The sequence below is a fragment of the Delphinapterus leucas genome, chromosome 2, assembly GCF_059928025.1.
Source record: "Delphinapterus leucas isolate spDelLeu-1000000601 "Yukka" chromosome 2, BTC_Dleu_Yukka2, whole genome shotgun sequence".
NCBI lineage: Eukaryota > Metazoa > Chordata > Mammalia > Artiodactyla > Monodontidae > Delphinapterus > Delphinapterus leucas.
In genome coordinates, this window is record NC_143130.1 from 2,615,189 (window position 1) to 2,903,546 (window position 288,358).

At 43.5% G+C, this 288,358-nt stretch overlaps 1 protein-coding gene and 1 long non-coding RNA gene across 12 annotated transcripts; one reads left to right on the forward strand and one right to left on the reverse strand.

Annotated features, from left to right (window-relative positions):
* Window positions 1-11,462: 11,462 nt before the first annotated feature.
* On the reverse strand, window positions 11,463-208,975 carry ZNF438 (zinc finger protein 438). Of its 10 annotated transcripts, none has more exons than XR_016391843.1 (17): window positions 208,871-208,975; window positions 168,261-168,321; window positions 147,350-147,432; window positions 119,960-120,037; window positions 63,598-63,665; window positions 50,574-50,657; window positions 39,896-41,714; window positions 34,321-38,590; window positions 32,799-33,014; window positions 31,985-32,100; window positions 23,540-23,656; window positions 18,661-21,349; window positions 17,992-18,152; window positions 17,448-17,527; window positions 16,220-17,202; window positions 13,793-13,923; window positions 11,463-13,556 (listed from the first exon to the last, which is right to left on the reverse strand). XR_016391843.1 is itself a non-coding variant. In XM_022580655.3 (8 exons), exons 5-8 carry the CDS (start codon window positions 63,632-63,634, stop codon window positions 37,972-37,974), a joined length of 2,559 nt encoding a protein of 852 aa, XP_022436363.3. In that variant the 5' UTR covers window positions 63,635-63,665; window positions 119,960-120,037; window positions 147,350-147,432; window positions 168,261-168,321; window positions 208,871-208,975; the 3' UTR covers window positions 33,023-37,971. The 10 variants fall into 10 exon arrangements, 1 of the variants encoding a protein (XP_022436363.3); XR_016391849.1 differs by adding an exon at window positions 91,753-91,903 and having other exon boundaries at window positions 17,992-21,349; XR_016391844.1 differs by adding an exon at window positions 182,591-205,481 and having other exon boundaries at window positions 17,992-21,349; window positions 208,871-208,964.
* Window positions 38,100-52,594, forward strand: LOC149749934 (uncharacterized). 2 transcript variants are annotated; one of them, XR_016391852.1, is made up of 4 exons: window positions 38,100-38,745; window positions 43,577-43,638; window positions 51,340-51,683; window positions 52,359-52,594. It is a non-coding gene; the product is annotated as an uncharacterized LOC149749934 (long non-coding RNA). The 2 variants fall into 2 exon arrangements; XR_016391851.1 differs by having other exon boundaries at window positions 43,577-51,683.
* Window positions 208,976-288,358: the final 79,383 nt, after the last annotated feature.

Consider the following 288,358-nt stretch of genomic DNA (forward strand, 5'->3'; position numbering starts at 1 on the left):
CAGAAACAAAATTTCTGAATTTCCCTCCCTTGCTGCCATCTTGGTCTGAAGTCCCACAAAGCTTCCTTTAAAGCAAGTTAGCGGTCTCTCTCTTCTCCCTTCTCTCATCCACACGGCTGCCAGCACCATCCTCCCCAAACACAGGTCAGGGCACAGTGTTCTCCTCTTGGTCCTACTGTCTACATAAAGCCCTGTAGCCTTCAAGGTCCTCTTAGCACTGGGAGGCGTGAACGCCCCTCTCTCTCTCTCTCAAACACACCAGGCATTGTCGTGCCATGTGCTGTATTTATGCTGACCCTTCAGCCTAGAATGTCTCCTTCTCTGGTTAAAAATCATACTCGAGACCCAAATGAAATTGGACCTCCCAGGTTCTCCTAGTTGGAACGGATCACACTTTCCTCTTTGATCCCACAGTATTTGATGCCTCCATTATAGCATTTGTTTCACTTTGGTTTTTGTATCTGTTTAAATTCCTTGGGCTACAACATATGCTTCTTAATGGCAGATGTCATCCCTTTATATGCTGTGCATATTGACTGGGTGTTTCTGTGTACAAGTCATGGAACTTGACACTGTGAGAATCTCATGTGATAAGGCATATGGATCTTTACTTTGAGAAGTGTGAAGTCCATACTTTCAACACGTGTGCTGGGAATAAATCCAGTATCTTAAGTATAACAAGAGCTCGTACAAATCAATAAGAAAAGAGCAAATATCCCTATAGGAAACGAAGGTAACTTCAGACACTGCTGGTGAGAATGTTCATTGTCACCACCTTTCTGGAGGGCATTTTGACAATACACATTTAAAATACGTACAAACTTTTGTTCAGTAACTCCACGCTACGGAGCTTCACCTAAGGAAGCAGTTAGGACAGGCACAAAGATTAAATACCACTGTGCCTAGCATCATTATGTTCAAGACCGGGTGATTTGTAATACTAAAAAAATGGAAATAGCACATCCATAGAATTTTTGCAAAAATAAAAATTATATTTTCGAAAAGTATTTAATGCACAGAAGAATATCAAGGCTAAAATATGAAAAAAGAAGAATACACATAAAAACCTGCTTCAATACCATAATGTATCGCTAAGAAGTGGTATTTTAGGTTTTTAAAATTTGGGTCCTCTAAATTTTCAACAATGATTATATGTCTATTTTAAACCCAGAAAAAAAATTTTTTTTTGGAAAGAAGAATATTAAGTCGAAAAGGAGACATAAGGCAAACACAGAAAGGCCCAGGGCTGGGATCCAGCCAGTACACATCAGTACACACCAATATGTCCAGTGCAGCTGTAACGGCCAGTGGCCATTTGTTTGGTTGGGGCCCCCATACCGGTCATTAAATATACTGAGTGTCACCCATGCAAATAACCATGGTAAGTTTCTTAAAGCCCAGATAAAGCGCTTTTAAAAATGACGTCCAGTGAAAAGAATTACTTGCTCTAAAACCGTTAAGAAAGGGAATGAAATAGACCATCATGTGCTCCAGACTTTTGGAATCACTGAGCTTAGCAGCCGGAAAGAATCTTAAAAGACCAGCAATGCCACAGATGGAGAAAATGTGGTTCAGAAGTATTCACCCACTGTCCCAAGGTCCAAGAGGTAGGGTGGTGGGATGGGTTGAATTATATCCCTCCCACCCCCCTCAAAACCCATATGTTGAAGTCCTAACCCCCAGTTCCACAGAACATGACCTTCTTTGGAAACAGGGTCACTGTAGATGTAATTGGTTAAGTGTAGATGAGGTCATGAGGGTGGGCCCTAATCCAATATGGCTGGTGTCCTTAAAAGGGGGAAACTTGGACCCAGACGTGCACATAGGGAGAACCCCATGCAAACACGAAGGCAGAGATGGGGGTGATGCTTCTATAAGCCAAGGATTATAGCCAAGGATTGGCTAAAGATTGCCAGCAAATCACCAGAAAGATAGGACCAGCACCTTTATCGCAGGCATTCGGCTGTTCTTACATTCCTCTTCCAGGCCCAGATGCCTGAGGCCAGAATGCTGGGTCTGGAACTTCCAATGAAATCCAGATTATGTGTTTTTTTTAAATTTTATTGAAGTATAGTTGATTTACAATGTTGTGTTCATTTCTTCTGTACAGCAAAGTGACTCAGTTTTACATATATATATATTTTTTTCATGTTCTTTTCCATGATGGTTCATCCCAGGATATTGAATATAGTTCCCTGTGCTCTACAGTAGGACCTTGTTGTTGATGCATCCTGTACATAATAGCTTGCATCTGCTCATCCCAAACTCCCACTCCATCCCTCCCCCACCCTCCCTCCCCCTGACAACCACAAGTCTGTTCTCTATGTCTGCGAGTCTGTTTTTGTTTTGTAGATATGTTGATTTGTGTCTTATTTTAGATTCCACATATTCTGTATTGAATCCTCTTACCACCAGGGCAAAGAAAGGAGCTATGAGGGATGGGGTCTGTCTTGACAGAGCTCGCCCTCTGATTAGGAAACAAGACACACTCCCAGGACGATAGGCAACAGCGATCCAGTGTGTGTGGGATCTCACCACCCACGAAACACAGGGAGGGGCAGTCCCAGCCACGGAAGCCTCCTGCCCCGTCTGGTCTCGCAACACTGTGTTCCATGATCAAAACCACCCCGGACTCAGAAGCAGCTGGAAGCTCAGAAGGTCAGGGTGGTGATGAGGTTGGTATATAAGGCCCACCCTAGGGTGTGAACTCTTTAGGACAAAACAAGACAAAAGCAGCAGGGAAGGCCCTAGGACCCACTTTCTTTAACTAGAAATTAGGCAGGAAAACAAGAGACCAGTGAGGTCTGGACTTCTGGTGTTCAGCCCCTGGGCTCACCTGGCCGGCCCCACTCCCACCCAGGCTGGACTCCCGGAGCCCCTAGTCCAGGCCCAGCCCTGCCCGAATCACCCAGAGAACCAGCCTCCCGGGGGCCCACCAGGACTCCAGCCAACTGTTCCGTGACCCGCAGAACCTTGGAGAACAGAGTATTTCCACAAAGCAGTTTTAAATCCAAACAACAGACTCTTCTGGAAACCATCGCCCCAAGCTGCAGGAGGCAAGGAAAAAAAAAAAAAAAGAACAAAAACCCGCAAATTCAAGTCCGTAATACATTCTGTACATAGCTTGTGGTTTTAGAGTCACTTTAATCTTTCTCCCCCCTAAACTCTTCCAAAGATCTGTGCATCGGCCGAGCCAACACGCGGTTGCACTTCTAAGCAAAAACCTTGTAAAACTAGACTCTGGACTGTGTCCCTCACAGGCTTGTAACATCTCCAAGAGCAAAGAGTGACACGATACACTGAAACAGGTCCAAGGAACCATCCCTATGTTTTGTGTCGAAGAGTTGCTTTATTAAAGTCTTAGGACCATGTGTCAGGCCGGCTGAAGGCATGTTTGCTTTCTTGCTGTAGAGCCCGGGTTAGCAGTCGAGCACGTCAGCCCCATCGTCCTGGGGGCTGCAGTGTGTCTGCCCAGGGTCCCCAGGCGCTCCGCCACCACCGAGCTAAGCCCACGGGTGCTTTGGCACGGCTGGGCAGGCAGCACCAAGGAGGGTGGCTGTGAGGGGGAGACTCAGGGGAGCCCCCATGCTCAGCGCCCTGCATCTCCCTGATAGATAGACCCCAGGACCCCAGCATTTGCTGAATCCATCCAGCCCCGCAGGCCAGGCCTATGGCTCTACTGCCCCTGATGGCAGAGAGCACTGTTCTGTTTGTTTTTTCAAAGTCTCCATTTCAAACCAAGAATTGTGAACACAACATTGTAAATCAGCTATACTTCAATAAAGTTTAAAAACAGAAAAAGCAGGGAACTATATTCAATACCCTGTGACAAACCACAGTGGAAAAGAACACGAAAAAGAACATGTATGTATGACTGGGTCACTGTGCTGCACAGGAGAAATTAACACAACAGTGTAAATCAACTAGACTTCGATAAAATTTAAAACAAAGAATTGTGTCTCTAGGCTTGGCCTTGGTTCCCTCTCTTTGCTGAGGAAGCCTGGGACCCAGGGCCCAGGACAGTCTAGCAAAAGAAGCTATCGGACAAGGAAAAGCGCAGTGAATCTAACTACCTTAGCATTCTCGTCTAATCTAAGAGTGTTCACACTTCAACAGGTGTGAAAACACGAAGAGTGCCAGAGGGAATCTGTTCTCACCGTAGTGAAAGCGCCTGGCCTTGGAGTCAGACGGCCCGGGTTAAAGCCTGACCGGTCAGCTTGCCGCCCTCCACGGGGGCCGGGGAGATGGGCGGTCACTCAGCGTCGTGGAAGCACCTGTCTGTGCTTTCCTCATCACTATGGTCTCCCCCGACGCGACCCCTGTGAGTTCTGTTTCCCGGCGTCTCCCACCCTGAGTGACACAGGACGTGGGCTTGGGCTTCCCCCACCCCTCTGAGCAAACACACTGCACAGCCACACCCAGGAGTGGATCCCAGCGAAGCGGCATCACTGCTAGCATCCCCGACCTGAGGTTAAGCCTGGGAGAAATCGGAAACAGGTGTTTGCCGAGGGACCCTCGTCACCCCAGGGAGGGTCTCAGAGGCGGAGCACAGCCCCACAGCCTGCAGGAGGAAACGGGCGGCCCCAGAGCCGAGGGCGGCTGTGGCGGGGTGGGCATGCTGTTCCCCTACCCACCCCCTCCATCCGGACCGGGTCGACATCCTCACCTTGGAATCAACAATCTGTCTCCAGCGCGGTCCCAGGCTAAGCACACACCTGGGAGGCAGGAGGGATGGATGCCACAATACCCATGAGAACCTTAGAGCAGACGTGCTTGCCGGCTAGGAGGGGCCCTGGGAGAGGGTGAGAACGGGGAGGGGTCAGCATCGGGGGACACCTGCCCGGCTACCAGCAGGGCGCAGGCTCTCAGGGGCAGAGAGCGCCCGCCCCTGGGCTGACCACCAGGTCCAGCACAGGGAAGTGGGCATCACTCGGCTGCAGGGTTTGAATCTATGGAGGGCACATCTGTGACCCACAGGGACAGTCCTGCGAGCATTGACCATGCCAGGCTCGGCCTGTCCTTTGGGCACCCACTGCCCGGGGACCTGGAGGCCGGGAGGCCAAGCCCTGATTGTCGACAGGCCCTTCGGCCAGCTGGTACCACACCGACCCAGCTGTGGGCTGTGGGCACCCACAGACACCCACCACCCCAGCCTAGCTTGTGCACCTGGAGCCCCGTCCTGGAGTGACGTCCCAGGACGCTGGGGTCAGTGAGGTGGCCCCGCGGTCCTCCTGACTGGAGATGTCTACATAGCTCCCAGCCCTCTGCTGCACCAGCCCACAAAGGACGGGGAGGAAGGGCAGAATTCCAAACGGGGTGAACGGGAGGAAGAATCTGGAAGGCAGGGCAATGGTGCCGGGGCCAAGGAGAGGCTTTTCTAGAGGGGAGGACTTCAGGGACACACGGAGCTGGAGACCAGGAGGTCCTGATGGCTGGCAGGACGGGGGCCACACGGCAGGGTGCCGGCAAGGAGCCGCCCCAGCATCAGGAACCCAGAGACCAGCTGAGGGACCCTGCGTCCCTGGTGAGAGATGCTTCCCGTCCCGCCTGGTGACGTCAGAGGGAGCCCCAACACGCGGCGTGTCCCCCGGCGATGCCCTTCCCTCTGCAGAGCAGAGAGCCGGCCCCAGGCAGCAGCTACGTTCTGAGAACACCGTGGTTTTCATGGCGTTTTTTAAAATGGTAACTTCCACGGCTGACAAATGATACCACTTTCCCCTTTAGTGCGGCGGTAGTTCATTTCCTTATAAACTAATTTATCGAAGTAACAACGTGAGGTCATTTCCTTATAAACTAATTTATCGAAGTAACAACGTGAGGTCATTTCCTTATAAACTAATTTATCGAAGTAACAACGTGAGGTCATTTCCTTATAAACTAATTTATCGAAGTAACAACGTGAGGTCATTTCCTTATAAACTAATTTATCGAAGTAACAACGTGAGGTCATTTCCTTATAAACTAATTTACCGAAGTAACAACGTGAGGTCATTTCCTTATAAACTAATTTACCGAAGTAACAACGTGAGGTCATTTCCTTATAAACTAATTTACCGAAGTAACAACGTGAGGTCACTTAAGGAAAAAGGATGGAGTAGGCAGCAGACTACAGCACGTGGTACGTAGATACGGCAAAAATGATCCAGACAGTACCTGATGGTGCAAGGACGTCACGGCAGGAAGGGTGACCCTCTGAGGAGTACATTTAGCAAAGCCTTTGGAGGCGGGGGCCCGGGGGGCTGGTGCGGCGCCGTCCTCAGAGGCCACGGCTCATCGTGAGCCAATATCGCAGCCCCGCGTTCTGTGCCCTGGTCCCGGGGATGCCTGTAGGACGGCATCAGTCCCTGGTCCCATCCACCGGCAACTTGGTTTGAATTCCATCTCGGGCCTCCAGCTGTTTGGGAATGAACAGCAGGAAGGAAATGCGAACCGTTGTGAAGTCATGTATGTAGCACGAGCGGCCTGACGCGAGTCCCCCCCTGACGTGGAGAAGCAGTGGGGAGACACCCAGCTCGGGGGTGACGCTGTGCAGACGCCAGCAGAACTAGGGCCGGGCCCGCCTTCCCCCGCCCTTCCCAACCCCATAAAGAAAACACAACACGCACGTGGGAGACGCAGACAAGCTTGCGCTGTTACCAAGGGGTCTGCGTTCCCATTAGGGACGAAAATCTAACAGTTTGGGGTCTGGGGTTGAACATTTTCTCACTCATTTCCCCCAGGAGAATCTAGTCACTGGCTACTGCTCCATGTTCCCCCGGGGAGTCCCAGCAACCCCACCAGACAGGAAAAAGAGCTAAACCAACAGGTGGCCTGTGGGATTTGCCTCTAATTAAATCATCTCGGAGGCGGGCATTAACTTACAATCGGACCCAAGCTAAAGCTCGAGCTCACGGGAATCCACGTCACATCAGCCCGTCTCCTTTCTCCTGAGTCTTCCCCTGACGTCTGCTCTCTTCTCTTCTGCCCCTTCCTTTCAGCCCTCAATCTGAGAGTGGTTTCTTAGGAACATGAACATGGGGAGGATACAGTAGCTTCTGGCGCATCCCGCAAGCCTGGTCGCAAAGTCTTGACCACAGGCTGAGGGTGGGCAGGGCCAGCCGCACCAAGCCCGCCCCTCCCCGTGCAGGATGGGCCCTCGGGCACTCAGCACTGCAGGTGCCCAGAATTACCAAATTGAGCTCATCTGACACGTGTTAGTTACAGGATTGCACTTTAACAGGGGGAGGGGAGGGAGCAGAGGAGGTGGGAGCCCCCGCTCCCTGGGGGGCTGAGCCGACCCCTCCCCTCCCCTCCCCGTCTGACCTGGACAGGCAGATAGCCCAGGACGGAGGGGCTGGGTGGAGGTATGAACAAAGAGTCTGGGCTTTGGGGTCCAGCTGGACTGGATTCCAGCTCATTCCCTCTCTCTCTCTCCCTCCCTCCCTCCCTCCCTCTCTCTCCCTCTTTCCCTCTCTCCCTCCCTCCCTCTCTCTCTCTCCCTCTCCCTCTCCTTCCCTCCCTCCCTCCCTCCCTCTCCTCTCTCTCTCTCCCTCTCCCTCTCCTTCCCTCCCTCCCTCCCTCCCTCTCCTCTCTCTTTCTCTCCCTGTCTCTCTGTCTCTCTCTCTGTCTCTCTCTCCCTCCCTCCCTCTCTCTGTCTCTCCCTCCCTCCCTCCCTCTCCCTCTCCCTCTCTCTCTCCCTCTCCCTCTCCGTCACTGTCTCTCTCCCTCTCTCTCTCTCTCCCTCCCTCTCTCTCCCTCTCTCTCTCTTTCTCTCCCTCTCCGTCTGTCTCTGTCTGTCTGTCTCTGTCTCTCTCTCTCCCTCCCTCCCTCTCTGTCTGTCTCTCTCTCTCCCTCTCCCTCTCCCTCCCTCCCTCTCCGTCTCTCTCTCTCTCTCTCTCCCTCTCCCTCTCCATCTCCGTCTCTGTCTCTCTCCCTCTCCCTCTCCATCTCCGTCTCTGTCTCTCTCCCTCTCCGTCTCTGTCTCTCTCCCTCTCTCTCTCTCTCCCTCCCTCCCTCCCTCTCTCCCTCTCCGTCTCTGTCTCTCTGTCTCTCTCTCTCTCTCTGTCTCTCTCTCCCTCCCTCCCTCTCTCTCTCTCTCTGTCTCTCTCTCTGTCTCTCTCTCCCTCTCTCTCTCCCTCTCTCCCTCTCCATCTCTGTCTCTCTGTCTCTCTGCCTCTCTGTCTCTCTCTCTCCTTTCCCAGCCAGCATCACCCGCTCTGTGGAGCACGGGGTCCAGCTGGCGGCTTTGTTCTCTGATGTTCCCAGCGGCTCAGGAAGGGGAATGGCTGATACATTTCCAGGTTTTCAGAATTTCCAGACTTTCTTGGAATTGGGGGTCTATAAATGCAGATGAAGGATCAGCAATGTAACATGGACAATCACAGAAAAGCCCATCTTCATCCCCAGATCGTGAACCCGGCAACTACAGAATCTCCTAATTACTCAGCTCTCCTAGGGCCAGCTGCTGCCGAGACCTTTGCCTGCCTTACCCCCAGGGATCCCACCTTCCGCCCGAGCCATCGAGGCTGAGAACGGTTGGTCATCTCTCTAGGTCCTGAGCTGGGAAGGATGGAGACCGGAGGTGGGTGGACAGAGCAAGGAGAGCTCGGGCTGCAGAAAGCTGGTAGCTCTGAGAACTCAGTCCCACAAGCCCTGAAGACAAGGGGGCAGGGAGGTTTCACCTAGAGAACAGGAGACTGGATGGAGGTGGCTGGCCGACATCCTTGCAGGGAAAACAGGGACGGGTTTCTCTTCACACTGAGCACCTTTAGAATAAGTGGGCTCAGTGGGCGCTTGGGGAATGACTGGAGTTGCCGTGACAGTGGGCTGTCCCGCTCTAGAAGCCACGTGAGGGAGGTCTGCACTCTCCCCTCTGTAAGTGTAGACCCAGAGAGGCGCCAGCTGCCAGCCAGGGCCTGGCAGAGATGCTCGGCGTCCTGGTCCCACCTGCTGTCTAAGCAGCCGGACACAGGATTCTGGAGGAGAAGGACTTTTGCAAGTCTGGCTCCTTGTTGCCCTGGCTCAGGGTGGCCGGCACTGCAAGCGACCAGAGAGCTCACCGCTCCTGGGTGGTGGGCGCTGGAGAGGGGCCGGGGTACACACAGAGGTGCAGTCGTGCAGAAGAGGAGCTATTTCACGGACTCAGGCTGCTGTTTCCAGGCGTGTGGCTTTGTCCCATTACACAGTCACCAGGAAACACAGCACATCCTTCCCGAAGTAAAGACGCAGCCAGGCAGCCCTGCATCCAAAGCTCAGCTCCACCGCCTGCCAGCCACGTGGCCCTGGGCAAGTTAGGGAACCGTCTTGCTTTCCTTATCTGTAAAATGGGCACAGCCACCCTTGCCTTCCTTCAGGGTTGCTGCAAACACAGGGCTGGTCTCCTAGTCAGTGCCTGATCAACAGCAGAGGCCGTATGATGTGGTGCTTAATGGATTCGGAAACCCCCTTTTCATCTTCTTCACGGGAGTAGATAGATACCATTGCACCCATTTTACAGATGGGGAAACAGGCAGATAACTTGCCTCAGAGCTAATCGCAAGCCTGGTGCTCATTCCACCGCATCACAAGCCTTTCTCCCTTTGCTTCTTTTTTCGGTTAAATCCAACCACCACCTACAAGCCCCCTTTCCTTTCAGGCCCTCCCTTCTCACTCAGCATGGGTCGCAGCATCCCTTTCCCTGCAGCCCGGCTCCTGTGAGACAGGTGGTCCATTGCCTCATCCAGCCGCCTTTAACTGAGCAAGAGAGGGCCTTACCGCTTTGCTCGGGTCCCAGCTCTTACTAATGCCATTAAAATGCATTCCGCCGCTCCAAGGTGTAAATGTGTTCCAGAGGCTGGTGATTGTCTATGCAAAGATGCATTTATAGTAAGAACAGTCTGGTAAGTGGCTTAAAGGCTTACAGCAGAGTGGAAGACTAGCTTTCATCATTCGAGGTGTTTTGCAGGGCAAATGGTGACAATTGCTCCGTCTCCGCGAACACGACGCTGGCATCAAAACCAAGGAAGCGAAAGTCCAATGATGAGGCCCCCGAAGGAGGGGAGGGGAGCTTAGCGTTCTGCTGGTAGGGGAGCTCGATGCTGAATCCCACGAGGAGGGGCAGCCTGCTTCGGTTACCACATCAGGATCCCAAACTCCCAGGCCCCAGGTCCAAGACCCTCACCGGTGGGGCAGCCCCGCGGCTTGCCCATGGCAGCAGAAGGGTGGAGGTCAGGAGGTGGATCGTCTCGACCTTCACCCGCCTGCCTGTTCCATCTGGAATTCTCTGCCTACACAGCCAGGGCCTGGCGGCCATCAGAGGTCCCCAAATGAAATCCTCCTAATCAAGGGCTTTGCTGATGTCTTAGCATTTCTAGGGTGACCTAATTCCTTGTGTCAGTTTTCCACAACTTTTCTATTTTTTTCCTCTCTTTTCTATAAGAGCAAATCCCTGGACTGAGACCAAGTGGTTCACGGTGCCAAGAAACCAGAGAGGCTGCAGAGGCTCTGAGCACGATGCAGAAAGGCTCCCGGTTGCCAGCACCACCCTGCAGAGGGGCTGCCCGGGAGGCCCCAGCTGCACCCCCGGGCCCGGAAGGGCTCACAGCCCAGGTGCTTACCAAGCACCGCCCAGGGCACGCGTCTAGAGCCTACTGACTCGGGAGTGAAAGCCCTGACCAGCCGCCCAGGCGATTCCAGGTGCTTCCTGCCTATCAGTCATTTGATAGGCACCGTCACCATCGTCATCATCCCCCACCCCGCTGTGATGATGGGGGTGAACAGGACAGGACCTTAATCAACCTTCCTGATTCCCCCCGGGGGTGGGAGGCGAGGAGCTGGTGGGAGTGTTTGGTTCAAGCCCCGGCACTCCGGTTCACACTCTCTCCTTTTAACCATTTTGCTCTCTCTTCTCCTGCCTCTTTCCAGGCCACCCTCACTCTTCTCTTGCCATTTCTGTGAGAGGAGGGGTACACAGTAGACTTTGCAGGTGAGAAGCATGAAGCAGATGACAGGACTCGCTTGGATTACCCTACTCAGAGCGGTCACCGGGTTGGGAATCCAACATTTCCAGACTAACTTTCAAGAAGCCTCATTAGAATGATCCAATAGAGGAAGAAATCCCCATATCTGCCTCTTCAGCGTTAATGTGCACCCAGATTCCCCGGAGGTGGAGTGTAAAGGCAGCCTCCGATTGGTCAGGTCTGGGTGGAGCCCAGAGGCTGCATTTCTACCAGGCGCCCAGGTGATGAGAAGTTTCTGGTCTGAGGCCTGCCTCTGAGCACCAAGGCCCCAGAGCACAGATGTGCAGACCGGATTCCTGGGGTCTCCTGAGGCTGCCTCAGAAGCTGGCCTGGGGCTTGTGGGAAGGGGTTTTGAGTATGATTCTGCTCGAAAGGGGGGTTTTTCATGCTTTGAAAACAGGTTTGAAAACCGCAGCTCTAAATATAATATCCCATACATTTGGAGAGACTTAACTAGAATATGAAAATAGAAATTTCTCTCCCAAAGATCTTTTTTTTAATACACTTTGCTGACTCAGAGGAATCGGCAGCCATATTTGGACAACTGGCCTCACCATGACCTCCCTGTTACCTAATGGAAAATGGGAAATGTTGAAGGTATTCTACTTAGAAGTAATTATATTTACATAGCCTCCGTGGCATGCATCTCTCTCTCACATAGATGCTTACAGGGATACTTGCTTCTGGAATTCATCAGCTCCAGCTGTTTACTTCCATTCGAGGCCAGAACTTCATTTTTTTCCCCCTGTGGTTAAGTTTCTTGTGGGAGAGAGGGGGAGGGAAGGCTTCTAAGAAGCAATTATCAGAAATTGTTACCGTCCCTGAAAAATCAATCTGTCCCGAATTCTGAGAGCTCGCCACCGGATCAGAGGAAACGAGATATCGGGGTTTTGAGCTGGACCGTAGGAGAATCCAGCGTTCTCCATCCTCTCCAGATGTCGTCTGCCAGGAAAGGATTCTGTGATCAAATAAGATGGGGACGCGCTGGGCTGAACAAGTGTCTCCACTCTAGGATTCCTGGGAGTCCTTCGTAAGTTAGCACGGCATCGTGCTCCAAAGGGGGACGAGAGTCTGCAGTGTTGCCCAAGTTGCCTCGATCACAGGGCCTGCTTCTCATAGACCTTCTCGAGGGACACTGACATTCCATGGACTCCAATTTCTGGGACCAGCTAATAGAGCCCCAGCTGTGGAGCATCTAACAAAACCCCCGAAACCGAGCAGACATCTTCCCATGTGGTCTGGTTCCCTCCGCCAGACACCAAGGCCTCCCACGTCCGGAATCACAATTCCAGGAAGGTCCTGCCGGAGACCCTCGGCAGCCCTCAAAGTGTGATGGCTGAGGCTGAGGCCAGAGGGTCGCCCCAGAGGCCGAGTGCCGCTGGTGCGAGCCTGGGACTGGCTTTCATTCCCCTTTGTGTCTCTAGGGTGGCCTGCGGGGAGCCGCCTGTAAATGTGGGATACACTGGATGTGGCGGGTCAGGGGAAGACGGTCTGGAGAGCAGCCAGGAGGAGGTGCCCAAGCCAGAGGACGTACAGAGGCTCCCAGGAGGGCAGGGAGAGTGGGAGCGAGGCCTCTGGTGTACGGGGCTGGGATCCGGCAGAGGGCAAGGGAGCAAGGGGCGTCTTCCGGGAAGGAGGGGGGCACAGGGGGAATCAGCGCCTCACCTTGGCTTGCGTGGACTTCCCTTCAGCTGCTCTAGAGCCTCAGCGTACTCATGTCTCAGACAGGGTTCTCTGACCATTTAAGGACCCTCGCAGGTCTGGCAGTGAAAGCCTCTTGCATCTTTTTTGAAAACCAGTGGTTTTTTTTTTATGTGAAAATCTGTGTTTAGGCATAAAGATGCAACACACAATCAGAAACCACTATTCTATGAACAATGACATGATTACCTCCTCTAAGAACACAGAAATTAAGGTTTTATTGATTGATTGATTTTTGGCGGCGTCGGGTCTTTGTTGCTGCACACGGGCTTTCTCTAGTTGTGGCGAGCGGGGGCCACTCTTCGTTGTGGTGCACAGGCTTCTCATTGCAGTGGCTTCTCTTGTGGCAGAGCACAGGCTCTAGGCGCGTGGGCTTCAGTAGTTGCGGCACGTGGGCTCAGTAGTTGTGGCTTGCGGGCTCTAGAGCACAGCCTCAGTAGTTGTGGCGCACGGGCTTAGTTGCTCTGTGGCATGTGGGATCTTCCCGGACCAGGGCTCGAACCCGTGTCCCCTTCATTGGCAGGTGGATTCTTAACCACTGCCCCAGAAATTAAGTTTTAAAGGAATGCCGTGAGGAGGTAATTCTTTAAAGTCCTCGTCAATTTATTTTGTAACAAAGATGAAATTTATTTGGCTCTGATCACAGTTCTGTCATGTTTACTTTCTTCATCCCAAAGTGTGATGACGGTCCATCCAAGGCAAGCTGGGTGACCTTGGTGTTGCACAGACAAGCATTTTTAATTTCAGTAGTTATGTTTTTGTTTTAACATTTATTCGAAAAAATGTAAACTAGAACCTCAAGTCTATGCCTCCCTGCAGGTCCTTGCTTCGCTAGAGGCTAACGTAGGTGGTGGCCCCAGGGCTCTGGCAAATGCTTGGCTGCGAAAGTTTACAAGGTGGGAGCAGAAATGAGAATTGTGAGCGGGTGACTGCAGTTGTAGATGCCCAGGAAAATTCAGGGATGCCCCCAGGAAAGAATGTCCCCCGACTGCGAGGGAGCTGGTCCCTGGGGCTGGGCAGGCAAGGCTGCGGGATCACAGGCTGAGCATACACTCCAGCCGCCCCGAGTCCCCTCCAGCCGGCACCCAGGGGGGCTGAGCCGCACAGAAGCTCACCTGGTTTTCCAAACAACAGCAATGAACGCATGTTCCCTGAGTCTTCAGAACCCAGGGTCAAGGACTGCATCGCTCCAGCCAAGCCTGATGGTCCCTGGGAGTGACAGATGCCCGAGGACACGTACAAAAGTCTGTGGATGAAAAGAAAACACCAAAAGGGGACAATTTTCTGCCCATCCAGCTGCCTGACGCTGATCGGGCTTCTGTCTCTTTGGATTCCAAACCCTGGATTTCATTCACTGGCCGAGACTGTCTTAATTCGTCCTGCTCCCAGGACACCTGGCAAGACTGTGTTTAAAGTGTAACAGAGAGAAACTTCAGTCGCTCTAAAGAAGTCCCCGTTTGACCCTTTCACACCGCAGTTCGAAGTGATGCAGGCCTCGGCGTGCGCCGTGGCCAGGCTTAAATAATGCGAAACTTTCTGTTTTCCGACTACGGCTCCAACCTGGCTTAGGCAGAGGGCTCTGTCCATTTGTCACACTCCTGCGGGGGTAATAAGAGTCCCTGGGACTTCGTGAGGGCTCCTTATATCAGGCACTATTCTAAGAACTTGACACTAACCCATTTAACCCCGAGAACCAGGGATGGTTATTATTCCCGTTTCACGGATGAGGGGAGTAAGGCCTTACTGAGAGGCTACGGAAATCCAGAGCTGGGCTTTCGAACTCTTGGCCACTCACCGCCCCCACCCCGGGGAAGAGGTTCAGGACCTAAAGCCTTTCTAATCTCAGGCTCAAAAGCACAAAAACAAACACCAGACATGTGGATTTCCACAGTCAGTAATTCTCAGCGTGGATTGAGGTGACCAGAGTTTCCTCTAGAACAATGTGGGAATCGAAGAATCTAGAGGGATCTCCAGGCGCCTGGGTTTGAGAAACGTGGCTTCATGTCTGAGGAAATGCTACCTGGGTATGTAGCCCTAACTCCCAGCCACCTAGTGGGGAGAGGTTGGAGGGGGGAAGGGACTGAGGGACCTTCTGGAACCTTCTGGAACCTTCGTCTTGGGGTCTGGCCCAGGAAAGAGATGGGGTTTGGGGGTTTGCTGGGAAGCCCATTTGACCGGCTGCTTCCAAGCCCCAGGGCGTAACAGGGCTCGTTCTGTGCAGAATTGCTGATGTTGTGCAGTGACCGACCTGCCTTTGTTCCTGGGCCTGTGGCCACACTGTGCACTGCTGTCTGGTTGGCAGGCTCGGGGGTTGTGCGGGTCCGCGTGCAGCATCCTGCCCACCCTGATCCCGTGTGACACTTGGCGACCGGCCATCACTGCTGCTCCTGGCCTGGGAGAAGCCCAGTAGACAAGAGGAAGTGGGCTGGGGGCCTGTCTCCCAGGGCCCCAGGAGCTGGGGGCCGGCCAAGTGGACCCCCTTCCGCAGCCTTGGACAGAGACGTCTCTAGACCTTGGTGGGTAAAGTGGGTCTAACCTGTCTGCCCGCAGGGCTCGGGCTCAGGCCTCTTTTAGCCTCACCCACTTCCCCATGAGCGCCGCCATCTGGGGGCTTGAAAAACGCCTCTGTGCTGGGGATTCCAGCCTTCTGTCTGCACTAAACTCCTGCCCGCCTGACATCCTCACGTGGATTTTATGTGTGTCTCACACTTCACCCCAATCGCCCCACACCAGGCCTGCCCCCTCCTTGGGTGATGCCAACCCCATCCGCCCAGGCACCCAGGCGCCTAGTCCAACGCCCTGGACGCGGTCCCTGGTTTCTTTCTTTCTTTCTTCCACACGTCACATCCAGTCCACCACAAACTGGCACCTAGGTCAGGAGCCTCCTTTCCTGGATTGCTGCTGTGGCGCCTGCCCTTGCTTCCCACTCCGCGGGGCGAGGCCTCACCCTGTGCGTCCCCTGTGGCCCTCTGAGGCCCCGCACACTCAGACCTCAGACCCCTGACTGGCCTGCTGCACCCCTGGCCTCGTGTCCTACGCTCTGCCCCTCTTCCCTCCAGCCCAGGGCGGGGGGCTCCGACCTCAGGGCCTTTGTCCCTCCACTGGGGGTGCGCTTCCCAGATACCCAAGTAGCTGCTTCCTCGCCTCCAAATTCGTGCTCTAAGTGCCACCTTCACGGGTCACTCTACTCATAACGGCCGTGACGCGTCATCCTCTCCCTCTCGCCTGATTCCTCTTTCTCCGTAACGGTTTCCCTTCGAATAAACCACAGTTGACTTCTTTGCCTTCAGCATCTGTCCGCTTCCTTGGCAGGAGGAGCAGGGATTCTGGCCCGTTCCTGTCGCGCTCCGTCTGGGCACCTCCTGCCTGCTGCCGAGGAGGTGCTGATGCAGTCTGTCACCTGAAAGCCCTGCCTGTCCTGCGCTTTATGGAGAAACGCGCTCTTCAAACACAGGGGACCCTCGTGGTTAAGATGCACAATTTGCAAACTGAAGACCTGCAGGTCTCCGCCCCGGTATTTCCCAGGTCCCCAGGAGGCTCACCTCTCTATTTAGTCCCAGCTTTGCAGCTCTCAGCCATCAAGGGTCGGGGAGGACCGCAAACAGGGCATCTGAGCCGTGACACGGGGACCATCTCCTCTTCTGGCCGGGACCCTAGGGAAGCCTGGAGGCCAGGAGGCATCCCGAGAAGCAGTCAGGTGACACGGCAGCTGGAGGTTTGCCCACCGCGGGCTGGCAGGTGACGGGCTGGGACAGGAAGTTCAGGCAGGCAGGTGGGCAGCACCCTGACACCCTCAGAGCTCAGAGCAGGGGGGACCCCAGTGTCAGGTGTGTATCCCCACTGGACTGTGAGCCCCCGGGGCGGGGGTCCATTTCTCTGCCCAGCGGCTGGCTCGGAAGCTGGCACACGGTGGGCACCGGTCAGATGTGAGCTAGGCGAGCAAGGCGTTTGCCAGCTGGCCCCTGGTGCACTTCCTCGTTTGCAAGTTTCCGGCCCGAGGGTGCATGACTGGAGGGTGTGGATCCCCAGATTTTGCCTCATGGTTGATTTCTTGGGTCCACTGCTCCCTTCGAGGTCAGTCAGCTGTGACTGCTACATACGAGAACATTGCAGAGTGGCTTCATTCCCAGCCACCCCGGGTAATTTGTGGGGTACACCCTGGAATCCAGAAAAACAATGGAGCCCTGCCCGGTCCCCGAAAGAAAGAACTAAAGTGCTGCAAGCAATGTGGAAAAGAGAAAAGGGCTTGGATGCACAGAACAAGCAGAATCGTGTCACACCTGCCCCCGCCGGCCCTTCGGCTCGTGTAGGAGAACAGGATAGAAAGGGCGGCCTGCGCCCATCTCCCTGCACGCATCCCCGGATGGGGAGCCTGCGGGTGCAGCCTCCCCGCTCCCGTGGACACTCCTCTGTTCACAGCTCTCTTGCAGCTCTTCCTCTTCAGATGGTTGGAAGGGGTAGGAGTTAAACTCGCAGGCTTGAAGCTTGAAGCCTGGGACACTTTCCATCAGTGTGCTGGGCACCTCTGCAGGGGACCAAACCTGTGACCTCCTGGTGTCTGTAAACCGGGGCGCCCCAGTCCCTCCCAGCCTTTCAGGTTTCCTTATTCATGCTTCCCAAGCGGCATTCCCCCCCACCCAAAGGAACCCGCACACCAGGAGAGCCGTCCCCCCGAGCCCCCCCAGAGTGGTCACAAATGGCTCCGTTTCTCCTGACAGCTACTTAGCTTGGGCATCATTGGAAAACTCAGCTCCACGGCGAGTAACAAACCTGGAAAGAATGTCGGTCTTCACTGGGATTTCATATGACAGGTTTCTGGCTCTGAACCTGGATAAGATTAACTCTTCGTTCTAAGGAAAAAAAAAAAAAAAAAAACCAACTAATTCTCCGAAATAGCGGTTTAGTGGGAAAATGTGCAGCTTTGAAAGCATCACGGGCAGTCCGATTTGTACGTCCCTTTTCCAGGGCTGCATATTTTCTGTGTCTGATAATATGTTTGTTACACCTCCTCTTGGCCAGGGACACATACAGTAAATCGTCGTCTCGAACCATGTAATCTCTTAACCATAAGGCTCCAACATCTGCTGACCAGTTGTTGGATGGTGGGATCATTAACATGACTTCTAATTTTACTCTTTGAATTTAACGTAACAAGTTTTAATGAGTGTATGTAACTCATACTTTCCAACTTCAGAGACTCCTGAAAGAGAAACCTATGCTTTTATAACCCGTCCCTGAAGTACACGGTTGTATTTTTAAATCCTATTTCCTCCCCCTCGCCCTGCCCCGTACACAGCTGCATTATACAACAGACCCACTGGACATTATCTCCCTCTCCAGAATCTGCATTCGAATATTTCTCTAGGTTTTGGTGAAGAGCCCCTTTCAACTTCATGCTCGTCAGATGTCAGATACGTCAGATGTCAGATACGTCAGATGTCCTATTCTTCATGTGGAGATTAGACTTTCATCCACCTATTCAAAACCAAATTGCAAATTGGCGTCAGAAAGACAACCCTCGAGTCATGTTGGGAGAATTCAGTTTCAAAACTTGCTTTCACCTCATGCCTGTTTTTACTGAAATGAGCTGGGCTTAGGAATGGCTTATTCCTGCCAATCTGGTACAGTGTTGCCCTCTCCCCCTTCCCTGGCTATGCCCTCAATGCCCAGCCTAGAAAGAGACTGATTCTGATTAAATGCCGCTTTGGATTGACCTCTTTTTATTCAGAGTCTTGCCTCCATCAACATATTTGGGGATACTTTTTAGGAACAAACTCCAAGAAGCCAGAGCAGAAACGTTCAACCCAATAACATACGCGACAGAGAAATCATCCCTTGAACCGTTGTTCGCTGTAGCTGTGTTTATCATTAACCAACTCCTGGAGAATTTCAAGAGGAATTCCCAGATGGGTGTGTCTCCTGTTCGGGGTCTTCTACACTGAAAGCAGGATGATGCTTTTAAAGCAAAAGGCCCAGAACTAACCTGATTAGTGTGGCTTATTAACTCCTGCTGGAAGGTCTGCAGATGTTCTACAGACGCCCGTCCCTGTCTGCCAAGTGCATTTTATCTGCCTAGGAGAGCGGGACAGCGACACCGATAATGGATGGCCTGAGTTAACGAGCAAAGTCTCTTTGTTTGTTATGGGAAATTAAGGGGACGGCTTCCCTCTGATTCTCTCACGTTCACCCAAGTTCAGAGGCAGCATCGCACCGCTGCATTTTGTGTGGAGGGCCACATCTCAAGCGGGTGGCGTGGTCTCAAACGCATGAGGCTGTTGAACTTGACCCAAGTCAAGATGAGGTTCCTCTGTCCCTCGGCAGACAGTATTAGGCTCTGCTTCATGCCAGGCGCCTGCCAGGCCCCAGGGACACAGAAGTGAAGCAGAACAAACGCGCTGCTTTCTTGGCACTAACTTTCTAGCATGAGGAGAGAGATGAGAAACCAGTGAATGATTTGACCTCGGCAGTGAAAATTTTCCACCAAAGACCTAAAGAAAGTTTCCTCGATTCTTTGGGGGACTAGGGATTTACTATGTTTCTAGAATTCTTGGGAAAGTTTATCTGTAGAACTTCTTTTGAGAGCTAGGGGTGGTACTGGGTCTGGTGAAGAGGCGGGAGCTGCAGCTGCGGGTTGGGAGAAATCTGGAGGGAATCTAGTCCAAGGACGTCGTCACATAGAGGTAAGGACGCAGGCTGCAGTCAAGGGGGGAGTAGGAGGTGCTGCCACCGCCAGCTTTGGTCCAAACATCTGTAAAGAAGACAGAAGGAGGGAAGAAGATGGGCACAGTGACACGGGAAAGGGGGAAGGGGGAGGCAGAGAGGCGAGGAAGGGGGAGGGCAGGTGGGGACCAACTTGGGAGGGGCCTCGGGCTGTGGAATCAAGTCCTCCCGGAAGGATGGAGCCAGCTCCATCCTTCAGGCTCCGTCAATGGGACGGAGGCTGGCTCCCCTGCAGTGAGTTCCCAGCTGATGTGGGCCATTTCAGTTTGTTCCCTGTCTAAGCTCTTCCCTTTGTCCCCGCCCTGTTATGGGGCAAGTTGCCACCTGAAAAGAGTCCAAAGGAGCATAAACAGTGCAGGGGTTGCCACGGTGCATGTTTCAATGGACTATTATCCAAAGGAATAAAGTAAATGACCTACAGAGCCCAGGCAAAACGAGGCAGCACTTCGATTGCTCCAGTGCCCTACCTTCTGAAAAGTACGAGGAAGCATCCTTGGAACGATTTACCTCTTCGGTTGAGCACGTATTCGATGCAGCTGAGCCGGTGTCTGGCACCTGCTGTGCCACCCTCGTGGCTCGGAGGCTCGGAACCGAGCTGGGCTGGGGGCGTGCGTGCCGCCTGGGCTCTCCCTGCTCTGCCCTCGGGATGGCCCTCGCCAGCCACCCGCCCTGTTCACCTCTCAGGGGTTCAAGCGTGGCTTCCCTGGGCCAGGGCTGGTCCAGCCGCGTCAGCCCCAGCATCCTTGCACGCGCGGTCCCCAAGCTGGAGCGCAGACGCCCGCCAGGCTCCCCGAGCTCTTCCGGGGGGCCGCTGACAGCACGGAGGGGGGGGCACAGGGAGGAAAGAGAAGGCGCAGGGAGGAGGACGTCGCCACGCGGGCAGTCCTCGGGCACTTCAGCCTCGTCCTGTGGGAGTCCATCTCGCTGGCCTGTCCGCAGCCCTCAGCCCCTGGCGCCATCCCCGCGTGGCTGGCATCCCCACCCATTCAGCTCCCCGAAGCGGGACCCTGGGAAGCGGCCCCCAGGCTGCCCCCCGTCCCTCCCCACACCCCGCCTGCCTGCGGCCCCCTAGACCCACCGTCCGCCCTCCAGCCTGGGCCGGCCAGTCTGGAGCCACAAAGGGCTGTGCGCGGGCACTTCACACAGTTAGTTCACTCGTCTCCGCAGGAAGTTGGGGTGGGCGGCTCCGGGGCGGGGTGGGGTGCCTCTGAGGGTGGGAAGCCCACCTGTTTCATCCGGGCTCAGCCCCCAGCACAGGTGCGCGCCCGGGCACGTTGGCCTTGATGGAAGAAGGGAGTGGCCCTACTTCCCTCCCTCGGTCCAGGCCCCCGAGTTCGCGGACTCCCAGGGGCTCTCCCCCCCCTTGACTGTCCATCCTCAACACAGCCGAGGCTCCAGAAGATGAAAAGCCCAGAGACTCTGCGTCTGGAAACCCCCGGGGGTGCCCACTGCCACAGAGACGAGGGCGCGCAGTCCGGCCCGCCAGCCCCAGTGACCCCCGCCAGTGCCCCCCACACCTGCCGGCACCCACGGTCAGCATCACGTCCTCCCTGCACGCCTTCCCTTCTCCAGGCTCCCAGTCTACATCACCTCCCCCAGGAAGCCCTCCTCTGCTGTCCTGCAGCACGCACCCAGTTCCTGAGAGGCCCCTGTGCCCCGCTTCCCTTCCCTCCCGGTTTGGCCCTCCACGGGTTGATTCAGCTGCCAGATGCAGGGCAGAACACGAGGGAGGGTGAGGTTGGAGGGGCAGAGGGAGAGTGCACGTTGCCCTTGAACTTGAGACCTCATTCCTCTGGGCGGGTCAGTGGCCTGGCTGCCCTTCAGAGGCAGCACCCAGCCCCACTGCAGCCCCGCCCCAGCACGAGGCTCCACGATGACAGATTCCGGCTCCACGATGACAGATTCCGGCCCCACGGAAGGGTGCTGGGAAAGATTTCCGGAGCCGCGGTGGCCTTTGAAAAAGCCCGATAAATATTTCAATCAGAGAGATAAAGGACCAGACTGATGGGCCCCGTTCAGGCTGGAGCCGGGCCCGGGGAGCAGAGGCGTCTCAGGCTCACCCCCTGCTCCCTGGTCCCCGCAGCCTGGCCTTGTCTCCAGGCAGAGGCTGTCAGTCCCACCCCGGGGGCCCCCGGAGAATCAGAGACGCCACAGCTGTGGCCACGCTCATAAAAAGAGATTCATAGAATCAGGGCCTCTTCCCCCCGCCCTCCGAACCCCACCCAGGGCCTTCCCACTGGCATCTCCCGCTTTCTCTCTGGTTGGGCAATAAGATGAAGCAACCCTCTCGTCTGCAAGAGGCATGGACACAACAGGGAGCTTGGGCAATGTGGTTACTGGGATGGACATCTGACTCTGTGTCCAGCACGCCTTCCTTGGCGAGCCCTCTCTCCACAGAGCGGGCGGCTCTCTACTCACTGCGACCTGTCCCAGACCCAGAGCGGGCAGGTGACCGCGGCTTGAGTAGGGACAGCACACAGCCCAGACCCGTGGCCAGGCCCCAGGTCCTCCCCTGGACACTCTGCTGGCCGAGCGGAGAGGCTGCTCTGTGCGGCCGTGAGCTCTAAGGCCCGGCCCATGCCAGCCCCACGTGCAGGTCTGTTTGGAGAATAAACCCAGCAAGCCGGAGGGGACCAGCGATGGAGGCTTGGTGACATCATCACTTGGGCATCTGGCGGCAGTTGCGTGAACTTTCTGGCTGGGTTAGCCAACCCTGCCCCCCACCTTCCCCGCTTCCTCGCTGGCATCCTGTCTGGTGCAAACGCTGAGCATCGGGAAGCTCGCTGCAGAGGGACACCGTGGTTTCTGGCCACGGGCAAAGGATGCCAGTCCCTTAAATGATGCCCGAACAGGCAGTTTGGAAGAGGTGTGATAAGGAGTCACCCCTCCTTTGCTTCGAGGGACTCACCGCCGCTGGTGGCACTGATAAGTAACCCAAGGCAGCCTGAGGGGAAGAGAACCCAAGTCTCCAGAGTATCTGCCCCAGGGCTGGGCTTCCCCTTACTGTCCACAAGCCTCTGATTGAAGCGGAATCGGCCCATTCTTCAGAGGGGGACGTGAAGGCATGGGACGGAGAGTCACCCCCTGGTTCACGCTGACACGCTGATGCAGGTTAGGCCAGCATCCAAACCCACGTCTGTCTGGCGCCTGGGCCCGCGGTTTTCCGACGGGCCATTCAGCTTCACAAGGGCAAGGGGAGATGGGCCCTCTCTCTAGAGAGGCTGGGGAAGGCCTCCACAGAGGGCGGCCTCCGACCTCCGCATCATCACGCATCTCCCGGAACTGCAGTGTCACCCTCCGTGGAGACCGGGGCGCCAGGAGGGCCCTGCTCCCAGCCAGCGCTGGAACGTGCCGACAGACACTGCTACACAGGCAGGGTGCAAAAGCGGCTTCTGGAACCATCCTTCCTGCAGCCCAGGAAGAAGGGAAGGCACAGGCTGGGGGCCCCAAGACCTGGAGGAGGGGGTGGAGGCTGGGCTGCCAGGTGGGGGGATGGGATGGGTGTCCCGAGCTGCAACGCACCTCTGCGCCCCAGCACACGTGCATCCAGGTGATCCCTAAAACGATGCAGGAGTGGAGCGAGGGGAGAGGGCTTGTTTGCAGCTTTGACAAATGGCTCTTGAGGGATATGGATTTTCCCACAATAAATTACACACACACACACTCGGATTCCTATCTCCAACGGCCATTGTCCTGGCCGATTGCAGCTCCAGTCTGGGTGCTCACATCTGCCGGGTGCCTTTAACGGGCTCTCAGCCATGTTTTGCAGGCACAGGCCATGGAGCAGGGACACTCAGCTGATTGGCTGCCTGCCCCCATCCCCCCATCCCCCCCGCCCCCTCAAGCCCCTCAGCCCCCCGGTTAGAAATGGCATTTTCCACTGAGGAGCCACGAGCACCAGAGAGAAACTGGAACCCCAGGTAGAGCACAGGGATGCCAGCAGCATCTCCTAGCAGAGACAATGTGGGCTGCTCCTTTGGCAGAAAGGTGCCACCCAGGGTGGGGAGCTGCAGCCCCAGGAAGGTGGCACGGGGCTTCACTGCCTGATTTTTGGTCAGTCTCTCCTGAATGCCAAGCAAAAATAAAAAATAAACAAAGAAGCAAAAATCCACCAGCACCTATAGCCACTAAACATCACTCACCTTTAGAATGCAATTAAGAAAGTTCTGGAGCTTTTCTCTTGGGGTCCATTTAAATACTGCATTGATAGTTATCTGTGACGTCAGTAAAACATCTGGCCTGATGTTCCATATGGGGGCCTGAAAGAAGAGAAGAAGTCCACGTGCTGGAAACGATCTTCAGTCTGTGCTCATCGTTTTCTAAGGGATACCCTCCCCTCGAAGGTCCTTCTTTGGTGATATTTCTGAAATGACCCGGTGGGGTATTTCTACCAGCTCTCACATTTGGTATTAATACCAGTACCAGCCATTCCTATCTGAAATGTCTTTTATAATTATGTCATTACATACCTCATTGACCCAATCGTTAAGCCCACAGACTGATTAAATATTAACAACCGCTTGGTTCTCGTGGTGTCATTAGTTGGAACACAACCTTGTAATCTCAGGTAACATGCGATGGTAATTATCCTTCACATCCACACACAGCTGAAAACGCAGAGCAGTTAAGCTAGATAAGGTTGCCCGGTAAAACGCACTGCTTTAAATCCTGTTTTACCTCCACCGTCTCCAGCAAGGCGCATTTCAGCCCAGCTCAGGGTTTTTCAGCAGGGGCTGGCTGGCGGCTGGCTGGGGAGTGGGGAGGTGCAGGTGTACCAAACAGATCAATCCCCATGGATCCAGCCCTCTCCAGCCATAAATCCGACTGCGCTTCAGAAGTTCTAATGGGATTTTTCCCCGAAGCACTAAGATGGAGATCGGGTTTAGCTCAAGCATCCCTCATTTCAGAAAACAGTGTTCAGTCCGGCAGAGCTCGCCTTGGCTATTCCCTGCAGGCCGAGGAGCTGCAGGAGACTGGGTTCTGGGACCTGGCCTGGACCAGCCCCTCGGGCTTTGAAGGGTCCTTCTGTGCTGGCCTCCTTCCAAACCGGCCTTTTCCTTCAGGCCTTCCTAACCCTTTCCGCTGGAGACCCTCAGCTTCTCCACCCCCTTTCTTCCTCTTCCACACCCTCTGACCCCTTCCATCCAACTCTCCCCCGCCCATGGCGCCCCGAAGAGCCTCTGCCCCATGGCACCCGTGGCTGGCAGGTCAGGAGCTGACTGGGGCGGGCTTAACGAGAGCCTCAGGTGTTGGGTCCACCTAGCTCTCCAGGCTGTGGGGTAGCCTGAGCCGCTTCCCGTTTGGAGGTGCTGCAAACATCCAGTCCAGGAACAAAATCTGCAGAAGCAAAGCCTCCGCACGTGCCTTGGGCAGCCCGGCTGGCCCTCGGGCAGCCCGGCTGGCCCTCGGGGCCTCTCCCGACTTCCTTTCCCGCATGCCCCAGCCGTGCCCTCCTGGTGGATGGGTAATGGTCTGTGTCCTGCCCCGGGCTGTTGGGTGCTACTGCAGTCTCTGTTCAGACCCCAGTGCACGGCTGGTGGACACTCTGGAATGTTCCTACACCATAGCTCAGACATGGGGGAGGACAGCACGGCCTGTCCAGCTCCAGACCTGTCCAGGCTGGCTCTGCTCAGCACGGAACACCTGCGGCCACCTCCCTTCTGACCCCACGGTGGTGGTGCTGGAGGCTATCTGGAAGGCGAGCGCCTTGAGAAGGATTGTGACATCAAATGTAACATCCCTCTAAACACAAAGGATGGGCTGCCGTGCTCTGCTTGGCTAATAATGAACCAGCATGAATGAGAAAGCATTAGCTAATTATTGCTCAAATCACATTTAAGAAACTACCACTCTTTGCTGAACTTTGGGGAAATGTATAGAAGGATTTGGGCTCATCTTAAAGATGTACTAATGCATGGGCAGCAGGAGAAAAAAGAAGGGGCAGGTTAAGCAGAGCTGATACCGATGAAGCAACTCCATGGGGTGCAGGCGCTGGATGTCAGAACTGGTGAGGGGCTCAGGGTCCCGCAGGCCTCATCACGATGGCCTGGTGCCCTGGTCCTTGCCTCTGACCCTGTGAACCTAATGTCCCATGGCTTTATAAATTAAGAGTGATAAAAGAGGTTGGCATCTATATTACATGCCAGAGACCTCCTGCTTTAGGTCAGAGAGGAAAATGCAAAAAACATCTTTTTTTTTTTTTTTTTTTTTTTTTCCGGCCGCCTGCAGCTGGTGGGATCTTAATTCCCTGACCAGGGATTGAACCCGCACACTTGGCAGTGAAAGCGCGGAGTCCTAACCACTGGACTGCCAGCGAATTCCCCAATCTCCTTAAAAACAACATTCTTTGCAGCAAATCTGAGGTTTGTATTTAATGCCCAGCAGGGCAGAGCTGTCTAAATCCTCCAAAGCAAAACAGACTGGCAACCATCCTCCCAGGAAGAGAAGGTAGTTTTCTTTTGACAACTCATTTGCTTGATCTTAATTAGCCGCAAGGTTTTCGTTGTTGGTGGTGTTTGTTTATTTAATACCAAAGCCAGGGGAAAAGTCAGATGGAGCAACGTTACCCAACATTCAACTCTCTGGAGGAGAAACTCAAGTCATGAACGTGATTTCTGTCCCTTGTCTGGGGAATTGTTAAAACTAACTTTAAAATTAAGGAGACATGATCGATGGCTCCTGCTTTGCTAATTTCCTACGTGACATCTTATCTAAGGATTTGCCCCTGTAATTAGTCAGCCCCAAGGCAAATTGGGTTGTAAGCCTTTCTCCTCTTCTGACGTTTCAATACAGAAGTTTCATTTTCTGCTCTATGATGTCTCAGCTACCCACCTCTTTATGCCCAGCAAAGCAGCAAACTCTTGTGCCAGCAGCCGGGCTCCTAACCAGGTCCAGCTGCCCCGATGTTTAGTCAGCGCTGTGCCCAGCACCGTGCATTGTGGCTCCTGCCTTTGTGGATTTATCATTTTTCTTCCCTATTATGAGACTGTTCCCAGGGAATGCTTTTTCGAGGCTGGCAGTACGCATGCGGAGCCCTAGAAACCCGACAAGCCTGTCTGAGCCATGACTGAAAAAGTGGTTTGTCTTACGGCCGCAGTGGGGAAGATGCAAGAGTTTAATTGGGTCCGACTTCAGGATTCAGATCATAGTTTTCCCTGGAGGTGTGCGTGGCAGGAAGCAACATTACCAAATCCAGGACCTTTCTAAACGCTGAAATGAATCAAGTTCCAGGATCATTTGTTAATGGGAAAATGTACGAGAGCATTTGAACGTTTAATTACAATATTCTGTAATTGTTAAATCAGCAGTGACATTACAGAATGCTCTCGGTGACCAGATTACATGATGTATTTCTGTGTGAGAAGGCAACGATGCAAAATGATGTCATCGCAGGCACCTTTCCTGCTCCTTCATCTTCCCCCAAAGGGACCAATTCAAATAGATAATTTGACTTGATTGTTTTTAATTACATCGTAAACATTTCAGGAAAAATTCGAGGATGAAGGTGAACACGAATCAGTTGGTAATAAAAATGCAGGCTCCAATTCTTCTTGGATGACAGATGAAATGAGTTTAATACATTCTTGCTCTGTGGAAAATACGGAACATTTAAAACTGCAAACAACTGAATTCAATTAGCAGACCTCGTTCAAAACAGCTTGGAGAACCGGAGGACCGGGAACTCTTATTATCCACCCACTACAGACGTAGGAAAGCATCATAGTTCACGGCTGATGGGAATTGGTGGGGAAACAATGTAAAACTGGCCCCTGTGTTTTTCCATCCAGCCTGAACCGGCAAGTAGATCCACTAAGAGCTTCAGCTGCTAATGTTTTCCACCCCTCACCTTTCATAAGCCCTTAATTCATCAGAAGGATAGAAAAGTGGACAAAATACTTTCAGTGTTGAAAGATGGACTGCTAACTGCATTGCTTTCAAATGCAAGTAAATCCCAACGGTGAAGTTCAATTCCGAATTTCCCTCCACTAATAAATCACAATCGGCCATTGTCGGTGGGCCGTACTCTGCTCCCCACCTCAGAAGAAACCGGTCCTGGGCTTGCTTTTTGAGTTGGTGATGCTCCCTGCTTCGGAGAAGAGAGCACATGTTTTATAGAAGGGTGGGCCTTGGCCGTGGTGTTCAAGGGTTGTGTTTTTTGTTGCTTAGCCAGGCCATCACTTTCACAGCCCCGGAAACACACAAACAGCGTGCTTCACACATTTAATTGCTTCGACCTGGCTGCAGCGGGAACCCTGTTGGTCACCTGTGCTGTGGACGGTCCTTCCTCCGTTTAATTAGTTGCTCATCAAGTTTCATGAAAGAAACAGCACCTTGAACTTGAGAAGCACAGCTTACTTAGGAAGCCAGAATCTTCCGCGGGTTTCCTCGACCTCCACAGCAGTACGATTCCAATGAAGACATTCATCAGAGTCTCCACATGCCTGCTTTTCATTTACCAGAAGTGGCCCTCTGATGCCCCTAGAGTCAGAGCAGGTGATCCAGTGAGAGGACACCACTCAAATGCCCATCTGGGCATCTATTCTGGAAACCACCCGTCCCCACTTCACTCTGGGAAGGTGCGGGTTGAATGCTTCCTTTGAAGTCTCATTCCTCAGCCCCCTCTCTCTTAATTCAACGTCCTGAAAAAGTGCGTTTTGCGTATGTTCTGTGCCTGTGGTACCTTGTCACTTGCACTTTGTATATATCACTTGATAGCATTGGTTCACAAAACCCAGCGAACTGTGCTTCTTGGGCTTGAAAGGTAGGTTTGACAGTTGAGGATTTTAGCCTTCCTTGGGGAGGTGAGAACTTCTGGACAAAGAATGCTGTCTGCCCTTCCGGTAAACAATGCATGCTGCCCACCCCCACGCTATCAGCTACTGCAGCTGCCCCCTGGTGGGGGGCACTCAGGAGGGTGAAGGTCAGATGCTGGCCCTAGGAAGATGCTACGAAAGGCATCATTTCAATGAGCCCAGACTCTTGCCTCTTCCCATACACAGAAAAGCACTAAAATCACTAACCTCAGATGTCTGTCCTTGGGATTAACAGTCATCTTTTGATGTTGGACTACATTTTTTTTTTTTTTTCAGCAAAACCTCCTATATATCCTCCCTTACCTCTTTGGAACAGTCCCTCAGAGCGATCTCAGAGGCTGATCCCCAGGCTAGAGTCCTCGGTAAGACTCCTGAACTGGCAACTTTCAGGCTGTGCTTTTTTTTTTTCAGTCAACAAACTCACCCAGGAAGACGGGACTCCACTCCACGCCCATCTGCATGAATCCCAAGCCGAGGCGGTAGAAGCGGGCTTTGGGACGGGACGGGAGCAGCTGCTGCCAGGCCCTCGGGGTGTCCGGTTCCCCCCCCCCCCCGCACTGGGTGGGGGGGCTTGGGAGGCGGGGTGAGGGCGAGCCTGCCAGGGGGCGGACTCCGCTGTTGGCGACCCCCCAGGACGCAGCTGCGGGTGCAGAGGGCCCACCCAGAAGTGATGAAGGCGGGAGCAGAGCCCGCTGGGGGGCTTCTGGGTTGGCTCCCAGCGCCTTACCCCAGGCTTGACTCAAGGGTGGGCGGAAAGGGAGACTAAACAAAGAATAAGTGCTCACTGGGAGAAATGGAGGGCTGCCTCCCAGTTCGGGGCTCCGTAAAAAAGCGTGACCCCGTCTGAGGAGGAAGCAGAGGAAGCCTCCCGCGACCTCCGCGGGAACGGGCCCACCGCGAGTGGCCACGTGGACCACGGGCGCACGGATGGAGAGGCGGGGCCAGCAGAGCAGAGCCTGGGGGGGCGGGGGGAGGCAGCCCCGCCCTGCAGGGGAGAGAGCAGGGCTGGGGGCGGGAGGGGCTCAGCTCCAAGGCCGGGGTCTCAGAGCGGGGGGGGGGGGTCATTTCCACCCGTGTTCCCTGGACGGGACATGTTCAGGATGGCTTGGCTGTAAAACCACGGTTAAATGATAAATATTGGTTTAAAAGGGGGAAATAATACAGCCCATGGGGTACGGGGGGCGATTTTCTACATGCTTCAGATTCCACAGACTTTTCAATGGTTGTTGATCTTATTTTTCTGGTCTTCTAAAAGAACGTCCATTTAAGCCATTTTCTCGAAGATGTCGTTGAATGTGACAAGATATTGGGATAAGCTTGCTGCTGGCTGTACGGGCACCGGTGTCAGGCTGCACTTAGTAGGAAACGGGCAGCTCTCAGCTAGATTGGCTGCAATTTGGACTGTAGGGCTGCCCGCTGTGAAAGGTTTAGTTTTTATTTTTTTGGCCGTGCCATACTGCATGCGGGATCCAAGCCCCCCGACCGGGGATTGAACCCGTGCCCCCTGCACTGGAAGCGTGGCGTCTTAACCACTGGACCGCCGGGGAAGGCCCAGGTGTGAAAGATTTAATGCCAACCTCACAGCGCAGCGAGCCGATTCACTCTACCTGAGACTGATGTGGTCCATACAAATCACATCTTCAGCCACAAGGCGTAGAAAGAGAGCCATTAGGCTGTTTTCCTGAAATTTGGTCAAACACGCTCACTTCAGGAGAAGTAGCTCTTTCATCTTCCCCCTCCATCAGCTTCGCCACCAACTAAGTCGCAGTGGTTTTTTCCCACTAAGTTAAAAGACTATTAATGCCCAAGTATGCTTAAGTCTGGCTGAAACTATTTTAAATTCCTTGTTATAGTAGAAGGCCTTTCGCTATTTCTGAATGGATTACTTGTGACACTGATGGCCCTGCAGCCCCAAACCCTCCGTTATCCTCAGCAGAGAGCAAACCTTGGGTCAAGACAGCATGATTTCCTGCTACTGTCTCAACTCTTGAGCAAATCGCTTCGTTTTGGAGCCCAGAACTTTCCCTTCTGGGATTGTCAACCAGGAGGCCAACTGGTGTCCATTTTGGCAATGGATTTTGTGATGGGGAAATTTTCCCAGTTGTGAGTGGACTGAAATCCCCAGTGAATCCCACCGGACCCAGAAAAGCACGAGTCCTTTGTGAAACTGGCATAAGATTGCCCTCTTCGATAATAAGGGCCCTCAGAGTTAACAAACACCACTGAGGTTATTATTTTCCGTATGAGATGATGAAGATGTTTGAAATAGTGTTTTCAGGGCACTGATGAAAATCAAAGCAAAATGAAAACATCCGATCACGGCCAATTTCCTTCTCTCCTACTGCCTCTTACCGTCAATGAAAGAGTCCTATGCTCCCGTCTATGTGCAAACGGAAAAGTACAGCTGGGCAACAGCATCTCCTGGGTAACCCCATGTGACCGGAAGTGTGGAGGATCTTCTCAGACCAGTGGCGCTCTGTGCTGGGCTGGCTTTCCAGCCGGGGGGCCCCAAGTGGGCTAGGGTGTGGGTCTCCACATGAGCTGGGCACTCACGCGTGTGTGTTGATTGGGAAATCTCCCTGGAGGACCCGTGAGTAGTTCCATAAACACTTTTTTGGGCAACTTGGGACAGATTTAAGCTGCTATGAAAAGGGGAACCAGACAGATTTTATTTAAGCCAACACATGAAAATTGCGAGAGAGGGCCCTCCGAGGAATACACACAGGAGAATGTGATTAACTAGGTGTTAACTCTGAGGGCTTTGGGCCAAGCGACAGCTGCGCGACAGACAAGACTTTGTGTTCACGGCAGCACCGGGTATTGGACATGGGAGGGGGTGGGAGTTTGTTCGCATCCATGAGAGACTTGGTCTAATTTCAGCATCACTCCCTGGAGATGGTGGAAGGATACAGATCATTTTGAAGTCTAAGTGGCCCTTTCTTCGGCCACGTTCTACCCTTGTGACCCAGTTATACCGCAGGCCTGGCAAAACGGCAGAACATTTGACAGGACAGCGAGGCCAGGAGGACGAGAAGGAGGGGGTCATACCCACATCCTCAGAAAACCTGGCCCGACGTGGGCTTCTTAGCATAGGCGAGGAGAGGGGGAGAGGGCAGAGGGGAGAGGAAGGCTGTTGGTTCCAGTAGGTTCCAATGCCGTCAGAGTCTGCGTCTTCTTCAGAGGACCAGATTTCTGCTGCACCATTTTATTTGAATTAGGATGAGAAATGAGAGACGATTTCAAACCCAGCCCAAACCCAGAGTCAGTAACTCTGGTCAAGTGAAACTTTGGAAGAACTTTTCAGGGTTGAGCCCGGGCCAGGTGGCGATGCCTCTGGGTTCCTAAGGGACGGCTTCACTCTTTTCCAAAGGGCACTCAGGAGCCCCCCAGGGCATTACTGAGGCACCAAAAGGCCTTCTTAGCGGCCACAGGGCTTCAGAACTTGCCAGCATTAGTCATCCCTTTGGCTTAAGGCCACCCTTCAGAAGGCCTATAAAATGCAAATCTGGGGAGATGTGCGGTGCTCCTTCAGGCCCTGACAGCAGGGACTGGAGGGCCTGGGTTGACAGACAGCCCAGGGAGGCCACAGAGGGACAGGGAGGGTGGCAAGTCTGACGCCTGTAGCAGTCTAGTTCAGATTGGGGCCTCATTGGTGGGTCATGAGATAAATTTAGTGCGAGGGAGCCAGAATTAAAAGAAGAAATTAGAACATTCAAGATGCAAAGTGCATGATTATGTAGACTGTATTATTTTTACGAAATGAAACTTTTGTACCTGTGGGCCGTGGTGCGGTACTGTCAGGCAGCAGGGGCTCGAGCTCAAGGGGTCAGACGACTTCTCCTTCCTTCACAGCGCTGCCGAGGCCTTCCCGAACGACGGCAGCCCGGCTACTGCTTAATCCGATGAAGACATTTTGCAACCCAAAAACAATAAATAAAATGCAGCCAAACATTCCAATAACGCAAAAGTTAAGTGTCCCGCTTTGCCATCTCCTGGTACCCCTTTCCTGAAGCCCCCTTCTGGGAAAACTCCTATGCATATTACAAGCACGCATCGACCCCTTCTCGCCCACCCTTCCTTCCTCCTTTTTCACATGACAGCACACCGTACGTGCTCTGCATCTTGCTTCCTGCACACAGTACAGATTTCAGCACATGAGGTGCAACTTCCATCTCTTCTCCTGCAGCACGGTATTCTGTCCCCTGGAGCACTGAAGCTTCTTTAAACCGGCTCTGACGGGTATTTGAATTTGTGTTCAGTCTTATAAACAATGCTGCACTGAACATCCTCACATATGTGTGGACTGAAAAAACCCCACAACCCTGAAGTTGAGAATTACGTTTTATTTGGTGGACATACTAAGCACTTAGGCCCGGGAGAGAGGCTCTCAGATTGCTTGGAGGGACCGTAAGGGAGAAGCCAGGATATATAGGAGTTTTTGCAAAAAAAAACCCAGGTCGTCAGAACATCGAAAGATGACTGTTAATTAAAGAAAACCAGACATATCAAATTAATGAATTTAGCAATTTTCTGTGTATGGGAAGACGCAAGGGTCTGGGCTCACTGAAATGATTCCTTTGAAATGCACCTTAGCTATCTGGGGCCGGCATCCTGGGTTTCTCCATCCCGAATCCGTTCTGGGTGCACAGTCTGGGGCGGCTGCAGTGGCTGACAGCTTGATGGCTGCAACATCCTTTGTTTTCTGATATGGCAGGTGCCTTTCTTTGTCCACATCTGTCTGTGAACTCGTGCAGTAATATCTATAGGCCAGATTCCTGGAAGTGGAGTTCCTGGGTCAAAACGTCTGTGCATTTTAAAAAGATTTTGATAGAAATTGTCAAATTTGGCTTGTTCCATGGGGGTGGTACCAAACTATTAATCCCATTTTGCTGCCTGGACCCTAGATCCAGGCTCGCCACTACCCTACAGCACCCCACTGGGCCTTTCCTTTCATCATCAAAAAGTTCCTCATGCCGTGTCTTGACATGGCACTGCTGCCCTCGTGCTCGCCCTACCCACCCTTTACTTCAAGAAAGAATAAACACCATTCAAAGGACTTAAGTCTTCTTGGATATTTCAACTTTCCTTAGTTGTAACCATTGTCAAAAAGGCTTGGTTCAATGAATGTCTTAGGAAAAATTTAACTGTGCTTTAATTTGGATGAGACTGGGAAAAGGCAGTGTATTAGTTTCGTAAGAGCACACACTTAGCAATGACTTCCGGAAGTAGCCAGAGCTTAGGGAGGGTCCTGCAGCTCGTATGTTTGAGCCCCTGGATCTCCTCTGTGGCCAAACTTTTGTGGTAAGGTCTGCATGACAACTCAGGCAATAATCAGATCAAGTTCATTGCTGTTTCTGCAAATGCCCTTAGAACACCTGGTGGGCGGTCTCTTTGCAACACCTGACTGGAGATTAAATTCCTACTTAATGACAGAAGGTAAAATCTTTCATTTTTTTGAGTAGCACTTAGTGGCTGATTTATCAAAACATGATCTATTGTGATGCTACTCGCCTGCAATTTTGTTTGTGGAATGTACTGAAAGAGGCAAGTACTGCCATCCTATTACAGGTGAATTCTTTATGGCTAAGCTGACCAAGGCGTGGTGGGCAATTTTGAACATGTGAGCAAGTTGCACTGAAAAAAAAAAAAAAATCCCAAACCTGTTTAGCTTCACATCAAAATCAGAACAAGTGTCATATTTGGTCTCCTTCAGTAGACCCTGGATTTTCTCCTAGGGTTAAGTCAACACATTGAAACATTCTCACACTTCAGAGCACGGAAGATGTGATGTACTACTTAGCTAACATCCTAAACGCAAGTTTAAAATATGCTTTTGCAAAACCACGGTTATAGTTTTATTATGGGGATAACCATGACCATGACCAAATATGAGATACAATAAACATTTCACCTCCAAAAGGAGCATCCCTGGAGAGGTGAATATGGTTCAAATATGTATTGGACCCCAAGTCCAGATAAGCTGCCGACTGCCTGACGTTAGGCAAGTCCATATAAAGTTGAAGGTAAAAATCTGTTAAATCCCAGTTCATCCTTACCAGGGCCCTTTCCTCAGAGCTCGGCACAACGGGGAGATTCTACAAAATGTGTACCTAACAAAACACGTCAGCAGCTTGAATGGAGCAAACTGGTCCAGATCCGAGAATTCCAGTAAATAAATGAAGCTGAGCACTTATTGCCAACGATCATGTCACTGGGGCCACAGAAAACTGGAGCGGGGCAGCTGGGGGGTGGGAAGGAGCGTGGAACCAGGGAAGACAGCGGAATGCACGCAGGTTGGATTATTTATGGCGTGCGATGAAGAGACAACTTTCCATATGAGAGGAACGGTCCAGCTCCAGCAGGAAGAGGTCCAGAGAAAGAGAGAGAAACGAAAGGGGTCATGAATAAAAGCGACAGCTAATGAAACAATACAAATCTAAAATGCTGTAACTTTCATAAATAATTTAGGGCCAAAAGAAAAAGAAAAAAACAAAAAAACCCCTCATTTTTCTGGCTCTGGGACAACTTGCCAAGAAGCAAAAGACATGAAGTGAAATGGACGTGCTGCATTTAAGACCAAATTTGCCTCTGTGCCTTCCTAGCTCTAAGGTGGGGAGCTCCTGAAGCCGGATTTATTCATAGAAAGGGAAAGGGACAATTTTCTTTGTTTTTTGCTCACATATCTATTTTTTCAACAAATATTGTACACTGTTCCTTGTCAGGGGCTGGATCCTCTGGGGCTACGTGCTGAGCAAAGACACAGTCCCTGCCCTCAAAAGGCAGGTCCAGTGTGGGAAACAGACAAGCCCACTACTGTGAGGTTCAGGACACTAGGGCGGGCGCTGTGACCAGGGCCAGCAGAGGCCGTGGAGGGCAGCCACGGGGGGGGGGATTCGTGGCCCACAGTGGAACTTGGAACAGAGGTCATCTAGTGAATTTTACCTCCTGTATTGACTAAATAGACACCAAACCTCCATGTGATCCCAATCCCAGTTTATTTAAAAATTAAAATACACTTTTTATGCAAAGATGCAAATGTCTGTGGTTCTCCGTAGAGGTTTTATCCTTGAATTCTGGACGTGAGGCCCACCTGAGCTGTTTTAAGTTACCCTTCTACGGCATCACATACCTCTTCTTGCAAGTCTGCCCAAAGGTATAAAAAATAACAGCCCCCAGTTACTCCGTGGCCCAAGTGTGCCCCACGCTCTATGAATGTGCCCCACGCTCTATGTGAATGGCATCGACCATTCACAACAGATGCTTTGGGGGGTGTGTGTGTGTGTGTCACGGCTCCCATCTTACCGGTGGGAGAACGGGGCCTCGAAAGGTAACTCACGGGCAGTAAGCCTCACAGCACCTCCTTGTACACGTCACTGCCTGTGAGTCACCTACGTAGGCTGGGACGTCTGCGCCCACGGAAGGATTGGCAAGCAAGACCCCCCGGGGAATCAACTTGAGCTGTTCCCGAAGTTCTTTAGCTGAACGATTCCCTTTTATTCTACCTCCCCAGTCGGAGTCCCTTTTCGCAGCATTCCCACTGGAGAAGCGTCGTCGTTAAGGACCAGAAACTCCCTGACCTAGGTGGCACTGGGCTGCTCCTGGAGAAATGCAGGGAGCGTCCTGAGAAGGGGACCCAGGCAGAGCGCTTTGTGAAGAGCCAACTGCATCTCCCCAGCTTTGCTCTTGGCCCATCCTAACCCTCTATTTCTTTCCAGAGGCTACCTGAGCCCTCACTGTCTTGTTCTCACTGCAAGAATATGGGATTAAACATGGGCCACAGGGGAGAGTCCTCGCAACCTTGGGGACTTCGGACTCTCCTTTACGTGCGGGGTGGATGCACTCTGCCCCCCCCACACCTTTGTCTCCAAACGGACCCGCTCCTCTGCCTGAGGACTTCTTGGCCAGTATTTCAGAAATCCTGCTTAGCATCTGAAGACAGAGGGGTCTAAGAAGCACTTCAGAGTTTAAGTCAAGATTCATGGTTTGAACTCAAGTAGTATTCGTGGTAGCGCTCATTTGTTAGTGTCTTCGAGACCACTCTTCCAAAAACAAACTAGATGCTGTGCTGAATGGTAAAGCTGTCCCGTGACTAGCCGAGTTCTAAAAATATTCACACAGTGGAGGTCTGATAGTATCTCTCTGAGACTGGGTGCAGCGTGATCGATTGATGAACCACAGCAGAATCTTTCCGCGATCTCTATCCCTACCTTCTTATTCTCAAATTTATAAAACTATTTGCAAAAAAGCCAAGGATTGAGTTTTCCTTTTTTTGCGCTACTTGAACCAAATTGTACTTATGAACACTTGGTTTTAAAACGAGACATTCAGAAAGATGATTTAAGACCCGCTAGCTCATCAGTTAGAATTTAGGTCTTCCTCCGTTTAGGTAACTTCCTTTAACACAGAAAAATGTTATGACGATGCCCGGGCCCAGCTTCAGGAACAGGGCTGGCCACGTGCACGGCGCTTTCAACCAAAGCCCGGGATCCAAGTGGCTTGAAGTGTTCAGACTCCCGCATTCCGAGAAAACGATTTTGCAGCCAGGATGGCCAGAAACTTCAAATGGCAACATTTCTGATTCGAGGTAATTTCCCAAGAATTTAACAGGCAATCATTTACTCCTGACTTTCAAAGAGGACCCGGGCTTGAAAGGCACAGTTGCATCTAAAATTGATCAGCCAGTGACAGCCCTCTGAAGTTACTGGGGAAGAGGAAAGGCCGCTGAGACACCTGACATCTGGGCTGAACTACCCAGTTCACTCTCCAGGTTGTAAATTTTCTGACTCAAAAGATTTTCTGAAAATAACTTTTTAACAAAAAAGTGGTTTTTCTATTAGCTGAAGTACTAAGAAATGGCTGATGACTTTGACGGGAACACTACAGGTATCAGACTTACAGCATCTAAGCTTCAACGGATGTGCACTTAAGAAAATGAATTAAAAAAAATCAAAGTCCTGAAAACACGGACTTCCAGTTATGACAGATGAGAACCTTATTTAAGGTGCTGCTCTACGGCACATTCAAACAGACTAGAGAATCTGATAAAGGTCAACAATATGCCAGGGCTGAGACAGAAGTGATTTTGTCACCTGGACATTTACCACATTTGTCAACCTACTTAAACAGAAAACATGTGAACAAAAGGACACATACACGCACACAGACAGGAAATAACTCAAACACGTGTTTTTACTAAAAACCGTACTTGAAGAATAGCCTATGATACTCTGCATTTCAATCTGCAAATTTATCTTTTTATTGAATCTGAAATAAAGTCTCAGATACTAACAGGACATAGAATTTTAAAATAAAACTGCATTATGTTAGAAAAATAGGCATCGAGGGCATATGTACATATATGTGTGTGTGTGTGTGTGTGTATATATATATTTATTTATTTATTTATTTATTTATTTTGCGGTACGCGGGCCTCTCACTGCTGTGGCCTCTCCCGTTGCGGAGCGCAGGCTCTGGACGCGCAGGCTCAGCGGCCATGGCTCACTGGCCCAGCCGCTCCGCGGCATGTGGGATCCTCCCGGACCGGGGCACGAACCCGCGTCCCCTGCGTCGGCAGGCGGACTCCCAACCACTGCGCCACCAGGGAAGGCCCGTACATATATATTTCATAATAAAATAAAACTGTACAAAGCTCACTGTGCTCATTAGCGCTGATCCTAACCTGCTTGATTTTTGGTATTAAGCACCACCATGGAACAGAGGAAGCGGAGAGAAAACCTCCCCTTACCCCCCGGCTCCCTGTCTCATTTTCCGGTCTCGCTGGAAGGTTCGATGACCCCCTGGCTGGAGAGCGTGCTGAGAACCGTCCAGAGTTTCAGAGGGTCCTCGCACTTGTGGCGCTCTTCCCAATGCAGGAGCAGCTCTTCCTTCCTTCCCAGCGTCTGTGCACAAAGGACGCAGCGAAAGCCAGGCCGGGGCGGGGAGAGGGCAGCGTCGGGGCCGGGACCCTCGGGGCCCTGGGGGTGTCCTCCGGGCTCACTGGGTCCTGGCTGGGCTCCTTCACGTTTCGCAAGTATCTCCACATCATTCTGATGACGGAGGTAGAGTTGCTTTTTCAGTCTGGGGACTGCACAGAGTTCCCCATCCAAGGGACGGTGCTTAAGCTGCTTTCTTCTCTCAGGATGTTTCCAGAAAGGAGCAGCCTGTTGAACCAGTTCTCCCTGAGCTCCCCTGCTTCCTGGGGAGGGTGAGAGCTCCTCTTGCAACTGGCCCTGGATTTCCTCTCCATGAACGTCAAGCAGGTGGAACTTGATTTCAGCAAAAGACTGGGCAGTGATCTGACAGCGGCCACATCTGATCTGGAATTTGACCTCATCAGCCTGGTTTAGAAGGAGGTCTTCTTCCAGGCTGGACTTGGTCTCCCTGGAAAGGGGGGAAAGAGTCTGTATCAGATCTCATGGAAGAATACAAGCGGAACTTCTCCTTACAGCTCCTGGCCTTCGGGGATCTCAGACACACTCACCGAGGAGGGGCAAGCAGAGAGCGCGTGGGAGGCAGAGGCCACGGTGAAGGCCAAGGTCAGTGCTGCCTGGGGCCTCACACTTCCCACGCCCGCAGGTTCCACTTCGGAAGGAGGCTCCCCCGGGAGCCACCTGTTCTTTGGTTACCATGGCAACAGACGTGAGCACCAGGAGAGCGGCAGGAACTCGCTGGGTCCAGCTGAGGCGACTGTCCCCCCGCCCCCCAGGGCCCTCCTTCTCCCTGATCACCCAGTGCAGTCTGGACACCTTAGCTAAAACTCAGCATGGACTCCGTTCAACAATTAAGAAGTGAGGTTTCTTTGGGGAGGCTGCTATGTACCTTAGGAAAAGGGGCAGAAATGCCTACAGAGACACAGAGAAACCCCCAGAAAGGCCGGGAGGAAACAGGACAGGCGTAACTTATTTTTAATGAATATGACAGACCAAGCTGAAACTGAACAGAAAGGATTTAGAACCATTAGGACAACTGGGAACGGTCAGGGGCCGAGGATCTAAAGTGCTGGAAAATGTTTAAGTTTCACGGTGCTGACGAGCATTCCCTTCAGCGCAACCTCCGCCCCATCACCTAGAGCAAGGTGGACGGGCCAGGGCGTTTCCCTGGTTTACTCACAAATCTCAGACCCGCCTGGCAGGCTTTCAGATTACTCAGCTGGCTCGTTTACGGCGCTGGGAAGCAGCGCTGCACAGACAAGCACACGGGAGACAGTAAACCCGGCCTGACGGGGAAACAGGGCAAGTGCTGCGCCTCAGGCCCGCAGCCGGGGGCTGGTCCGTGCAGCAGAGCCGCGCTGAGGCCCCGCCACCTGCCACGCCGTATTCTGGGCTAAATGGTGCTCTTGGGGTACACATTCTGTGGCCAAGAATTTGGAGAACACTACTTCTCGGAAGCACCAGAACTACAGACACTAAGTTACTCTTTCATATTTCAGATGCAAAATTCATCTCTTGCCCAACTGTCCCCAGCGTCCCTCAAAGGGACCTCTGTGTCCTGGCTCATACAAGGCGGAGTCATCAAAAATCACTAATGATCAGAGACCAGAGAGGAATGCGGCCACTCTTCACAGAACAGGGGGAAGAGGTGGCAGCTCCCTTATGAAATCTTAACCTGGGGGAGGGTCTTCCAAACCCACCTTGCTGCATGTGGAATCTGGCCCTGACCTCAAATCCGAAGCATCCCCACACTCACCTGTCCACCGGTCCCTCCATCCCTCGGGCAGTCTGCTCCCTGGTCCTCAGCAAGTCCCCCGGCTGCAGCTGCGGCTCGCAGGGGGAGGGCTCGGTGCTCACGGCCACCCCGTGCACCTCTTTCAGGTGGCCGAAGTAGACTCTGACGTGGCCGAACACCTTCGCGCAGAATTCGCAGCACACGAGCCTCCTGGGCCGGGAGTCGCCGTGATGCAGCCGCACGTGTGCGCTCAGGCTGCCCGGCCGCACGTAGGCTTTGCGGCAGAGCCGGCAGCTGTAGGGCCGGCTGTCGCTGTGCGTGTTGGCGCGCTCGCGGAGGTGCTGCTTGGGCTGGAAGGCGTGCTCGCACACGTGGCATCCGTGCGAAGGCTTCTTGAGGCCGGAGAACCCATTTCTAAAGGCCAAGCCGGGCTTCGGGGAGGGGCCGTCGTCCTGCCTGCAGCCCAGATGCTTGGGGGCGGCGAGGGAGTGATTGAACGACGCGTGCTCCCGGCTGCCGGGCGCCGGGGGCTGTAACGTGGCCGTGGGCGAGGCCAGGGGAGCCAGGGCCGGCAGGACCAGGACAGGTTTGGGCATGATGCTACGGTATTTTTTCACAGCCCCAGGTTTTTGGTCCCTGGATTCCTGGGGATCGGCTTTGGCTCTTTCTTTGCCATCTTTACACTTATTACTGACACATTTCCTCCTTTTACCCTGAAATGTCAGAAGTTCATCCGGGACCTTCCGTTTTCTTCCTCTTCTCTTGGCTGCCCCGCCGTTCGGTTTTGTTTTGTGGTTGAGGTCGGCTTTGGTGGCCGGACAGTAGGCCCTGTCAAAGGGGCTCTGCCTCGACGCCTGTGGGGCAGGTGCCCTGTCGGCCACCTGCGGGGCCGAACAGAAGCCCTCCGGGATGGACGAGGTCTTATCACTGGCTGCCCTGAGCCCAGGGAGAGAAACATCTGCAACGTTCACAGCTGCTCCGCCTTTGTAAACTTGCGACGCCCTCGTTCTTGAGTAGGGCAGGATGGGCAGTTTACCTCTGGGGATGGAAGGGACCACCTGAACCGCGTTTCCAATAACGCCTGGCGACAAATGGGTCGCGGCCCTGGCAGGGTCGACCTGTTCTCTAAGTTCTCCCCTGGCGACAGCAGGCTTCCTGGAGGGCTTCTTGCCTGCAACGCCTGCTCTCCCTGAACTCTTCGGGAGGCCCCGCTCGGCAGAGGGCTCCTCCGGTGTGGACAGCGCTGGGGCAGTGGGAGGATCCCGACCTCCATGGTCGCTGGTCCCTGGGGGCCCAGGGTCTCCATGGCCACCCCCACTGGTCAGCGAGGCTGGGGCCTGGCCGGGCGCCAGCGCCGGCTTGGGTGGGCTGGGCTTGTGCGGGGCCTCGGGATGCTCAGGCAGGGGAAGGGCCGCTTGGGTTTGGGCGGGAGCTTGGCTACAGCCCCTGTCGGAGGAGCTGAACCCCGGTTTCTTTCTGGCTCCTTTGCTATGTCCTGGGCGTTGGTACCGGGGGATGGGCAGCTTCAGGTTCTTGGGCAGAGGCAGTCTGGGTTTCTGGAGTGGCTGAGCCGAGGCGACGTGTGGCAGAGCGACGAGAGAGAAGGTCCCTTCCTGGCCGGCCACCTGCATCAGCGCGTAATTCTGGGGGGGCAGCCCCAGGGCCTTCGAGCCGAGGGAGGGGCCTGGATGCGCGTGGTCAGAGAGGGAGGGCGCCGGGCCCGGGACCACTCTGGGCGCCAGGACTCGGGGCGCAAGTTTTGGAGCGATGGTTCTAAACTGACTCTTACCCTGCAGACCCTTCCCACCCTGAATCGTTCCAGGAGGGCTGTTTGATTCACCTGCAAGGACAATGCAGCATAAAAAGTCACGCTGGTGTCACATAAGCATCTTACCATTCCCTCTGCCTGGAAGCATCGCTAGACCCAGCCCTGCCCTTGGGGGCAAACCCCGTGTTCCTCAAGACCCAGCCTGAAGGTCAGCTCCTGCCCACCCTCCCAGGACTAATGATTCACCACTTTCCACGTAATTTATCTGTTTATGCGTCTCTACGACTAAACACAGAGCTTCCTGAGAGCTGGGGCTTCCCCCTCCTTGTATTCCACAAGTCCGTCCTCTCCACTGGCCTAATTCCGCCAGGGCGACCCCACCCCTCCCCCCAAGCTCCCGGGCTGCCCACCCTCTGGCATGTTCTGCCTTGTACTCTATTTCTTTCATATAAATGTCTTGCTTTCCCTATTAAGCTCTGTGAGCGTGAAGCCCGCATTGGATCTGCCTTGCTATTTCCCACTGTATCTTTGGTACGAAACAAATGTTTCTTGTATCAAACTTCTTTTTCACTCAATTTCAGGATACACAGTTTGACCCCCTGGCAGCCAATTCGTTCTGCACAGTAGATGAATTCCAGCCTGAATGCTGGCTTGGTGGCTGTTTTCCCGTGTGACTTGTGGATTTCTTCTCATACCTTCCAAACTGTTTATGTGTGCTTTTGCAATTAAATCACCAGTATTAAAAAAGCTGACGTGACACCTTACAAGCATGTTGGAAGAAAAACAAAAAGATACACAGTGATAAGATACAGAGACAACATAAAAAATACATGAATCACACAAAAAGCCCCTTCCAGGACACCAAGAGGAACAACTTTAACTGACAGGCTAACACTTCACATTCCTCAGATTTATTAGGCTGACGGAAGAGCAGTGATTACTGCTCTGAGGAACAATCAAGGAAACAGTTCATGCTTCTCAGGGCTGATTCACCCATTTGATCCCCTGAGGCCTCAAGCTCCTAAGGCCTGGCTGCAGGGGAGCTTCCCATTTCTAAGTACCTCATATTAGTCAAGCTTCACTTCAACGCGTGTTTACCAGGTACCTACACTATTAGACAGTGGATGTGGCAGGCCCGTGAGTCCTCTTCTGAAACCCCTGTGGCCAGATGTATTTTGGAATTTACACTTTCAGATTTTAGGAAAGTAGTAAGATGCTCACGCCAAATGTTACATAACACCCAGCAGAGTCTGCAGAATACCCCTAGTTAAACCTAGTACCACCTCTGTAGTCACACATGAGTATTCACAAGGGGGAAGAACATGAAGGTTTTTAAAGTGTCTTATTTCAGTTCAGGCTTTGCCTCTGAATGAGTTTTGGTACCCAACGTTTGATAACATTTTCTGTTTTCAGAGCCTGTTAGGATTGGGAGTCATAGGAAGAGGACTGAAGAACTATTTCTTTAGGGGCCACCAAGGGTCTAAAGATGAATGGATACAATTTCTGCCTTAGGTAGCTGGCAGTCTGGTAAAGCAGACAAATAAACATTAAAAAAAAAATCAACCTTGATTTTCATGTCTACAGTTAGTGAACCGGCAATTTTAGCAGAAAATTGATGTTTTCAGCAAAAATGACACTCTGCGAGTAAACAAATAAGTAGCACAGTAGGAATAAGGTGGAAATATATACTGACTGGCCAATTTATTTTGGTAGCTTACATTAGAGGAAGAAGGAAGAAGAGTCGTGTTACGGTCTGGGGGAATCAGACAAGAATAATTATGTAATCTGTTGTTTTTCCTTTTTGGCTTTGCTACCATGAAGTTCACGGGTAAACTGACTGGTCGATCACCTCACAACAGTCACCCAAATTGATATGCTACATTTGCTTCATCTTCCTCCATAATTTAATTCATTTTTTACTTCTATTTTCACAGCCTTTAAATTTAAACATCTTTCACGTTAAGCCCCATCTCATCTTTCTGGAAGAAGTACTGACGTAAGTTGTACGTATTGATAAATATACTAAATCAGAACTGGTAAAAGTTTGCAGAGAGCTTAAAATTATTGAAAGCTTTTGGTTGCCTAGGGACAAGGCTTATTAAATAATTCCACTAACAATCACAATGGTCTTTGCATCTACACAACCTATCGGGGATGAGGGAGGGAAAAAAGAAGAAACATTGGGTGATTTCTGTCTAGGCCATACTCCTAAGTGATCAAGCACACAATGTTTATAGCGAGAAGAGCTGGAAGAAAGGCTATGCTGGCCTTAATTAGCCGCAAGTCCTCTTGAAACAGTACGTGACAGTAACGCATCGCAGCACAAGACACGTCACTTGTCTTGCTCAAGTCTGTGCAGTCGGCTCTTCGTCCCCGAGCCAGAGGCCAAGTCCTCGCAGGGGCCTCCAGGGCCTGGCGCCCTCGGCTCCTGGGAGCCCTCTGACCCGCACCGCCTCCAGGCATGCCAACCGCCCCCCCGGGGCTGGTCCTTGCCTGCGCTCTCACCACCCTGACTGCTTCCCTAGGTGACCGCCGGTACCTGCTGCAGCATTCCCTTCAAGTTTTGTTCAAACAGCCTCCTCGTGATGAACTCTTCCCTGAGCGCCTCAGTAACCTGTACCCCATTCTGAGCTCCCTGCCCCGCCTTCCTGTTTTAATTTTCTCCCACACACGTGCTCACGGACTTCATCATGGTCTGCAGCCCCCCCCCCCCACCGCCCCTGGAGTGAATTTCTCGAGGGAGGGGAGTTTATCTGCCTCTTCAGGGCCTGGAACAGGGTTAGGCATGGGCTCAGAAATCTGATCATTATTTGTTTACTTTGTAAGTGGTATTTGTGATAAAGTGACCAGTGGCTGAAAGAAAAAAAAAAAAAACTTAAAAGCAAGCTTGAACAATGCCAAATTACTTTGAAAATTTGCCCACTGCCAGCATAAGGAAATGGGTTTGCACCATGATGTAAAAACAAACAAACAAACGAAAAACCAAACCAAACAACAGCAAAACCTTTTGAGATAAAGGGGAGAGGTGAGGCCAACTGACGAACCACCTGAGGAACTAACAAGAGAGACAGTAAGTGATGCTGTTGGGATGTGAACCCCACAAATAGTGGCAGAAACAAGCAAGCTCTGGAGTAGACGTCGCTTTAAAGAAAACAGACATGCGAGGAGGGAAAAAGACGGGGATTAGAGAGGAGGAACAGCTACAAACAGAAAACTGACTCTCAGAGGCAGAGAATGGTGACGTCAGCACAACGAGGAGCAGAAATGACAAAGAAGAGAAGATGCAGCTGAAGCAACAACCGGTGGTCAAGGTCACGTCAAGGTCCCTGAAGACTTCCACTGGGAAGGGGCTTCCTAGGTTTTATGACCAAGTGTAAGAAAGCAACCTTCTGACAGTTAAGGTTTCCAGCAATGAAACCAACTATCTTTATTGCGCCATTCCAAAGGCGAGGGAGGGAGCTAATTATGATACATGTAAAGTGGATGTGCTTCGGCCTTCCTTGGTGGCCGATGCAGGGGACACGGGTTCGTGCCCCGGTCCGGGAGGATCCCACATGCCGCGGAGCAGCTGGGCCCGTGAGCCATGGCCGCTGAGCCTGCGCGTCCGGAGCCTGTGCTCCGCAACGGGAGAGGCCACAGCAGTGAGAGGCCCGCGTACTGCAAAAAAAAAAAAAGTGGATGTGCTTCAACTGATCTTCAAGAGTTCGTCCATTACAGTGGAAATAAAACCACACACAAAGAGCAATGGCAGTCAAAAGCAAAGGAGGCCGACCATGGTCCGGGAGCACAGGAAGCTCTTTAGGGTGACCAGCTGTCCCGGTAACAGAGAACACTGATCGGCAGGCAGCCTGGTGGCCTGAGCCCACAGGGCCCTGGGAGAGAAGTACGGGGCCCGCCGCACAGAGTCATCCTCAAGTTCCCTGCAATTCAAAGAAGTGGGTGCTGGCGTAGAAGAGCGCATCAACTGGCTTCATGATCACTAACCACAAGCTAGTCACGAGAAATCTGTGGGGTGAAAAGACAAGGCCTTGCACAGTAAACTAACTTGCTCATGCCTGCCCGGATCTGTTGGGGATTACATACAAGGGTGGGGTCTTCACGAAGGTGGTGCTGAGTCCCACCTCCCAGAATCATTAATGATGCAGTGATAGGGAATGAAACGATGCATCAGAAGAAAAGCAAGGCAGGAGAAAGACGGCGAGGCCACAAAAATAGAAGGAAAAAAGAACCCCTAGGAATTACTAAAACGTCCAGCAACAGGGTACTAATACAATACTCATCCAACCATACAACGGAATACTATACCACAGTGGAAAAGAAGAATGAGTTAGACTGATATGGAATACTCTCCGAGATGTGAGGTTTATCGCATGCTATCACTGGGATTTAAAAAAAAAAAAGCAGTGAGAAACACACACAAATCTATTCCTGTATACACACAGAATATCTCTCAAAGGAAACTAAAGAAACTGGTCTTAGTGTGGCCTTCGGGGTGGAGCCACCAGGGGAAGTACAGGTCGGGGTGAGATGAATGTGCATTTCCCACTGAATGCTCTCTGGGCCTGGCACACAGGAGGTACTTACTAATATTTTTTGAATGAATAAAAGGAAAATGAAAGTTTCCCTTTTGGATCCATTTTGCAAAGGGGTATCCGTGGGGATATCTGTGACGGGTAAGTGTGCATCTGTACGTAAATGACTGTGTCCAGATGACACCTTGAGAGCATCTCGGGTTTTTACTTTCCTTGCCTACTTAATGATAAGAATTGCTAATGATAAGGGAAGTAATCGAATCGTCTGACAGGCAGTTTATCAGTACCCCCCAATGTTCAGCCCTGAGAAGCATCAGAGCTTATCCCCGAAGGACAACCGCAGTCCTGAGAACTGTTCCTCCCAACACTGGCTCTTTAAAATAAAACAGGGCAGTCTGCAATAAAGGTGAGTTATTCTATAATAACTACAGGGGTTTTCTTTTTTTTTCTTTTTAAAGAGGTTTGATCAATAGGAGTGTTTAGAGAAACTGCAAATGCCATTAAGTTTTTTAAAACACTGAGATGTCTTAAAACACTGAGATTGTGGGAAGTCTTTCTTGGCCGTGTAGCTGCAACAGTGGTTTATTCCATGACACATTTACAAGGCCTCTCCCAGATGGTGTGATCTAAACCCCGTCACCTGCCACCTACTAACTTACAGATTTCACAGAACTGTGCACTAAATGTTAAGTCGAAATCTCTACTGACATTCATCATTTCTGGAAATCCTGCGGAATTACCCATAACACAGTTAGAGAGACCCACAGGACTCTCAGGCACTAAACATGGACTTTTCTAAACTGAAAACATAAAAGCCTCACTCAGTAAAATTAATTTTTGCACAGTTCTACAATGCAAATACAATGCAAATATGTGGGCTGTTTTTAGTATGTTAAACACATTGAACAGTTATTGTGAAGAGTGACATTTACAGTTGGTGAGAATTTGATCTAACTGTGGATTAAAGGAAAACGAGGAGGTAATGAGTCCTTATTATGGTCTAGAATCTGTGCTGGTCTTTTAATTGAATCCTTATGCAAACTCTGCAAATAAACATTATTGTCCCCTTTTACAGATGAGGCAAAAAGAGGCTTGAGGAAGTTAATTACATGCCAAAATCCACACAACCCAGGTCCGTCCCATTCCAATGCAAAGCAGTGACCTTCCTTCCTCTCCTTCATCCTCCCCTCAAAAGGGGGAAAATTCTTTACAAAATTGCCCTAATTAGCTCCAAAATATAATTTTTATCTCTGGATTTTAAGGAGAAGAAAAAAAATTTGAAATAGCAATGGCTTGTCATATCTCCAAACTTCAATTACCATCAAATGATTCTTTCCAACAGCCCACTTATTAGAGAACTGACGAAAGGGTAATAGTCACCTGAAGGTAAAAGCAGACATTCAAAGCTGAGTTTCCCACTTCCTATCCACAGGGTTCTGACAAACCCAGAAAGGGGGCCAGGTATCTGTCCGGAGAAAGCACCGTGTGCGTCCCCCTCCATCTCATCCAGAGCCCGGGGCTGGTGCGTGTCGGCTGCCCTGCCAGGCAGCGGATGGAAGCCGAGGGCCCAGTGGCACCGCGCGCCCGCATCTGAGCCAGCCCCATCTGACTGTGCCACAACGTGGCCCCGCACACAGTGTTAAGAGACAGGAACACGGGGCAGGCGACTGTCCAAGAGCTGCAAGCAGCTCACTTCCTGATTTCCACCGGCATGAACCAAGGCCTGCAGTGTTGCTTCTGAACAAAGTTCTTCCCACCCGACCCTTGGCTGGTTTGGGCATGGTTGCCCCTCATTCCACCTGTGGGGACCGGAGGGCCCGCGGCTAAGCCAGAGCCGAGAGCAGGTGGAGAAAGGGGGTCCCCCGCTCTTGACGCAGCCCCTGGCTCCAGGCTCAGAGCGAAAGTGTTGCCAAGTCTTGGCCACAAAAGAGCCAAAACTTTTAGGACTTGTTTAGGTTTTAATTTTATTAAACTGAAAAACCCTATGTTCAATTTTATTGGCTGGCATCCCTGTTCTCCCTCCCACTTGGCTTTCCAATAATAAGTTCCAGTTGGGGTTCAAACTGTTTCCCAGGATGGTCTCTGGTTAGAACAAGCATGGTAAAACCCCGGAGAAATCTGAGATGAAAGAAACGTATCAGAACACAAGGGAGCTCAACTTAATTTTGTTGAAAAACCCACAAACGTGTGGAGCCATCGCCCACCCGTTCCCCCGCATGTCCCGGCTCTGCGGCGCCATCTACAGGGCTGTACTGAGTGCTGGCGGGAGAGATGGCACCGTAAAGCGTGCTGGCAACACAGGCACACGGGTGCTTTGTTTCCAAGGACTCGGGATGCCAAGCATCACTCTGGTCCACACATCTACAGCACTCAGCCCGCCTAGAGTCATTCTACTAGGAGCCCAAGTTCAGGAAATCTGACACTGTACAAAGGAAGCAAGCATGTTCCCAAGTTATGTGTCAGGTGCTGTGCAAAATACTTCGCGTGCCTTATGTCCTTTAATCCCCACAACGCGCTGAGTCAGGAATTACTGTTCTGTGCATTTTACAGATGACGATTTTGCAGCCAGCGGGTAACAGGCTGGAACTCAAGCCTTGGCCCGCGTGACTCCAAAGGCTCTTCCCAGGTCTACCTGCTGCCTGGAAGCTATTACGCATGGTGACAGTCACCATCACAGTCTCTAGTGGTAAGATCACGGGTTTGGGGGTTCAGACAGATGTGGGTTCAACTCCTGTCTCTGTCTCGTGGTCTGGGAGAGTCACTCTCTCAGCCTGAATGTTCCCATTTATGAAATGGGCATAATAGTATCTGGTCGCTGTCAGGATTAAATGAAGAAAGTACGCATTAAACGTGCCAGGGTAGTGCTTACCACATATTAGATTCTCGGCAGTTTCCTACCTTCTCTTGCCAAGAAGTACGAAGCTCCTGACATTTATTTTTGGTGGGAGGAAAAAACGCACAAATCTTGACCGTGAATCATACGGCAGCAGCACTGAACCCTTAAAGGGTATTTCTTTTTTGAGAGGTAAATCAAGGAAAGCGGGAAGACATAACTATTACTTGTGAATGATGCTCCCCATAAACCTGTAAAGCACTTCTCTCTGGCCTCTCTCTGACAGCTCACTTATTACATCTGATCCAGCCTATCAGGCTCTCTTTTCCCTGCCCCGCCCCCCAATTTTTGCATCCAGTTGACAAAGTGCTAATCAGATGAACAGTTCTAGTGAATAGGAGTGAACATACGTGCATTGTAAAGAGCTGTTTTCTGGGGACACCCTCCTCTGCTTTTGTTTATATCGAGCATTGATGCTAACTGCTGTTGTTCTCCAGCTTAGCAGGGGACAAAACTCCCCTGGTGGCCCTTCAGGGGATGGGGGTAAGCCCAGGTCTCAGGGGTCCTGGGAGGGACGGGGTCTAGAGTGGGACTAGCGACTCTGGCCACATCTCAAGAGGACGGTGAGAGCAATGGCCACAGGGTTTCTCAATTCGGAAGAGAAAATATGGGGACTCTCAGAGGGTGGGTCAGGGCAACCAGAACTTTGACAGCACTTGTAGATTTCAGTATGCTGCGGTGGTGGTGGGGGATCATTAAGAAGTAAGTTTAAGATAGCTTGTTTATAGAAAGAAAAGTCTAGCATCCAAAGAGCGTCTGTAGCCCATAAAATTGAACAAATTAGACATGTGAATATGTCATGAAGCACGGGGAAACAAGCACTCTTTATGAACAAATTTAAAAGCCAGTTACCTAAAACACTAACGGCAATAAAAGAAAAAAAAATGACACAATGTGGTTTTTGTTAAATTCAAGTAGCTAATTATTCTTTTTGGGTCATATAATTAATGTCCCAAATGAAAATTTAAAAAGCACTACATTTAAAATACATTTTAATAATGCTCAATTTCAGTGAATTTCTCCTTCATTTTAATTAAGCCCCCGTATCAGTCCTCATTTCTGGGAGGAACTATTTTTAATTTCAAGTATTTCTGATGAAAGACAGTTGAAAACTATGATATATTCTCATTTTTAATGCATTGAGAAAGATGAAGTTATTTATCATTTTGGCAAAAAACAAAAACAAAAAAACCCTGTAATGTGAGCAAGATTTTATTCACTATTACACAGCAGTCAACTTGGTATCTTTACCCAAATCTAAGAATGACTGAGTAGCGCCAGAATTTGACTAAGAGCTAATGATCTATTAGGAACGCAAAGCGAGCCAGAGGGATGCTTTGTTAAGCCCATCCTCCCGTTATTCTTTTTGCTGTTAATATTGCTAGGATGGTGAATGTTCAGGTGAGTCACACAGCTGAAACCGAGAAGGCCTTGCTAACTGGACCGCATCAAGGTGAAAGCAGCTAATCACTTCGTTCGACACTCTGACTCCCATAGAACAAATACCTGTGCGCGCTGTCTTTCCAGGAGATGCCGACTTCTTCTGAGTCAGCTGTTTCTCAACAGGACTGGTGAGCCGGGAAACACCTCCTGCAAAAGGGCTTTAGTGAGCTACATAAACGTCTCAGGGCAAGAAGTCTTCCACCACCGAGTTAAAAATGGACCCCTTCTGTTTACACCTTGTATTTCAATATCAGTTGGAACAGTTACATATCTGGGATGATAGCTGGTGAAGAAAACCTTTTCCTTAGTGGGATGAACGGAAAGACAAGGCTTCAACGTCAGAACACGCAGTCAGCTGGAACGACTAAACTAGGACAGTGCAGGAAGCTCTTGCTTTTGGTCAAAATACCATGATTATGAAACTAGAGTGGTAAAGATCACAATGTTTCAACAGCAGGATAGTTAAAAGCAAGGGACTGGAATCACAAAGATATTCTTATTTTTATACCATAATTTCAAAAGTAGATTTGCTGTATATATATAGAACAGACATCTTTAAAGAATGTGCAAACTGCATTTTAAAAAATGAAATAATGGTTCCACTGCTTTATGGTAGAGTTGTACAGATATTTTATCTTCACAACTCACACTGATTTAGGACATTTTTGTTTTTTTCTGGAGGTCTTTCTATACGTCAGCTTTTATGTCAAACAGTTCATGATGTGTAAGTACAAATGTACAGCACCACGTATTTCTTTGTTATGTGGATAATTATTCCCTAAAACTCCTGCTTGCTAAATCTTTACTGTTCCTCATTTCTTCAATCAAGGTACATCTTACCTTAACACAGAGAGACCACCTATGATACTGACACTTGGAAGAAAATAAAGAGAAAGAAAAGGAAGCACCAGGCACTGCAGGCACCAAGGTCCCGGGCTTGTGGTAGTTATTCCCATGGGGCGGACCAGTCTGGACCTCCGTGAGCTAACCCCCATATACTGTACAGATTCTGAGGTACAAAACCACGAAGGCCTCGGAGTGTGAAAGCTGCGGGACCAATCTGGACTCCTTTCCTTTTGAATTCTGCCCGGCTTCTCCTCCGTCAATATCTTTATTGTCCTTTGGATGACAACTACAGACCTGGCTGAAGGAAACATTCACTCTCGTCCACAGGTTAGGAACATGTAAGAGTTAACTCCCCATTTTCTCCAAGGGGATGGAGTGATGACACAGTCCACCTGCGTTCTCTTTTCCTCAAGGCTCTGCACGTACATAGGTATGTGTACTTAGGTAAATACTCCTGGTCCTGGAGTTGGCTTCCTGCCTGATCATCCCTGGATACTCCCGGCATGCCGTGCGTCTTTCCACAGTGCTTACCCCGCCTGGTTCCCCTACTTCCCCCGTGCTTTCCACTCCCACTGCCTGCTGCCTGGTGCTGGAGAAATCCAACTGCTGTGAACACTGGACAACATCATAAATGTCGGGTTTCCAGTCTGAGACTGCAGACTGATTCCATAGTCAGTTTCTTGTCCTAGCAGACTCCCTTCAGTCCCTCACTGGGACCAGCCCAGATTTCTCCCACTGCTCGTCTGAGGCCCCACCCCTCTGCCCCACCCTACCCTTCCCCCATGGCTCTCTCTCTTGTCAGTGATTTTTGGCATTGACCTTGCAATGAACTGAGTATTTGTGCCTTCCCTCCCCACCCCCAAATTCACATATTGAAATGCTAACCTCCAGTGTAATGGTATTAGGAGCTAATCAGGTCACGAGGGTGGAGCCCTCATGAGTGGGATTGGTGCCCTTATAAGAGGGACCCCAGAGACTTCTCTTCCTCTCTCTCTGCTACAGGAGCGTACACTGAGAAGATGGCAGCCTGCCACCCAGAAGAGGGCTCTCACCAGAACCTGACCACGCTGGCGCCTGATCTTGGACTTTCAGCCTCTAAACTTGAGAAATAAATTTCTGTTGTTTGGAAGCCACTGGGTCCATGGTACTTTGTTATAGCAGCTTCAAGTGACTGACACTTCGTGCGGAAGAGAGAGGTCACTGCCCCTGCTTCCTACTTCTAAACTCTCCTCTTTAGTTATACAACACAAATATGGTTACTTTTTCCTGGGGTGGGGGTCAGGAGGGCGAGGCCCTATTGCTCTAAATATACACCATATGCCCCGAGTCCTAAAACACGAAAAGGTAAGAAGATGTGTATCTCAGAATCAGGAAATGGGGTGTCCCCAACACCGTGCTGCACCCACACTTGTCTCCAGGCCCCTCCGCTGCCTCTGGGCTCCTACACCATCAGCGAGCCCTGGCGTTCAGGAGGCCTTCCCGACCATCCCACCTGAAGGCCGTGCTCCGCCCCAGGCGCTCAACTGTTTTCTTTAATTGTCCTTCACAGCACTTATGTTTATAATGAGATTATATCACCTGTCTCCTCCCACTAGAATGTAAGCTCCAAGAAAGCAGGGGCTGGCTTTGTTCACTGCCAGGACCTCGGTCCCTAGTCCCTGTCTGGTACGTGGCCATCATGCAATACGTTATTCACTAAATGAGTGACCTGATAGCTCTCAGCTGTATTGTCTTGCTTTCTCCTGTGCTTTTGCTGGACAAGAAACTATACAAAGAAACCCAACAACCATAAATAATCCTTGGGCTTTCTCTCCTCTTCAAGCTACTGACCTATCTCCTTTCTTTTCTTTGTGAGAAAATTTACCATAGGTAGAGTATATGCTCCCCGTTTCTACTTATTAACTCTATCTTTCCTCATCCTAAACCCTTAAACCCCCTCGTGAAGGACTAAAATGTCCCTCCGTCAAGAGTCAGATTCGGTGCTTAAGCTATGATCTCACTTCATCCTCCACCCGCTCTTGATAGTAACATCTCTGGGCCACGGATGCAGGGACTGAATCTTCCTGGCGAGGTCACAAGCTGGTAGGTGAGAGATGGGTGTGAACCCACTATGGCCCCAAAGCTGCTCTCCTTCCGTTCCAACACACTGAACTTAAGGAAGGGGTTTGGCGATGACTCTGTTTATATTGTCGGTCTCCTCCAGTGGCTGTGAGTGCCACACCATCCATCTCGACTCTGGGAAAATGAAGATCCTTTTGACTAACCTTTTCCAATCAGAGTGTAACCCTCAGGAGAGAGCGCACGCTTCCTTTTCCTAACAGGAGTCTACAGCATGGCTACTGGAGACTTACAGGAAATTTAAGATTTTAAGGAAATTAACACAGAGGGAGTCCCTTCACAGTGCCCTAGTGCTTAAAAGCCAGGCTTCTTCCGTGGTGGCCTTCCTCTTCTTCTTTTTTTAAATTTTTTTAATTGAAATACAGTTCATTTACAATGTTGTGTTAGTTTCAGGTGTACAGCAAAGTGATTCAGTTATATGTATACATGTATATCTATTCTCTTTTAGATTCTTTTCCGTTATAGGTTGTTATAGGTTATTGAGTAGAGTTCCCTGTGCTATACAGTAGGTCCTTGTTGGTTTTATATATAGTAGTGTGTATATTTTAATCCCAAACTCTGTGGCCTTTTACAGAGCTTCTGATGAACAAACCCTCTAGGCTTATGTCAAAATGTAACTTTTTAAAAGCATCAATTACACAATCAATTTAATAACACTTTTAGGTACCGACTTCAAGAGGTTTTTTATGATTAGCAAAAATGAAAGGAAAAAAATCATTACTAAGGTCTTTTATAATTTCAGTTATAAGATAAATTTCCCAGATTTTTTTCAAATCCTATTGCACTTGCTTCCAAAACTGAGGTCAATGAAGAACATTAGGACTGAATGAAAAAGTCTGAAAACGCTGAAAGAATTTCTAAATTCCTCATGTGGTAAGTCCTGCCCCTTTAGTCACCTTGACAGAGCATCTGAGAATTTTCCTTTTTTGGGTGGTGAGGGGGAAGCTCCTCGGGGTAAACAAGACGAGTTGCATTACATGCAAGAAAGAGAGCAGAGGCCTGGCTTTGGTTCTTTCACTTACTACTGGAGTGAGCCTGCACGAGATCATAATCTTTCCTGGCCTTAAGTTTCTCTTTTTACCAAGGGAGGATTAGACTAGAGCACGGTTTCTCAAAGTATGGTCTGCCAACCTGGGGAGGGTCCTCACACTCTCTTTTCATACTCGTAATGAGATGTCACTTGCCTTTTCTACCCTGTTGGCCTCTGCACGTGTTGCATTGATGGAGCAAAGGACGTAATTGGGTAAAAGTGAACTCAGGCAGTGACAGCAAGCTGTCCAAGCAGCCATATCCTTTGCCACCATACTCCCTCAGCAGAACAAAAAAGCAGGATAAAATTTCAGTTTTCTTAAACCTTGATCCTTACGGGCCTTTTAAAAATTCTGTACGATGACACAGTTCATCCCCCCCCAGAGCACTTCTGCTGCTCATTGAGGCATGACGGTGGCCACGAGGAACAGTGCTCATGTGATGGTCTGAAGCTGAACTAGCTGCTCTTCATGGAATAACCATCTTGACTTGAAAGAACATCTGATAGACATATGTTGAGAGAACATATTCAGACCTGGGTACCTAGCAGACATTTTCTCAGAAGTGAATGAACGAGCCTTGTCATTACAAGGCATACATGGCATACATGGCAGTATCCATGGCCAATGATAAAAATCATTCTTTCGAGCAGCATTAGAATTTTGGAAAACTTGAACCCATCACCAGGAGACTGAAGCTTCCCTATACTTAGTGATTTTCCAGGTAAGACTGCTGGTTATTCTAACAAATATGATTTTTAAAATATTGTATGAAATGACATATATAGAAGATCTGCGTAACTCAGTGAACTGTTTTCTAATACACATTGCACGATGGACCTAAATGTAACAGAATACAAGAAGTACACTGACATGGTTTCAAATTTCACATTACAACTAAACTTTAAGCTGTTACCTGACTCGTTTAAACTCAGGTATAGTTATCTGACACATTTTGGTGTAGTAGCAAAGAAAATTATCCACAATTATCTGAAAAGGCTATTAAAATACTCCCTCCCTTTCCAGTTACTGTAAAGCTGGATTTTCTTCAAATACTTCAACATAAACAATATATCACAACATACTGAATGCAGGACCAGATAGGAGACTCCTACCATTTTCAGTGAAGCCAGACTTTAAAGATTTGCAAAAAACATAAATCAATGCTAGTCTTCTCACTAAATTTTTTTGCTTTGGAAAATATAGCCAATTACACAAAATATGTTATTTATGTTAAGCTGTAGTGAGATTACTGTTATTTTAAAATGAATTCACAAATACATATTTTTTCAGTTTATAATCTCAAATATGGTAAATCCCATTTGACACTACTGACATAAAAAAATATTCTTTGAGTCCTCAATAGTTTTTAAGAGCGTAAAGGGGCCTGAAACTAAAATGTTTGAGAACTGCCGACTACATGAAATCTAGTTCAAGCTCTTTCAAGATTCTGATTTTTTGTGTGTGTATGTGAATGAGAATAGAAAATAAAATCTGGAAATGTCTTGCTTTTGGTTGATAAGTTTTTGTTTCCTTCACGCTTTTCCCTTGTGAGAATATAATACGGCAGATCCATGAGACAGAGTTGTGAAAATGAAGTGTTTAAAGGTAATTTATCCTAATAAAAATATAAATTATAATTAAATATCACTAGTTGGAAATGTTAGAATACAGCTTAAATAAAAAATTTTTTTGACAAAAATATTATAAATGTTAATGCTTTGAAATTTATTTTACTCAATTTATATTCACAGAACATCTTATAACATATTTAAACTAATGACATTTGCATTTTTTCTCCAATTTTAAGAAATATCATCACAAGATTCTCTTAGTAGTATTAGAATCTTTGAAAAAAACAGAGCACTGTTTTCCTTTCAGAACTTTCAGCAAAATGCATTCAAAATCATTTAAAGTTACTTTATCAAAACCAAAATAATAAGTTGCTGTTTCTAATATAAGTTGGACATTGGAATTTCTGTAAGTGTTTTTAGGGTTTTGGTGCCAATTAATTTAAAGACAAGATGTTCATTCAAAGCATGACTAGACTTACAAATTTCCATTCCTATTAGTAGTAGACTTTTACAAACATAAAATGCCTAGCCTGTACTTCTGGCTTGCATAACATCTGAATACCGCTGTCGAAATGCTTTCCTTCATCCCCACTCAGCTTATCACACCAAGTATCTGCATAAATAAAGACGTGAGCACCTGCTATACGGCAAATGGTCTTGGGGGCAGATGCTCCCATCCCTGTGCTCATGTTGCTGGGGCCGCGTACATTATCTGAACAGATGTATACAATCTGAAAATGTTGGGTCCCACGGTGAGATGTCTCCAACGGCTTCCTATCAAAGTACATAAATGCTGTTTGCACCTGCATTTATGTTAATGATAGGAAGGCAGCAGGGGTTCTGACAAAGTGAGATGTGATGCTATGAAATACATTTACATGGTTAATTGGAGTTTCTGAGAGACTCTGCTGCCGAGTGGCTACAGTGACACTGATACAGGCCAGAGGAGATGATCCGGTGAGTAGCCTGCTTTTTAAGCAGTGGAAATCGGGCTATTTCAAACAACAGAGATACTCATAAACCGAATTTACTAAAAAGAATATTCCAGACTCTAGTATTTTATCTCAAATAGGAGAATAACTCCCAATATGAGGTCTACCTGATAAGGTTTAGGCCACCCAAGTCATTTCCATTTTGTTCTACAAGGAAATTTCTGTAGGTATGTGTGTGTTTTCCATTTGTACTTCTGTCAACAGCATAACATACTAATACAGCAGGTTATTACATTGGAAAGTTCCAATTTCCAACGTTAAGGAGTTAACCAAAACCAGCTTGAAAATGTCAATTTGTACTTGGTCTGCAACATAAAATGGTACCAAAAGCCCAAGAACAGCACTTACACTGCTAGTTAAGATCAAAATGTTTCCATATGAATGCCACATATTTAGAAACATAATATTTTGGTAAAACATAGGGAATGCCCCTCCACGCCTTTAATGAGGTCACAACGCCACCTTAACCACTAAGTGCAAAGCATCAAGTCACAGTGCTTCTCCTTGCTACTGTGTATTAAATGTGAGCACTGAGGAGCCAGAGTTCACAGCAAGAGTCGTCTTTGTAGCTTTACTGAGCTAAGAACTTGTGGTCACTTTCAAATAATATACTTATTACCTGATTAACTTGACACCGATCATATCAACTTTACACAAAGTTATTATATCTGCGTTCCGAAAGAACTTTTATTCTGTAACTGACTCTGAGATTTATATTGCGCTCTACGAGTTTACAAAGTGCATTCATACATGGTTGAGCCTCACTTGCAGATTCTGTATTTGTGCATTCACCTGCTTGCTAAAGTTTACTTGCAACCCCCAGATCCACACTGGTGGCACTGTCGTGGTCATGTGTAGACATGCACAGGCAAAAAGTGTGTGTCATGTTCCTAGCAGTAGTTGATGCTCTGCCTTGTTTCAGCTCCCATACTGTAAACAAGTGTCCTTTCTGCAGTCTATTTAGTGCCACATTTAAAAAACTTCTTTCCTTTTTGTTAGTGATTTCACTGTTTAAAACAGCCCTCGAGCATAGTGCTGATATGCTGTGCAGTGTTCCTAAGCATTAGAAGAGTCTGATGTGCCTCATGGAAAAGAATACATGTGTTCGACAAGCTTTGTTCAGGCATGAGTTATAATGCTGCATCTGTGAGGCCAATTAATGTCAAGGAATCAACAAGATACATTCAGTGAGGTGTCTTTAAACAGAAACACACATAAAGCCAGGGTTTGTGTTGATAGCTGATGAAAATGACCAAAGGCTCACAGGAAACCTAACCCTGCATTTCCCGTAGGAGCCATGGTGCAGTATTAGCTAATTCAGTGTTTGTGGTGACTTTACAGAATGTGATGGCTGCAAGTGACGAGAATCAACAGTACCTTATCTCATTGGACTGTGTCAGGGCAAAATTAACATCCCCATTCAAAAGATGAAAGGACTGAGGCTCACAGATTTAGCCAAGATCACAGAGCCTAGAAAGAAGGGCAGAAGAATAACCAGAGCTCAGCTGTCCAGCTCTTAGCTTGGTGTTCTTTCCCCAGACTGAGAGGGCTGCGGAGGACAAAAGACAGGAAAGGAGCTCGGGAAGCATCTCCAACACCATGTTCGAAGGGTGAAACTTTAGTTAGATAACAAGACAATAAGCCATTCTTAGGCTGAATCCTCATAAAAGGTCAACTCCTGCTTGGATAGACAGCCCAGTTTTATTCATTGACACTGAGCTATAAGAGAGTAGAGCTTAGTTTGGTTTTCCTTTTTCCCCCTTTGCTCCTTGCTCATTGCCCCTCCAAAGGCAATAAATATTTGTTAAGTGAACACATAGACTTGACAACTTCAGCTTGGTGTTTCATAAAAAAACAAAGATTAAACTCTTTTCATAGCGCCTGAGTAATATGATTTTTTTAAAGTGTTTGAGAGTTTAAAGCACTTTTAACAAAATTTAATATGTATTTGAGAAACCACTACATGCCAGGATGCTTTAAAGCCCGCCAAAGACAGAAAATTCATTAAAAAGTTTACATAAAGAACCCAACTGATACTAAGAGTCTAAAATAAGTAGGATCATTTTCCTAAACTTAAAAAAAAAGAACATTATTAACTACCTACCCCAAGTGTTCCTTGAGTTCAAAAATTCTATATTCACTAATACCGAAAATGTTTATTTCTGTAAGAGGTAAGTACAGCTTTTTATGTCTCTAAGACATAAGAATATATTTTTAGGCTGCGCCATGATTATTTTTAAAGTATTTCACTGAATCAGAAAATCCAGGTTTTTTTTTTTTCTTTTTTATCACAGCTCCAAATCTGAATTCACATGAAAGACAGTAATGGCTATTGGCTTCACAGTTAAATAATGCACAGGTTTTGAAAACTAGTAGGCATGGTACAGAGCGCGTTTAGCTAACTGCAGTGTTTCTGAAGGGGGTCATTAAGACCCACTACTTCTTACTCAAAAGAAGTAAGATGCCTCAAAGCATCTGCCATTTTCTCAGCGCCATTTATTCTTGCTCTCACTGAATAAAAACAGCACTCACAATTTGATAACTGCGTTTAAACTATACAAATGTTATGACAGAGCCGAGAAAAGTGTTAGAAGACCTCTAAGACCTTTCTACTCACAGCAGACTTGCCTAGGAAATGGCAAAACTGAATTGCGAAGCTGGCGAGTATCTAAGAGGTTTGAACGGCTCCAGCAAAACAGACCCTCCCGGGACCTAAGACTCTTTTCTGACCAATGAACAGTGGGACTTGTGTTAATTAACTGTGTGGGGCCTTGACACTCATCCTGCCCTCTCCAAGGTGCTCACTTCAATCCTTAACTGGCACAACTACAGTCAACTTCTTCCTGGCACATAACAAACGTAAACTGTCCCTCTAACAGAACCATTTGGCAAGGCTGCTCACTTGTGTGTTTCCTCATCTGGCAAGTAAATCAATGCCTTTGCATTTTCAGTCACTGTGGTGGTTTTCTTTCCTTCAACAAATTTAAAGTGGAAGTTACGGCTGTAGTTGGCCTTATCATGTTGTTTTCGTGCCTTTTTTTTTTTTCCAAAACATGGTTTATCACTTGCTACAATTTGCTGTTTTCCAACACAGAATACATGTCCTTACATTTTTATTAGCTTATCGTTTGAAAGTACCAAACCAAAAAAGAAAGTTATGGGAAAACCATAAATCCTATCTCCAAATCCTGAATGCATGAGAAGATAGAAAATTGTAACAAAATAAGTCTGATGAACTTCTGGAGACTCTATAAGTAATACTTTTACACAGAAAGGGATAATAATGACACTATTATAATGGAAAGCTTTTAATATACTACAAATTATCTGAGTGATGTTACAATGTTAATTTCTTTATCCAAAATTAGGAAACATTTAAATAGAAGGCACTGGAATTTCTAATTAGTTTCCTCTAGTTCTTTCCTAGCTTTAATCCACATCCTGTGACCCCTAAACCCCACCTGACTGACTTCTACACTTGTGCTCACACCCTGAGCAAACGCTACCTCCTGTCGTGTTTCCTGACCCGCCTCAAACTTCTGGCTCAACCAACTGTTCTCCAAGTACGTCACACTCAGGTCTAATACAGCATTTGTCATGCTTTATTCTGGTTAATTACACACGTCTGCTGTTCGACTAGGATTTTGTGTTTCGTAAGAGCGCAGGCTTCTGTCTGATTTATCTTTGGATCCCTCATAGCATCGGGCATAGTTCCTGGTAAGTACTGTCTTGGTGATCATTAAATCTGCTTGCACTGTATGAAATTTTGTTAGAAGATAGTGTCATATATGATGCCATGGATTTTCTTAAGCTCCACAACTCTGCTGTGATGTCCTGCCTGAATTTCATACGTTAACGTATATAATGTGCATGTGTGCGCCTGTGTGCGCGCGCGTGTGCTTACAAGTCTGAAATTTGAAGGTACTGTAATTTATAGACAGCCATCAATAGTTCATTACATAAATCACTCAGCATTTAATTAATGAATGACATGTGATCAGCAAACTTCTCATGTCCCATAAGTGATTATATTTGATGAAAGAAATGAAAACAAAATCATAATTTAAAAATCTGGCATTTTTCTTTGTTAAAAAATATTAATAGTAATCCAGGACACACAGAAAGCATTAGATAAATGAGTAAATTAATGAATAACCGGGCAATTCTTAGGCCTCATAGCTTTCCTTACTGATATAACTCCCCACGATACAAATTCTAATTTCTGCTTACTTTGGATTGAAATAGCTTTAAGCATTCATATATTTAATTAAGCACAATGTTTCATGAGAGAAGAAAAAGGGGGATGATCTAAAAATAGATTAGAGATCTTCTTTATAAATGGATTTTGATGGATCTAGGTTCGAACCCTAGCTCAGTCACTGAACTGGTTGGTGACCTTGGTTACAAAAAAAAATCTAATCTCCCTGAACCACAGAAATAAAGATTATATTGAACATGGTGAGCATTAAATAAAACAACGGATGTCAAGTTGTAGGCAGAGTGACTATTACACTGAGGCCCTCGATTAATTGAGATCTTTTAGTCATTATCTCTCTTTGTCTGTCACATTCTGGGTTTGGGGCTTACATGCCTTTGGTCCCAGGGAAGACTGATGTAGAATTTGTGAGAGCTGCTGAATCCTCACTAGGCTTGAGGGCATCTTCTACTTTGGTCAAGTCAATGGAGGCAATAACTAAGCTTACACAGCAGCTCAGAGAGGTAGACACAAAACCAAAACAAAGTAAACCTTGAGGAGAGCAAAGTAGGCAAGAGGTGTGAGTGGAGACAAGCTTTACTTCCCTGTGTCAGCCAGAAACCCAGCAGCTCGTTGCTTAGTTACTCACCCTGACTCGTAACCTGCTAGAGCTGGGAAAGAATGGCAAGGAATCCTGGCTTCGCTAGTAAGAAACCCAGGCTTAGGGGCAAAATAACTGGTCTGGCGGCCCACAGCTGGTTGGGGCTATATCCGGGACAGGACCCAGCTTTCCTGACGCTCAGTCCAACACTCCCTCTTCTAAGCAGCCACACCTCTCCTCGCCTGCTCAGGGGAAGGAGGTCAGGCCAGCTCGGACACTGATCGGCTACAAGTGCAGAAATCTCCCAGGGGACACATACCGAAACGCTCACAGGCATGCACACTTCTAACTTCTAACGAGGGCCTGCTCTCCCTGCCCCTCGCCCCCGTCCGCTCTCTTGCCCTAGTGTCTGGGGCTAGGACGTGTGCGATTCTCAAGGGCTCTTACTCTCCCTCTGGCCACGGGCCTGGATGAGAAGCCAGCCGCGGGTCTGCTCTGCGTTCACTTCCCATGAGCGCCCCGGGATCACGCGTGGCCTTTGAAGGCGGCGAGGCATCCCCAGCAGGAGGCAGCCGTGCCCATCTTCCCGCATGGGCCTCCACAGGCGGGCAGGGCCCACGTGTTAATAACCACCCCTGACAGCAAGAGCCGCTGTCACCTCATAAGGGCCCGCTCCGCGGGGAGCTGTGTGCAGAGTGATTTACATGCATTACCTCCTTCAATCCCCACATCACCTAGAGCGTAGGGCTTACTTTCTTCATTTTACAGATTTATAGATGAGAAAGTTAAGGTCAAGTGATGTACCCACGGTTATGCACTGCAGGGGCAGAAATGACTTTCAAACACAGACGCCACACTCTTCACAGTTATGCCACCACCTTTCATTTTGGCAGAGCAAACAAAGAGTGTTTTCTCCAGTTCAGGGGTCTTTAAAGCAAATGCCCTCCTTTCACGAACAGCTACACCTTCCACTAAGGAAGCCCAGTTCTGAATCATTTAAAGGCATTATTTTTCTCACACACATATCAAACCTTCTGTAGGGAAGAGAATCAGTAGAGGCCGGGGAAAGACTTGAATTCCTCTTAAAGGTTAGACTTTGCCGTTTATACTGAGGAAAATTTAGTTATTCTTTATTCAGAAATGACTCTATCTCCACCTGTAAACGGCTTTCCTGAAAGGTCCAGGAGCTCTTGCTAAAAAAAAAACAAACAATGATTTTCTTTTTAAAAATCCATATGGAGGGGAAATGGTTTCTTTTATGTTTCTTTTTGTTAAATGGGTATATGGGAAGAAATAGGTCAAAAATGTATAAGCGAACATCCTCTCTCTACATGCGTGTTGTGTGTGCATACGTGTGCCAGAATATATATACTGTATACAGCCTTCTCACTAGAACACCTGTCACTCTGCTTCGTTAAAGCCAATGCTCCGTAACTTCATTTGGCATCTGTTAGCGCCAACTAAATTACCAGCTGAGGTGCTGGCGTCTGTGAGTTTTACGTGGGATGAGACGGGCTGCTCTCAGTAAAGGGGACGTCATCTGATAAACCAGGGATCCACAGACACTCAAGTCATTTACCAAAAGAAATCAACTTTCGTATGTAATTGGATTTTTGGTTCTTAGTTCCAGGAAATAAGTCACCTTATGGTTAGAGGACAGTGATGTTAAATGCGTTAGTTAAAGCTCTTTATGACACACGCATTACCGGTTTCCCTGGCGTGGCTTATCTCACCTTGATCTTTTGGTGGTACTGATGAAGCACTCTGCATTATGATGTCTTTGACTTGAACAACGATTCACCTAAAAATAACCAAGCACAAATAATAATTAGAAAATAATTGAGATGCCATGTTAACACAAACGAAAAATATAAATTACAAGCTTTTTAGTTATAACTATATGAGTAATAAGGAATGGACTGAACTATTGGGAAACTGAAGTTTTTATTTTCCTTCTAGCTTTTATACAGACAGGCTTTTACTGAATGCACTGGTGTGGGCTTGGAGAGGGAGCAATGACACACCGAGAGGGCCCTGTATCTGCCTCTCCGCCCTTGTAGGGTCAGGGAAATGTGCAAGCGGGCAGTTAAGGTTCCCTAAAAATGCCCTGCCTGATAATTATGTTTTATAGATTCTGCTTAAGAAATAACTAAAATGTTTAACAATATAAGTAAAGCAGTATAACTGCAATATAATCATTTGATGAAACATAATTCAGTCATTAAAATGCAATTTTGAAGATTCCGTCGCAACATGGAAAATGGTGATGATACAATGTACTGGATGCACACATCAAATGACATACACACGAGGATGACAACTATACAAAAAACGAAGGCACAGAAAAATGCAAGACAGGAAATATGTTAATATGGATATTAGCCTTGTTCTTGGTGATATAATTACAGGTGTTTCCCCTTCCATTTTAGCTACTTTCCAAATTGTCTAGAATACGGGGTTCCATATTAATAAACTATTTGAATGTATAAGACAATTAAAGTCCTTATTTATTAAAGTAAATATTTTTGTAAGCCTTCAAACATGGAAGTGTTTCTAAGCACGACACCAAAGACAGAAGCCATTAAGGTAAAGACTGATGAATTTTTCCATGGAAAATTTTAAATGTTTTTAAAATAGAAAACTAGGTAAAATAAAAGGGCATGACTTCTGCTTCCAGCCAAGATTGAACAACAGAGACCAGGTTTGCCCTCCTTCCTGAAACAACCAAGACACAGACAAAATACGTGAAACAATATTTCGGAACACTGGACCTCAGGTGACAAAGACTGATCTTTGAGAGACAGGAAACAAATGAGGTGAACGCTATCATCCACAGTGCAGGAAGGGAGAAAGCTGGTGGAAATTCCCAGAGTAATGAAGAAAAGAGCTGGAGAGAGAGAGAGAGAGAGCAATGAATAGGGTTCCCATCAAGTATTCACAGGAATACTGTCTGTTCTTACAAGTCAGACTGAAAAAACTCCTAATTCACAGAACGCTGGGCACAGTACAAAGAATAATCTTGCTTTAATAAAGGGGAAGAATTGGTCCTACATCAAACATTTCTTTGGTTTCACAAAACAAATCTTAAAGCAAGACCTAAAAGGATCAAACCGTTTCCAAGTGTCTTACCTGTGTATTTAGAACAAGGCTCAAGAAGATTTATAGAAAGACAAAAATATCCATCACCCAAGAAAGTAAAAGCCAGAGTGTCTGACATCCAATAAAGAAGTATAAGCAATACAGAGAGGCAGGAAATATGAGCCATAGCGTAGAAAATAATAAAAACTGACCCTGAACTGACACAGATGTTAGGATTAGCAGACAAGATCATTAGATGTATAACGGTATTTCGTATGTTCAAAAAGTTTAGACAGGAAAGACATTAAAAAAAGACCCAAATAAAATTTCCAGAGATGTAAACTACAATATATAAGGTAAAAAAATACACTGGATAGGATTATCAGCATATTAGGCATGTCGGCAGAAAATACTAGTGAACTTGCAGGCATAGTAATAGAGACTACCCAAAATGAAACTCAGGAAGAAGAGAGCAAAAGAAAAATGAACAGATCACCAGTGGGCTCTAGGACAACTTTAAGCAGTCTAGTGTATCAGTAACTGGAGAAGAGAGAGATGGAAAGTCAGAAAAATTATTTTAAGAAATAGTGGCAGAAACTTCCAAATTTGAGTAAAGCTATGAACAGATCCAAAAAGCTCAAACAACTTAAAGCATAAGAAACATGGAAACTACACCAAAGCATATCATGACCAAATGGCTCAAAACGAGTGAAAAAAGGAAAGATTTAAAGTGAGGCAATGCAAGTAAGAAGACATTAGAGCAGCATCTTTAAAGTACTTGAAGAAAAAAAGATCTGTAATCTAGAATTCTATGTTCACAGAAAGTATCTTTCAAAAATAAAGGGGAAATAAAGGCATTTTTGTATACACAAAAGCCAAAGGAATTCATCACAAGCCCACCCGCACTACAGGAATGTTAAATGATGCCCTTTAAGTAGAAGGAACATGATATTAGATTAAAATATAGATCTATATACAGAAAGGAAGATTTCAACACTAGAAATCAGAACTACATGATAAGCATGTAAGGCTTTTTTCTTAATAAAATCTCTTTAAAATATAATGGTTTAAATAAAAATAATTAACACTGCATTGTGGGGATTATAACATATGTAAAAATAAAATGTATGAGAATTTCAGGACAAATGTAGAGAGGGGAGAAATGTAAGTATACTATTGTAAGGTTCTTTAGACTACAGGTGAAGTGGTATAGTATCACTGGAAGCTAGATTATAAGTTAAACATGTATATTATACACCCCAAAGCAACAACTAAAATCACGAAACAAAGAATTTTATCTAATACGCCAACAACAAAAAAATGGAATCATAAATATACTCAGTTTTCAAGGGAAAACAGGAAAAGAGAACAAAGAATAGGTAGAACAAATGGAAAACAAAAAGCAAGATGATAGATTAAAACCTAAACATATCAATAATCATATTAAACATAAATGATCTAAATATCCCAATTAAAAGATGGATTGGACAAAAAAGCAAGACCCAACTACATGCTGCCTGTAAGAAAGGCACTTTAAATATAAGGACACAAACAGATTACAAGTAAAAGAATGGAAAAAGATATATCATGTTAGCACTAGTCAAAAGAAAGGTGGTGTGGCTATATTAGTATCAGAAAAAGGGGATTATAGAGCAAAGAATATTACCAGGCATAACGAAGGTCATTTCATAATTATAAAAGGACAACTCATCAAAGGGCTATAAAAATCCTAAATGTTTACGTCCCTACTAACTGAGCTTCAAAATACATAAAGCAAGAACTGATAGAACTGCAAGGAGAAATAGAGAATAATTAATAACCAATAATCGATAAAAGAAGCAGACAGAAAATCATTAAGGACTCTGGAGATTTGAATGACACTATAAACCAATTTTACCTAATTGACATTTATAGAACATTCCACCCAATACAACAGAATACACATTGTTTTCAAGTGCACACGAAATATTTATTAAGGCACCATATTCTGGGTCATAAAAACAAGGCTCAATACACTTAAGAGGATTCACGTCATAATGTATATTCTCTGAGCACAATGGAATAAAAGTAGAAGCCAAAATCACAGAAATGTATCTGGAAAATCTCCAAATATTTGTTAACTAAATCACACACCTATAAATAACCTATGGATCAAAGAAGAAATCAAAAAGAAAATTAGAGTGTGTTTTGAACTGAATGAAATGCAAACATAACATACCAAAATTTGTATGATTCCATTAAATCAGTACACAGGGGGTAATTTAGAGCACTAAAAGCATCTATATTAGAAGAGAAGGTAGGTCTCAAGCCTCAGTTTCCACCTTAAAAAATAAAAAAATAGTACAATTAACCCAAAGTAAATAGAAGAAAGGAAATAAGAGATCAGAGAAAAAATAAGTGAAATGGACAACAGAAAAATGGATAAAATCAATTAGATCAAAAGCAGATTCTTTGAGAATATATAAAATTGATAAACTTTTAGCTCAACTGATCAGGAGAAAGAAGACACAAATGACCAGTATCAGGAATGAGAGGTGTCATCACTACAGACTACCACTATTAAAAAGACGTAAGGGGGCTTCCCCGGTGGCGCAGTGGTTGAGAGTCCGCCTGCCGATGCAGGGGACGCGGGTTCGTGCCCCGGTCCGGGAAGATCCCACATGCCACGGAGCGGCTGGGCCCGTGAGCCATGGCCGCTGAGCCTGTGCGTCCGGAGCCTGCGCATCCGGAGCCTGTGCTCCGCAACAGGAGAGGCCACAACAGTGAGAGACCCGCGTACCGCCAAAAAAAAAAACTGGAGCCTGTGCTCCGCAACAGGAGAGGCCACAACAGTGAGAGACCCGCGTACCGCCAAAAAAAAAAAAAAAAAAGACATAAGGGTCCATTACAAACAACATTTTGACAATAAATTTGATAATTTAAATAAAATGAACAGTTACCCTGAAAGACACAAACTACCAAAGCTCACTCAAAAAGTGAGCCCTATGTTTTCAATGAAATTGAATGTTTAGTTAAAAATCTTCCCTTAAGGAACTCTAGGCCCAAATGGTTTCTTTGGTGAATTCTACTGAATATTTAAGAAAGAAATAAAACCAATTAATTAATACCAATTATACACAAAAATAATATTTAAGGAAGAAATAATACCAATTATACACAAATTCTTCCAGAAAACTGAAAAGGAGGGAATTCTAAGTATCTAATTCTATGAGGCCAGCATTATCCAGAATCCAAAATCACTCAAGAAGCCACTGGAAGGAAAGAAATCTCCGGACAATATCCCTCATTAACAGAAATGCAAAAATTATAAACAAGATGTTAGTAAATCAAATCCAACAATATTAACACATCCTGACCATGTAGGGTTATCCCAGGAATGTACACGTATTTAACATTCAAAATCAATGTAATTCACCATATTAACAAAATAAAAAAAGAAGAACTATGTGATCATCTCAATAGATGCAGAAAATGCATGTGACAAAATCCAACATTCATTCCTTTAAAAAAAATCTTTTAGAAAAGTAAGAATAGAAGGAAACTTCCCCAACTTGGTAAAGGACATCTATGAAAAAACCTATGGCTAACATCATGCCAATAGAGAAGAAGTGAATGCTTTCCCTCTAAGTTTACAATTAAGAGAAGGATATCTACTCTCACCAATATTGTATTGGAAGTTCTAGCCAATGCAGTAAAGCAGAAAATGGATAAAATGCATCTTCACTGGAAAACAAGACATAAACTGTATTTGCAGATGGCGTGATTATCTACATAGAAAATTCAATGGAATCTATAAATATAACTAAGTGAGTTTAACAAGGTTAAAGAATACAAGATCAATATATAAAAATCAATTACATTTCATACACTAGTAACAATCAGAAATGAAACAATAAATCAGAAATTAAAATGCTATTTGTAACAACATCAAAAATATGAAATAAGGGTCAATCTGAAAAAAAGATGTGAAACACTGAAAACTACAAAACAATGATGAGAGAAATTTTTAAAGACGTAAATAAATGGAGAGATATACCATGTTCACAGGTCAGAAGACTCAATATTGTTAAAATGGTAATTCTCTGCAAATAGAGTTATAGATTCAATGGAATCTTAATCAAAATCCCAATAGACATTTTGTAGAAATTAACCAACTTATTCTTAAATTCACATGGAAATGCAAAGAACCCAGAATAGCCAAAATCATTTTTAACAATAAGACAAACGGATAATACTCTTTTAATTTCAAGACTTATTAGAGAGTCCAGAAATAAACCCATACATATGTGGCCAACTGATTTTTCATGAAGGTACAGAGGGAAATCAGTAGAGAAAAGATAGTCACTTCAACAAATGGTGCTTGGACTATTGGATATCCATACACAAACAACAACAAAACTTTGAGATATACCTCATACCACATACAAATCCAAATGGCAACATACACCTGAATGTAAAACCTAAAACTACAAAACTTCTAAAACACTATGGCTTTTCATCATGTAAATACATCTTAGATAGGACATCTAAAGCATAACCCACAAAATAACTAATAAGTTGGACTCCAAAATTAAAAACTTCTGCTCTTTAAAAAACTATTAAGCGAAGGAAAAGACAAGCTGCAGAATGAAAGAAAATAATTGCAAATAATAAATATGTAAAGACACTATATCCAGAATAAAGTACTCTCAAAACTCAATAATAAAAAAACAAACATGCAATTTAAAAAAACAGGCAAAAGATCTGAAGAGATACTTCATCAAAAAAGATATGGCTTGCAAACAAGGACATAAAAAGATGCTCAACATCCTTAGTTATTACAGAAATGTAAGTTAAAACCACAAATGTAAGTGAAAGTCACACACCTATCAGAATGGCTAAAATAAAAAAAAAACACAACAACACTATACCAAGGCGTTGGCAAGGACGTAGAGGAAGTGGAAGTCTTTCACACTGCTGGTGGTAATGTGAAATGGTACAATTACTTTGAAAAATAGTTTGGCGTTTTCTTCATAAGTTAAAGATACACCTATCATATGATCCAGGCAATTCCTTCCCACTTATCCAAGAGAAAAGAAAGCATATGTACAAAGAATGTTCACAGCAGCTTTACTGATAGTAGCCCCAAACCAGAAACAACCCAAGTGCTCATCAACAGGTGAGCAGTTAGACAAACTGTGGTATATCCATTCAACATAACACCCCTCAGCAACGTAAAGGAATAAATTATTGATCCACACTGCAATATGGATGAATCTGCGAAAACGTCATGCTGTATGAAAGAAGCCAGATAAAGAAAGGGTACATATTTTATGCCCTCATTTTCATAGATGTTTAGAAAATGCAAATTGTAGGAACGAAAAGCTGATTAATAGTTGCCTGAGCACAGGAAGACACAGAGTTGGGAGGAAGGGCCTACAGCTGGGCACGATGAACATATATCCACCTATCAGTGAGAAGAATGCATTCACTACCTTGATTGTGGTGACGGCTTCATGGGTGTTACATACATATAGCAAAACATACCGCATCGCAGTTTAAATACATGTGATTTATTGTATGCCAATTACACCTTAATACAGCTGTCAAAAATTAAGGCAAATATTGGGAAAAAATGGAAAATTTACAATAGATATATAGTCACCCACTTACTCATTTAACAAACAGTCTTTGAGGTGCAACTATGCAAGGATATGGTAGAAATGGTCCTTGCACTCTCAGGTCTGTTACAAACAAATTAATAAGAATGAGAAAGCACTCCATAAAACTAGCAGACTTATATAAGTCAAACTAGTAAATCATTAGAATGTCCAGCCTTACGAATAACCAAAGAAACGTACATTTCAAAAAAAAAAAAAAAATTTAAATTTCTTTCCCTGAAAAATGGCAACAATAAAAAAAGACAAAGCAATGCATGCTTGGAAAAAGTCTACAGAGAGGTGCATGCAAAGCGTTTGGGGGGTATTTTTGCAGGATGCACCCTGAGCCTTAAAGTTCTGCATTCCTTTTAATCTAGAGCTTCCTTCCGCCTCAGAAAATCCTGATAACGTGCAAAGCTCTATACTACCATCTTCACTATGATCACCCTCACTATCCCGTTAAAATTCTTCAGGGCACCATTTAAGATATGCACCAAGTCAATTAGGGTATATTTTTATAACGAAACTATGACAAACACTGTTTCTTAAAATATTTAAAAATTTGAAAAACGTTCGCCACACATTTTTATATGAGGAGTTGGTTACTGTACCACTCTGTAACCAACTTAGGAGAAACTGCCACATGTTAAAAGTGGCTATATCACTGAGTGAGGAATTAAACTCTTCTTTAACTTTCCTTCTTATGCTATGGACCTATTGCTATGTTTCCCCAACGAACAAGTACTATCTCTGCAATCGAAAAAAAGCAAAACAAAAATCAAGTTTTTATTTTAACTGCTTTGGAATGTTATATTAGATAAGGATTGCCAGTAAAATAATCTCAACTGTACAGCCCCAATATCTTGGTACTTAAAGTAGAAAATTCACTCAAATGGAGTCTGTTATCTTCTTCTGCCACATAAAGCATGACTATATTTAATTCCACTGTAATTATGAAAAACAAAAGGGCAATAAATACACCTAATGCGTATTAAAGAAAACACCTGAGTAATCACAATATCTCACCTTCTGGTTGGGCTGGAAGTAAAAGGCCATTATATACATGTTCTACAGGAAAGATGCGTTAAAAAGTCATGTAAGATGTATTAGCATTTTTCAAATATCACACAAGCAAAGTCAACGGGAATCTTGACTCAAGGTACTATGAAACAGCATTTAGCAGCCACTGTGTCCTTCACAGTCTAGAGAATCTCTGATCATTATAACCTGGCTTTTGCTACTTACATGCTGAAAAGTACATTAAGTAGAAAAAGCTATTGGAAAGGAACAAAAATTAAAGAACACAATGAGTGAATACTATCGATTATAGCAAGACTTAATATAATATGCTTTATAAATCACTCATACGGTTACTTTTAATTTTAGTTTATATGTCACATTTAAACAGAGTTGATTAAAAATGAAAATTTAAAAATGAAAATTAGGTTAATTGGTTACTTGAGAAGTGACAACTTGATGGTGCTGGAAATGGAAATCTTCTAGTTGAGGAAACCTAAGGCACACCTTGCCTTGTCTTTGCTATGCTGCCTTGACAAGTTTCCTAAAAACACATCTAGATAAAGCATCTTACAGAATAAATGAAAATTGTTTGCTCTATGCTCAATAAGCTTCTTACCATTAACCCAGAGTGTGAGTATGCGTTTAAGAGCGTGCTCTGGTGTGTGGATGTAGGCACCATCCAGGGAGCTACAGTGTGGATGTTACTCGAGATTATTAAGGGAACTTAATATTAACTGATCAGTATTAGGGAATTATTTCTAGGGAACTATTTCCTAAAGAACAAACACTGTCATTCAGATAAGTGCCATAATATAATGAAATTGGTCAGAAAAACTTGAAGCATGAAAACATTTAAAAAGGTAATAAAGTCTCTGGGTGTCTAACTATGGGTCATTTGTAACAGGCTCTTCTTTATATATGAAGATAACGCTACTAACCTATTGATTGGGAAGCTGTTCTTCTCCCAGGCCTTCCTTCAGTTTTGATTCTATGGTGATCTCGTGGCTCTGGATTTTAAAGCATTGCACAGGGACTGTCCCACAGATTTTAGGTTTGAGGCTAGAGCCACAGTTGGTGAATCTACAGAAGACACCTGTCCCTCCACTGTATTCTACACTATAGCTCTTCTGCACTGAGTATTTGCTATGGGCTGGACCTACAAAGTAATTCACACACACACACACACACACACACAATCTTCTTATCCTCACCAGGAAATCAGCACTGTCCTCGTCTTTACGGTCAAGAAACTGAGGCCCAAGGAAATTAAGTAACGTGCTCAAGGTCACCTGGATGAGCCAGAACCAATTCTCCAAGTGTGTCTGGTCCCTAAATTCATATACATGCTCCTGCACCACTGCGTTCAGTCTCCCTTCCCCTCCATCTTTCCTCCATTTTTCTGTCTCATGAACACCTGTACAAGTGTGTACCAAGTCAATGGAAATATAGAGAGAAGGTTGGTTGCTGGAAATTAGAATTAAAGGAAAATCAGTGAAACAAAGAATGGGAATGAAGTAATAGGGAAAAAGTGATTTAGAGAAGCTGGGAAAGGAGTGAACCTGGGAAATGAGAGAATTCAGGGGAAAGCAATAGTCATCTTGAAATATTTGAAGGGAAGTTACATGGAGGAAGGATTCGAGGGACACTAGGTAACTCCAGTGGGCAGTAGTCAGACCAGGAAGGGAGACAAGTGACAAGGAAGCAAACCTCAGCCGGATGCGAGGAAGCAGCTCCTCATGACTACTGACGTTCAACTCTGACGCCCACTCCATTACCTGCTATTTGAAATGCTGAACTCTGTCAATGAAAACGTTGAAGGAGAAGCTGATTGAAGCCTTTTTTGTCCAGCCCTAAGAACCACTCATCGTATACTTCAGCACCATGGCAGGAAAGGCCTCAGAAAGGCTGCATAACCCCAGACATCATATAAGTGAAAAGGCCACCTTTCTTTTACTGTAATAAGGAAATAGTCATAACACAGAGAGGGAAAGAAAGGAACTGCCTGAATGAACTTGTACCTCTGAAGTATTCAATGATGCTCTGTTCTTTTATAAACCTGGGTATTGTCTGAAAACGTTTAATGCACTTGAGGATGAATTCTCCTACCTTGTTTAATTTCATGCGCCCATTATATTTCACTATTTTTCTAAAAAAACCTTTCAAATCAGCTTTATTGAGGTATAATCTACATACAGCAAACACACACACGCACAAACGTATATATATCTATGTAGTAATTACATTCTTTTTTTTTCTACATTTGATGATGTTTTGACATATGAGGGGCCTGGCTGGCTGGACAGAGTACCCCTTCCAGGGCTAGATAATCCTAGAGATAGCAAACCACCTCCGGAGAGCACATCTTTCAATGCAAAGTCCAAATCCCCAACCACTTCCTTTATGGAACTCTTACACAGCAAGCCAGTATTTCCCCTAGCTTCAATCACCCCAGGGCCAGGCACTGGACAGCTAGGACTACCTTAGACCCTGGAACCACTGACATCATTCAAACTAGCCAATCCTAAACTGTTTTGCCCTGCTTCGCCTTTCCCAGGGAGACCACAATAAAGGCTCTAGGCCATGCTTTCCCATCCCTCCTTCCCTGGAACTTCCAACCCTGGAACTTCCCCATGTGGCCCTGAATGCCTGGCACACCCGCTTTCTTGGGAACTGTAAGTAATAAATTCTTCTTTCAAAGGCAGTTGTCTCTGTGTCTGTAACCCTACCATGCCCGATTAAAACAAATCCCAGATACATTACAAGAAAATATAGAACATTAACATCAAAAAGTTCCCTCATTACCTCAGAGTCCCCTTGTGTTCTTTTATGATCCACCCCCACCCCCTTTCCCTGGCCCCAGGCAATCACTGATGCTTTCTGTCACCATAAATTCGTTTTGCCTGTTCTAGAATTTCATATCATTTCATATAAATCAAACAGTATACATTCTTTTATTGTACGTATCAGTAAATCATTTCTTTTTATTGCTGAATGGTATTCCATCCTATGACTCTAGTGCAATTTGCTCATCTGTTCACCCATGGTTGGGCATTTGAGTTGTTGCCAGTTTTTGGCTCTCATGAATAAAACTGCTATAAATATTTGTGTCCAAGTCTTTGTGTAGATAAACATGTTCATATCTCTTGGGTGAAACCGCCTAGCGTGAAACTGCTGAGTGGTTTAACTTTATAGGCAACTGCCTGTTTTTAAAGTCGTTGTACTATATTCCACTGGTTTAAAAAAATAACTTTTTTAAGCATGGATGGAATTCAAGTTTCTCAAGATCTTTATATAAATGAGAGGATCCCAATACCTTAAAGCTCAATTTTCCGAAAATAATGTAATCTTATGGTACCCAGATTCTGACTAATAGCAGCAGTCATTTGCTCAGTTATAATAAATGCTTATTCCCATCTCAATCTGTCCTATTTAAGAAACAAATAAAATTCTGAAATTGGCACAAAAGGATTAGAAAAGGTGAAAGATAATCTACAGAATGAGTTTTGATCCACTTAGAAAATTCTTAACTGCCTGTATTAATATTTGCATTAATGTAATGTATTTGACAATCTTCTTCCTCCCCTGAGTGGTTGAACACCGCTAATCAGTTCAATTAAAAAGTGCCTCTCTGGGCTTCCCTGGTGGCGCAGTGGTTGAGAATCTGCCTGCCAATGCAGGGGACACGGGTTTGAGCCCTGGTCCGGGAAGATCCCACATGCCACGAAGCAACTAAGCCCGTGCGCCACAACTACTGAGCCTGCGCTCTACAGCCCGCGAGCCACAACTACTGAGCCTGCAAGCCACAACTACTGAAGCCCGCATGCCTAGAGCCCGTGCTCCGCAACAAGCCACTGCAGTGAGTAGCCCCCGCTCGCCACAACTAGAGAAAGCCCACGCGCAGCAATGAAGACCCAACACACCCAAAAATAAATAAATAAGTTTTTTTTTTAAAAAAAGGGTCTCTTTAAATTCAGATATTTCTGAATGTCAGTCACTGACACAGTAAAATGCTTTACAGAGTTGTCCTGGGGGACTAGTTTGTTCGAGTCCCTCCAAGGCAACTTCTCTTCTACTGAGCGTTACAGAAAGTCTGGGTTGTCCCACTTCCCCTAATTTTAGACCTATTGCTAAGGTGGTCTCACCAGATATTCACCGCTATTCCCCAAACCAAAACCCGAAAAGACTAGAATGACCCTTCATTTTCAGGACCATGTTCCAGCCCCACCTCAACTGTGCAATGTGTTAAGAAATTGTGGAAGGATCCGAGAACCGAGTGGGGAGATGTATGTTTTTAATTGAAACTTCTGTGAGCTTGAACAAGTCATTGAATCCTTTTGTCTTTTAGTTTCCCTGAATTAGAAAGGGAGAGATAATACTATTTGACCCATTTGGCTGAAGAAAGGATTAAACTTAGAATACTATGGGTTGAAAATACTTTGTAAAAAAAAAACTATTCAAAAAACAGGGTATTATATATGGTAGTAAAGTTCTGCAGGATTCTTCCAAAAGGAAAAAAAAAAAAAGGTTACTGTTGAGTTGGCAAAAAAGTTCCTTTGGTTTTTTCCAAGAAAAAAAAGGAATATACTAGAATATACTTAGAAACACAAACAAGGGCATTTTCACCTGTAAGATCTAATCATTCACCCTCGTAAAGTGCAAGCACATATAGATATTTGTTCTTTCACGTGTGTTCCACATATGACTGAACTAGGCAGGGTATAGTGTTTAGGAGGGCATTCTTCTAACTTAATAAAAATCTACCCAGGAAAATATATTCTAGCCTTAGACCCTAGTTTTTCTTTTCCCCTTCACAGATTTTCTGTAAGATTACTTCAACTTCTAAGGCTCTAACCACAGCTCTAAATTTGTATTTCTAGTTCCCAGGTTCCAGGGTGAAACGTTCTCTGCTTATTACACAGCTCCACTTGGCTACCTGAAACCTAAATGCAGCTCCTGCCTCCTAAGATTAAAAAAAAACTTTTTTCAGATTTATTGAGGTATAATTAATTGACAAATAAAATTGTATACACCGAATGTGTACAATGTGATGACACGACGTATGCATATTTTTAAAAATGATTACCACAGTCACAGGTCAATCAACATACCCCTCACCTCACAGTTACTTTTTTTTTTCCCCCTGTGGTAAGAACACTTAAACTGTGGCGAGAACACTTAAGGTCTACTTTCTTGGCAGATTTTAAGAACACAACATAGTATTACTAACTATAATCACCATGCTGTACATTAGACCCCCAGAGCTTATTCATCTATCTTCCCCAGAAACAAGCACTTTGAATTTTTAGAGCTGACTCTTCTTATATTTATACCTCCATTCTGTCACTAACATGCTTATAATCTTACTTCTCGATTGTTCAGTGTTAGGCAGTACCTCCTGGTGTCCCACTGTGAAGGTTGAAGATTTATCTCTATTCTTATCTCTCAATCAACAAAAATCTTGCTTAATAATTTTTCTGAGCACAGAAGTCCAGGTTGAAATTTCCACTGTCTTCCGGTTTCTAGTGTTGCTGTTAAGAAATCCAAAGCTATTTGTGATCCTTTGTATGCAGTCTGTTTTTATTTTTTTCTCTATGGAAACAAGGTTTTGAAATTTCACAATGAAGTCTCTCAGCCTATTTTCAACCATTTGCCAAGTGTTTGGTGGGCCTTTTCAATCTGGAAACTCTAGATCCTGGGACATTTTCTTCAATTATTTTTCTAAGATTTCCTAATTTATTTTTCTCTGTTCTCTTCCCCCTGAACTCTTCTTATTCCGATGTTTATCCTCCCTGGACTGTTAACACTTTTTTTCCCCTTTTCACAGGTTTCACCTCTTTTTTTTTTAAGTTCTTTTTTTTTTGTTTTTTTTTTTTTGATGTGGACCTTTTTTTTTAAGTCTTTACTGAATTTGTTACAATATTGCTTCTGTTTTATGTTTTGGTTTTTTGGCTGCCAGGCCTGTGGGATCTTCGCTCCCCAACCAGGGACTGAACCCGCACCCCCTGCACTGGAAGGCGAAGGCTTAACCACTGGACCGCCAGGGAAGTCCCGTGTTTAACCTCTTTTGTTTTTGCCCTTTCTGGAAAAATTCCTTAACTCTATCTCTGAGTTCCACTATCATCTTTACCCAGTAGTCCTGAAAGGGTCTTTTGCATGCAAATCTAACCATTAAAATGTTTTCCTCGTGCTTCAGGTCCATCAGTGGCTCCCTGCTGTCCACGGATGAAGCCCGACCTCCTCAGCCCGGCACGCGAGGCCTTTAGCGCACTGGCCTGTGTGGCCATCACCACCACATTTAGCAGCTGCATCTCAGAAGGCCGTTCTCATTTGCCTCCACAGCTCTTCATGAACAGACTTCTCGCCCCTGCCCTGCTCGACAATTCCTACTCAACGCCTCTGCAATGTCTACAATTTCTTGGCCCATTCAAGCAATTTCTACTGATCTGCCCGTTACCTTTCAACACACGTTGACTGGCTCTCTTAGGACACAGCACCTGCTTAAATCTGTCCATTTTTCCCCTTAAATTTGTGAGTTTCCTGATGGCAGGGGCAATGCCATATTTATCTTTATACTTCCAGAACCTAGAAGTACCTGGTTTCTAATAAGGTTTAATAAACGCTTGTTGAATGAATAAATGTCAATAATCCTGTAAAAATAAGAGTGCTAGAAATTATTTAACGATACTGGCATGGTTCCATCTAGTACTTTTCATACCATCTAAATCTTTTATTTTCAATAGATGAGTTTCTAAAATTCTGAGTCATTTTTTAAATGAATAGTGATTTTTGAAATCTGAAGCAGTATCTTATTAATTCTGCCATTACTATACTTCTCTATAACTTAAAGTGACAGATAAGTGACTAAGTTAATTTTTTCAGTAATAAATTTCCTTTGATCTCTGCAAATTGCCTGGTTGTGTTTTTAGGACTGAAGCACTCCTAAAATGACTTAAAAATTATCTTACGTAAATGTAAAAAATGTCCTCGTTTCTTCAGTTTCTCTAGTAGCAGGTGTGGGACTTTTCAGATATATCAACATTGTTTTAAGTGTCATTAACTATCAATAACAAGTCGTAGGAAACAATGATTCCCAAAATTATCTATAAATGAAGTAATTTGACAAGGCTGCTTTCCTGTTAAAAGGCCTGAGTGCATTTTAGTTAAGTCTAAAAAGACCCAAGATTTAGGCAAGTTTTAACAAACGGGCATTCTTCCATCCCTTATTTATTCAAAGGTAAAAGATAAAGATGTAAGAAAAAAAACATTTGGTTCTTTCTACATCAAACAGAGCATCTTTGGAATTTCCAGCCTGGCTTCTCAATGCTAAAAGGATGGATCCTTCTGGGCTGTGAGGTTACCATCATGATGAAGATGAAAGCATTTCAAAAGAGAATTGCACCATTTGGTAAGAAATGACACTCGACAGTAAAATAAATACTATCAAATAAAGAGGCTGTCACTTACACGTCCACGATATGGAGACACGCTGTGAAATCGGTCAGCATTTTGTTTCCTTCCAGCAGTCTGGTGGCAGTGTTTCTAACCATTTGGGTTTAATTCATTATTTTGAAATGATCGTTTCCACCACTCTTGTCTATCTTTAGTGACAAAATCATCTCCAAACTAAGCAGGTTTACAGGAAACTGATATACTTTGAAGATCATTCTGGATCCCTCACATGCGTTTTCGGCTGCTGAGCACCAGGGAGTTTTGGTCGCATCACCTCAGACCACTTGGTGTCCTTTCAACAACTATTTCTACCGCCTGCCTGTCTTTGGGAATTCCACCCTCCCACAGCACTGCCAGGGTGCCCACTCCTCTCAGCTCTGCTCCCATCTCTAGCTCTTTTCTTCTCTACCATTTCTGCCCTGAATTAAAATCCCATCAATTAACTTTACAATGACTGTTCAATTAAAAACAAACAAACAAACAAAACCCCCCTGCTCTGCTCTGTTTCCTGCTAACTTCATCTATGCTCCATAGTTTTTCATGTTCCTGTGAGTGTGTGGACTGCTTCACGAATGACTCTGGTGATGTCTTCCTCTTCTAAAATAAACTTTCACCTTTTCCCTGGAACACCCCAGTCACACGCCTACCTCTGCAGCATCACCTAAATTGTTCTTTTATTTGCCGCCACTGATGGCGTTGGTCTATCGCTTAGGTTACCATACAATGCTTATCTCCGACATGGAAAAAGCGAAGGAAAAATGAACAAGCCTGACTCTCGACCTACACCCCCCCAGCTCCCGTCTTTAGAGGCAGCGAGTCTTAGCACCTTTGTGGAAATCCTTTCAGCAACAGTCTGTGTGTACGCAAGCTAACGTGTAGAAATATGCTCTATCACCCGTTCTCCCGTCCCCAAATTAGAGCAGATTATACCTGCTGCTCTGTTTTCGCTTAATACATTTTCAGGAGCTCTCCATATCAGCGCTTACGGACCCTCTTCATTCTTTGCAAAGGCTGTAGCGTATTTTCGTTGCATGGAGCCGCAGTTTATTAACCAGCCACCTACCGACCGACAGTGAGGCTGTTCTCAGCCTTCTGCTGCTACCCACGGAGCTGCAGTCTGCATCCTTATACTCACAGCCTAGCTGGCACGTGCAAGTCCATCCAAAGGGTGAAGTCAGGGTAAGAAATTTCTGGGTCAACTTAAAATTTTTATGGACACTGCCGTACCGTCATTCAAGGAAGCTGTACTGACTTACCCAACGACGTATGAGACTCCTTGCAAAACACTATTTGCCGAATTTGCCACAGGATTAGTTCAACCAACTAATCCAAAAAGTCCAGCTTGCCTAGATATTTTTCTCAACTCTAGTTGAATAGACAAACCTTGCTCTCTGTTGAAATACACAAACCCTGACAATAAAGTGAAAACAAGTTTCACCTCTCAAGGATCTAGAAGAGTGATTGTTTACGGGAAGTCCCTGACGGACTAGAAAAGGGAAAAATAGTCAGTGCTGCCCCAGGTCACCCAAAGGAAGTGGGTGTGCGGGTCAGGGAGTGCGGCCTGCGAGTTGGTGTCAGCGCATTTTTGTTATGAAAATGGAAAGACAAAGTGATTTCCTAATTGAAGCAGACAAGCCAGATAAAGTTACAGGAGGAAAAAAATCCTACGTATTTGAAAAACTGTCCTTTTAAAATTGTTTTTCTTCTCAAGACATCACAGAATGTAACAGGTGTAGTTTAAGAGATAATTTTATAGTGTATAAAGCGTGCTCCTCTGTCTAATATGAAATGGAGTCTTGACTGAGGTGCTACCAGCTGAGGATCTGGTGAACCCAATTAACCCAATTTTTACTTGTCTGTACTAAGTGGTTTATTTTAGATGCACACTGCTCCCCAAATCCTTTAGGGTATGACATGGAAAAACCATAAACAGGCTCTAAAGGTCGTGACATTAATTTTCCTGTCATTCTCATGCTTTAAATAGGCATCAAAAAACTAAAAATTCTTGTCCTCTGGGAAGGAAGGCAAATCTGAAACTAATTATGGTAGTTATTATTGTAATACTATTAAATTAAACGCTGTGACCCCGACTAAATTTATTTTGGTACCTTTTGTTAATGAATAAAACTTCTCGAATATGATTACTGCATCCTCTCATACTGCAAAATGATTCGCCAGAGGGCTACCGGAACTAAGTAACCACTCAATAACCTGAATTCTCATTCACCTAATGCTGAACTGAAAAGTTAAACAAGCACACATGGAATTTTATTGCAGAAAGTTCTGTATCTGCTACAAAGTTTTATTTAAGGAGTAAAATCCTCACATGGGTACAAGACTGAGCCAAGAGTCTTATCTGTCACGGGCAGTTTTCACTTGTTTTCTGTTGTCTCTTTTGTCAACTTAAGGCTTGCTCATGAAGATTCCTATTTATTTATACCTAAAAGAAAATAAAGGCGGGGGGTGGGGTAGATGTCTCAGTAGCTTCTTTTTTCTGCTTAAGTTTCCAAGACCCAAACTGCTTTCTTTAGGTGTTTGCAGGACAAGATGGTCCAGAGGCAACATTGAAGCTTAAGGATTTCCTGGTAGCTGCCTGACCAACACCTGGGCACCAGGTGGAAGAGGAAGCCACCTGACCTGGTACTTAGGAAGTATTTGCTGTGTGTGTCCACTAGTGACCTGAAATCCGAAATGGTCTCCACAGAGACTCCGTTGGGCTCATTTTAATCCTACAGAGGCTGGAAGAGAGAGGAGGGCTGAAGACAAGGAATGGTTAAGTTTGGATGGGTGGGAAGGAGAATCCAGCAAGAAGAAGGGCGGGCAACACCCGCGTGGGTTAACGAGCAGGGGAAGGATGAATGGACAGCAATCACAAAAGAAAGAGAAAGCAAGTGGAAGGGAAACAGGCACAATGGCAGCATTATTGTAGAAGGAGAAATGGCTTGTGATAAAAAAAAAAGCACTTAAATTCCAGTTTCTTTAAATATCTTAGAAGATACAGAAAACCAGTTAAGAACCGGCTCTTCCTCTCTCTACTGCAACCAGAGAGACACCTATAGACTCTGCGCATTGTCGGTGGCCTAAGTAGTCAATAACCATTGGCTGGTTGTTAAATGGTCTTGCTGCTGATCAACTGCAACAGTTTATTAACATTTAAGGTGAGCCAAGTGAAGTTAAATATTTTAAGAGCCATCTTCTACTGCTCTAAATTTGAAAGTCAGGCTTCAAATAAAACTTTCAAATTATCTCTGTTCGTTTAGAAGTGTTAACGGACCATGAGGCATCACCGCATAGGAAAGATGAGAAGCAGAAGAATGCGGAAGGAAACAGAGGAACATTTTGTCTTGCAAGCCTTCCTACAATGGTTCATTGTACATACACAGGGATTCCAATGAAAGGATATGATTACCAGTGTTTCCTGATCCTTTGTTTTCATGTGCTTTACCGTGGCCCCCAAATCCATTTCTTTACACTTTATAGATCCACATCTCAAACTGCCTTTTGGGCTTCATATACATTGTCACATTAGCTGAGGAAGCAACTTTTTAAGCTAGTGCATGATGGTGCAGCCCAGCAGCCAAGAGTTCACTCTGAAGCCGTGTCCAACTATGTCTGTGCAACGGTTTTATGATTATTTAAATATTTCCTTACATTTCGCTCTTATTCTTTTAGAAAAATCAGTGGAGCTCAAAAGATTAAAGGTAAATGTGATTAATAGGACACCAAAAAGCATAGGTAACAAGAGTAAAAATAGACAAACTATCATATCAAAATTAAAAGTTTCTGTGCATCGAAGAAAACATTCAACAGAGTGAAAGAGCAGCCTATGGCATGGGAGAAAATATGTGCAATCATTTGTCTAAATAAGGGGTTAATATTCAGAATATATAAAGAACTCTACAACTCAACAACAGCAGCTAAACCAAATAACCCAATTAAAAAATGGGTGGGGCTTCCCTGGTGGCACAGTGGTTGAGAGTCCACCTGCCGATGCAGGGGACACGGGTTCGTGCCCCGGTCTGGGAAGATCCCACATGCCGTGGAGCGGCTGGGCCCGTGAGCCATGGCCGCTGAGCCTGCGCGTCCGGAGCCTGTGCTCTGCAACGGGAGAGGCCGCAACAGTGAGAGGCCCGTGTACCGCAAAAAAAAAAAAAAAAAAAATGGGTGAAGGAGCTGAATAGACATATGTCCAAAGGAGATACATACAAATGGTCACAAAGCATATGAAAAGATGTTCAATATTACTTATCATTAGAGAAATGCAAATCAAAACCATCATTAGATATCACCCCACATCCATTAGGATGGCTACTACCAAAAAAAAAAAAAAAGAAAATTTCAAGTGTCAGCAAAGCTATGGAGAAATTGGAACCTTTCTGTACTGTTGGTGGGAAAGAAAAATGGTACAGTTGCTATAAAAAAACAGTATGGCAGTTCCTCAAAAAATTAAAACTAGAAATTACCATACGATTCAGCAATTTCACTTCTGGGTATATATCCAAAAGAAAAGAAAGCAGATATCGAAGAGATATATGCACACCTATGTTCATAGCAACACTATTTACAGTCGCCCAGAGGTAACCCAAGTTATCTATCAATGGATGAATGGATAAACAAAATGTAGTATATGCATACAATGGAACAGTGTTCAGCTTTAAAAAGGAAGGAAACTCTGACACCTGCTACAACATGATGAACCTGAGGACATGCTAAGTGAAATAAGTCAGACAAAAAAAGACAAACACTCTGTGATTCTACTTACATGAGGTACCTAGAGTAGTCAAATTCATAGAAACAGAAAGTAGAATGGTGATTGCCAAGGGCTGTGGGGAGGGAAAATGGGGATTTGTTGTTTGATGGGTATAGGGCTGCTGTTTTGCAAGATGAAGAAGTTCTAGAGATTGGTTGTACAAAAAGATGGGAAAGATGATAAATTTTGTTATGCTTTTCTTTACAGTTTTAAAAAGGTAAATGTGATTATACTAGTGATAAGAAGCATAGGTCTTATGACCTACATAAATTTAGGCAAAAAAGGCAATCATTCAGGATATTTTAAGTGGGCAAATCTTTAACCTATATTGGAAGCACAGTGGACTTTAGCCAGGCATATATGTCTTCAATTGTGAAGAAAAATAATAAAATTAAAGAATATTTACGAAGATACAATATTTATACTACACATATATCTATGTGAAAAGAAATGATGTATTAAGGAATTGTATAATGTTTTACTAGTTCTCTGGTGATAGAATCTTCTTATATAGCATTATGCACTTAACTTCTGTGTATATTTTTCTTTTCTTTTTTTTTTGAATTTTTATTGAAGTATAGTTGCTTTACAATGTTGTGTCAGTGTCTACTGTACAGCAAAATGAATCAGCTGTACACATACATATATCCCTTCCCTTTTGGATCTCCCTCCCATTTAGGACACCACAGTGCATTAGGAGTACCCTGTGATCTACAGTATGTTCCCATCAGTTGTCTATTTTATACATAGTATCAATAGTGTATATATGTCAGTCCCAAGCTCCCAATTCATCCCACCCGCCCTTTCCCCACTTGGTATCCGTACGCTTGCTCTCTACCTCTGTGTCTCTATTTCTGCTTGGAAAATAAGGTCACCTATACCATTTTTCTGAATTCCACATATATGCGTTAATATACGATATTTGTTTTTCTCTTGCTTACTTACTTCACTCTGTATGACACTCTCTAGGTCCATCCACATCTGTACAAATGACCCAATTTCGTTCCTTTTTATGGCTGAGTAGTATTCCACTGTATATATGTACCACTCTTTATCCATTCATCTGCTGACGGACATTTAGGGTGCTTCCATGTCCTGGCTATTGTAAATAGTGCTGCTATGAACACTGGGGTCCTATACATAGAAAATCCTAAAGATGCCACCAGAAAAGTACTAGAGCTAATCAATGAATTTAGTAAAGCTGCAGGATACAAAATTAATACATAGAAATCTCTTACATTCCTATACACTAACAACAAAAAAATCAGAAAGAAGTTAAGGTAACAATCCCATTTACCATTGCAACAAAAAGAATACAATACCTAGGAATAAACCTACCTAAGGAGGCAAAAGACCTGTATACAGAAAACTATGACACTGATGAAAGAAATCAAAGATGACACAAACAGATGGAGAGATATAGCATGTTCTTGGATTGGAAGAATCAATATTGTGAAAATGACTATACTACCCAAAGCAATCTACAGATTCAACGCAATCCCTATCAAACTACCAATGGCATTTTTCACAGATCTGTGTATATTTTGAGGAACATATTTTACACAGAAGTAAATACCGCCTATAAACAGGAAGTCCCAGCCTAGGGCTCCTCAGGCCATATGCATGTCAACATAGCCACTCTGAAGACTGGATCTGGTTTACTTCTTTTTATTTCTCCAAAACATGTATCACCCCATACTCTCTGGTGAGTTTACAAGACAGGCAGGGGTTTCTAGACCATCTCTGTTCATGAGGTACTTTAGTATCAGCAGTTGACAAAAGACCCAGTGTTACAGGGCAAGTGCTTCCCTAACTAACATCTTCTCAGGTCCAGGTTGGCTCAGGTAGAGATGAGTGCCCCCCACCTCAACCCACTGCCCGCTCCCCCAGCCACGCCCCTCCCCTCCCCAGGCTCTGGCACTACCCAAATTAAGCTGCGGGTATGAAGTTAACCCAAGTGGTTCCAGATTAGAATAACCATAGGCATCTCAGAGACTAGCCATAAATCCCTCAGTTAGCTTTGAGATGAAAGCAGCAAGGCCGCCCAAGACCTGGGTCTGTAATCACAACGTTGACAGTGAGACAGCATACGTGGGTGGGTGAGGGCAGGTGGGAGGAGGTGCTCTGGGGCATGTAGGCCTTGTGGGGCTTCTGCTGGGAACATTCAGTTACATTTTAAGGATCTAAAACATTGGCAAAGATTCTACACCTACAGATTATAGCCTCTAAACAATCACACGGCATGAAATCCAAAACTGAAATACAACTAGTGGGAAATCTTTTCTCATTTTGGTATGCAATCTTTTTTTTTTTTTTCTTTTTTGCGGTACGCGGGCCTCTCACTGCTGTGGCCCCTCCCGTTGCGGGGCACAGGCTCCGGACGCGCAGGCTCAGCGGCCACGGCTCACGGGTCCAGCCGCTCCACGGCATGTGGGATCTTCCCGGACCGGGGCACGAACCCGTGTCCCCTGCATCGGCAGGCGGACCCTCAACCACTGCGCCACCAGGGAAGCCCGTTGGTATGCAATCTTAAACGCTGACATTACAAGATCAATTGGTTGCTGCTGGAAATTCACTAAGCATTCAGACTCCCTATAAATGACTGGGCAGGGGGTTAATTTTAGTCTGACCAAGGGAAGGCATATGAAAGTAAAGGCACGATTTCAACGGATAAGAAACTGCCAGGGTGGCTGCCCCTGGAGAGACCTGGGGCGCACATTCGGGCAGGAGGCTGACTTCCACTGCACGCTCTTCTGTAAACAAACCTTCTGAATATTCTACCTTATGGATGGACTACTTGAAATAACATTCTCAGTGATAAGAACAGCAAGAATGAAGCAGATCTGGAGAGGCAGGTGGTCCTCAGTAAACACTGGCAGGGAAAGACATCCAGGAAATAATCTTAAGTGAAGCAAACTGTGGAACAGTGAGTATGCGCTGATGCTATTTGTCTTAAAAAAAAAAAGTTGTATTTCCAAGAGAAACATCAACATTGTCAGCAGTGGTTACCTTTGGGGCTTGGGTTGGTGAAAATTCCCTCTTTTCTTTGTACATTTTTTGGTGTGTGTGTCTGTGTTTATATATATACCCATACACATAAACACAGTGTATGTGTGTATAAAATATATAACCATCTATTTTTATATTATAAACAAAAACTGTTCCAAAAGAGAGAAAAAAAGAAAACTAGCTAGAATCCACTTTTTTTTTTTTTTGCGGTACGCGGGCCTCTCACTGTTGCAGTCTCTCCCGTTGCGGAGCACAGGCTCCGGACGCGCAGGCCCAGCGGCCACGGCTCACAGGCCCAGCCGCTCCATGGCATGTGGGATCCTCCCGGACCGGGGCACGAACCTGTGTCCCCTGCATCGGCAGGCGGACTCTCAACCACTGCGCCACCAGGGAAGCCCTAGAATCCACTTTTAAAACATTCCTGTTCAAGAAGGATAAATGGATATTTTGATTTTCAAGTGCTAATTAACAAACTAAATGGTAGTCTTTTTTCACTTTGTATTTTCCTCATCCCAAATTTACTGTGATCATTACACTTAGTAATTTTCTGTCAAAAACAAATGCACGAGGTTCATCACTCAACCATCTAATGTCTACCAATAAATAGTAATTAGGAAATTGTGCATAGATCAATAAGAGGGCCATTAGATGGAATTTCTTAAAATTCTTATTTCAATGCTTTTGCTAAACTCAAAAATAATTTCAGCTTAGTAACAGGCGTTTAGCCGAGAACAGATTTTCAAATACAGAAAAATAAAAAATAAAAAACTCCAAAGGAACAATATATACTCTGACTTCCCCTGATGAGTTTAGGTTTTCTTAGTTTATCAATCCAGTACACAATTTAATTCTTCTTTCCCAACACTGATGATACTCATGTTAATTTAACATCTATCAACCTGACAAACCCAAAACTCTGCAAGGGCAAGGCCCAGCTCTGTCTTGTTCCCATCGGCCCTGGGGCCTTGCAGGGAGAAGTCGTTCAAAAGCATTTGATGAATATACTTTGAAAGATGTAAACCTAAACCAAAGGAGTCGCAGGATCTACAGACGTTCAAGAGCAAAACATTTCCTAAATAAAGATTATGTAACCAACCAAAACAAAAAAGAGCCACATCATAGTTAAAAATAGCATAAGGAGAGAAGAAAAGGTAATTTGCCTAAATGATCTGTGGGACAAAATCAAGGCATATGCTCTCTAGGCTCAATTGCCAAAAGCCTTCACAGTCTGGGCTGTCTTAGAAATACCAGGCTCTGAGTCACAAAGCCAAAGCCTTGAGAAAACTAACTACAGGTAACTCCTGAAACGGGATTATAACACCGTACTCTTAAGGTATGTTATCACTGTAAAATTCATCTTCTTAGCGCACTGTTTCAGAATTCTATTTCAAGAATCTTTAAAAAAGAATTATGGGATGGCAAATACCCTTAAACACACACACACACACACACACACACACACAAAATTGAACTTTTGTTCTGACAATTCTTGAGAGGAATCCAAATCTTAATACTCTTTACTAAAGAAGTATGTTTTTTGGCATGTCTGCACTTACGCAATCTACTACAGTTGAATTAAGTCTACTCATGAACTTGTATGTCAGGTTCAACAGAATTTTACAATGCTTTACAATGGTGTGTTAGAATTTTAACCAAGGTGGAAAATTATACTTTTTCTAAATCAAAACAAAACAAAAGTGTTCTGGACACAAGGATAACTGAAGTCATATGCTTTCTTATGCAAGCTTACATCTTTTGTCAAAGCAGGACAGTTCATTCATTCAGTCAATATAACTAATAGAACACGTTTTGTGTAATGGGCCATTGAGCATATATTTTCAGTTTTATGGGCCCTATGGTCTCTGTACAGCTACTCCTTTCTGCTGGTGTAGCGTGAAAGCAGCCAGAGACAATATGCATGAATAAACATGGCTGTGTACCAATAAACTTTTTAATTTATGGACAAAGACACTTGAATTTTATGTAATTTTCATGTGTCACAAAATATTACCTTCTTTGGATGTTCCCTCAATGATTTAGAAATGTAAAAACATTCTTAGCTTGCAAGCTGTATAAAAACAGGCCCAATTTGGCCTGTAAGCCATAGTTTGCTAACTCCTGACCTAAACCAACTCTTTAGGAAACCTGGTTTCCACCACCTACTAGCCGTGTAACCTTGTCTTTGCTCCACCAAAAAAGCCCAAACAACAAACAAAATCAACAAAAACGACCACCATAACTGAGTTATAACACCTTAATTTTCAGGTGAGAGTTAATATTTTATCTTTATTTGTTTATTTAATTTATATTTAATTTACTATTTTATTTATTTTATATTTTAGCAATATAACAACAGCGGCAGCAACTAACATTTATTTTGAGCTTACTATCTTCCAAACAGTGTTCTAGCCATTTTAAATGTGTGCTAATTTATTTAATTCTCACCACAACCTTGGGATGGGTATTTTATGATCACCCTTTCACATATAAGGAATTAGGCACAGAGAGGTTAAGTAACTTATCTAAGCTCTCACAGCTAGTAAAATGGTGGAGCTGAGGTCTGAAGACAGGTACTAGGTTCTGCTTTTAACCACAACTGCCTCTAACTTCCAAATTTCCCTGTTCTTTTCTTTCTTTTTTTTTTGCTGTGTTGGGTCTCCGTTGCTGCACACAGGCTTTCTCTAGTTGCAGCAAGCGGGGGCTACTCTTCGTTGCTGTGTGCGGGCTTCTCACTACGGTGGCTTCTCACTACGGTGGCTTCTCACTACAGTGGCTTCTCTCGTTGCGGAGCACGGGCTCTAGGCGCGTGGGCTTCAGTAGTCGTGGTACACGGGCTCAGCAGTTGTGGCACAGAGACTCCAGAGCGCAGCCTCAGTAGTTGTGGCACACGGGCTTGGTCGCTCCGTGGCATGTGGGATCTTCCCGGACCAGGGCTCGAACCTGTGTCCCCTGTATTGGCAGGCTGATTCTCAACCACTGCGCCACCAAGGAAGCCCTCCCTGTTCTTAAAGTCCCCATTTCTTTTTTTTTTAACATCTTTATTGGAGTATAATTGCTTTACAATGGTGTGTTAGTTTCTGCTTTATAACAAATTGAGTCTGTTATACATATACATATGTCCCCATATCTCTTCCCTCTTGCGTCTCCCTCCCTCCCACCCTCCCTATCCCAGCCCTCTAGGTGGTCACAAAGCACCAAGCTGATCTCCCTGTGCTACGCGGCTGCTTCCCACTAGCTATCTATTTTACGTTTGGTAGTGTATATATGTCCATGCTACTCTCTCACTTTGTCCCAGCTTGCCCTTTCCCCTAACCGTATCCTCAAGTCCATTCTCTAGTAGGTCTGCATTTAAAGTCCCCATTTCAAAGGACAATTCTCAGAAATTAAAATGCACAATAGAATAAGCATGTACAGTTAATGCTTACCAGTAAAGAGCTAATCCTTAGATTGAGCCTATACTGCTAGTTACAAAAAAGGAAACTTGATTCAAATGGATGCAAGCTTCAGTGTTCTCGTGGAAAAATTATGAACAATAGTCTGACTCCCTCCTGTGTGTGTTGGCCCATGAGAACAAACATTAGTGAAAATGCCTCAGAAGAGGCCTGCAAAAAGCAGGTCACTAAGACTTTCTCTAAATGACTCTTTATTCCCCTAATTTAAATTTGCCTCCTGCTTTGCTGTACACAGTGGCATTTATAGATTTATAAGGTTTGTCTATTACTGGTAGATTAGCAATAAACACTGTAAGCAGAAGGGCCTTCCTTGTAACAGTTACGGCAAAACTTAACCTAAATCACAGCCTATTGGCATGATCTATTTTCTTCGTCAGGTCTTTACCCATCTGTTGGCTCTGTATGTTGACGTTCCAAATGCAAGTGGATACCCAAATAACTAACTCTTCAAAGGTCATTTGAAAAAAATTTCAGGGTATAAAGTTTATTTCCGTGTAGTCTTAAATTGCCAAAGTGGCTTTTAGAAATTATAATAAACTGTTATTGCTCCATATAACTGCAGAATAAAAACATCTCTGAAGAGCCTGACATTGTAAGACTTTGGCTGGCCAAGGAAATAAGAATTGCTAAAACTGGACTCATTTCAGTTATTCCTCATTAGAAGGTAGTTACTTGCCAGAAAATTATTTCAGAGTCTATTTTCAATACTTACATCAAAATGAGGAAATTTAAATGACAGATGATCTCTACAGCAAGGCCAAGTACATTATAAGACCCTGAAGATGCAGGCTAGGCCAAAAGAGGCTCCAAGACCAAAAGAGCCTCCAAGACCGAAATGCATCTGGCAAATACTAAAAAATGTATCTGGTTTTCTCAAAAAAATTTTTAACTCTCCCCAAATATTTGCTATCAGCAAATTGCATAGCTCTACATAATGTGTGACTGCCTTGGTAAGAAAGAACTAGTTCTCAAAAGAAAAAAAAAAAAACAAATATTCATGTTACTTGAAGTTGTCCATACAAAATGTGACTGAGGAAAATCTTTGGCTCAGAAATGACCCTCTGACCTGCTCACTTTCAAAAGCCCAGCATCCAGGAGCCATGCCTTACACACCCTCCCTCACTTCCCATCTCTAGGCCTTCACCAGATCGTGCCAATTTTATCTCTTAGAAAGCCCTCAGATACGTCCATTTCTTCTCAGTTCCACTGCCAATTACCTGGCTCCAGGTGTGCTCTACCATCCCCTGAGAGACCACTGAAGACCCTTCTACCTGCTTCCACGCCTGCTCCTGCAACCGACACGGCCACAGTGATGCTCTCGTAACACACAGCGTGCAGTGCGGTCCAGAATCAAAGCCACTACGAGCCGTAATGCGCCCACGAGGCTCTGCACAGTCCGGCCTCGGTCCGCTTCTGTGTCTCCTCCTGCACCCCTCACCCCCACTCTCTGTGCCCAGCCACACTGGCCTTCCTCCAACCCCCAGAACATACCGTGGCTCTGTCGTCCAGACTGCCTACATGCTGGTCCCCCTCCCTGTGACGCCTCTTTTCTTCGCGATAACCTGAATCCATCCTTCAGATCTCAAGGCTGTATCGCTTCCTTAGGAGGATCGTCTTTTGACCTCGTCTGGCTGAGATACCCCTGTTAATAGTGAACAGGTATCTTTTTCCCTCAGATCACTGACCACAATTGTAATTATACTTAGATCATGTCTAGTACCCCGGACTGGGGGTACTACCCCCAACAGACTAGCAGCTCTAGAAGGCAGGGTTCACACCCTTTGTGTTCATATGGTACCCAAAGCATCTGGGGCACAATAACAGAGTACCCAGGAGGGGCTCAGTTAAGATTTATTTATTTATATTTGTGATACAATTCACATACCATAAAATTCACCCTTTCAAAGTGTACATTTCAGTGGTTTTTGGTATATTCACAAAGTTGTACAACTCTCACCACCATCTAATACCAAAATGTCCCATCACTCTACCCCACTGCCTTTCCCCGGAAATCACTGATTTACTTTCCGTCTCCATGGATTTGCTTAGTCTGGAAATTTCATATAAATAAAACCATTTAACATGTGGCCTTTAAAAGAAAGAAGCAGGGGGGCTTCCCTGGTGGCGCAGTGGTTGAGAGTCCGCCTGCCGATGCAGGGGACACGGGTTCGTGCCCCGGTCCGGGAAGATCCCGCATGCCGCGGAGCGCCTGGGCCCGTGAGCCATGGCCGCTGAGCCTGCGCGTCCGGAGCCTGTGCTCCACAACGGGAGAGGCCACAGCAGTGAGAGGCCCGAGTACCGCAAAAAAAAAAAAAGAAGCAGGCATTTATAGCTATAAGTTTCCCTCTAATTTCTTTCGTTGCGTCCTGTAAATTTTGGCATGTTGTATTTTAAGTTAGTTTAGATCAAGGCATTTTCTAATTTCTCTTGTGATTTCCTCTTTAACCCACTGGCTATCTAGGAGTATGCTGTTTAACTTTCACATAATTGTGAATTTCCCAAATTTCCTTCTGCTACTTATTTCTAATTGCATTCTACTGTGGTCAGAGAACATACTTTGTATGTTTTCGATCCTTTTTACATGTATTGAGGCTTGTTTCATGGCCTAACGGGAAGTCTGTCAAGGAGATGGAGCCACGTGCATTGGAAAGAATGTGTACTCTACTTGTGTTGAGTGGAGTGCTCTATACATGGCACTTAGGTCTAGTTGGTTTACCTTTCTAAGTGTTCACCATTCCACTTCGTATCACCCTAATGGTAAGAGGTCCACACGGTGAAGTCTTTACTTCGGATTTGCCCTTAAATACATTTATTCTGAAGAACTCTAAGGAGAGCAGAGTAGGAAATAAATGTAGCTGTTCTACCTTTCCTGATTAATATCATATCTATCTCATGGCCATGGTGTAAAAGAAAAGATTTTTAAAAACCCTGCAAATAAAAAAATCAGTACAAGTGCAGTGAGATGTGAAATGCTATTTTAAACAACTAATACTGAAAGTTAGTTGCCCAAGCACTTTCTGAAAGAAAGACCATATTTTGCCTGATATAGCAAAACTAAATTTCTCAGTACAGGAACTTCATTTATGAACTATACTCTGGAAGTAGCATCCATTGCAGACTTTTCAAAAGTAGGCCTTATGAGGCAAATATGGAAATTATGATACACCAGCGTGCAAACATTTTCTAATAAAATCTTTGCATTATTCTTATATAAGGTTTGCAGTTATTTCTCTCAAAATGTGTAGAAGATAAAATTTGCTGATTTTCTTCAACATACTCAGGAAACATAACTGGATTTTCAAACTTGAGAGAAAAATGCAAAACAATATCACTGGTATGGCATGAAGGTTACATCTACATTTACTGAAAAAAAAAGACACAGTATTTAGGATCTTAAGCAAAATCCATAAAAATATTTACCTTATTCTACTGTATAATATAAAAGCTTACCACTTTAGTAAAGTACTAAGATTTCTCAGTGTATATGTATGTGAACATGACCTAAACAATGACTACTGAATTATATGAAGTTACAAATCCAAAGACATGGTTAAGTTTTGGTTCTGGTTATCACATAATCAGCACTCAGTAACTCACACAAAGTACCCATGAGCTGCTTCTAAATCACTGACATCTTTACGTGGGCAACAGGAAAATTCGACTCCAAAAATACAACACAAGTTTCTAACTGACTAAACTGCAGAGTTCCTGGCTCTGGGCTGAGATTTTATATTTCCAAAAAAACAGAACTCAAACACCTGAAATGATAAATCTCAGAAAATTACGTTTTACTCTAATTTGCTTTTCCTGGTCCTGCTCACTCTCCTTCATTTTCACCCTGAACACCTACCTTTAGAGCCTTGTCCTCTCACTGAAAGTAATAAAAGCATTTTACTTCTTAATACTGCATGGTGAATCATTTCCAGACTTATAAGTTTCAAGGTAGTGTTAGTAAGAGAAGGGTGCTTTCCATCCCCAAGTAATGACATTAACTGTACGATCTAACTACGTGTGAGAAAGTTAAGTATCGTAAAGGCATTTTAGAAGGAGCTGTGGCTTATGCAGTCATGGTAACCACCATGAAACACTGGCCTGAATCTAAAAATGCATTTGTCATGCTGGTACGTCATGCCTTCTTCCAATTTTGATAACCATGTCCGAATATATCCACACAACTACGGTACACATAGATGGCAGTGATAATGATAGGGATGCAAAGAGATTTCTGAAACTGTCTTCATGACCAGAATTAAGGGTAATAGCGGGTACACTTATTCTTATTCACAGTGTGCCTGGCTAGAGCTTCTTTCACATTGGTTCCTGAGGCTCCCAAGCTCAACTGAGCACCTCTGGAGAAGTGAGGTCCTGGAGGTCTCTGCATCCTCCCCAGGCCTGGATGCAGAAAGACTTAAGAGCACAGTTACCACATGTGAAAGTGGGGAAGAAGATTCAGCTGAGGCTATTCCTTCTTCATACCCTCTTTTCTCTTAGCTGTCATGAACCAGAAGCCCCTGGTTTTTTCCTGCTGCCTTTCCGGCCATCCTTGGCCATTAAGTCTTGGAGCTCCTCAAGGTAAACATTGGGTCTCACTTTATAGTCCCTCCCTAGGAGATCTCATCCACATCTACAGCTTTATTTATCACATTAACAAACACAGGCACAAGGGTAAGGAGAGTTACTTGTATAATAATAGGCTGTTTGAAAAGAGCTAGTTGGGTTACATGAAAAGTAGATCTTGAAATGCACATGAGCTATAGGCTACATGAAAGAAAAAAAAAAACTAAACAGTAAATCTGCTGGAATCAAAACAAGGACCTGTCTTGCATGGTATCAGCTACTGTCTTTTCTCCAAACTTGCCAATTTTTATTAGAATGAGTTATTGTTAGAAAATAGCATGATTTTTCCTACTGGAAATGTGTGTACAGATGGCAAAGCATCTACTCTTAGTACTTTAAGACGCAGACAAGTCCAATCAAAATGACTGAAAGGCTACTAAAAACTTACCTGGAATTTTAATTGATAGGTTAATAGTAACATATCTTAAACCACTTTTAAACTGATATTTTAATTATCTCATATTTTATGTGTGTGTACATGTGAAGACTAAAAATCAAAATAGATTTTGATGGAATGCCACTCAATGATGAAAAGGAACAAACTACTGATACACACAAGAAAATGGATGAATCTGAAGGGAATTACGCTAAATGAAAAAGTCAACACTAAAGATTATATACTCTAAGATTCCACTTATATAACATTATTGAAATGATAAAATTATAGAAACAGAGGACAGATCAGTGGTTGCCAGGGGTCAGGGCTGGCAAGTGGGGGAGGTAGGTGAGTATAGTTATAAAATGGCAACTTGAGAAATCCTTGTGATGGAACTGCTCTGTATCTTGACTACGGTAGACACAAGAAGCTATACATGTGATAACAAGTGCACCGGAACTAAATACATACATCCACAAATGAGTTCAAGTAAAACTAGGAAAATCTGAATAGGATCCGCATTGTAACAATGTTAGTATCCTGGAAGTTACATTTGGGGGAAACTATGTAAAGGGTACACGGGTTATTTCTTTTAACTGCATGTGAACTTACAATTATCCCCAATTTACAATTTAATAACAACAAAAAAAACAGCTTTAAGGTGCTTACAGCACACTCACAAAGATAGTTTAGATTATCCATCCCTGACTACGGAATTCTAATTTTTTAAAGCAGTTTTCCTCCAGTTCATCCACATTCCATGCTGTTGATGTCAGCCCATGAAGAAAGGCAGATTTAGGTCGACAAAAGGAGAAATGTCTTGAGGTTATAAAGAACACAATAAAAACGTATTAATATTTTAAAAAGTAGATCTTGAAATGCACTTGAAAGTTTGAGATCATAATGACATAAATAAGCATTTATGACCTAAGAAAAACTGCCTCCTTTGGTACTTTGAAGTATTATAAAAAATCACACAGAATTAAATTACAAAGCTAACACACTTGTTTACGCAGCTGGTCTTTTTTAAAATTGAGGAACTTTAAACCTACAATTCTAATAGGCTTATTGGTGACACCCCAATCCTTTGAAAAATAAATGAAATATCATAAATCATCTGACAGTTCTTAAGCTTAGATTTTTATCATCACTCAGACACTTTAACAATAAAAAGCAATATGAAAGGATAGGATCTTGTTTATGTGACCTATAAAGTTTAAGACAGAAAATAAATCATACTATTAAATGTCATTTAGAACTCTAACTTCAATACTTAGGATTGAATTGGCATAATATTCTTGGTAATTCCTATGAGAATTCATACAAGTAGGGTAGCTTTCCTTACAAAATATTTCAGAACTCTGGCATTTCCTGTGATAAATGAAGCAATAAAGCTTTGGAATTGCAATTGGGTATATTTAAGCACTTCATATAGGCAACAGGACTGCCATCTTGCTGGATATCTAGCACTATGAATTTATTATTTGACATTCAAAGGAATGTTTGAATACTTATAAAAAGTCAAGGATTGGGGTAAGCCCTTTTCATTTTAAGCTACGAATTTAGGACCACATTATAGCTACAGAGTTCAATCTTTATTTTCTGGCGAGTTCATTTAATGAAAATTACTCACAAATTTTGCGGGAGATGTTAAAATGAAAAATCCATAAATACCTTGAAACTGCTTAAGATTCAACAGAAGAGCAGTAAGATTTAAGTGTTAGCCACAGCATCCTGAGAATTTTTATCATAGTTAAGTTTCAAGAAGATAAATTACGGGAGACATTCTCCATGACCCGACTGTAAGATAACTTTAATGGCTGGTCAATGACCAGTCCAAGTGACATCCCAATTCTTAAAAGTGTGCCTTCAGACGTCCCCTGGACTAGCATTAGGGGACTGAGGTCAAAGCTGGGCCTATGTAAGACTGTAACCATCTTCGATTTCAGTCGTTTTTCAAATTCATTTTAGGATACAGCTACGGAAACCTTAGTCTCCAAATAAAGGCTTAACCAATGTCACATTCCTATCAGGCTGTGTACAGGCATTTAATAAACATTTGAATAAATGACTGAATTAATGATATCAGAAAGCCAACTTCTTATATCCTGCATATCATATTGTTGCTAATAAAGAACTCTTAAAGATTAAATTTAAAATGTACATTATCTTTCATGAAATTATTACTAAATATTGAATATGTACCAAACAATATTTTTGCATATGTGTAAGTTATAATGAAAAATAATAACATGAACACCTGTCTTCCTACTGTGGAGATTAGGGAATAGAACATTACCAGTCACTCCAAAGTCGTCTTTGTGGTCTTTCCCATTCCAATTCCACTCCTTCTTGCCATGCCTTCTCCCCAAACACCTTGAATTTTTTCCCTCACTTTCCTTTATAGTGTTAGCATATGTATCCCTAATCAAATCAAGAATCGAATCTTAAATTCTGTAAGATTTGGGATGGAATTATATTGGTTGGAATCATACTGGAAGCATTCTTATACATTCCTAAGGTTCACCTGTAGTGGTATGTTTCAACACGGCACAATTTATGGCTTCTCTTGTTGATGGCTATCTGAGTTCTTTCTGGTTTTCTGGAACACTGTCATACGCGTTTCTCCATGTATGTTTGCAGGAGCTCCTGTCTCTCGGAGTGGAACTGCTGGGCTGGTATATGCACAAGTTGCTAGATAATGACAAAGTTTTTCAAGGTCGATCCAACTGACATCACCACTAGTGAGGGTCAGGGGGGTCAGGGTGCCCCACTGCATTGCCAGTCTGCTGGATATAAAATAGTACCTCCTTGAGATAGTTTTTTAAGCTTTTTTTTCCTCTTTTGGAGTGAAACCTACATACAATGACACGCACAAATCGTAAGTGGACCATCCCATGAGTTTTAAACAAATGCATATACCTTGTAACCCACACCATAAGCACACCTCAAAAAAAGTGCCTTCGTGATCCTTCCCAGTCATCCGCTGCTCCATCCCCTAGAGGCGACCACGCTTCGGATTCTTTTCTCTCACAGACAAATCTTGCTTGTTCTAAAACTTCACAGAAATGGAGAATCGCACGATGTATTCTTTTGGATGAGGCTTCTCTCAGTTAGTATGATGGGATTCAGCCATGTTGTTGCTGGTATCAGTGCTGTTTCTTTCTCTCAGAGTAGTACTCTATTTTATGAACACACCAGTCTGTTTATCCGTTCTCTTACTGAGACACCTGGGCTGCTTCTAGTTTTTGGCTATTATGAATGAAGTCACATATCCATATGCTATGTACTTCTTGTCTACATCTTATTTTGTGGACTTATATTTTCATTTTTCTTGGGTAGATACCTAGGAGTAGAATTGCTGGGTCACCAGGTAAGTGTATGTTTAGCTTTATAAGGAAACTTCCAGATCTTTTTCCTGAGAGGTTGCACCGTTTAAGCCTCTCACACAATATGTAAGAGTTCCAGTTGCTCTACATCCTTAACATTTGGTGTTACCAAGCTGTTTAATTTTAGCCATTCTGGTGGGTGTCTCACTATCGTTTTAACTTGCATTTCCCTAGTGACTAATGATGCTGAACACAGGCTTACTGGCCATTCAAATACCTTCTGTGGTGGAGTGTTGTTGTTATAAAGTGTCTTTTCAAATCATTTGTGCCCTATCCCCACTTTGTGTTTTTGTTATGGAGTTGTATAAATTCATTATCTATGTAGCCCTTTGACAAACACAGGTTTTGTGAGTATTTTTTCCCAGTCTGTGGCTCATCTTTTTGTTTTCTTAGTGGTGTCTTTTGATGACCACAAGTTTGTTTTTTTAAATTCTGATAAAATCTAAGTTATATATTTTTTTCTTATGGTTACTGCTTTCTACATTTAAATCTTTGCCTACCTCCAAATCATGAAGATATTCTCTGATGTGTTTTTCTAAAAGCCTTAATGGTTCTAGCTTTTACATTTAAGTAATATGATCCATCTCAAATTAATCTTTGTGCACGGTGCAAGGTAGGAATTGAGATTTCTTTTTTTCCATATGGATATCCAGTTATTCCAGCACCACTTACTGAAAACCTTTCCTCTCCCCACTTGGTTGCTTTGGGTCTTGGTTGGAAATCCAACGACCATATAACTGTGGGTCTCTTCCGGCCTCTCTATTCGGTTGCATCCATCGGCTTGTTGATCTTTACAGCAGCACCACACTATCTTGGTTACTGTAGTTTATGGTTAGGTTATGAAGTCAACTCCTCCAGCTATGATTTTGAGATTGTTCTGGATAGTCTCAGTCTTTTACATTTCCATATAACATTTAGAATCAGCTTGCCAATTAAAAAAAAAAAAGCCTGTGGGATTATGATAGGGATTAAGTTGAATCTATAGGTCAATTTGGGGAGAACTGTCATCTAATTGAGTCTTCCAATCCACGAACATGCCATCCTTCTTCATTTATTCAAGTCTGCTTTAATTTTTCTCAATAATGTTTTATTGTTTCCAATGTAGAAATTTTTGCATGACTCTTGTTAATTTTATTCTTAGATGTTGTACTTTTATTAAAAATGGGAAATAGGCATATTATTGATAATCTCAATTCAAAATAGGGCTGCTCCATCATACACACTCTTTTTGGAAATACTAAATACATCAAAATTCTGAGTAATTTTGTTTAATATACAAACGAATGCATAAACATAGTATGTTCTGAATAGTAAGCAAGACAAGAATTTCTAAAAATGGGACAAGGACTCCACAACTTGACAGTAAAAAAAGGAATGGATATAATCCAAGAGCATACATGCTGGAAATGGGATCAGGAAGTTTCTTTAATCCACTCACTTTAAGCACATCCTGTGATGGGGCAAGAAGGGGGTTAAATATATGACCACTGCTATCTGAAGCTGCATTGATCTTTTAAGGATGGGACTCTTGGTACCTCACTGTTCCAAAGCCAACTCTTTTTTGACTTCTGGCCCACATAGTCATAACCAAGGGTTTCAAGAAGAGTAGAGCAAGAAGTATTCAGCTTCGACTTCTGAGCAGACACAACACAAGCCCTTTGTCCTCTGCTAAAGACAGGCCTGTATCCCAAAGCTCGCAGGTTTCCCATGTGGCCTCCTTTCTACTGCAACTTGTTTCACTCCTTTCACCTCACTGTTGTCCTCTTCCTCATTCTCTGCTTCTTCCTGGTATCACTAATTTCATTTTCCATCTTCACTGTCTGATTTTTCAGACGTCTGTATTTATCAGGATCTGGGAGTGAATGGATCAAATCCTTCATCACACACCACACCCAGCCCTAAAAGGCACCATCCCTCCCTTCATCTTTGGCCTCTGCTTGCCTCTTGCTGGCTTCTCTTTTGGTTTCACTTTTTAGAAGTCTTTTCTCCACATGCTTTGCCTTAACTTTCTTCCCCTGCTCTTCTTGATCAAATGTACCCTCTTCCTGAAGCCTATCTTCTGCTTTATCAGGGCTGATACTACCATGATCGTCTTCCTTAGTATCCTTCACAGTGGATTCCTACATTGGCGGCCACTGGTGAACCAACTTCCCTTCATCAGTCGTGTTATTTTCTTATGCACTTAAAGTGTTTCATTACTATTTTGTCTCTGCGATTTTCTTGATTTTTTGCACCTCATCAGTACTAGGAGCAGACTGAGTCTGAGGCCCTTTCGGTTTGACCATCTTTGCTTCCATGTTTCCCCTCATCTGCCTCCCTTCCCCTCCCTCCTCTTCTTTATTAATACCATTGGCCAGCTTGTACTCTTCCTCTCCTGCTTCTGGCCTTTTTCTACCTTACTTAATGATGGACATTTTCTCACTGAAATAAGCTCTAGATTCTTCCACTTAGTCATGGGTGAGGGATAGAGCCTTAAGCTCATTAACAACTCTTTGGTCAGCTGTTTCTACACTTTCTGAAGGAATCTTATCCAAGGAGTTGCTTATAGTAAGAACAAGAAATATAGCCTATTTGGGTAAACGTAACTTGTTCAAATCAAATACTCTTTCATCCTTCATCAGATATACTTACATATGTAAGAAACAAAATACCAGCTTCCCTGGTGGTGCAGTGGTTGAGAGTCCGCCTGCCGATGCAGGGGACAGGGGTTCGTGTCCCGGTCCGGGAAGATCCCACATGTCGCGGAGCGGCTGGGCCCGTGAGCCATGGCCGCTGAGCCTGCGCGTCCGGAGCCTGTGCTCCGCGACGGGAGAGGCCACAACAGTGAGAGGCCCGCGTACCGCAAAAAAAAAAAAAAAAAAAAAAAAAAAAAGAAACAAACAAAATACCTTTGACCTCTTTCTTTTCATTGTTGATCTTGGGCTAAAGATGACTCCAGTTTTTGTTTTTGTTTTCTAGATGTCCATACATTTTTCTGGATTGATTTTTATTTCTTTCATAAGCATTTTCTACTCAAGAAGTTGCTGTACTATCCTTTCTTTCTTCTGACTCTGTGAATATGAGTTGGTATCCTCTGGGCAATCAAACTGAAGAACTCAATTCGTGGCCTGAATATCCAACACCCTGGCTATAGTATCAGTAGCAAAGAGCACAGTTCACTCTCTTGCAGATAAACTTATTACAGACTTGCATTTTTCTCATCTGCTGTTGTCAACCACAGAAGTCAAGAATAGAAATACCAGAGTACAGGCAGTAGGAAACTTGGTTTAGGGACCGAACCTCTCGACAACTGGAAAAAAATATAATACTTCTCAAAAAGGAATATAGGATACTTATTTCTTACTTCAGCTCACAACCTATGTAGTTTAATTCCAAAGGGACAGGGATGTTATATTTTACTTTTCTCACCAACTCTAACATATTCAGAGATTTTCAAACTCAAGCACACAAGGTACAAGGTCTTTTACAGATCTGACTTGTTTTGCCTAGAAAAAAGCAAAGTCAATGTTATTTAGAAAGATTTTTTCTTTCTTTCTTTCTTTTTTTTTTATAACAGCATTCATAGTGTCAGCAAAGGTCCATGCCCAAGATTCTATTCTAACTCATCATGAACTAACCTTTGGAGACTGGTATCATGAACACTTATTGTTTCATCCTTGTGTTCAATAGTCAAACCTGTATGCAAACAAGTATAATATATTTATGTGGCTGACCTTCTCAAACACCCCGTCTCAGGTCTTTCCATCGATGATGAGATTGCTGAAAAGCCAGGATTCTTTCCTAATTCTCAGAAAAGGCCTGAGAAATAGATAAGTTCTCTCGTAGAAAGTATTATCAGGACCCAGAGTCTGTCTGTCAAAGTCTATTAAGAATGATAAAAAGCTTCCAGTACTGGGATAAGGAAAATCAAAGTCTTGCCAGATCCTGTTCTGGCAGCTCCAAGTACATCTTTACCCTGCAAAGCCAGGATTAAAAAAAATCTGTTCTCTATTATTGCCTCCATAAAGGCCCAAAGGAATCATTTTTGAAAATTCTTTAAGTTCAAAACTATTTGCTGGTTGACTTATACTTGAAGGATTGTTTAAACAGATATAAAAAGCTCTAAGTTACCTATTCTTTTCTTCAAAATCTTTAAAGTATATTCCATTTTCCTGCATTGACTGAAATCTGAGGCCAACATAATTTCCCCCCTTACAAAAAAAACTCAACCTATTTACCTGGTTCCCCAAAGGAATTGTTCTTTACCTCTGAGGTCCAGCACTTTTACTAGGCACAGACACACAGTACGCCCCTTTAATATGCAGATTCTAGTTGTCTTTTATTTCAGAAAAGCTTAATCTCTAAATATTGGATTTACTTCATTAGTTTGGGTGTCTTGTTGTATCTACAATTATATATACGATGGACCTGTTCTGCCTGTCTTCTGTATCAGCGGTCTACAAATTGAGGTACATTTAGAGCTATATGAAGACTAAGAGATACGTCGGCACAGATCGTTTAAAGGCAATCAAATTCCAGATCCTCAACCTCCGTCCTTCCTATTACTGACCTCTTCCGGAATGTACCTGAGGCCAAGGTACCATGCCAGCCTCTTCTCATTCCCTCTTCCCCTCCTTCACAATCACTCTTTTCCCACTTTACAAAAGAAATGCATACCACTCACAAATCCCGGCTAGTGCATTGCCTTGGAATACAAAAACCCTCCAGGAAGCCAAACCTGTAAATCCTCCTTTAATCAAAGCACTACAGTAAGGATTTGTTCACTCCCCATCATACATATAACATACCTATTTTATTAAGAAATGGAGTATGTGGGCCCATGTTAGTAAATTACAAAATCAGATACATAGTAGAATGAAGCAGTAATGAGAGTGTTTTTACTTAAGGACCTTACCTTCCAAAACCCTTACTATTGTAAAAGGTACAACTCAACTCTGGGAGACTTTAGGGAGTGCAAAGCAAAGAAATCTTGAAGGCAGCAGCATCACTGTATCCAGGCAACACGTGGCAAGGCTCTGTGCCTCATCTATTTGTCTGTGTTAGAATTAGAATTCAGCTGTGTGATGGTTGTCATGGAAACGTACATTAACATATTTATTTGAGCTGAAAAATCAAGTCGGATTTTTACTGACAGAAGGAAGTCTGACTTGGAAGATAAGTTTAAAGTTGATGACTAAGCTTTGTCAATTAGATTAAATGGCAACCGTTTTCCCTCAATTCAGTGATGTACATTATAGCTGCAAGGTTTTGATAAAAATACGTTTCAAACGTATGTTAAGACAAAATATTCCTCTAAAAACTCATTGTATGTTAGCAAGTATGTATTAAAATTAATAATGTTTCTAAATAACACTTTCTAAGCATATTGGGTTAAACAAGGTGCCTCTAAGTAAAAGAGTAATAAATATAACAGTTATTTGATAAATCTTAGTTAAGCCTTTTTAATAAACTTTCCCAAACTGAGAAAGTGATAATAAATCCCTTTCAAAGTCAGATGGTTTCCAATTCTTTGCTTTCCACAAATGATTGAGTAATTGAGTGGTTGGTAGATAGATCGTTAAACTAATTTATCGATCGCTTTTTGATTTCTGGCACATAGCTCGGAAGGATGAGGAAAGGTAGTAACTGATGCAGTTCTGGCATACTGGAAACACTGCTATTTTAAACCCAAAGGCGTTACATCATCTTTTAAATGTCTGTCTGACTTGGCTCCCTTCTCGCATCTCTAATCCCTATGACCTCACTCTTCTTCTGTATCATCTCTTTTCCCTTCCACGCCTTCCAATTTTGCTTTCATTCCTTTGGTAGTTTTGTTTTTTTCCTTCAACTGTTCTTTCCTGGGTTCTGCTTCTAATTTTATAATTAAGCCTAATTATAATTATTCATTTATAACTGATAATTTCACCATTTCCCATTTTGCCTGTGATATGACATAGGAATCCAACAGCATGCTCTCTCATATGAGCAATCTCTTGCCCCAACTTGATACACTGAAAAACCTACCCATCCTTTCCCCCAGTGGTTTACAATACCCGTTTTGTTATAAATCTAGGTTCCATATATAGATGGATCTGTTTCTGAATTCTCTATTCTTTCCATTGGCCAATTTGTATATCTTTATATCATACACTGGCTTAATTATTATAATTTTACATTAAGTCACAATATAGGTAGGAAAGACACTTTGTCTTCACTTTGTCTTTGTAATTCTTGGACCACTCCTCTACCATGTTAAGTTCAGAATTATAATTGTAAGCATCACCAAAATAACAACATTAAAGATGAATGCTACGACTACTAGTAGTAGTAATGTTAAAACCCCCGAAATTCGTTAGGAATTTGATTCTAGGTGCATTGAGAGAATTACTATCTTTGCAACATTAAGTTTTCCAATCCGTTAATACTGTGTTTCTCTCCATTTAATTGGACTGTAGCTAATGTCTTTCGATAAAAGTTTATAACTTTCTCAATAAAGGCTGTAGACATTATTTGTTAGGTTTATTCAAATGCTACTTACATTGTGCCTCTACTGTAAATTGTATATTTTTTAAATTGCATTTTCTACAGTAACTCCACTGTGGAGAAACCTGGCGACACCACGTGATGAAGGTTAACATCGCCAGTGATGTCATATTGATTGGATGAGACATAACCATGAGAAAACATCAGACAAACCCAAATTGAGGTCCATTCTACAAAGGATCTGACCATTACTCTTCAAAGCGTCAGGTCCCAGAAAGAAAAGATCAAGAAATTGCTACAAATTGGAGTAGACTAAAGAGATAACAGCTACCTGGGTTTGACCCTGAAACAGAAAAAGGACATCAGTAGAAACACTGGGAAAATCTGAATAAATCCACAGTTCAGTTAATACTATTGTATCAATGTTAATTTCTTAGTTTGTGAAGATATACCGCGGCTATGTAGGATGCTAATTATTTCAAAATAAAATGTTTTTTAAAAATTACATCCTCTGTTTCGTTTCTGTTTTTGCTGGTCCATAGAAATGCAATTGGCTTTTCCACAAAAACTTTGTGTCCAAAAACCTTGCTCAACTCTCTAGTTAATGCTAAGAATTTAGCTGCAGAGTGCTGGAAAATTTCTACATAGGCATTTATATCATTTGCCAACAGTGACAGTTGTTTTCTTCCCTTCCATTCCTACACTTTTTTATTTTTATTTTTTTTAGGGTTTTCTCCTCTATTTTACTCTGCCGGCTAGGATCTCTGATACAATGTTGATTAGAAATGGTGATATCATGGATCCTTATCTTTTAAAAGTTAAGTTATATCTGCTAATAGCCAGAGATAATTTTAATTTCATCAGAATAATCTAAGGAAACTAAATTGCTTTTGCCTTGAACATTTCTATCATAGAGATAGCAATACCGTTTTAAAACTTTTTCCAATGCTAAAACGTTTATTTGAAAAGCATAAAAGAATACACAACACAGAGAAAAAGAAGTAACATGAAGACAGAAAAGAAAAGCAATATGGTATTATGTTATTAAAAGAAAATAAAAGCTGTGACATTAACCTTGTAGACAACTAACATCTATGTTATTAAAAGAAAATAAAAGCTGTGACATTAACCTTGTAGACAACTAACATCTTCCAAACTTTGCTTTCCCGCCTCATGGTGTGGAGCTGTCACTGAGAAGTAGTGTCAAGCCAGAGTCCACATTTCCAAACCCTCCTCCCTTGCACCAGAGGTGGTCTTGTGCATAGCTGTCCCCACAAGAATGGGGCTGAATGTCAGATCTCAGGTCGAGGCTTTCCAGAAGCGGGTGAGGTAGCTCCCTGCTCCTTCCCCAGCTACTGGAGGACTCAGAGGCCCAGGTTAACGACAGTTACCGACTGACGGAGGACGCCTTCAGTGCACTGCTGGTTAGCAATAGATACACTTTAATTAGGTTGAAGCTGTTACGTTTTTTGTGGTCCACTTACTACAGCAGTTAGCTTTCCCCAGCTAACATAAAAGAAATGGTATCTTTAAGTGGGGTGCAGACCAAACAAAAAAAATCTAGAATATATGACAACTGCTTAGCAGCCCGGCAGCAGGCAAGGGAGAGGCCGAGTAAAGGATAGAAGGACAGTCACGTCACACAGTCACAAAACTTTTAATACAAGTACTGCTTGTGAAGAGGGATCCGTGGTTAAAGAAGTCGAAAAGTGGCTGTCTCCAGGGAGCTAACTGGAAAGCGGCCTCCGTCTGGGGCAATGGAGATGCTCTATATCTTAGTCTTGGTGGCGGCCTACACAGTGTATACGACTGTCAATCTCACTGAACCGAAAGCTGTGTCTTTGCTCTATGTAAATTATACCTCAATGCCTGAAAATGCCTGAGATAGCTTCAGAGCTATCTATCTAAGTGTTAACTAAGGGTCTAACTAAGCCAACAGGGAAAAAGAGATGGAAAACAATATCAGAATAACGTTATTACTTGCTGCATTTATTGAGAATTTACAAGAAAGAAATCTGCACAGGCAAGGAGTGACAGGTCTGAGAGCAGAACTGAAAGGGAGTAGAGAATCCCAAAGTCTGGAGGCTCCCAGGGTTAGAAAATCTGACCGCTTCCGGATTTTACACAGTAAGAGAGGAGACTGAAAAAGGCTTTGAGCAAAAATGGCCTGTTAGGTTTTCTCAGGTGAACAGGGGGAAGTCAGCCTTGCTGCCGATCAGGCTGAGTCGGTGAACTTCCCAGGAAGCCTATTTCAAATGGCCATCCAAGGGCCCCCATACACTGAGAGAGGGGGGAACGGGAGACAGGAAGCAAAGGAATAAATTAAGCGTGGGGCTTCCTGGCATGCTTTTTTGGCTAGAGAGACCATACACAATTTACTGTCCAACCCGGGACAGTTTTGAGAGTGAAAGAGGGCATTATCACTTAACCTGCACGAGGGATATAAACTGAGACTGTCCCTGACAGATGGGACACGTAATCCCTCCGTCTGGCATATGGAGTCAACTACAAGGAGGGAGGTCAGAAGCCAGCTAAGTTTCTGAGGGAATAACATTGCCAGCCCCCCACCCCCCAAGCCTTGCCTCTAAGCCTCCAGCTGACTCCTAAAACAATGCTCTAACCACCAAAACTGCATGATCATAAAGTAGGAAACAAAGGTTACACAGCCTCCAAGGCGGGAATATTCCCCCAGTGTCCGTATAAGCGTGACCTTGGCGGAAGATGGGCAAAGAAGAACCTTCCAGAAGACATTCAGGTCCTAGGGAATAATGAACAATGGAGCTCCTTCTAGAGAGCAGGGCCAGAGTCTAAGCAAGGGACATCTTCTACCCCAGGCAACAGTTCTTGCAAATGCTTCTTGCCATTCCATTTTTTTGGGTCACTGTCAGTATTCCTAATTCTAAATGTTCCCTCAGCTTCAGAAAATTAAACACAAACTTGTAAGTTGCATCTTGGGCCTAATGCAATAAATTATGGACACTACACGTAACGTGATGGTGGTGAGAATAAACCCGAAGAGTCTTTTACAAAGATCACTCCCTGAACTGCCTGCCAGGAGGCCATGTTTCTCCTCCAACCCTCGCTGTTAACTGTATGACCCTGGATAAATCATGATTTCTCCGGACTTCAGCTCCTTCATTTGTAAAATGAATAAGAGGATGCCTTCCAGTTTTATAATTCTAATTCAAAATTCTCGACCTCGCTAAGCCAAAAGAACTACAAAAATCCTCCACGAAATGTCATTAGCTGGAGAATCCATAAGAGACCGGGTCTGGTTTTTACAGCAAAAGCAACTCAGCACAATTCTAAAAAGTTATATTGGCAAGAAGAATCCTGGCACTTTTTCATTTCTTGACTTTTCTATATTATTTTGTTCTCATTATAGTACATTAAGAAATAAAATATAACCATTTTTAAGTGGAAAAAGACACTTGCCTTCCATTTCATTAGGCTTTCGAAACTAGTCCAAAAAGAGGAGGGAGCTGCACTGCACTTAAAATTTCAATTCTTTTTTAACGTTCACAACCTAAAATTCTGAATGTTTTAAAAACCAAAATGCTATTTGGAGAAGATTTTTAATCCAAAAATACCATAATAATACATTTTATTAGTTATATAGTCAAAAATAATATTCATCAAATCCTAAAAATATTATTTTTTCAAATAAATAAAATTTGAAAAAAGTGTTTGCTAAATTTCAACTTTTGATGCCTCTAATTTCTGGAAGAAATTAGCACTCAGGACTCTGTCTTCTACACTGATAAAAGACAAGACAAAAACTAATATTCTACACTGATACTTTGTTACTCACAATTAATATAGTTTTATACATGTATAAAAAGAAGAGCCAAACATATTTGAAAAGTAGGACCCAAACTTTGTCACTTCTAATCACAATATGTTTTGGGGAATTCCCTGGTGGTCCAGTGGTTAGGACTCAGCTCTTTCACTGCCAGCCCAGGTTCGGTCCCTGGTTGGGTAACTAAGATCCCACAAGCCATGTGGCACGGCCAAAAAAAAAAAAAAAAAAAAAGATATCACAGTATGTTGGGACAAAAAAAAAATGAGAAGTATTTTGCAGGTCCTGCTACCATGTACCCTAGTATCATCAGTGAGTTTCTAAATCAGTCATATTTATTATCACTGACTATAAAACTATGGACCAGATGTTGGACTATCACACAAAACCAAGAAGTATCAACCCCACGGTACCTTGAGAAAAGATCACTCAATTATCTGTTGAGTGAATTAGTGAATCAAAAAATACATAAAATATTTATGTATTTATGGTACAAAAAAGCACCATAAAATATCCTAAATCTCAGAAACACAAATTTTCAGGTTTACCTCAGATTATATAAAACATTTAAGTAAGTTTAAATAATGGAAAATTTGTAAGTGGAATATTTTAATGTGCTAAGGAAACTAGAGATATTTGACAGTAACTAACTCTCAGGTAAAAGAAGAAATGCTTTTTAATGACAAAAATTATCCCTTAAGAGAATATTTCACAATTTATGTTTCTATATCAGTACTGATGTTGAGAGGTCCCTTGATTGTTCTTATCCAGAACACTTTGTATATGACAATTTTTCTTCTCTGGAAACTTTACCGTTTATCTTTTCTTTCTGTTCTAGGGAAGTGTCTTGTATTATTTCTTTGATAATTCTCTCCAAATTTTCTCTTGTATAAGTGAGTGACAGAATCTTCTGGACTGTGTCTCTAATTATTTCTTCCTCAAATTTATTTTTCAATCCCTCTAAGGAATTGATTTCAGCCACCACATTTCTAATTTTTGTGAGTTACTTCTTATTCTTTAATTTTCCTCTCCTTTAATTCTCCTTCTTAAAAAGGATTCTGCTATGCAAAATCTTCTCACATTTTCAGAGATAGTAATTACAGTTTGTTTCTTTCCCTACTGTTTTGTCCCCTCAGAGTTATTTCTGTTTGCTTTATCTCTGCTTTCATATGGGAGGTATTCCCAAATACCTGTTGATCCTTGGCTGACTCTCCCTATTTATGTGTAAGTTATTAGTAAAGCAAGACGGCGGCTCTGCCTGGGGGCTGAGCTTGTTGAAGGTCAGTTTCACGGAAGAGCAAGTGGGGAGCAAGCTGGCTTTCCCTGTGGGGAACCCCTATAGGAAGCCTCTCTGGGACCCATCAGGCTCTCTGGACAATCCTCCAGCACCTGACTGGGAACTTGGCCCCTGATGCCCTAAGAGCAGGGCGGATGTTTACTTGACCCCACCCTCCACGGCTCCCGTGTCCCTGAGCCTCGATTCTCTGAAGGGTCAACATCTCCAGAGAATAAACCTTCCATTGCCTGGGCTGTGGGGAAGGTAGTTTATCTGGCTGGGGTGAGACAAGGATCCGAGTGTCCAACTGGTCCTTTCACAGACTTTCAGCGGGCGGGGTCTGTTTCTAACCGGATGCCTTAGCTCCCTCTCCAGCCTAACCTGAGACCTCCCAGGGTTCTACAGGGCAAAGCTGCTTCCTGGCGTGTTACTCTCCTCTGTGGGGCTTAGGTGTTTCACTGTCCTTGGCTAAGTCACAGGGTCATATGACTTCTTCTGTGTTCATATTTGTGGACTAGGGTTACTAATGTCACCTACTTTTTATCAAAGATAGAGCCGGAATTTTTTTTTCTTATTTCCTTTGTTCTGGATGGATTTTGTAATAGGAGAAGGCAGAAAGTTCTCTATTTGCCATCTTAAAATCAGAGCTTACAGTCCCCACCACACACTACAGTTTTGGTCTGCTGAGCACACACTCCCACCACCCTTCTTTGGAGGAAGCCTCTCTGCTGCACGAGAAGACCCCAGGGGGGCTTCCAGTCCCTGGACCACACCTCTTTACTGAAGCACTGGGAAATCATGCCCTCTGCTGGGCCTCAGTGATGATTCATCACACACGGGGTCAAGGAGGGTTGATCCGCATCTTCTCTAAGGCAGGCAGCAAGGTGTTTAGCCCCACAAGTTCTCTTCCTGTTGGGACTGCTCAGCTGAGAAGATGACAGTCTCAAGCCGCTGCCGGTCATCTCACTGATCACATGCTGTCTGGAGAATGACGAATAAAGAAACCAGCAGAGCTGAAAAAGAGTCCAGATGAGATCATCCGAGTTCCTGGCTGCAACCATGCCTGATGCCAGATGTACCTCTGGAAACCATAGTTATATAAACAATTAAGTTCCTTTGATTTTCATAAGCTGGCTTGAACTGGCTTTCTTGCATTTGCAACTGAAGGAGTCCTGATGAATTCATCATTTGATTGAAATGTTCCAAATTACTAATAATTGAATGACACAACACCACTTCTTTGCCAAAAATAGCCTAACTTCTTTTATTAAAACAAAATCACAAATAGTAAATATCATACCCATATGCCCCTTTCACCATTTAGGTAAGACGCTTTGATTTTATCTGAATATTCTCATGTTTTCAGGACAGTGCTACCTTGGAGAATGAGGCACATATACGTTCTGTAGTACTGCATACCCAATAGCCCTAAGCTGTAGAAGAATTTTCTTCCAGGGACTTCAGAAAGTCCTGTCATTTCTTTAAACCTTCTCTACTGGAGTTCTCAGTTTTTAATAAAATTCAAGTTGTACGGCTGTCTTACATAAACGCTATGTGGAAAAATGAAATAACATATCTCAAAATATTTGGTCCCTTTGGAAGAAAAGTAGGGTCTAAATGTAAAGAATTATTCGGCCTCAATCTCTGGCCCAGTGATGGGAAACCAGGATAATTTCAATGCAAGGGTTTATGGGAAGGAGGCAGACAGTAATAACATGATTCCAAGGAGGCAGGCGGGGATACTTAGAAGGAATGTGTTCCTTGGATGCTCTCCCTGGACTAACCTCCCCAGTGTTATCTCCGGGCCACTGTGCTCACCAGCCCAAGAGTCAACATCTAACCCTCTAGGCCTGAAGTTCCTGCCTGGGTCTTTATCACTTTCAAGCGCATCTAGAGGCTGGGCAGGTAATCCAATACAGTGAGGAGACTAAACATTTTTAATGTATTATGATTCTTTTATTTGCAGGAAAAAGTAAATCTTATTAACATTCCAGCCTCTCTCACTCTCTTTTTTATTGGTTTAAGTTGCTTTTTTTTTTTTCATGCAGCATTTCTATCTATTATTTCTACTTTGTCCATGGCTTGCTTCATAATGCTATCTTAAATAACAGCTTTGGGCACGGAAACTCCTTGCATGCACAGAACTTGTGTATGTGAGTAAGAGTGAATAACAGTGACGATAATAATGGTTCAGTTTATTGAAACTTAGCACGTGCCATACGCTGTTCCAAGTCCTTTCCATGTATTACCTCACTTTGTCTTCACTTCAGCCCTGTGAGGCGGGTACCATCATCCTCATTTGACAGATGAGGGCACGGAGAGTCACTGAGAGGGGTAAGCGGCTGGTCCAATATTACAGAGCACGCAAGTTGTAAGTACGAATGCAGGCACCCTGTTCCAGGGACCTCTGCCCTTAAACTATTACTCTGCACTCCACCAAGAAATATGCCATCAGTTATGGGTCGAATTGTGCCCCTGCAAAATGTTACATTGAAGTCCTAAGTCCGGGTACCTGTGAACGTAACCTTATTTGGAAATAGGGTCTTCGTAGACATAACTCAGTTAAAATGAGGTTGTCCTGCATTAGGGCAGGCCCTAATACAATATGACTACTGTCCTCATAAGAAGAAAATCTGGACACAGGGAAGACAGCCAAGAGAAGATGGGGGCAGAGGCTGGAGTGATGCTGCCACAAACCAAGGAGCACGTGGGGCTACCAGAAGCTAGAAGAGGAAACACGGATCCTCCCCTGAGGCCTCTGAGGGAGCAGGACCCTGCCAACACCTTGATTTCAGATTTCTAGCCTCCAAACAATGAGAGAACAAACTTTGGTTGTTTCACGCCACCCAGTTTATGGTACATTGTTACAACAGCCCTAGGACAATAACATAGTCTTTCACTTATACTGAAATATGCTATCCTATCAACCTGTTATTTCCAATTTTAACACAAATGGCAGTATAAGCAACATGTAACTTTCCTCTTCTTTCTATTTAAAGGAAACCAACAGCCAGGGGTGGGGCTGTGAGAACTGGAAAGCACAGGCTCCCATCTCATTGAGGCAACTTCTCGTCAGCTCTAACGGACGACAGCCACCTGCAAAGGTAGGACTAAAGCTGCCACATCTGACAGTTTTCAAAAGAACCCAGAAATCTGGATTCGTACATTAAATTAATTAACAGCAAATTCAATTAGGAACTAGTTAGAATAATGCTAGTTAATAATGAATTCGTGTTTAAAAAGAACATTGTGCAAGCCAAACATGGTCCACAATTATGGACAGTCTCTGCTTTGTATGTTTACTTTGCTTCCTGTGTCTCCTTTCCCTTCCTGGAGACATCCATCCGCCAGATGTAGGAAGCAAGCGCAGTACTGACACTAGAAGTCAGGTGGGAGTCAGCACCTCAGGACTAGGGACCCCTCCTGGGATGTATGGCAGATGCAGAAGAGCCCTACGCACTTCTGGGTCCGAGACTGAACAGGTGCAGTCTTCTGGATCCACATCTGAATACTATTCTAATACTATTCTTCCATGGTCTCAGCTGGTCTTCCTAAGGCATTTGCCTTTCAGGAGAGACTTAGGGCTTTAACGGGGTAAAGGTTTGGGGTAAACCTAGGACATGACCTTGGTACTTCTCAGGCTCATGGCACTTCATTCGTAGCCTTGTCCTTGTAACTTAACGAGTTCCCTACATTTCTTATCTCTTCTCTGTAGACGTGGAAGAAGTTTAAGTGGATGACAATAGCTCAGAGCTCTCTTTCGGTATTCACCATCCTGTAACCTATGAACGTTGCCCAGAAACCTGGAAACACTTTTGAAGAGCAGTTTTGTGGAAGTACTTTTACAAAATGTGACTTTATTACTCAGGCTTATAAAAAACTTCAAAAATATAAAGAATTATCCTGAGAATGTTAACATTAACTTTAGTCCGATAAGTCTATGACTAGTGAGCAGCCTTAGAACGTTCTGAGTCCTCACTGGCTACGAACATTTCAGTATCTACCAGAGTTCAGACCTGTTGGATATGGTATAGAAACTAATGATTGCTTCTGGTAAGTGAAATGAGGTACCTGGTATGTAGCCAGGACTCTCTCTGCTGCACTGAGATGTTTAATTCAGTGACGCAGTTTGGCAAACCATGGTGGTGGGGACTTACAAAACTGACAAATATTATTTGGAAAGTTTGTAGAGCAATGTTAAGAAGTGAAATACCACAAAATCTATCCAAATCATCTCATTTAATGCTTTGTGGGTTTTTGCTTGTTTTTTGCTTTCATTAAAAATCTCTCAATCTTTCAAGGGCTTTTATACCTGTAAAATCATACTGAAATTCACTAGCTTATTATTCTCACAACCATCCCAAATGGTCAGTAGAGCAGGTTTTATCCCCCTAGGATAAATGAGGAAACTGAAGCTGAGGGCATTAAATATTTTAAATTAAAATTTCATTACTCTCCAAAGAAGATATACAGATTGCCAACAAACACATGAAAGAATGCTCGATATCACGAATCATTAGAGAAATGCAAATCAAAACTACAATGAGATATCATCTCACACCAGTCAGAATGGCCATCATCAAGAAATCTAGAAACAATAAATGCTGGAGAGGGTGTGGGGAAAAGGGAACCCTCTTGCACTGCTGGTGGGAATGTGAATTGGTACAGCCACTGTGGAGAACAGTGTGGAGGCTCCTTAAAAAACTACAAAGAGAACTACCATATGACCCAGCAATCCCACTACTGGGCATATACCCTGAGAAAACCATAATTCAAAGAGTCATGTACCAAAATGTTCATTGCAGCTCTATTTACAATAGCCCAGAGACGGAAACAACCTAAGTGTCTATCATCAGATGAATGGATAAAGAAGATGTGGCACATGTATGCAATGAAATATTACTCAGCCACAAAAAGAAACGAAATTGAGTTATTTGTAGTGAGGTGGATGGACCTAGAGTCTGTCATACAGAGTGAAGTAAGTCAGAAAGAGAAAAACAAATACCATATGCTAACACATATATATGGAATCTAAAAAAAAAAAAAAAAGGTCATGAAGAACCTAGGGGCAGGACAGGAATGAAGACGCAGACCTACTAGAGAATGGACCTGAGGATATGGGGAGGGGGAAGGGTAAGCTGGGACGAAGTGAGAGAGTGGCATGGACATATATACACTACCAAACGTAAAACAGATAGCTAGTGGGAAGCAGCTACACAGCACAGGGAGATCAGCTCGGTGCTTCGTGACCACCTAGAGGGGTGGGATAGGGAGGGTGGGAGGGAGACGCAAGAGGGAGGGGATATGGGGATATATGTATATGTATAACTGATCGACTTTGTTACAAAGCAGAAACTAACACACTATTGTAAAGCAATTATACTCCAATAAAGATGTTAAAAAAATTTCATTAAAATGGTCACGGTTATTAGTGAGGGAGGTAAAGCTTACACCCAACCACCCCCCCCAGCAATTCCAAGTTCACTGATGTTTCCCAACAAATAAAAGTCACGCAGACCTGTAGGATCAGTCTGCTTAAACAGTTAGATAGCCAGACCTGGGATCAAAACCCAGTTCTATCGCTGACTAGACTTCAGACATCAGATGCATTTTTAAAACCTCTCTAAATCCCAAGTTCCTCCGCTGTAAAATGGAGTTAAGATCATAAAAGACATGTAAAGGACATGGCACGGAGTGGGTACTCAACAAATTTTAGTTCTCCCCGCTTCCCTTTCTCCTACAGGCTCCCTCAAATCTGAGCAGACCATCCATTGTCTGGTTAAACATGTGGATGGTTAGTGAAAGCCTAAGTTGTTATAAAAAAGTTAAGTCAAGAGATCTGGAGATATTGATAACACAAGAGTAAATTAATTGCCACAGGCAAAGAAGACCAGAGCAGGAACTGCTGTCACTGTATGTACTGTTACAGAATAGCCAAGAGAGTGGTTCTTTTTTAAAAATCCATGTTGAATCCTTTTTTAAAGGGGACAGGTCATATCAGAACATCACACCTTGAATTTATTCTCTGCCATCTAATAAACATGGCCCATTGTTGCCAAACATAAATTATTTAAAATACGTCAAAGAGATGGGAAACATGTCCGACTAAGGCGTGGTTTGAGACTTCTGAGTGTGGATACGCTGGCAGCCTTCACGTCTGGCGTCGGCCAGGAGTGTGAGACCCCAGGGTCAGCCGGCCGTGTCAGTGGCAAAGGAGAAGTGAAATTCTGACTGCTTTCATCTCCTCTCTGCTGCCCCCGGGTGAGGATGGGGTGTGGTGTGGTGCACAGACACCAGCAGGGGATGGGCCCGGAGGGGAGGGGAGGGGAGGAGGTGTGGGCAGGAGAGAAGCATGAACTCAGAGGAAGGGCAGCTGCTGTTGTCAGGAAGCAGGCGTGGGTCTGCTGCCAGAAAAATGAAGCGCTTATCAAATCTGTTGCTAAAAATATTAAAGCGCATAGCATAATTTAGACTATTTCTTCAAATTTCAACTAGATGCTAGAGAATTATGTGCCAGTAAGTATCGTACATGTGACTCTGGCTGTTGGCACAATCCTGCCCAGTGAGAACTGAGGTTGTCTTACTGCACACGTGGGTGGTTAGTACACGCTTTACGAGTACGCTACAGGTCGCATTCCTCATACACACAACGTCACTCATGATTATGAGTTAGACGTGGACATGAGGAGACAATGGTCTCCTTCCATTAAATGCAAACTGGCGGAAATTACTGTTTAAGTTGCCAGGTTGTAAGAGAAAACAGATCAGACTAATGAGGGTGAAGTCGTATAAGCGGTTTATAAAAGAAATCACGCCGAGGTCAAGGCTGACATCGCTGACTCCCATACATCCATGCACACGTACACATGTGACCTCTGCCTTCCCACCGCCACTGCTCAAACTCAAGCTGGTTCTTATTTCTCTGCCATTCATATGCAGTTGATGAATCCTTTATCTTGGCAAACACCCATTGCTCATATGTCACCCGTCTCAGAAGCCCCTGAGGGCTTCCCACTGCTTGAGGGACAGAGGCCTGACTCCTACGTTCAGCCCCTCCTTCTAATTCAGTGGTTCTCAACCACTGGGGGAGCTTTAAAAGATAAACAGGCTTAGGTCTCATGCCCCAGCAATTCTATTTATTAGTTCCGGGGTTAAGATCCAGGGACTTGTATTTTTAAAAAGATCTATGGATGAACTCTTATTCACTGCCAAGGTGGAACCACTGGTGCCATTTTCCCACCTATTATTTCACTGACATAAACTAAACCTTCTGTTCCAGCCAGTAATGCTGTTTTCGTTTGTCTGTTTGTAACTCTAGTCCTCTGTTCATGCTGTTAATCCAACCTGGAATATCATTTCCTCTCCTAGCTCTTTATTTAGACCTTCACCATTGCTCTAAGACTAAATGAAATCCCACCACTATCTTTATAACCATGGTGAATCATGCCATTCTGATCATCCTAAGAACGTTTGTTACCTCCCTGAAGTACTTTATGGCAATTAACAACATATTGTTTGCACTGTGAATGCTTCTTTCATACTCTACTCCCTGATTCAGGCTCCTGGAGGGGAAAGGACACTTTTCATATTATCTTTGGTTCCCATTCCCCAGTCCCCGGCATCTAGGACAGTACTAAACATAAAATAGACACTCACTTCTGTGCTCCAAGCTCATAAGATGCTGAACATGTTAAATTCTCTAAATTTTATGGAGTGCTATTCTTACAGCCTGACAGCAGAAACCGTCAGCCTCCAGGGCTGTTTACATACACGGGTGCTTTTCATGGCAAAGCATCACTACGCCCACGTAGGAATGAGAATCACTTGTCCACAAAACTGATGTCATGTCAAATACAGAGCTGATGCCTAGAAATGTGTTTTTCCTATAGAGAGAAGTATTTTCCATGCTTATATATTTAATTCCCATAAGCCCACAGGACAACTGAAAGGGAGCAGTAGCAAGGCACTCCTCATCTGTCAATACCTGACTTAACCCCCATGTGACAGGGCAGCTGAAGCCCTATTTACCATCCGAATCTACTGTGGGAGGATGAGAAGAGCAAGTGTCCCCTTGCCCTCAATTCCGAAGACATGAGAGTATCAGTGACCTATCGGTAAATGTTCCTTATGCAAATACTGAAAACCAAAAAGCTGCTGGTATGAGGGTATCCAATATGGGGGGACGGGCCATGCCAGAGCCCCAGCTCAGACCCTCCTACAGCTCAGGCTGCCCAGAAATGAGGGAATGAGGGAATGAGAGATGTGTTTCCATATCCAGAGTTAGAGGTTCTCTACAAAACAATGTGATACACGGAGGCTGCACTGGTACTTCTGGGTTAACTAGTCTTGGGAGGGCTGGCTGAGAAACCTAACCACTATTTATAACATTGTTTTTGTGGAAAAATGCTTTCTGCATTCCAAACAACAGAATTAGACATGAACTTTGGGACTACAGTTTATTTCTGAGGCTGGGAACTGACCGTATCTTGTTAATTACACCACGGTCAGTGTTTGCCTAGGATAAGATGGCAGTGTGGAGGTCTGCCAGGAGGGCACAACGAGGGAGAACAGTTGCCATGAATACGGACCATATGTGTCTGTAAGGATGAAAGACGGAAGGGGATGATGGGAGAAAAGTCCAGGCACATTCTCAATTTGTTATACAAATATTTACCAAGCACTATTAAAGGTTATTGCCGAATGCTGCGTAAGACAAAAATAAGTCAGACAAGAGGTTTGATTTTCTGGCCCTCACAGCCTCGGGTGGGAGATAAGACAGACATCAATACACACACTAAAGCTGCAGGGTAAAATGTGCTGAAACAGTGGTAAAAACAAAATCCTGGGCGAAGCCAGCAGAGAGGGGAAGAGCTCGTGCTTCTAGCTGGAGTGATCAGGGAAAGCTTCGTGGAGGGGTCCACACCTGAGCTGAGCCTTGAGGGGCCAGCCTGCGCCAAGATTTCAACCGGCAGAGAAACCAGAAAGGGAGGAGCAAAGGACGTCACAGAGAACACCAAGAAAACAGTCCAAGTTGAGACGCAGAGGCACAGACAAGAATGAGAAGTCAGAGAACGGGAGAGAGCTCAGTTGGCTAAGGCGGGGGGTATTTTTAGGAGCTTGGGAGAGGGCTGTGAATGCCAGGGGAAGGCATGGATTCTATCCAGTAGTGAGTGGGGAGCCATTAAAGGGTTTTAAAATTATTGGAGTGGTTCTACGTGCAGATCTGTCTGGCAACAAAAACAGGATAGAAGACAGAATGAAGACAGAAGACCATTAGGAGATAATTATAATAGTTGGGATTGGTTAAGATGACTTTTCAAAACTACATTTTTTGAATAAATAGTTAACCATTTAAGGTTCCAGTTACTATATATCGCCCTTTAATGATCAAGAACATATTTTAAAAAACCGTACAAAGACTTAAGAAACTGAAAAACAAAACATTTGTTACAATGGAAAACCGTTTTAGAACCATTAAGTTTGGCACACAGCTGGGACTTGTTGCCTAGACTTGATACAAAATAAAGGACGATTCTGAAGTGCTACTCTCAGTTTTAAAATAATACCTTGATTTTAAACATTATATTTTTAATAAGCACATGAAATTTAGTAAGTAATCATCTTTCCACTATTTTCAAAGACCAGTGATTCAACATACAAGGGGACTCTAAGATATTCTGAGCAATTCTAGCGTTGAGAAAGCCTCAAAGGTGGTGAACTTAATTCTTTACATTTTAAATCAATATTAAGCTGATGCTGAGAGATGTGAGCAGACTTACATGAGGTGACTTGACTTAGCAAATGTCTTCTAAACGTCACATTTTCAGTGTTGGTTGAGACATGACATTCATCTTGATCTGAAAACAAATGTAATGGAAGTAATAAAATTGAAAGAACTGATAGGTAGCTCACAGAAGCCAATTAGATGATTAAACATCATAAAAGAGTTCTATTTAGTTCTATAAAACTGACATTACTTATGTATAATTTAAGAACCTAAGATAAAAATCTCAAGCTACGCTCAAAGACTTCTAAAATAGGAAGTATAACATATTCCCTTCCTATATATTTTATGTCAATCTCCTAAAGCTTCTGGAAAATATATTATTAGATATTTAAGCCTGATTTACACTGAATCGTTTAAAATTTAGCTAACAATCAAGCCCCACTCAGCACTAGAGAGCAGGGAGAGATGAAGTTGAGTAAGAGATAGTTCCTGTCCTTAGGAAACCCACAAACCACCAGAGACAGACAGATCAACTAGAAAAACCCCACATCAAGGCAAATACAATAAACGTTGCAAGTGGTCCAAAGTGCTTCGGGTTTGGGGGAGGGTTCCTTACTGCAGGGAAGACGTACAGAGGCTCTGTGTTATGGACTAAACTGTGTCTTCTAACCCCCCAAAATCATGTGTCGAAGCCCTCATCCCCCAGTACATCAGGATGTGTCTGTATTTGGAGATAAGGCCCTTTAAGATATGATTAAATTAAAATAAGGCCTTTAGGGTGGGCCCTAATCCAATCTGACTGGTGCCCCTATAGGAAGAGGAAGTTAGGACACAAAGAGACACACCAGGGGAAAGACCATGTGAGGACAAGGAAAGAAGGCGGACATCTGCAAGCTAAGGAGAGAACCCTCAGAGGAAATCAAGCCTGCGACACCTTGATCTCAGATGACTAGCTTCCAAGACTGAGCAAACAAACTGCTGTTGTTGAAGTCACCCAGTCTGTAGTATTTTGCTACATAGTCCCAGCAAAGTAACATGCTCTGTACAGGTGACATTTAAATGCAGTTTGAAAAGAGACAGGACTTTTAACAATCGGATAAAGGTAAGGTTTAGAAACAAATAACGTTCCAAGAAGAAACAAAAATTATTTTGTTTTAGGCACAGAGGCCACAATACAGAGTATGAGCTCAGAAAAGTCAGTATACTTCTATAATAAAAGCATAGTCTGGGGGTGAGGAAGAGAAAAGGGGGGGCAGGGAGTGAGGGGGAAAAGCAGGACGGAGGGAGGGAGCAGGAAACCCACAGACCAACAGACAGACGAGGACTGGAAAAGGGGCTGAATGCCACACTCAGTATATGCCGCTGTATTTTAGACATAAAAAGAGCCGCCAAGGGTTTTCAGTAGGAAACTCATTCGAATTTGTATCCTAGAAAGATGGCTCTGGTTTTACAGTTACTATGAGAAGATTCGAAAGGCAGTGAGACCTATTTTGTTACTGTAATAGCCAAGGTAAGGGGAAACCAGGGCAACTGCAACGGATTTAAATCGTCAAAAATACACTGAAGACGTGCTTGAAAGTGAGAACGCGAATAACCACGCCATCAGTTATGCAAGACCGAGGGCTGGAACGGTTACCAGCATTCAGTCAGACAGTCACAGACGCAGTGTCCTCGGCAGCCACAGACCTTCCCTTTCAATCACCACCTTGCGTGTGGGCATTGATCATGACTTTAAGAAATCAACCAACCCAAAGACCCAGCTCACTTCTGACCTCTTACCCTAGAGCTTGATAATCAACCTATAAAACCTATAATCAACCTATAATCAACCTATAAAAATCCTAAATTCATTTCCTAAAGCAGGCAGTCCTTCAGAATCATCTGTGTGGTCTCCCTTGTTACAGCAAGTCAATAAGACAGCTTGCTTATCTTCTAAAAGGTTTACTTATTTGAGAGGGGAGCTTTCCACAAAGTCTGCGGTCCATCAGTGAAGTTGAGGAAGAAGAGGCAAAGGAGGCAGCACCCGGTCCTGTCTTTTCAGGGTGGAAGGAGGGCTAAGAATAACTTAACAGGCGCTGGTGACCTTAGAAAGAAATTTCAGGATGGCAATAAAAGAGAACAGAAACTTCCAGTAATTGGGGGAATTAAAGAAAATGGAGAAATGGAATTAACTACTCTAAGAGGCCTGGCATAGTTTGAAAGGAAAGCTGAATCTTTAACAAGACTTGTTGTTTTCATTTTTAATGCCAGTAAAAGGAAGAGAGGTTAATAATGGAGCAAAGTCTGGTGAGAAGGTGGGAAAAGACGTCTGGTTAGAGTTCGCCATGTTAAGAGGAGAAACTGTTTTTTCTTTATGGTTAGAAATGGAAGAAAGGATGGGTGACGGATATAGATAAAAATTATTGTGTAGAAGGGCGTACAGTTGAGGGAGTTAAGATCAATAGCACGGCCATCTGCTGTGATAGAGAGGGGGGAGGGAAAGAGAGGTGGAAAGACAGTATATAACTGAAGGAAACTCTGAATTTGAGGCTTTGAAGGGAAAACACTAGCCAGAAAAGAGGAGGAAGGAAAACAGAGGGACTTTCAGCATTTGAGATCTTGAGATGATTCTGGTTGACAGCACTGATCAAGTTAAAGAATATAACTTGTTATAGTACAGTTAAAAAATAGCACTGCCTACGAAAGCCAGGTTTACATTTCTGCAGAGGAGAGGCAAGAATTCTGGGGGTAAGATCAAAATTATAAAAACTTATTCAAAATAGAGCAGGGGGTCCAGATGACATGAGGACCCAGAAGTAGGTTGGCAGTGGAACTGGGGGTTCCATCTGAACAGGGTAGATCTGACTTCTTAGAGAAAGAGGATAATAAGAGTAGGGCTCCAACCAGGTTGATAGGTGAAAAAACACCATTCTCTCTCTCCCCCTCTCCCTCTCTCCCTCCCTCTCCCTCTCCCTCTCCCTCTCCCTCTCCCTCTCTCTCTCTCTCTCTGCCTTATCTGTTTGATGAGAGAGAGTGAAAGACTGATCACACATGTCACCAGTCTCTCACCCTCTCTTAGAACTTGCTTGCCCAAACCTGCATACATTCCCCTCTCATCCACATGGCAAACTCAAAAGGGCAAGTTAGGTCAGTCCAATTCGAAGGGGTACGATGACTAGAGTCAAACCTAAGGATGCTTTTACCCAGTTCCCCCACAAATAAGGTTGACATTTTTATGCCAACCTGAGTTATGCCTGCTTCTCAAAGGTTCGGAAGCTGGCAGAAGGAAAATGTGATATACTTAATTGGACGCCTCAAACTCCAAAAAAAGGGATGAAAAGTAAATAAACGGAGATCAATCTGAAGGAAACTGTATGGAAGGGGAGTTGAGTCTAAATCTTGTCAGCAGCCACAGTGAACTTTTACATCAGAGACCTAAAACTGAGACCTAGTTCAGGTGAAGAATATTACTAGAGATGGGAAGATTTTGAAGCATGGATTCAATGCCTTTTTTGTTTTTGGCTGTGTTGGGTCTTCGTTGCTGCACGTGGGCTTTCTGTAGTTGCGGCGAGCAGGGGCTACTCTTCGTTACAGTGCACAGGCTTCTCATTGCAGTGGCTTCTCTTGTTGTGGAGCACAGGCTGTAGGCGTGCAGGTTTCAGTAGTTGTGGCACGTGGGCTCAGTAGTTGTGGCTCACGGGCTCTAGAGCGCAGGCTTCGTATCTGTGGCACACAGGCTTAGTTGCTCCACAGCATGTGGGATCTTCCCGGACCAGGGATTGAACCTGTGTCCCCTGCATAGGCAGGTGGATTCTTAACCACTGTGCCACCAGGGAAGTCCCAGATTCAATGCCTTTAAAAGGTATAATACTATTCACAATTTTTACTTTTTTGAGTGTCAGTTTGGTAAGGAATTTGTCCATTTCATACAAGTTGTCAAATGTACTGACATAAAGTTGTTCATAGTATTTTCTTATCCTTTAATATTTCTGGAATCTCTAGTAATGTTTCCTTTTTATACCATATTGTTAATTTGAGCTCTTTATTTTAAGTAGGAGTTTATCAATTTTATTAATATTTTCAAAGAAACACCTTTGACTTTTCTTTGTCTTTTTTTCTGTTAGTTATTTCCAGTTTACACGGGCCTCTCACTGTCGTGGCCTCTCCCGTTGCGGAGCACAGGCTCCGGACGCGCAGGCTCAGAGGTCATGGCTCACGGGCCCAGCCGCTCCGCAGCATGTGGGATCTTCGCGGACCGGGGCACGAACCCGTGTCCTCTGCATCGGCAGGCGGACTCTCAACCACTGCGCCACCAGGGAAGCCCTAATGTTACCTTTTAAACAAATGCATTTAAAGCTGTACAATTCTCCCCAGGCACTACTTTGTGTCTCACACGTTCTGATACTGATTCTGTTCTGTTCTCTCTCTCTCTCTCTCTCTCTATATATATATATATATTTTTTTTTTTTTCCTTTCCTTTGCAGTACGCGGGCCTCTCACTGTTGTGGCCTCTCCCGTTGCGGAGCCCAGGCTCCGGACACGCAGGCTCAGCGGTCATGGCTCACGGGCGCAGCCGCTCCGCGGCATGTGGGATCTTCCCGGACCAGGGCACGAACCCGTGTCCCCTGCATCGGCAGGTGGACTCTCAACCACTACGCCACCAGGGAAGCCCTCAATATATTTTCTGATTGTGGTTGTGAGTACTTCTTTGACCTACGGATTATTTAAAAGTGTGCTGCTTCTTTTCCATGCAAATTGAGAAATTTTTAATCTTTCTGTTATATATTTCTAGTTTAATTCCACCATGGAACATATACTTTATGATATCAATCCTTTGAAATCTGTTGAGATTGGCTTTTTGGCTTAGCACACGTTCTATTCTGGTAAAGGTTCCATGCATGCTTGAAAAAAATGTGCATTCTGCAGTTGTTGGAAATAATGTTCTATAAATAGCAAATAATGTTCTATAAATAGGTCAAATTAATCACATTGTTTAAATATTCTATCACCTTACTGATTGTTAAAAATCTGCTTGCTGGACATACATTAAGTTAACCTTAAATAACAAAATAATACCTGCATTCCAATATACATTAGGTGCAGACAAATACTGTTTGATTCCGCTTATATGAGGCACCTAGAATAGCCAAATTCATAGAGTCAGAAAGTACATTGGTAGATGCCAGGAGCCTGGGGGTGGGGGGAAGGAAATAGGGAGTTAGTGTTTAAAGGGGACAGAGTTTCAGTTTAGGAAGGCGGAAAATTCGGGAGATGGATGATGGTGAGAGCTGCACAGCAAAGTGAGTGCACTTAGTGCCACTGAACTGGACAGTTAAATATGGTTTAAATAGTATGCTTTACATTATGTGACTTTTACCACAATAAAAAAAATTTTTTTTAAATCTGCTTGTTATATTAGTGGTTGAAAGAAGGTTGTTAAATTCTCCGACTATGATTTATCTACTTCTCCTTTTTGTCCTGTCAATTTTAGCTTTATATATTTTGAAGTTATGTTGTTAGGAACATATAAATTTAGAACTGTTCTGTCTTCCTACTGAATTGATCCTTTATCATTTATAAAATGCCCCCCTTTATCTCTCATAATTCTTCTTGGCATAAAGTCTGCTTTGTCTGATATTAATATACAAGAGTTTTTGGTCAGTATTTGTATAGTGTACCTTTTCTTTGTTTTCCATACCCTTTTATGTGATATATAACTTATGCAAACTATATATTGTTTCTTTTTAAAAAATTTGTTTTTTAATTGGAGGAATACGCCTATTTACATGTAATTTAATTATATTTAAGGATACCTTTCTGTTATAAATTTTCTATTCATTCCATCTGCTCTTTTTTCTTCACTTATTCCTCTTTTTCTGATTAATCAATTTTTTATTACACCATTTTACTTTTGGTGAAGTTTTTGTTTAAACATTTTTGTAATATTTTTAGCAATTATCTTACAGATTATAAATACTTTCTTGATTTACAGTTGACTTTTACCACTTCCTGAGCAAGACAAAAATACCAGTTTAACTCCATTTCTATGTATGTTTAAAGCCCCACAAAACATTACTATTGTTGCTTTCAATGGTCTGAAATCTTTTATACTTACTCATATATTTATGCTTCCCTATGCTCTTCATTTTTCCCTGAGCTTTTATGGTTCACTTGGGATTACTTGTTTTCAGAGTGAATAACTTTCTTTAGTATTATTGTACTGTGGGTCTACTTGTGAGAAAGTGTCACACCTTTTGCCTAAAAACATCTTTATTTTGCCTTCAATTAAAAAAAAATTTTTTTTTGCTGGGTATAGAGTTTCAGGTTGGCCATATTTTTCCTTTCTGCACTTAAAAGTTAAGGATGTCATTCCTTTATGATCTGATTTTAATAATGTCTGTAGGACAGTCAGCCACCAATCTTACTGTTGCTCCATTGAAGGGAGTGTGGTTTATTTCCTTCAGTTGTTTTAAGATTTTTCTCGTTATAGCTGTTTTTCACACGTCTCACTAAGTTGTACTTAGGTGTGTTTTTCTTCATATTAATCTTGCTTGGGGTTCACTAAGTTTCTGGTGCTTCTTGAACTTGTGGATTGCTATCTTTCATCAGTTTGGAAAACCTTTGGTCATTATCTTTTCAAATATTTCTTTTGCTCATTCTCTCCTCCTGGGACTCCAACCACATGTACGTTAGATGAAGTGACTCAATCCCCTATGTCTCTTAAGCTGTTTTTTTCTTTCCATTCCTTTTTCTTTCTGAGCTTGTACTTTTTTCCACTGAACTTTCCTTTAGTTCACTAGTTCTAGTTATTTTTGTTGTGCCAAGTTTGCTCTTAAACTCAAATCTTAATTTCAGATACCGTATTTCTCAGCTCTAGAATATCCACTTGATTATTTTTTGATAGATCCCAACTTTCTGTTGATACTGTTCATCTTTTCATCCACTTTGCTAGCCTCTTCCTTTATTTCCTTTAACACATTTACAACAGCTATAAAATCTTTGTTTGGTAACTCCTAAGTCTGTATCATCGGTGGATTTGCTTCTCTTGTACCTTCTTCTTTGAACTTTTTTTTTTTTTTTTACTTTTCACATGTCACATAACTTTTTAGTTTATTATCAATACTGTCAATGTAACAGCCATAAAACTGTGGTTGATGTTATCTTCTCCCAGTGAGGGCCCATCCTTTCCTCTATTAGACAGGTAGGGTGAGAAGCTGCTCACTTCAATCTAATCAGCTTACTTCTGGTGTAAAACATCTCAAAGGTGAAATCAGTGGTGTGTTTATTGCAGCTGCACCCTACTCCATCACGTGGAGACGGTCTCCTAAGCACCGCAGGACTGCAGAAGGCTTCACTGCATATTTCCAGCTCAACTTCCCAACCTCCCATCCCGCCCCAAGGCTCAGCAAACAACCTATGGGGAAAACGAGCTGTGTGTCTGAGGCCTCCCTAGGTTCCAGTTCACCATGCCAGACTATGTGACCATCAAAATTCCCATGGTTCCTCTTTCCCCTCATAGAGTTTCACTTCCATAGCAAGCTTGATCCTTAGCCAGTGTCCATTCTCAGCAAACACGCTCAGGAAGGATGACTGCTAGCAATCTCATCTCCTACATGCTCCTCCATTTCTGCTATTTCAGCTCATTCAGCACTCTTCGTTTCCATAGCTCTCTGAGGTCTTCAAAAATGACTGTGTTAAGAGTGACACAAATATTTTGAAACTTCTCCCACTGAGAAGTGGGTATATATGTCTCTCCCCAACCTTGAGTTTGGGTAACCTCTTTGACTTATTTGACCAATAAAATATGGTGGATATGACAAGACACCAGTTTCCGGGCCTAGAGCCTAAGACGCTGACAATTTTAACCTCTTATATCTAGGAATATATATATGGAAGGCACTGAACTGACACTAAAGAGGGCCAACTAACCTGATCTGGTAAAAAACAATAATAAAACAGCTTTTGCTTTCATCAATTTTCTCTATTATTTGTCTGTTTTATAATATTTTACTTTATTGATTTCTACTTCTTGTTTTCTACCTTCCGCATACTTCGGGTTCATTTTGCTTTGATTTTTCCAGCTCCTTAAGGTGAAAGCTTAGATAATTGGTTTTAGACTTTTCTTCTTTTCTAATGTATGTATTTTAAAGCTATACATTTTCCTCTGAGCACTGCTTTAGCTGCATAAATACTGATATAATGTGTTTTCATTTTTCATTCAGTTAAAAAATATTTTCTAATTTTTCTTGTTTTTTCTTGGAACCATGGTTTATTTTAAACTGTACTGTTTAATTTCCAAATATTTGGGGGAGGAATTCTATATATTCTATTGTTATTTATTTTTAGTCCAATTTAGAAATAGTAAAAGAACATATCCTGTATAGTTTTAATCTTTTAAAATCTATTGAGACTTGTTATATGATCTACCTTGATGAAAATTCCATGTGTACTTGAAAAGAATGTGTGTTCCTCTATTATTGAGTGCAATATTCTATAAATGTTAATTAAGTCCACTGGTTAACAGTGTTGCTCCAGATTCTAGTTTTCATTAATAGCCTGCCTACTTATAAATCAAATGCTGAGAGAGAAGTGTTTGAGACTAACTACAACTGTAGTTTTGCCTATTTATCCTTTCTGTTCTGTCAATTTTTGCTTCAAGTACTTTGAAGCTCTGTTATTGGGCTCATAGACATTTAGGATTGTCATGTCTTTTTGATAAACTGATTCTCTTGTCATTATGAAATATCTCTCAATATCACTAGTAATATTCCCTGCTCAGAAGCCTATTTTGTTGTATATTAATACAGCCAGTCCAGTTTTCTTAGTGATTAGTGTTTGCATGGCATATCTTTTTCAATCCTTTTACTTATAACCTGTGTGTTCATATATGAAGAGGATTTCTTGTGGACAGTATGTGGTTAGTAGGTCTTGCTTTTTTATCTAGCCTGATGATCTCCACCTTCAGAGCATTTAGACCATTTACACTCAATATAACTATTTATATGACTGAATTCAAAGTAACCATCTTGCTATTTTCCCATTGTTTCTTGCCTTATCTGGAACTGAATATTTTTTAGTATTTCATTTTATCTCCACTGTTGGCTTATTAGACATACCTGTTTCTTTCGTAGTTTTAGTGGTTGCTCTGGTGCTTAAACTATAGCGCTTTAACTTACCACAATCTAACTTCTAATAATAGTACACCACTTCACATATAAGTAAGAATTTTACAACAGAAGATACCTATTTCCTCCTTCCGGTCTTTTGTGCTACTGTCACCACAGTCTAATTACAGTGAGACTGTCATGCTGAAAAAGCTAGGTGTAGGCACTCTGGTTGACAGCCCCAGCCAAGAATAGCTTTTGAATGATCCTTGTCAAAGTATCAGAAATGTGAGTAAAACTGTCTTGGACTCTTCAAACCAGCCCATCCTTTAACTGAATGCCACCAACTAACCTCAGCTGATGCTACATGGAGAAGAATAACCACCATCTGAGCCTGCCCTTTTCACTGACCTACAATTTGTGAAGTACAACATAATGGTGGTTGTTCTAAGATTACAAGTTTTTAGGTAATTTGTTACAGAATTAGATAACCATAACAGATACTGGTACATGGAAGTGGGACTCTGTAATAAAAATCTTAAAATAGTGACATTGGCTTTGGGACCAGGTGGTGAGCAGAAACAGGACGGGCCTCAAGAATACTGTTAATGAAAGCTTAAAGGACATTAGTGAAAATGTTAACAGATGGAGAAATGACAAGCCCTCTTACACAGTGGTGGAAAAATTGCAACACTATTCCTTGCATAAAATAGAAAAGAGAAAATGTGCCCAATAAAGTGGCAGACTTGGCTAAGGAGATTGCCAGGCAGAAGGTTGAAAATGATGTCTCTTTTAGCCAAGTATGATATGGAATGCAAAGAGAAAGATGAGTTACAAAAGAACTCTTTCATTTTCAAGCAGAATTTAGAGCTAACAAAAGAATCGTTTCATTTTCAAGCAGAATTTAGAGGAGCCAGGACTTGCTCTTTTCAAACATAAAACATTTTCTCATCCCCATTCTCCCCAGACAGAAAAGTAAGAAATGGCTTCAAAGTAAAAATCAAGTCTAGGGCTCTGCCAGTAAAGCATGGTTTCAGGATAAAAATTTCTAGAGTGTGACTATAAAATACTGTATTGAGACTGAAAAATGATTTAAAGTTGTATCTAGTTCAGTTCTAAGAATCTTAAGAGTGTGCCTATTACTTAGACTCTCTTTACTAGATAAAAGGCCTCTAGGAATCTTGAGGGTGTGCCTTTTGGACTCTTTCAAACAGAAAAGTTTCTAAGAATCTTTTTTTTTTTTTTTTGCGGTACGCGGGCCTCTCACTGCTGTGGCCTCTCCCGTCGTGGAGCACAAGCTCCAGACGCGCAGGCTCAGCGGCCATGGCTCACGGGCCCTGCCGCTCTGCGGCACGTGGGATCTTCCCGGACCGGGGCACCAACCCAGGTCCCCTGCATCGGCAGGCGGACTCTCAACCACTGCGCCACCAGGGAAGCCAGCTTCTAAGAATCTTATGGGTATCATCTTCTAGTGCTTTGACACACAATCTGAAGTAGAAAAAAGCATATCTCAAAACAAATGTGGGTGTGACTTCTGTCTAACGGAGTGGATTATAATGTGATACACAGGAATCTCACAAAGTTTTCAAAAGAATTATGTCAGATTGGACTGAAAGGAGCAGAGAGAGAACAAACTGAAAAGATGCTTCTGGATTCTCAAATTTCTACAAGCAGGAAGCAAGGCTGAAAAGACGACCCAGTTATAAACATGAACCATTTCATATAGAAAAAGCTGGGTGACTCAGAATTGCTTGAGTGAAGCCAGGAGCCATGGACAATCATTTCCAGGGAGTAGAAATGACCTAATAAAGAAATGACAACATCAGAATTTCAAAATTACTATGAACCAGTGAAAGCTATGTACCTCTTGTTTCCTGGATTTTGAGTGGAAATGTTTACTTCAGTTATTCTATGCCTGCTTCTCCATTATGTGTTGAATAAATAACTTGTCTCTTGAGAGGAACTACACCAGAGGAGCTTCCTGGTGTAGTTACATCTGGACGTGACTTAAATGACAAGGTGCTGGATCTGAAGCTTGAGGGTAAAGCCACAGTGGGATGAGGATTCTGGAATTCTTGGAAGGGGTTGAGTATATTCTGAATATAGGAGGAATGCAAAATGATTTGTGGCCAGATTTAATCTAACTGTGGTAGATTAAAGATGATCACAAATTCCCTGATACCTCTTCCATTGAGAGGCCACGCCTATGTCCCATCTCATTGAAACTGGGAGGGCTCCGGCACTGCTTTGACCAACACAATATGGCAGAACTGATGTGGGGCCAGTTTCCAGTTTTAGGCCTTCCCCTAAAGCACCTTTCCCTTCCTATCTCTTGGAAAATTCTCTCTAGGAGTCCCAAGCCACAACAGTAGAAGTCTGACTACCCTGAGGCTATGCTAGAAAGATCATGTGAACACAGTCTTCTACATTTTTCCAGGTACCATATATGTGAGTAAGATATCCTGGATCCTCCAGAGCATCCAATCCATCTACAAATGAATACCATCCAGTGATATCAGTCAGTGCAACATGGAATAGAAAAATCAACCAGCTGAGACTGCCTGAACTCCCAACCCACAGAATCATGAGCTATACAGCACAACTGCTGTTTTAAACCACTCAGTGTTGGCGCAATTTATTATGTAATAACAGATTACTGAAATAGTGATTTTTGTAATTTACTTAGGTTGTTTCAGGGGCCACACTGTCCCACCTCTAACCTCTACAACTGAACTGGAAACAGAAGCCTAAGCCTAGGTCTTATGCAGAAGTAATCTGCAAAGTTCATTATAAGGTAAAATGATTTCTTAGAAATAAAAAGGCCAGCATTGGGGCTTCCCTGGTGGCGCAGTGGTTGAGAGTCCGCCTGCCAATGCAGGGGACACGGGCTCGTGCCCTGGTCCGGGAGGATCCCACATGCCGCAGAGCGGCTGGGCCCGTGAGCCATGGCCACTGAGCCTGCGCGTCCGGAGCCTGTGCTCTGCAACGGGAGAGGCCACAACAGTGAGAGGCCCGCGTACCGCCAAAAAAAAAAAAGGCCAGCATTCTCAGAGATACTATAAAACAATTCTCCAAACATAATAAACTTCAACTAAGTTACTGCAATTAGAACCAACAATTTTCTTCTTACTAAGTAAGCTACTTTTCACATATAATCAAGCCAAAAGATGCACTCACAGGTTGTCCTGTAGTTCATTTAACAAATGCTTATTTAGACAGTTTCTCGTGATTAAAACAAGACTAGAATTACAAATACAAAATTGAGACCATTTGTAGTAGTCTCAAGCAGTGATTTTAAAAAAGAACATAAAGAAATACTGGTGTACCGAGGTAAATTATTAAGTACAGACCAGGTAATAGCTGTTACTAAGGTGATAACATATACGAGTGTGTGTATATATATATATATACACACACACACACGTGTGTATGTGTGTGTGCGTGTATACACTCATATCTTTTTATAAATAGAGGAGTGCCCGGTGCCAGTATGTTTACTGCAGCATCGTAACAGCTAAAAACTGGAAACAATTTAAATATGTATTTAAATATAGGAAAATAGCTAAGAAGGGAGTAGAGAAATGAAAGGAGACCTTACTTTTTTATTCTACATATTCTATACTTGACATATGAATTAAATAGTTAAAAATGCTTTACAACAAGCATGCCTCACTTGTGAAAATTCACAATGAAAAGCACACCATTCCAAGCTAATGTCTGTGGCCATATTCTACTGTCTTTAGAGACAGAACGAGGCCCTGTTCTAAGCAGTCTAAGCACTGGAGAACAGCGAAAATTATTTCTCAGGGAGAGCCATAACCCATCAGCACGTATTTCTTCAGGCCACATCTACGCATAGGCGGTAGGCAGTCTATTTAAATACTTTCCCTCCTCAGGTTCCCCAGCTTCCCTAAGAGGATGCCAATCTCCCCACCTCGCTGGCTATTAAAGCAAATGGCCCCGTATCTAACCTGTAACTGAGAATGACTGCATTCTAGGTACTTGCCAGGGTGTGAGATGCTAAACTTCCCGTTACTCAGTTTTCACCGAAAGCTCCTGCAGGACTACCATCTGTCTATTCCGTCCATCCATTCTTTACTCTCTAACCGCGTGTCCGGATTAAGAGGGACCACCCGAGAGCAGCAGCATTCTTGGCTTCATCCTCTTACGCTCGCCTCCCCATTCACGCAGCAGAACTGGTGTGTCCTGTGAACTGCCCTTGATGTGCAGCCACCACACTGCACTGAAGGGAGGTTTAAGAGACAGGTGTGGAGAAGAGCACTGTCAGTTACTGACTCCAGGGATGCTTCTGAGGACAGAGCTGAGTACGCTGCACTACGACTGAAAGGACATGCTTCTCTTTGAAGTACAATTATTAGGTTTCTCCTAAGATGCTGATAAAATTTGACACTGTAAACACTGGAAAACATAGCTCACCTTAGGAGAGGTCTCTTTAAAGAGCTTGGAGCAAAATCTGTGAATCACCTCAAGCAAATAAAGGAGCTTTTATGAGATGCATTGTGTGTCCTACCCTTAGCCTATTTGTCCCATTTTTGTCACCCCTCTTTTTTTTTTTTTTAACAGTATTGAGATACAATTTACAAACCATGAAATTCATCTGCTGTAGGTGTACAGTTCATTGACGTTTTAGTCAATTTACAGAAGTGTGCAGTAATCACTAGAACCCAATTTTAGAACAGTTCCAACCCCCTCGCAAACTCCCTTGAGTCCACATACAGTCCGTTCCCAGGCCCACTCCCGAAGCTCCGCTGATTTGCTCTATGTAGACATTTCCTACAAATGGAGTCATACAATTTTTAGTCTTTTGAATTGGGCTTCTTTCACTTAGTATAGTATTTTTGAGGTTCATCCATGTGTCAGCACATATCAGTATTTTCCCTTTTTCAACTGCCAAGTGGTAGTCCAGTGTTTGGACATACCACATTTTGTTTATCCATGTAAAGGCTGAGGGACATTTGGATTGTTTCTCATTTGTGTCTGTTATGAATAAAGGTACTATGAACAATGGCATACAAGTCTGTGTGGATATATGTTTTCATTTCTCTTGGGTAGATTCTGAGAAGTGGAACTGCTGGGTTATTATGGTGTAATGGTTAATTCTCTGTGTCAACGTGGCTGGGCACAGTGCCCAGATGTTTGGTTAAACTTTATTCTGGGAGAGTGTTTTTGGATGAGATTTACATTTAAATTGATGGCCTCTGAGTAAAGCAGACTGGGCTCCAGAAGGTGGGTGGGCCTCATCCAATTAGTTGAAGACCTGAAAAGGACAAAAGGCCAACTTCTCTGCACAAGAGGGAACTCCCCAGAAGATGGCCTTCAGACTTCATCAGCAACGTCGACTCTCCCTGGTTTTCCAGCAGATTGGCTTTGGACTCAAACTGCATCCCTTTCCTGAGTTCCCGGCCTGCAAGCCTCCCCTATCAGCTTTTGGACTCACCAAGCCTCCACAATCCTGTGAGCCAATTCCTTAAAATAACTTTCGTCCCACATACAAACACATCCTATGCGTTCTGTTTCTCTGGAGAACCTGACCACTGCATATGGTAACTTGGCTTAATTTTTAAAGAAATGGCCAAACTGTTTACCAAGGTGGGTGCACCATTTTACATTCCCACCAGCAATGTATGAGAGTTCCTGCTTCTCCATATCCTAGACATTAGACAGTGTCTGTCTTTTTGACTTATGGGCATCCTGCTGGGTACAAAGTAGTTATCTCACTGTGTTTTATTTATTTATTTTTGCGGTACGCGGGCCTCTCACTGCTGTGGCCTCTCCTGTTGCGGAGCACAAGCTCCGGACGCGCAGGCTCAGCAGCCATGGCTCAGGGGCCCAAGCCGCTCCGCGGCACGTGGGATCCTCCCAGACCGGGGCACGAACCCGTGTCCCCTGCATCGGCAGGCGGACTCTCAACCACTGCGCCACCAGGGAGGCCCCTCACTGTGTTTTAAATGTACATTTTCCTACTAACTAATGATGCTGAGCACATTTCCATGTGCTTATTAGTCATTTATGTATTGTTTGATGAAATATCTATTCAGTTCTTTTTCTCATTTTAAAATTGAGTTGTTTGTCTTATTATTGAACTGTTAAAGTTCTTTATATGTTCTAGACACAGTCCTTTATCAGACATGATTTGAAAATATTTTCTCTGTGGCTTCTCTTTTCAGTTCCTTAACAGTGTCTTCCGAAGCACAAAAGCTTGTAATTTAATAAAGTTAAATTTTTCAATTTCTTCTGTTATGTCACATGCTTTTGGTGTTATTTCTAACAACTCTTTGCCTAATCCAGGGCCATGAAATTTCTTCTGTGCTTTCTTTTACACATTTTACAGTTTCAGCTCTTACATTTAGGTCCATAATTAACTTTGAGTTAATTTTTGTGTACGGTTGATTTTTATGAGGAAGTTTATTTTTTTTGCATAAGGATACCCAATTTCCACAGAACCATTTGTTTAAAAGAGAACCTTTTCCCTACTGAATAGTCTTAGCAGCTTTGTCAAAAGTCAATGGACCAAAAATGTAAGGTTTATTTCTGGACTCTTGATTCCACTCTACTGACTCGTATGCCCATCCCTATGGCAAGGTCGCAGTGTCTGGGTTACTGTCGCTTTATAGTGAGTTGTAACATTGGGAAGTAACAAAGTCCTCCAACTTTGTTATTTTATTCATTTATTCTAAATTTTATTTTACATTATATGCACTAATGAATACCATCTTAAATTCTGAAAAAAGACAGATGTATTTATTTACATTTCACAAAAATAAAGTAAATGATATTTTAAAGGTATTTTTAAAAGAACATATTCCTCTTAAGATTTGAAAGTGACAATCACTAATATATTCCCCTAGGAATAAATATTAAATTAAGCCTCTTCATTCCCTACACCCACAACAACAAACATTTATTGAATGCTTACAACGTGGTTCAAAGTTAGGTGCTGAAGATACAGAGATAAGTAAGACACAGTTCCCCATTTCGCACGTAAATAGAGAATGATGGTGCAGTATATTAATAGCAACAACAGAAATATGTACAAGATACAGTGGAGGCAAGGGATATTAACTTTAATCAGATTCGCCATCATATAATAAGTTTGTTTCTGAACACATGGTTTAAATTTTTTGACTTTTTTCGAAGTGAGTTTAAAAACACCACAGAGGCTAGTGTATACAAAAGCTTGGAGTAAGCAATCCTTGCATAAAATAGAGGTTCTCTCAACTAGTGAGAGCTTCTAATTTGTCCTTTGTTTTAAGGTTACAAAAGGAATTTACACTAATGGAAAAATTCAAACAAAACAGAAGTATTTATAGTAGAAAGTGAAAGTCTCGTTTTACCTCCAATCCACCCTACTCTTCCCACCACAGGTAACTTCTGTTACGCTTGGTCAACTGATCGTTCAAAGCTATAGAGGATGCAGAGAGTAGGAACTCTTGAAATAAATCATCAGAGAAATCTCATACCTTGCTTTAGACAGAAAGAAGCCTCAGCCTCTTTCCCACTAACCACGACATCAGAATAGCTAGCAAGTCTTAAAAATTATTCTTTTTCCTTCTATATCCCATCCTATGCCCTAGAAAAGGTGAAGATGAAGAAGAAAATGGACCTAAGCAGTAGACCTGAATAATATATACGTGTGTGTGTGTAAAGTTTATAGTTACAACTCCTGAAACTTGTTCTACAAGAGATTTTAATAGGTGTTCTTAAAAAAGAAAGGAAGAAAAGAAGGAAGCCGGAGGAAGGAAGGAAGGTAGGTAGGAAGGAAGGAAGGAAGGAAGGAAGGAAGGAAAGAAGGAAGGAAGGAAGGAAGGCAGGCAGGCAGTGGGCATTTCCGTCAAATATATTTGGGAAATACTAGGTTAAATAAAATATCAATATTCACTGAAATGCTCTCACCTTACATAGAATTAGCCAACCACCACACTCTTTAATCGTGGATCACTTAGTGATATCTTGAAAGCCAAGATCGTCACAAAAATATGGGAAACAAGCACTGGCTATGGCTTCCCCTTCATTATCACACTTCAGTTCATATAGCTGAACAAATGGGCATATTCAGAAATATGCAGAGGGCCACATAAATTTGCTACTGGCCAAAAGACTAAAAGAAAGTCAGCAGACCGTCTTAAGATTCCGTCCTTACTGTGTTAGAAAAACTGGTTTCACTTCTTTGCTGTATAATTCTTCCCTTGGCTGTTTTATACAATAAAAGAATGAAACTAGAGACAGAAGTCTGGCTCTAAAATTAAATGCACTGAAGTGTTTGTTTTTAATAATAATAATAAGGAAGTACAGTCCAAGGATCCCAATAAAAATTCTATCCATTTTTAAATTTGCTTTACAAAACCAAAGCAAATTGGATTAAAGGAGTTTGGGATATTAATGTAACAATTGCTTTACTGTAGAAGAACTTTTAAGGGATTAATAAAAAACTGCTGTGAAGTTATATTTATCTATAGTGACTACCACCACCAATATCTGTGCAAAAAAGAATTGTCAATTTGGATCTATCTCCTTATATGTTAGACTTCAAATCGAGATGTAACTCAACAGTGAGAGCTGTTAAACTTGCCACTGAGATTGGATGGGGCCTCTATTACCAACGTGGAGTCATGAATGATAATTTTTCAATGTATCTTATTCCTGCCTTCCTGCTGAAATTTTAAATGGGTGAGAAATTTGGGAGGACACTCCCTACTGAAGTGGATCCTTATGGTAACTTAAAGAGCTGCTGTATGTCCTTGGTGGAAGCTGTTTTGAAATTCCACTTCAGTAAAAAATAAGGAATAAATAAGTCACCAATGGAGAAAGGTCTCCATCATATACTTAAGTTTCTTGTCGCTGTTTCTTCACCACTGTTGGGAACTCAAAGTGTGATAATGATCACCCATATACATAAATGTCAAAGAGACTCACTCCTTCCTATCTGAACCCCAACCATTAGTTTAATGCCCGACTCAAGCTTCCTTGATGAAATCTCTCACTGCTCTCTAACTCAAGTGAAATGACTTCTCCACTAAGCCACCTGATTCTCGTTCAGGCCTCTCACATAGCCCATAATCATTTTTATGGACCTTAAGTTGCTGTTTAACTGACCAGTGTACAGATCCTGTTTGTTGAGAAGTCTGGACTCCGGGTGGTAGGACCAAAGTCGCACACATCTTTGGAGAACACACAGTACCAGGCACGATGCTGTGTATGTCGGCATTCTCTAAGTATCTGTAAGTATCTGTCCACTAACTAACATTACCGTTGAGTGCTTTATGATGGCCCTAGGAATAATGATATGGGAGAAAATATAAGCATCTTCCCATCATGAGAATAATAAATGGGCTTACTGGTCTTAGGAAATGTTAACAGACTATCTATAATTTAAGTAATTTATGACTAAATGTCCTTTTTCTCTATGACCAAGTAGTAAGAGGAGAGAGGGTTACATTGTTAGACACGTGCTTAATCACGCACAGACGGAACACTTCAGAATCTACAAACGTAATCTACTTCATTCACTCAAACAACCCTCTATCGAAAGCCACCTGCGTGACAGGCTGTCTCAGGCAGCCTAAAAGGGAATGAGAAATATCAACAGGCATGCTGACCCCTAAGGCAGATTCAAACAGAATCAATCTAAAAATTCCTCCACCCACCTTCATGGAAAACCATATTACACATGGGAAGGTGCATAAAAAATATTTTATCTCACTGCTTTAAGCCATGTAAATAGCTTTGGCCAGCAAACTTAAATTATTCTAGAAACTCCTTCAAAGAGACATTGTTTCGATTCTATCCATCCCCAAACCCCAAGTTGATGGGTGGGTACATGGCAATGCGCTCTAAACAACACGAGCACACTTACCCAGGGCTGCGTCTAAAGGGCAGCTCATTACCTGGATGAGGCCAGTGCTGGAATAGGTACGCCGGGTCCCTACCAATTCCTCAGCAGCCACCGACACACACGGATGCTTCACAGGAGCGAAACATTTTCTCCCAGAACTCAAGGCGAAAAGGCAAAAATAGAACACCTTTTGCCAACCACAAAAATGTATATTTAAAAAGTTGTGGAATAAAAATGAGCTGCTATATACTTTAAAAACCAGAGAAAAAGTAGAAAATAAGTATCTCCCTACGCTCAGCTACAACCTCCCGAACTGAATTGAAGCAAAAATGTTGCCGTTTCAGCTAAGCAGCTTTACATCTGAGGCAACTTAAAACACACTACCAATCACATAAGCTAAAAGTAAGGCAGTGGCATCAAAATGTACCCTTTTCTAATCAGAACCCATTTTTCAAGTGTGCTTTTAGAAGGAAGAACGTAAGTCTTCACTAGATCAACGGGCTTTCATTTACCTCGAAATTCACTAAACCAGCAATCGGCAGATTGTTAAATCTACACAATTAATTTCACAACAAATTTGATTGTTGGCTGCTAAATGTGAATTTTAAAACTAATATGTTAGTGCTCTATTCTGGTTTCAAATCAAAGGGATTTCTTCTGGGATTGAAAAGTAATGAGCATGTAGCCTATCTCACGGACGAAGGAGTGATTTCTAATCTTTAAAAACAGGAGGTCCGCCTACATGATCACCTGGGACAAACTTGGCTAGTGCAACCCAGCGAGAAGGTTATAGGAGCCTGGGAATGTTTAACATCAAGAAAGGAATTACAGCTCAGTAAGATCAGAGGGAATTACACAGGAAATGTGAACAGTAACCCTTTCATATCTCCATACCCACTGCTACCGCCTGTGATAAATGGGGTCCTGCTGCCACCCAGCAATGCGAATACACAAGCCAACAGCAGAAGGGGACTGGGAAAAAGCGATTTTATACATACACACACACACACACACACACACACACACAGCATAAACTCATAATGACATGATAAAATCATGCTGCTGCAGGAAAAAGCCTTTAGCCTTTCTGATTGCCACGTAGGCACTCTATCACTGCCTCATCCGACAAGAGGCCTAAGTAAAAATCCCAAGGAAACTTGAAGAATCACGCGGGGGTGGCGAGGATAGAAGAGTTGGCAGACTCTTCATGAGTAGGGAAACGTGGCTTCTCTGAAGCTGACCAAACAAACAGGTCTCCGCCCTGGCTTATGTTTAAACATCTTGTTCCTTGTCAGTCTGTAGGGAAAACATTCTTTCCACAATAAATAATACGCAAACGAATCAGAAATTCTTACTCCATCCGTTATCTACTCTATGTAAAAGTTTTTTCACTATTGTAAGCCAGAAACTTAGAGAATTCAACTGATTGTAAACTTTTTTTTTAAAGAGCTGCTTAGGGATAGTCAAGGCAAGTTAACATATTTCTAGTTGCTAGTTAAGGAGAATCAAGTGTGACTGTGCAGATCCTGGGCTGCTTTAGAGGCCCGCTGGTTCCCATCTCAAGCAAACAAGCTACTCTTGCCACAGCTGCCTCTGGGAAAGGGGGAAATGCTCAGTTTCTATAAATAGGTGAGTGTGAGATTCATTAAAAAAACAACAAACAAACAACCCCATGGTGCTCGGACAGTAAGGGCATGGTGGGGTAGTGAAATAAAATGAAGAAGAAAGTGATATCTCCAGTGGGCTAAGTCTAAAATATGGAATAGAATTTTACAGGTCACTCTGAAACAAAATTTCACTTTTTCCCTTGGTATAACCAGGATAGAGATGGTTTGCCATAGACAGTAGGTCAAGAAATAAATGAAAGTGAATACAGAGATGACAAAGCAAACCACCAATGAAAGTTAAAAGGGTTAGGTTTTTAGAAGTATCCAGAAGAGGGGTTAGCTTTTTAGAACTATCCAGAAGAAGGAACAACAAAACCAAAGATTTGTTTTGTTTTGTTTTGCTCTGTTTTCAGCATGTACCTCTCCTCCAAAGCACACATAGCTTCCCCAAGAAACAACCTGTACCAGTAGTGACTTTGTACCGTGCATGGCACGTCACCCAAATAGCAACTGAGATTTCAACTGTAGACTTCTGACTGGGCTTCCAAGCAACGATCAGTTCCCCATCGCCGCGTGGACCACACGGAAACTCAATGGCGCTATCTGCTCATCTGGAAATGAGAGCTTACTTGGAAGGCCTCTTAATCGCTTTAACCCATGTCTCCTTCTGATAAGCATAAAAACTTCATACCTTCTTTGAACGTTACTTGAGATTTCAGAATAATTTAAGTATTATAGCCAAAAAGAAGCCAGAACACAAGATAATTTCTGATGGTTTTTTTCAAACCAGGTCCCACTGCAACAGAATTTAGTAACAAACACTTTTCTAAATAGACAGATATTAATTAATACTTGTCTACTTTTCTCTTGAAGACAAAAAGGCCAAATACATCTACAAACACTATGTACTGGTGACAATGAAATGATATTTACTGGGACCTTTGGCATATCTCCGCTTCTTGAGTTACTGTAGATGATCTTTTCAGTTCTTACATTAGGCCTGAAAAAATGCTGGCTGTACTTCAATATTCGTTCAGTGATTCAGCAGTAGGGCCCCTTTTGCTCTTCTGAAGACCACAGAGCTCTGTTACAGTACTCCCCTCCGTGTAATAAAGGACAGAGGGAAGCAGGTTAATTTCTCAGGACAGAGGCAATAGTAAAAGAGGCAAACTGCAGACGACCTTGACAACAGTTGCGATAATGAAAACAGTAGGAGCATCACCCAATACCTGCACATTCACACAGTGCTTCACACTGTGCAAGGCACTTTACGTTAACTCCACCCCACAACTTTATTAAGTGGGTATTATTATCATTTGATTGAAACAGCCTAAGTGGCTTTTACAAGGTTCCCCAGCTAGTTGAGCAGAAGAGCTGAGATCTAAACTCTTCTGACAGCTGCCCAGACGTTAAAGCTTTCTACTTTGTCAGGAAATTTTGAAAATATCTTCATCCAAACTCTAAAGTCAGAGTACACATAATAAGCAGAATCTTTTTTTCTCTCAACCCACCCAACATTGCTCCTTTTCTACCAATTCCCATGAAAACAATCAGAGTTCCTACGACAGCAGCCTTTACTCCTCAGACCGGAATGGCCAAAAGCACAGTGAAAAGCATCTTTCAAAAACAAACCTGCTCACACTTAGGACTTGTATCATGTAACTGTCCCCCAAATAAGGACATCATCACAGGCATGGGCTTTGAAAACCATTAACTACTGAGGAAATGTCTGGGGTTGTCTGTTCTTCATTTAGAATGAGTCATACATGACACATACCACCTGTTCACGCCTAAAAGGTGAGCACATTCCCGGCCTTCTGGCTTAGCAGAGACACTCACTCCCAGGGCTGGGTGGAGAGGCCAACGGCACAGGAACAACAAATCTAACAGAACTAACAGTTACATTCTTAGCAATTCAAAAAATCATTCCAAATGTTTTATTTTTGAAGTCTTATTAAACAATGATGGAACTACTGGCATTAGTAATTTAACGTAAATGTGAGACATAATGACGGTGGAATTTTACTCACGTAAAATCAATGATTTTTATTCACCCCTGAAGCTTATTATGAAGATTATGAAACAAAATTATATGAAAGATGCTAAACATCTTGCCTAGCACATAATAACTACTCAGTAACTATATCAGCTGCAGTCAGTAACATTACTGAACTACCAAAAACAAAAGACATAATGCAACGTCATATTTGAGTCAACCAGCAAAACAATACATTCTATGGGGTCTTTTTGTTGTTGTTTTTGGCCACACTGTGGCGTGTGGGATCTTAGTTCCCCAACCAGGGATCGAACCCACGCCCCCTGCATTGGAAATGCGGAGTCTGAACCACTGGACCACCAGGGAAGTCCCTCTGTGGGTTATTTTTTAACATCTACACAGAACATAAATATCTGTTCTAGGCATACAAATATATGCATGTAAGTATTCAGAACAAGATTTGGAAGAATAAAGGGCAAAATGATGACCCAGGGACCGTGGTGGTCAAAGGGAACTTTAATCCCTTTAAATCCTTGATTTGTAAGGCTTTTTCTTTTTAAAAAAAAAGAAAGGCATTTATGTATTCCTTCTATAAATAAAATTTTTAGTAAAGCAAAGTAGAAAATAGATTTACACAAAGTATTATCTTAATAAGTTTCTTCAACTGCATAGTTGATTTCAGTATTGCGTGAAAGAGTTTATTTTATTTGTAGATAGAGTCAAAAAGAGGTCTAAAGCTCCTTTTCCTTATTTAGTAACACCATTCAAGCTTTATGTCACAGACTGCCTAATCTTCCTGATTGTTGCAAAAAGAAAAAAAAGAAAACCTTCCTTACAATTTTATTACATTTTAAAACCATTCAGTGTATTTAATCAAGGTGCAAGGAGGCTTTCAATGTCCAGGAAGCCATAAATCGAAACAGTTTTACATTGAAAAATTACCTTTTCCCCTTGAATTCTGTGTGTGTTTACATTTCATAAACCACATACAGAAAGTCAAGTTGCTGATTCTTTTTAAGGCCAAAGGGGTTGCCCATTTAAAATCGTCACAACAATTTCCAATGTCTTGAGGGTTGCTCTAATTAAAAACCTCTCCTCCTAGGCTCTTCCTAACTTCTAATTCTTGTCTGTACCATTTTGATGCTGGTTTTAAAATTCTAACTTTCCTTCCCGTTCACAACCATAACTTTGACTTTTTCACCCCATTCTTCTTCCTTCAGATCACCTAGATGTGAGCCTATGAACTGTGGGCAAACCAGGTCACAAAAGCTCTTATGAACTCCCTCAAAGAAGCAAATAGCAGGCCTCCTGTGGTTCACGCACCAGGGGAAGCCCCAGGCCCCTGCAATTTACAAAACCAGCTTATAAATTAAAGACCTCCAGTACTGTAAACAGGGACAGACATTTCAACAGATGAGAGGCAGAAAAAGCAGCCTCTTACTTGACCAGGAGGACATTAGGCTGAATAGAAATCTCCACCTCAAGGAGCTGTGGAGTCGGTGTTTGCGGGAAGCAGTACGATCTCTTTTAGATATATTTATAATTCAAGAAAGCCCTTCTCTGTAAATAAACGGGTAATACTATTTGATCAAAAGTTATTTTCCTATAATTTCAAATAAAAATTCTAGATATAATGTGTAGCTAGTATAGGGCAATTTCAACAACAATATACAGCTTTATTTCTAGCCAATGAAAAGCACATGTATCAACAATTTTTTTCTCCCAGATGCTCAGCTATGGGCTCATTAACGTTAAGCTGCTATATCTGCAAACCTCTGAACGATGGCTCCTCCTGTAGCCGGCTTCCTTGATTCTAGAGGCCTCAACCTAGCACCATGGTGACCCACCGCAGGCTAGCTGTTACCCACCTGCTCTGGGCCTCAGTTTCTGGTCTAATACTAACCCTACCTGATAGGACTGTTGCAAGGATTACATAAGTTGTCATGTGTAAAGTACCAGACTGTGCCTGACACAGAGTCAAGCACTGTACGGTTCTTGGCTATTTTTATTATCCTTAACATCAGAAAGGTGTAGCTCTGGGGCCAGAACGTTAATAAGCACAGCTTACGGCAACCGCTGCAGGAATCGGTGCCTCGAGACTGCTTAGTTCTTGGTGCAAGTTCAAAGTCGCCTGTGTATTCCGTCCTGTGCATTCTAATTACTGGTGTCTTCCTGTATGCCTCCGCGTACCTGGTGCTCAGCATGCCTGGTGACGCATCTCACTCTGGACTCTAAAAATCTTGAGAACAGGGACTCTATCTACCTCGCCTTGTAGACTCAACACCTAGTGCAGTGTCTTGCATAGAGTAGCTGCTCTATAAAAACCCAATTGAAACATAGTAAGTATTAGCCATCTATCTGTCTGCCTCACTCAAGCTCAGTTCCTGAGAACAGAGGTTACTGAACGTTGGTTTCTGCATCCCTAGAAGGGCCTACCTCACACTGGCGGTTAATAAAAGCCTACCACCTACTTTTTTTATCCATGTTTTGAATTTATTTTGCATGTTATTTTGACTTATTCACAGCAACTTTTTATTGACTGAAACAAAATGCATTTCTGAAATGAAACAATTCTCTTTTTTCTTTTCCCCTAGAAGCTCTTGATAGAGCAGGAAATAAAACTTTTCAATGACTTTTTAGTCCTCAAAGTGATGACTACAGAGAAAAGAAGCAATGATCTTTTTTCCACGCTGCTCTGGATGGAGCCTTTGTCGGGAATCATCCTCCAGAACCTAGCCAGAACAAAGCCCTTCTTCAAAAAGAGTCGTCCTTTGACTGCTGTACAGATTCCATTCAGTCAGCACTGTGTCCTCGCTCTTCCACAATTGTGACATGTTCATTATCTGAAAACTCTCTCTGCCCACCCTGCTTGTGACCGTGCCCAGCTCAGCTTAGGACAAAAGGCCTGTTTGGGCGGCCTCCTACTGCTGACCTCATGAAACACAAACTCAGGGCAAGCAGCCTTTGGACCACTCAGGACCTCATCAATGAAAGATCTTCGGCGTGACCTTCAGTCTGATGCCTGGCTGAAGGTCGCACAGTGGGCCTACCTCCCAGGACCCTCAATCTCAAAACATGCACACATCCCAGGGAAAAAGGCAAGAACCTTCCGGGAGTCTAGATAAATATCTTAGTTTTCTCAGGGAAAAAATTGGTGATTTCACATTCCTCTGAGTCATTCTATTACTAGATTACTTCCAGGTGTTATGGCGGGACAGTCCACCACAACGTGTGTCACTTGCTAATGTCAGGTCGGAGCATAAATACATGAGTCACATATGATCCTTCCAATTCTCCTTACTCAAGGTGGTAAGAGAAGTGATTTATTTCTCTTGACTTTCCAAGATGAAATGAAGCTAACTTCTTTGCTTAAATGAAATAAAAGCTCTGTCAGATGGAAACTCCTTTGCTATCCCTGGTGCCCTGGTCAGGCGTGGAGTTTTAAAGTGAGAAAGCATCTTGGACAGTCATCAACCTCACAGCACAGACCCCGCCTGAGGCCCAGAAAAGCTGAGACGTTTGCCATGGTCACAAAGGAAAACAGAGGATCAAAGCAAGACTAACGGTCCTCCTGCATTCTCCTCAGCCCGTTTGCTTTCCACACGCCACACAGAAAGGAGTCTCTGGCCAAGAACTTCACCCTGACCCGCAATCCTGAAGCTGTCCGCAGCTTCCCCTCACTCCCTGCATTTTGGTAGTCCAGCTACATAATTATCTGCTAAAAAAATATGAGAAGTAAAGACAAGCCTTCCCGTTCAAAGTAACAGCTACATTACTATTTTCTTAAAGATATTACCCCTTGCAACTGCTACAGGCTTCTTTCCTCCACACTATTTCCAAGACAAGGCTGCGTGTCCTCTAAGAGCCGCTTCCATAAATAGTCCTCAAGTATATTCTGAAAAAAATGGGAAAGCCCTGTACACAAGCACCCTTATGATAGTGAGGGAATGGAGATGACGCCCACTTGAGAAGGGCACACGACTAGGAGCATCCTAATACTCTATCAGGGACTCAAAGCAAAAGGACGGCCTCTGACACTGAGCAAACATTGAGGAGGATGTAAATGCCATGCCCTGTGCCACCTGGTACCATAACTGACAGGGACATCTCAGAAAACAAGCTTACTCGTAAATAGCTGGTAATATTTCCCTACCCATCACCATAAAATCCAGTAATTCAATAATCCCAAACATATTCTGAATCTTATACTTTGCCATTGCAAACACCAAATACAAAATTTGATACATTAACTTCAATTTGACTATTTCTTCTTTTTTCCCAGTCTAATGAGAAGGAAAAGGGCCTGAATGTGGGCAATAATAAAAAGTGTCTTTTTACGATATAGTACAGAAATAGGTCAAGAAAATGAGAAGTAACGTAATATGGTACAATAGCATATTTTTAATGACTTTCTTAAGGTTCACTTTGATATACACTTGGAAAACATGGCAATTTATTTAAAGTTGTGACAGTCTTAGGGTTTTCATAATTTCTATAGCTATAAAAATTAATGAAAATATTTTACAAATTATTTTAAATTACAATTTAATAATAGTCTGAGATAAAAATCTAAGATATCAATGAAAACTGAGAAGCAGAGAAGTAAAACTTTATTAAATTTCTCATTTCCTACTGAGGGAAAACAAAAGATACCATCTCATTCTTGACTTAATTATAGGTATTACATAGATTTAACGTTTCAAAAAAACTTAAAAATAATCAGCAGCAGATTTCAAAGCAGGCAAAATTCAAAACCAAATTAAACAAAGATAAACTTTAAATCAAATAGCAAAAAGCCCAAAACACAATGGAAAATAAAAGACTTGTACAAAAGAAACAAGATCAATGAAATAAAACGAATTAAAGATCAATTTTGACAATAAATATAAATGAGTTAAAATACCTGTTAAAAGACAAAGGTTCCTCCCATTAGGTTAAAAAATCCAACTATGAAATCCAACTATGCTCCACTTATAGAAAACATATCTAAAAGAAATGACAAAGAAGGGATAAATATAATAAGAAGTACACAGATACACAGGGAAATATAAACTAAAGTAGCAATATTAATGTCAGCTAAAGCACAAGGCATAAATTAGGAAAAAAGTGATATTATTCTGATAAAAGGTATAATCCTCAATTGAGATACTGACAGTTAATAATACATGAACACACACAGCAAAACAAAAAAAAGAGAGAAATATAAAGAAAAATTAATGGAAGAAATCACTGATTTACATCTTTAAGCCTTTGAGATCAGATAAAAAATACTTATAGAAAAGTTAAACAACATAATAAATAAATATTTTAGTATCTCACAAGGAAGACAAATTCTTTGAAAAAGTCTGTGAAACTTTACTAAAACTGATCATAAATTAGTCAATGAAGACATTTAAAAATTAGAAAAGCAGAATGCTGTGTATCAATTTATTACTAATTAGTACCTAAATTTTAAAAGTAACTTGTAAATTGGAGAAACACTCTCCTAAATAACTACTGGATCAAAGAGAACTCTTGGCATGAAATCATATGCTAGTTTAGAAATTATTTTAATTGAGAATACATATCGGGGACTTCCCTGGTGGTGCAGTGGTTAAGAATCCACCTGCCAATGCAGAGGACATGGGTTCAATCCCTGGACTGGGAAGGTTCCCCATGCCGCAGAGCAACTAAGCCTGTGTGCCACAACTACTGAGCCTGCGCTCTAGAGCCCGTGAGCCACAACTACTTAGTCTATGCGCCGCAACTACTGAAGCCTGCACAATCTAGGGCCCACATGCCACAACTACTGAGCCCACATGCTGCAACTACTGAAGCCTGCGCGCCTAGAGCCTGTGCTCTGCAACAAGAGAAGCCACCACAATGAGAAGCCCGTGCACCACAACAAAGAGTAGCCCCCACCCGCTGCAACCAGAGAAAGCCCGTGTGCGGCAACGAAGACCCAACACAGCCTAAATAAATAAATAGATGAGAATACACACCAAAATATACTGGCTATGGCAAAACAGTACACAGAGAAAAACTTAAAAGTCTTAAATGCTTTCCATTTTGTATTAGGGTATAAAATTTCTACCATAACAAAAGGACTCAAAAATATAGTAGGCACAGTTAGAGATTTTTCTTTTTCATGTCACAGTGCCGGGTGCAGGGGGAGGTGTGCGTCACAAGATCATTCAGGGACCCAAGCTGACTCTATCAGCTTCCACATGGCTTCCATCTCTGGACCTAAGGTGGCTGCCATACCTGATGTAACATCCCTGCCAGCAGAAAGGGAAAAGAGAAAGTCTAGGGCAAGTAGCTTGTCCTTAATGAGGTAACCTTATACACATCACCAGTCACCTCTCATTAGTCCAAAGCCACGCCCTGCTGCAAGAGAAGCAGAGAAATGTAGTTTCTAGATGGGCAGGCATGTATGTGCTCAGGTAAAATCTAGGAGTTCTATTCCTAACAGGAAAAATAGATCGTAAGTGACACTGGAGTATCTTCTACATGTTCTTTCTGGTTAAAAGAATGAAAAGAACAATAAAACAAAATCAAGAGGGGATTATATGTAATTACTTCATTTAAGCTGGATTCTTCTTAGTGCCAAAGACACTACCAAATATCAATTAAAGAAATTAGAAAGGTACATCAATGAATTTTAAGGATGCTAGGGTCCCATTCCAATACATCAAATCACAGGCTAACTACACTGAGAATTCATCTACTCTCTTTCCTTGTTTAAGGATATTTAATTCATGTATTTTTATTTATATTGTGTATACTGATTTATCTAAATGGAATTTTCAGGTCAACTCAGTTTCAGCCTTACACAGAGAGGTCTTCTAACATTAGACAGAAGTGAATGTTTTGTTAGTAAATTAACTTTCAAATTTTTGGGATTTTTTTCAAAACAACACTATTGAGGTAAAATGTGTACATTTCAATGAATTTTACAAACATATACATATATCCATATAATCACCACCATAGTCGAGATATAGAACACACTGATCAAACCAAAAGTTGCCCCTGAGCCCCATCCTGGTAAATCAAACTGTAGAGATATAGAACACACTGATCAAACCAAAAGTTGCCCCTGAGCCCCATCCTGGTAAATCAAACTGTAGAGATATAGAACACACTGATCAAACCAAAAGGTTCCCTTGAGCCCCACCCAGGCCAATCACACTCCATCCTCAGCTGCAGACAACAGGTCTGTTTATTGTGAATATAGATTACATCTGTTTGTTTGGGGGTTTTTTAGCATCATTTCTGGTATAATAATTGTGGGCAGTAAATGGAATCATAGAGTTTGTATTCTTTTGTGTCTGGCTTATTGAACTCAGCATAATGTTTCTGAGATTCATTCATGTTGTTGTATGTAGCAGTACGCTGTTCCCTTTAAATGCTGTGTAGTATATTATTACATGGATATATGCCACAATGTGTTCATCCATCCACTAGTTGATGGACATTTAAGTTGCTTCCAGCTTGAGGCTATTATGAATAAAGGTGCTATGGACATTCAAGTACAAGTATGTGTGTAAATATACGTTATCATTTCTCTTAGGTAAGTATTTAGTAGTAAAATTGTTGTATGTTACGGTAAATGTTTAACTTTATAACACACTGCCAAACAGTTTAAATGGTTTTATCGTTTTACTTTCCTACCAGCAATATATGAAAGTTCCATTCTAACAATTGTTCTTTTAATTTTTAATTTTAGCTATTCTGATGAATATACAATGGTATCTCATTGTTTTGGTTTGCATTTTTCTGATGTCTAATGATGTTGAACACCTTTTCCTGTGCTGCATTCATTATTTTCTTGTGCCTAGATTTTTAACTGGGCTGTCTTTTTAATGAGCTGTAAGAGTTCTTTATATATTCTGGCTACAAGTCATTTGTCAGGTATATGTATTGTGAATATGTTCTCTCTGTTTAAAGATCACCTTTTCATTTTCTTAACGATGTCTTTTGAAGAACAGAAGTTTTAAATTTTGATGGAGTCCCATTTGTCAATTTTTCTTTTATGGTTCATCCTTTTTGGGCCCCAAGACATCTTTGCCTATCCCAAGTTCACAAGTATTTTCTCCTGTAATTTTTTCTTGAAGTTTTATAGTTTTAGTCTTTTATATTTAGATCCATGATTCTTTTCAAGTTATTTTTATATCTAGAAGAAGAATTGAGCTTAATGTTTTTACATTTAATATCCACGTGTTCCAGTACCATTTGTTAAAAAGACTATCCTTTCCCCATTGAATTAACTTGGCACAACTGTCAGAAATCAACTGACCATATATGTGTGGGTCTATTTCTGGATTCTCTATTCTATTCCATTGATATATGTTTACCTTAGGCCAACACTACCTTGATCACCGCAGCTTTAAAGAAGGAGCTTTAAAAAGTAGAGGAAGTCTTGAAATTAGGTACTAAAAACCTTCCAATATTGTTCTTGTAAATACATTTTTTAGTTTTTATAGGTCCTTTGTATTTTGATATCAATTTTCAATTTCAATTTCTAATTTTTCATTGCTGGTATATATACATAAAACTGATTTTGTGTATCTACTTTGCGTCCTGCAAGCTTGCTAATAAATTCAATGACAAATTCTAGTGGCATTTTAGAGATTTCTTAGCATTTTCTCTATACATGATCATGCTGTCTGCAAATAGACCTTTTATTTCTACCTTGCCAATGTGTATGTCATTTGTTTCTTTTTATTGCCTGTTACACTGGCTGGGGCCTCCATTACAGTATTAGATACACATATGGAGGAGATGGGCATACTTGTCTTGTGCCCTGTCTTAGGAGGAAAGCACTTCATCTTTTGACTTTAAATAGGACTTCAGCTAGAAGTTACATGTAGATGTCTTTCGTCAGGTTAAGAAAATCCTCTTCTGTTTCTAGTTTCCTGACAGATTTTATCACAAATGGCTGTTGAATGTACTCCAATGCTTTCTCCTGTAACTACTGACAGGATCATATAGCTTTTTTCTGTTAAAGTGATGAACTTATGCTAGTGAATTTTCCAATGTTAAACCAACCTTGCATCCCTTGAATAAACTCATTTTTAATATCCTGCTGGATTTGACTTACTAATGCTTCGTTCACAAAATGTTTCACCCATGTTCAAGAAGGATATTTGTTTATAGTTTTCTTTTCTTGTAATGTCTTCACCTAGTTTTGATGTTAGCATAATGCTTGTGTCCTAAAATGAGTTGGGAAGAGTTTCCTTTTCATCTATTTTCTGAATTATTTCTCCTTCAAATGTTTGATAGAATTCATCAGTTAAAACATATATGGGCCTGGAGTTCTTGGTTTTGGTTTGGTTTGTTTGTGTGGGAAGGTTTTTAAGCAGGAATATAACTTCTTTAATAGATACGGTGCTACTCTAATGTTATCCTTCTTCCGAAGTCAATTTCATTACATAATTTGTGCCTTCCAAGGAATGTATCCATTTCATCAAAGTCGTCAAACTTATGTACAAAAGATGTTTGTAATATTCTTTCTATATGTTTTTAATTTCTGTACAATCTGTAGTGATGTCTCCTCTTTCAATTCTGACATTATACTTAGTAACATGTGTTTCCTCTGTATTTTTGTTGATTAGGATAGCTAGAGGTTTAATCGTTTTCTCAACAAGCCTGCTTTTGGTTTCCTTGTTTATCTCTGTTGTTTACCTGTTTTCTATTTCATCAATTTCTGTTCTTTTGTTTACTATTTCCTTCCTTCTACTTACTTTCGTTTTAATTTGATCTTCTTTTTCTACCTTCTTAAGGTGGACACTTAGATCATTTAAAGATTTGCCTAAGCACTGCTTCACATATATCCCAGAAATTTTGATGTGTTTTTATTGTGATTCACTTCAAAACATCTTTTAATCACCCCTCCTTTTTTTTGACCAATGTGCTAGTTAGAAGTATGTGGTGTAATTACAAATGTTGAGGATTTTCCAGATATCTTTCTGATATTGATTTCTAGCTTAATTATATTGTGGTCATAGGATACACTCTGCATAATTTCCATCATTTTAAACTTAATGAGACTTGTTTTATATATATTAGAAGATGGGGGGCTATCTTGGTGGATATTCCATGTGCACTTGAAAAGAATGCATATTCTGCTACTGGTGAGTGGAACGTTCTGTAAATGTCAGTGAAGTCAAGTTGGTTTACAGCGTTGTTATGTGCATCTATATCCTCCCTGATCATGTTTCAACTTTTTCCATCGATTACTGATATGGGTATTAAAATCTACAACTACAATTGAAGATTTGTCAGTTTCTTTTTTTTCAGTGCTATCAGTTTCTGCTTTGTGTCTTTTTACAATGTAGTATTGTGGAATTTAAGGTTATTATTTCTTCTTGACAAATTGACCCATTTATCATTATTATGAAGTGTCCCTCTTTAACCTTCTTAATATCACTTGTTATGAAGCCCACTCTGACATTACTATAGCCACTCCAGTTTTCTCATACTTCGTGCTTACATTGTATACATTTTACACCCTTTTGTTTCTAACGTATTTTGAAGGTTATCTTGGTTTTTTATCCAATTTGACAATCTTTTCCTTCTGATTAGAGTAGATCATTTACGTTTAATGTGATTACTGATATGGTTGAATGTTGTCCTACCATATTGTTACAAGTTTTCTATTTGTCCATCTAGTTTTGGTCCTTCTCCCCTTTTATCCTATCTTATTTTGGATTAGTTTTTAGGATTTCACTTCATATCCACCATTGGTTTCTTATTAGTTAAAACTCTTTTTTAGCTATTTTCGTGAATACTCGTTAGCTTAAGACAACCTACCTTCAAAAAATATTATACCACTTCATGTATAAGACCCTTATGATATGCTTCCTTTCCCCATCCCATTCTTTGATCCACTGATGTCATACTTTTTTTTTTTTTTTTTTTTTTTTTTTGCGGTACGCGGGCCTCTCACTGTTGTGGCCTCTCCCGTTGCGGAGCACAGGCTCCAGACGCGCAGGCTCAGTGGCCATGGCTCATGGGCCCAGCCACTCCGTGGCATGTGGGATCCTCCCAGACCAGGGCACGAACCCGTGTCCCCTGCATCGGCAGGCGGACTCTCAACCACTGCACCACCAGGGAAGCCCTGATGTCATACATTTTACTTTTACATATGTTATAAATCTCACTAGATAAACACTGTCATTATTTTTTATTTAAAGAGACATTTATGTTTTAAAGAAACTGAAACAGGGAGAAAAATTTTTTTTGTTTATCAACATATGAACCACTTTTAGCATTCTTTATCCCTTTGTATAGTCCAATTTCCACCTGGTATCTTTTGCCTAATAAACTTCCTTCAATATTTCTTGTAATGTATGTCTGCTGGTCATGAGTTGTCTCAGTTTTTGTCTAAAAAAGTTCTTATTTGGCCCTTATTTTTTTTCTCCTTTATTTTGTATTTGTACTCGCTGTAAAATCCTAGGTTGACAATTTTCTAGCACTTGAAAATTGCTATTAAATTGCATCCTGGTTTGCACAGTTTCTGATGACAAGTCTGCTGCTATTCTTGACTTTATTCCTCTTTGTATGTAATATCTTTTTATTCCCTCTGCCTGCTTTTAACATTTTTCTTTTTATCACTAATTTTCAGCAATTTTCTTGATGTACCGTGTGTGTGTGTGTGTGTGTGTGTGTGTGTGTTGTTTATCTTGCCTGGGCTCTGTTGAATTTCTTGGATCAACGGGTTTATATTTTCTTCAAATTTGGGGAAATTTCAGCCATTAATATTTTTCTCTTTCACCCTCCCTCTAAATTCTGAGACTACAATTACACTTATGCCCATGGTTATCATACTGTAGGCAACCAAGTTGCTTTTCATCTTTTTCAACCTTTTTTCTCTCTATGCTTTTGGTTAAATTCTCACTATGTTTTCAAGTTCACTGAGCTTTTCTCCTGAAAGATCTAATCTGCATTTAATCCCATCTAGTAAAAGTTTCGTTTCAGTTACTATATTTTTCTATCTCTGGCTGTTCCAATATTTTCTTTTTTCTATCTTCTATTTCATTCCTCATTATGTGTATGTACATGAGCCATATTTACAACAGCTGTTTTAAAGTACCCATCTGCTAGTTCTATCATCTCTGTCATTTCAGGGTCTATTTCTATTGGCTCCTGGTTATGGGGTTTTTCTCCTGCTCCTTTCTTTATCTAGTGATGTTTGACTGGATGCAATTCACTGTGAATCTTAAGTGGCTGAATGCTGGATTTCTTGTATTTGTTTAAAGAGTGTTGAATTTCTAGCAGGCAGTTGTTATTGTGGGTTAATATGATTCTTTTGAGGCTTAGTTTTAAGCTCGTTTACGGCTTGTATCGAGGAACCTTTACTCTAGGGCTCAACCTTACAGTGACCTGGTACTTTTTCATTTCTCATGAGATGTCCTTCCAGCTTCTGGGGGCTTCATCCTGTGCATTCATGGTTTGGTGCTCAGCAGATCCTCAGGAGCCCCCCTACGGAGATTTCAGAAATACTTTCTCTGTCCAACACCCACCTCTCCAGGAAGGTGAGATTTCAAATGCATCAGGCTTTTCTATCCTGTCTCCTTGCTACTTCCTTCCCTGCTCCATAGTAAGAGTCAGGTACTTCACTTTTAAATTTGGTTACTGAACTTTAAATGCTGAAAGGAGAACTGATCTCCCTCTAAGAAACCTACTGAGCATACCTTCCTAGGAGAGGGGGAGGCTAGATAAAGGGTATTTATTTAGATTATTTTTTCCTTAGGGATTGAATACAAAAAAATTTACAAAAATTGAATAGAAAAAAGTATTTATTTTGTTACCCTTATTCTTAAAAATACTTGTGCTTTATTATTTGTGTTGGTAGATACCTAAGCAAAGGCTTACAATGAAGCCCCTCTAAACCATTAAATAGCTTATACATTTATGGAGAATAAAAGAAAGAGCAGATGTTTTAGGGGAGGCTGAAGAGAGGTAAGTTGGTGGTAGGAAGCAAATGTTTCCTCCAAGGCTAGGCTGTCATGAACTAAGTTGGAGTATATAGTTATCTGACAGTTGTAATAACATTAATAATCACAAACTATATCTAGAAAATTATGCAGGCTCACTACTGAAAACTGGAAAAGGCCAAATATATAAAGATGAAAATATATGCCATCTATAAATCTATCACTTAGAAGATAACAACTGTTAATATCTGGCATGTGTCCTCACAGAGTTTTGCTAAGCATATACATACATACGTATATACACATTGGGTGGGCCAAAAGGTTCATTTTTTTCTGTAAGATGGCTCTGGTAGTACTCAGCTGTCTTTAACTTCATTAGAAACAATTTTGTTAGACTGTATGTGACAGCTGTCATACCAGAGTGCATTTAAAAAAAGACTCATCAAAATTGGTGAATTTTTGTGTAGCCATTTTGATATCAAAGATGGAAGGAAAAAAAGCAACATTTTCGGTATATTATGCTTTATTATTTCAAGAAAGGTAAAAACGCAACTGAAACGCACAAAAAGATTTCTGTAGTGCATGGAAAAGGCCCTGTGACTGATCAAACGCGTCAAAAGTGGTTTGCGAAGTTTCGTGCTGGAGATTTCTCATTAGACGATGCTCCATGGTCGGGTAGACCAGTTGAAGTTGACAGCAATCAAATCGAGACATTAACTGAGAACAATCAACGCTATACCACGCGGGAGATAGCTGACATACTCTAAATATCCAAATCAAGCTTTGAAAATCATTTTCACCAGCTTGGTTATGTGAATCGCTTTGATGTTTGGGTCTCACATAAGCAAAAAAAACCTTCTTGACCATATTTCTGCATGCAATTCTCTACGTTTTGAAACATAATGAAAACGTTCCATTTTTAAAACAAATTGTGATGGGCAATGACAACTGGATACTGTACAACAATGTGGAACAGAAGAGATCGTGGGGCAAGCGAAATGAACCACTACCAACCACACCAAAGGCCGGTCTTCATCCAAAGAAGGGGATGTTGTCTATATGGTAGAATTGGAAGGGAGTCCTCCATTATGAGCTCCTTCGAGAAAACCAAACGATTAATTCCAACAAGTACCACTTCCAGTTAGACCAAATGAAAGTGGCACTCGACGAAAAACGTCCAGAATTAGTCAACAGAAAACACATACTCTTCCAACAGGATAACACAAGACCACATGTTTTTTTGATGACCAGGCAAAAACTGTTACAGCTTGACTGGGAAGTTCTGATTCATCCACCATATCACCAGACATTGAACCTTCAGATTTCCATTTATTTCGGTCTTTACAAATTCTCTTAATGGAAAAGCTTTCAATTCTCTGGAAGACTGTAAAAGGCACGTTGAACAGTTATTTGCTCAAAAAGATAGAAAGTTTTGGGAAGACGGAATTATGAAGTTGCCTGAAAAATGGCAGAAGGTAGCGGAACAAAAGGGTGAATACGTTGTTCAATAAAGTTCTTGGTGAAAATGAAAAATGTGTCTTTTATTTTTACTTAAAAAACTGAAGGCACTTTTTGGCCCACCCAATATATACCTCACAGGACTGCTGTGAGGACTAAATTAGCTAAAACATATACAGCAATTAGAACACAGTAAGCTATGTATGTGTTTACTCTCGTTATTAAGAGGAAAAACAAGTAAATAAAGAGGCTCTGAGTGGACCTGAGACCATTTCAAGACCTGAACTTTCCAACATCATCTGTATATAGCTCAAATACCTCTTTAATTTGACAGAGAGAAGTGTACTACATTTGAGAACTGCTTTCCCCTTTATTGATTATTTCATTACTGGCTTTAAAGGAGTGTGGATATATTAGTCTTCTGCCAAGGTCAGGTGTAAAAATTAGTCTAACTGCCTCAGTGCCAGAGACTGAGAAGCATGACACGTGTGCCATGATCATGTCACCTTCACCATCGAGAAGGTACCACTGGCCATCTCTCCTCCTAGGAGGATCCCTGGCTCAATTCAAAACAGGAATAACAACACAGGACATAATCCGAATGGTATGTTTTAGGTCAGCACAGCAGTTTTGTGTGAGGTCAAAATGGTAATCAAGAAGAAGGAGTCAAATATTTGAAGAGATTATAGTTGAAAACATCCCTAATATGGGAAAGGAAATAGTCAATCAAGTCCAGGAAGCGCAGAGAGTCCCATATAAGATAAATCCAAGGAGAAACACGCTGAGACACATATTAATCAAACTTTCAAAAAATAATACAAAGAAAAAATATTAAAAGCAGCAAGGGAAAAGCAACAAATAATATACAAGGGAATCGCCATAAGGTTAACAGCTGATTTCTCAGCAGAAACTCTGCAAGCCAGAAGGGAGGGGCAGGACATATTTAAAGTGATGGAAGAGAAAAACCTACAACCAAGACTACTCTACCCAGCAAGGATCTCATTCAGATTTGATGGAGAAATTAAAACCTTTACAGACAAGCAAAAGCTAACAGAAGTCAGCACCACCAAACCAGCTTTACAACAAATCCTAAAGGAACTTCTCTAGGCAGGAAACACAGAGAAGGAAAAGACCCACAATAACACACCCCAAACAAATAAGAAAATGGTAATAGAAACACACATATCGATAACCACCTTAAATGTAAATGGATTAAATACTCCAACCAAAAGACACAGACTGGCTGAATGGATACAAAAACAAGACCCATATATATACCGTCTACAAGAGAACCACTTCAGACCTAAGGACACATACAGACTGAAAGTGAGGGGATGGAAAAAGATATTCCATGCAAATGGAAATCAAAAGAAAGCTGGAGTAGCAATTCTCATATCAGACAAAATAGACTTTAAAATAAAGACTATTACAAGAGACAAAGAAGGATACTACATAATGATCAAGGGATCAATCCAAGAAGAAGATATAACAATTGTAAATATTTATGCACCCCACATAGGAGCACCTCAATACATAAGGCAAATACTAACAACCATAAAAGGGGAAATCGACAGTAACACATTCATAGTAGGGGACTTTAACACCCCACTTTCACCAATGGACAGATCATCCAAAATGAAAATAAATAAGGAAACACAAGCTTTAAATGACACATTAAACAAGATGGACTTAATTGATATTTATAGGACAGTCCATCCAAAAACAACAGAATACACATTTTTCTCAAGTGCTCATGGAACATTCTCCAGGATAGATCATATCTTGGGTCACAAATCAAGCCTTGGTAAATTTATGAAAATTGAAATTGTATCAAGTATCTTTTCCAACCACAACGTTATGAGACTAGATATCAACTACAGGAAAAGATCTGTAAAAAATACAAATACATGGAGGCTAAACAATACACTACTTAATAACGAAGTGATCACTGAAGAAACCAAAGAGGAAATCAAAAAATACCTAGAAACAAATGACAATGGAGACAAGACGACCCAAAACCTATGGGATGCAGAATAACGAAGTGATCACTGACGAAACCGAAGAGGAAATCAAAAAATACCTAGAAACAAATGACAACGGAGACACGACAACCCAAAACCTATGGGATGCAGCAAAAGCAGTGCTAAGAGGGAAGTTTATAGCAATACAATCCTACCTTAAGAAACAGGAAACATCCTAACCTTGCACCTAAAGCAATTACAGAAAGAAGAACAAAAAAACCCTAAAGTTAGCAGAAGGAAAGAAATCATAAAAATCAGATCAGAAATAAATGAAAAAGAAATGAAGGAAACGATAGCAAAGATCAATAAAACTAAAAGCTGGTTCTTTGAGAAGATAACAAAATTGATAAACCATTAGCCAGACTCATCAAGAAAAAAAGGGAGAAGACTCAAATCAACAGACTTAGAAATGAAAAAGGAGAATTAACAACTGACACTGCAGAAATACAAAAGACCACGAGAGATTACTACGAGCAACTCTATGCCAATAAAATGGACAACCTGGAAGAAATGGACAAATTCTTAGAAATGCACAACCTGCCAAAACTGAATCAGGAAGAAACAGAAAATATGAACAGACCAATCACAAGCACTGAAATTGAAACTGTGATTAAAAATCTTCCAACAAACAAAAGCCCAGGACAAGATGGCTTCACAGGTGAATTCTATCAAACATTTAGAGAAGAGCTAACACCTATCCTTCTCAAACTCTTCCAAAATATAGCAGAGTCAGGAACACTCCCAAACTCATTCTACGAGGCCGCCATCACCCTGATACCAAAACCAGACAAGGATGTCACAAAGAAAGAAAACTACAGGCCAATATCACTGATGAACATAGATCCAAAAATCCTCAAGAAAATACTGGCAAACAGAATCCAACAGCACATTAAAAGGATCATACACCATGATCAAGTTGGGTATATTCCAGGAATGCAAGGATTCTTCAATATATGCCAATCAATCAATGTGATACACCATATTACAAACTGAAGGAGAAAAACCATATGGTCATCTCAATACATGCAGAGAAAGCTTTCGACAAAATTCAACACCCATTTATGATAAAAACCCTCCAGAAAGTAGGCATAGAGGGAACTTTCCTCAACATAATAATGGCCATATATGACAAACCCACAGCCAACATCATCCTCAATGGTGAAAAACTGAAAGCATTTCCACTAAGATCAGGAAAAAGACAAGGTTGCCCACTCTCACCACTCTTATTCAACATAGTTTTGGAAGTTTTAACCACAGCAATCAGAGAAGAAAAGGAAATAAAAGGAATCCAAATCGGAAAAGAAGAAGTAAAGCTGTCACTGTTTGCAGATGACATGATACTATACATAGAGAATCCTAAAGATGCTACCAGAAAACTACTAGAGCTCATCAATGAATTTGGTAAAGTAGCAGGATACAAAATTAATGCACAGAAATCTCTGGCATTCCTATACACTAATGACGAAAAATCTGAAAGTGAAATCAAGAAAACACTCCCATTTACCACTGCAACAAAAAGAATAAAATATCTAAAACCTACCTAAGGAGACAAAAGACCTGTATGCAGAAAATTATAAGCCACTGATGAAAGAAATTAAAGATGATACAAACAGAGGGAGAAATATACCGTGTTCTTGGATTGGAAGAATCAACATTGTGAAAATGACTCTACTACCCAAAGCAATCTACAGATTCAATGCAATCCCTATCAAACTACCACTGGCATTTTTCACAGAACTAGAACAAAAAAAATCACAATTTGTATGGAAACACAAAAGACCCCAAATAGCCAAAGCAATCTTGAGAACGAAAAACAGAGCTGGAGGAATCAGGCTCCCTGACTTCAGACTATACTACAAAGCTACAGTAATCAAGACAGTATGGTACTGGCACAAAAACAGAAATATAGATCAATGGAACAGGATAGAAAGCCCAGAGATAAACCCACGCACATATGGTCACCTTATCTTTGATAAAGGAGGCAGGAATGTACAGTGGAGAAAGGACAGCCTCTTCAATAAGTGGTGCTGGGAAAACTGGACAGGTACATGTAAAAGTATGAGATTAGAACACTCCCTAACACCATACACAAAAATAAGCTCAAAATGGATTAAAGACATAAATGTAAGGCCAGAAACTATCACACTCTTAGAGGAAAACATAGGCAGGACACTCTATGACATAAATCACAGCAAGATCCTTTTTGACCCACCTCCTAGAGAAATGGAAATAAAAACAAAAATAAACAAATGGAACCTAATGAAACGTCAAAGCTTTTGCACAGCAAAGGAAACCATAAACAAGACCAAAAGACATCCCTCAGAAGGGGAGAAAATATTTGTAAATGAAGCAACTGACAAAGGATTAATCTTCAAAATTTATAAGCAGCTCATGCAGCTTAATAACAAGAAAACAAACAAGCCAATCCAAAAATGGGCAGAAGACCTAAACAGACATTTCTCCAAAGAAGATATACAGACTGCCAACAAACACATGAAAGAATGCTCAACATCATTAATCATTAGAGAAATGCAAATCAAAACTACAATGAGATATCATCTCACACCAGTCAGAATGGCCATCATCAAAAAATCTAGAAACAATAAATGCTGGAGAGGGTGTGGAGAAAAGGGAACACTCTTGCACTGCTGGTGGGAATGTGAACTGGTACAGCCACTATGGAGAACAGTATGGAGGTTCCTTAAAAAAATAAAAATAGAACTACCATATGACCCAGCAATCCCACTACTGGGCATATACCCTGAGAAAATCATAATTCAAAAAGAGTCATGTACCAAAATGTTCATTACAGCTCTATTTAAAATAGCCAGGAGATGGAAACAACCTAGGTGTCCATCATCGGATGAATGGATAAAGAAGATGTGGCACATATATACAATGGAATATTACTCAGCCATAAAAAGAAATGAAATTGAGTTATTTGTAGTGAGGTGGATGGACCTAGAGTCTGTCATACAGAGTGAAGTAAGTCAGAAGGAGAAAGACAAATACTGTATGCTAACACATATATATGGAATCTAAGAAGAAAAAAAGGTCATGAAGAACCTAGGGGTAAGACAGGAATAAAGACACAGATCTACTAGAGAATGGACCTGAGGAGATGGGGAGGGGAAGGGTAAGCTGTGACAAAGCGAGAGAGTGGCATAGACATATATACACCACCAAACATAAAATTGATAGCTAGTGGGAAACAGCCGCATAGCACAGGGAGATCAACTCGGTGCTTTGTGACCACCTAGAGGGTTGGGCTAGGGAGGGTGGGAGGGAGGGAGACGCAAGAGGGAAGAGATATGGGAACATATGTATATGTATAACTGATTCACTTTGTTATAAAGCAGAAACTAACACACCATTGTAAAGCAATTATACTCCAATAAAGATGTAAAAATAAATAAATAAATAAGAAAATCTGAATAAAGCATGGACTTTAGTTAATAAAAAAAAAGAAATGAATGAAAAAGAAATGAAGGAAACAATAGCAAAGATCAATAAAACTAAAAGGTGGTTCTTTGAGAAGATAAACAAAATTGATAAACCATTAGTCAGATTCATCAAGAAAAAAAGGGAGAAGACTCAAATCAATAGAATTACAAATGAAAAAGGAGAAGTAACAACTGACACTGCAGAAATACAAAGGATCTACAAACAATAAATGCTGAAGAGGGTGTGGAGAAAAGGGAACCCCCTTACACTGTTGGTGGGAATGTAAACTGGTGCAGCCATGATGGAGAACAGTATGGAGGTTCCTTAAAAAAATAAAAATAGAACTACCATACGACCCAGCAATCCCACTACTGGGCATATACCCTGAGAAAACCATAATTCAAAAAGAGTCATGTACCACAATATTCATTGCAGCTCTATTTACAACAGCCAGGACGTGGAAGCAACCTAAGTGTCCATCGACAGATGAATGGATAAAGAAGATGTGGCACATATATACAATGGAATATTACTCAGCCATAAAAAGAAATGAAATTGAGTTATTTGCAGTGAGGTGGATGGACCTAGAGTCTGTCATACAGAGTGAAGTAAGTCAGAAAGAGAAAAACAAATATCGTATGTTAACCCATATATATGGAATAAAAAAAGAAATGGGTCTGAAGAACCTAGGGGCAGAACAGGAATAAAGATGCAGACGTAGAGAATGGACTTGAGGACACGGGGAGGGGGAAGGGTAAGCTGGGACGAAGTGAGAGAGTGGCATGGACATATATACACTACCAAATGTAAAACAGATAGCTAGTGGGAAGCAGACACATAGCACAGGGACATCAGCTCGGTGCTTTGTGACCACCCAGAGGGTGGGATAGGGAGGGTAGGAGGGAGACGCAAGAGGGAGGAGATATGGGGATATATGTATACGTATAGTTGATTCACTTTTTGATACAGCAGAAATTAACACACCATCGTAGAGCAATTATACTCCAATAAAGATTTTTTAAAAATAATAATATCCGTTAAAAAAAAAAAAAGATAAGAAGAAGGAGTCAAATCTAAAAGACAGAGGTCACTCTAATGGGAAAGAGGGGAGCAAAGTCAGAAGCCTGGAGAAGACAGAGAAACCAGAGAGATTCTAGGTGAAAACATGTTACAGAGTTCAGGCCTTCCTTAGAGGCAGAACGGTGTCTTCATTAGAACGCTGATTTCACATAGTGCGCCCGCATATGCACGGGGGCGGGCTGGACCGGACCCGGGCGGTACAGGCAGCCGTGTCAGGCTGCGGGCGATCTTTAAGTGTGTCATCCTATTATTTAGGTGCTAGTTACCAGAGCAATCAAGTATAAAATACTTTAGTATCACAGAGTGCCTGAAAATCATTCCTTCCTATACCACTAATTCCAAGTTCCACAGTTCAGTGGTTATAAGAAACTGGAATTTGCATTAATAGACTTTCTGGGGTCTAACTAAAAGCGCTTATAACTTAAAGTTCTCTATTATTTAAATCCTATTTTTGTCTTTCCAAGAGAAGAGAAGGGGATGGCTGGATCGCCGTGGATGACACAGGGAAGCACAGTCAGTCCTTCTCAAAGCGCTTCTGGCATCAGAGTAGGATGAACTTTCCATTTCTCGCAAACTCTGACCAAAGGCCACTTCCAAATGTCATGCTCTTTACTTCTGAGACTCAGTACACTTTTGTTTAATAACTAAAATCTATTACAGAATTTGTGTATTATTTATTTCAGACCTAATTCAATCTAAATAAATTTTAAATTGAAAAATGAAAGAAAGAAAAATGCCTCCAAGGAAACGCCTTCGATGAGGACTTTGTCCACCTGAGTACCTCGATAGGAGCTCTTCTTTCACCTCAAATGCTGGGAACTTCACCTAGAAGTTCACCTTTATAATTTATGGATGAAAGCTTCCCAATACAAAGACAGGAGGAGTCGTCTGAAAAAAGAAGATTCTGAAAACGGATATAATCTCAGAGTTGGGGAGACCAACTCTGGGGAGAAAAACCACTCTCCCCTCCCCCACTCTAGCCCATCTTCCTCTGCAACACCCCAGGAGGTTGATCAGCCTCAAGCTGACACGTCAGTGACAAAGAACCCGCTGTCCTCTGCAGTAGCCCGGTCTATTTATACGCAGATGCCACTGTTACCAACTTATTCCTTCTACTGCTTATCCAATGTTCTCTCTCCTCAGAAACCTCTCTCTCTGTAACTTCTCCCCATCAATTCTAGCAAAGTCTTTCTGCAGCTCTACATCTCCAGTCCCTCTTACGCTTGAGAGCAATTCAAATTACAGAAGCTTGGAACAACGAGACTGCAAAACTTCTAGGGTGACCTCTGACCTCTCCCACTACATGTGCTACAGAGCCTTAGAAATGTACTTTTCTCTCTAAATCTACCTCCACTGGCACCAGGTTAAAAGCTGAAATGGTCAGGATGAGGATATAGGGTAGGGGGTAGGAGGGATTTAGCCAATTCCGAATGGACTTGGAGAATTTAAGGGACAGCAAGAAAGCAACTGTGGCTATAGAGCCACATGAGCACACAGAGAACGGCAGGCGAAAAGGCAGCAGGGAGAACATGCAGGGCCTGGTAGAACGGGGTGAGAAGTTTATCCTGAGTGTAGTGGGGAGACACTACAGGGTTGTGAACAGGGGAAGGACAGGAACTGTTTAACATTAAAACTCAAACAAACGAAACAAAACAAAACAAAACCCACTTTCGCTGCTATATGGAGCACGGACTAGAGATAAGGAAGGCCAGCGAGGAGACTATTACTGTCATCTAGGTAACTTACAATGGTGATTATAAGTTACATTATACAATTATACTAGAGTAGCAGTGGGGGCAATGGCAGCAAAGGCATATATTTTGAAAGGAAGACATCTAAGCCCCCCGATAGACTGGATCTGGGTTAAGAAGCAAAGAGAAAAGTCAAAGACGATTTCTAGGTTTTGGCCCGAGCAACTGAGCGGACCGCTGAGTAAGCTGGAGGGCATGTCTGGGGAAGAGAGACCAGGCGTCCCGCTGCACATACGTAAGTCTGAAATGCTTACTGGGCTTCTGAATAGAGACGTTGGATAGGCAGACGGATAGGAGCCTGGAGCTCATCGGAGAGATCAAGGCAAAGAAATAAACTGGGGGGGACACACGGTATTTAAAGTGAGGGATGCATGAGATCACATAGAGAATAGGCAGCGAAGGCAACCAAGGACAGAGCCCTGAAGGACACCAACCGTCAGAGACCACGAAGAAGAGGAGACCGAGAAGGAGAGTTTGTAATCCTGTGTGCGTTTTATGCTTTCAAGAAGGACTGGAGATTTAGGGCCACAGAAAGACATGGCTAGAACTGACGGGGAAAAGCTTCAGAGAGAGCGGTTTCTGCCCATTGTAACAAGCACTATGATGTGTAAGTTGGCAACATTCTCATTCTTCCTCAAAAAGCAACTGGGAGTATTTTATATCTACAAAATCCACAGCCAGACGTCATAATCTTCTTCAAAGACCACCTTTCAAAGTCACGTGCAACTCTCCTTCTGCCTCCTGGCCAGCTGACGGAGTCTGGAGAGCTCCATTTCACATGCCCGCTGCTCAGTTACCCCATCCCTGGCCTCTGGCATGGGTCCTGGCTTCTGGATCCAAGTTCTCACCCCCACTAACAACTTCCAGTTGCCCAGCGCTGACCAGGAGGCACACTGAGATCATGCTCCCCAGCGCTGCCAAGAGTTCTTGGCATCTGATCAATGAAGCACACAATGCGTGACTGTTCGGCAATTCATCAGGTGACAGAGAACAACTGACGTGCTTGGGAACCAGAGGATGAGCCAGGGCACGGCTGCAACGGGCAGCAGGAGACTCCACTCCAGGCCCATTACCCCGGGGGGAGTCCGCTCTAGGTCACCCGGTATGATCAGACATCCTTTTACCCAGAAGAGTTGTTGTAATCTGAAGTTTACCGTGTGTCCACAGGCTCAGGATTCCCTGGAAGCTGGCAATACTAGGAACTAAACTGTAGGTACTGCACACTGTGGCAGTCAGCCCTTTCTGCCCCACACCTTCAGGGTTGCCCTGGAGACATGTTACCCTCCAGCCTCATCTATGATGGGAGTTCCAAACTAGCCCATAGGTGTTCGTGAAGATTAAATGAGATCGCTGTAAACAAAGTGCCTGGTACATAGAAAGCGCTCAGTGCCTATTAGCTATACCCCCATTTATACTTTAGGTGACCATAAAGTAACAGCCAGCCAGCTGAGTGGTAAAGCATGTCTCCAGAAACAACACTTGCAAGGCTCTTCCAGCACAGAAGAATGAAAAGCTTTTTTGCTTGATTTTATGTGTGGACTATAATTTGATCAATGGAATTTCAACTTGTCCTGAAAAAATGCTCCTCCCTTTTTCTAAACTTTCCTACCAAGGTTGGCACAATTATGCTACATCACTAAGAAGTAAAGATATCAATCTCATGCCAGTAGAATTTACACCACCAATTCTGAACAAATATCGTCAAGCAAAACAGAACTCTCCGAGCCTAACAACTACCCTGCAAAAGTCACCCCGGCCTGGGTCTGCGCTTGTAAACATCTAAATCCTTTAAGCAGAAGATACTTCTATTTCCCTTCATGAAATTTACGGTGAACTAAAATCACTAAAGTTGGCAGCAGCAGCAGGAGACCATTTATAAGGCCGGCAGGGCTATTTTACTTTTATTAATGACAAGTTATGTAATAGTTCAGCAAACTACGGAGCTCCGTTCTTATAGTCTTTTAATATTTATAGAAATTTAAAAGAGTTATACTGCCAGAGTTCATTTTGGAAACTGACAGTTTCAATTATCTGACAGCAATCAATTATTTCAGCTCAACTACAGAAATGGCTCTTTAACGACAGGTCAGCTGAGTCCAGCACCTGACCTAGAAGCTCAAGTAGATGTGACTGAACAAAACCACCCTAAAAGGGTCTCAACTCCAAACCACTGAGTCACATCACTGGCCTTTTTGCCCGTAACAGTACATCAAAGAAAAGAAAAGAAAAAGAAAAAAGCGGTACACTGGGAACCCTGGAAAGGGCCTGCTTATGTTAACAGAAAGAGCTGTACTAAACCACCAAAGAACACACAAGTACCTTAAAGGAATCAAAGAGCAAGTCTGTAACCGAGCTCAAGGAGATGTTCATGGACACCAGGCCAATGTCAAGAAAATGAAATCCCACGCCTCCCATGAACTGAAAAGTGAAACCTATCATCACATATTTCCCTGCGTCTCTAATGCACGGCATCTGGGTTTTTCTAAAGGTAATTAATTATTTTGATTTTTCAAACTATTACACAGAAAAGCTACTTCTAAACTATAATTTTCAAATAAATCTCGATTTTTTTTGGCTTTAAAGAAAAATTTTTACTTTGGAATAATTTTAGATTTACAGAAGAGTTGCAAAGATATTACCGAGTTCCTGTATTCCTTTCACCAAATTCCACCTAAAGTTAACATCTTACACTACCATGGTACATTTGTCAATACTGAGAAACTGACATTGGTACATTTACTATTAACTAAGCTATAAACTTTACTTGGATTTCACCTGTTTTTCACTGATGTCTTTTTTCAGTTCTAAGATACAATCCAGGACACCACTTCGCATTTAACGATTTTTTTAGGGCTTTAACTTTTGAAATATGCCTAACTTGTTTCTCTTATTGACAATGTTCTCTGTATAATTATTATACAAAATAAACTTAAAACTCCCTGGAAAATATGATTTATTGGATGCCAGAGAATGTTACATTACATTCATGTAAACACGGTATTTCTACCATTTTTACTGAGGAGAAAAAGAGGTAAATCACTGAAGTAAGATATACTCCATTGTCTACTTTGTCAGGAACCTATGAGATCAAATCATTTAATGTTTCAGAAATATCTCTTCAAAAAATGCTTGTCACTTACCTATCTCCCAAGGCTCCAGTAAAGAGTCATAAGATGTATGGTAAATCCTTTTAATTTAATCCTGTAACAGAATATAAAGTATTATCAGAATCATATTCAGATAATCCATTTTTATCAAATATATGTTAACAACTGTATTCCTTTCATTCCCAAATTTTAAAAATTATTGTATGACATTTTTATTAAAATAACAAAAGAACTAATTTAAGGAAGAACAATACCATAAATTTATTACATGTCTTTAAAAATGTTTAAAAATGAAGGCATGCAAAATTTAATACAAGTTTTAAGATAAACAGAAAATGTTCTAGAAAGAAGGAAGTGCCACAATGAATAAAACTGACTAATAAGAATGTTTCACATTCTTTTCCATGTGCATAATGCTGTGGAAATTACTAAGCAGTCACAAACAAGTGAATCACATTGAGGGCACAGCCTTTGTGAGGGGAAAACAGTAATCAGGAATTTGGGGTTAGGAGGTTTTTGAAAAGACACGTGTCTGGTAAAGCGACCATGTGTGTCTGAGACAGTCTCAACTTAGGTCCATTGTCACAGTGTCCCCCCCCCCCCGCAATTTATTATTTGTCCTGGATTCTCCACTTTCTAGCGATTTTTTTTAACAAGAGTGTTATAATAAGCCAGAACATTTACTTCCAAGCTGTGCCCAGATCTTGGTGAGTGCTGTGAGATACACGCGCAGTGAATCCAATTGTCAATTTAACCCGTGGTTAAATGTGAAAGACCTCTCTCTGGATGGGCTATAACTGACACCTCGTTCTCAAAGTCAGCACCCAAACCATGAGCAGAAAAAGGAAGTGCACTTGGACAGGAGAGGCCGAGGGACAGCTAAATCCTGCAGTCTTCGGTGGAGGTGGAAAAAATATTCAAAATGCTGCTGCCCCAACTATGAGTAGCTCGAAGATACCAATTTCAGAAAAGCAGGTGAAGAAGATGTTTTATATATTATTCTATAAAGCATGACTTTTCATTTAGATCAAATGACTAGTCTTTAATCTTGCTCAGTTCTGATTACAAAGTGTCTTGTTTACATAGTTAAAATTAAGTGACAGCTGTTATTTTGTTGGCTCTATTAGCAGAAGAAATTTACACTTAAGTCATGCCAGCTTTCTATCAGTGTCAGGAGATACATTAAATAGAAATCAGTTAATTCCAATTATGGGTTGATAGTTTTCATCCAATTCATGGAATCAAAGTAAAGCTTTTGGAAGTTCATTCTGTACTATGTGATATGCCTGACATCGCTGTAGCTGCTATTTAAACTCAGTTAGGAAGTTCAACAACAAAGATGCAATTAGAGTCAGTTTTCATTACTGCAGCAGTGAAGTTCTATAAGGTCACCGTGAACACTGAATTAGCAAATACCAAAGTACTGCTCTTAAAGGAGAAACAGAGTTAGGTTCCTGGGAGCCTCTGGCTACAACTTCTTCAACTGGTCCAACATAACCTTGCGTTACGTGTCTTTCTGTATAAAGACACTATATTTAATATATATTACGGATTCATTAACATTGAACTCACAGTCCATCGCACCAGCTCATGCCTGAATAAAGCTTACTTAAGACACGTATTTTCTCTGTAAAGTACAACACGTCACGACCTTCCTGCACTTAGGAACAATATACAACATACTATGCCTGGGAGTCACTGTAAACAGTGAAATCACCGACAAGAGGCACAAAAATACAAAGAAAAGTGGCACCACAAAAAGGATACTTGTTTAGAGTTTGAAAGCTGAAAGAAGAAAGCCTTGCTTTACCTCGGCTGGGAACAAGTGTGTTAAGCAATCCACATTTTCTGTTCCTCTGCAAATGGCCCTAAATGACTACAAAAGGACCAAGAATGCCGATTTGGGGGTGACAAATAAACTTTTGTGAGTAGGGAGAATTCGCAAAATGGAACCTATAAATAATGAGGATAGACTATATTTGATTTTACAGAGATACACAAATACAAACTTTGGTCAAGCACAGAATCATAGAGTAAAAAACAATGGTCTTACTAATTTTAAAAAGTACGGCACAGAAATAAACTTGGACCTGGTTGTGATTCACATATAATTCACAACTGTACCACGTGAACGGCAAAATATGACCAAAGTAGAAGCAAACACGTCCCACAATTACATCCACCAAAGATGTGACAGTCTAGCAATCACAACTGACAAATACTTAAACACACACACACACACAAAGAAACCGTCACTCGTGTGACAAAGATAACGTTGAATAAAAAAAAATACTACTCCGGGCTTCCCTGGTGGCGCAGTGGTTGAGAGTCCGCCTGCCGATGCGGGGGACACGGGTTCGTGCCCCGGTCCGGGAAGATCCCACGTGCCGCGGAGAGGATAGGCCTGTGAGCCATGGCCGCTAGGCCTGCGCGTCCGGAGCCTGTGCTCCGCAACGGGAGAGGCCACAGCAGTGAGAGGCCCGCGTACCGCAAAAAAAAAAAAAAAAAAAAAATACTACTCCAACATGGCAGTACCTGTTTTCTCTTGTTGCTACATAACTTAGAAATCTTGGAGGCTTTTAAGACTCACTTAGTAAAATCATCAATAGCATTGAAATTTTTTCAGCTGAGCACTCTAAATCTTGGCTTCATTTTGTTCAGTCAGTTGGAAATCTTTAATTCAGATTTAATTTATACAGAGAACCAGTTTTTTTACTTAGATAAGTTTATACTTTGTACCAGGATGAAATGGACTTTCAAATGCTTACAATCTAGCAGCATCTAAATTTGGTAAAATGCGGGACTTCCCTGGCAGTCCAGTGGTTAAGACTCCGTGCTTCCACTGCAGGGGGCACAGGTTCGATCCCTGGTCAGGGAACTAAGATCCCGCATGCTGTGCAGTGCGGCCAAAAATAAATGAATAAAAATTTTAAAAATTAAAACAAAAAAAAAATCTGGTAAAATGTTCAGAAGACTTCTAAATAAATACAACTTATCTGACAAGCCTTCTCTTGTAAAAATGTCATTGAATAAAGGTACTCTAAATAGAGTAAAAAGACAGTACCTGTGAAAATATATGGGCTGGAATATTTCCCTGTTAAACTACTAAAAAAAAAAATCAAAATTTAGAATGACCTCAATTTAGTAGAATTTGCTTTGAACTTACCAGGTACCTTAGTATCTATACAGATATTATATTCTCAAATTTAAAGATAATGATTTACAGCAATTAGTAACTACTGAAAAGAATCAAGTTTCAAGTTTAGTAATCATAAAATGAAACTCTGAAGACTATAATTTTACGAAACAATTAAAAACAATACAATTGTGTTTCAAAACTACATTCCTTTCAGAAACATACAGAGACCCAGTACTACAGACAAATTATGACTAAGAAACTAAATAATGTATATGGGCTTCTACTGAGAATTCTATTTATGGTCTTTTTAAAGTTGAAAAAAATCAGTATGAAATAATTTTGTTGTGATGTTTGTTGTGATGTTTTGGGTTTTTTTTTTAATATTAACATGGAAATATGTTAACATTTTTCAGAAATAAACTTGTTTTTAAAATACAATAAAAATAAATCTGTTAGTCAACAAATAAAATTATACAATTTTATTATTTTTCAGTAATTCTTATTCTCAAAAGAATCTCAGTTTGGGCAATAAATTAAATGGCTAACCTAACCTTGGTGGTTAATTTTATGTGTCAACTTGGCTAGACTACGGTGCCCAGCTGTTTGGTCTAACACTAGTCTATGTGTCTCTGTGACAGTCCCTGTGGATGTGATTAACATTTACAATCAGTTGACTTTAAAGCAGATTACTCTCCATAATGTGGTGGGCCTCAACCAATCAGTTGAAGGCCTTAAGAGCAAAGACTGAACTTTCCCAAGAAAGAAGCAATTCTGCCTCAAGACTGCAACACAGAAACCTGCCTGAGTTTCCAGTCTGCTGGGCTGCCCTGCAAATTTTGGACTCAAGACTACATCAACAACGTTTACCTAAAATTTCTGCCTGCTGGCCTACTCTACAAATTTCACACTTGCCAGCTCCCACAATCATGTAAGCCAGTTCCTTAACATAAAAACTAACTCTCTCTCCCTATCTATCTATCTAGCTAGTATATCCTATTCTTCTATTAACCTATCTTCCCATCCATCTATCTATAGTGCATCCACAAAAGCTGTGATAGCATACATAGATATATCTCCTGCTAGCTGTATTTCTCTGCACAACCTGACTAATACACTAGGTAACAAGAGATTAGGAAGTATCAAGCATCTCCACCCAATGGAAGCTGCTCCCTGACAAGAGTAGAAAATGAAAGAGTTTTATTTTAGGAAGTATGCAATTACATCATTAACAGTACCTTTAAAGAAGAATAAAAACCCAGATTTTGGGGCCATGCCTTCCTATACCAGAATGACACCACGTAACCCAACAACCCAGCTTTTAGAGAACAAGGTTGTGTCTCTTCCTCCTTTGTAGCAGGGAGTCTGAGAAAGAGAAGGTGCTCTAAAATGTTGCTAAGCAAACATTTCATTTTGCTAAACAAACAATGTCTCAGAAGACACTGCCAGTCCTAAATGCTGTAAAGATGGTGAGAGTATAAGCAAAAGTATGCTTTTTAATGTTTTCAGTAGTATTACTATTGTCATTCTGAGACTATTGCATGTGTAATGTGGGATAAAAACAAATGAATAATTATGGGATTTTCTAATTCTATAATCACTTGTGTCTGAAAGACCAGGATTCTTGGCACAGAGAAAAGGAGATATAGAAGGAAGATTCAAATACACTGTAGTCTAGAGTTTTAATTGGAAGCATCAATATGACCTTGTGAGGTATTTTATTTTATCTTAAATATGTGCATATATTTCTTAACTCTGATTACAGAAAAGGCCTACAAACAAAGGCCAATCCAGCATCATTGAGCATCCCTTAGAGACCAGAGCTTCTTAGAGAAATGGCTAATTCTAGGACTCAGGAGCCAATCTCAAAAGGCTCCCACTGGCCAAAGATGGAATAATTTGAGCTTCATTAATGATAATAACTGAAATGGATTAAAACCCATCAAACGTTTAATTCTAAGAGTTCAAAATTTTTTAATAATTGGTCATCTTCAAGAGATGATAGAGAACCAATTAATCATTCTTAAAAACTATTAAATCAAAGAAAAAGCTCAAGAATTTATCCTGCCTTTCCTTTATGAACTGTATGACTGGGTAATACCTAAACTCTTTCAACTACGATAGCACTCTTCAAGCCACATGCACGTCTAATGGTAAAGAGTAAAATTCTAACTGGCTAGGAGGGTATAAGCACAGCCTTTAACCAATGAGTGGCTTATCTGACCAAGGGGTAACCCTTGGGTAGTAAAGATAAAAGAAAAAACAAGAAAATAAATTTGAGTAGAGACATCCAGTGTTGTCCACTGGGGGTAACAGCTTTCACACAGTCAGTTCATCCAAGTCACTAAAAATATACATAAATAACCAAGCAAACAGTATTAACCCCCATTCCCAAGGTGATCACTACACAGAGTTGCTACATGTTATTTAAAATGCCCGGTTTTCAACAAATATTGCAAAATGTGCAAAGAAGCAGCAAACCCATTTTCAGGAAAAAAAGGCAGGCAACACAAACTGATTCTAAAGGGGCCCAGGTGTTAGACTTAACAGAGACAGACTTCAAATCAGCTATTCCAAATAAGTTCACAGAACTAAAGGAAACCATGGATAAAGAATTACAGAAACGTATAATGACAATGTTTCAGCAAATAGAGAATATCAATAAAGATAAGGAAATTACAGAAAAAAAGCAGCAAATAGAAATTTTGGAATTGTACAATAACTGAAAAAGTACAATAACTGAAATGGAAAATTCACTATAGGAGCCCAAGAGTAGACATGAACTGGAAGAAGAAAGAATCAGAGTGCTTGAAGATACACTGATAGAGATTATATACAATTTGAAGAATGGGGAGAAAAGAAGAATGAAGAAACATGAACAGAGCACCACAGAAAAAGAGAAAGGCACAGAACAAAGATTTAAATAATGGCTGAAATCTCCCCAAATTTGATGAGAAACATTAGTAATCTACACATCTAAGAAGTTCAACAAACTCCAAACCAGATAAATATAAAGAGATCCACACCCAGACAAAATATAATCAAAATGTTGAGAAACAAAGAAAAAAATCTTGAAATCAGCAAGAGAAAAATGATTCATCACATACGAGGAGCCCCAATAAGACTGACAGCTGACTTCTCATCAGAAGCAGAGGAAACTAGGAGGTAGTAGGACTGAATATTCAAAACGCTGAAGATAAAAAACTGTGAATTAAGAATCTTACACCCAGCAAAACTATCTTTCAACCACGAAGGTGGAACCAAGACATTCCCAGAAAAACAAAAACTGAGAGAATTTGTTGCTAGGAGATCTGCTTTATAAGAAATACTGAAAAGAGTTCTTCAGGTTGAAAGCAAATGACACCAAACAGTAGTCTGAATGCACACAAAAAACAGACTGCCGAGAATTATGTACATAATTACAAAAGAGACTACAATTGCATATTTCTCCTCCTTCTCTTAACTGATTTAAAGAGCAATTCAATGAAACAGTAAGCATACAAGTGTACTGTTGGGCTAATAACAACATGTTATATAATAACAACATGTCTAATAATAACATGTGTTATTTGACGATAGTAACACAGAGGAAGCCGATGAGAGCAAACCTGCCTTGTGCTGGAGTAGGGAAATAACACCAGATGGTAACTGAGACCCACAGAATATATGAGGTGGATGAAAAGTAGAAAAGTTAATATAACTAACTCCATAAATATGCACCTGCTCTCCTTTCTTCTCTCAGCTTCTTTAAAAGACTTACATAAAAGAAAAACTATAATAATATATTGTTGGGTTTCTACAATATATAGACATAATACGGGTAACAGTAGTAGCAAAAAAACAGGAGAGAGAAATAGAGCTATACAGGAGAGGAGTTTCTTAATTTTGCTGAAAGTAGGTAAAAATCAGAAGTAGATTCTCTTAAGCTAAGAGCTATATTGTAAGCCCTAGAGCAAACACTAAGAAACTAATTCAAAATGTATAATTTAAAAATTATTAAAGGAGTTAAGATACCACACTGGAAGAGATTCACTTATTTCAAAAGAGGACAGTAAAAAAAAAAAAAAAAGAACAAAAGAAGGCATAAGACCTATGGAAAACAGAAAGCAAAGTGGCAGGTGTAAATCCAACCATATCAATAATATTAAATGTGAATAGACTAAACAATCCAATCCAAAGGCGGAGATTATCAGAGGGTATTTTTAAAAACCCAGCTATATACTATATACTGTCTACAGGAGACGGTAGGTTCAATGATACAAATAGGTTGAAAGTAAAAGGATAGAAAGTGACACACTATGAAACAGCAACTGTAAGAAAATCAGCCAAAATGGGCGGTAAAGCTACAAGAACAACAGAGGAAGAAGAATTGAAAGAATAAATAAACAATTCAAAAATGATAACAGACTTCTTATCCCCTTTCAACACTAGATGGAAAAACCAGGAAAAAAAACAACAGGGAAATAGAAGATTGTAATAAAAGTGTAAGCCAACTACACCTGCCAGACATCTATACAACACTCCACCCAACAACACAAGGCCGTCTTCTCAAGTGCACATGAAACATTCTCTAAAAGAGACCATATTCTAGGCCACAAACAACCCTCAAGAATTTAAAGTGATTAAAATCATGTGACTAAAATCCATTCCACAATGGAATGCAATCAGAAATCAGTAACAGAAGGAAATTTTGGAAATTCACAAATACATGGAAATAAAACAATACACTGGTAAGTAGCCAATGAAACAAAGAAGAAATCGTAAAGGAAATTAGAAAATGCCTTGAGATGAATGAAAACTAAAATATAACATACCAAAACCTATGGGATGTAGCTAAAGAAAGCAGTGCTTAGAGAAAAATTTATAGCTGTAAATGCCTATATTATAAAATAAGAAAGATCTCAAATCAATGACCTGAACTTCCATCTTAAGAACCAAGAAAAAAGAGCAATCTAAACCTAAGCAAGCAGCAAGAAAGAAACAATAAAGATTAAAATGCAAACAAATAAAGAATAGAAAAACACGAAAGACAATCAATGAAAACAAAAATTGTTTCTTTGAAAAGATCCCCGAAACTGACAACCCTTTAGTTATAGTGACCAAGGAAAAAATGAGGGAACACAAAAATTACAAATGAATAAAAGGACATTACTATTGATTATACAGAAATAGAAAGTATTATAAAGGAATACTATGAACAACAACAAAGTGGATAACTTGGAGGAAAAGAACAAATTCCTAGAAAAACACAAACTACTAAAACTGAAGAAAAAACGGAATCTCTAAAAAGGCTTATAGCAAGAGATTGAATTGGTGATTAAAAACACTTCCAACAGATATAAGTGCAGACTCAAAGGACTTCACTGGTAAATTCGACCAAACATTTAAGTGAGAATTAATACCAATCTTTGACAAACTCTTCCCAAAAAAAGAAAGAAAAAAAAAAAAAGGAGATAATACTTCTATGGGGCCAGGGGCCAGTAATACTCTGATACCAAAGCTAGACAAAGACATCATGAGATATCTACAGACCAATATTCCTTATAGCTATTGATGCAAAAATCTTCCACAAAATATTAGCAAACCAAATTAATAAAAGAAAAAATAAAAGGCACACGATCATATCAATTGAGAAAAGGCATTTTCCAAAATCCAACAGTCTTGTCATAAAACTCATTCAACAAACCAGGAATAGAAAGGAACTTCCTGAACCAGACAAAGGGCATCCACAAAAAAAAAAATCACAGCTAATATTATACTTAATAGTGAAAGACTGAATGGCCCACTCCTAAAATTAGGAACAAGAATACAATGTTCGGGCTTCCCTGGTGGCGCAGTGGTTGAGTCCGCCTGCCAATGCAGGGAACATGGGTTCGTGCCCCGGTCCGGGAGGATCCCACATGCCGCGGAGCGGCTGGGCCCGTGAGCCATGGCCGCTGAGCCTGCGCGTCCGGAGCCTGTGCTCCGCAACGGGAGAGGCCACAACAGTGAGAGGCCCGCTTACCGCGGAAAAAAAAAAAAAAAGAATACAATGTTCTATTTCTTACCATTTCTACTCAACATTTCTCTGCAGGTGTAACTAACCATTGTAATCAGTTAAGAAAAAAAACCAAGCAAACAAAATCAGCATCCAGAAAGGAATAAGTATAACTATCTCTATTCATAGATGATATGAATTTGTAGCAAATCCTAAGAAACCAACTAAAAAAAAAAAACTATTAAACACAAATAACCAGGTTCAACAAGGTTGCAGGATATAAGATTAACATACAAATTCAATCTATTTCTATACCACAGCAATGACCAACCCAAACATAAAAGAAAGAAATTAAGAAAAGAGCTGCATTTACAATCACATCAGAAAGAATAAAATACTCAGGAATATATTCAATATTTAACAAAAATAGTACAGGACTCACTCACTGGAAACTACAAAACGTTGGAAAAAATTAAAGACAAAACATACTACATTCATGGGTTGTTAAGACTTAATTTTGTTAGGATATCAATACTCCCCTTATTGGTCTACATATTCAGCACAATTACTATTATGATCCAAGCTGCCTTTTCTGCAGAAATTAAAAAACATTCTAAAACTCATTCGGATATGCAAGGAACCCAGAATAGCCAAACAATCTTTAAAAAGGAGAACAGAGTTGGAAGATTCACATATCCCAATTTCAAAACTTACTATATGGTTGCAGTGATCAACACATTATGGTACTGATATAAAGACAAACATGTAAAACAATGGAAGTGAATTAAGAGTTCAGAAATAAACTCTTACATTTATAATCAATTTTGACAGAGTGCCATCCAAAACAATTTAATTGACAAAGTACAGTCTTTTCAACAAATGGTGCAGGGACAAATGAATGTCCCAATGCAAAAAAAATAAAGTTGGACCTTTTCTTACATAAAAATTAACTAAAAATGGATCAGAGACTTCAATGTAAGTGCTAAAACTATAAAACTCTTGGAAGAAAACAGAGCAGTAAATCTTTATGGTCTTGAATTAGGCAATGGTTTGTTAAATATGATACCAAAAGTACAAGTGACAAAAGATAAAACAGATAAATTGGGATCCATCTAAATTAAAATATTTTGTACTGCAAATGATACTATAAAGAAAGTGGGGGAAAAAACGCAGAATGGGAGTAAATAATTGTAAATCATATATCTGAAAAGGGACTGGTATCTGTTATAAAGAACTTTTGTAAGCCTTTAATAAAAAGGTAAACAATTATATAATCAAAATTATCATTATTTTAAAACTATAATTTAAAATGTTTAAATGAGCAAACGATTTGAATAGATGTTTCTCCAAAGAACATTTACAAATGGCTAATAAACACATTAAGAAGATGTTCAACGTCATTTGCCACTGGGGAAATGCAGATGAAAACCATAATACAGGGACTTCCCTGGTGGCACAGTGGTTAAGAATCCACCTGCCAATGCAGGGGACACAGGTTCAAGCCCTGGTCTGGGAAGATCCCACATGCCGTGCAGCAGCTAAGCCCATGCACCACAACAATTGAGCCTGCGCTCAAGAGCCCGCGTGCTACAACTACTGAGCCCTAGCGCCTAAAGCCCGTGCTCCGCAACAAGAGAAGCCACCGCAGTGAGAAGCCCGTGCACCACAACAAAGAGTAGCCCCCGCTCGCGGCAACTAGAGAAAGCCTGCGCACAGCAACAAAGACCCAACACAGCCAAAAATGAATAAATAAATAATTTTTTTAAAAAAATTAAAATTAAAAGAAAGAAAACCATAATACATTTACAGTCAATTTGATACTCAATGAGATACTACTTTATACCCAAGATGGATATAATGAAAAAGAGATAATAACAAATATTGATGAAGATGTGGAGAAACTGGAACCCTCTACATTGCTGTTGGTTATGCAAAATGGTGTAGCCTGTTTTTCTAACAGTTCGGCAGTTCCTCAAAAGGTTAAACCATAGAGTACCACCTGACCCGGCAATTCCCACTACTAAGTATATATTCAAGGGAAATGAAAGCATACATCCACACAAAAACTTGTATGTAAATGCTCATAGCAGCATTATTCATAACAGCCAATAAGTGCAAACAACCCAAACGTCCATCGGCTGATCAATGGATAAACAAAATGTGGCATATCCGTACAACGGGATAGTCTTCAGCAACAAAAAGGAATAAAATACTAATATATGCTATGCCATGGATGAACCTCAAAAGTGTTACACTAAGTGAAAGAAGTCAGACACAAAAGACCACATGTTGTGTGACTTGATTTACATGAAAAATCAGAATAAGCAAAAGCTATAGAGACAGAAAATAGATTAATGGTTGCCAGGGCTGGGGTGACTGGGAGGGTGGGGAAGAGGAATGACTGCTAAGGGGCACATGTTTTTTTCTGGTGTAACAAAAATGTTCTAAAACATAGACTGTGGTGATGGTTGTACAATTCTGAGAAGACACTAAAACCACGGAATCGTATACTTTAAATGGATTAATTTTACAGCATGGAAATTGTATCTGAATAAAAATGTTTTTACTTTGGTTAAAACCAATCTATAGTGTTGAAGGAAACAGACTGGATCCATAAATTATAAAAAGAAAAATGCAAGTGATTACTATGAAGATTTGGGATGATGCTTGCTTATGAGAGAAGAGAGGGCTGTGATTGACACAGGACACAAGGAAGAATTTCAAGGGTGACTCATGAAGTTCTAACTCTTGACCTGGGTGCTACTGTCATTGTAATAATTCATTGAATCATATATCTGATTTGGGTGATTTTCATACCTTCGTTTTATTTTATAATAAAAACACTTTTTAAGGAACATTTTTGGATTGTTTTAAAAACAGGAATTTGAGGTTATATGCTCATCACCTGACTAAATTATTGTCAATAATGAAATATCCTATATTTGCACTGTCCCATACAGTTACTGAGCACTTGAAATGTGGCCAGCACGACTGAGGAACTGAATTTTTAATTGATTTTAATTCTAACGAATTTAAATTCAAATGTAAATAACCACACATGGCTGGTGGTTATTTATCACATGGCCAATGCAGGCTTGGAACATACAACTACTATAAAATTTTTGGCAGATATGTGTTTTTCAAGAACAATGGATGAATAAGCTAACCTTTAAAATTTTTAAATAAAATTTACATATCACAAAGATGGCAGCTTTGCGACAACCGTAATTTGTTTTTAAGTTTGCATAAACTTCTCAAAGAACAACCAAATGAACAAATATGTCTATATCTACATATAGATATAAATATAGATATAGACATAGGTATATATGGTATACGTTATATATGGTAAAACGTTGGAATCGGACGTTCATATCTCCAAATTTCATCCAAATTATCAAGGAAATGAAAATGGCCACCTAGTCTGAATATCACTGAAGTGATTTCTACAATACATCACCAACTCCCATCCCTGCCCTGTCACAGTCTCCAAGAAATACCAATTCCTCCAGAATCTTGAACAAATCCAACTAGATGTAAAGCCTACAGTGTTTTTGTCACCCTCCCATTTGTTCCCCAGATTGGGCCCTCAGTTCTCCAGATTGGGTTTTTTGTTTTTTGGGGTTTTTTTGCGGTACGCGGGCCTCTCACTGTTGTGGCCTCTCCCGCTGCGGAGCACAGGCTCCGGACGCGCAGGCTCAGCGGCCATGGCTCACGGGCCCAGCCGCTCCGCGGCATATGGGATCCTCCCGGACCGGGGCACGAACCCGCGTTCCCTGCATCAGCAGGCGGACTCTCAACCACTGCGCCACCAGGGAAGCCCTCCAGATTGGGTTTTATGACTAGTTTCTATCACTAAAAATGGTCCTTAACATTCAGTCACTCAACAAACAATGACTAATTATGTTAGGAACTATATTAAGAAACAGATGGAAAGTACAGTCTTTGTCCTGAAAGAAATTATGGTCTAGAGGAGGATAAGCACCAAATAAACCTCCAGAATCGAGCAGTGTGTTTAAGAGCGAAATGAGTGCAACTCACATACGTCCATGGCCGTACAGAAAAGGAGCATCTAACTCCCAGGGACAGAAAAGGGACCAGGGAAGCAGGGTGATAGTAGAGGCATCCCTGAGCTAAGTCCTGGAAGATAAGCAGTGAAGGGAGAAAGAGAAGTGTTTCAGGCAAAGAGAAAACATGCAAAGGCTCAAAAGCTCAAGAGAATCAGAATCATGGCAGGTTCAGGTACTAACGCTCAGGAAAAGTAGAGAAGTGAGAGAAGCAAACGCTAGCCAGGCAGTCAGAGACCCAGGTCTGAAGCCCTCTGCTTGCGTGGGAGGGCGTCTGGATTTTATCTGGAAGGTGTAGGAGGCCAAAGAATTTTCAGCTCAGGAATAATGTGATCAGACCTGTATTAAAAAGAATCACTCTGCAACAGTATGAAGTATAAATAAGAGGAAGTCTGAGATTGGAGACAGGACAAGCACTTTTAAAGAGCATTACAGCAATATGCGTGAAAAGATAGGACTCACACTACAGCAGAGACAATAAGGATGGAGATGAAATGATGCACTGGAGGGATATTCAGAGTATGGAAAATTAATCGACTGTATATGGGGGTAAGGAAGAATAAAGAATCACGGTGAGTTCCAGGTTTCTTACGTGAGAAAAAGGACACTGCCATTCATCAATTAAAAAAAAAGAATACAAAAGGAACAAGTGCAGGTTTGAGAGTAATTTTGAGTTCCGAAACTCAGAAAGGTGGTAGTAAAATCAACAATATCAAATGTCCGCAGAGAGGTTAAGTAAGCTCAGCTCTACAAGCCCTAGCTCAGACTTACTTAGAAGCTCTGGGGATGGAACCCAGGGGCCTGTATTTTAATCACCCTCCAAACGATTCTGGTGCACACGCTAAACCTGGAGAAGCACCGGTCTTGCCAAACACTAGCGGTAATACTGGCAAAGGCCCAGGCAATTGGGTGGGCGCGGATGACAGAAGGGGAGGTATCCTATTAGGGGCAGCAGAATCCAGGTTACAGAAGATCTACGGAATAAACTGGAGGAAAAGAAATGGAGACAGCACGCACAGACCCTTCTTTCAATAAGCTTGAAGAGAAAGAGGAGACAGACTAAACATAAAGATGAGAAAAAATGATGAACAGAATAAAGTCCTCCAAGTGCAAAAACGGATTCAGAGCCCAGGCAGAGGAGCTGGCCTTGGAAGGGGTGGTGGACACGAGTGGCTAGCCTCACCAGTCCACTCTCCGTCCTGGATACCCGAATCCTAAGTTTGTTCTTCTCTGAGAGGAGGCTGGAGGGCCATGAATCTTGAGTAGCCAAAGCCAGTCACTGGACTTCTATATCCCTTGCCACTGACTGGTTTAGAAATGGGATATATCGTGTAAATTTGGCTAGTGAAGTCAAGTCTTCTGGGAGGCTGCTTCTTTTTCTCTCTGAAAAAAGACATAAGAAAGATGCTATGGCTTGAATATTTGTGCCCCCCAAAAACCCTATGTTAAAGCCCTAATCCCCAATGTGATGGTATCTGGAGGTGAGGTCTTTGGAGGCTATTAGGGTTAGATTAGGTTAGGAGCATGGAGCCCCAAAATGGGATTAGTGTCCTTATAATATAGGAGCCTAGAGCTCTCTCTCCCTGCCGTGCGAGGAAACAGGAAAAAGATAGTTGTCTGCAAGCTCCTGAAAAATCAAATCTTCAGGCACCTTGATGTTGGACTTCCCAGACTCCAGAACTGTGAGAAATAAAATGTCTGTTGCTGAAGCCACCCAGTATATAGCATTTTGTTATAGCAGCCCGAACCAAGACAAGAGACACCTCTTCTTACAGTCTTAGGTGCTTTGATATGAGGATGTCGATCTTGGAGCTAAAGCTGCCTGCCATCTTGAGACCAGGAAGGGACAAGCTTGAGGACAAAAGCAAACTCAGCATGATAGCAGAACAGAAAGACACAAAGATCCCAAGAGCCTAATGACAGCAGTCAGCTGCTACGTGAACCAACTATAAAACCATCTTTCTTCCAGATTTCTAGTTATATGAGATCATTAAATTTACTTACTATTTAAGTTGTTCACAGTTGAGTCTTCAGTTAATTTGTCAGCTGAAAGCATTCTAACTAATACAGAAAGAAAGATTTTCACCAGATGGGTGTGGATGAAATTAACTTGGCCTACTGGAGACCTGGGAATTTGAAGGAGTTTCAGCCTAAAGTTCCACTTATTAAACAAAATGAAGCTCATGTAATTCTATTTTATAAAGGGACTGGCCTTAACAGTTGTTTTGTGCTTAAAAAAAAAAAATCTAGTATTTCTAATGATAACAATAGCTAGTAATGAAGATAATGATGATAATTATGATGGTGCTAAGTAAGCTAAGCTCAGGGTTATTAAAGTATTTTTGAAAGACAGGTATTTTATCCATGTAGTTTACCTTCAGCATTCCATTTGACTTCAATAGTGAAACCTACCAACCTCGCTTACTTTCTGTTTGCAATTTCCATGTCAGTTTCATTTTCCATCCTTCCATAGTACACAAAACGACACCACAATATAGTTTATAGAGTAATCCTTAACTTTAAAGAACAAACACTCTGAAAACAAAACAACTTGTAAAAAGATTTCTATTTTTATTTCCACATATTTTCTAAACCTGTTCCTCCATCTGTGGAATGATTCCTTTGATTCCTATCAGAGGGTGGAAAATCAACACTGTAGCCACACAGATAAACACCAGAGAAAGCATGATTGGAGCACAAATAACAAAAAGCACTAGAGTTGTATGCCCATCCAAGCAGTCCCGAAATGGTGAAAAAAAATTTTTTTGGAAGTTAAATTGTAAGTTTTTGAAGCCCCAAACATTTTCCTACAGAAACAATGTTACTATGAGTCATTCCATTACTAGGCCAGTCCATGAAAGCCTTATGAAACCATATGCGTAGGACTATTGTTTGAACTACCCCCAGGCAGAATAATACTTCTTCCTTTGGAAAATACATCGTTTTCTCCCTCCACCCTGCACCAGGTCCCAGGGGGAAAGGGCCTCATCATGGACTCTGTTCCCTTCTCCAGCCTCATCCCTCACAACTCTCCCTCCCCACACTCTGTGGTCCAGCCATACCACCCTCCTTCAACCTGCAGAGCCTTCTCCCCTCCAAGTCGTCACTGTCATGCCCTTCCCGTCCTCTTCGAGGTCACCTCCTCTCGGACTTCCGGTCTCGGTTTAAATGCTGCTTCCACAAGAAAGCTGTCCCTTGTCCCCATACTGAGTCGTGTGGCCCTGCCACACTTCCCCACCACAGTATGCATCACACTGCATGGAACCCACTTTGCCAGTCTCCCCCATAATCTCTTCCGTGCTGGGGATACATTCTATGTGTTATCTTAAGCCCAGAGATCAGAGGAGTGGCTGGCATTTGAAGATGTTTAATACATATTTGTTTGTATGAATGAATTTTCCTAAGAGAAGGTACTCCGATGCTTTTTAAACTTGATCTATGGAATACTTAACCTGATCTGTGGTCATTACCAAGGACTCAAGGGGTTTTCCAAAGAAGACTTCTCCACTTCTGAATTTATACCTACAGCCTGTTCACATGCAGGAGGCTCACCTATCCAATTTCCTCCACACTGCTGGTTTATAAAGTAACTTAAATGGAACATTAAAATTCTCACAAGCAGGAATAAGCATATTTTCTAATAATACCTTTATCTCTTTCTTGCAGGTAATGTCATTCATTCTTGTGGCTTTTACTTACTATAACTGATGAAGTGCTGATTCCCAAATTTGTATCTCTAGGCCTGATTTTCTCTTGAGTTGAAGATCCAAGTGTGCAGCTGTCTATAATTTTCAACCTGAATGTCCCACAAGGACTTCACTCCATCTCCCAGGTCCTCCCCACCCTTTCTTTTCTCCCGTGTTTCCCATTTCTGATATAGACATCATCATCTAGGCACTGGAGCCTGAAACTCAAGTTATCTCACCCTTGCTACTTAAAGACTGGTCCACGGACCAACGGTGCGGCTCATCTCCTGGAAACCCAGAGTCTCTGGCCCTACCCCAGACCTGCTGAATCAGGAGCTACCTTTAAACAAAATCCCCAGGCGATTCATATGCACACTAAAAGTTAAGAAACATCGATCTACAACTCCTCGTTCTCCCTACCCCTACACATCAACTCTGTCATTAAGTCTACAGAGGAAACTGTCCCAAACATGCTCCTTGCCACCCATTTCTGCCATCACTGCCTTGATGTAAGCCACCCCCTCCTGTCTGGGACACGGCAGTGGTCTCTTAGTCCAACTCAGTCCTCTAACCGTTGGCTGTCAGCCAGAATTTCAGAAGAGACATTCAGCTGTACAGCTATGAATTTTGAGGGAGCCCACATGGTTAAACAGCTTCTGTGGGCCAGGCTCTGAGGCGCAATCGCCCACCCCTAACTTCAGGAACCCCCCAGACAGGTGGCAGGGGTTGACTCATACACCCAAGACCACAGTATGGTGCGGAGTCAACTCAGAGGGTGGCTCAGCAGCAGCGCGGGGTCGGGTGGGATGCCCCACTCCTATCGGGTTGCTGCTTCTCGATAGAAGACAGAGCCCAGGAGGAAGAGGTGAAAGACGCAATATGGACGAGGCAGAAGAGTCAGACGTCATGTTGAGACAAAGGCAGCGGCTGGGGGTAGCTACAGCACAAGAAACAGAAAACAGAAAATGGCCCCAATCCCTTAAAACCTCGCTGGAATCAGGAATTATCTTAATTGCCAGTACTTCTGAGAGAATAGAAGGGGTAACCCAAGGCTGATTTAAAATGCACTTCTTTGATTACCCATTTTTATTACTAATTGTATTCCTTACCTGCTAAAATTCACTGTCCACCTATGTCCTAAATCTTGACAGTTTTTTCCTCATTAAGTTTGAGAGAACTCCTCCAGTATTACAGACATTACCCCTCAGTCACACTTGATATGAGCATTTTCCCCAGTCTGTTATATTTCTTTTCCATTGTGAACAAGTCTTCAATTTTATATATCCAAACTGATGATCTTTTCTTTGCTGAGTTTTTCACTGCTCCAAATTGAGATCAAACTTTCACAAACCTGATGTGTAGTACATTCTATTTCCTACTACTTTGTCTAAAATGTGATTGTAAAAATACCTCACTCTGGATAGCGGCTAGACCTGATAAACACATGATGTGCATAAACATTCACACATAGCCATTAACCTTCCTCTTCCAATCCTACTCCCACCCCTCTCCTAAGATACAGCCAGGGAATTTGCTTTCATCCCAACTCCTCGCTTATTTTATTCAAATTCCCTCACACTTCAAGGCTGGGAAGGCAGCAGCTGGAACAGGTGTCCTGTGCACTATCTTTAGAGATGGCCCTGAGACACCCACACCCTCTATAGAAGAGTTAAGAATGAATATTTTAAGGTACATACTGGGGACGGAAAACATTTAAGGGATGTTAATTTTAAAGTACCGGCGGCAATATTCACTGCTATACTTTCTAAGCCCCTAAAACTAGAAATCAAATATCTAGGTTTTCTTTAAGGGTCTGCCATGCCATAGCCCTTTGACTTCATGTTATGGAAGACAATTTTCAAATTGAAAAAAGGGCTTAAGGAGCCTCCTACACTGCTGGTGGGAATGTAAACTGGTGCAGCCATGATGGAGAACAGTATGGAGGTTCCTTAAAAAACTAAAAATAGAGCTACCAAACGATCCTGCAGTCCCACTCCTGGGCAAATATCTGGAGAAAACTATAATTCAAAAAGATGCATGCACCCCAATATTCATTGTAGAACTACTGACAATAGCCAAGACATGGAAGCAACCTAAATGTCCATCGACAGATGAATGGATAAAGAAGATGCGGTACATATATACAATGGAATACTACTCCACCATAATAAAGAAGAAATAATGCCATTTGCAGCAACGTGGATGGACCTAGAGATTGTCATACTGAGTGAAGTCAGACAAAGACAAATATCATATATTGCTTATATGTGGAATCTAAAAAAAAAAAGATACAAATGAACTTATTTACAAAACAGAAATGGACCCTCAGACATAGAAAACAAATGTATGGTTACTGGGGCGGCAGAGAGAAGGGGTAAATCAGGAGTTTGGGATTAACATACATACACTCCTCTGTATAAAACAGATAACCAACCAGCAAAGTCCTACTGCATAGCACAGGGAACTCTACTCGATATTTTGTAATAACCTATACGGGAAAAGAATCTGAAAAAGAATAGATATATAGGGAGTTCCCTGGAGGTCCAGTGGTTAAGACCTCGCCTTCCAATGCAGGGGGTGCAGGTTCGATCCCTGGTCAGGGAGCTAAGATCCCACATGCCCCACAGCCAAAACACCAAAACAGAAGCAATACTGTAACAAACTCAATAAAGACTTTAAAAAGGGTCCATATAAAAAAAACTTTAAAAAAAGGATATATATATAAGTATACATATGTATATATATAGATATATATGTAACTGAATCACTGTGCTATACACGTGAAACTAACACAACACTGTAAATCAACTATACTCCAATTTTTTTAAAATGGGAAAAATTCATGAAAATAAATTACCAAATTTAAATAAATAAATACAAAGGGCTTAGTCTGTGGTGGTTTGCAGTTGAACGTGACCGACCCCCATGGGAATGTGGAACTTAGAGGGCAGGGGCACGGTTTAGATGTCACGATGAGGGAGCACACACACGCTGCTCTCAGTGAGGGACCAGAGATCCGCAGTGTTCCACAACGTGTAGGGCCACCCTGTATGACAACAACCTTCCCACCCCAAATGCCAACTGCCACCCCACTTCAGCTGAGAGCCTTACAGCCCAAACAACCTGCTCACAAGGTCTGGTGAAGACACGTCTCCTGACTTCCATTGGTTCTACCTGCCCTGGCATAGGTACTTGTTTTAGAGTGGGAGGGCCAGCCCAGGAGAAGACTGTGAGGTGGGCCTGGCTGTACTGGATGCCCTGCTTACCCTCCCCCCATGGGGGTCTCTCATTTCACCACCCAACCTGGCCTGCATTCGTTCAAGTAACATCCCCACAGGGTCCTGGCTTTGGCTACTCTCTTCTCACTCTGATCCACCAAATCCTGCTTCCTTCAAGATCTTAGAAAATACTTGATAAACAAATCACACAAGGATGTTAATCTCATGATGCCACCATGCATTCCTCTTCTCAGGGATACCTATATTTAAGGCGTAAACCAAAGATACCATATTCCTTACCACCTCCTCTACCACCACCCTGGTACAAGCTCCTCCCACCTTTTCACCTGGATCACCGCAGTATTCTTAACTAGTCTTCCTGCTTCAACCCTCCAACTTACAGTATGTTCTCAACAAAGACCTGACCTAAATGAGAGCCTATCACTTTTTAGCCCCAAACTCTCTGACAGCTCCCTAGTTCACTCAGAATAAAAGCCGAAGTACCTCCAGTGCCCTGCAAGGTCACGCATGATCTGAAATGAGGAAAGCTGGAGGGCAGTGAGTCGGGAGAAAGAACAAGAGTCCACTTTGGTTCTGTTAAATTTGTTAGGAGACAGTCAGACGGAGCTGACAAAAGGCGTTATCCTTAGACCCTCAGAAGGGAGCTTCGGGCTTGATAAGTGGGTCTCCACTGGGGGTGATTTTGCCCCCCAGGAGATACTCAGCAATGAGTGGTGACACTTGCGGTTGTCACACCGGGGACAGAGGGGTTCTACTGGCATCTAGTGGGTAGAGGCCAGAGATGCTGCTGACCATCCTGCAGTGCACAAGACAGCCCTGCAGCAAACTGTCATCCAGCCCCCAACGTCACTAGTGCCGAGGCTGAGAGAGCGTGGGCGAGAGACATGAACACGGGAGACTGACTCAAATAGATCAGAGTTAAAATCAAAAGGGCGAGGGGAGAAAAAGAGGACTAGGCCTTGAGGAGCTCCTCACCGAGCAGTCAGGCAGAAGCGGAGGGGCCGACACAGAAGACTGAAAAGGAGCAGCCAGGAAAGGGTGGGGTGACAAAGGCCAAGAGCAGAGGGTTCCCGCAATGAAGCAATGGACAACTGCGGTCAACTGCGCGGAGGACTGCTGAGATGCCAGGTAACACGGGAAGGGTGAGAGGCCTGAAAGCCCGGAGGCGGGATGCCGTAGGGAGTGAGATAAAAGGCACCTGGGGAGGCTACCGGCAATTCTGAGGCTGCAGAGTGTACGTACCATTAACGTGAAACCAACACGCAGGTAGTTGGGTTCGTCCAGCCCTGAGTGTTCGCCAGGCAGGAGATCAAAGGGGTGCAAAGGGGTGGGGGGAGTCTGCAGGCGAGTAACTGGAACTGGGGCAGAAGCCTGGATGAGGAAGGAACTGATGACCACGGGGAACTCATGAATAGAGAGAAATGCGGGGGAGGAACGAACTGAAAGTCTCAAGGAGTCATAAACACTTTCCCACATCAATAAATGTAATTCTCTACCATGCTTTTAATTGCTTCACAGTAATATAGCCTTTTTTTTTTTTTTTTGCGGTACGCGGGCCTCTCACTGCTGTGGCCTCTCCCGTTGCGGAGCACAGGCTCCGGACACGCAGGCTCAGCGGCCATGGCTCACAGGCCCAGCCGCTCCGCGGCATGTGGGATCTTCCCCGACCGGGGCACGAACCCGTGTCCCCTGCATCGGCAGGCGGGCTCTCAACCACTGCGCCACCAGGGAAGCCCATAGCCTATTTCTTGATATTATTAAAGTAAATGTGATTTTACTTTAAGAAGAAATAGCTATTTACCATCTGAATACTGCCAACCATCCTACTCACTCTTCCAGATAAGAATCAAATGGCATTTGTAGAAAAGATCGCATCATTGCGAAAGATATGCTAAACAACAGACCTGGGTTAAACTATGAGCTCTTTCATTTACTAACGTTGCGACCCTGGACAACTTAGCTAACCTCTCTGGACCTCAATCTCTCTCATTAACAGATTGTAGGAGGCAAAATAATGACCCCTCCCCCAAGGATATCCACGTGCAAATCCCTGAAATCTGTGAATATGGTAGGTTACATGACAAGGGGGAATTATGATTGCAAGTGCCAATCAACTGACCTTAAAATGAGAGTATCCTGGGGGCGCAGTGGTTGAGAGTCCGCCTGCCGATGCAGGGGACGCGGGTTCGTGCTCCGGTCCGGGAAGATCCCACATGCCGCGGAGCGGCTGGTCCCGTGAGCCATGGCCGCGGAACGGGAGAGGCCGCATAGGTGAGAGGCCCGCGTACCGCAAAAAAAAAAAAAAAAAAAGAGAGTATCCTGGATTACTGAGATGGGTCCTTAATGGGAGAAGAGGGATGAAGAGTCAGAACCAGAGAAACAGCATCTGAAAGACTCAATCTGCCACTGCGGACAGTGGAAGGAGGCCACGAGCAAAGGAAGTGTGGGCAGCCTACAGAAGATGGAACAGACAAGAAAACGCATCTCTACTGAAGCTTCCAGAAAGGAATGCAGCCCTAACAGCTCTCAGTAAGACCCATTTTGGGCTTCTGACCTCCAGAACTGTGAGGTAATAAATTTGTGCTATTTCAAGGCATGAAGTTTTTGTTAATTTGTAACAGCAGCAACAGGAAACTCATACACAGGTGAAACAAATCATCCATAGACTGCTGTGCAGATGAGCCAAGATAACACACATAAAGTACCTAACAGAATGCCAAGTACATAGGAAGCATTTAAATAGCTATTGATACTGTCAGTGCTAATACTATTAATAGCACTAAAACCAATAGTAATCAACCCAAAGAACACTGACTCAGTTCTAGAGTTTACTCAACCCTGTGACCTAAGATATCATAGTTAACCTCTGCAGGACTCCGTTTTCTCACTTACAAAATAATATGAGGGAACCTCAAATAGATGACTTCTAAAGTTTCTTCCAGCTCTAAAATTTTATGATTCTAAAATCTAACTCGTTAATGACACATTCTTCTTGTTGCTAATTAACTGATTCAGAAAATCCTATTAAATAAAAATAGTAAGCCAAGCAGCTTTCATTTTATGTTTCAACATTTTCAGTATTTTATACTGCTGAGTTATAGCGTTATAAAGTTGAGTCATGGCATAAAATCACAGGCCTGCAAGCAAGGAAAAATATCTAAGTCATCCTGCTACTATTTAAAAGCCTTACAGTCAAACTATAATATTACTAGGATCTTCTCAAATAGCTCAAAGTATATCCCTACATATTACCTCATATATTCTTTTTTTAACAGCTTTACTGAGGTATAACTCACCTACTATACAACTCACCCTTTTAAAGTACACTATTCATTGATTTTAGTATATTCACAGAGCTGTGCAACCATCAGCACAAGCCATTTCAGGCTGTTTGCATCATCCTGAAAAGAAGCTCCCTGCCCATCAGGAGTCACTCCCCATCCCCGCGCCTCCAATGCCCCCAGCCTACTCATCTACTTCTGTCCCTATGGAATGGCCCATTCTGGACATTTCATATAAATGGAATCATACAATGTATTATAACGTTTTGAGATTCATCCATGTTGCAGCATATGTCAGCACTTCATTCCTTTTTTCTTGCTGAATAATATTCCACTGTGTGGATATACTATATTTTGTTTATCTAGTCATCACTTGATGGACATCTGGGCTGTCTCTACTTTTTAACTATTAGGAATAATGCTGCGATAAACATTCACGTACAAGTGTTTGTGTAAATGTATGTTTTAATTTCTTTGGGGTATATACCTAAGAATGGAATTGCTAGGTAACCCATGGTAACTTGACATTTTTAACCTTTTAAAGAACTGCCAAGCTGTTTTCCGAAGTGGCTGCCCCCTTATACATTCCCAGCAGCAATGTATAAAGGTCCCAGCTTCCCCAAATCCTGGCTAACACTTGTCATTACCCATCTTTGATTACAGCCGGGTAGTGGCTATGCGTGCTACCTTCTGTGGTTCTGATTTGCACACCCCTATGCCGAATGCTGCTGAGCATCGTTGCATGTGCTTACCAGGCGTTTGTAAGTCTTCTTTGGAGAAATGTCTATTCAGATCATTTGCCCATTTTTTACTTGAGTCATTTGTCCTTTTTACTACTGAGCTGTAAGAGTTCTGTATAAATTCTGGATACAAGTACATTATCAGATATATAATTTTTATGTATTTTCTCCCACTCTGTGTATCTCATCTCATCTTAGTACAGCTACTTGCACTAAATAAACAGATGTCGTGTTGCTATCCCCATTTTACAGATAGAATTGGCATGTCATTAAACAGACTTGACAACTGGTTGACTCAAAAGTAAGCTTACAGCTGTGCTCCTGGTTTTATTCATTTAAAGATGAATGAATATTGATATTCATTCATTGTTATGAATATACATTGTTATCAATGTATATTGATGACACTGCAGCAGAACTTCCACGAAGTCTCCCCCAGTTCAACCCTGATGCTATCTTGTATCTATAATCAGACAATGTTATTTCCAAGTTATATAAAAGATGGTTCCTTCATTCACTGGAAAAAATAGTTATGAAGTGTTACGTCGCAGGCACTGTTTGACTCCTAGCTCAGGATGCATTCCTGAACATAACCAAATCCTTACCCTCATTAGTCTGATAACTTGGCAGTATTATGCAAAGTCCCTAGCCCTAAAAAAATTTCTTAATAGCAAACAATCCAAAGAAAGAAATTTTTCATCTTAATGCTTAAAGATCCACCCTCAACTCAGATGAAACACTACAGATTTTAATGTAGGCGATATCCTGTTTTTCAAAAAATCCAAAGTGCCAAACTTACTTTGTGGCCTAGGACGACCTTGTTTTTGAGTATTGGCCTTAATAGGCCATCCCTTGCTTCTTGTAAATCCTTTTTATAATGCAGCAGTGCTTAGTTTAATGACATTTGTCAAAATGAAACTTGACTAGAAGAGGAAAATACTCACAGTTTTACCTTTAATCAGAAAAACCTGAAGGTCCTGAGTCTCTATCCTGGCCAGTTCCTACTCCATGCTGAGCAAAACAAAGTTATACTAGCTCCATTAAACATAAAAACAAAAATACAGAACAAAAATTCACTAACTTACAAAGGCAGTTCTAACCCTGTCTATCAAAGCATTCCTAGTACAGAGCAGAGGGACCAAATAATCCTCAGAAGACTGAAGGCCCAGCCCTAACGGGCCCAGGCAAACTTAAAATTTCTTAGACTGGTGTTTGTTCTCTTAAAGAGTTCCCACCAATGTTATATTCTAAACTATAATACATCTATGTTCTTTTGTTATAAAAAAAATTTACCATTCTTAATGAGGGTAAATATACGAATCTGCTGAGAAGGAAAGACAGAACTCATGGCTTATCAGTAACTCATTGCTCATCCATCTTTACCACGCAAATTTAGTAAATTAAATGACAGCCAGCAAGTAAAGCTAACGCTGGGGAAGACATGCCTGCCTCCTAGTTTTGAGTGCCCTCAGCACGCCACTTTGTAACTGGAGGTTCCCACACTCCCTTCGCTAGAGGTGCCTAAGGATTAACGAGGCACAGCTCAGCTGGGGGAGCATGACCTGAGGTGACCCCAGGGACGGCCGGCTGCAAGCAGCAGCATCCCAGTTCAAGGTGGGGCCTTTTCCACACTGTGACCTGGGAGGCTAGGCGTTTTCTGGAGGCATCTCGGGGTTGCTCCGGGAGGATCAGAGAAGAGCTGTAAGTGGACAGAGCACTGCACTTCACCCGTCTTACGTACTGGGCCTCCACGGACACTTTCTGAAGACTGAAATTAGACTGCAACGAAATGGTCTGAAAACCTTAAGACTAGAGGAAGTCTTGGCCAGGCAGACAACAATGTGCATCAGATTTGAAAGACGAGGTGAGGAAGAAAGGGGAGAATGGATAATGAAGCCGGTGGGGAGCAGAGTCAAAAACAGGAAAGGGTGTGGAATAAGCCAGGGGTCAGGGTCAGGCCTTTATCCACTGAAAAGAATGCCTATTGTGGAGTGGGTGCGTCTGCTTAAAGGAACAGCCTGGGCTCCTTCACCCAGGATCACTCAACTGCTCAAACCTTCAACTCCAAAATGCCGCTTGCTGGCCCCAGTCTCTCCTTCTTGCTCCCCAGATCCCTGGCCTCCGTTGCCAACCAGCCTCCCACAGAGCAGCCAACGTGAACCGTCAGAAAGTAGACCGTCACTCCTCAGACTGGTGGGTGTCGTTCCCACGACACCTGAACCAAACCCTAATTCCTCAGGGCAGCCTGGACACACCACGCCTCTCTCCTCTCACTCGTGCTCCAAGCCCTGGCCGGGGCTCTGCCCGGGCTGCGTCCGGACCCACGTGCACTGCTGTGTCCTGATGACGCTCGAGTCTGCTCCGAGGTTGCCTCTTCCTGTTCACGCTATCGCTCTCTGACCCTTGACCTTTCTTCATTTTTCTCTTTAACATTTTCTTACTGTCCGAAATTATCCCTGTTTACCATCTGCCTCCCCGCCTAGGAGGAAGCTCTACCAGGGCGGGGACTTTGTTTTGATCACTGTTTTGGTCTTGGGAGCCAGACCACTGAGAACAGTGCCTGGAGGACAGATGTTCACCATTTATGGAATGAGTGAATGAATCAGTCCTGCGTGATCTGAAATGCGTTTAGGCCTCCAGCTTTTCCCCAAACCCCTCTCCTTTCGTACCTGATCCGTCAACCACGCGCTCAGCTTTACTTCTTGTCCACTGTGACCTAGGATCTGATCACCCAGGTTTGCAATCACTCCTTTGCCTAAACTCTCAACTTTCTCGCCGGCCTGTCCTTCCCCTCAACCAGCCTAAGGATCTACTTCTTCACTCGCACACCGCAGCCACCCAGAGGTCGCTGCTATAAAAAGCCCCAGCCGTGCTGACGCGGGACTCTGCAAACACACGGTCCCCCACCAGGAGCCCATCCATCTTTTATAGGGCTCTCAATCCAGTCCCTCTCTCACAACCGACAGAAACAATTCCAGGCTTCCATCACTTTCTTCACGCTTCCTCCCCTCCCCCCCACTCGGTAAGCGACATCACCTCCACAGGAACAAGAGAGGTCAATAGGTGAGACTCCCTCCGTTTCCTCCGTCCCTCCGATCACCAACCACACGCCCGCTCTCACCTCCTTCCTGGCAGCGCGGAGGGCGGATGTCCTTCTTCCTGCCCGAAGTGAACCCCAGCCAGAGCTCTGGAAGGCACGCGAGGCAGCCCACCTCCTCAGGGATCTACCCTGTCACGGGTCCACCTGCCCCTTCCCCACCTTCCCCTTCCCCTTCTCATCAGGCTTCTGCCCCACTGCACGCAAAGGCTCAAATTCTCCCATCACAAAACAAATGAACAAACAAAACTAATACAACTGCCCCAGACATTACGTCTCTCTCTTGCCTTTGTCCTCTTGTCCCTTTTCTCTTCGCAGCCAAGTGTCTTGTAAGACAGCTTGAACTCACTATTTTCACGGTTCTGCTTCCCCACTCCCAATTCACTGCTTGACCCCCTGAGATCTGGATTTTGCCTGCAAACACAAAACTGCTCTCTCCAAAACACATGTGACTTCTTAGCTGAAAATCCACTACGAATTTATTAAACCTGTCAACTGAACATCGACATCTTGTCTCCTGGCTTCAGTGACATTAGTGCTTGTCTCTTGGCTTCAGTGGCATTATTAAAGTGCTTGTCTCCTGGCTTCAGTGACATTATTCTTTCTTGGTGCTTGACTTTTTTGGACCCTTCTTGGCAGTCTGCTTTGCTATCTACTGTGTGATCTGAGAAAAGCCTCTCTACGTGGTGTAGCAGTTACAAGCCCGGGCTTGGGCTTGGGCAGCTTGGGCTGCTGTAACTAGGTGGCTGCTGACTAGGTGGCTTCAAGAGCATAACTTCATTTCCTCACAGTTCTGGAGGCTGGCAGCCCAGCATGGATGGGTCCTGGTGAGAGCGCTCTTCCTGGGATCCAGAAAGCCTGCTTCTCACCGCGTTCTCACATGGCAGAGAAAGCTCTCTGGTGTCTCTTCCCCTTCTTGTGAGGACACCAGTAGGATCGGGATCCACCCTCATAATCACACTTAACCTTAATCGCCTCCTTAAAAGCCCGATCTCCAACACGGTGACATGACGGATTAAGGCTTCGACGTGAATCTGGGGGGACACAATTCAGTCCATAGCAGCCAACAATAATTGCACTTTAATTAAAGCATGGTAAAGCTGAATGTTATGTAACAATAACTGTGCAAGTACAAGAACTCTAAAGCAGCAGAGAAAATGGGTATCACATGAAAATATCAGGCTACAAAATTTTATATCAACATGTAAAACATACGCATATGAAATAAAAAGGAATATATCATAATCGTCGTCAGAGTGAGGTTCCAGTAAAAGAGCTTATTTCTAAACTCTTGGCTAAGCAGTTTGAAAAATAAATTTTCATAGAAAGACTATATTAAGTGAAAAACTTCAACTGAACAAAAAAATCACTAAGAACAATTTCAAATCTAACTTTCCCTGTTTGTTTCCTGCTAACCTCATTGCCATCTGTACTAACTAGGATATAGGCCAATCTGCTGTGACAAAACCAAGAATATAGTGGCTCACATGAAAGAGGAGTTGGTTTCTCTCCCATGTAACAGTTCGGGGGCAGACAGGTGGTCTCAGGAAGGTCCAGGGACTGCGGTTCCTTCTGTCTTGTCCCACAACCCCCTGTGGACACTGCCCTGGTCTGCAAGACAGAAGCTGGCTCACAACACCTTGCTCTTGTGGGTGGGGGAAAAGAACAGGACTAACAGCAGATCTGAATACAAATGTGGTTTAGAAGTTGCACTCATCGTTTCCACTCCCACCCACTGGCCAAAACTTAGACATGTGGGCTCATCTGCCTACAAGGAGCCTAAGAAATACAATTTCTCTGTAGGCCGAGCTAAATATCAGAGGTGAGAGGGTATCCTTCTCCCGACTCTGGAAGAGTCGTCTCCTTCCTAAAGGGGAGCCCATCCAATCACTGGATTCCACTCCGAGTCTACGATCTCTGGGCAACGCACAATCTCTGCAACAGATATCGACGTGGCTCCATCCCAGCCCAGTGACCTACAAACTAACAGACCAGGAACCTTTTGCTCTCCACCACCACCATAGCAACCAAAATACAACGAAACGAAAATAAGATGAATGCAGTTAAGTCTCCCATTCTGAAAAGAAAAGAATGGCAAATACACATTCTTACCAATGATGAGATACAGCTGGACAAGAAAGGTGAAGAATCCCCCCTCCACCAAGGAAGCCAGACCCTTGGTTAAACTCAGTCCTGTCCTCTGGGGGGAAGAGGAGGGATCTCCTTTATCAGTTTGTCTGCTGGAGCCTGGCTTTGCCTCTGGAAAATTCTTTTTTTTTTTTAATTTCTATCATCCTTTCTAGCCATATGTGAAGTGGATACGGAAAACTATGTGCTCCAAAGACGTGGCAAACAGCTGGTGCCAATTTGGGGGTCAAGGGTTGCTTTAGGTGTCAATGTCAAACCCACCACAGACTTTTACAAGCCAAACTTGTGGCATCTTTGCCAATGTAAACCTCTCAAAAATTCAACAGGTCTGTTTGCCTTCAGTCAGTACCACATGAAAGCAACCACAACTAAAGACAGTCCCGTCATAGATACTAAGCTTGTCTTTTCTCCTCCTTCACTTGCTGGCTTCTGTTGCAGACCCACCTTTCCCTCAATTCAAGGTGAGCTACCTTGAGGTCATCTGACTCATGACAGGAGGATTAAACCACCACACCCCAGTGATATCAGGCAGGCCACGTGACCTGAGACGGTTCTTCCCGTCTAACTGATTTCAGGCTCAACCATTTAATTTGCTTTGGCCAATAAAATATGAACAGAACTAACACATGCCACGTCCAAGCACCTGATTCTGCCACATCCTTTTCCTTCTGCCACAGAACAGCAATGTCTCCAAAAAGCCTATTCCTTTGGCTTAGTGGAACAGACGATGTGGAACAGAGCCACGGACATGTCATGAGTTAAGAAATCAACCTTTGTTGCTGTAAGGGAGCTGAGACTTTGTGTTTTTAAGTGCAGCTCTACCTGGCCATGGGGAAATTTTGATGGAATTTAACAAGTAATAACAACAAGTTCCTCAAAATTAAGGACTTGTTATTCAACAAAGGACGTTCTAGACAAAGTTAACAGACAGGCAAAAGACTGGGACTACGTATTCGCAACATCTAAAAAGAACCAAGGGATTTAATATCCAGTGTATGCCAAGGACTCTTGAAAAATAACAATAAAAAGACAGGAAGTGCAATTGAAAAGTGGATAAGAGACAAGCAGACAATTCACCGAAAATAAAATCAAAGTGGTCAGATAAAATACAGGATGCCCCATTAAGTCTGAATTAAAGATAAATAATGAAAAAAATTCAGTATAAGCATGGCCTGACTACTACATAGTATATATACACTTACACTAAAAAATTATTTGTTGTTTATTTGAAATTCAAATTTTATAATGTCCTGTATTTTTACCTTCTAAATCTGGCAAGCATAGGTGAAATCCATGTGGCTAACAAGTGAATGAAGAGGAGCTGAGTCTCACTAGTAATCAAAGAAATGCAAATTAAACCTACGTGATACCATTTTATATCTTTTATATTAGCAAAGTCCAGAAAACAAGGCTTTTACTGAAGTGCACATAACCCTGTATTTTTCCATTTTATTACAGAAGATCACCCAGCCTAAGATTCCTTTCTCATCACACCGCCAGGCTATAAAAGCCCGACTATTCGCTGCATGTGCACAGAGAAGACCACACTTCAAATCGTAATTCCATACAGTAGGTAGCACAGGAAGAATCCCAGTCACCATGGTCAGGCATCACAGACTTTTTCCTAGAAAACTTAAGTACCTATTTAGAATAAATTTGTAAAAATGAAATGTTGAGGATTGAATATGCTTGAGTATCATTTCGTAATCAACAGCTCTTTCATAAGGAACATCATAACATTAATTTTGCTACTAGATGAAGATTAACCTCTTAAGGTTAACTCTCATAGCAGGTCAGAAACTTGGACTGTAAATAAAATCGAGAATCAGGCTTCACGGTTTCAAAGAGCTTTCACGTAAAAATGCTTTATCTAAATCACAACTATAGCTTTAGCACTGGATGATATCCATCTGGAAGGCAGAGGTAAGACACAAAAGCTGTAGGTTAAGGAAGGGAATAGGGGGACTTCCCTGGTGGCGCAGTGGTTAAGAATCCGCCTGCCAACGCAGGGGACACGGGTTCAAGCGCTGGTCCAGGAAGATCCCACATGTCGTGGAGCAACGTAGCCTGCGCGCCACAACTACAGAGCCCGCGTGCCTAGGGCCCGCGCGCCACAACTACAGAGCCCGCGTGCCTAGGGCCCGCGCGCCACAACTACTGAGCTCGCGTGCCTAGGGCCCGCGCACCTCAACAAAAAGCAGCCCCCGCTCCGCGCGCCACAACTAAAGAAAGCCCACGCACAGCAACAAAGACCCAACGCAGCCGAACAATAAATAAATTAAATATTTTTTTTTTTAAAAAAAGGAAGGGAATAGGAGAAGCCTATAAACACAACGTATACAGCACCCATCCTTTTTTTTTTTTTTTTTGCCGTACGCGGGCGTCTCACTGTTGTGGCCTCTCCCGCTGCGGAGCACAGGCTCCAGACGCACAGGCCCAGCGGCCATGGCTCACGGGCCCAGCCGCTCCGCGGCATGTGGGATCTTCCCGGACCGGGGCACGAACCCGCGTCGCCTGCATCGGCAGGCGGACTCTCAACCACTGCGCCACCAGGGAAGCCCAGCACCCATTCTTTTTTAAATATTATGAGCTTATTTCGTGTAAATACAGCATGTATGCTATTTTAAATAAAATTTCGATACAAAACACAAAGTACACCAACAACTCATTTTGCCTTCTTGAACTTCTAGGATAAATAATGCCCTCTGAGTTGATTTTAACATCTCCAGAGGAAAACATTTTTAAAACTAAACTCTTACTATGAGAGATCAATTTAGAAAAAGACCAACATTTTGGCACAGTTCCGAGAAATAGTCATAAATAGCTCTTTATTTCATTCCGAAGCATAAAAATATTTCAAAATAAATATTAAACCAAACTACTTTATATGAATGGTACTCTAATATAATAGTTGTGGTAAACTGATTTACAGAGACTAACGTGACTCAGCCTCCCTTATATAAAAGACATGCAATATAATCGTGAACCCTTCTAAAATGTTGGTATAGGGAAAATTGCTAGTTTGCTTTCAAAAGGTGATCACGTCTGGAGGTACCTCTAACAACAGCAAACACAGCAAGCTTCTAGATCTATAATTCAGCCTCCATCAGGACGAACTGTGGCAGGCATCTGACACAACACATCCCCACAAGAGAGAACGGTAAACACAGAAGTCACACAGCTTTCACCGTAATGTCTAAGGCATTAAAGTATTTCCATAAATCACATATTACCTTTTTAACTACATATAAAAATAATCCTTGAAACAGCCTGGGTCCCAAATATCATAGAATCCTGAGGCTACTGGGTAGGAAACAAATGATATTCACTGCACTCTTTTTTTTTTTCTTTTAAGTTTCAGAAGAAAAGCAAAATCAGAAGTGTTATATTAGCACCACTGCTAACAAAGGTTTGACATAAACGTGGAAAATTTAAAGTACCTATTCTTCAACTTCAAGAAAGGAAAAGATCATTCCTTGGCTCTTGTCCCAAGCTGGGAACAAGTAAACACAGAACCGGTTTTAAATAAGCCCCAATCAATCAATCCTTAAACTCTACTCAATATCTCCACTGAAGTACACAGCTGAGAAAGTAAGCCAGTCAGGAACTGCCCCCCTTCAGTACCTTCGCTCCTCAAAGCTGGCCAGTCCCTAAACTCCAAGTTTAAAGTCAACCAATCCTTAAATTGTCTCACTTTTGAAAAAAAAAAATCCTAAAACTCCATGCTTCCTCAAAATCCTACCTAAGTACATCTCTGCCTGTTTTGAGGACTATACTCTGCAAGCATAATTCTCCCTTGCTCAGCAAGTATGAAATTCAGCTTTGATTTAGCTACACTTGAGTGGTGGTCTCTTCCTTCAATAATACGATAAATATTATGGTTACTTGGTTATTAGCATTTTTCTTCATGAAGCTAAGAAAAATATTTGTTATAATAATTCAATTTTATGGAAAGTTGAGAGTCTTTGCCTTTTAAGCCTAAGTATAATCCTTCTAGCCCAATACACAGCTGCACTAACAAAGGGGTCCCTTTCCTTCTCCTCTCAATCCCAGACCCACACCTCACACTATCAATGGTCCAAACCCAGCCGATGGATGTACCATATGAAACACTAAAATTTCCAATTACTGAAACTTGTATCAAGAATTGAGTATCATCAAATAGTCTTCAAAGAATATGGTAACTGAGCAAATATTTAAGTAGATACTCTTTCTGACCTAATAGAAATGACAGTGTCGCTTGGTTTTTTAAGATCTGAAAACCTAAATTCTAAATCCTATCTTTGGGACTGGTTTACTTGGGTAAACTGATCATCTCTTCTTAAATTTTCCAGTCTAGAAAATAAAGCGACCATCACCAGCTCCTACCACCTCACAAAAATGATGTATGTACTCATTTAGAGTAAGATGAACTCTAAATGTTTCAGAAAGGCAAATAAAACCCAACCGTTATTTTGTTTGTTGCTAAAGTCAACTCAGCTTGAGGTTTAGGTCAGCATGGACAAAAGTAAGAAAAACTGTCTCAATTTGACATAAAAGATGGCTGAAGAGAGTAATATAGGTTCTAATTAGAAAATTAGAATGAATGGGAGTCCTATCCCAAATATAAATCCCTCTATCAAACCGGCAAAGTGAATGGTGCGAGAGGGCTGCCTGACCCAAGTACACTCAGATGCGGCTGAGGGCCACGTTTTGGACGGCTTGTGGATTCAGCGTTCTCGAAAAATAAATTCTAAACGGCAAGCGGTGCTACCTTACGGTTTGTCAAAGCTCCGTGGAGTTTCCACTCGCGTCCAGGTCAGAGGAGGATTACGAACACTGAATTACCAATTGATTCAAGCTAACATGAACATCTGACTAGGCGTTAAAGGAAACCAGAATGTCACCGCAAGATCTGCCATTTTGGCATATTGGTTATTTTGAATTAAAGGCACTTAAGAAACAGCAGGTACAAGAAAGACACTCTGAGTCTCCTTTGTCCTTCCTGAAAGCAAGAGATAAAACTCCCATGTGAAAGGTACTCTCCCTGTACCAGGAGGAAGACATTCTTATCAGCAGAGGCGGGGAACTGGGGGCTGAGAAATCTGTACAAACAAACCTTATTACAGTAAAACCCTTGTCTTGCTGTTACCTCCTCACCACTCATTGCCCCTGGCCCACACCCCTTGGTCTTGTCAACTCTTCACAAAGTTATCGTTTGTCTAAAGTGTGCAAAAGCTTCCTGCTCTGGTCACTTCTTCAGGTCTTCATTCTCTTGTGAAGGCTCCCATGCATATGTAAAAGTTTAATAAAATGTGTATGTTTTTCTCCTGTTAATCTGTTTTATGTCAGTTTGATTCTCAGGCCCAGCTAGAGACCCAAAGAGGGTAGACGAGAATTTTCCCTCACCTACAGTGCCAAGAGGCCTACTTAGTTAGGTTAGGCATAGATTTGGTGAATTCATACAGAAACTGTCAAATTTATTTCTAGAGAAGAATCCATGGAGAGGCAGTATAGCTCAGAGGAAACAGTCAAAACTACATTATGAGTTTGGTGACCTTGAATAAGTTACTTAATATCTCTGAACCTGTTTCCTCGTCTATAAAATAGGAATTATTTCACAGGACTGTCAGAAAGATTAAAAAAGATAATGATAACTAGTAACTTTAAAAGTATCCTAAGCATCCGGACCTCTGAGTCCTAGATTTACTTTTGTCACTAACTTGCTATAATACACATGACAAGTCAGTTGATCTAAGTCGGTTTCCTCATCTGTCAAACAGTGGTGTAACGCATACCCTACACATTTCATGGGGTATTTATGACAATTAATGTGAAAAGGATTTTTCAAATATAGAGAAACCCTGGGAGTTTTGACTGGGAGATAATTAATTCCACACCCACAAAAATGAAGAGGATTCATACTAACAAACTTGTTACAACCCAGGATTATATAATGCTCCAATTAAATTAACTTTACTAAGAAAAACATTTCACGCCTAAGAACATACCCAACACACCAGACCCGTTGGCAGCCACTCGGCCATTAGCTACAAGAATTCTTTTCCACGCAATGAACGCACCAAATTGGCTCAGCTCTCCAGTGAACTAAAAGCAGTTCAACACAATCTTTTGTTCGAGTCGGGTGTCTGCCACTTAAAACTACCCCTTCAATTTCTAAAGCATCAGGGAGAAAAAGGAAAAGAAGAAAGCTATACATTGCAGGGTTTCTCAACAGCAGCAGTGTTGACACTTGAACCAGATCATGTTTCAATGTCGGGGTTGCTCTGTGCACCGTAGGGTATGTAGGCGCATCCTTGGCCACCACCAACTGGATGCGCAGAGCAGCACCCCTCCCACACAGCTGTGACACCTAAAGATGTCTCCAGGCATTGCCAGATGTCCCCAGGGTGAGCTGCGGAGGAGACAAGATCATCCCCAGTTGCGATCCACTGAGCTACAGCCATAGTACTACCTTCCAGTCGTATTTATCTCACATCTCTCTCTCTCTCCCTATAGACTGGTGGCTTACAATGCAGTCTGAAAAACTAACAGTTTTGCAACATAAGAACTCAAGAAAAGAATGCTGTCTGTAGGACAGTAACGTCGTAAGAAGAATTACAGGTACGGTAGGGAGTTACGGTTCAATTATCTCTTCCATCAACATGCTGTTTTTGCCTCATCCTCTCTAAGAATTCTCTTCTTGGGAGTTTTTTTGCGGTGACAATTTGGTTAACCTGTCACTAAAGCTTAGTCTCCACCCAGACTTACTAATTCTTATTCGTTAGTGTTTACGTTGAAAAAGAAAAAAAAAAACAAGCCTTGACGTTTTAATTTCTAAGCAACCAAATATGAAATTAATCAAAATTAAGTGTTACATAGCTATTTAAATTATTAAAATTAAACATATTTAAACATTTAAAATATTAAGTAAAATTACCCAAATTAGTATTCAGCTATTACTGTAAATATATATGTTGAAGGTAATGTGCAAAAATAAAAGAAACCATACGAAGTAGAATTTTAAGAATTACATTTAATGCCTACTACATTCCATCACTGGGCTAGACACATGGTTTTCTACAAGAAACAATTTCCATAATATCAGTACTTACACTGGTACTCTTAACATGGTAGTTTTTAAATTTGCCTAGGTAAATATAAATCTTAAACACAATTTGGATAAGTTATCTAGGATGCTATATTTCACCTGGTCAGTGTTAGAAAGAGTGGCTTCTGTTGTCTTCAAACAGGACGGCTGACCGTCACTGCCCCTCTGCCGGGAGCTATCTGACACAATTAATCGTCAACCTGCTCTCCCAGAGCCTGAACTTAAAAAGTGACAAAGCCTGAGCCATCAACAGGCCACTTAAGACGCAATTCTACTTCATACCATATCTAATGTTCTTAAGGAAGCTAACTGCAATTGTGGTTAAAAAAAATAGTGATAATCACTTCAACTCCATTAAATTTAGGGACGCTACAATAGCAGATTTAAGATTTTGTGAACTGCAAAATGAGACAGCACATCTCCACTTCTATACTTGCGGAGGGTTCCTGTTTTAGAGTCCTGGGACTTGGTTATTCAGATCAACTCTCCCGCTGAAAGCTAAAAAAGCTAAACAAAATATAACTGTTATCTGTTGTAGGGGAAAAGCTCTGAAATTAATCATGAAATCTACAATGGCATAAATTTATCAATATATAATCTGCAATGGTTCACATGTGAAATACTCACATTAGGAAGTAATAAAATTGTGATAAATGTATGGAGGTTATAGTATGCCCTGAAAGAAACCCACAGAAATAACATACCTAGTTTTGTATGTATGGTTCAAGTTCCTGTGTTTCCACATTGTTCCACACAATTCCACTCATGACAAATATCACCAGATCCTCTTTCTCTGACAAGAAATACAGCTCAGTGTTAACGGGATGATCCGCAGAGAAACTCAAACTCATTCCGATGTGTGGAACTTTGGCCTGATTCACTTAACCGGGCGGAAACCTGCCTAAACACTTCACACAACCCCTCCATCGCCCTCTATTATGCAAGCTGCAACATTTTAAGGCAACTCCCTTATTTTACCAGCTGGCCCTGTCAACACTGATGTAACAGAACTGGAAAAACTCATCACTCCACCATGATATTCAAATATCAAACTGTATTTCACTTGGGAAAAATTATACGGTTGCCAAATAAAACTACTGCAAATATAGTAAACTAGGCAAGGCTCTGAGTCATTCTTTTCTTGAAAAGGACTCTTGGGGAACCTCGAATCCATCCTGCGACCGCGCAGGCCTTCTTTTGCTCCTCTGACCCCGCCCCGCCCCACCCCTCAAGCGTCCGGGGCAGAGCGGGGGCGGCAAGAAGGCCAGGATGAGCTCATTAGCGTGCGCTCCGTCCACTCTAGTTTTATCCCCACGGGTCCTTCCTCACACTCTGCTCCTCCAGAAAGAGAGCTATGTTTTATTCATCTCTGAACTCCCCAAACCTCAGCCAATATCCTGCATATAAAGTCATGCCTAACATCTACTCCATGGCAAGCACCAGATTCGGGACTAGAGACAGAGAAGTAGAAGAGATACGAACCTCAGCCTGGATGGATGTTGGCTGCCTGAACGGAATCAAGTAATGAAAGGCCAGTTAGCACAGCGCCAACTGCCTGTGTTCCTTTCTCCCCTTGCCAATCAAGGCTTAATGAGGAACCAAAGAGGGCTTTCTCTTAAGAAACACAAACGTGTGTCTTCAGCCCTGACCATTCCCCTGAGTTCCACATCCATACATCCAAGGGCCTACTCAACGTGTCGACTTGCAGGGCGTTACAGGGATAAACTGCATGGGCTTGGAAGTCAGACGGCTTGGGGTTTGAATCCCAGCTCCATCACTGCCCAGCTGGGTGCCAGCAGGCGGGTCACTTTGAACCTCTCTGTGCCTCTGTCTTCTCCCGCGTAAAGTGGGGACCCTGAGGGCTCCTGGCACACACAGCTGTGATATAAGGATTAAATGAATTAACATGTGTAAACATGCTTAAAACCCCATCGGGCACACAGTTCACGCTTACACGGTGCTTACTGTTATTCCTAGCGCCAGTACTGCTGTTACTATGTCTGTCAGGCATCTAAAACTCGTCCAAAACAGAACGCACGGTTTTCTTCCCAAACCCCTTTCTCTCGTCTCGGGAAACAGCGCCACTATCCATCCAGCTGTTCCAGCCTAAAACCTGAGAAATCATCACTTCTTCCTTTTCCCCACCCTCCAACTAGCAAGTCCACACCAGCACTCCTGGCTTCAGAAGCTTTCCACGACTTTGCCCACGTACCATCACCTCGCCAGTACCTCCCTAGTGCAGGCGCCCACCGTCTCTCCCCAGGGGGCAGCAAGACTCTCCCATCTCCCCACTCCCAACACTCCCCGCTCCACAACTCTCCGGCTAACTCTCCATCCAAGAGCACTGAAGTCAGACGCTATTCCCGTGATGCAAACCTCCCTGTGGCTTTCCGTCACGCTTCGAGGAGCATCTTCACTGCCCCATGCCTACAAGGGCCCTAATCCCATCGATAAAAATGGAGCTAGTAATACAGACCTCAGAAGGCTGTAAAAAGTTCATTAGGCGTTTAGACGAGGGCCTCACACACAGTAAGCTCCAGGCAAGGTGCACTGCTATGATTATTCCTGCCTGACATGCTCTTACCTCAGGCTCTTCCTCTCCCGTCAATCCATTCAACTACCACCCCCCTTGAGAGGTGTCCCCAGACAAACCCCCTCTGAAACGACCTGCCCTGCTCTCCCACTCTTGGCCTTGTCTTCCTTTGCTTCACCGCACTTACCGCCGTCTGAAATAACATCACGTCCTTGCTCTTTGCTGCCCGGTGCCCCGCCGGAACGTGAGCTCCACTAGGTTGGACATGTCATCTCATTTGATGCTCTAGTTCCGCTTCTGACCCAGGACCTGACTCTGAGAGCACAACACACCTCTTCCCCAGGTTAGGGAACCGGCGTGAATTTCTTAGTAACGACACCGTACTGAGCCAGCCTCTCGTTTTCACCTTCATGACCACAGCTGAACCTCAGGAGAGCGACAGTACGCATACCATCATCTCCCATTTTAGGGAGAAGGCTCAAGTTCCAAGTTTGGGTGACTCATCTTTGGACGCAAAGGCTAGTAACGAGCAGAACAAAGGTTCGAACCCCGGCGTTCCCAGTCTAAGGCCCTTCAAACTAGGATGGAAGAGTATTAGGCCCTGGAGCTGACTCTACGGAAACGTGATCTCTCAGTCTCCTGAATAAATACATCGGGGGTGCCTGGTCCTCTGCCCTTCGAAGTTCCTGACAAGCACTTGCCCTGCATCTGAGAACGATTCTGGCACAGCACTAACGCGTCGGCGGCGCACCAAGCCCGGGCGGGCAGGCAGCTACGACGGCGGGGCGTTCCAAAGGGACACGGCAGCACCCCGCGACTCTGCCGGGGCGCTCACAGTTCTCTCTGCAAACCCGCACGGCGGGGCCTCATAATCGCCGAGAGCGCTTTGGCGTCGCTTCCAGCGACTTCTTGGCCCCCGTCCACCACGTTCAGATCGGCCGTCGGGCTCGAGGGCGGTCCAGGATCAGAGCGGGCGGAGGAAGGCGGGAGGCGGACCCGCGGCAAGGACCCCGGCCCACGAGACCTCTGTCAGAGGGCTGCGGGTCCCCACGTTCGCAGAGTAGCCCACTGCCTTCGTACGCTTTCTCCTGGCGCGGTCAGATGCTAGTGTCACCTCGCGTGCTCTCACGACGCGCCCGGCCCTGGGGCTGCCTCGGAGGGAGGCCGGAGGCCGCTTCGCCTCCAGTGTACGGAAAAGGGCACTGAGGCAGCAAGTGGTCATCCCTGCAAGTGGCTCCGCCTCAGCCCACCTGGTCGCTCGCGGGACCCCAGAAGAAGCCCGGGCGGGGGGGGCGGGTGTCTCCGCAGGAACCCTGACTCAGTATGTGCAGAGGGGAACCCAGTGCCCCCATCGGGGAAGAAAGAAAGGGGCCTCTCCCCCCCGGACTCCCCCCTCCCCGGCCTCGATCACGGCCCCAGGGGAGACGCTGCGGTGCTGCCGGGGCGCGGCCTCGCCTGCTCGCACGCCCGCCCCTCCCGCCGCGGAGGGCGCGCTCCCGGCCCGGGCGGGCACCTGTCCCGTCACCGCGTTCAGCGGCTCCCCGGACCGCCCCAGGAGCAGAACCCACGGTCACCACCGACTCCGGGGGTGCGAGCAGCCGGGCTAGCCCCGCAGGCCCGGGGAACTGCAGGAAACCTCAGAAACTTACAGTTTTCCTACCGCGTGCGCGTCACGGCGAGGTGACGTCACGAGACCCGGCGCCCGGGCAGGTCAGGCCGCGGGTCGCCGCCGCCCGCCCCCCCACGGCCCCGCCCCCCGCGCGCCGGCGGGAGACACGCCCTTCCTCAGCGGCCCCGCCCCGCCGCGGAGCCCTGGGCGCGGGCGCAGGCGCAGGCGCAGACGGCCCACGTGGCTGCAAAGACCCTGGGAACACAGCAAGCGGGCTGTCGCCCGGGGGCTGGAGCAGGACGCCAGGGTTGTGAGGTAGATTTTCCACAGACATTGCCTTCCCTCCCTCACGTGTTCCTTAAGAGTCCTCCACATGAGGAAACAGCCATTTGCTCTTCACCAGGTGCCACGGGCCCCTCGGCCGGGCGGGGTTAGCTCCCCCACCGGCCCTTGCTCCTGCCTCGCCCCCTCGAGACTCCGCCGCAACTGGATAGGCCCTGGCTTGGCCCCGCCCACTCTGATTATGCCCCGCCCCAGGCCCCGCCCCAACCGGACCTGCTCCGGCTTTGGCCCCGCCCACACCGGCTCGGCCCCGCCCCCTAGGGCCCGCCCTTCCGGCTCCCGCTCGAGGCTAGGCGGGCGCCCGGCGGCCCCACCCTGCCCCGGCGGCTCCTCTAGCCTTTTACTTGAGTTTTTAGCCTCTACCCTTCCTACTGGGTTTCCCGCTTTGGCTCAGTGAGACGACTTGCAGACTACCGTTCTCCTCTATTAAGCTTAGCAGGCGATGATCTGTACAAACAAGGATGTTCGCTTCTTCGCTCTTGTAAACTTTCCGCCACCTCCTCCTCGCGTGACGACACCTTCCTGCGCCCGTCCCACGGGTCTCTGCCCCTTTTTAGGCTCTTTCCTGTGTTCTGAAAAATGAAGAGTGCTGGTTCAAAGATGGCTCAGTGGAAGGAAAAAGGAAGGCTTGAAAAGCCGACAGCAATATACTAAACATTTATTTCTGACTTGTTGGATTCTTATATTATTACTCTTATAGGCAGAAAAAAAAAACTTGATGCTTAAAAGTGGCTCAGACGAATATGTCTTGAGGAAAAATAAAGAATGGGAAAAACAGGCCTTGGAAATAGACGCTAAGGAGGAAGTACTGAAGAGAGAAAGGATCACTTTGAAAAACTTACTTGGAATCACGACAAATAGCTAGATGAAGCAGGGAATTTTGCCCGGCAGCTCCAGTGTAAATAAAACCTGAAACAATTGTTTGTTTACACTCTCACTGAAAATACTGCAGTATTTTTATAGGAAAGAGTGATGCTGGGGAATGTTAGCCTTTAACGCCTGATAACTGGGCTGGTTAAAAATAAACGTACTATTCAGGAAAAATCCACGTAAGTAATTAAAGCTTAGAGAAGTTTCTGATTTGGATATTATTCGTACATTTTATCTTAATATATCATACAAGGTTTTAACGATCATTATCAAATGACATAAGAAATTTTTAGAGTTTGTAGATAACAATTTTAACAAAAATAAGGTTTTTGTTCAGTGGAGCAGAGTTATAGAAAAATAAGCACTTTTTAAAAGTTCTGCATATTGAACAAATGACAGTATATTTTCCTTGTAAAACAACAATTTTAAGAAACCTTTAAATTGTTAATTTCATTATTTACATGCTTATAAAATCCCCAAAATTAGAATTCTTTTTTTTTTTTTTTTTAATTTTATTTTTGGCTGCATTGGGTCTTCGTTGCTGCGCGCGGGCTTTCTCTGGTTGCGGCGAGCGGGGGCTACTCTTTGTTGTGGTACGCATGCTGTTCACTGCGGTCGCTTCTCTTGCTGCAGAGCACGGGCTCTAGGCACGCGGGCTTCAGTAGTTGTGGCGCGCAGGCTCAGTAGTTGTGGCGCACGGGCTTAGTTGCTCTGCGGCATGTGGGATCTTCCCGGACCGGGGCTCGAACCCGTGTCCGCTGCACTGGCAGGCAGATTCTTAACCAATGCGCCACCAGGGAAGTCCCTAGAATTCTTTTTTAAGGAGATTCTAGATACTCCTATGGGAGCATCCCACACATCGTATATGTCATCTGTCCTTTTATGGAATGGAAATGGTTAAGAAGTATACACCAAATGCATTAAAAGTTCTTCAATACAAAATACTTTTGCCTCTGTAAGATGGTATGACAGAAGACATTCCTTTCTTCTCATCTTATTATTTAACAATTTTTTTCCCTTGATACCCCAAGATTTTCAAACAAAACAAAACAAAAACAAAAACCTCCTGTCTTGCTAGATGCAGGAAAGAAGTAATGCGGCCAACAAAAGATTGACAGGCAGAAAGCGTACCCAAACAAGGAGAGGAACCTCAGGGAATATCTAGTAGAAATTTGGGGGAAATACATGATCAGATACAGTCAAGTTTCTGTAACAGACTGGAATCTGATCTAGATAAGTAGCCAGGAGCTAGGGTCAAACGTATGTTGATATTAGAGAGAGGAACTGTTAGGAGAACTGCTTTCTTTAAGGAAAAACAAAAACAAAACAAATCCCTGGACATTCAAGGGTTAGCACTGGAAGGACTAAGGACCTTCCTTCACTCTGGCCCTTGGGGTTTCAGTTTCCCCTGGTGGTTGTTTCACTTTGGTGTCTGCTGCCCCTCGCAAGCTGGGTTCCAGGGCCCTGTCTTCATAACTCTTCCTTTTGTCCTATTGGCAAACTGCGAAAAGCTGAACCTTAACACTAGGGGAAAACAAAAGGTTGAAATATAATGGCTAATATTTGTCGAGTGTTTATATGCGCCAGACACTGCATTAATTCATTTAATCCTTGCAACTGGATGAGGAAAGTGCTGTTATTATCTCCCATTTACACACGGGGCAAGCAGAGTGCAGGAGACCAAGTGTCACACGTCTCACAGCCTCTGAGTAACAGAGTCAAGATACTCTAGAATCTGCAGCCATAACCACTGATCTGTATTGAGTTTCAAGTAACAAGGCAAGAAACAGGGACTTGGAAAGTGCAAGATCTGTAAATTCTAGCTCCCAAAGACTGACCACAGTGTAGGCGTATCTTCTTCACCATTTCCTGGCCTGTCTCCGCACTTCTATTTCCATTTTTGAGGTGCTCATCATGACCTAGTAAATTGATTTTGTGACCCATTAATGGATTACCAGCCTGAAAAACACTAATCAGATCCCAAATATCAAATATCAAATTGTATCCCATGCAATAAGGGTAAATGTTCCCAAAACACAAGCTTCAGTAAACTACTGTTTCAGTAACGTGTGTGTTTTCTGAGTTGCTATGTTAATGTATTTCTTACCATGGATCTCAGTTCAAAAAGTTTCAGAAACACTATTATAACCACCAGTTGCCTGACTTCTATGCATATTTCATCATTCAGAATCTAGATCAAGACAAACCAAATCCCATTCCAACCCCCTTGCATCCCTCCCAGCTCCAGGATCTGGTCGAGATAATCAACACAATAACCAGGTCACTTCTACATCCAGAAGGGCTCTTGTCTCCAGGACAAAAACCGACACTGTAATAATGACAACATGATAAACAGCCACAAAACAAGAGTTACACCCAAAAAAAGAGAGGTTGTCATGAGAAAGGAGCAGAGACGGGTAGCTTGGTGGAAGAAAGACTGGGGACAGAGATTGGGGGGCTGCAGAAGGAGGTACGTTCATAAGCCCACAATCTTACAGCTGCTGTGACACGGTTTGCAAAGTTCTATTTCGTATCTCATTTTATCACCTCTCTTCTCCCATCCCTTTCCATAGCTAATTCTCCCCATCCTGTGGTCTTTCCTTTGCAGAAGCTTCTTCCGCGAAGCTTTGCCTAAACTGCCTTTGCTCTGGGCCTTGGAAATGATTTTCACCTCCTCCCCTGCTGGACTGTATGCTCTGTGAGAGTAGGGGTAATACTGGTCTCGTTCAACCTCAAAGGTTTACTGGTACCTGAGGACCCTACCCGGAGCAGGTACTCACTAAAGATGTGTGGAGGAACGAACGGATGGATACATGACCTCAAATCCACACACTGGCTGGTTTCTTACTCAGGATACTAGCTGCTTTCTAAACAGGGGGCACTGTGTTAATAGAAATTATACCAAGAAGAAAAATCCTTTAGGAGGAATAACTGTTTGAAGGATGGTGCAGCATAATATCGCAAAACCCTGAACAGGGTCAGCTTGCCTGGGTACTTCTGTGCCCAGTTATTTGGAGAAATCCAGTAACTTCTCCAAGCTTCAGAGGGGATTAGGATCACTGAATGTTGTTCAGAGTGAAAGCCCTAATAGGGTGTTAGCCCTCAGGGAACTTTGCAAAATCAGGGCAGGCCACCTGCACCCTTATTTGCATGAAGTCCCTGGAAAGAAATTGACAGGCACTAGGGAACAGCAGTGAATCCTTTCAGACAAAGGATATTGGACAAAGGCTTCTCCCAACGGCAAGAGTGGTGTGGGGGAGTGAGGAGAGAAAAGGAAAGCAAGTCACTAGTGGTGTGGCTCTGAGAGGCCAAGTCCGTGACTGAGTAAAGGGCCAGGTGCATGCTTTTGAGGGAAAAGCTGAAGGAACCAAGCTGCCTTGTGGGTGTGTTGGGATTCGAGGGCAGGGGAAGAAGGTGCAGGAGAAAGAAGAAGGTGTCAGAAAGATCCAGAATTCCTCAAGGAAGAAACCCCACCTACCACAGCACCACAGTCAAGAAGAATGTTCCAGAAACAGGCTTGAAGTCTTTGTGTATTCTGTTCTTCCTCCGTGGGATCCATTTTCTCCCTTATCTCTTGGAAAAGACCTAGTTTTTCTTCAAGTCCTATCATTAACTCTCTCTGCTAAAAAGAGCCAACTTTTTTGAGCACTTAGATCTAAATCGTTGATCAGCGCTCTATGTGAAATCTTTATTTAATCTTCACAACAACTCTTCAGAGTAGCTACTATTTTTATGTCTTTTACAGATGAGAGAAAAAGTGATGTTAAGTGACTTGCCCTAGGTCACGTAGCTTAAAGTTACCTGACTCCCAATTTCAGCCTTAAATACTACCCTGGAGCTCATTGCTTTGCCCAGGTGGTCAAACCATCTCTTCCCTCTGCTCCTTAAAGAAACTTCTATAGCACATGACATTTAAATGTCTCTCAAATCAGAATGCATCTTAAAATGGAAAGGATAACATAATTTAATTAGTTTTTTTCTTAGTTTTACAAAAAAATAATGATTTGTCTTATCACAGATAGCATCTTTGATTTAATAGCACACAGTATACTGCTTTATAAATGTTTATACGTCTTTCTCCCCACTAAGCTATGAATTCTTTGAAGACGGAGATTGATTCACTCAACTTTGTGTCCTTAGCACCTAACACAGTTTCCGGAATGTAAAAGGCATTGGGCAAATTTCTTGAATTCAGTTGAGGAGGGCATGTCATCTCCCTGACAGGTGACAGGTGGGTGCAACCTAGGAGAAAAAAGTCATCACTGTCATCACCCAAACTCTTTGATTATCCTCAAAGCCCTGTTGTTCTGGGAAAACAAAGTCACAACTTCTCTGAGTTTTATCCCAGTTAAGTTCTATTTGGCTCTAAAGGTATGTGAAGGTTCCCCTTGGTAATTAATTCGGCATGTCTCTTCTCTACTTGACAAAGTGTCATTTATTGTTTACCCTTTATGTTGGGTTCAGGCAGTTTGTAATCAGTTAAAGCAATATAATGAGGCCAAATTAAAGTTAAATTTTAAAATCTGATTTTGCAAGGTCAGATCCAGTTGCACCTGGACTTTAAGCTAGAGATGGTGCTCAGGTCACTGAGGTGTTCGATTTGGTCCACGTTGTGTTTTTAAATGCTTGAATATCAGAAGATAACATTTAAAAAGCAAGTATTTTGGCTTCTTCCAAAAATCAGAGGCTCTGATGATGTTAGCCCCCCTCTTCACCCAGGGCATTCATCGTTGGAGTGAAGCTGCCCAGTTCAGAGACACAGATGTTCCCTGTTTTCCCATAACCCCAACTGGGGGGCTATTTAAGCTACCCACGTGGCACTTGAGTTTATGATGGATCTTGAAAGTGAAGGGCTGGATCATTTAAGGCTCTAGCTTAAGAAGGATCATAAAACCTGCAAAATAAACAGCTTTGCTCAGAAATCCACTAATGCTCTAAGTGAAGTAATGATTTTCAATAGTTACATTTTGCCCTATAGATAGATTTTTCACTGTTTTTATGTCTGTCTTCTAGAGAATAAACTTCTTGTGCATTAGAGATTTTTTCCAATAAGATATTGCTTTTTGGTATTTAAACAAAAAAGAAAAATACTTGTGAAAAATTGAAGTGCAATATAGAAGGTTGGATGCACAGTATGGCCAGGCCTATGTGTGTGTTGTACGGATTGCATTCACAGAGCACACAGGCTTACCCAGCAGAGAGTCACAGAAGTTTCTCTCCTTCCCTTGGCCTCTGTTCTCAGGTAACAACATGGGAGAAGGAAAGCTAATTATCTTGTTAATTATCACGTTTCCGTTTTGTTCTATACCACAAATGGTAGACTCAGTCACCTTTAAATTACACTTTAAGGTGAGCTCCGAGGCTGTACAGAATGTGGGTATTTAATAAGTCTGTTATTTGGGGGAGATTCTCTTGTCTAGTCATACTTTAGGTACTGCTGTTGACATTAGTCAAGATAAGGTTTGGATGCAAGTGACAGAAAACCCCTGAGATAACAGGCTTAAACAAATTTGAAGTTTATTTCTCGATGCGTAAAACTGTCTGGATATATGTGGTCCAGGACAGGTTCGCCCACAGTGGTGCCAGGGATTCAGGCTCTTTCCATCTTGTTGCTCAGTCAATGCTTGATCTACATTCTCAAAGTCACCTCTCCATCCAGGATGGCAGCTGAACTCCAAGAACCCCCCAGTTTGCAGGAAGAAGATCCAGATATTCTGTAGCTTGTACTCCTTAAACCCCATTTTTCTCAAGAAGCTTTTCTCAGCTAATTAAGAGACTAGATTGCTAACTTCTCAGTTCACTTAAAACTTCCTTGTAAAAAACTTCATTCATTTAAATACTTTAAAATGCATTCATGATGGCCATCATCAAAAAATCTACAAACAGTAAATGCTGGAGAGGGTGTGGAGAAAAGGGAGCCCTCTTGCACTGTTGGTGGGAATGTAAAGTGAATGTAAAGGGAATGTAAAGCCACTATGGAGAACAGTATGGAGGTTCCTTAAAAAACTAAAAATAGAACTACCATATGACCCAGAAATCCCACTACTGGGCATATACCCTGAGAAAACCATAAGAGTCATGTACCACAATATTCATTGCAGCTCTATTTACAACAGCCAGGACATGGAAGCAACCTAAGTGTCCATCATTGGATAAATGGATAAAGAAGATGTGGCACATTTATACAATGAAATATTACTCAGCCATAAAAAGAAATGAAATTGAATTATTTGTAGTGAGGTGGATGGACCTAGAGTCTGTCCTACAGAGTGAAGTAAGTCAGAAAGAGAAAAACAAATACCATATGCTAACACATATATATGGAATCTAAAAAAAAAAAAAAAAAAATGGTTCTCAAGAACCTAGGGGCAGGACAGGAATAAAGGTGTAGAGAATGGACTTGAGGACCGGGGACGGGGAAGGGTAAGCTGGGATGAAGTGAGAGAGTGGTTTTGACATACATACACTACCAAACGTAAAATAGATAGCTAGTGGGAAGCAGCCACATAGCACAGGGAGATCAGCTCAGTGCTTTGTGACCACCTAGAGGTAAGCCAGACACTATAAGAAAAAGTAGTAAACATTTGGAAATTTTTGCTATACTTCTTTCCTGATATCTTATACCTAGAATATCATGTATCTTCTTTGGCAGAGTCTATAATTTGTTTAAAATCTTTTCTGCATTCTGAACTACCATGTTGACCAGTAAAACAAATCTAGGCAAACACTTCAAGGTGAAATGAAATCCAAACCTCAGATCTGTACAGTTAGTTATGTCTGTAAACCAGAACTGGGGGAGGAATGGGGGTGAAAATGCCAATAGTGTCGAGAGAGAGAAAGTGCTGATTAAAAACTGGATTGGCTGGTGAGAGACTGGAAATTTTCTTCCCGTTCCCTAGAGGCTTATTTTTTATCTTTCTTTTTCACATGGTAAAGCGGCAAATTAAATTGCAAAGTTAATTCTCATCACTAAGGAAGGGACTCCAAATGTAGTAATTAAGGATTGCTGAGCATTTAAATTTTATTCATGAGAATGAAAACTTTTAAATAATTAAACAATTATTTGTTCTCTTTTACAGATTTATGTTATTATAAAATACTATAATTTAACATCAAGTGTTTAGGCTCTAGGTTCCAGAGACTTGGATGGCTATTTTAAAATTAGAGCTGTGTTTATTGATATATTTGATTTTATGAATTATGATACTGGAGCTCCCTTGAGAGATGATGTTCTCTCTTCTTCCAAGATGAAGTCCTTAACAGGATGAGATCTTATCTTGCAGGAAACCATGAATTCACTGTGGAGAAGAGTGATTTGGATTTTTCTCTGGTAGGACATAAAGTACATTTTGAATGCTTTACTGTCTCTTCCAGTGATTTATCTTATGCATGAAAATAATCTTCAGCCTTGTTCACAACAGATGAATCTATCTTTATAGAAACTGAACAGTCGTTCTGCAAGAAAACCTAAGAAAAACAAAATGATTTCTTTTTGGTAAAGTAAACAGTATTATATCTTTGACTGAAAATCCCGGTATTTAAGGCTTATGTCAAAATTCTTATTTTAAACAGTGAGGTAGTCACTGGAAAAGTTGAAATTATTGTCTTCTTTACAAGGAAATGTTGAGATTATAAATTCTACATTGTGAAAATGGTCTCTGAAAATAAAATTCTAAACAATTGAAAACTAAAGAATATGTTTCTTTTCCCAAATTTGCCTCACCTTTTAAAGTTGAGTTTGGATCCCTCTGCTACTTCCAGTAAATAAGCTACTCTAACTCCCAGATAACATTAAAAATATAACTGCCTAGAAAGGAAACAACTTTGGAAGTTAGGGGGCTTCAAGCAAAACTAAATTACAGTGCTTCATCAAATGACACCAATAATCAGAGGGGTTATTTAATGAAATCGTGGGGTTTTTGTTAACAAAGTAAAAGCTTTAGCTTTTTACATATGGACAGAGAAAACGTGTATAGCCCCACGTTGTCCTGTCGTCACCTTGACGGACAGAGATCGTTATTAACAAGAGTGTAATACAGGCATCCAGAGAGTCTGGAATTCTGTCTCTGTTAAGATTTAGATCCTGCCAGTGGCTAGCAGCTGTTTTAAATTTAAGAGGACAGGAGTGAGTTAGCGACATTTTGTAAGAAATAAATGAGCCCTCAGTGCACACCAATTGCTGGTAAATTCAGAAAATGATAAACATTCTTCCTTGAGCAAGAAAGTTAGATCGGAAACACACCTGCAAAGATTTATTTTCAAAACAGCAAAGATGTTGCTGTGCAACTGAAATATTCTATTTTCACCTTTTCCCCCCAATTTTTCCTTCAGGATGGTCTCCTGACTTCAGTTGCTCTCATAAAATCTGAGAATTTTTGATGAAAATAAAACAAAACTCAGAACGTCACAGCTCAAAAGTGTCCACTTCAATTTTAAAACCTAAGTCAATTTCCATTAACATTTGCTCAACATAATTTTCTTATTTTGGTCTGTGCTTTTTTTTTTTTTCTGTGAAAATAGTATCAACATTTTAAAAAGAATGAAACAAACAAAAAAACATTAAAAAGCAATCAAAACCTGTACAGAAAACTGAACAGTTCTTAAGCCACCCAATAAAGGGGCTGCTAACACCAGAAAAACACAGATAGTATGTCTTATGCTTTATCCTATGACTGGCATTCCAGAGAGTTGGTGAAAAACTTTGAACAAACCTCTTCTTTAAGTCAATTGTGTGAAGTTTTAAAGTACCAACTTTCTAGTGTTTCTAAATATTATGTAACTGATGTGAATGAGAAAATTTGTATTTCTTAATAAACCTAATTTATAGAAAAACAAATTCCCCCAGGTTGCCATTTTAATTTCCTGAAATAGATCCTCGTGTCTGTCACTTAACACGCTATAAACTATATGCATTTCTTATTTCCTTGTCTTTAAATCGTAATTCAGGAAAACCTATGAAAAGAAGAATCTATGTTCATAGGTAAAGTGAAAACTGAGATAAAAATATAGGATAGTAATGGAGACTATACTTAATATAATTAAACTGTAGTTCTATGCCATAATTTGCTTCTAAAATTAGATGATCATCAAAATAGCTCTTTATATTTGTAGTTTTCAAAACTGTGTAGCATTTTTGCCACCATCAGGTGGATGATACACACACACATACACACACACACACACACACACACACAGAAACCACATAGGCTGAGATAAGTGAATTGAACTGATAAAATGAATTTTAGGTCACTTTAATAAAGTTAGACTTTATTAAAAAGGCTACATAATGAATTAGAATAGAGTATTTTTTCAAATGAATCCAGCCCAAGCTTTATAAAACTACTGTGTTTCAATAAAAAGGATATATATGTATGTATATATATATATATATATATGTATATATACACACACACACACACACACACACACATATATGTCATTCCTACTCATGAAAATTAGAGTTATAAACTTTAGGGTTTTAGGGAAGGTGAAAAAATAAATAATAGTAAAATAATTTCTATTACCATGGTTTATATTACTGCTTCCAAACATGATGAAACGATGTGAGAAAAAGATCCTTTGTGAGTGTGATCATAAATGCCCAGTCATTACCCCCCAAACTACATAAAATCAGAACCTAGAATTAAAACAACAATAGCAAAAATAAATAAGGAAAAAATCCTTAGGGTGCCAATATAGCGCTGTGCTCCTCTCCTTATGATAGGATTGTTTTTTCTTCTTCCTATTGCTTTGGGATTGCAAAAAAAAGTTTGTCCCACAATGTTATTTCTATATAAAATGTGGGTCTGCATGTGGGTCCTTATGTTGCACAATCCTTGGTGGTAGACGATAACATCTTTACTTACCCGTCTGCCAGTATTTTCCTGTGCACACAGAAGGTCCTTAAAATACAACTGAAAAAAACATACAAATAAATAATAACACATCTTGTCCTTAAACTTAATCTCAATGACATAGCAACAGCTGCTTTGAAGGGAAGGATTCAAGCAAAGCTAAACCACAGAAAGCAGTTACCAAAACTTTAGCTAGTGCCTTGAAGAGGCCGCACGATAACCTTTGATGTCCAGTTCAAGTCTTAAATCTGTGGGAGCAATGGCTTAGAAGCCCTGAAGCCCTAAACCGTGGAAATCCAATTTTGACTTAAATAAAAAACATTTTGTTGAAAATGGTTTCATACATTAAGAACCCTTGATGCATATCTTTTACTAATTTGTCTTTAATCTTCCGGAAAAAGGAATAATTTTGATATAATCTACATCACAAAACATAATGCAGTAACTCAAAAATATACAACAGTAATCATTGCTATTAACAAAATGTTGGAGAATTTTAAAACTCTATGAAGAGACATTTAAGGAGACAGGATAAGCAACAATTCTTAAAATGTTAGAGTTCTGAAATGCATACATATGCCCAGAAAAGTCTAGTTTAATATTAAATGTATCCATTTTTATATATTTTGATTACTTACAAATATTTTTCAATGTGTGAAATCAGAATTTATATTACAGAATAAATGCTAATTTTCATAAAGTAGACTTACTTTAGATCTATTAAGTGTGTTTAATCATTCAACAAACATCAATCACACGCTCTCGCGTGATACTGAGGTACTGACTGCGTAGTAAGACATTGATTTTCAAGGATCTTTCAGTTCGATAGAGGTGGTAAGATAGTAGGAACAAGTAATATCAATACAAGAGATAAAACTCTAAATATTGTTCAATTTCAGTTATAAATATAAGTTCTAAATAAACATTTGGCAATGTAATTATGAGCCATGACCAAGTAGGTTTGCTAAGTGAATTTATATATATAAAATACCTGGAGCATATGTAGTAAGTGCTACAAATGTGTTAACTATTAGCTATTTATTCCAGAAATATGGAATAAGATGATTCAACATTATGAAAAATGTCTAGTTTCTTACATTAACAAGAAAGAAAAAATGCATTTGTCAATATATACAAGAAACACACTTGATAAACTTCAGTAACAATCAACCACAAACCCAAACCCAGCAGTTATAGGGCTAAAAGGCAAATGGGCAAGGCATCATCATTAAAATCAGAAAATAAGTAGGGATAGCTACTTTATCAATCAGGGGTCAGTCAAGAGGCAGACATCACACCAGTTATTTTAGCAGAGAGAATTTAATATAAAGAATTATTACCTAGGTGTCAACTTCACAAGGTAGCTTAAAAACAAAAAGAGAACTTGGGATCACAGAGGTAGCAATTGCAGAAAGCAGCTACCACTATATGATGGAGTGGGATCAAGAAGAGAAGTTGGAGTTATTAAAACTTAGACGCTTAGAGAAAGGCCTCGAGGAAATGAAACGCAGATGTCATGTATCTCTGAGTTGGGGGTGCAAAGAGGCGGTTCCTACACATGTTAGAAAACTGTTCATGGGATTGTCCTGCTGCTGTGGGAAGGAACTGCTCTGTCAAGATGAAGCAGCATTGGTAGGTTGACGCTCATAGAACAGGGAGCAAATAAGAAGTGACCAGAAAACAAACAGTAAGGAACAATCCCTGCTTCCTTCTCCTTCCTGGGAGCTCTCTGCCAGTGAACTCTGTATCAGCACAGTTTAACAGGGAGCCACCTTGCAAAGCAAAAACACCGTTTGCTAAATTCCAGCCCCAGCATCACAAGCAAAGCATCAAAGGTTAGTTAGGTTTGGAATGAAAAGTGGCATGCTTGCTATCACCGTTATTATTCAAAAATTAGAAACTTAGGCTAATGCTGAAGGTAAGAACACAAAATAATAACAATCAACATAAATACTGGGGAGGGCAGCGAGAATTCACTTGATTTGCAGAAGATGTTGTTATACTTAGAGAACTCAAGAAACTATACTAAATTACTTTTTTAAATAAGAGACTAAGGTATGGTGGCAAGATGTAAGATAAATATACAGATACCAATGGATTTTTCTCTGCACTTGTTGCATCAGTTAACTTTGTTCTGTAGCAAAACAACCCTGATACAATAGCAAACATTTATTTCTCACTGACATTCCATGAGGCCTGAGGGTTGGTGGTGGGAGATACTCTTCCATGAGCCTCTTGTGCCCCTATGTGTCCTGCTGGGTATGCTAAGCCTTCAAAACCCTGATCATTTTTTTTACCCAGCCATTCCTCAGGGTTGAGTATGCAGTGAGCAACCTTGAGGGAGAAGGTAATACCTACCTCTGGGGCAAAGAGCAGGCTTGCTTACTGCTTGCTATGATGTGATGGGATTTCAAGTTCACTGTCCCTCTCCTGTGATGCAACCGACTTTGTGTTCAGGCATGTATCCGGGCCCCACCATGGGAATGAAGACTCGGGGAACCAACACAAACGTACTGACACTCGCTCTGGCTGCCGTCTTTTGTCTCTGGTCTAGGAGTGGTGTCTTCTGTCAGCATCCGTGCAATGGGCAAATGAACGTCTTAACTTGAAAGTAAAGTAAATTATGACACCCTTCACAGATCTTGATGGTTGGCAGCTACTCTGCTCCAAGCTACGGGTTGGCTGCAGGTCTGCTTCACGAGCATTCTTGTTCCAGGATCTAGGCTGAAGAAGTAGCCCCAACCTGGCCATGTTCATGCCAGAGAGCAGGAGCTCAAGAGGACAAGTATTATCACACACTTGAATTTCAAGCTTCGGTTTGCTGTGTTTATGTCATATATTCATTGGCCAAAGCAAGTCACATGGCCAACACAAATGGGGATAGGATGGATGGATGCTTCATCTCTAAGAAGGTACTGCAAATGATATCCAACAAGCATACCTCTCTTACCATGGAGGAAGTAGATAATGACGAATAGTACAACCTACCATACTAGTGATAACCACTTAAACATAAATGGAAAATAAAAGCTTTTTCATGATAGTAATAAAATCTAAAAAAAAAAAAAATTTTAACAAAGAATTACAATAGCTACATGAAAACCTTTTTCTCCTCTTGAAAGATGTAAAATAAAACCTCAATAACGGAGTTCCCTGGTGACCTAGTGGTTAGGATTCTGGGCTTTCACTGCCGTGGCCCAGGTTCAATCCCTGGTCAGAGAACTGAGATCCCACAAGCTGTGTAGCCAAAAAAACAAACTAACAAAACAAACAAAAAACACCCTAAAAACACCTCAATAAATGAAAACTTATGTTACTAGATAGAAATACAGTATGATTTAAAAAATTCCTTCCCCATTTTAATACATTTTAATGCAAAGTGAATCAGAACCTTAAGTTTTTGGTGTTCTTTAAAATAAAAATGAATAATTTGTCTGTATGGCCCAGGGGGATTCCCCCATGAGAAGCTGGTAAGTGATAAAGCAAGTTGCAGAAAACTGTGCAATATAACGCTATTTTTATAAGGTAAAAACACTATGTATTTGTGTGTTAATATAAAGATGTATTTGCAGGAGCATATGAAGAAGAGGATGGGTACATAACTTGACTTACCTCAGAAGGATGAATTGGTAAGAGAAGGGGAATCATTCTTTTCTCTTTTTATATCTCTGTATTGTTTGACAATGGAGTTAGCCCAACAGCAAATAAAGTCAGAGAATCATAAAACTATTTTAAATCTTGTCTAAGTCTCCATTAAACGGTGGCATGTTTTAGGCCGACATGGGTAAACACACAAAACGAACAAATATTTTGCTTCCTGGGCTCAGGTATGAGGGGGAACTAGGGGGTCGTCTTCTGCCATCAGCATCGCTTTATTCTTCAAAACCAGCTTGGCACTCTTGGAAACGCTCCTCATTAAAAAGGAATAATTTTTTCTAGAAGGCAACTGAAGATGCCAGCCAAAACACAAATCTGATGAGGCTCACTTGTATATCAAGGTTGGAAGCAGGTTATCACAGACAACAAGCGTTCAACTTTTTTGTGCCTAAGTACACTGATCAAAGAAACTATGTCGTCCCCACCATGGGTATCATGGCATTTATTTATTTTTTTAATTTAATTTTTATTTTATATTGGAGTCTAGTTGATTTACAATGTTGTGTTCGTTTCAGGTGTGCAGCAAAGTGAACCAGTTACACATATACATATATTCATTCTCCTTCAGATTCTTTTCCCATATAAGTTATTACAGAATACTGAGTAGAGTTCCCTGTGCTATACAGTAGGTCCTTGTTGATTATCTAGTTTATATATAGTAGTGGGTATATGTTAATCCCAAACTCCTCATTTATCATGGCATTTAAATTGGATTCACACAAACCTTATTTTTATACGGGTCGATCTTATTACTAGAGTGCAGTTCTCTGTGGTATATAATATTAAACAATATTAGAACATGTTAAGAAAAACTGTAATGGCTGTAAAGATTTTGTATCAAGTATCCCTTTTAATCACTGGAGGACCAAACTTCACAACGCTGGAGAAATTCTCGGGGAACAATTCATTCTGAGGGCTCCCAAAAGTTTCTTTGAGAGGATATTTCAAAGCTATTCCAGAATTTTTTTCTCGAATTCTATAGTCAGGAATTAGAAGGTCTTATCTGCCGATGCGACATTTTTAAGTTTTGCAAAAGCTCAAATCCTGGCTTTTTCCTCCCCTTAGTCTGATGAATCTTATGATTATCCTCAAGAACATTGTGTTACACCTTATCTTTCTGCGTGACTTGTGGTTAAAGATGGTGTGGAAGTAAGGAAGCCGTTTCTCAAGCCTTTGGGGCTACAACCAAACCAATAATATCTTTGAAGCCCTTTCAAAATTCTTCTGAACAAATGAGCTTAAAAAAATGGATTGGAATGTGCAGGGATGATGCTCCAGTAACACTGGATTCACAGTGAAGAATTCAGCAGGGGAAAAAAATCAGATTTATTCACTGGTGAGCATCTAAAACCCTGCCCAGCAGTCTATGAGGACTACTCATGTCATTATCAAGGTAGCCAACCCCATGAAAAGCGCTAGAGTACACGCCTTCCTTTGTGAATATTTGAATGTTCACGACAAAGTTCTTATGTTCAATTCTGAAGTTTATTAGCTATCAGAAGACAAGATATTTGGCTAAACAATGCAGGGGTCCTTATCTTTAGAACATCAAGGAAACTACTGCTTCAAACTTTCAAAATGAATAACTTTCATGGGGGTTTGCCGTATTTGGCAGATATATTTGGAACTTTGTATGTGGAACCTGAAATTTTAAGCACTAAACACCAATGTTAAAGTGTGTTAAGTATGCTTCAGGCGGTGATAACTAAAATCCAGCTATAGAGAGAACACATTATTGGTACAAAATAATCCCTCTCTTTCTTCTTTTTTTAAAAAAAATAAATTTATTTATTTATTTTTATTTGTTTATTTTTGGCTGTGTTGGGTCTTCGTTACTGCGCGCGGGCTTTCTCTAGTTGCGGCGAGCGGGGGCTACTCCTCATTGCAGTGTGCGGGCTTCTCATTGCGGTGGCTTCTCTTGTTGCGGAGCACGGGCTCTAGGCACGCGGGCTCAGTAGTTGTGGCTCACGGGCTCAGTAGTTGTGGCTCCCAGGCTCTCGAGCGCAGGCTCAGTAGTTGTGGCTCACGGGCTTAGTCGCTCTGCGGCATGTGGGATCTTCCCAGACCAGGGCTCGAACGCATGTTCCCCTGCATTGGCAGGCGGATTCTTAACCACTGCACCACCAGGGAAGCCCTTCTCTTTCTGACTTAATCCTTGAAAGTAATTTCAGGGGAAAATAAAAGGTGAAATAACATCTAGTCTGCTTGCAAGATAAATTCAGGTTATATTTTCCTGATATGATGACAGAAAACTCCATTTGGAAGGTTGGGAGGAAATTTTTCCTCACTTACATTTCATATTTGCCAAACAATCCCCAGGAGAAGATCTGGGGAATCAAATTTGATTGCGTTGTAACTTCCAAAAATAATTTGGAAAAATCTGGGGTAAAGCAAGTTTTTATTTTACCCCCAATAAGTGAGCTGTCCTTGTACAGCCCTATCCAATTGTCATGACCATTTGTGAACCTCTTCTCTTTAATCTTTCTATCTGTGCTTGTGAGAACAAAGCAGCATGATAGCCTTCGTGTTAAAAATGGCCTGTATTGTGTTCCCGCTTCCAAAATCCCTTCCAAACTCTAGCTTCCAAAGAAAGCTCGAGAGCAGGCTCCATAGTCACATAAAATCACAGAACTAAGATGAAAAATGTAGGTCTCTTAAGTTAAAAATTAAGTCTCTCTTCTAAAATACAATCACCTTTATGTATTTTAACTGTGATCTTTAATCAATTCTACCACTTAAAATGGAGTCAGGGCTTCCCTGGTGGCGCAGTGGTTGAGAATCTGCCTGCCGATGCAGGGGACACGGGTTCAAGCCCTGGTCTGGGAGGATCCCACATGCCGCGGAGCAACTAGGCCCGTGAGCCACAACTACTGAGCCTGCGCATCTGGAGCCTGTGCTCCGCAACGAGAGGCCGCGATAGTGATGGGCCCGCGCACCGCAATGAAGGGTGGCCCCTGCTTGCCACAACTAGAGAAAGCCCTCGTACAGAAACGAAGACCCAACACAGCAAAAATAAATAAATTAATTAATAAACTCCTACCCCCAACATCTTCTTAAAAAAAAAAATGGAGTGAAAGGAAACCATGGATTTGAACAAAGAGTAGGTTAAAATGATTCTTGCCTCATTTTTTTGCTGCGTCAGGAAATGTACCCTTATCTGTAACAATATAGAGCTGACTGCAATTCCCTTTATGCTTCTGTGCCTTCTCAGATTATGATTTCCTAAAATTCACTTTTCCTCAATTTATTAGCTAAGCAATTAATTCCTTGTCCTTCAAATCTCTGATCAAGGAAGTCCCTTGCTCTGGAGAGCCTGGTCCAGATGGAGCGCCCTTTCCTCACTTCTCCACCACACTCTGTGGACCTTTTATCCTGACACTTGCCACACACTGTGCACCCCACGCAAATACCATATTGTATCTGAGTTTATACGTGCAGCCCCTCGCTGAGTGCCTACTGCATGCTAGTCTCTCAATAGACATCTTGGTTGTCCAATATGTGTAGATAAATACATGCAGATACACATGTCAGAGAGAGTAGCTAGAGAAGAGTCAATGATTAACTAGGAGGTGGGGATACTGGGCAGTCAGGAAAACCTTTACAGAAGAGGTGACAGCAAATAGGATTCTACAGCTGAATAGGCTGTGCCACATAAAGGGGTAAGTTGAAGGAAGCATGAGAGGAGAGACTCTTTGACAGGGAAAGGGTTAGTATAGGAAGGAAGGAAAGGAAAAAGGAAAGATAGAAGGAAGGATTGATACATGGATGGATGGATGGAAGGATAGAATGGGGGAGGATGGATATTAGGCAAAGAGGCAAAGGAGTCTGAGGAGGTCTAAGGCAATGGGGAAGGGTGGGGGCTGTGTTAACCTGGACTGTTAACCTGGAGCCGTTACCAGGCTTTTGTCGATTCTACTCACGCAGGAATTTGGAGCCTAATATTAGCATATCTTTTTCTTTAAGAGAAGCTAGAAATCAGATATGAAATCTCCCAAGTTTTAGATCTTGCTAAGAAACTTAAAGTCTTAACACAGGCTAGAAACACGCATCCTTGGGCTCAGTTTGTCAACAACTTGTTTTGTGCCCGTAAGAAGCAGCACATAGACTGTGGTGAGCAAGTCGTCTTTCACCCCAGGTCAGTGGCCAGGTGGTGGCATGAGAATTACATAGAAACACCCATGTTATCTCTGTGGCATTCCCTAGCGAACCATGTGTCCTCATCGTGAAGGTCCCCATCGCTGGGAGAGCACTGCTGGGTTTGTAGAGCATCCTGAGGAATTCCACACTCCTGAGTGCAATGGAAAGGTCAGGAAAAACCACCCCAGATGGATTCATTTCATGCTGCAAATTCATGACCGAAAGAAAAGGTGAAGGGGGAGCCACAAAAGGCCCACGGACAGAAATTTGGGGGGAACACATACATTCAGGGCACTTGAGGAGAAGAAAAGGAGGAAGGTCCTGAGGAAAACAGGGGGTTTGCCAGGAGAGCTGAGGGAGGAAAGCCAACGAGGTCGCTTATCACAGGGAAGCTCAGGCTATACAGTGCCCTTGTTTTTATGAATAAAATGACATGAAAAGTCATTTTAACGATCATTAAATGATTTCTTCAGCCTTCTTTTGCGTGCAGGTTCAAGAGTTAACACTCCCTGACAAACAATGCAGCTTAAGAAAGGAGGTGGAAGGCCGTTGCACATCTGCTTTGCTTTAACCTTTCTCCACAGGAAAAACAGTCCTGACAACTTGGACCGGTTTTTAAACTTGGAATTGTCTTACACGGAGCTGAAAAGCCCTCACACGCAACGAGATTAATCTCGTGGCGTTGAAACCTTTGGAAACCTGGCATGGAATTTTCTTCTCAGACTGGAAATGCACCTAAGAAAGGGCTACAATGAGTAAACAGATATGGGGAAATGTGTAACCTCGTTAGCAATCCAAGAGACACAGATAAAAGCCACAACGACAATCTTCGGAGCCTGGAATGATGCTGGTTCCGAGAGCTGGCTGCTGTGTTAGTATCTCTGCTCTGAAACATTGTTGGAGGTTAGGACAGTCGGGACAATTTCCCCAAAAAATAATCTGGCAGTGCATTTCAAGAGCCACAAACTATTCTGGTTCTGTAGTTTTTGGAGTTGAATTTGGAATCTCTACAATTAGAAAAAAACTACAGGTATAAATGTTTTTGTGTCACCTCTATTTACATCATATTCAGTGTGCTTTATTTACACGATTATTCATTAGTTCAGGAGATTTTCTGAGGTTGGTGTCCCTAGAAGCAGAGCCTGAGACGGGGATTGTTTTGCAGTGATTCAGTGAGAGTGTTTGCAGGTAAAACCTGCAAGGGACCGAGGGGTCCAGGATGGGACTGAGGAAGAAGCCAGGTGAACACGTGGACTCAGCTTCAAGTCCAGCCTCAACCTGAGCCCACGGGGAGCTCTGGAGCGTGAACAGTCCCATTGGTTGTCCCACCTTGAACAAGGGGCTGCCCTTTTGCACAGTGCAGGTTGTTGGCTGAGTGTAATGACCTGGGGGGAGGGTGGGATCGTCCCTGCCTTTCCAGGTGAGGCAGCTCCTATCAACTCTGGAGAAGGGTTCAGCTCACAGCACCTGGAGGATGGATACCCCAGCCTGGGGATGGGGGTCTGGACACTGGCAAGCATGTCTCTCCTCTCCAGGTTGGAGATTATAATTGGTGTGTAGAACCCAGCTCAGCTCATCAAGTCTAGTATTCCTTGAGGGCAGATCTCCTGGACCCCACTTAGGTTTCGTCACCAAACCCTATTTTGTTTTCTTCTGGGAACGACATACCCCTTTATCTGCAAGTGGTTCTTCCACTGGGACCTCCTAAACTGTTTCTCCAAAACCCCACCCCCTCCCCTCCACCCCATTTTCTACCCCTATTCCAGCCATAGGTGAGTAGCTGAAGAAACTGACAAAAACAGGAAGGAGACATTGGTAGATGTGAGGCAGAAGTGTGGCTCTCACAGGTTCAAAAGTTGGGGACTATGTCTGTTTTTCTTGTTGGTGCCAACCCGATGTATCACAGTAACAGAACGCATGAGTCAGAAGGTTGTCCGGTCCCCTTGGGGAGCATCTGTCCTGTTCTGGTTCAGCCTTTGGAGTGTGTGCCTTTTCATCCAAGAGTGTGCTCCCCTATAAGACCCTCTGAGTGATACCAGGCGTGGAGAATCCGGCTGGTCTTCTGTATACAGTCTTCTCAGCTTTAGTTTCCACTGCCAATCTTTTTGTTTATCTTCCATGGAATTTTAAAGAGAAATTGGGAGGATTCTCAAAGCTATCAGGAATGGCCAGTCTTCTGCCAAGTTAATTCAGAAGAGTTTTTAAAAGGAAAAGAAAAAGTGTTTGCACATTCGAGAACTTTTCTGAGAATGCCTTCGAAGTGATGTCTTTTTTGCTAAAGACTTCCTGTTTAAACCAGATAGTCTTATTTCTACATACACTTGAGAAATAAATGATAAATATGCAAATTCAAAAGGAATAAATGAAAAGCACTGAGGCTTTTCCACATGACGTCTTAAAAATATTCAAAAGACAAGGGGATCTAATGGCGGAATAGGAGACAAAGATTACAGAGAAGCAGAAAAATTCAGGAAGAACTGAAGTGGTCAAGGGCTTAAGTTTTTAGTTCAAATCCCTGTTCTACTCCTGAACATCTGCAACTTTGGACAAGGTTATCTTTCCAAGCCTCAGTTTCTTCAGCTGTGTAATGGGAATGACGTTTCTTTCCTCTCTGGGCCAGCATGGTGACGGCTGGGGATATTTGCCCTGCAGGCTCTGGAGTCAGAATGCCTGGCTTTCAGTTTTGGCTTCACCACGTCCCAGCTGTTTGACCTTAGGCTCAATAACCATTTTCAGTCTCCTTTCCTGAAAAAATGAGTATAATGAGAGTACTTATCTTCTAGGGGATGATCGGAGAATTAAATGAGTTAAAACCACTGAAATGCTTAGAAGAATACTTGGCACGTAACAAGCCTTAAAACAACATTGGCTGCTTCAGTATCCTGTGATAAACCATAATGGAAAAGAATGTGAAAAAGAATGTATATGTATATACATATATATGTATAACTGAATCACTCTGCTGGACAGCAGGAATTAATGCAATATTGTAAATCAACTAGACTCCAATAAAATAAAATTAAAAAACAACATTGGTTGCAATGTTATGATTTTTAAATTAACTAATGTATATAAAGAAAATGATAAGTGGTCAATAAACGTTAAAACAAGGATTTGATCTGTATGTATTTCATAGCAAGTGGTATATTATATATGAACACCAACTAAACGTTTCTGATTTGATGTCACCATCACTAAGGACAAATAACTCACACATCGCATGACAAGGTAACTGAGGCCTTCTGTGCGAAATATTGACAGATTTGTCTAAGTTCATTATTAATATGGTGCATCTTCTTTCTTCATTTCTTTTTCCAAGAATATAAAATATCCCTTATCTTAGCATGATGGATCATACTGACAAAACCGAAAACGAACCAGTCACTAAGAAACAGCCTTTAATAAAATTAGCCCTCCTGTCCCAGAGTGACAAGGAAGGAAAGAAGGAAAGAGGGAGAGGGAGAGACCGAGAGAGAGAAAGAGAAAGTCAGAGACAGAGAGGGAGAGAGACTATGAGAGTGAATGAATAGGACACAAAAATAAAATGGTTTCATAAAGATATCAACATGTAACTTAGAAACTGAAGGCTACGTGGTGTCTACGCCTGATCTTAGAAACTAGTCAACACTGAATCCAGGCTACCTTGGATGAAAGGGCATTAGAACAGCATCTCATTTCCAGGCAAATGAACCTCTACGTTATCTTTTTGGTAACTTCAAGACTTAAAGTAAGGACTTGCAATCCGTTTACAGAGATCATAGCGACACATCGAAATTAAGTGTTGACATGTGTCTTCCAGGTAAAGATAAGACAGGTATTTCGGCTCTAAGGTGATGTGTTTCCTTACAAAGCTTTGTGCCCTGCAAAATGATTTACTGAAGGAACTGAGTTTATGAAGAAATGAGATTACAGCAGGCCATTCTAAACTATGCATCCTTGTAACCAGAGCAGTATCAAAACAAAAATTGGTTCCTGGAATAATAATCTCCAGAGTCCAGTTAGGCAGCTCTCAGGGAGTCTAGAAAATGCCACAGCAAACAAGTGAGTGGCATCCCGGGTGACGTTTAGAACAGAGCTGGCAGGGCTGTGGCAGCACAGATCGGGGAGGCTGTGGGCTGCTGTGAAGGTGGGCGACCCAGGACCTGCTACTGCCCCAAGGCGAGGGCCACAGAGGCTGTGCCTCGCTTCTAGGGGAGGGTCTCCCAGAGGCCCACGATATTTATTTCCTTAAAGGTACAGGTTATAGGTTCCTAGTGCTAGGGTGGTAATCAGGCTGTTTAATTTTTCCTTCTCTGCTACAGGTTATCATTCTATTGCTGTGGTAACAGTGCCCCTTGCCCAGGAAGAGATCGTGAACCCATGCCGTTTCCGGGTCCTGCTAACCTCCTTTCCTAGTGATCAATTGCATGGGAGTTAACTTGCACTGTGGGTCATCTAATGTGATCAAGATGGCATTAAATTGGATACGTTTTTAGAAAAATTACAAAGCAACTTGCTAAGAAACAGGTTGCTTCTGGCTATGGGAAAGAGAGCTACAGTCTGAATTAAAGTGCTGGGGATCTTGGAGGGAAACTGAGACATAAGCACAGTGAGTGAGGTAGATGAAGGCCAAATCATAGTAAGACTTAGACGATGCTTAGACGATGTCTAATCCCGTCAGCCCTCAGTATCTGTGGGTTCCCCATACACAGAATCAACCAACCACAGATCAAAAATATTCAGAAAAAGAAATTCCAGAAGGTTCCAAAAAGCAAACCTGGAATCTGCTGTGTCAGTAACTATTGACAGAGCACTTACATGGTGATTTAAAATGTACAGGAGCATGTGCGTAGCTTATAGGCAAATACTACCTCATTTTATATAAGGGACTTGAGCATCCGTGGATTTGGGTATTGGCGGGGCTCGTGAAACAAATCCCCCAGGGAGGATGAGGGATGACTGTACGAGGGGATCTTCGGGAGTCCTAAAATCCATCTTTAGCATTTTCCCAATTTCCTTCTCTCCTGGGGAGGTTGGGACTGGGGGGGGGGAGCACGAAATGAGTCAATAACAAATTGAGATAGGAAGGGCTGTTGAAGAGAGAGACAGGGACGATCAGCAACACCCCCCCCCCCCCGAATCTGAACATCAAGGGAGGGGCCTCTGAAGAGCCCGGAGCGTCCAGATCATGATCCCGGCCTCGGCTCCGGTTACAAGCCGAGGAGTCTGAGGAACAAAGTGGCTTGGGAGCCTTTGCTCTTAACATCTGTGGGTCTCCGTTAGCTCTTTTTACCCTCCGTCTGTTTCCAGCTGTTTCCAACTTCAAAAGGATGAACGGATTGTGGTTGACTTCAGGAGTTGGAAAGCAGGAGGGTCTTTATGGCTGATCCCAAGGCTTAGAAGCAAGAGAAGGATGAAAACCTTGACCCCAAGAAACAGGTGGGTGCGGTGGAAAAAAATCAAAGCCATGGGACAGACCCAAGAATTCTTGGGAAAAAAAGAATTAGTTGACCTCAGGCAAAGAAGCAGCCCAGGGGACTGCCGTCTGGAGGCTGAGCACCTACAGAGACGCCACCCCCCTCCAGGGGCAGCCCCTTCCCTCGGAACCGCTCACTGCGTCCTGGGAGTTTCCATTGTCCAGGATGTATGGGGCGACTGAGGGGGTCTTTGCTCTGGGAAAAGAGACTCTGGAATCCCACGTTAGAACCGGCAGGCGTTCTCCCAAAGGAAATTTTAGGGTGTATAAGCACAAATAATGTAACAGTAGAAACACGCTGGGTACCACTTTTAGCTCAATACAGGAAGTGATGAGGTCGAAGGGAAAGTTAAAGGATGTAACGGGAAAGACTGGAGCTCTCGTTTATCGGAGGTGATTCTTGAGCCACCAGGCATGATGTTTGGCTCTGCGGCCACACTGGTGCTCAGGAAGCTTGTGTTCACTAAGCTTGGAGCCTGGAGGAAGGAAGAACCAGGCAAGCTCTAGAACGGGAGACGGGCATTCAGGTAACGGGAGCCGGCACAGGGGTGGGCTTCGGGTCGGTATCTCCCCAGGTGAATCTCCTCCGACCACGAGCACTGAGCTCACCTGGTGTACTTGTTGACAAGGCAGACCCCCAGCCTCTCCCCCAGACCTACTAAGCCAGCACCCCTGGTGGCGAGGCCCTGGAATCAGCATAGTAACAGCCACTCCAAAACTTTCCCATTCTTCTGCATGTTAATACCGGAGAACCCCTGGCTTAGGTTTTGTTCTCTAGAAATCTGGGTGCCTGGATGAGAAATGGGAACAACTGTCCAATTATTTCCCAGAACTCTGAAGACTGAACATCCACGCACAGGCCGTGCAGAGGGTTATAACTGAATAGATCTCATTCCCCTTACAACGTCCCTGACGCACACAATCGCTATTGTGCTACTTGGTAATTAGGCGTCATTGTGAATGTTTCCCCAAATGACTGCGATTCATGTGGTTTTCAAACACTTCAAGCCAGCATTTCTGCCAGCAGCAGGGGAGAGAGGCGGGAGCTGGAGGGTGCTGTAAGGAGAATATCAACTCTTACCAGCATAGGATCCGGGTTGGGTGTGCCGTTCCTGCAGCTGGGACGCCCACGATAGGAGAGGTCATCGCTTCCTTTCCTGTATGGAAGGTGGAGCCAGCCCCCAGTCTCGGCTTCCTGCGCCGTGTGGTTGTTCTCTGAAGCCCTAGCTCCCTGGCCCTTCTCTGAAGCCCAGCACACTGACCACTGGGCCTGCTAGCCTCTTCCCTGGGCTCCGTGGGCGGGGAAGGAGAGTCGGGTCAGCGCGAAGGCAGATGCGGAAGATTCACTTCGCAGGACAGAAGAGCCTCTCATCTTGCTGGAGAGAGCGGCGCCTCTGAGGATTAACGTGACTCACCTGAGGGCACAGGACTCACTCAGGGCAGCTCTGCACCTTGACTTTGGGTCCTAACTCCTAACGCAGTTCCCCTTCTTTTCCATCTATCCCTGAGCTGTTTGGCTCCAGCTGGGCAGAAAGCGAGCATCTGACTCACAAGAATTGTATACCAGGCACAGCTGGGCCCGGGGATAGCTTCCTGCTCTTTCGCACATCACCAGATGGCTCCTCTTAGGCATCACTCCATTTTATTGGCATATTAAAATCACAACTCAGAATCGGCGTTGGTGGCAGGATCTTAAGCCCTTGGGAAAGCAACATGGCAGATCTCTTACTTTCCGTTGACGGATTATTGAACATCATTTTTTGGACTCCTATTTGTTATTTTCTAGCAAATGTTCTTAGTGCGGCCAAGGGGACCAAAAATAAATTCCAACATTACTTGTGGTAACTTTGAGAAGCTGAGGCCATGCAGCTTGGAAATACAGTGAGGTCCTGGGGACAGACGTGGCTACACTCAGCCTGGTTACATTTCTCTGTGCTGAGGTCATCAACAGGGCTGGGGACTTCCTAAGAGACGAGACAAAGTCCCTGCCCAGAAGGACTGTTCCCAGAGAAGTTTATGTGTTGCGCAGAAGCGTCCTCAAGTCTATCAGAACTTTCCACTTAAGAATAGCCATGCCCCATAACAGTCTAAAGTTTGGGGGAAAAATAACCAAAGCCCTTCTTATTTCTCCACCTACTTACCAAATAGCATTGAAAACCAAGCAAGGCTTGTGCTTTAAAAAAGCACTTCTGTTCTTCTTCACAAGTGATCTTCTTTTCAGCCTAAGTGGATGTGAATATGTCAGCCTGGCAGGTGGTACAGGTCCTTTACAAGAGTTTATCCTCAGCCCGTAAAGGCTCCCAGAGACATCACACAAGTGTGCTTACCTTCCATCAAGTGATGCTCTATTGTTCTACGGGGAAAAAATCCTTTCAAGTGCCTGTGGTTTTTAGCCAAGGATGAACAATTTGGCAAGTTCACCAGGACAGGCTGCTAGATAATTCTTCTAAAAGAATGGTGGAAATCTTTGACTCTGCAGGTCTTGTCCAAGAAATCCCCAAGGGCCCCACATCACTTTGAACTCCCCATTTTTCTTTTTGGAACAAGTAAATGATTCTGTCAAGAATAGATCCAATGGTTGCAAGGAGGAGAGAACAAATTTTTTAGTAGAAATTCAGTCATCACTTCACTTCTCTGCAAGAACGAAGGGGGGAAAGGTGTCAGTGGCATATAACCAACTATAATAGCTTCAGCTATGTGAACCTCTTTATATATCTTGGAATTTTTGAAGCTGAGGTTGTCTGTGCCAAGATACACTTGGGCAATACAACCTGAGAAAACAAAGTTTTAAATAAAGCACTCTGACATCTTTTTCTAATGACACATACAATTTTGTAATAGACCGAGCTTACGTCTTTCCTTCCAGCTCGGGAGAAGGCAACATCGTCTGAGTCTGGCCCCAAATCAGGAAGAAAGCTGGGCTTGGCTTCACCCCTCGGTCCTCTGTGGCAGCTGGTCCAAGAGGCAGACGGAGAAACCGTACATCACCCCCTTAAGCTGAGAGTTTTGGGGAATCTGTTCCTGTTCCCTTGGTTTCTAAATATAAATATGTGCGAAGATTTGGGCTGGGAATGGGCAATCCTCTTAAGTCATTCTGGACCCCCAAGGAAGGTGGAATGAGCTCTCCTTCATCTGGAGAAGTTACCTGGGAAACTCCAGGTCATCTTTCTGTAGGCTGATCACAGTAAGAGCTCCATTTTCTCCACGAGAGCCAAACTCAAAGTTAATATGATTTTCTACCAGTTTCAACATTCTAATTAAATACCTGGCTTTAATTTTTTGGAAGAAAGAAAGCAGAACCTTCATTTCAGTCATAGAAATAACCGTATCTTTGGCTTGTATTAAAGGCTGTTGGTCTCCCAAACTCTGTTTGAAATTCACAACATGGGAATTTACAGAATTTTCATAAAAGCAATTGAAGTTACAGTGTCTCCATGAACTCCCAGGGTGTACTTCTATTAACAAAAGATGTTTTGCTTTACTCACACCTGCTCGGTTCTCCATGGGGGCTCAAGCGATACACATTCCAATCCAGCAGCGTCAATAAAATCAAATAAAAATTAAGTTCCAGGGGATGGAATGGAGATAAACAACATTACCACATAAAGTCCATTTGAAAAGGAGCTGAATTATTGGAACTGGTTTTCTAAGCAGAAAATGGTTACAGAAAAATAGATTTTTCAACTGTAAATCATATAGTTTTGACTTGGTGGAATTCTCTTTCTGCAATTCTAACACGTCTTCCTTCTGTTTCTCCCTCTGTGTGTGGGGGGGGTGGGGGTGGTGAGGGAAGGGAAGAGAAGGGAACAGGGACGGAGAACATTTGAAAGAGGTAGAAGAGGGATTTCCCTGGTGGCGCAGGGGTTAAGAATCCGCCTGCCAATGCATGGGACACGGGTTCGAGCCCTGGTCTGGGAGGATCCCACATGCCCGTATGTCACAACTACTGAGCCCACGAGCCACAACTACTGATGCCCGCGCGCCTAGAGCCCGTGCTCCGCAACAAGAGAAGCCACCGCAATGAGAAGCCCACGCACTGCAACGAAGAGTAGCCCCCGCTCGTCACAACTAGAGGAAGCCTGCGTGTAGCAACGAAGACCCAACGCAGCCAAAAATAAATAAAGAAATAAAGAAATTAAAGAAAACGAAAAAGAAAGAAAGAGGTAAGAGAAAAGAGCTAGTGAAATAGGAATTTCTTTTTTCTTTTTGAATGTTACTGGAAAGAATTACAGAGCTGTCACAAAGTCTGCCTAAATGAATGTGTTTATACTCATTAGATTATGGTCTTAAGAAAAGAAAACTTATGTTTCCCTACTCAAAGTCCATGAAATCCCACTTGTCTTAAGAGGCCTTCTCTCTGTTGGGAAACAAGGTAAGAACTTAATTCCCCTAACTGCCAACACGTTCATTTTCAAACACAGTATTAACATGGCTAAGGTTTGTTCTGAGAATCAAAGAACATCCGAAGAGTTTGGCATTAATAGTGCCCCTTCCGCACGCACACACACTCACGCGGAGCACATAGAACTATAGGTGAAAGGCAAGGTCCCTGCCTTTAAAGAGCTTACTCCTTTTGGGGAGCAGGAATGTGACAGATATGTGCGTGATGGGAACAGTGTTTTTGTGAGAGGGAAACGTTCCTTGTTATTCACAATTTTCTGGCTGTTTTTGAAGGAAGGGGGGATCCCGAAGGGACCGTTTAGGGGGAGGTGATGGGTGTGAAGATGCCGGGCTGGGGAAAGAGCTGTAGCTCTGCCTGGGAAGGGGACATATTGGAGGGGGGGAGGGTGCGGGGAGATCCCGGAAGCAGGAGATGCTGGCCCAGAGCTGTGAAGGGCAAGTAAGGAGAGCAAGGTGAGGCCACCTGTGGCTGAAGAGAAGCTCTGGAAGGGGAACAGAGATGTACGATGGGGACTTTTCTTGATTTTTTTTTTAAATTGAAGTATAGTTTATTTGTATCATCTTTTTAAAGATTCCACATATAAGCGATATTATATGATATCTGTCTTTGTATGACTTACTTCACTCAGTATGATAATCTCTAGGTCCATCCATGTTGCTGCAACAGCATTACTTCATTCTTTTTTATGGCTGAGACACATACAGACTGAAAGTGAGGGGATGGAAAAAGTTATTCCATGCAAATGGAAATCAAAAGAAAGCTGGAGTAGCAATACTCATATCAGACAAAATAGACTTTAAAATAAAGACTGTTACAAGAGACAAAGAAGGATACTACATAACGATCAGGGGACCAATCCAAGAAGAAGATATAGCAATTGTAAATGTATATGCACCCAACATAGGAGCACCTCAATAAAGGGCAAATGTTACTGATTCTTCATTCATTCATTCATTCAAACGTCTTTCCTAAGCACTGCTGTGCACCAGGCTCTGTTAGATGCTGGAGACAAGGCAGACACCGGCCCTCAAGAACCCTCCGTGAAGGGTCTCACTGCCTTGTGTAGGGCATTTTCTCCTGAAGAGGGTAGGGAAGGATTCTGAGACGTTGTCCAGGCTGGCACGGGGTCGGGGCACAGAGGTGCCAGGGAGCACGGCCATGCCTGCCCCCCTCACATTTCAGAGGGGTGTCTGCAAAGGATAAACGCAACGTGCTGGCTCTGACTTGTAATTGACTTGATGACCAAGAGTTGAAAGCATCGAAGTGTAGGAAGACCATGCACATCTGTCAGGAATGTGGAGGGAAGGGAAAGTTTGCTTTGGACGGGGTTAGTGACTTCTCAACGTGTTAAGGTGACTTGACCTAATTAGCTTGTTCTTTCTCCTTGGTCTGGAACAGTCTTGGGAGTTTAATCCTTCAGAGCAGCTGTTCTCAGCAGAGGTGTCCCCAAAAAATTGGAATGAGTTTGGAGGGGCGCTATAATTTCTTACTAAAATTACCAAAAGTGGGCAAATGAAGCCACCAAAATGTTTAAAGTGAATATAATAAAAACTTGGATACTTAAAAACAGCAACCACCCCCCCAAAAAAAACTCAGTCTTCTCTACCGCTGTAACATGTGACAGTTTAATGTTTGTGTTTGCATGCATAACCCAATGAGTGTTCCCAGCTTGGTAGCTATAATTCCACTCCTTTCTGTCCCTTTCAAGAAGGAAATGCAAGTGAATACGAGAGAGATTTATTGTAGGTATGATTTTCCTTAAGGCTGCTTCTGGGCTCAGTGGAAAGAGTGTGTGATTGATTGATAATGTCTATCTTGGATACAGGAAGGGGGTGTGGCAGTGCATTGCCAGGTAGTTGCCTTTTTGAGTTAGATCATTTCTATGAGTTCCATGGTGTTGCAGCTCTTTAGTTTGCTTTGTGTTCTAGTCACCTATATTGTAGTCATCTGGAAAACTCTATCTTACACAGTTTTGATTAACTCATCTCACATAGCCCAGCCACATCCTGCACCAAAGGGGCTCAGTAGATGTCGTTAGAATTCAACTGACTTTATATACCATTTAGCTGAGTGCTTCTAACCTGGGTGCTCTCTTAAAATTATGGAACGACTTTACAAACGCAATGCCCATGGCAACCCCTGTGCATATAACACTCAATATAGACAAGGTACACAAAATATTTTTCTCAGTAATTGTCCTAATAGAAAAGAATACATTTTGATCGATAGTAAAGCTGTATTCAACCAGAAATTTGGCGGAACTGATTTTTCTTCAGAGCCAGTGCTTTTAGGAACCCATCAAGCACCCATGGCCACTTTCCTGACTTGGTAAACACGGTCCAAAGGGCCAAATGCAAGCTGTGCAAGCATCTCATGGTCCCTCACACTAAAGATTATTTGGATGGGGGAGATTGGGTCAAAGTTGTACAAACTCAGGTGGCCAAGAAAAGTTGCTCTTAAATAAATAAATACATAAATACATGAATAGCCAACCTACCTGGGCTCTCAGAGAATTTTGCTGATAACGACCTCTTTATGAAAAGACCAGGTAAAGAAAAATAAATTCAATAATTGAGCATTCTGGTAAGCCAGGAGCAGATAATTCTAGGTTTTTCTATATCTAGTTGCCCAAACATGGATAAGAAGTTAGAACCCTGAACTATTGAACATCTGATGTAACATTTAGTCTTTCATGGCTTGCAGGTCCCATGCCTGGATCAATGGATTTAAAAATCTCACTTCCCGGTATTTATGGTTCCTTAAAGCTTCATTCTTTTCAGCATTTGGAAACAGCCAGTAACCACCTTGAAGATGGCAGCTCCACTTGTTCTATAAACTTACCCCCCAGCTTGAAGAATCGTATAAAGCAAGCAAATAAAAATAACTACTACTGCAAGATGTTTGAAGGAAATTCTTCTTTTGAGAGGTAGCCTAATGTCAGGGTTGAGAGCATGGAATCTGGAGCCCAATTACCTAGGTTCAAATCCAGCTCCGACATTTACAAGCTGTGACCTTGAGCATGTCTTTAGCCTCTGTGCTTCCCTTTCCTCACCTGTAAATGAGGATGATCTCAGAAAATATTGCATATTCTGGTGTGTGGACAGCATGCCTGGAAAGTCACTATAAGGCATGGCTGGGGCACTGTATCACCTGATATGAAGTCATTAAAATCATCTTTAAGACGTCCTTTTCTAACCGATTAAAAGTTCTCCCTGAATAGTGGATTGACTGCTGTACATGCAAGGATCTACCATGTGCTACTGTTCTTTAATCATAGATGAATGACATCATTGCTAATTATCAGAGAAATGCGAATCAAAACTACAGTGAGGTACCACCTCACACTGGCCAGAAGGGCCATCACGAAAAAATCTACAAACAATAAATGCTGGAGAGGGTGTGGAGAAAAGGGAACCCTCTGGCACTGTTGGTGGGAATGTAAAGTGGTGCAGCCACTATGGAGAAAAGTATGGAGGTTCCTCAAAAAACTAAAAATAGAACTACCATATGACCCAGCAATCCTACTCCTGGCCATATATCTGGACAAAACTCTAATTCGAAAAGATACATCACCCCAATATTCACAGCAGCACTATTCACAATAGCCATGTGAAGACATGGAAGCAACCTAAGTGTCCATCAACAGATGAACGGATAAAGAAGATGTGGTATATATATATATATATATATATATATATATATATATATATATACACACACAATGGAATACTACTCAGCCATAAAAAAGAATGAAATAATACCATTTGCATGGATGAACCTAGAGATTATCATACTAAGTGCAATAAGTCAGAAAGAGAAAGACAAATACCATATGATATCACTTACACTTACATGTGGAATCTAAAACATGACACAATGGACTTCTCTATGAAACAGAAACAGACTCACAGACCTAGAGAACAGACTTGTGGTTGCCAAGGGGGAGGGGTGGGGGAGGGATGGATTAGGAGTTTGGGATTAGCAGAGGCAAACTATTATATAGACAATGGATAAACAACAAGGTCCTACTGTAGAGCACAGGGAACTATGCTCAATACCCTGTGATAAACCATCGTGGAAAAGAGGATGAAAAAAGAATGCATATATGTGTATAACTGAATCACTTTTCTGTACAGCAGAAATGAACACATTGTAAGTCAACTATACGTCAAAAATTTTTGTAAAAATTATAGATGGGTGAGGTCTGGTGCTCACAACACCCACACCTAGAGGGTCAATTCTCATATACACACGGCCTTTCCAGGTACACGATCCACAGTGATGTTTCATTGATGACCAAATTCTAAAGTCTGAATGTCAGCCAGTTCTTTAAAGTGGCTCCAAAATTCTTTCCTACAAAGGTGATGTGGGTCTAGTGTCCACTCCCAGAAGCAGAGTGGACCTGGACGGCAGGCACTCTGGCTTGAGAACTGGCACCAGGGAGAGGCTGGACCCCGGGCCCGAGCAGCCATGAAGCACTGTGACAAAGGGACCAGCGAACAGCGCAGCTAAGGAAGGAAGCCAGAGGTCAGCCTGACGGCAACTGTATCAGACCACAGGTCAGAGGAGCAGGAAACAGGTCTAGGGCTGTGACCTGGCCAGTCAGGACCAGGTGGGGAAGGGAAGTGGCCAGCAAGATGGACCGAGGCAAATATTTCAGGATGCAGCCTGGGAGCACGGGGAGGGTGCCGGGCGCCTTTTGGATCAGAGCCAACAGTAGGAGGTGGGGATGGGCCTTCCAGTTTAAAGGCTTTTGCAAATGACTTTGCTTAAGGTATTCTGAGGGGCAGTATTTATACTATTTAATAATCTGGGTTGGGAGGGAATTCTCATTTCTTCAGAAACTTCACACAGACCTTTGGAAGTTTGAGATTGAAGTAAACAGGCTCAAAACTTAATCTCCAGCCCCTTCCCTTCTCCAGGCTTCCATACATCAATGAAGGATGCCTCTGGGGACAAAACTCCCTTAAAGTGACATTACGTGAACCACAGTGAGAGCATAAGTTACGTGAGCCACAGTGGTGGGCATCACGTAGCTGAACGACCAAAGTTCGCTATGTTCACAGGGTGCTGTCGTACAAGGCGGAAGTTGCACATGCCAACCTCCTGCCCATCCAGGATCTTCATTCTTGTCTTCACCCCTTGATCCGCTCTGTGGTCAGCAGCGTCCTGCTTTCTAAACCACTCACCTTATGAACAGTAGCAGCGACAGCTATGCCCACGCATGGAGCCGTAGGCTGTGCTAACTCCTTTACTTGTGATACGTGATAGGGTCCTTGCAACAACCCCCACGGTAAATGGTATCATTATTCCCGTTTTACGGATGAGGAAGCTGAGGCTCATAAAGGTGAAGCAACTTGCACAAGGTCACGGCAATGGGCAGACCTGGAGTTAAATCCAAGTCTGTTTGACACCGAAGCCCAGGCTTTTGACCACTCTGCTGAGGGTCTAATGAGAATGGGTTACAGCTGCTGATGGACTAATTACACCCAGGGAAGGTAAGTTTTAGGCCCTGCTCTCAGGATGTGTTTCAATACAGATGTAATTTATATTTTTAATTTATAAAACATATAAATGTAAAATATTTATATTTAATATACTTTATATTCATATGTTTTATCTTCAGTTGTGGAACAAAAGTTTAGGTCCCAAATTATTTTTTTAATTTATTTTTTCATTGAAAGTATAGTTGATTTACAACATTGTGTTAATTTCTGCTGTACAGCAAAGTGACTCAGTTATACACACATATATTCTTTTCCGTTATGCTTTATTACAGGATATTGACTATAGTTCCCTGTGCTCTGCAGTAGGACCTTGTTGTTTATCCATTCTCTCTCTATATGATAGTTTGCCTCTGCTCATCCCACAATCCCAGTCCGTCCCCCCTCCCCCTTGGTGACCACAGGTCTGTTCTCTAGGTCTGTGTGCTGGTTACTGTTTTGGGTCCCAAATTAAAAGGATGGGAGGCAGGAGGGAGAGGGCTGGGTGACAGAGGGGGTGAGGCTGCCTAAGGCCAGGTGTGCTGTAGGGGGGTTGGTTATCCTTTTAGGACCACCGGAGTGAGTGCTCTGGAAAGGCTGGGAGGCTCTGATCCACTTCTTCCAGAGTCTGGGAGGAGAAGCAGCTCAGGACTGCCCGGGCCCCTGCCAAACCTATTTTCAGTGCCTGCACGTATTTGGCCAACGTTCTTATGGACGTGCCCTGTGGACTGGAGCACGCCGTTCCACCCCAGCCCCGAAACCTCGGACACACTCGTGCTCCACGCCTTGCCTCCTGCCCTCCCTCTGAACGGTCCCCTTCCTCATACGGCCCACGTGCTGCTGCTGAGAATAAAACGGCAAACACGTTGTATTCACTATCCAAACACGCCACCCATCTTAACTCGTTCGATTATGTTTCCAGAGCATTCGAGAATTTTTTTCTGAATAATCCTCTTTGCTCTCATCCCAAAGGACATTCTTAAGTTCCTTGTATCTTTTCTTACTTCTGATGACCATGTTTTTGACAGCCTGGCGTGTCACTAGAACGCGTCCTTTCTGTCAACAGAGGTGCATAGTTGGGCTCCCTCCTAAATCTGCGTCACCCCTGCTTTGCCCCTCTGCCCTCCCACCCACCTCCAAGAGCCCTGCTCTAGGGCATTTGCCGCTCTTTCCAGGCCTCTGAGGTGCTTGCCTGTGAATTTACTTCTATTTTCTTCCACGACCCTTCTTTCCTATCGATGCCATATTTGCAGAATTGTGACCGTCCCTCAGAATTGGCTTTAAACATTGCTTCTCCTACTTATTTATCTTTAAGGCATAAAGTCATCAGCTCTGAAACCCGATGCCGGCCACAAAGTCGGCCCCTCTTCCTTCTCCCTGGCTCAGCTGTGGACTAGCACGTAAATTGGGAAGGACCGTAAAATAGCGAGTGACAGCTGCACACCCCACACGCTGTCACTCCTCTCACGCTGAGGAAGGTCTGTGGCTGGTCTTCTCTGCTTCCTTCCATCCCCTTTAAGAAAAAAGAAAAGCGCTCGGCAGACTTCCATCGACCTTGCCTGGCCCGAGGACAAAACAAAGAAAATCTCTTTACAACAACCATTAAGTCACCGTGAAATCTGGGCCCTCATTCTCGTGGTTTTGATAAATATGAGGTGTGCTGAAATTAGAGATCATAAATTTGGGAACCAAGAAGAGATTGCCTGGATTTAATAGAACAAGCCGCTACAAGAAATCTGTCCTCTTAAAGTTAATTAAAGGAAGTAGAAATGGTCATGTGTTAGCAGAATCTAGCCCTCCAAGGAATAGTTTGTGAATATACATGTAGAAATGCGTGTACAATTTGTAGGTATTATGTGTATGGATATACAGTGTGTCTGCATTTATATACAACATCTTCTGGTTCAGAAGACCTAAATGGACATTCCTCCAAAGAAGATATACAGATGGTCAACAGGCACATGAAAAGATGCTCAACATCACTAATTTTTAGAGAAATGCAAATCAAAACCACAATGAGGTATCACCTCACACCGGTCAGAATGACCATCATTACAAAGTCTACAAATAACAAGTGCTGGAGAGGGTGTGGAGAAAAGGGAACCCTCCTACATTGCTGGTGGAAATGCAAATTGGTACAGCGACTATGGAGAACACTATGGAGATTCCTCAAAAAAAGTAAAAATAGAGTTGCCATATGATCCAGCAATCCCACTCCTGGGCATAAATCTGGACAAAACTCTAATTCAAAAAGTTACAGGCACCCCAATATTCATAGCAGCACCATTCACAATAGCCAAGACATGGAAACAACCTAAATGTCCATCGACAGATGAATGGATAAAGAAGATGTGATACATATATACAATGGAATACTACTCAGCCATAAAAAAGAATGAAATCATGCCATTTGCAGCCACACGGATGGACCTAGATATTATCATACTAAGTGAAGTAAGTCAGAAAGAGAAAGGCAAATACCATACACTATCAATTATATGTGGAATCTAACATATGACACAAATGAACTTATCTATGAAAGAGAAACAGACTCATAGGTATAGAGAACAGACTTGCGGTTGCCAAGGGGGAGGGGGATGGGAGAGGGATGGACTGGGAGTTTGGGATTAGCAGATGCAAACGATTATATAGAGAGAATGGATAAACAACAAGGTCCTACTGTATAGCACAGGGAACTATATTCAGTGTCCTGTGATAAACCATAATGGAAATGCATATGGAAAAGAATGTACATGGGACTTCCCTGGTGGCGCAGTGGTTAAGACTCCATACTCCCAATGCAGGGGTCCTGGGTTCGATCCCTGGTCAGGGAACAAGATCCCATGTGCATGCCACAACTAAGGAGCCCACGTGCCACAACTAAGGAGCCCGCCTGCCGCAACTAAGGAACCCGCGAGCCACAACTAAGACCCAGCACAACCAAATAAATAAATAAATGTATTTTTTTTAAAAAGGGGAAGAATGGGCTTCCCTGGTGGCACAGTGGTTTTGAGTCCACCTGCCGATGCAGGGGACATGGGTTCGTGCCCTGGTCCGGGAAGATCCCACATGCCGCGGAGTGGCTGGGCCCATGAGCCATGGCCGCTGAGCCTGTGCGTCCGGAGCCTGTGCTCCGCAACGGGAGCAGCCACAACACTGAGAGACCCACGTACCCCCCCCCCACCAACAAAAAAAAAAAAGGAGAAGAATGAACATATATGTATAACTGGATCACTTTGCTGTACAGCAGAAATTAACACAACATTGTAAGTCAACTATGTTTCAATTAAAACAAAACCAAAAAAACCCCCAAAACAACAATAACCAAAACTGCAGGCAGCGTAGTGACACCCCAAGCGAAGCTTAAGGTATGGCTTGGTTGTTAAGCCATTGGCCCCCATCTTGGAACCCCCACGGCTTTGTGCTGCTGGAGCTGGAACTCAGCACGCTCAGTTTCTGCTCCGCTGGACGCCTCCCGATTAGGCTCCACCAACAGGGGGCATTAGAGGGAGATCAGAGGCAGGGGTCGGGGGAAGGAGCAGGCCCCTTCCTGCGTGCTTCCTGCCTTGCCAGTTACGCACCAGGACCCCTCCCTCTGGACCTGGACGCTGGCTGTTGAGTCCATCAGCAGCTGGTCCCAGTCTCTGGCCCTTTCCCCACACCCAGCAGCAGCCCCATCACCCCTCCCCTCAGAGCTTTCAGCCCTGGCCCTGCTGCTGTCCCCTCCAGGAGGTCCCAGTTCTGCAGCCCCTCCCCCAAGCCTCTAGGTCTGATGACACCCACTTCTTCCCTTTGTTCCTCCAGCCCCTGGTTACGGAAGCTGCTTCCTGCACTTATTATTCCTTTCTCATTTCAGGGTCTGCCTTATGCATTTGGAGTTCTCCAATACGTGTTTAACCAATTTCTTATATTAAATTCTCTCTGCTAAATAGTGGTGTTTCTAGTTTCCTGACTAGTTCAGAAAATTAGGAAATCAAATTATACGTATACAGAAACAACCGTATGAAGCTATGTAAAAGCAGATGGGGAACCGGGGAAAGTAGCAGAAGGAAATTCACCGAAATCCTAATAAGTGGCTGTATTAGAGAGTTAGTCTTATGGTCATTTTTTTTCCTCCCTTCATTCCTACTTTTGAGACTTTTTTTGGTAATGTGGTTACATGACTTTCGTAGTAAGAATATATATCTTTATATATTTTAAAAAAGAGGATTTGATGCCCGATAAAAGACTATGTAGCCTGGAGAGAGATGGGCCTATAAAACCAGGTGAATCATAATCTGGGTAATGAAAAGTGATTGCCAATGTGATCACAATTCCACCGCGGGTATCTTTTCGAAAAGAGAAGTGGTGTCACAGCTCTCCAAGGGGCGAAAATGGTACAGTTCAGAGATAACAAAATGAGAAGATTGATGTGAGTCTCCAACAAATTCTCCAACAGCTTATGCCAGATTCACCTCATCTCCTTCTTTGTTGGGTTATTATATGGGTTGACCATGTATTCACTTATTTATCCGTTCATCGAACAGACATTAATTACGTAAATGTTCCACGAACTACGCTCCAGGAACTGTCTTGGCGATGAAGACAGAAATACAAGCTTCTCGTAGGAGAGAAAAGGTACATGACATTCAGATGCTGTCAACATATGTCCTAGAAAATAAATTCTTCCACTTTAAGCTTTTTATTTTACCCAATACTATGCAAAAGAGATATCTGTATTTTATACCTGGGCCTCACACATCAGTGCCCCCCAGCCCCTGCTTCTGGTGGGGGATGGATTTCGGGGCGTGGGAAGGATGAGGGTGTGGGGTAAGGCCGGATTGGCATGGGTGGGGTGAGGGACGGTTCCGGGGTGGGGGGGTGTTAGGCACCATCTGGCAGCCAAAATGCATAAAACCAGACAGCATATGTTTTCCACACTTGCTCATCACAGCAGGGGCCGTCAATCATTCTCAATAAGAGGTGTGTTCACTCTCCTGGTTTCACATGAAAATTGAACGGTCCACGCATCAAATTCTCTGATTCCCCCTTAAAGCTGCAGTGGTCAAATGCGTTTGCTTCCTAGTAATAAACAGATTTAGCTGGTTAGTAATGGAAGCCATTCCATTCTTGATATGGACACTCCTGCTTTTTTTGGTATCCTTTCTGATTTGATTGTCCTTATTAAGTACACATAGGACATCAGAGGGAGGGAATGACTTGTCCACAGTAGGATCTTCTATTCTCAAATCTAAACTTAAATAAACTTCTAACTGTCCTTTTGGTACTCCCTGTTGTGTACACATGTCTTGGTTAATATTCTAAAACTCCACTATGATGAGGGTTGGGAAGACAAGGCTAAAACATTTGAGGGGTTAACCCAGATATAGATGTTCATACATCTTTATTCTTTTTTCCCTCTGATGATAAAGAGAGTGTACCCATACAAATTACAAGCCGATGGGAATGAATAAAGTAGAAAGTGAAAGTTTCCCACAATTAGCAATGGGGGGTGTTGGAGAAGAAATAAGAGAGGGGGTTTGGTTGACCATGATCCTTGGTAATTAACAGTGATTTTACTTTCAGGCTACAGTAGTAGGGATGAATCAAAATGCTCTGCTTCAGGGCAGGCAAGGCCCCCAAGCAAATCTTTGTAATAAAATGTGGTAAAGACTCCACTGGAACGATAGCCAAGACATGGAAGCAACCTAAATGCCCACCAGCAGATGGAACGGATAAAGAAGATGTGGTAGATACATACCATGGAAGACTACTCAGCCATAAGAAAGAATGAAATAATCCCATTTGCAGCAATATGGATGCAACTAGAGATTATCTTCCTAAGTGGAGTAAAGCCAGACAGGGAAAGACGAAAATCATACGATATCGCTTATACGCGGAATCTAAAATGTGACACTAAGGAACTTTTCTACGAAACAAAAACAGACTCATAGACATAGAGAACATACTTGTGGTTGCCAAAGGGGAGGGAAGGGCTGGGAGTTTGAGGTTAGCAGATGCAAACTATTATATATAGGATGGATAAACTACAAGGTCCTACTGTAGAGCACAGGGAACTATATTCAATGTCCTGTGATAAACCATCATGGAAAAGAATATGAAAAAGAATATATATACATGTGTATAAATGAATCACTTTGCTGTACAGCAGAAATTAACACAACATTGTAAATCAACTAGACTTCAATTAAAAAAAAAACCAAAAGACTCTCATGGAAGATCAAGAAGAAAACAGGGAGAATCAGGGCAGAGGTGAAGAGGAATGTTTTGGGGATGTGAGGCTCCAGGTTGGTGTTCACTCATAGCTCCAGGTTACCATCCTTAGCCTTAAACAACAACCAATTTATGTATACTCCACCATACTTCAAAACTATAAAGTGACCTATTAAAATGTATATTATACTGGAAGAGAAAATGAAAAGTTGTGAGCAGGGGGCAAGAGAATTAGGGTAAGAAAAATAAGATTAACCCATGAGTAAGTTTTGGTCCAAAATCAATATTTGTTGAGATAATACACAAAAACCATTTGTAGGAGTTCCTATACATTTGCCAAAGATGGGCCGCAATTTGGTCCCAAGCTTTCGGGTACACATACAAAAAAGAGAACTCTGATCACATTGTCAATCACTTAATTATTGTACTTAATTAATTACTTAAATATACCAACGAATTAGCCACGTAAAACACAACTCTTCATGCTACTGAGTGAGAAAGAATTGTTTCCTGTGGATCTTCGTAAAGAAGGCACCGAGTAATACGTGATGTGTCCCAGTGGCTTTAAAAGTTCAAAAGGCTTACTTCACTCTATATGACAGGCTCTAGGTCTATCCACCTCGCTGTAAACAACTCAGTGTTGTTTCTTTTTATGGCTGAGTAATATTCCATTGTATATATGTGCAACATCTTCTTTATCCATTCATCTGTCGATGGACACTTAGGTTGCTTCCATGTCCTGGCTGTTGTAAATAGAGCTTCAGTGAACATTGTGGTACATGACTCTTTCTGAATTATGGTTTTCTCAATGAGTTTTGTGAAGATGTTTCTTATATCAACTGTCAAGGAGATGAAGTCGAAATACCATCACCCAATTCAGGAAGAGAAACTTTATGGGAAAATAAAAATTATGTGGTTTGAGTATATAACTTATCCTAAATGTTCTATTCATTTATTTTTTTTAGAACAAATATGTGTAGAGACTCTGCCGCGTTCCCGGCAATGGCAGCCATGGAAAAGTACTGCTTGGATCGTCTGGTGTGCGGGGACCCAGCTGCTTCTCTTCCAGACTCACCACCACATTCGCACCAAGGCCACTGTCCCCAAGTTGCTTTCAATCCAATGACAGAGCACAGTAGAGAGGACCAGAGAGAAAGAGTCCCTGCCCCATGCGAGATGACTCTACCGTGTAAGCCACGCTAAGAATTTGGAACTTTATCCCTCAAAATGTTTTTATGTTTCATTTTGTTTTTAAATGCCCACAGCCTTAAAATAGGAGACTTTAAGCAGAGGAGTGTCACCATCAGGTTGAAGGAGTTTGCCTGAGTCAAAAGGCTTGACAATTGATAAAGTTGAACAGGTGGTGGGAACGGAGCCAGCCTCGGGGCCCCATCTGTCTGAAGGCAGGGGATCTTCCCCGAGTGTTACGTTTAGTCTAAGCTTTTGAATCACCCGCACTGTAGGGGACAAATGCTGCTAAGACAGTCAGAAAACAGAGGTGGGAGGTGAGGAGTTCCTCCCTATTTTTTTTTCTGGAATCCATCAAGTTTGGGTGCCGCTGATCTGGATTTGTAAAGGTAGAGCAAGAAGGCTTCCAGACAGCCAGCAGGACGAAGTAGCCGCGGTGCCCCTCCTGTTCATTCCTCGGGCAGCTCAGCCTCACAACCCCTGTCCTCGGTCTTTGGACATTCTGCTCCCTCGCCTGGACAGCTCATCTTCCTTCTGGTCTGGCTAACTGGGGCTGATCTTTAAGTCCCAACAGTAATGTCCTTTACCCCAAGAACCCACTTCCTCGGCTGGGTCAGGTGCACAAAATGTCCCCTATCACTGTTCACTTGGCTCACTTTATTTTTTATTCATTTTATTTTTCTTTTCCATGATGGTTTATTACAGGATGTTGAATATGGTTCCCTGTGCTATACAGTACGACCTTGTTGTTTATCCATTCTGTGTATAATAGTTTGAATCTGCTCATCCCAAACTCCCAATCCATCCCTCCCTCATCCCCCTCCCCCTTGGCAACCACTAGTCTGTTCTCTATGTCTGTGAGTCCGTTTCTGCTTCATAGATAAGTTCATTTGTGTCATATTTTAGGTTCCACATATAAGTGACATCATATGGTATTTGTCTTTCTCTTTCTGACTTACCTCACTTAGTATGATCATCTCTAGGTCCATCCGTGTTGCTACAAATGGCATGATTTCATTCTTTTTTATGGCTGAGTAGTATTCCATTGTATATATGTGCCAAATCTTCTGTATCAGTTCATCTGTTGATGGACTTCTAGGCTGTTTCCATGTCTTGACTATTGTCAATAGTGCTGCTATGAACATGGGGTGCGTGTACATTTTTGAATTATAGTTTTGTATGGATGTATATGCTCAGGAGCGGGATTACTTAGCTCACTTTAGAAAGCTTTGCTTGAAGGGTCACCATCTATGGTTGGACAGGTCACACCTTACAGTGGGGGGCCACTTATACCATAGTCTATGGGAATAATGTCCCCTGAAGTTGGCCAGTGCACACCCTGTGCAGCTGTACATCTTCACCCTGATTGCCTATTTTGTATGCCTTCCCCCATTAGATTGACAACTCCAGAAAGTCCCAGACCACATCTCTTAGCACTATTGCTGGTAACTATTAAGCTAACAGATCTATCCTTGTTAATGCAGATAATGGTGAAATGGAATCTCCCCACTTGGGTTTATTATACCTAAATTTTTCCTACGCAATGTGTTTGTAATCAGATTTAAATTAGTAAGTGACATCCTCAGTGACATCTTTGCATTTTTGTTTCATAGGCTGTGGCATTAACGCGACCAGATTTCCCGCCCCTTCTATTTCCTAACAACCTTCATCAAACTGCTCCCTGGAAGGGCGAAGCCTCACAGTTGCAGGGATGGATGTGAGCTGAGACGAGTTTTAAGGGCTCAGCAATCTGCTGACAGAGGATGAAAGGAGGGAGTTGAGGACCAGTCAGAAGAAGTTCTACCCCCAACATCGGCATCCATCTCCGTGCCCCACTGCCCTCCCTACCTGCAGGGAGGCTAGCAAATGGAGTTCTGTCATCGGGTGCATTGCTGATAAGAAGGGAGGGTGGATCTGAAGAGGCACCAGCAGCCCTGACACAGACTCGAAAGGAAGACTCCGCTCAAATGCTGGACTGAAAGCAAATGACCACTTTCTGCTCACCCAGCTTGGAATATCTCCATATAAGACGAAGGCTGTTTGCCAGGGGGACCTTCTGTGCTGGCCCTCTGGGGTTGAATAAAGACCAAATATTCCCCACATCTATTCTGCCCGAGGTTCTGCATACAGTTCGAAGAGATTTTCCTTTTTGGTGAATACAACCATCTCTGAAAACATGACCACAAAGGCATTCAGTCCCCAGAGACCCCCAAAGACCAATGAGACATGGAAACAGAAAAGGTAATGTACGAATTCAGAAAAATCATGCCCTGCTTCCTCCTGTAACTCAAGCAAACTACTTTCATAATTTAAAGCAAAAAAACCCCCAACAAACCTCACAAAACCCTGTATGAAGAATGCCTTCAGTGAAAAGGAGGGCGTGAGTCAGGAGACCTCAGGTTGGGCTCTCGCTGGTTTGGAGAACGTGGCAAGATGATCGAAGGTCCCGTTTAAATGGCGGTTGGAAATATGGAACTACGATGTGGGGATCGGGGTCCCAGAAAATGGATTTGATGGCTCATAGAGAAGAGGAGGAAGAGTATATAGAAAGAAATGACAAATTCCCAGAGGCTTCTGCTCACCCGCCTGGCTGTGTCTAAAATAACCAGCACCAACCCCTTCCAAGTCAACCCATGTCTTCAAGGACCAATCAATAGATAATACAAAGTGCCCATCCATTTGAAAAGAGGGATAATCTGCAACTAAGAAACACACAATGAAGGTGATCTAAAATGATAACTCTTTGGTAGAAAACGTGCTTAAAGATGTGTGTCTAAATATGTCAGTATTTACCATATAACTGAGGAGTGCTTTCTTCCCTCTTAAATTAAATTTTGCAATTTAAGACAACTCACTCTGATGAAAGGACCGTTTATTCACTAAGGAAGTTATTTCTGTGCACCATTAATCATCTTAGGCTCAGGGTTTCTCCAGAGGGATTATTACCACTTCGTTACAGGAAAGAAACGACATTACTAGCCTAGTATCCTCGCTAACACTGTAAGATGGAATTTAGAAATATGATGGGCTTTATGACTTCCCCGTGGGCGCCATAATCACACATGGGCACCATTAGCACCGGTGGAAAAGATGGCAACTGCTTTGGGTGCAATGAAAACGACATTAATGAAACTGACCAGGCTGACGTGCTCTTGAGTGCTGATGGAATTCAAGGAAAAAGCCTTATTTGTGAGCAGCTTAAACAGTTGGAAGATCCTGACTGACATTCACCGCCGTGACGATGACAGACTTAATTCCAGAATTTCACATAACGGTGTAGCGTGTTGAGAAAAGTGAATAATCCTTACTCTTTTAGACACCCAGATATGCATTAAGCATTTTAAATAATGTTCTTATATCTAAAACGGTTTGAGACTATCGACTGAGGCTTGGCTCTGGCAAAAACTGTGCCATCGGGAGAATTCTTTACATATCTCAACAGTCTCTGTTCCCAGTGAAATGGGCATTCATTACGTATTTCAGTATTTTTGCCTTTCTCCCCCCAGCAGAGATTGCAAACATGGTACCAGGATCTCGCTTCTTACCCGGCAGGCGTCACTAGTCAGTCTCGACATACTTGCTTGCTAAGCCCAGACCAGCTTTCCAGAGATAACACCTCAGTGATAGGCCAGTGGGTCGGCGCTTGGGTGAAACATAGTTGCCCTTCCTGTCCCCCAAGATAGCTCTACAGACCTGGTTTAAAAAGTTAGCTACGTTCCATATATTCAGCTCTCTAGAAAATGTCTTTTTGTGACTGTCAGAAGTGTTTCTCCATAGGTTATTGGGAAACCAGATGTGATTATACATAGTTAAACACCACCAATCTTTTAAACTCACACATGTAGAAGATAAAATACGATAAAATGAACGGTCAGCCAACCCATGTATAAAAACCTGAGTGATACCTTTTATAAATATAGTTTTGTATAATGGAGTAAACCCGTAAGCACAGTTAAGTTTTACTGATCTGTGAAATATTAGTATCTGAGAGGAGATCGATTCATCATACTTTTTTAAATTCAAGCATAGCTGACTTACAATATTATATTATTTTCATGTGTACAGCATAGCGATATGGTATTTTTACAGACTGTACTCCATTAAAAGTTGTTACAAGATAATGGCTACAATTCCCTGTGCTGCACAATATATCCCTGTTGCTTATCTATCACACTTTAACGCTGCGCTTTTTGCCATGGCAGTAGCTATCAGAACATCACGAAAAAATAATCGTCTTCAAAAAATAATCTTATCTAGGAAGGTTTTTTTCTTTTATGTTACCATAAACTGCAAAGTAACTTGATTATTAGGTAAATTGTAACAGCAAAAGCTTAGATTCTAGTGTCATGCTCTGTAACATCTTTAGCCTCAAGTCCATTCCCAGAAAAGCCTTCCTCAGAAGAGGGTAACTTCCGGCTCTAAACATCAACAGCCTCAAATGCTGTGATCATTATTTCTTTCCATTGGAATAGTTGAACCATAAGCCCAAGGCTACTAAGAGCTTACACAGGTGGCAGGGAAATAACCCAAACAGGACTGGAAGACTTCTCAGCTTCTTTGCCATCCTTAACCTGGGGACCATCTCCTTCTCGGGATGTGGAAGAAGCTGGGGGGCAGGTGTGGGGCAGGCTACCTACTGTCCCTCCTGTGTGCCTGTCTCCTGTCTCTTCTCTACTGCACCCCAGGAAGCAACGGAAGAGACCTGGGAGGCATGAGGTGTTCACTTAAGGAAAGGATTTGTGTGAAAGGGAAAGCCCAAAAGCTATCACACACACTGGATGTAAGCCAACTCTTTTTTTTTTTTTTAATAATTTTATTTATTTATTTTTGGCGGCGTTGGGTCTTCGTTGCTGCACGCGGGCTTTTCTCTAGTTGCGGCGAGAGGGGGCTGCTCTTCATTGCGGTGCACGGGCTTGTGCTTGCGGTGGCTTCTCTTGTTGGGGAGCACGGGCTCTGGGCATGCGGGCTTCAGTAGTTGTGGCTCGCGGGCTCTAGAGCGCAGGCTCAGTAGTCGTGGCGCACGGGCTTAGTTGCTCCACAACATGTGGGATCTTCCCGGACCAGGGCTGGAACCCGTGTCCCCTGCATTGGCAGGCGTATTCTTAACCACTGAGTCACCAGGGAAGTCCAGCCAACTCTTTAAGGTAAAAGCAAGGCACAGAGCACTTCTCCATTTGCAGTGAACGTGGGAGCTGAGTGTTTGCTGAATCCTCTTTTCTGCTCCGCGAGCATTAAGCCACCTGAGAGCAGAGGACTCAGCCCACTCATTAGCACTGTTGGGGGATTCGGCTGGATGTGGCCTGTTTTCTTTTCTGTGAGATGGGGTGATGATTCTTGCACTGCCCGCTTTGCAGCATCCAGGGAGGGGAGGAGGGGAGAGAAATGACATCACGCACGTGTAAGTGCTCTGGCAGCTAGGGCAAGAGTCCCCAGAGAGCCAGTGCTAGGTATTATTTTATTGTCATCCTTATCATCTTATGTCTATCTGATAAACTTCAGGACACACAGCTCTTTCTCGGATTCAAACAAGATGAAAGAGAGATTTAGATAAAGTGCAATACTGTCAAACTCACCTTCTGGTTTATTTCCAGCCTCCACCTACCCATGGTTTTCAACCCTGACTCAGCACTCAGAATTAATCGTAGGCTTTAGTTTATTAAAAACATACATTTTTGAAGATCCCACTTATAAGTGATATCATATGGAATCTAAAAACAAAAAGATACAAATGAACTTACTTACAGAACAGAATAGACCCACAGACATAGAAAACAAACTTATGATTGCCAAAGGGGAAAGGCGGGGAGTGGGGGGATAAATTAGCAGGCTGACATTAACATATACACACGACTATATATAAAATAGACAACCAACACGCACCTACTGTGTAGCACAGGGAGCTATACTCAATATTTTGCAATAACCTATAAGGTAAAAGAATCTGATAAAGAATATACCTTCTTTATTTAAATTTTTTATTGAAGTATAGTTGATGTACAATGTGTTCATTTCTGCTGTACAGCAAAGTGACTCAGTTATACACATGTATGCATTCTTCAAAAAGAATATATATTCTTTTTATACATATATGTATAACTGAATCATCTAAACTAACACAGGAAACTAACGTCTGAAACTAACATAACATTGTAAATCAACTATACTTTAATTTTTTAAAAAACTGGAAAAAATAAAATGAAATTTTCACTATGTACTGACAAAACAACAACAAACACCCAAACGTTTTTTTTTGGCGGTACACAGGCCTCTCACTGCTGTGGCCTCTCTCGTTGCGGAGCACAGGCTCCGGACGCGCAGGCTCAGCGGCCATGGCTCACGGGCCCAGCCGCTCCGCGGCACGTGGGATCTTCCCGGACCGGGGCACGAACCCGCGTCCCCCGCATCGGCAGGCGGACTCAGCCACTGCGCCACCAGGGAAGCCCCCAAACATTTTTTAAACATAGAGAAGTCATGCAAAGCTTTAGCCCAGGACTGGACAGGACCCAGTGGATTTTATGTTTAAAAGTTCCACTAGCGATCCTGTTGCTCAGCCAGGGTTGGGAACCACACACCAGGTGATTCAGGGCCGTTGTATTAACCCTACACTCCATTCAGACCCCAGATCTCTTTTCTCCCAAGCACACGTCTGGGTGCAATGGGCAGCGATGTTGTAACATTCCACTGGCAGTGACTTTGCTTGGCCCTGGCCTCTCCTTCTTTTCCTTACCTTCCCAGGAGAAGCTACCTTCCCAGCATCAATTCTGCTCCCACCCTACCTCCTCTTTCTCTAATTAATTGTTATGATGACTTGGAATAGGAGCCACCTGAAGTAAATGTCCGCTCCATCTCTCAGCAGCTAACATCTAACACAATCACCATGAGTAGTATAATGACTAATGAAACACAAGAATGAAATTTATTATACAAAAAGATACAAGCGTGCATTTCAAGTAAGTGCCTGGGATGACATTTTGCTGAATTCCAATTTTAAACTCAGCATTGAAATTATGTGGGGTCTTTTTTTTTTCTTTTTTTTGGTTCCAGGTAACAACTTCATTAGCAAGACATGACTATGTTGATTCGTAGTAATCCTTTTCTCTTGGGTGAAAATATTTTATTATCTTAAATGGTTTCTCTCCAACTCACCCCATCCCTAGCATGCACCATTTTAGCAGGGTTCATTCTGATCAGCTCAATGCTAGAGAAGGATTTTTGTGGCTTTGTAAATCCTTTATTTTTTTTTCTCTCCTGAGCTCATTTCTAGTGCAATTAATCTTTCTGTACGTTTGCTGTTAGAATCTTCTCTGGTGGGTACAGGTAAGACCATCAAACTGCTGACATCGAGAACGCTCCCCTTCTCATTTCCCTTAAGTTTTTCAGCACATTCGTACAGTAATACTTCCCAGCTGGTAATGGACCCCGCTTCTGGAAGAGGAAGAAGCAAGAAACCCAGCCTAGCTCCCCAGCTGCAGGCTATTACGTGATTTCCAATTCACAGGAAATGAACAATCATTTAGTCTTGACAGGTACATCCAGAAACTCAGTCTTCCCTTTCAACCTGAAAAAAAAACAAATCAGGGCCTGCAGAAGTTAAGCATTGAAGTATGCTTCCTATTTTTTTTTTTTCTTTTTGCCAATGTTATGAGGATATCTTGTGAAAGCTTTGAAAACACTGGGAAAATTCTGCCAATGGGCTTAGAAACTGAGGAGGAAATAAATAATCATCCGAAAGAATACTTTGTGCCCCTGAAGATGCGTAAGTGAGTGGTCCCTGTGAGCTGGGCACGGCCAGAAGTATGTGATGGTAATCGGGGCATTAACCCAAATGGCCTCGTTAGTAGGGTCTTAGACCGAACAGGAAAGCAAAGCCATCAGCAGCGGACGCAGCCCCAGATCAGCCCCAGGATGAACAAAAAGCAATTACAAATATGCCAGGGAGAGGTTTGCTCTCCTTTATCCTGATGGATTGCTCCCTCGATGGAAAACATTTCTATTTTCTGAACGTAGTTTTCCAGAGTAGGAATAAAGCAACACCAAGCGACACTCCCCCTTCGCCTGGCAGCTTTGCAGAGCCCGACCGGGGACCTGCCTTACTGTCTGCACTGTCCGGATGGCTGGGCGGATGCGGGCCCCCATCGTACAGATGACAAAGGGGGACCCGGGGGGCTTCGCTGGCTGCCTGTCTCCTCGCTGGGGGCGCCTGGCCGGCAGCTGTCCCTGCCGGCTCCTCGGCCAGTGCTCTTTAGTCTACTTAGCTGAGGATTTGAAAACACTGACTCCGGCTTAACTCGCTTTGCCCCCTATTATGGGCCATTTGTGTGTGTCAGTCTTTATCTCTGGACCTGAGTCAAACTTCACTCCTTTCTCCCACCTCCTGTTTCAGAAGAGAAAAACAAACAAACAAACAAAAAAAACCCCAAAGCCTAAATATGGAACACATGTCCTTCTCAGCTGGGCTGTGGAGCGGGACTGGGGAAACGGGAACTGTCACTGGCCCTCTGTCCCCGGGTCTCGGGCTGCCCTCACACCTGGGTCCCCCTGGCACTGCTACTGGCCCCAGCCTGAGGCCGAAATCACTCAACATCCACCTCTGGGGCCTGCCTTTTCTCCAACTTTCATCCTTTTGGGCTTCTCTGCGTGTTTGGAGGCTGGTCTTACTGGCCTATGAAAACTCCGAGGCGCCTCAATGTAGCTCAAGGGTAGCTCTGGAAGTCGGTCGCAGGAGGGTGGTAGGCACCTTTGACATAAAGATCCGGAATCTTCTGCCACCCCTCCTCCTGGGCCGCCACGCGCAGAGGTGACTCACGGTGAGGTCGTGCATTCCCAGGCGCGGTCTATAGTAATTGGGGGGCTGAGCTATTTGCAGGTGCCTCTCGCAAACTGAACATCCTCATTCTAACTCCCCTCCACGCTGCTCTGGCATCTTCTGAAGCCGAGCTTCGTGCGGTGAACAGGAAGACTACAACACTTTTATTATCGTTGGCTTCCTCTGCTGAATTAGCGTTTATACTTTCCCAGTAGAAATCCCCAAATTGAAAGTAGAGAGGTGTCACCTAGCACCACTTTAGTTAAGGTTGTGTCAACATTTCCTATAAACCTTGTTTTTCTAGGGTTTATAACTAGACCATAAAAATGTGCTCAGCTCTGAAACTTGGCTTAGAAAGGAAACCTGGGAGTGAATTTGGCAGAATTTGAAGAGGGGGAAAAATAAGGCCAGCTGTTTTTAACATGTGCCTGTCCTAAAACGGAAATGATTGGAAGGTGCATATTCTCTTTGTGTGATTCAAATGGAGTTTCAGATTAAAAAAAAAACTCCTGGGGAGATTATTCCATTAATACGGGCTAATTGCACTTGTCAGTCTTTAGAGGAGACGTTAGTGGCTGAGGTATGGAACTCAACCCACTGACTTCACATCTGTGGGTACCAGTTTTGGCAAAGCCGTTAGCTGCACATCATAACGTGATCTGGCAAATCATCCTCACACCTTTTAGTGCAGGAAACCACCAACGTTTCGAAGGAAGGAATCCTTCCTGATAAGAGGTTAATGGGCCGTTTCAAAATGCACGCTCGCTCAGAATAGCATCCCTTTACTCATGTTCACGTAATCTGCCGTTCACATTTATTGGATGACCCCGGAAAGCAGCTCCCGCAATGTTTGTAGGAGGGAAACATCCGATCCTTCTGAAAGTCTACCTTTTCCTGTGGGCGGGGTTAGTCTTCTGCGTCGCCAGCAGATCCCTTTGGCTGTGCTGGCAGGTCACTGGTACTTTGGAGGCAATCAAGCGACGTGCTGCCATGTGCCTGTGATGCCCTGGCCTGCATCTGTCTGTCTGTCTCTGGCCTTGGACTCTGGGAAGACGGCAGCCACCGGGGGCTGGAGCATCGTGGAGGAAAGGAAGAAAGTGCTGGATTCAGCACCAGGAGAACCGAGTTCCAGCATCCTCTCTGGCCCTTCCCGACACTCGGCTAAGCTAGAGGCTTACGGAGAGGGTCCACTGAAATCACATAAGGCACTTTTAAAACTGTAACGCGTCCTCCAAATGGAAGCAGGTAGTGCCTGCCTCAGCATCAGTATCCACGGATGCCCGCTGAGCGCTGTCAGGCGTGTAAGGACACGCCCCCCGTCAGCGGACGCGGGGAAAGGCCTGGGCTTCCCAGCACGACAAGCCAGCACCGCACGACCCAATCCTGCTTTATTTCTTCTGGTCGCGTCTTCTGCTTCCGCTCCTCTCGCCCATTGCTGAACACGGAGCACCGCTGTGAGAGGAGAATGATCCGGGGTCTTGGCTGTTCATGGACATCAGCCCTGTCTGGCCCCGGATGCCACTTTGATGTCACCTGTCCTGCCCCCCTCACCCCCCTCCCCCACCTGCAACGTGACCTCAGGGCCTTTCGTGCGCTGCAGACATACCGTTTTCTGGTACCTTCAGGTTTTCTCTGAGACTGTCCCGCACTGCACCCTTGGGCTTCCTTCCTCAAAGAAGGAGGCTGCACACCTTGGCGCCAGTGATCTACGTTTGCCGAGGGGAGTTTTCCCCAGGGAGATCTGTGAAAGGCTGTGAGCGTGGTCAGTCCTCGGAAGGGCCCTGAGCCCAGTTTAATGCTGGGCTGTCAGCATCTTGAAATTCTGAATACATTCTTTTTTTTTGCAGTACGTGGGCCTCTCACTGTTGTGGCCTCTCCCGTTGCGGAGCACAGGCTCCGGACGCGCAGGCTCAGCGGCCACGGCTCACGGGCCCAGCCGCTCCCCGGCATGTGGGATCTTCCCGGACCGGGGCACAAACCCGCGTTCCCCTGCATCGGCAGGCGGACTCTCAGCCACTGCGCCACCAGGGAAGCCCCTGAATACATTCCTAACAAGAGGCCAGCCCATATTTTTATTTTGGACTCTGATCCCTACAAATTGTGGGTAATAACAGGTCTGGCCCTGATCTCCTCCCCGCTGGCCCTGACGACTGGGGACAATCCCGCTGAGCACTCCAGCCACCCGAGACGAGGGCTGCGATGTCTGCAGCGGAGGGGTTAAGAGTGAGTCTGCCTGCCCCACCCTGGGCCGGTACTGGCCTCCCGTCCCGGAGCCCTCTCCCACCCCCAGAGTCTCGGGTCCTTGTGAAACAACAGCCAGTCCCTCTGGGTAGCATTTCTGGCCCTTCCTCCAGAAGCCTGGAGGCTGACGTGGCCCCTTGTAGTGTCCAGCAGAGTCCTCTTCCCACATGAGGGGGACACTGGGCACCAAGGACCGTCCGTCTGCAGGCAGCCTGCTGGATGCCATCCGTTTACCCAACCAAGGCTAACTGAATGGCAACCGTGTGGCAGACGTGACATGGGCCCCGGGGACACCTCCACAGGCCAGCAGAGATGCCCCTGCCCATGGGGAGGGCTGCATTAGGAGCTGTGAATTTCAGGGGGGAGGAATATTCTAGGCAGAGGCTACGGCTGGAGCAAAAGCCCCTCAAATGGAGTGAGAGGACTGACGAGGAGGCCACGTGGCGGGGATGGGCGAGCGGGGCGGGACCGGGGGCGGGGGCAGGCTTGTCACACCAGCTGGAGCAGTGGGATGCCAGGACCCGCTTCAAAGGATGCCTCCGGCTGCTGTGTGACAACAGACCGCAGAAGAGCAAGCACAGGGAGGGGAACGACCAGCCAGAAGCCTGTGCAATAACCCAGAGGGAAGCGTGCGCTCCCAGAGAGCTTCCTCTGGTTGGAACAAGATGGAGCACGTTTCTTTAGTGTCCATCTGCTAAAATCGAATCGGATTCTGATGTGTGCTCTGAAGCACCAAGTCATGCTTGTCTGTGTCCCCAAAATGTATAGCAAGAAAAAAGTTGTCAGTGATAGTGGATGTGGTCTGAACCAGCCAGGAGGGGAGGATGGAGAGAGCCTCCCCTTTACCTGGGTGTGACCACAGTGAGAGCCCTGCCCGGGGATGAATGGTGAGGCCACCACCTTCAAACCAAGTTCGGCTGTGGGAGGGTTAGACAGTGACACGCTGAGGGCAGACGGCATCACTTCCCCGTCTCACACTCAGGCCCTCAGAGCCCTTCTGCCCGGGCTGGGGCCCCAGCAGTCGCCCCATCTCTTCCCACTTGTTTCTCAGAGCCTCCTGGTGTGAAGGCTTCAGCAGCGTTTGCAGCTAAATCCATCCAACCAAGGCCTGGGAGGGTATCCCCTTAGCTAAAGATTCTTTTTAAAAAGAGCTAGCTTTTGGGCTTCCCTGGTGGCGCAGTGGTTGAGAGTCCGCCTGCCGATGCAGGGGACACGGGTTCGTGCCCCGGTCTGGGAAGATCCCACATGCCGCGGAGCGGCTGGGCTCGTGAGCCATGGCCGCTGAGCCTGCGCATCCGGAGCCTGTGCTCCGCAACGGGAGAGGCCACAACAGTGAGAGGCCCGCGTACCACAAAAAAAAAAAAAAAAAAAAAGAGCTAGCTTTAGACCTGGGGGTCCTTTAAATCCACAGTTGGGGGAGGATTCTTACCTCAGGCCTCCTTAAGACCCCTCCAGGCCTGCAACGCATTCTGCAGACCCTCTCTCCTAGCAGCTGCATCTGTACTCTTTGACTCACCCATAAGCTTGTTTCAAACAAGCCCCTGTGGACAATAACACCTTCGCAGGCAGCAAAACGCGGCTCCCTCTGAGGTCAGAAAGCTTCCTCAGCAAGAGGCAAGTGGGTGGTGCCTATAAGCAGGAAGAACAGCTCTGGGCTCCATGCCCTGCCCATCGGCACACCTGGCCTGCAGGTGCAGGTAAGCAGGGAGGGAGGTGATGTAAAAAGGCCTGCCTCTCTCCCTTTTGTTCACCCCCATCATCTTTTTTCTTTCCAATACGTTGTCCGATCTGTTAATGAAAATGAAACCTTTCACGCCAATCCCAGATTGCATCTGGAATCAAATAAGAAAATTGCAAAAGTGCTTTGTAAACACGAAAGCACTCTCCGAAATGAAGGCAGCGTCATTATCTGGGAAAACAGTCTCCAGCATTCTCCTTTTGCGTTTGGAAACAGCGTGTTGAATACCTTCCAAACAATTAAATCCCATCAAGCTGCTCAAATTGTGTTCTAATAACCTGCCCAGGCTCTCACTGCATCTCTCTCCGGGGGGCTGCTGGGATGCAGGACTGGCTACATTTTCTGCTGTGCTGGGATGCTGGGTGATGGACCAAAAGTCAGAGCGCCCGCTGAGCTCTGTACCTGGGAAGTCACCCGTCCTCTCGGAGGTTCCATTTCTTTATCTGTAGAATCTCCTACCAACTTCACAGGGTTTTGGTACAATCACGTGCAATGATGCTCACGAAAATCCTCTCTAAATTGAACAGTACAATGCCAGTCGCCACTTCAAAGGCGGATTCATCAACAAATGGAACCATAATTCTATGCTCGTCAGCATTTTTCTCCTAATGATGCCAAGATCCACGTGCAGGTTAAGTATAGGTTTTAGGGACCTCCCTGCCTTCTGTTCCTTTTGGTTTGTTTGTTTAGAAAAACAAGAAAGCCAGGTGGCTGGGTCCTGTCATCATTAAGGTCTTTGAGTTTCTTAAGTGAGAAACACCACATCACCAGTCTCTGCGGTCATTTGCAGTAATGAACAGGAATTAATGAATTCCATGTATGAGCAGCAGGTGAGAGAAAGGAGAAGAAAACTCCATCAGGACTTCCCTGGTGGCGCAGTGGTTAAGAATCCGCCTGCCAATGCAGGGGACACGGGTTCGAGCCCTGGTCCGGGAAGATCCCACACGCTGCGGAGCAGCTAAGCCTGTGCACCACAACTACTGAGCCTGCGCTCTGGAGCCCGTGCTCCGCAACAAGAGAAGCCACCGCAATGAGAAGTCCGCGCGCTGCAACGAAGAGTGGCCCCCGCTCACCGCAACTAGAGAAAGCCCGCGTGCAGCAACGAAGACCCATCGCAGCCAAAAATAAATAAGTAAAATATAAATAAATTAATTAAAAAAGAAAAGAAATGAAAACTCCATCATTAAAAAGCTGTGGGCAAGCCCCCCAGCAGGGCATCCCTGAGTCCCCAGAGGCAGGAGTTACTCGGGTAGGTTCCGGCCACCTTGCTGGCTGAGGAGGCCGCACAGTAAAAGTCCTGCCCCATAAGGGAGTCACGTCTTGTGACTGGGTCAGAAGGCCCTCGCTCTCTCAGGATACCACGGGAAGAACAGAGAGGCCTATTGTGGGACCCGCTGGCCAGGGAGCCCACAGCCCTGGGGCCCACGCTGACCCCAGCGTCTGCTGTAAACTCTCCCTTCGTGGCCACGGGCCCCTGATTCCTCGCCTGTGAAGACGCACTCTGCGGTGGACCGGGCTAAGTCTGACTCAGGACACCGCGCGGCCGACGTGTACAGAGAGCTTTGCTGCACCAAGCCCTGGGCTAATCGCCTTTACGTGGGCCACTGTATTTAGTTTTCGATAACTCTATGAGTGCGGTGCTAATCTAGAACCTGCATTTAGAATCATGATGGAAAAGAATATAAAAAAGAATGTATATATATGTGTATATATATATATGTATAACTGTATCACTTTGCTGTACAGCAGAAATTAACACAACATTGTAAATCAACTCGACTCAATTAAAAAAAAGAACCTGCATTTAGGACAGTCTAAACAGTCCCTACTTGATATTCTACAACCCTAATCCACCAGAATCCTGTTCCCTGATTAATAATATATGTCCTTTTGGTTCCGAATGCCAAAATGTTCTTGGAAATGTCTGTATCTTCCTCAGTGGCCACAACAGATCTCCTCTGTACATGCAATTTAGTGGGGACCCCTCTCTCGGCTGTGGGGTATTATGTACTGACTCTGGCAACGAAGGGAGGCCCACTTCGCTAATAAGTAGCTGGTTACAAGGTCAGTGCTTTACAGGTGTTATACACTGACCCTTCAAACAACTCTGAGATAGACTATTCTCTTCATTTTCCAGATGAGGAGTCCAGGGCACAGAAAGGTTAAGCGATGGCCCAAAGTCACACAGCCCATTCAGGGCAGGACCGGATCTCCGTCCTCACCGCTTCCTTAGAAGGCACTCGCCAGTGAGGGCGCTGCTATTCCCTGCATCCCACCCATCCTCCAAATGGTCCAGGCCTCTGGCTCCACTCCTACCAAAAGACCTCGGAAAACGTGTCGTGTGCACACGTGAAGAGTGCAGGCCAGGCCCAGAATGCACTGGCTCTGGTTGATGGCGAAGAGGGAGGAGGGAGCTGAAACAGGCCGTCTGCTTGCTTGTGACTCGTTTTGTTTGCTTTGTTTTGTGTTATTGTTCTAAGAATATTCAATATGAGACCTACCCTCTTAACAAGTTTTTAACTGTGCAAAACAGTCTTGTTGACTACAGACACCATTTCCTTGTGACTTTTTACATAGGAGCAAAAACTGAATTGAAACATTTGATTCTCATCATCCTTTGACAGAAGCAGCCTGTTTAGCCTTTGACAGAAGCAGCCTGGATTATAATAAGGACTATCTTGACCACAGATTTAGGGTTGAGATATCATTTCGTAGGAAGGTCTGTTCAGATAGACAGTCAGGATTTTAGCATCTGGTAGGAAACTGGACCCTCAGCCTCCCCCCTGCTAAATTGACATCCTTTGTGTCCCCCTTTTAACAGTCTCTGAGGGTACCTTCCAGTAGCCTAATAAAATCTTCACTGTGATAATGTGCTACATACTTATGAAATTAGGGTGATCTGATTAAGAGACATTTGGCCTTGTCTAGGGAGTTAGGTGGCACAAGTAGTTTCAGATAACAAAGGTCCTCATTTTGTTCCAGGATGAGTTCAGACTGCTGATTCACTTTGGAACCAGTACACGCTGAACAAGGAAAGGGGCAGAGGGCATCTTAACATCACCTGGTGGCTGAGTCCCTCTCCAGTCAACGGGAGTCCTGAGGACAGAGGTGACGCCGCACCATTACGGTGCTAATGGTGTTATTTTCTTGGGCCATTAGCGTGCGTGACCCAAATCACTGCCAAATGCTCATCGCCCCAGCTCTCTGGGGTTCTCCTGCGTGATGAGCCTGTGAAAATTCACCTCCAACTTCCAAATCAAGTTGTTCCAGGACCCCTGGGGTAAGTGTGTTTCCTCTAATGCTGTCCTGTATGTCAAGAGGTTCTCAGAAAAAGAATGGATACCTAGGAACAGAAGCAAAGAGTGGGGTCGCTTTCTGGAAAGACCCTGCTTGGCTATGCAAAACTCGTACTCAGGGTGTGACCAAGCCAGGGCCGGGGGCTGGGCCAAAGCCGAGGTGGTCCCAGGCCTGGGAGAGGCAGGCAGGAGAGGGTGGCTATTTGAGGGCCGAACCAGGAGGGGTCAGTGGGGTCTGGGTGGAGGGGTCAGGCCAGCAGTAGGTCAGGGACTGACTCTTGGCCCAGGGACTCCACAGAGAGAGGCTGTCAGTGAACTTGAGTTCATACTCTCGTGGGGCACCCTGCTCAGGAGAGGCTCCTAACAAGATCTATCCCAGGCCTGATGACTGTCCCCCAACAACCCCGCGGGGTCAGGTCCTCGCACTGAGCAGCATGGCTTTTAGAAAACCATCTGTGAAGCTCTGAAGGCCCCGGCGAGGCTCTCCTCAGCCAGAGGGAGGACCACAGGCCTGGTAAGGAAAACCCAGAGGAAGCTGAATGATTCCCTCATCCTTTCCAGAGAGGAGCTAATCTCAGGACAGGACGACCTTGGGTGGACAGGTGATGGCAGGTGCGTCAGGCCCGACAGGAAGATGCCCCCTTTCCCCAAGCTTTACTCACTGGGAGCTCCCCAGACCCTCAGCCTCAGGCCCCCCTCCCTCCTGAAGCAGTTCTGACCGGTTCAGCAGGACCCCTAGCCCTGGGGTGGAAGGGAGGAAGCTACTGGATGGGTTTGGAGTTGGTCCTGCCGTCGTGGCCCAGCGGCCCTGGGCTTCTGCGGACTTACTCACATCAGATTTCCATGCCTCTAACTTTCTGCGGGGTATTCAGAGAGATTCCCTCAGGTCTGCCTTCTGCCTCAGCCAGAGAGAGACTGCTGTGTTCCAGGTCCATGGAAGTTTTCACTGTAATTATGATTCTCATTTTTATCATTTGTTTGGTTCTTTTTCAAACCTTTGTTGTTGTTACTCATTTCTTCTTTCCTAATGGTTCCAACATCTTATATCTTTTTATACATTTATTTTTTAAATGCTCACTTTATAGTCTCTTTCAGTCGTCTTCAGGTTTTGTTTCTCCCATGGTGGTTCAGCTGTGTGTGTGTGTGTGTGTGTGTGTGTGTGTGTAATCTTCTTGTATAAGCTCATCCTCAGTGGAGAGCATCGTCCTCTGGGAGGCTGTGTGCCATGGGCTGAGATCCGTGCCCTGGTTCTGTATCCACTGGGCATCCGGCATTCTCCAGTTTGGACAATATTTCCTGCAGCTGGAGTCCCAATCCCGTGTGTCGTGTAAATTCAGATTCCACCCCTGAATATGAAGTGCAAGATTGGCTCTTAATTTTTTTTTTTCTTTTTTTTTTTTTGCGGTACGCGGGCCTCTCACTGTTGTGGCCTCTCCCCGTTGCGGGGCACAGGCTCCGGATGCGCAGGCTCAGCGGCCATGGCTCACGGGCCCAGCCGCTCCGCGGCATGTGGGATCTTCCCGGACCGGGGCACGAACCCGTGTCCCCTGCATCGGCAGGCGGACTCTCAACCACTGCGCCACCAGGGAAGCCCTTGGCAGTTAATTTTATTCACAGTAGACATTCTTTCCTACTCAGAGCTCTGAACAGGGCACAGCGCTTTCTTAATACCTGTCTGGGCCATTGGATGGAGTTTCCTGGACCCCTTCTCATAAACCAGCAGCCCTTCAAGAGTCCTGGCTTTCAGCGGAAACCTCTCTTCCTTCTACTTTTGAGTAGCCTCAGGGCCACGTTTCTTATCTGTGCACGGGATTGCATTCTAGCCATGTGGCTTCAGCTCAAGTGGACCACATTCTGATTTGAATTCACTTTGCCTCTGGTGTATGAGAGTTTCCATTTCTTTCTTTAAAAAGTCAACTTGCATTAAACAACAATTTTTTAAAGATTCTGTTCCATCCAGGATCTCACTGTATTTGCGCCTGAAGGAGTGGATGAGTCAACACGCTCCACCATGTTGCCAGAAGGCGAGCCCACGTACCAGCCTCTGGGGGTTGAATTTCACCTTCCGCGTGTCAGTCACTGATGGAGGGCTTGCTCTGAGCTAGCTGCTAACCTGTCTAGTACACCGCTGTCCGCTAACTTTGAGCATCGCTGCTCCTGGGACCTCTGATGCTGAATTCACCCCACTGGTTATATTGTGCATGCACACGTGTTGACCGAATCGTGACTACTTTTCCCTTCCCCGCTGGAACACTTTTGGTGGCCAGCTAACTTCACTCCGGAGGGCCAGCCACTGAGGGCACATGTGAAGAAAGGAACTTGGTTGATTAGAGCTTCTTTATTCTTTCTTCAGGCAGGCTGGCTGGACAAGAATCTTTCACCATCTAGAATCCTGTCACTTGGCGGGGGGGGGAGGTCACAAATCCCTTCGAGGATCTGAAGAAAACAGTGCATCCTGTCCTGAGAAAAAAACGTACATGCACAGAAACTAGTGCGTGAATTTCAGAGCTTCATTAACCTCCTGATTTCCACGTTAAGAACTTCTGCTTTGGGGGCTGGTTGTTCTTTGGTGAATGGGAACCTCGAGTTTTCTAGACTTATTCAAATCAACTCTAGTGAAAAGCCTCCTTAAAATGAGACCCTATGACATAATAACAATCTTTCCGTTTTTCACTCCTTTGACGCCATCTTTCTAAAATTTATTTACTTATTTTTATTTTCGGCTGCGTTGGGCCCTCGTTGCTGTGTGCGGGCGTTCTTTAGTTGCGTTGAGCTGGGGCTACTCTTCATTGCGGTGCGCAGGCTTCTCATTGCGGCAGCTTCTCTTGTTACGGAGCACAGGCTCTAGACGTGCGGGCTTCAGCAGTTGTGGCATGCAGGCTCAGTAGCTGTGGCTCGCGGGCTCTAGAGCGCAGGCTCAGTAGTTGTGGTGCACAGGCTTAGTTGCTCCGTGTCATGTGGGATTTTCCCAGACCAGGGCTCGAACCCATGTCCCCTGCATGGGCAGGCGGATTCTCAACCACTGCGCCACCAGGGAAGCCCTTGATGCCATCTTGAAACATAACAATGACACACGAGAGTAGTGTCAATAATTAGTGACAATCTCCCATAAAAATCTCTCCTTCGAAGTACTTTTTATTAAATAATTGACGTTACCAGAGCATCATTTCCTCAGATACCACTTTCTGATTCAAACCTATGCCACCTACAGGGCAGAAGCAGCTTCATGAAATCAGACAGACTGATACAGCATGGTAGAAATAAAGCTGGATTCTACATTCAATGTCTAGATTTGGGATCTTCGCTTTGAACCATCTAGTGACTTTGGGAAATTCCCAATCTTCCCGGGTTTCTTTTTCCTTATCTGTAAAGTGAGGAATTTGGACTAGATCAGAGGTTAACAAACTAAAAGCCACCAGCAAATTCTGCCGATTGCCTGTTTTTATAAATAAAGTTTTGTTGGAATACAGCCATGCTCGTTTGTTCCTGTACTACCTGTGGCCGCTTTCCTGCCACAAGGGAAGAGCTGAGTAGTTGTGACAGAGACCATATGGCCTGCAAAGGTGGAAACAGTTACTCTCTGCCCCTTTACAGAAAAGTTTGCCAGCCCCTGACCAAATGGTCCCCGCCCCCTTTCCATCTCTTGATGATTCTCAGAGGCAGAGAATGCAACCCAGGCACATTCAAGGGCACAGGTGGAGTAGAAGCAAAAGATGGATGAGTCAAGACAAATCACATTCTTTTGTTGACGCAGCTTCCTCAATCACTGTTGCTTATGGAAGTGTTATAAATGGTCAAGTGGAACTACTTAAAACAATCAGACTCCATGCGGGCTCTAAATGGTTCCATCACCCAGACACTGGCGATTCAGAAAGACCTTCTTCCAGCCTATCCGAATCAGTGAGGATTTAAAAAGTTACTCTGATAATATACATTAATAAACACAATTAGGTTTAGGAATAACGGACAGGATAACGAATACAATCCCTTTTGCCCGACGCAAATCCTGTTTTGAAATGCGCAAGAGCATAGAACAACCCCTTCTGATGAAGCCCTTCTGAGGCAGATGTCAAGGGCGGGGTTCCCCTAACCGTGAACTTTCTGGGTGGAATATTCAGGAGACTAATAATATATTTTGATGATCCGTGTGTCCAAACTGTGCTGTCCAAACATCGTGAAGCTGAGAAGTCGCTGTGCCACAGGGCATGGCTGTAGTGGCCCACAGCCCAGAGGCTAGGGTTTCCCACCAAGTCAGACTTCCAAACAATCTCATTAGCTTGGGACGCATCTTTTTTTTTAACATCTTTATTGGAGTATAATTGCTTTACAATGGTGTGTTAGTTTCTGCTGTATAACAAAGTGAATCAGCTATACATATACCTATGTCCCCATATCCCCTCCCTCTTGCGTCTCCCTCCCACCCTCCCTATCCCACCCCTCTAGGTGGTCACAAAGCACCGAGCTGATCTCCCTGTGCTACGCGGCTGCTTCCCACTAGCTATCTATTTTACATTTGGTAGTGTATATATGTCCATGCCTCTCTCTCACTTGTCCCTTCCCCGTGTCCTCAAGTCCATTCTCTACGTCTGTGTCTTTATTCCTGTCCTGCCCCTAGGTTCATCAGAACCAATTTTTTTTTTAGATTCCATATGTATGCGTTAGCATACGGTATTTGTTTTTATCTTTCTGACTTACTTCACTCTGTATGACAGAGTCTAGGTCCATCCACCTCACTACAAATAACTCAATTTCATTTCTTTTTATGGCTGAGTAATATCCCATTGTACATATGTGCCACATCTTCTTTATCCATTCATCTGTCGATGGACACTTAGGTTGCTTCCATGTCCTGGATTTTTAAAATTGACTCTCCTGTTCCTTTTCTCTTCATTCATCTGAGGAGGAATTATTTGAACTAAGTAGCAAGAAGCGTTTTTCTGAAATTAATGTATTTGAAAGCACTAAACTGAAAAATAAGACAGGGACCAGTCCCACAGATGTTTAAAATTCCAGGTCCAAAGGAGCAGGAAAATCTCCTATCATCGATGCATTTTACCTTATGCTTTCAATCTACCTGAACCATCAGACTGCTATCTCCCTTTCTCTTCCAACAGCATCTTTGCATACAGCCACTTTTGTGTCTTGGTGCAGTGGAAATAGCATATTATGTGGGCCTTTTCTTAACTGACGCTGAGAAGTGATTTCCAGACAGCTCTGAGTTCAACATTGCTAATTATTAGAGAAATGCAAATCAAAACTACAATGAGGTACCATCTCACACCGGTCAGAATGGCCATCATTAAAAAGTCTACAAATAACAAGTGCTCGAGAGGGTGTGGAGAAAAGGGAACCTTCCTATACTGCTGGTGGGAATGTAAGTTGGTGCAGCCACTGTGGGGAACAGTATGGAGGTTCCTCAGAAAATGAAAAATAGAGTTGCCATATGATCCAGCAATCCCACTCCTGGACATAAATCAGGACAAGCCTATAATTCAAAAAGTGACATGCACCCCAATGTTCATAGCAGCACTATTCACAATAGCCAAGACATGGAAACAACCTAGATGTCCATCGACAGATGAATGGATAAAGAAGATGTGATACATGTAAAGAAGATGTGATACACCTTTGGAATACTACTCAACCATAACAAAAGAATGAAATAATGCCATTTTCAGCAAAATGGATGCAACTAGAGATTATAAATACTAAGTGAAGTAGGTCAGAAAGAGAAAGACAAATACCATATGATATCACTTATACGTGGAATCTAAACTGTGACACAAATGAACCTATCTGTGAAACAGGAACAGAATCACAGACATAGAGAAGAGACGGGTGGTTGCCAAAGGAGAGGGGGTTGGGGGAGGGATGGAGTGGGAGTATGGTATTAGCAGATGCCAAGTAGTACATATAGGATGGATAAACAACATCCTATATTGTTGGATGGTCCTACTGCAGAGCACAGGGAACTATATTCAATACCCTGTGATAAACCATAATGGAAAAGAATATGAGAAAGAATGTATGTATGTATAACTGAGTCACTTTGCAGTATGCAGTAATTAAGACAACATTGCAAATCAACTATACTTCAATTAAAAAAAAAAAACAGCTTTGAAAAATCTCTCTCATCCGCCATTTTGTTCTCTTGGTGGCAACTGGAATAAATTGCCCCAAATGATAGGACACAGGTGATGTCAAAGGACGCAGTGTTTGAATCCCCCTCCACTTCCTCAAAATCATAGGGGATTTGGACCCCAACCCAGCTGGTGTGGTTCCTCGGGGTCATGGCTAGAGCTGGGAGCATAAACTCAAGCTCCCAGAGCTGCCCAAGCTGGAGGGTGAACAAGAGAGAAGCCAAGTTACTCCCCAGGAGCACGAAGAGACCTCTGTGCACCTTGGATCTGAGGTTATCTGGGCACAGACTCCCAGCCATGGCCATCTGCAGAGTCCCTGGTGAGCCTCACAGCTGCTGCCCTGGCTCAGGAATTTACATTCCGCTCCCTCGTAGCTACCACAAGAAATGTGACCCCATCACACACATTTTTCATTTTTGGTGTTCTCCTTCTGGAAGATTCCAAGCATCATTTCATGCCCCGCACACAGCCTTCCTCTGCCTTCCTGCTTCCGCTCTGCTTTAACTCCGCTCCCCAGACTTACGCTCTCTGTCTTCCAAAAGGACTCCGGTCCCTGGCGGTCTCTTAACTCATCTTTCTCATGGGTTGTGGCTCCATCTTTTGCTCCCCTCCCCCCAGCCTGCCTCACCACTCATTCTGGCTGAAGAAACAATTCTCTATCATGCTTGTCATTTGGAAGCAAAACCAACTGGGGAATTGTCTAGAAGGAGAGCTTAAGCTGCTCACAGCTTTTTGGGGTGGGGCAAGTAGCTGGGACGTGGGTCACAGATGGGGAGCAGAGTGGCCACAGGACTTCATGGCAGCTCAGCCTGTTCAGGACTTACTAACTTCTACAGTCAACACAGACAGAGACAAAAGAAGAACCGAATTGGTGTTATCCGCATCGCAATCCGTCACTTTGCTACCCTTGAATTCCTCTCTTTTTCCTAGTAAAGAAATGCATGCATTGCCTTGTTTGGCCCAGGAACACTGGTCTTGCCCATAGCCCTGCTCTGAAGTTCTTCGTTCCAGGGTTTACCTCTGTTCAAATCTTGGTTCTATATTTTGCTTTACTGTGTATGTTTTCTTACTCAACTTCCCAGTCTAAACTCTGTGAAGTTCAACTCCAGCCAATTACAGTTGTAATACTTTCTAAATTAAGTGCCGGCAATTCCCAAAGTACAAACACCAAATTTATGAATGTCCCTTACACCAAAAGGGCTGCCCCTTCCTGCTTGTGGGTGGCGTTATCAGAACCGCTGGAGAGAATTCCTGTTCTCTGTGAAGTTTTGGCAGTGGGAGGAGAGTTCCTCTCATCCAGCTTTTTGAGTTGGAGTAATTTCCCATAGAAACCATTGCACATGGTAGTCTAGCTCCCAGAGCAGCCCATAACGCAGCTGGAAAAGAGTGAAAAAAAACACAGCTGATAAAAGATGCTTTTGCTAATGTGTACTTGTTCATTTCCATTAGGGTGACATTTACACAGCCACATTTATGGGAAAATGTTTGCGTTCCAAAGACTGATTTACAAACAAACTCTTGGAAGAAAATGTCTCATCTAAATTTAGAACTTCCTAGATTAGCTCTCGGTTTTCAGCACGTATTTTTCCTTTCGTTTGCACAAGTCATCTGGGTACGGGTTTACTGAGGCCGTCTCTGCAGGCAAACCAAAGCCATGACGGGGCACCTGTCCGGAGTCAGACACCCAGGTGCCCAGGGGCCAAGGAAAAAGGAGCCTCTGTAATCAAGAAGGGAGTTTGGTTTCAACTTGGACTGGATTTTTCTGGATTCGTTTAAAATACTGTCATCTCTCTGCCTGTGTAGAACTCACGTCAGATAGATTTTGCTAAGTAAATTCTGCCTTTATACCTTCTCAATTATCTGATTTGTTGCGAATATGAATTTTCCTTTAAAAAAAAAAAAGCTAAATAGTACAAAACACAACTTCCTAATTGGCCTATCAGAGAGTAGTTCTTCGTAGTCACGTGGAATTAATGTACATTGGTTGGATTTGCCCAGAATGCTTTGCTCCTGCAGTCAGTGACCATATGAGAATGTGGGCTTGGGACCTTTCTTCTGGTGGGTTCACCTGAAGGATGGAGCTGTTTCTTGAGTCCAGTTAACCGTAACTGAGAAGGCTTCCTAGTGAATGTTGCTCTCAAGACACAGCCGGGCTCCCGGGCCAGGTGCTCTGAGGGTCCTCGCTTTCTACACCAACTCGCTAAACAGTCAAGGTGTGCCTGCCACTGCCACTGTAGCTCTTTTGTTCAGCGGGCTTGTAAGTGGCACTTTATTTAAGCCACAATGACTGGTAGAGAGGGCATTTCCTGATACTTAATGACCAACTGGAGGAACTGTGGGCCTGAGGCAATGCATATAATATGCTATTAAACTCTGAAATTTAAGAATGGAAAGAAAAAATAATTACCTTCTTATGCATGTTACCATGGATACTAAGAATTGTTTATAGTTTTAGTCTTTTCCTAGAGGTTAAAGTCTAGTTGGGCAACCAGTAGGGAGGAAGAACTTCAGGCTCAATTTCCACTCACTTTACAATGTCTGACATTACCTAGTTAGTGTACGTTTCTTCAAGAAGGCGCACATCACCCCCGAAATAGGATATGTAACGAGTGATATGGATTGCCATAATAAGTATTCATATTTTATTGAACAGTTTGGCAATCAGTATATAAAATCAGCTAACCTTGTAGAGAATCACGTTCTGTTTCCCCAGAGTGGCAGTAACTTTCATACCATTCTTTTTCCCCCCAAGAATGAACCATTTTTCAGTCTTCAGACTGCATGCACATATTTTATGCATTAGTTCCAGAAACACTTTTTCAGTCGGATCTATTATTATAGGGCATAACTCAGAGATTAACATTTAAGCATGAAGGAGAAAATACGCAGAGAAGCACCTAATACTCTATCATTCACATGGCAGCTATCGGTTCTATACTTTTGTGAATCTTGGAACACTTTCTCTTTCCTAAGTCTTAGGGAAAGATAGGGCGGAATTAAATCAGTCTCACAACACTGCGGAAGTGCTGGCCCAGATTAATACCACGAACTCCTCATCTACTCTAGGGATAAAGGAACTCAGGAAAATTCAGAGACTGACTTTTATCTACAACTCCAAACTTTCTCCCACAAATACTTTCCCCACCGTTCTTAGCACGATTTATCTGCTTTTCTTTTTCTTTTTTCTATCATAATCAAATATTTAATCCGGGAACGTCATTCATTCATTCATCCGTTCATTCATTTATTTATCTTATTTATTTATCATGAGCCAGATCACAAAAGCCTGCAAATGAAAAAGCCAAGTTCCCCTTTGGAGAAGTCTGTCTGCTAAGGAGTCAGGCACGTAACGTAAATTACACTTGACCCTAAAGCAACACAGGTTTGAACTGTGCAGGTTCACTTATCTGCGGATTTGTTTCAATGAATATTAGAGTACTGGAGATTCAGGACAGTTTCTCAGAGGAGGTGACATCTACTTTAGATGTGAACTGTAAAGCCCTATACATAATTATAAAGTTGTTATTATTAGTTTCCTTAACTATTCTCCTATAGGAATACAAAGATGGATAAATTCTTAAAGAGACTATAACTCAGTTGGGAGTCAAATATAAAAATTTGATAGTGGTTATAAAGCCCATTTTAATACACTTCCCCTCCAGATTTCCCCCCAAATATTCATATCTATAAACAGTGCTAAATTTACATACAGAACTATGTCTTGATGGGAGGGAGGGTAGGAGTCTCTGGAAAAGGAGGTGGACACCTCCCACGGTGTTCATTTCCACATTGAAATGCAATGCACAAGCTCTACATTTCCTGTCTTTATAAAAATACCTGAGGAGAATCCTGACACCTTTCTTTGAACGATTTTTATCTGTAGACATCCAGCTCACACTCTGTGCCGGTGTGATTTATTTGGGCCCCGAGAATCAGACTGTACAAGCCAGAAGCATAAGCTCTGCACAGGAGGGAAATAAAGGAATCAGAAGAGAGTTCATTAGGGAAGGCTGTCCCCTTGGGTTTGAGCAAAACCTTTGGGGATGTAACGCACATAAATTCACAGTGAAAGGCTAGCATGGATGCGAGTGGCCAGACAGTATCCAGCCAGTCCTTGGGGGTTACAGAAAGCAGATCAGCTTCCCTGGCACAGAAGGGCTGGCTGGCTGGGAAGTAAGGAGAACTTAGATTAAAACGATAAGTGCAGGGGGACTTCCCTGGTGGCGCAGTGGTTAAGAATCCGCCTGCCAATGCAGGGGACACGGGTTCGAGCCCGGGAAGATCGCACATGCCACAGAGCAACTAAGCCCGTGCGCCACAACTACTGAAACCTGAGCACCTAGAGCCCATGCTCCGCAACAAGAGAAGCCACCGCAATGAGACGCCCATGCACTGCAACGAAGAGTGGCCCCCGCTCGCCGCAACGAGAGAAAGCCTGCGCGCAGGAACGAAGACGCAATGCAGCCAAAAATAAATTAAAGAAAGAAAGAAAGATTTATCTAAAAAAAAAAAAAAGATAAGCGCAGGAAGGGGAACAGATGTCAAATGGCCCCTGTCGCTAGCGTGAGGAGTGTGGATGGATTGATCAATTCCTACTGTCCTCAGGACTCTGGGTCACTTTCCCTGATCTTCACCCCTAGCCTCATAGCTCTTAAAAATGCTGTACTGAAGTGATCTGTTTAAACATCAGTCTCTCCACTTTCCCCGCGTCCCCAACTCTGATCTCTTGCCATCCATGCAGTCACTCCGCCCTATGGTGCGTTCAGAGCCCAGCCCGGAGACTGCCAGGGTTGCTGCTTGAACCTGAAGCAGACTTCATTTGCTCAGCCAAGAGTAGCCGAGGGTCACCTGTGCCAGCACTGTTCTAGCAGCCAAGGAAACAGCGGTGAAAAACATAAACCATGTCCCTGATCGTCTGGAATACACAGGCCACAGGGAACCATTCTAGACACGTATGCACAGCAAACCTGGAGAAAGTAAGGAAGATTGTTTTGGATGTGAGTCAAGTCAGAGACTTCAGCTGGAGGCTGCTGCCTTATTCCACCTGTGACTATGTGAGGAGCTAAATCCGGCTTGACGAGAGGGCATAGATGGTCCATACAATGGCCCATCAGAGCTGGAAATGACAGAGGTGCCAATACTGGAAAAGTCTACTATCATTTTCAACAGTGGCTTTTTCAATGGAAAAGTCCAAGGGAAAGGACAAACACAAGTACAACTGCAAGTATGTTGGCATCCAAATGTACATTGATGAGGCCAACAGGAGGACTGGGTTCAAGATTCCCATAGACCATCTCCCTGGGAGACGGCCTAACCTCACTGAGAAACTACAGGGCCCAGCAGAAGCAAGCTCTGACTCAGGCTCTGACAGCACCTGGGCTCATCACTCCCCTGAACTGTTCTGTTCTCCTGGCCTCTCCTGTCCGGTCTACCCGCCGCTCCTGGCCTCTGCCGCCCCTGTGACGGTGGGAGTGCAGCACACATGGCAACCCTCAAAGACGGGGAGCGTGAGGGGGTTCATTCTTACAGTCCTCCTAACCAGAGATGTTTAGAGCTGATAGGATCGTGCAAACCATGAAGAGCAGAGCTGCGGATGGAGAAAGGTGGGGAGGGAAGATGGGAGGTGGGGCTCACCGGGACCATGTATAAGGTCAGCGTCCCTCGATTAATTAGCCCTCATGCCCCTTCCAGTAAAAGATCTGAGAAGCTTGATATCAAGTGGAAAAGCCAGTTTGCTTGCCTCAGAAGGATCGTGTGAAAAGGGGAGAAGTTCTCAGTTCTTTACTCAAGCCCTAAGAAGAGGTGAGGACTTCCCTGGTGGCGCAGTGGTTAAGAATCCGCCTGCCAATTCAGGGGACACGGGTTCGAGCCCTGGTCCGGGAAGATCCCACATGGCGCGGAGCAACTAAGCCCGTGCGCCACAACTACTGAGCCTGCGCTCTAGAGCCCGTGAGCCACAACTACTGAGCCCACGTGCCACAACTACTGAAGCCCACATGCTTAGAGCCCGCGCTCCGCAACAAGAGAAGCCCCGGCTCGCCACAACTAGAGAAAGCCCGCGTGCAGGCTTTCTAATGGGTCTTTCTAACAAAGACCCAATGCAGCCAAAAATTAATTAATTAATTAATTTAAGGGAAAAAAAAAAAAAAAAAAGAAGAGGTGAGCCCAGCTTCCACAGCATCCTTGTCAGAACCAGCCTGTGGACACGGCCATTCAGGCCCATCACATGTATCAGCGGTGATCGTGTGTGCATTTTCTTTATACCGGTCCCCTCTGTGATGCTGAGGCTGTACAGAAGAATAGGCAGTGGAGTGTGGAATTAGTATAACCAGTGCTGAGCTGTACGCACTTGTCGGAGAAGGTTTCTAAACTACTTCCTCAGATCAGTAACTTTCGGTCATGAAAGAACTCAGAGGAACCACCTTGTTCTTTTCCCAAAGGATCCCAAATGGGATGAGACATTTCTTGCGGATGAGACGAGAGCTGAACTTGAAGGGTCGAGGAAGAAAAACGTGCCTTGCTGATTTGTCCAGGCACTCCGACCTAAGTGGGCTCGTGTGCAAACAGATGGCAGGTTGGGACACCGATTCTACCTTTCCGATCAACCCTGAGTTCCCCAACACCTCCACAGAGTTCACAGAGCTGCTGTTGGGTAAATACGGAGTCGTAACTCAAGAAAATATTCAGAGAGCTTTATAAAAATTAATGTTTTTAAGTTTCTGCAGTTGCCCACTGAATGCGAACCTTGGCATATATCTGAATTATATTACACATCTACCTTATCGGTACGGTTCAGTTTCAAGAACTGATTGAACAAGCCATACATGCAAAGGAGGCACAGAACCTTAGGATTCCGCACATGAATATATGAATCCACAAAGGTCCTACAGTTTCTGACCATGTATCAAAACTCTAGGGAATGTTTGCATCTACTTAGCTCTGTGAAAATGCATTCTCTTTTATGAAATGGCTAAAATCCAAACTGAGAATTGCAAGCAGAGTTGGAGATCTGGCATCTGAAGTGAGGTGTGTCCAGACTGCAAGTACTTAGGAACTCTCAGAAAGAGTCCCCTTTGCTCCCTATATGTATATTTTAACCAAAATCAATTAGCAGCTAAAAAAATAAAAATCAATTGACAACTAGCAAGACGCTCATAATTACAGTTTGGTATTAATAAGATGGAGTACTTTTCATAACCCAAGTTTTGTCGTTCATTGACCTCACCAGCCTATGAATACAAATTATCTCATCTGGTCACGACCCAAGTTTCACGGGCTGTTGTAGGTCGTGTTCCCAGGGAAGTAGCTGATCGAGGACTGCTCTCAGGATCAATACTTGTGAAGGGAAAGGAGGAAGCAGAATTAGACAAAGGGAGAAGTGGAGATGTGACACAGTCATCAGCCAACCCATGTGGAGCTCCGGACCTGGGGCAGCCTTTTAGAGTTGTCCCAAATTAGGGCAAGAGGGCGTTTCAAAGCAGGTTGTCACTAGAAGGAGGTGTGATCTTCAGATCACCAGGCAGATTCCTTTAGCTGCAGCAAACCCCAGAGGCTAACAGCTGAGGGCCATCATCTGACAGCGCTCCCAGCAGCTGGGGGACGAAAGGAAAGCATTTATCCATTAGTGCTTATGTCCTACCAGTCAAAGGTTTGCCCCCAAAACTTACTCCTCAGAACTTCTGGCTTAGTCAACGCATGGGCCCCATGTGGCTCCAGAGAAGCTCCACGGCAGACGCTGGAAGTTTCAGCAGAGATGTGAGGTGTGGGCAAGAGGCAGGGCCCTGTCAGGTGGCCCCTATAGGAAGCTGCTCAGAGCCTGCATCAGTGGCTGTAACAAAGGACAAGAGGTGCCCAAAGGCACTGAGGTGGTACCCACGAGGTACTCCAGGTCTAAAACTGGATTCTGCTTTAAGAGCATCTTCTTAGTAGAAAGACAAATACCATATTTTATATGTAGAATCTAAAATCTGACACAGATGAACCTATCTACGAAGTAGAAACAGACTCAAGGACATAGAGAACAGACGTGGCTGCCAAGGGGGAGGAGGGTGGGGGAGGGATGGAGTGGGAGTTAGGGGATTGGCAGATGCAAACTATTATGTACAGGATGCATCAACAACAAGGTCCTACCGTAGAGCACAGGGAACTATATTCAATATCCTGGGATGAACCACAACAGAAAAGAATATGAAAAAGAATATGTGTGTATATGTGTGTGTGTGTGTGTGTATAACTGAGTCACTTTGCTGTAGAGCAGAAATTAACACAACATTGTAAATCAGCTAGACTTCAATAACTTTTTTTTTAAAAGAGCACCTTAGAGAAAATCTTTTGATCTTTAGAAATCCCTAAGTAGTGACCCCCCCCACCCCCCCTGCCAGTAAGAGTTATGTGATGTGAGGATATTTGAGCCACACACCGTTCTGGGCATTGAGATTCTATTTATGTATAGAGCCAATATTTGAAAAGTATGTCCTTTGTTTCCTGTTTCAAAGTATGACGCTTCATGAATGCGTCGGAGATTATATCTGAAAACAGATTTACGCCAAACATCTTGTCTAGCAAACTCCGCACAAGTTAACGTCCTTTGCAGAAAATGAACAGTTGAAGGAGTGAAACTGTTCATATTACGCATGTGGGTAAGAAGACATTTCTACACTCATTTTCAGAGTACCTCTGAATTTCCAGAAGCAGCTTTCTTTTAGGCTGGCTGGTTTAAGTGCAATTTTAAAACAATTGTGAATTGTCCCACTGTCCTCTTACCTACAACCCCTGAAAATGTTTCTTCTCTGAGAATCCAGTCCTGATTTTTTTCATGGTCAAATTAAGCTGCAACAAACAAGGCAAGATCCTATTTACTTTTCGTTGTAAGTAGGTCTCTGCTGTTTAAAATAGTGTGGTCTCCTGGATCACAACCCTGATGCCGAGGAACTTAGCCCTTGGCTACTAGTCAGTCCTGGAATATGGACTGCGGGCAAAATTTCTGAATCTTGATTTACAGCTGCTCTGCCCCTCTCTTTGAGAATAACGGGTAATGGAATCACAACTAAATTTACTTAGAGGGAGAGCTCAGCCAACACTGGTTAAAAACTGGAATTCTACTCTACAGCACAGGGAACTATATTAATATTTTGCAATAACCTAGAAAAGAATCTGAAAAAGAATATATATACATATATGTACATATATATATAACTGAATCACTTTGCTGTACACCTGAAACTAACATAACCTTGTAAATCAACTATACTTCAATTAAAAATCTCAAAATAATTAAAAAATTAAAAAAAAAAAAAGAATTAGAATCCTTCTGGCTGGAAGAGCAATGATGAAGTGCAGAAGGCATCATTTGAGTTCCAAAGGCAATGGCGGAGAAAATCTCATCTCTCAGACCACAGTCCTCTGTGATCTGTTCTACTGACACTTGACTTAAGTAGTTACTCTAACCTACTGGAGGTTGGCTATTCAAAGTTTAATTAATCAGCTACTAGCGTTTAAGTCAAATGTATGCTTATCATGAGAATTCTTAATATTGTTGACTCCTGAACTACGCAGGGGGTTAGGGGCCCCGACCTTCCATGAAAATCCGAGCGCAATTTATAGTCGGCCCTCCGTAATTGAGGTTCCTCTGTATCCGCAACTCAGCATCCACGGGTCAAATGACCCGCTGATCGTGCAGTACTGTACTTATTGGGGGAAAAAAATCTGCATGTAAGTGGACCCTCGCAGTTCAAACTCATGTCGTTCAAGGGACAGCTGTACATACCAGAGTTTTAAAAATTATAACAGCACATAAATTCGATACTATTATCTCTCATTGCAAAGTGCCTGAGGCACAGAGAGGCTAAGGAAGGCCTCCAAAGTCACACAGCTAAGCAGTGGTAGAGCTGGAGTTTAAGTCAGGCAGCACCAGCCACTGAGGTCTGCCTCTTTACTCCACAACCTCGATTCTCCCCTTATCATCAAAAACCAAGGGAGGGATTTGTCCCAGGATGTGACAAAGAGGCCAGGATGAGGGAGCCAACCTTGATGGGGGCAAATTAATCCTGTCTGGCTCTCCCATGGCCGGCCCTTCCAGCCCCGGGGCCCATGAAGAGATGGGGGAACCGGGGCAGCGAAGTTACCATTTAGCTCCATCCACACCCCCAGCTGCGAAGTGTTACGTAGATGCTCCTGGCTGGGACACAGGGCAGCAGGCCAGTCAAGGCTCTAAACTCCTTGCAGCGCAGAGCCCTGTCTGTCCCGCCTCAAGCCCCTGTCCTCAGGCTCACTTCATGATGGCACCCGACCTCACGACGGTTCTACAGAAAACAGTTCTGAGATCACCGAGCTGCAGAAGACCACGAAAATAATACATTCTACGCCACGGCTCCTCTGTTCCAGGTGGTTCCCCCCGGGGGGGACCGGCGTGGAACGCTCACCGCCTGCCCTCACGCCCAGAACAGAAACTCGAGCAGCGAGTTGCTCGTTAACTTAAGGAAAGCCTGATTATTCATTAGCCCAACCAATTATTGAGGGAACACTGGGCTGGGCACGGAGACTCTGCTCATGAACAGAAAGGCCGGTTTCTGCCTCCAGAGCTTACAGTTGAATAGGGGTGATGAACATTGCCCAACTGGACTGGTCAGGAGTATTTAAAAAAAAAAAAAAGTGCCAGGTGCTACAGAATCACTTAATAGGAAGACCTTCTCTTATGGAGGCACCAGGGAAGTCACATTTCACCCGAGGCCTAAAGAATGAACAGGAGATAAACCGATCTTGGCGGGGTGGGGGTGGGGGAATCCATGCAGAGGGAACCGCGTCAGCAGCAGGCCTTCTCCTGGTACACTTCCACCCCGGCTTCCCACCTCTGCTTAGACCCCTTCCCTCCCTAGAAGCAGGCTTTAGGGACCACCCCCTCATTTCCTGTCAATAGCACTCATCACCCAGAGTCCTGGTTAGCTGTTTACTTTTGCACAGCATCCCTGGCAAACGGCCCACACCTTGAGGCCTGGGTGTCCTGTTTCTTTATTTCCCTCGTTCACAGGGACACTCCATAAAACGTCTGTGGAAAAGCAGGGAAGAAGGAAACAGGGTGCAAAGCGATGAAATAACACCTCCCTGCAGCCACAAGTTCATTCTCCACAACGCCCTGGTTTCAGTCAAATGGAAAACGACAGCAGTTGGACCCAGAGGTCACAAGGACCACACCCCAAGCCCTTCGCACGTTAGTCTAGCGTCCAAACATTTGTGTGAGGCGGGGAGACAATGATGAATAAGATGCAGCGTCTGTGTTCAGGGAGCTTATGATCTAGGGGTGGAAACTCAACAGAAACGCAGTCCTCTCATCCTTCCATCGTTTCGCCAAAATACGAAGCAGAAAAGGCAGGACGAGTCTGGGTGCCAGCCGTCCAGGCAGGATTCCGGCCTCGCCCGCTGACAGCTGGCTTTACAACTGCCCGCCGGGGCCCTGCACGAGAATCCCTGATGGATGCCTCTCTCTGCTCGCTACGAACTTTCCCGCGCCTTCGCCGATTCTTCCCAGCGCGGGTGGGAGAGCCCCAAACCCTTCTGTCCGCGGGGCTGCCCGACCCCTCCTCCTCGCAGGGCGGGATCCGGGTCCGCCCCGTCTGCAGACCCGGGACGCCTCCGCGCGCCGCGAGCTCGGGGACCCGCGCGCCCACTCGGCCAGCCGCCCCTCCCCCGCACGACGTCACCTGGGTCACGTGGGAGACCCCCCTCCCCCGCCCCGCCGGACTCAGCCGCTCGGCCCCAGATCTGGGGGGGTGGGGCGGGCGACGCGTCTGCTTGGCCCCTCGGGGGTCCCCGTCCCCCCCCCTCCGCGGAGCCCGGGTCGGCGGGAGGGGGGCCCTCTGGTGAAATCGGAACCGGGGCTCCGAATGAAGGGGAGCAGATGTCCCTGTGTTGCTGGGAGGCCCGGGTGGCCTGCTGTTCAGACGACGGTCGTCGGGGCGCTGACCTTCCGGGGCCGCCGTCAGTCTCCGTGCAGATGGCCCGCCCGCCGCCCTGCCCGCTCCTCCGCGCGGGGACCGCGGCAGCCGGCGGGTCGGCGGCCGGAGGGAGCCGTCTGCGTCGGGGGGGGGGCGGGGGCTGGCGGGGGCGCCAGGCGGGAGGACAGGGCCGGCCCCGCGCACAAAGGAGCCCCGGCGGCGGCCCCTCGGAGGACAATGCAGCCCCGGGGCGCGGGGGGCTGCGCCGCGCTCCAGCTGCCTCTTCACAGCGAGGCCTGCAAACGTGCCCACTTGATTCTAAATCCTCTTAGGCGCTCGCCGTGTGAACCGGGAAGGGGGTGGCCCTCCGAGCCTTTGCAGCCCCAGGCCTGGAGCCCAGGCGCTCGGCGAGCGGTCTGCAGCGCGCATGCAAATAGAGCCGGCGTTTTGGAGACGTGGGCAGAGTCTGCAGGCTAACCAGCAAACGCCCCGATCTGGCCCTTCGGTGCCTTGCGGGGTCCTGAAAAATGTGAAGGGTGTTTCCCCTGGAAGGACTTCCTGCTAAGTGTTCAGAAAAGCCAGCTGAGCTGCGCTAAGTCATTAGTCACCCAGGTATTTACACTGTTTTTCCTATTTCCTTTCTCTCTTGGCCTCTGTGGTCAGTGGTATAAAATTCCTAGGAACTCCCACCTAAACACCAGCTTCCTGTTTATGCTCTCAGTGGCTTTAATGTTAAGCTGTTGAAAGCAGTTGACCAAGTCTCTATGAAACGACCAGCAAAGGTTTGCAGGTGAACAGAGAAAATAAACGGAGGGGGAACCCTAAACCCAAATGGGTAGGTCAAAGGTTCGGGTTCATTTTTAATCACGTATGTCAGAATCACATGGGGAAAAGGTAAAAGTGAAGTGTAATTTGATGCCTAAGATCGTGGCTCGGTTTCATTTGGCCCCTGTGTCTACAGGAACCTGTAAAATATGATCCGCTAAACCATGAACGTTTTCGCTTCTCGCAGTTAAAGGCCTTTTTTCCTAACGTGGCATGACATTCTTTTGTTATAGAAGGCGAAAGTTCGCGCGTGTGCCTTACCCCCCCGCCCGGGCTGTTCTTCCTTAAGTTCCTGCAGCAAAATGTTGCATTTATGTAGCTACCTGAATTGCAGCCTCCCTGACCTGGAAAGAACCTTAAAAGGGCAGCTCACCCAGCCTTTTCTGATGCAGAATTCCCTGTAGGACTCCCACGAAGTGAAGGATAGGATCCCTCTGGAATTCCCTACATCAGAAGAACCCAGGGGTAAGACGGGAATAAAGACCTACTAGAGCATGGACTTGAGGATATGGGGAGAGGGAAGGGTGAGCTGGGACAAAGTGAGAGAGAGCCATGGACATATATACACTACCAAACGTAAAATAGATAGCTAGTGGGAAACAGCCGCATAGCACAGGGAGATCAGGTCGGTGCTTTGTGACCACCTAGAGGGGTGGGATAGGGAGGGTGGGAGGGAGATGCAAGAGGGAGGAGATATGGGGATATATGTATGCATATAGCTGATTCACTTTGTTATAAAGCAGAAACTAACACACCATTGTAAAGCAATTATACTCCAATAAAGATGTTAAAAAAAAAAGATAGCATGTCTCCTTGACAATCTGATTTTTTTTTAAGGTTTTCGATCCATAAAACTAGAATCTGTCTCCACTTATGGAGCCAGAGGCAGAATTAATCTAATTTCTCTTCCACATGATATTACCCTTCAGGTATTTGGAGGCAACTCCCATGTCCCCTCAGCGTTTTCTCCCAGTTAAATACCTGCAGATCCTTCACCAGTTCCTGCCGTGGGTCTGAGTCTCCTGCACCATCCGAGTATCTGGAGATGCTCCAGTGCATCTGAGCTCCTTTGAAACTGAAGATGGTGTTTCAATCATGCAGAAACTCAGCCTAGGAGGCAGCACGGGAGGAATATGGCTTAAAACCAACAGGGAAAAGCAAACCATGGCCAAGTTATTCAGACAAAAATAAATTTTGATTTTCCATTTTAGTCTTTTTCTACTCTGTGGCAATCATGCCCGACTCAGTTTTGAAGCCCAGGAAAGAAGGAAAAAGCTGTATTGCTAGCGAGCACCGAGCCTTTCATGCTCTTGCATTTTATCCTCACAAAACCCCTCTGAGCGGGTACTATTGTTATTCCTCTTCTACAGGCTCCAAGGTCAAAGAATCCACCCAGGGTCACCCGGCTAATAGGTAGCAGAGTGAGGTCTCTAACCTGTGACTTGCGCTTTCCATTTCCTGAAGCTGCTGCCCTGGAGCCCATAGTGAAAACGGAGGTCCTGGACTGGATTTGTTTTTCAGCATGTTCTACGACATACAGCTTTAATTCAAGGCCAGTTCGTATACATCCTATTTATAAAGCTACAAAAACTTTTGAAATGCAAGTTAAGAACTTTAAGGGGGAAAGTTCTTTCTGGAAGCAAATGAAACAGAAATTCCAAGTGAAAGCCAAAAGTCATCCCAAACATGGTTTTATTCCAATGGCATTACTTAACGGTGAAGTGTTATATTACCCTTGAATTTCCTGCCTGGGCTCAGGATAGGCCGGGCCCTTGATGCTATTTCGACTGTCCATGTATCACAGCAACGCCATCGCCCCTAACTCACGCCGGCCCTCCAACATGTCAGTTACTCAAGAAAAAGGGGGAGAATGTTTCCCATGCACGCACTGTAATTTTTTTCGTGTTGCTCAGCCTGCCAGAACAAACGTAAAACCACAGAAAGAAGATTTAGATCAGCCTCTTCCCTGTCTGGCTGTTAGTTTACAGTTTTAGGAGGGGTTGGACACCAAACACTTGAAACTGTCATCCACACATTCCTTCTCGGAATAAAGCAGCATTGGCGTGCGCCCCTGCTAAATTATTTTCTACCCCCAAATGTTGGAAACTTTTGCCCTCCAGGAAAATACTCTACAGAAGACACACTGAATTAAGGGAGTTCGTTCTGAGAAAGTCTCTTGCGGTCTATAATAAACTGGCACATGGTGACATCTGGCCAGATGGATTCTCCGCCTTAGCAGGGGTGTTGCCTGGATGCTTAGTTTTTCTGATTTGTTGGCTATTATAAATAGTGCTTGAGAGAATTTTTCCTTACTGCCCTATCTAAAGCACCCACCCCCCCCCAAAATCACTGTCACATAAATCTGTTTATTTTCTTCAGAGTCTTTATGGCAACTTAATGCTCTATTCCTTACATGTTTGTTCACGGTCTACCTTCTCTTGGTCACGACGTGTGCGTAAATCAGGTAACCTGGTCTATCTTGTTTATTACCTAGCATACAGCAGGTCCTCAGGAAATGTTTTTTGAATGAATACATCTTTCGTGGATGTATATGTTGCTCTTAGACAATTTTCTCCTTAAGATTGATTCTTAGTCGTCCAATTCCTAGAGACAGAAAGTAGGACACAGTTGCCGGGGGCTGAGGGGCAGGGGGAATGGGGAGTTCGTGTTTAATGGATGCAGAGTTTCAACTGAGGAAGAGAAAAAAGTTCTGCAGATGGATGGAGGTGATGGGCACACAACAATGTGAGTACACCGAATGCCACCGAACTGCACATTTTTAAATGGTTAAAATGGTAAATTTTATAGTACCTGTCTTTTACCACAAGAAAAGTAAATGAATTCTTTGAATTGAAATTCTTGGGCTAAGGGTAAGTGTGTATATTTTAAATTTGGGTATATGTTGCTAAACTTTCCTCCAGAAGTGATGTCAGTTTACATGCCAACTACCA

Bases quoted from the DNA above. Each gene is read 5' to 3' on its own strand.
- ZNF438 (XM_022580655.3), bottom strand. From the start codon at position 63,634: ATGCAGAGTGCTTCATCAGTACCACCAAAAGATCAAG. The intron at 50,658-63,597 runs GTGAGATAAGCC...GCCCTTTTGCAG, and splicing joins AGTACCACCAAAAGATCAAG to GAGGTGTTTCCCGGCTCACC. The intron at 41,715-50,573 runs GTATTTGTTCTA...TTGTCCTTGCAG, and splicing joins TGGAAAGACAGCGCGCACAG to GTGAATCAAACAGCCCTCCT.